We start from the raw sequence: 239,237 nt of genomic DNA, 5'->3' as shown, positions 1-239,237 counted from the left end.
TAATACGCTTCACTGTTTCTATTTCATAGTTTCTATTCAAATACTATTGATATTTAATTTATTGATTTTATTAATTTAAACTACCATGCCCCGAACTAGAGCAGCAAAGCAACGGGCACAAAGTGGCAGGAGTGTTGTGACTCGGGGGAGAACTGAGGGGGGCGATTCTCCAACGCGTCACAGCCTAAAAAAATGTGCAACTTGTGAAATGTTTGCCGAACTCTCTGGAACGGAACATGATATTGCCATGGGGGATGTCTTTGTGTGTGCGCGATGTAAGGAGTGTAAGGAAATCAGGCGACAACTCAGCGTTGTTATGGGCCTATATGAGAGTTTGAAGGACAGGGTGGATGCCCTCGAAGGAAATAAATTGAGGGGCCCATCAAGCTCTCAGCTGCCCACATCAACGCCAGAGCTTGCACTTGGTCATCACGCAACACAGCGGCAACCCCCAAGGCAGAATGCGCTGGTCCCACAGGAACTATTAGTTGTTGGTGACTCTATTGTCAGGGAAACGGGGAACATGCTATGTAAAAAGGATAGGTGGAACAGGACCAGGGTATGTCTGCCAGGGGCAAAGGTTGATGACGTTGTAGAGCGGATATCATCTTTCAAGGGCACAAAAGGTGATATAGTTGTACACGTTGGCACTAATGATATTAAGAGTAGGAGACCGGCAGAATTACTCAACAAGTACAGGTCACTGTTGAAAAAAAGCCGAGAATTAGGGTTAAATTTGAAAGTGTCTGCAATTCTGCCCAGACACGATAGGACGGAGTATATGATGAGAGCCTTGTCGATCAATTCGGCCCTGGAAAGATTGTGCAAGGCTCAAGGGGTAGAATTTTTTTCAGCCTGGACTGTACTTGTTAACAGGAGAGATTGCTTCTACAGGGATGGGATACACTTAAATAGAAAGGGTGCAAGAATATTTGCTGATGCTATCGAGGCAGTGTTAGGTGGGTCGGAAAACTGCTAGCTTGGGGGGATACAAAGACTAATAGTTTAACAGTAACCGCAGGCAGAGGTGAAGGTGATTCTTGCACAACTTCTATTAGAATAAGAAGCGACCTGGAGCGAGGGGTGTTGGGGGTTTCAGGGACGGATGGCAGTCATCCTGGAATAGTTGGGTATATGGGATGTGTTAGGGTAACAAGGAATAGGCATAGGAGCATGTATGCTTGCATGTATACCAATGCTAGAAGTATAGTAAATAAATTTGATGAATTTGAAGTGTTGGTCAAGACATCAAAGGCGGATATTGTTGGGATAGCAGAGACGTGGTGTCACAAAGATATAAGGAATGCAGAACTGGAATTTGGGGAGTACAATTTGTACAGAAAGGATAGACAGGACAGAAAGGGAGGAGGTGTTATGCTGTTAATTAAGAAAAACATAAAATCAAAAGAAGTGCATCCAGTTGATATAGATGGACAGTGCACTGTTGAGTCAGTTTGGTGTGACATAAGCACTGCAAAAGCAAAAATAAGAGTAGGAGTGTGTTATAGGCCTAATGACTCGAATGAGTACAATGAACAATTGTACAGAGAAATAGAGTGGGCCAGTAAATCAGAATGTCTTATAATGGGGGATTTTAACTTCCCAGATATTGACTGGAACTTGTCTGTTGGTCACTCACACACTAGTCAGACTTTTGTGGATTTATTAGATGATTGTTTTCTGCAGCAGCATGTTCGAGAGGCAACCAGAGAAAGTAATACTCTTGATCTGGTTATCAGCAGTGATCATTCGTGTATTAAGAATTTGCAGATAAAGGAACCACTAGGTGGCAGTGATCACAGTGTGCTGAAGTGGGATTTACTCAAAGAGGTAACTACCGTCAGGGGTAAAGGAAAGGGTTTTTGCTTCCGTAAAGGGGAGTACAGTGGTCTCAGACAGTTTTTAAATTCTGTACAGTGGGATCGACTGACGATGTTACAAACAGTAAATTCTAAGTGGGAAGCATTCAAGGAATTAATCGTGGAAGCTACTAGACTTTTCATACCGATGAAGAAATATTGTTCAAGGTTTAGGCCTAAATGGTTATCAAATGAACTAATGAGACTCGTGACAGAGAAGAAAAATGCATGGGATGCATATAAATTATCAGGCGACGCAGAAGCCTGTGGCAGATATAAGCTAGTCTGTAATCAGGTCACAAAGGAGGTTCGGCAGGCAAAGGCGGATTACGAGAAATCTTTGGCAAAAGATGCTAAGAAAAACAGAAAGGATTTCTTTACTTATATAAACTCTAAAAGGAAGGGGCTGAATATGATTGGTCCACTTGACATCGATGGTTCGACTGTTGATGATCCTGCTCAGATAGCAAACAAACTGAATGAGTATTTTGCATCTACATTCACACGTGAGGAATCATTACAGTTTGAAAATGGAAGAAGGTTATCAAATTGTAGCAGTGTGCTTAATGATTTTGTAATAACTGAGAGCAAAGTGGAGGAGAAATTGTTGAAGTTAAACATAAGAAAGGCACCTGGGGCGGATGGGATCTATCCAGTTATATTAAAGGAGGCGGCAAAGCAACTAAGCAAACCCTTAGCCATAATTATGAGAGCATCCTTGGATTCAGGGGAGGTTCCCACGGACTGGAGATGTGCAAATGTATCCCCAATTCACAAAGGAGGTTCGAAGGGTGACACGAATAATTACAGACCAGTTAGTTTAACTTCTGTTCCGGGTAAAATAATGGAGTCACTGGTTAAAGATGCATTGCAGGATCATCTAGACAAGACTGCAGCAATAATTCAGACACAGCATGGGTTTGTTAAGGGAAAGTCTTGTCTGACAAATTTGATAGAATATTATGATGTGGTTACAAAGGAACTGGATGCAAAAAATAATTTTGATATCATATATTTGGATTTCAGGAAAGCTTTTGACACTGTTACGCATGGAAGACTACTGTACAAATTGGAGCAGAATGGTATTAAGGGTAAGTTGCTACAATGGATAAAAGGATGGTTAAGTAGGAGAAGACAGAGGGTGGTAATCAATGGGTGCTGCTCTTCGTGGACTAATGTTATTAGTGGAGTCCCACAGGGTTCGGTGTTGGGTCCACTGTTGTTTTGTATATTTATCAATGATATTGATGAAGGTATATCAGGCTTAATGTCGAAGTTTGCAGATGACACGAAGGTTGGCAGGGTTGTTAATGACAGTAATGGCAGTGTGCTACTGCAACAGGATCTAGATAATTTGGGCAGATGGGCTAAGAATTGGCAACTGAAGTTTAACCTTGACAAATGCAAAGTACTGCATATGGGTAGAAGTAACCCCAGAGAAACGTACCAACTGTGTGGTACTACACTTAAGGTGGTAGAAAATGAAAAAGACCTGGGAGTAATTGTGCAGTCAGATATGAAGTTTTCTGAGCAATGTAGACAGGCTGCTAGGGCAGGTCATGGGGTTTTGTCAATGATATATAGGAATTTTGCTAGCAGGGAAAAGGAGGTGATTGTCCCTCTGTATAAGGCAATGGTCAGGCCACGCCTTGAGTACTGCGTACAGGTCTGGAGGCCTCATTTTAGGAAGGATGTAGATTTGCTTGAGCGTGTACAGAGAAGAGCAACACGATTGGTGAGGGGAATGAAGGGATCCTCTTACCAAGAGAGGCTTAAGTTCTGCAAATTGCAGTGGCTGGAGACTAGGCACCTGCGCGGTGATCTGATTGAGGTCTATAAGGCCTTGAATGGGTTGAGCACGCTGAATTCTGATGGGATCCTCCCACTTGTTCAGAATACGAACCTACGGGGACATAAGTTCAAATTAAGAAAGGATAGATGTAGAATAGATGTGCGGAAATTTGCCTTTAGCCAGCGGGTGGTTAATTGCTGGAACAAACTTCCATCTGTCGTTGTGGAAGTTGATAGGTTAAATAAATTTAAGGAGGAACTGGACAGGCAATTGGAGGGTATGGTGTGATTTTTTTTTTTTTTTTTTTTTTGGCTGATGCTGCATAAGCTCCTACACTTGCTTTCTTGCATCAAGTGCCACTACTACTACTACTACTACTACTACTACTACTACTACTACTAGAGAGTGATTTGCTGATTCTGTTCAGTGGACTGAACTTCATCAAGTCCGTGGTGGCAGTGTCAAGGCGAAACAGTGTAGGGTTCCTAACTTGTCTACAAGGAGCATTGAAGTTTATTTTACTAAGGATATCAGATCCTTCATAAGTTCCAGTGATTACTTTGGTTAGAAGGGTAATGTCAGCAATAACTTTTCTAGTGCACAGAGGCCTCAGATGAAAGTAATCAACACAGCGATTCATAGTCCACTGAGTGATAAAAGAGGGGATTATGGAGTGTAAGGTAATGGATAAAATTTTTTTGGACTGCTTCAATTTTGTTAATTAAAGTTTTCGTGTGAGGATTCCAGATGGGTGAGCTAAATTCAAGGATTGGGAGAACTATAGTTTTATTAAGGATGACAGCATATCTGTAGTTTTTGAACTTGTAGGTGTTCCGTTTGATAAATCCCAGTGTTTTGAATGCTTTTCTGGTGATTTTAAGGACATGAGCATCAAATTTAGCACTGCTGGAGAAGGGAATCCCCAAGTCGTTAACTTGGTCACCCATTTCGATGAACACAGAGTTAATAGTGTACGCCGTATTTATTAGTGGTGGAGATCTGCAGGATGAGAAAGAGATTACTTTGCACTTTGAGGGGTTAGCAGACAATCCGTTCAGAGATAGACACAGAGAGAATTTATTGAGGGCTCATTGAAGCTGTTGAGAGTCCGTTGTCTCCTTCACTGCTGAGAAGATCTTAAGATCATCTGCATATAGAGCAGATGTGCAGATGAAAGATCATTTATGAAAACAATGAAAAGTAGAGGACATAGGGGAGAGCCTTGAGGCACTCCATTTAGTGGTATAAAACGGTCTGAGTTCACTTGATTGATAACGCTCAAGGAACGATGCGTAATATAGTTGCTTAGCCATGAGAGCAAACGGTCATGGATTCCATATAGCTTAAGTTTTTCCATAAGTTGTTCATGCGGGACTTTATCAAATGCCTTAGATATATCTATGTAGACTTCATGAACTTGAAGGTGGTTATCAAGGACTTCAGAGGTGTATTGCCAGAAAGGAAGCAAATTTGTGACTACTGACTTGCCACTGCAGAAACCATGTTGATTCTGATCAATGAAAGTCCTGAAGAATTGGAAGAGATGTTTGTGTATTGCTGTGTCGAAGAGTTCAGCCAGACTGTTTTGCAACGATATGGGTCTGTAATCAGTTACATCATTTTTATCGCTTTTCTTTAAAACTGGAACTATATTGACCTGCTTAAAATGCTTAGGATACTTCCCCTGCCTGAGAGACAAATTGAAGATCCGCGGTATGAGGGGTTTTAAGGTAGCGACAGTCATTTTCCAAAATAGGCCAGGAATGTTATCTGGATCTCTAGTATAGTCATTTCTCGTGCTTTTTAATGCTGACTTTAAATCTTCATCTGTGATAAAGATGCCGATGAGAATATCATCTTTGATAGGTGTGAAGTCAGGAAATGAGGCAGGTCTCAATGTATCGTTTGTTTGGATTCTGGAAAAATGTTTGGCAAACTCTTGAGCAATACTGAATTCGTTTGTATAACCAATCAAACTTACTCAACATTGCACTGACGACCCTTGTCGACTGAATGCACTGCTTTAGATTTAATATGCTTCTTGCAAGTTTAATTACTCTTCGTTACCATAACATAGCCCGTGGATACAATTTTCAACTAGAAGCTTCGGCAAGAAACCAGAAGATTAGACAAGAAGACACCATAACACTGCCCCTGCCACCTTGCACAGTAGTCGTCAGACATGACGGATCCATGGATTCATGTTGTTTTCAACAAATTCTGAGCCTTCCATCAACATGATGCACCAAGAACTTCGACTCGTCAGACCAAGCAACTGTTTTCCAATCCTCGATAGTCCAATGCTGGTGTTGTTGAGCCTACAGGAGGCGTGCCTCTTCTTAATTAATAACAAAGGTACGCGATGGCGATGTGGCCGTTGGCTGTTGCAGCTCATTCGTGACAAAGTGCGGCTAATGGTCCGTTGCGATATTTTGTTCTGCACACCAAGGTTGTATTCTGGCGTTGTCTCAGGCGTAGATAGCAAGTCCCCCCCCCCCAGAAAACTGGGGGTTTTCGTCCAGCAAACAGACAAATCGACCACAGAACACACGCAATTAACAGACTTAAGACACAGCACGGCAGATGAATTTAATTATTCGGGTGGCCTAAATATAATAGTTTTGGGGTTTTTTTTGTTTTTTTTTTTTTTTGTATTCTGGCGGGATGTGCGACTTTGTGGCCCGTCTGTTTGCTTGCACAATTCTAGCCATTCTCTTCTGAGGATAGCTAGAATTGTGCCTCTCTCATCAACAAGCGATTTTCTTCCCCAGGAGTGCCGTTACGAGGATGTTTTCTGTTCGTTGCATCATTCTCGATACACCCTTGAAACTGTGCTGCGTGAAAAGTTCAGGAGAACTGCCGTTTCAGAGATGCTTTGTACAGCACGTCTTGCACCTACTACCATGCCACGTTCGAAGTCCGTTAGATCACTCCTTTTCCCCATTCTTGCTATGTTTGTACGCTTAACTGATACTAGAAATGTTGTTCTGCTGCATTTATATCCACAACTGTGGTCATGTGACTTGCAACGTTGTGGGACAAATCATTTATGTGCACAGCAGGGATGTGCCTAATAAAGTGGCAGCACAGTGTAAATCACAATGCAAGTTTTCACAAAACAAGTCTGAAGAAGTCAAAGACACATTTCACAGCATTAACACATACTCCAAAGTACAAAGCTACTAACAAATTGCAAAGTAAACAGTACATACACACAAATTTTCTGTTTCTACTCTAAAACTACCATGGTGCCAGTTTACGCATTTTGTTAATTGTGTAAACTGGAATAAACTGGTGTTAATTGTGTAAACTAAAGATAGAAACAAGAATATGACCATATTTTTCACGGTATTACATGGATTTAAACAGAGAGCAACTATGTGCTTACACAAACACGGATAAGCTATAGTTGTGCGTATCCTCTTACACAATTGAAATTTTACCTGCCACATGAATTAAACTTTGGAATTGTCCTATCTCACATAACAGCTCCAAGTATGCTACAGTGGTTCATACCAGGTGGGATGCTTCCATCAAATAGTCAGATTTCACAAGTTAACATCATTCTGCACTTAGAACAAGCACCTTAATTTCACTTACTCAGTAGTTTTGACAAAAAAAAAAAAATATATATATATATATATACACACACACACACACACACACTGAGTGATCACTGAATTATGACCACCCTTATGAAAACTGAATGTGACCCGTTGACCACGTGAGGGACGAGAGTGCAGTTAGTCGACCTACGTAGAATAGCTAAGGTGTCAGTGGTTCAGTAGATAGTGAAATTCCGAGCGTGATGGGTAAAAGGAACGATTTATCGGACTTTGATAAAGGACAGATTGTGGGTGCTCGACGAGCTGGTGCCTCGATTTCCCAAACGGCTGAACTGGTGGGGTGTTTGAGAGCCGCAGTAGTTAAAGTGTACCAGGACTGGCGTCAAAATGGTCAAACAACGACCCAACGGCAAAGGTCAGCGAAAGGTTGATGTCAGAGGGGAGCGCCGGATCCGACGACTCGTACAGGCGAAGCACTTTTGAAGAGTTGACTACCCAATACAAAATGGGCCAACCCGGAACAATATCTGGCATGATCATGCGTCGCACGTATGGACTATACCAGCAGACGACCCTACAGCATCCTCTCCTAACCAAGGTTAATCGGTGTAAAAGACTCGCCCGGTGCAAAAATCATACAAGTTGGATGTTAGAAAACTGGAAGGTGTGCTAGTCGGATGAGTCACGTTATTTACTCCACACCGTGGATGGTCGTGTATGGATTTGGCGTCAAAACGACATGAAGCTCTTGATCCGAAATGGGACACTATAGAAAGGCATATCAGGCGTCTGGATAAACCGATCATCCCCATATCTGCATTGCTGACTACATTACATACTGCTTTGTTAGCCTCGAACGCTTCCGCCATGTTGTTAAACCAATGCAACGTTGATTAGCTGCTGTACTGAGGGCAAAAGGAGGACTTACGAAGTATTAGGTAGGTGGCCATAATTCAGTAATCACTCAGTGTATATATTATTATTATTAACCATATGGTGCAAGGAAGCCAGAGGCTTATGTTGCAGAGCCAAAAAAAATTCCCGAGTCACCCTGAGAGAGCGAAGTAGAAAGGAATCACCAAGAAAGAATGATATCCAGCTCAGGACCCTGGGTGTGCCAAGCCCATACTTACAAGATGTGAGCCTCCGGGGTAATAATAATAATAAACAGCTCAATACCTAAACTAAATACCTAATAAACTAATAATTGTAGCTCTTAAACCATGTGTTGTTACTGTTTCTAGAAACATATTTTTCAAAATATTAATGTCACACATCCCTAATTTGAAAATACTGCTATCCAAGATGACATGCAAATATTGTACAACGTTCATGACAATGAAACACAAGGTTTTATCAAAACGTTTGGGAGATGTTAACAAAAAAAGTTACTTATACTCAATATGATAATGTTGACATTTGTAATATTCTTCGATAAAATTTCTTGCAATCACACATTCCATCATGCCTGCCACTGATCAAAACAAATTTGAGTACTTGTATATATGTTTTCGGGCAGCCTATTGTGTTTGATTGGATTTCTTGTATTAATTCAAATCATTTTTCACTCGTGTCCTGTTTTAGCTCTGAGAATAGCCAGAGGTCGCATGGGGCACCAAATGGCTCGACTAAGGCGTTGCAACACAATAGGAATGTTTTTGTTGGTCAAAAATTGCAAAACAGCAAGTCAGTGATACTGTCATGGTGGAGACAACCATTTCAGGTACTTTATGGCAGATTACATCTCACACAACCATTTTAAAACTTTTTGGTAGAAAGCTGCATTAACAAGTGATACTGCAAAACCACGCATAGCCTCTAGTGATTTTGACTGCTACAGCTTTCGTTGTCTTGGTGATGGGGAGCATTGAACATTGGTCTCTGGGTTATAACCATACGCTCAGTTATTTTATTTTATTTATTTTTTTATATTTTTTTTGCAGGATTCAATACACCTCGCTCTAACAAAATGTTCTGGTTTGCATGCTGGTACAACCACCAGGTCAAAGGGATTTAAAAAAAAACCATGAATACAATTGTTAATGGTATTTAGAAGCTGCGGGCTTGAACCAGTCCACTCAAAAGGTGTGCTACTACACTCTCGTTCCTAACCATTTGGCTACATCAAGCCTCAAATAACATGAACTGAAGTAGGCAGGAAAATTCAAGATTTCTGGCAGATTATACTTCTTAAAAGCTTTTCACGATTCCGCCGTAGCAGAGTGGTCAAGCACCAAGGTACATGAGTACATGTGCTTTTAGTGACCGGCGTTCAAGCCCATGACTGCTAGTGGTCGCTTGTATTCTTTCATTCTTGTGAACTCTTCTGAACATGTGGCCACCCCAGATTATAAACAGAAATTTTATTTTGTCTATTACCTACAAGTGGTGCAGAGTTATGACGAATCCACAGCATGCAACACTTTCTCCAATGCATATATACACATTGCCCGGCCATTAATGTCCAGACACCTGCATATCTACAAATAACCTTTATTTATAGAAACTGCACATAAATGTTTAGCCTCCATGACAACCTGGGGTTTCCAAGGAACACTTTTTTTGTCAAAGTGGCAACCAGTTCAACTGTTTTTTTTTTTTGGGCAATATCTCACACACATGAAATCTGTGGCATGTGTTACTAGTTCATCCCAGTTCTTCACAGGATCGAAGTCAGGGCTAATGGGCTAGCCAGTTCAACTTTCATGTGTTCAAACCACTTTGTCATGGAGCATTGTCCTGCCGATACAAGTATAGGTCTTCTCCACTGTGATACCACAAGTGATAAACCGTTATCAAGGACATGTAGATAGACCCTGGATTCATCGTTTTGTCCAAAACAACCAATGATCCCAAGGACAAATCACGAAAATCAGCTCCAGATCATCTGCCAAACATGTCGGAATGATATACAGGGTAGCTTTCTCCAAGCATCCACCACACCCAGGCACAATCGTCAGACTACTAAACCATGTACTGACTTGACACTCCAAAGGACAGCTTTCCATTGGTCTACAGGTCTTGCTTTGTGTAATACCACCATTCTTGATAGCGTATGGCATTAGTAGGGGTGAGTAATGACTTGTAGAGAGCTGCATGACCGATATACCCATATCATGCAGTGTCCTGGGCACCTGTTTTATTGGTGCTGACATGTCTTGTTCATCTCACTGAGAGCGGGTCTGTGATGTGGCATCAACCTGCATTCTGAGCGGATGATTCTTTGTAGGGCTTTCCTGTCGTATTCCATCAGCTTCAGAAGTTTTCCAGGTCATTTCTTGACTGTTTCAGCACCATTTCACTTCCATTTGCAAATCACATCAACCTAGGGATTTTCAACACTCTTTGAAATGCCATGTACAGATTACTTATGTAGTACCCTGTTCTTATTGGAATAACTCGATCATGGCATCTTGCACTGAACCATACTAATGTCTCCTCAAAGGCCTACAAGTGTATTTATAGTAAGACATGACTATCAATGGAGGAGTGTTCACATATTAATAGCAGGACAGTATTATTTTATTAAAAAGTACCTTGGTAACTCATTTCGCGTCCTGATATTACTTTTTGACCCAGTCACAAAGGACAACTGCACTCATGGAGCCACTACGCAGAGTAATTCCAGTTGTGTCCATCTCATATGGACCCTTATCCCAATATAATAGATTCTGACACCACTGAGGCACACTTTAGTCTATGGCATATTGCCAAGTCACTGGCACACCTCCCAACCATGCCAAGAGCTGCAGTTCAAAGTGGCCCACTGTATTGAATTATTAGATTGAACTTCCTGGAATCAATATAGGCACATCTACAGGGTGGTAAAAATAAAAGTATAAAAATGGGCAGCTCCACCATTGTGTTCTTAAAGTGGGATAAAGTGTAACTCAGTGGTCGGTCTTCAGAACTATAGCCCACTCGTTTACCAGATACATTGTTTGTTGAAACCTCTTAAAATTATGAAAAAGCTTGGCATACTTTCTCCTGTTTACACACACAAAAAAAAAGGAATCAGTTGCTAGAACTACAAATCAGAAAAGCCTTAAAGAATTCCTTTAGTCTTCAAAAGTAACTAAAACTCCAACTTTTTCAAAATAGGTGGCCAAACAGCAAATTTATAGGAACTTCATTGTCCATCCTTGTGTATGAGTTTATCTTAATTTAACACTTTCCTATTAACTTCACAGTTCAGTTTAATCTATACCCTAATTGGCAAGCAATATTTAAAGTTTCGTAATGGCAACACTACCAACGGCCAAAAATATAACCTTGAAATATTAACACATGCTCCACGTATGTTGTGAAATTTCAAACATTCTTGGCATCAATTATAGCCAATATGTTCAAACTCCATGTGCAAAATGCTCTTTATAATTCCATATATAAAACTCAAATGTTTCTCCATTAGCCTATCTACCAAACATTCCAACAAAAAAAAAAAAAATAAATAAATTATACATTTGCCATTTCATAATACTAATTATGAAGTATGCAGACTGACATGTTGATAAAGCATGATCCACCTAATGAGCAACTCTCATAGATGCAAATGAAGTTAATATTACACAATTACATTTCTAGGAGTTTCATATTTCATAAAAAATATTTATAACAGAATGATTAAACCAGTACATAAACATAACTGAAACACTGCCCTTAATGTGAAGGTATCCATTTTTTTTGAAGGCACATATTAATCCATTTAAATTATGTGGACAAGGCAAACAGTTCTCAAACTATTTGTATACGTGGTATCCTCCTCGACAGTCATCTTCACATGTTTAATGCAGGAAAAGCAATGATAGTAAACTCTTAATTTTTTTTTTTTTTTAAGTTCTGTAAAAATTGTCTTGGAACTTTGGCTATATCGTTAGATTAAATTTGCATTCTCTAAGATGCTATATTTAATGTAAGTAAATATAAACAATCTATCTCTAGCATACACACTGAGTAGACCAGGGTTCAAGCCCCTGACTGCTATATACAGTCGATCTGCCAACCCCATAGTGGACCAGCGTGACAAATTGTGGTCCATTTCCCTCAACATGAATTGTTTAAGGCTTCCATCCTGCAGTGGATTGATAATGGCTGCTGCTTACCTTACTGTTTTCATTCACTGGTGTGCAAAACTTTATAACCACAAAATCAAACGAAACAGCCTGCGGCAATTTGCATGACTGTTGCCGTTCAGAGAAAGCTTGTGCCCACGCAAAAATTTGAATCATGATGAGAGAGCTCACAAACAGATAAAAGCAGCAGTTATGTGCAAATTACCGAATAGTGAGCACGATTGTTACAGACATTCTATTGGTTTCATAGTGCTACAGATAACGAAATGACCAGTAGACGTCTGGCTGACTTTATCCGGGGTCAAATAATTGGGAAGCTGGAATTGCAAGTGTGGCTGCAAAGTTCGGTATCGCCCACAGCATTGTCAACCTTCAGAACAGGTACAGCTGTTCGAAGGACTAGCCGTGGTCGTCCACGAAAAATGCCCAATGATGATTGTTATACACTCCTACAGGCCAAGAGGGACTGACACCAGACAGCAGGATCCATTGCAGACCAGCTGCACAGGACATCAGTTTACTGTGGCCAGGCGACTCCACAAAGGTGGACTGTTCGCCCGACAGCCAGTACGCTGTCCCTTTAACACCTGCATCGGAAACACCATTTACAGTGGCGCATCAAACACAGGGACTGGACAGCAGCGCAATGGGGTAAGGTGCTCTTTACTGATGAGAGTAGATTCAGTCTCAGCAACAATTCTGGACGTCAGCTATCTGAAAAGAGGTTGGCACAATATCATCCCACAAACATCACTGAAAGGGATATGGCAGTTGAGGTGTTCTCATCTGGAGAGGCATTGTCTTGGATGGATGTACACAACTCCAGATACTGGAAGGCGGTACTGTAACCAGTGCACGTTACTGTACTGAGTTAATCCTTCCCCGTGTGCGTCTCTTCCAAGGTGCCATTGGCCCCAAGTTTGTGTTTATGGATGATAATACCACACCACATTGCACTGCAGCTGTTGATATGCTTTTGGTAAGTGTGGACATTGTTTGTATGGATTGGCCTGCCTGTTTTGCCGATTTAAATCCCACCAAACATATATGGGATGCACTGGAGAGATGCATTGCGAAATGACCACATCCACCAGAAAATGTTCACCAGCTTAAGATGGCACTGACAGAGGAATGGACAATGTTACCGCAAGAACTTATCAACATTGTTCTAAGTATGGACAGACAGTGTTTAAAGAGTTTAATGCCTGCATTGACATTAGGGGTGGTCATATCTCCTACTGTGTACCACTTCTTCCCTTTGTTCCATCTTTGGCAGTGATGCATCTGTATCATGGGAGCCAGTGCTATGTTGCCATTTTTGAATCAAGTCCCTGCGTACCGTTTTGTTTCCATTGTATCGGTGTTGTTTCCTTCATCTGTATCTCACGAGGTTCCTTTGGATACACTTTCCCCTTTTTCCAGGCCACTCCTTTGAGAAGCTAGTGGTGCAAAACTTAGACCTGACTGGTCCTTAAGTTTTGCACACCAGTTTATAACTAAATTCTCTTGTATTTAATCAATGGCTCACAAGATGAAAAATTGAATAATTAACTCATAAAACAATTGTTTTTTTAAAAAAAACAAGTTTCAAGCTTGCACGATCACAGATTTAGTCCAAAATAGCTGCATTTAAAAGCATGTATCAAATGAAGATTATAAAAGTACTATTCAAGTTGTTTTTTAATTAGGCTGATTTGCACTTTTACACCAGCTTTTTTCACCCCACAATGATTACTAAATTAAAATATATCTTTCACTGCAAAGATCAATGATCTTTGAAGTCTTCTACTTTACAGTTAAAAACTGCATTTTGACACCATCTATTGACAAGGGAATCAAAATCAAATGGTCTGCATACCTGTGGCTGAAAATCTGGATACAAAACAGTTCAAACACCTATCAGCAGTTACTTTTAATGAGACTGTAGACTAGTGGTTCCAGGAGTTCGCACTAAAAATTCTGTAATGGTGTCTGCTGAGATTTACATAGGTATATTTTTGTAAACTACAAAATAGTTTAATATTAATTTATGCGGTTCGGTTCAAAATTTATATTTCATTGTGGTTTGAGTGATGGACCCTTACATAGCAAGAAATAGCTTTAAAAACATAGTACTATAAATAATTTATAATAAAAATTCAAAACTATCTGAGCCAGAAATATCAGAGAATATAGGGTTAGTGGTTTCAATTAGTATGTTGAAAGGGGTTTGCAAGTCAAAAAAGATCGGATACTGCTGCTGTAGAGGAATATCATCTATCCCAAATGATTATCAACTGAGTACACCAGATTCACTGACTGCTTCCATTTCATGATAGAATCACTCAATATTAACTGACTCTAATAAGTGTATGAACTAGTTTCCCCCCACAGAAGCAATGATATTAACTATTGTTCAAAAGAAATCCACAATGTCAATGGATGAACAAAAAGCAACTCATATGTGCAGATTAATACTTTTGACAATTCTGTCTAAATTAGTAAACTTTTTATCCCATTTATTGAAGTCATCATCATTTAAATCCTAATCGCAAAACTACAAAGCATGACATAAAAACAAGTATGCAAAAAACTTCACATCACTGGATCAGTAAACAGGTATGCTACTCATTTCTCAAATAAAGTTTGATTGTGGATTAAGCAAGAAAATATCAACACAAGCAACAACTGTACAGTTAACTGGGAAACTGTTCCAACACATCTTTTCAAGTACAAGATAATGCAATACAGCATGCCATTACATTCAGATGTGAAACTTACCTAAGTCGTCATATAGGATGGCTGCAGTTGCAGGACTTGAATTTTTAAAATGTACACCCTTATCAGATCCTCATCCCACTGCCACCAGAGAACTATTTTCAACACACTTTAAAGTGTGCTTATCTCCCACTGCATGTGAGCTTTACAGCAGTGCCACTGATTTAAAACAGGTGCCCACTAAAATACTTTTGGAACATTTACCGTTATAGAAAAACAGCCCAGAATAAGTGGAATATTGGCTTAAAAAAATGACACCGGTATTGAAGCTATCTGAATAGAACTACTTCCTACAAAAAAAATAAATATTGCTATGATACAGAATTCATATAACATGTCATATAGTTCATGAGATTTACAGCATAGTATAAAAAATATTAAAAATGTGCAATAATCAATATCGCAAAATGTGTAATTTTCAAACCATTTGAAAAACCAAACAGCAGCTTGAATAATACAGAACAACCGATGTGTGCAATTCTTAAATAACTAAGCCTTTTACAAGTTTGTTCTGAAGAAGTTCCACAAGTTAGATAAAGTGTAATGAATTTTTTTTTTATTATAGTAGAACCCAGGATGAAAAAGCATTTTTTAAGAAACATATTTTAATAAACTAAGCTTTCAGTTACATTACAAGACAACCAGAAATTCTGGTTAACATTAACAAGTACAAAAACTTTACATGATGCATTAAAATCGACCTGTAATTCGTACATGAGAAATTCCCAATGGAACTTCCTGATGAGGAGGAGGATGTTTAGGCATAATATTGGAAGATGGAGTTCCACGAGGATGATGATCATAATTAAACCTCCGAGGTGGCAAGTTTGATGGACTAACAGCTAAATGTGATGGTAGTCCTTGTCCCATGTTTAATCCTGGTCCAATATCTGGACCTAGTCCTGGTATTGTGTTAACTAATGATCCTAAGGGTGGCTCTGATCCATGAGAAGTTCGCATGCTATATCCAGGACCTGAGTCAGGAAAATTAGACCTTGATCCCAAAAAAGTACTATGTGCTGACAAGGTATCTGGACCTAAACCTGGTATTGAACTGCCATGAAAGGAAGACATGCCAGGCCCTGGCTCCACACCTAAACTCATTCTAGAATTGTGTGCTGAATCAGATAAAATGTTCCTGGATACATGTGGAGGAGGAAGGCGATGATGATGGTGGTGATGAGGAGGAGGTGGAGGCGGCAGATTTAGGTTAGGTTCTGAGGAAGGTTTATTAGGAATAAGAGAATCTTGTCCTGAAGTAGCATGAAGACCTGGAATTGCATTAGGAACTGTACCAGGACCAAGGCCATGCCCTTGACTATGACCTGGACCAAGGACAGGTGGAGGATGACCTTGACTATGACTTGGACCAAGAACTGAGCCTTGGCCATGGACTTGACTATGCCCTTGTGTTTGAGGCAAAGCCAAATTTGGGATAGATCCAGGTCCTGATGAATGCATACCACCAATAGGTGGTGCTGGCAGCTGATTAATATGAGTAGGGGGTGCAGGGGGAGCACTGAGCGATGGAGGTGGATAATTAGCATTAGGTGGTGGGATTGTTCGATATTGCATGGGAGGTGGTGGATGGGACACTTGTGTGGAAAATGATTCTGGAAACTGGGGAGCCACAGGAGCTTGATGAGGCTGCTGAACGTTTTGAGGTGGGAGAGGTGGTGGTGGTTGAGTTGGAGGAAAATGAGTATGCGGTGCTGATGGTTGAACAGGAGGGGGAGGAGGAAGTGAATGCACATATTGTGGATGTGGTGGTGGTGGTGGCGGTGGTGGTGGTGGCTGCTGACTGTAGTTTGGAAACTGACCAGAAGGAGGCTGTGAGCTAGCAGAAATTGGTAGAGATGGCTGTTGAGTTGTGGGTGTTTCTTGGAATGATGCTGAAGGCATATAAACTGCACCAGAATTAAAACTAACTGTAGCAGGAGGTGGACCTTGAACACTTCTATAGCTTCCAGAAACTTCATTCTCTACTGGTTTCACATACAAGGAAGGCACATGCTTGAAAGGCATTTGCACTGGAACTTTGCATTTTTCTGTGGAAAGTGGAGTTTTAGGAGATTTTGGACTTTTTGGGCTGGGCGAGTCTGATTGCCCTTCCTTTAATGGTGAGGTGGAATGCATTGCATTTTCATTTTGCTTCTGTAGAGAGGCCAGTGCTTGAATGGAAGCAGCTGCATTTAATAAATTAGCTTCAGTTATAGCATCCAGTTTCAACAAAGGAATCTGAGCTTTAGCTTCTGTTAACTCTATTCTCTGAGATGGTTGTGCAGGCAAAGTTTTTGGTGGTTGAGGTGGTGTTGTACTTTGTACAGAAGCAGGAGATGACTGCAACAAAAAGTTCATATTTAGAAAAACATATCAAACTATAAAAATATAGAGAAAACTTAAAATAAAAGAGTAGTTACAAACAGTATAACAAAATTCAGCTCTCATTTAAAACTGAAATTTAATATAATTAATATAAATGGATATACAAGTTACATTAATTTCTTCTTATGTCAAGGGAGTTGCAAGTTCACTGCATTCATATCAAGTTTATTCCTTTTAGTAAGTACAAATGAAACCTAGCCAACAGGCTCAACTAACAGTGCCCTACCATTCCAACTTGAGGAACTGCAACATCATTGAATAAAATAAAACTTTCTTCAAATAATTGTTATGCGGACAATATAACCAAATAAAGAAAATGATGTTCTGTTCAAAATAATAGCACCATTCACACCACATCTTATACAACAACCAATATTCAGTCAAAAACAATTCTATTTTGAAGTATGTGATTAAGTTTAGTTTCTGTTAATATGCTATACCTTTAAAATTCTAGTCACTCATATACAGTAACTGAAGAGAATTTTAATGTGATCACACCTTTTCATTCTTATGCCACTATTCTTAATACTCTGAACTTCTTTGCAATTGAACATACTTTTATTTCTTTTACTTTACTGAATTTGTTTTTAGTGCAGTCTATACCAAGCTGCTTTGCAAGATCAGGTGAGCTGATAGCATAATTTAATGCAATCATATAAGAGAAAATTTTAATTTGACTGATGTAAGTGCAGGAGAGCTTTTGAAGATAGTGACAAAAAACTCAATGTTGTTGAGCATTTTGTATTCTGTCACTGTATTTAAATTTTATTTAATTTAGGAAAGCTCTTGATTGGATAATAAAATAAACATGCTTTTTTTCTGCAAACTAAATCTAAAAATATTGTTGGAAAACACATGTGAATATTTTTATTAGACAATACAGTAGCTCTGATCCCCAATCTCCATAGACCAATAGCTACTAGGATTAAGCCAAAGTGATAAACCCCTGCATCAAGGTTGGTCTGGTGGGTAGTGTACTTGCCTGAATAATGAAAGTTGTACGTTCAAATCTCACCTTTGGTATTGGTGTTATAATCATCCAATATTTTAATGCTGAACCAATACTAATGATGTGTGATAGAATTTCAGCAAATGAATTATCTTAAAAAATAAATACTATACTGTGAAACTAATACTGAGTCTTGCAAACTTAATGATATTTTGTTGCAAATGGATAGTAACAATGATGTATGGTTTGGGAAAGATAGAAAGCAGGCTGATGTAAAGAAATTATTAATTGATTGATGATATTTTAAGGAGTCCTTATGTGCTGTGATGTAATGACTAGATCGTAGATATAGCTTAGCTTAATTTTTCAGCACTCATCTCATAGTAATCCACTTAATTGGTTGAAAGTTTTGCCACGTGCATAGTGGTTAAGAGATTCTAATAACTTACAGGGATTATAAATTTAAAAACTAAGTTATGGGCTTTAAAAAGAAAGGAAAGTGCACCTCCCATTCTATGGTTGTCTAATTAAAATAAATTAAATGAAGTGAGATAAAAGCTAATAGCCACACATGAGCAACTTTCGAAATAATCTTCAGTTAGCTATAGTGGAGAGGGGAGAGCACGCGAGTGTGTTATATACAGGTTGAGTTCCCAAAATGCATTTCAGTGCACGTGGAAACTTAATACGTGCTAAATTCCAAATAGGGGAGAAGTTGGTGGGAATCTTTTTGTTTAAATGTTAAGTGATGTGTGGCACTTAAACCACATAATGACGAGGGCTTCGTTTTGAAGGATTTTATAACTGGAATTTAGTTTAACTATTGTGATCACTGAATCGATGAGTGAGTTATGATTATAAGATTGAACATACTGTGTTAGTTCTGTACTTGCTAAATTAGATTTGAAGCTATTAAAGTGGTAGTATACACGCATGTTAGAAATTTGATGTCCCGAATTTTGCTGTTGTACTGCCTATGTAACATGCTTGACAATCTGATTGGCATCTAATCAAGTATATAATGTTATTATGATCTTGTGTCCCATATTCATATGTTGTCTTGTATGAATTGAATTTAGAACTTAATTTGTTATAAGATGTAAATATTAATTTGATATCTGTATTTTTAAAAATCTGTTGAAGTCTAGCATATTGTTGATGGTATGGGAGGGTGATAAGGGGTTTGTGTATCTTATTCTTGTTCACGTGGTTATTCATTTTGTTTGGGTTATTAGTATCATTATGGACTTTGGTGATGGGTTCTTTTATTAGTTGTAATGGGTATTTCCTGTCGATGAATGTTTTGGTGAGGTATTGCAATTCTATGGATAGGTCTGTTTGTGTGTGACTATATTTGATAGCGTTGTATATCTGATTGTATAGAACTGCTTTTTTGATGTATAGAGGATGGTGTGAGTGGTAATGTACGAATTTACCTGTATGTGTGTTCTCTCTGTATATTTTGGTGCCTAAATATGTACCTATTTTGTATCTAGTGAGGTTTAGAAAATTAATTTTATTATCGGTTTCTACTTCAAGGCTAAATTTGAGTCTCTCATGTGTTGAATTAAACGTGTTCAGTAAGGTATTGTTTAATACAACACATGAGACTCAAATTTACCCTTGAAGTAGAAACTGATAATAAAATTAATTTTCTAAACCTCATTAGATACAAAATAGGTACATCTTTAGGCACCAAAATATACAGAAAGAACACACATACAGGTAAATTCTTACTTTACCACTCACACCATCCTCTATACATCAAAAAAGCAGTTCTATACAATCAGATATACAACGCTATCAAATATAGTCACACACAAACAGACCTATCCGTAGAATTGCAATACCTCACCAAAACATTCATCGACAGGAAATACCCATTACAACTAATAAAAGAACCCATCACCAAAGTCCATAATGATACTAATAACCCAAACAAAATGAATAACCACGTGAACAAGAATAAGATACACAAACCCCTTATCACCCTCCCATACCATCAACAATATGCTAGACTTCAACAGATTTTTAAAAATACAGATATCAAATTAATATTTACATCTTATAACAAATTAAGTTCTAAATTCAATTCATACAAGACAGCATACGAATATGGGACACAAGATCATAATAACATTATATACTTGATTAAATGCCAATCATATTGTCAAGCATGTTACATAGGCAGCACAACAGCAAAATTCGGGACATCAAATTTCTAACACGCGTGCATACTACCACTTTAATAGCTTCAAATCTAATTTAGCAAGTACAGAACTAACACAGCAAGTTCAATCTTATAATCATAACCCACTCATCGATTCAGCAATCACAATAGTTAAAACTAAATTCCAGTTATAAAATCCTTCAAAACAAAGCCCTCGTCATTGAGTGGTTTAAGCGCCACACATCACTTAACATATTAAACAAAAAGATTCCCGCCAACTTCACCCCTATTTGGAATTTAGCACATATTAAGTTTCCACGTGCACTGAAATGCATTTGGGAACTCAACCTGTATATAACACACTCGCGCGCTCTCCCCTCCCCACTATAGCTAACTGAAGATGATTTCAAAAGTCGCTCGTGCGCAGCTATTAGCTTTTATTTCACTTCATTTAATTTATTTTAATTAGACAACCATAGAATGGAAGGTACACTTTCCTTTCTTAGAAAAATTTTTAAAGCTCATAACTTAGTTTTTAAATTTATAATCCCCGTAAGTTATAAGAATCTCTTAACCACTATGCAAGTGGCAAAACTTTCAACCAACTAAGCAGATTACTATGAGGTGAGTGCTGAAAAATTAAGCTAAGCTTTATCTACGATCTAGAAATTATTAATAGAACACAATGCAATAATTCAGTACTTGCAGCAGGTTTTTTTTTTTTTTTTTTTAAACTACCTTCATAGAAATATTGAAACTGCCAATTTTTGATAATTCAGAAATTTTAAATGCTGGATTTCAGGGTTTTACAGTATTACCATACTTTCAACTTTTTCTTTTAACAACTGCTAGTGTCTTTTTTATTTGCCAGGTAATCCTGAATATTTATAGATACGATTTAATGTTAGAAAGGACTCCTCTAATCTCATGGTGCAATTTGAAATTTAAGAATGTTAATAGTATGCCTCTGACAGTTAATTTCGGTTCATTTAAAATTAGAGTAAGAGATGAGTTTTTTCTTATTAATTACTAATTTCAGAGTTTGTCAAAATCAGTACTCTAATATCTTTAAATATGAAGCATAAAATACTACTACAAAATATAATCAACTTAATAAATTTAAGAACAATGTTTATATTTATGCAGAACTAAGCAAATACTTACCTCCACATACTTCTCATTTCTTAAAATATACTGTTAATATATCAACAGCAACTTAATTTACTAGTACGTAAAAAGCAATAGGGCAAGTAACATTTATACTGTACTATATAAGCTGTGATACACTGGTGTGCAAAATTTAAGGACCAGTCAGGTTTTCACCAGTAGCTTCTCATAGGAGTGGCCTGGATATGGGAAAAGCATACCAAAGGAACCTTATGAGGTACAGAAATGAAGGAAACAACACAGACACAATGGAAACAAAACGGTACAGAGGGACTATCTAAAAATGGCAACATAACACTGGCTGCCATGATACAGATGCATCACTGCCAAAGATGGAACAAAGGGAAGAGGTGGTCCTCAGTAGGAGATATGGCCACCTCTAATGTCGATGCAGGCTTTGCACTGCCTGTCCATACTTAGAACAATGCTGTTGATAAGTTCTTGCGGTAACATCGTCCATTCCTCTGTCAGCAGCATCTTCAGCTGGTAAACATTTTCTGGTGGGTGTGGACGTGCCACTAGGCATTTCCCCAGAGCGTCCCACATGTGTTCGATGGGATTTAGATCAGTGGAATGGGCAGGCCAATCCATACGAACAATGTCCTCCCTTTCCAAAAGCTTTTTTTTTTTGGTAGTTGTTGGCGCATCAGCTTCTGTGGCCATAATGCACCTCCCAATGTTTTTGCAGTACTTTGATCCAAGCCTGAGGCGGGATTCGAACCCGCGACCTTTGGGTTGCCAGGCAGGCACTTTACCCACCCGGCTAGTCCGGTCGGCTCCAAAAGCATATCAACAGCTGCAGTGCGATGGGATGTGACTTTATCATCCATAAACAAACTCGTGGCCAATGGCACCTCGGAACAAATGCACATGGGGAAGGATTACTTCAGTACAGTAGCATGCACCTGTTACAGTACCGCCTTCCAGTATCTGGAGTTGTGTACATCCATCCAAGATAACGCCTCCCCCAGATGAGAACACCTCAACTGCCATATCAATCCCTTTCAGTGATGTTTGCGGGGTGATACCATTTGCCAACCTCGCACCAGATTAGCTGACAGAATCGCTGCTGAGACTGAACATCAGTAAAGAGTATCTTAAGTAAAGATTGTGGTTGTAACCTTTAGAAATAGTGTTGGTCCTTAAGTTTTGCTCACCAGTGTATAAAGTCAAAGCTCAAACAAGGAGTTCCAAATCCAACAGAACCTAACATTGCAATAAAAATCCTTTATTCTAAATGTTAGAAAAACCAGATTTCTTTCTGTGTAATCATGAAATGTATAAAAGTTTTTCATGGAAAAATTTCCTGATCATAATTGGTAAGAAAAATTTAACTCTTAGTTCAGAAACAGCATACCCAATATATGTATATAGTATCACATTAAAGATATTTTTTTATGAACACGTGAAAAATTTGCAAATCAAAAATAAACTAGATTTCCTAGTGTTTAAAAAAGTTAAGAGTAATGAAAATCAGTGTGTGATATGAGAATATTAACACATACTTCTGCATGAGCCATAGTGACAAATATTTATGCTGTGTGTTGTGGGATAAGTCCTCAAATCCAAGTATGACAGTCAAATTGAATTTTCTTTTTTTTTTATAAAAAAAATTATAAACTAAATCAAATAAAATTTGTATACTTTACTGCATTTTACTTTCAACCATGGCAGCTATTCTGCTGATGCTGAAGACAGAGGCAAAGTATTTGGTGATAAGACTTGGATTTATATTCAACTGAGAGAAAAATACCATTATCCACAGTTCTGCTTAAGTTGCTAATATTATTTTAAATTGTATATCATTCTGAACAGGTTAAAATGCTTTATATTTAATAAAGCTAAGACACTGTTAGGACAGCTGTTTCGTTCTCATCAGATGGTAAATGGTTTATTGGCAAATGAATGCCAAACTGTGAATATAGTATTTTGTCTAAGTGAACAGCAAAGTGATGTATGGAAGTAAAACCTCCATTTAAAGATAAAACAACTATTGTATTCTGTTATAACCCCTAGAACTGTGCTAATTTTTTTTTTTTTTTTTTTTTTTTTTGATTTTTTTGGCTGACACTTGCTTTCTTGCATCATTTGCCACTGATAATGCTAATTTGCTCTCCTATAAAAATATAAGTGGTACACACTGGCTGCTAGGACAGCTTATGGAGTTTTGTCAATAATATAGAGGAATTCTGCCTGTAGAGGCAAGGAAGTTATTGTCATTGCATATGACAATGGTTACTCCACATCTTGAGTACTGCATACAGACCAGGAAGCCTCATTTTAGAAAGGATGTGGATCTGTTGAAACAGGTGCAGAGAAGAGCAATAAGATTAGTCAAGGACACAAAAAAGGGTATTCTTACCATGAAAGACTTTCATTTTGCGAATTGCAATGTCTGGAAACTAATTAACTGTAAGGAAATTTGATTCAAGTTTTTAAGCTTAAAATGGATTGAGACTAAACCAAATGCTAATAGCATCCTTACTCTCGCTCCCGAAAAATGCAATAATGGATATAAATTTAAATTGAGAAGGATGGTTATGGGATATATGCCTCAAAATTTGCATTCAGCCAGAGAGAGACTGGTCAAACTAACTTCAATCTGGTGTTGTGGAAGTAGTTTTAATAAATTTAAGGATCCGGCAAATTATTAGAGGATGAGAAGATGATGTGGGTGGTATTTTTTTTGTTTAGTATCAAATTAAAGCAAATTTATATACAGCCTTTTTTGCTAAAAAAGCAATTTGAAAATAATAGCATGATCTAAATGAGATATTGCATTTTAGCAACAATTTTTTTGATTGCATAGTGTGGAATGTATATATATATATATTTATTTATTTATTTATTTATTTAATCCCAGTCTGTTTTGCTGCTGTTCCTTATCTCTTAAAAAGAGCTCAACTGAATTCTACTGAAGTACTTTCAGATATATAGATGACTGATAGCAGCAAGACTGCTTCATGAAAACTTTACAGATTTTAGATATTCATGTGCTACCAAATAATTTGCAATACCATCCCTGATGACCTAATGAAACTGCTAAGTCACCAAGTGAAATCATACAAATGCAAGATTTTAGACTTGATTTTATTCATTTACAGATACAAAACTTTAAAGTGCTGTACAAGATATACTGCAAATATTTTACAGTAATAATTTACAATGGTTATTTATATTCAGTGACCAGATCTTGCTTTTTCGCAAACTGAAATAAATCCTAAAATGGCTATTACTGTCATGATTATAAATTGCGGAATCTCTCTTAATTTTATGAAAAATGAAATAAATGAAATGAAATAAGGTGAATAAAATATACACCAATTTTAGTGTATTACCTTTGCTTCCTTATAAATTGTTTCCAACAAATCTGCAAGTTGTATATGCTTCTTTTCATTAGACATTTTATACACTGGAAAACCTTTACTCTCAAAATTTCTGCTTATAGTGACTTTCAGTTTCCTTATTTTTAAAAGCAAACTAGTAGGCACCAATATAAGGTGCAACAATTTTTAAATATGCAAAACTCCCACTTTACTCAGATTGCATATAAAGAAGTCTATTGTTTAGAATTGTATATAGAAGCAAGGAGAATACATTAAAAAGATACTGTGTATATACTGTTACTACTGTAACTCGTCTTAAAAAAGTATAAATTAGTGAACAATTCTTTCGACACTTCATATAGTTATTAGCAAAAAAACCTGCTATGAGTATGATATCATCAATGGTCCCTAAAAGTATGAACAATATATCTACTAATGTAGATCTTTATTGACTTACAGGCTGTGATTTTCTAGCAGACCTAGTGGGAGGTGTTGCAGGAGGAGAATCTTGAGGAGTAGTAGGAATAGGAGTAGAATACAGATCAAGGACTTGATGACATATATCTAGAAATAAAGAAGCCTTATAAGAAATTTAAAAAATTCAATATGAAGTTAAAAGGATCTGCTGGCCCACCTTTGTTAATTTCATTTCATAAATCAATTCATAAAGATACAAAATAATGCAGTATCACTTTTCATTTCTAAATTTTGTCTAATTTTATTTTTTACTTCTGGCAGTACACAAAGTGCACAATTACATGTATAGCAGAATGCACAAATTGAAAACAGCAGTATTCTTTTTGCAGAGATAGCCTTGATCTAAATTTTATTAACACTTTATAATTAGTTGTCAGGCAATGAAGTCTTTCTGTAACCTACTCGGTTTTTATTTTCCATACAATACAGAAAAAGCCAAGTAAAGCCAAGTCAAAGGTGAACTGGATACTGTGTGAGGAGGGATGCATATAATTTGTTTTCTTATCTGCTTGGTTAGTGTTTTTTTTTTTTTTTTTTTTGCCAGTGCAGCCTGTGGCTTTCTTGCAATTTAGCAATAGGCAAATACTATTGCTAAATTGTGAAAAACAAATGTATAATACATCATAGGATTAAATGGTTGTAACACTTTGAACAAAGGCTTTAAAATGCAAAAAATACACTTGAATTTAAATAATTTCAAAACAACTATATTAATATTCAAATATCAATAATAATTTAAAGAATAAATATTTTATTAATAACTAATATTTGTAAAATAATAAAAGACGTTTACCTCAATATAATATGTAGAACACTTCCGTGCGATACTCTCCAGCAATTACGGAAGTGTTCAACGTATTATATTGAGGTAAACTTCTCTTATTTTATAAATATTGATATCAATGTAGAACAGAGAATTACAGCTCTAGTTCATACTATCATATTAATAACTAAATATTCTGAAAAGGGAATCATGTAACTATTTTAAACACATTGCAGTACTTGTTTTAATTCGTTAACACAAATGGGTCCAACCAGTTTCATTATAATTTAACCTAGAGAAAGTATTACTGCTAAAAATGATATTTATTTATAAGGTAATGATTAAAGCCATTTCATTCATTATGCCAGGTTCAAATTTTTTTTCATTTAAGACTATGCAATCTAAATGATAGTTGCTAAGTAAGTCCAATGATGATTCAAAACTGTATGCAGCCATTATATTTTACAGTTTTCAAGGTCGTTCCACATATGCATAAAATGTTTACTGTCTCCAACCATGTGTGTCCATCCATCCATCTACAAGGTACTACTCCCAGTGGAATAGCTTTTAGGATTTGTCAAGCCATCCCATATTTCATTAAAATCAGACAAAAAGAAATCCAGCATTTATTTTATTTTTTTATACTTATCACCTAGTTTATCCATCTACTGTATGTTGTAGCAGGAGTGCTACATGTTGCATTTCTTCCAGTGCACTGGAGGAATCAATGGGCAATTGGACAGATGCACAGAAAAGAAGTTCTCAGTTTAAGCACTGCACACATGAAAGAAAGTCCTTTAAGGTTTTTTTAGTAGTATTAGTAGTGGCAAATGATGAAAGAAAGAAAGCAGCCTCAAAAAAAAAAAAAACTAATACTTCCTATTTCACCTGCCCATCCCTTTTCTAACAGTTTCTTAAATTTTTCCTTGAATTTGTTTAAACTACCCAACTTCAAACAACACCAGATGAGAATTTGTTCCAACAACAGACCATTGGCTGAAGGCAAATTTCTGTGCATCTACCCTGAAACCATCCTTCCTCAATTTGAATTTATATCCTCCCCATGTGTAGTCTAAGCAAGAGGAAGGATTCCATTAGTGCTGAGCTTAATCAATACATTCAAAGCCTTAAAACAACTCAATCTCCTCACAGGTGATCAGTCTCCAGGCACTGCAGTTTGCAGAACTGAAACCTTTTCTGATAAGAGTACCCTTTTGTGCTCTTCTCTGCACCCTGTCCAACAGATCCACATTTTTCCAAAAATGTAGTCTCCTGACCTGTATGCAGCAGTCAAGATATAGCCTGACTATTGCTTTACACAGAATAATCTCTTTATCCCTGCTGGCAAAATTCCTGTATATCACTGACAAAAACCAATGAGTTGTCTTGGAAGCCTGTCTGCAATTTTTCCCCCTCTATTTACTGGATACTGTGTCATATATATATATATATATATATATATATATATATATATATATATATATATATATGTGTGTGTGTGTGTTTATCATATTATTCACAGCAGAAGCATGAAATAAGTCAAGCATTACATAAAAAGAAAGTAATTAAATTACAATCTGAGGTACTTGCTGCCATTTGTTTATTTCATTAAATCACAGAAGATCCATGAAATAAGCATTATATTTCAATTCCAGAAGGAAATAAGCATTACAAAAAAAAAAAAAAAAATCTTTAAAAACTGAGGTATATGTACAATGAAGTGAAAAAGAATCACTTATATATAATTATTTAATCAGCAATTAACAAGTTAGTTTACTTTTCACGTCTATTAATCTCAAAAAATAAAAATAAGTTTAAATTAAAGGGAAAAACATCCAACATGCCTGAAATATAATGCACTGCAGATACTTTGTATCACCTATCTTAGGTAATGTATGCAGTGATTGTTTTTCATCAATGCAACGTTAATGAAATATTTCATTAATGCAATATTAGTTTCACCTCCTAACAAAAGCACACAGTAAAAGAACAGGCAACTTGTATACAGTTTTCAGACACCCCAAAATCTACCCAAAGGAACAGAAAAGCTATTTCCAGAAACTTATCTGTGACAGCAGGACATCTGATCACCGCTTTATCACAGAGGTCTGAAATTAATAGGATGAAAAATTCAAATCCGATAAGAATCATGATATGCAAGCCTTTATTATAATACACCTTCCATAAATAAGTAATCAAAAGAAATTTAATATTTATTCAAGTGGTTTTAAAAATAAAAACTGTCACAGTAAGAGATAATTATTCTACAAATAGCAAGTGTACATTTATATTTAGTTTTATGGTCTCATACCAGAGATGTGAATACAGGCTGGCCTCAATTAATGCGATTAATTCGTCCCACAAGCGCATCGCGCAAAACGGAAATGCGTTAATCAAATATAATAATCAATAGGAAAAATTATAATTGGTCCTTGACCTTCTGGAATGTCCATAAAGAATTTTAAAAATACCTTTTAAATAACTTTTTAACTGTATACAATGTAAAAGATAATGAAAATAATTATGGAATTAAATGTTTATTGCATAAAACAGCAGTTCCCAAACTGTGCACCGCAGAATATTTTAAATTTTCCAAGGGAAACAGCTATACTCGACATCTGTTGGACACCACACGAACTACTAGCGCGAGGTAGTTCACAGTTTCAACATTTCTTATTAAGTTGTTTGGAACTAACTACTAAATGGAACTGTTAGGTATTTCTTTTGGTCTGGGTGCGCCTTGAAAAAATTACTGAGACACTAAGGGCGCCGTGAACCGAGAAAGTTTGGGAACCTCGGACATAAAATACACAATGAAGAAATGACTGTTGCAGAAATATTTGAACAGTGCTGACTTTCTTTTTTCATCAATCAATTTCCGATAGCCGACAACAATCTTCTCTGGGCCCTGGCAAAATAAATATCGCAGAGAACCTCAAACCTTTTGTTTGAGGTTCTATGCGATACGAAAGATTTCATCTAATTCTTTTACTGTTATCTCCTTCGAGGTAACATTTTCATTTGGCTCATTTAAAAATTTGAATTTTTATGCAAGTGTGCATTGACTTTATTAGCAGGAGACAAACAAGTAACACGTCTTCTTCTGATGGTTGATGGAACACACCGAGGCGGGCAGCAGGCAAATGTTTGTTTATGGACCGTACGACTCGCGGCAAGCTTAATGCGTGCAAATCTTTTTCAACTACTGCATAAAAAAAAAAATCACATTAACTGGAAATTTGCATCGTGTAAAGTGAAAAGTGGTATAACTTTTCAAGTAGCGTTAACTGAAAATCGCATTAATCAAAAACTCTCATTATGCAAGGCCTGGCTGTATTTAAAACAAATGGTAAATAAAGTAGTTATTAAAAATTTTTGAATTTAACAGTGTTTATATATTGAAAGTAAACTAACCTTCAAGGAGTTCAAGTGACATGCCATCAACAAACATGTCCCACCAATGTGACTGTGTTGATATTCTTCCATTCCAGTCAGTTACTTCAAATTTTGATAATTTACCAGCCAAATACATGAGTGCTATGGCTATTATCTCTGGTTCCCATTGTAGACAAAGAGTGGTACACAGACTAAAAAAGAAAAGTCACATTACTGTTTCTATTCCACATATTAAAAAAGAAAATAATCTGAAATAATGATTTTTTTCTTTTTTGAATGAGATACTGCTCATTTGAAGTAAAATGTAGTACCTTCTGAAGTAAGTACAAGATGTTCATAAAAGGTCTAAAATTTGAGGATAGAATTCAGGTGTGAAACTAAAACAAAATTCACAAACACAAATCAAAAATCTTTAGTGTTTGAGTTAAAAACCTGCGAAAGAAAAATAATTATGTAGGAAATTTATTATGCATGAACATAAAACTTAAGTACTCAAAAATTTCTGACAGAAGGCAACATTCAAAGAAAGAAACTAAGCATTTATTACAGATCACGGGTTTGTTCCAAGTATTATAGTTTCTTTCATAGGCAATAAATACCTTTTATGAACAGTCTGCATACAGATGGGTAATTTCCATGAAAAAATTATTCCTGTAAATCAGAAATGAAATTGACAATAAATATCTCGTTATAAAAACCTCAAGTGTAAAAAAGGTATGGATCTATTATTATATTTTCAGTACTCTCAAAATGAATCTAATATGAATCTAATTTACTAAATGCTTACACAATCCAAGTTCTAGGCCTCTGAACCATAATCTGAGATTAAGAACTTACTCGTTATACTTGGCAATATTAAAAATTACACACCTTGAATCAGATTATTTGTAAAGAATGTTAGCCAATGTGTAAGAAATTATTCCACCAACACAGGGAAGATTAAAGTTCTTATAGCCCCTAGGCACTTCTGTTTTGCAGCCAGTGGGTGGCTGTACTGACATCTATGGATAGATGGGTGATCAAAATTACCTTGAATTTTTTTTTTTTTTTTTTTCAGATAGCAAAATAGTATGTAAAAGACAATAACAGATGGTTTGATGACTATAATGATCATCCTTATCTTTTGTTCTTAAAAATTAAAAATATTTAAAGTGGTGATGACAATTTATATCACTGTCAGATGCTAGCTTTATTAGTAGGCCTAAGCCTGCCAATGATCTGAAATGTGGAAAGAGGTCACTAAAGATTTCAGATCGTTTTGCTAATATCGACCCCTTCTCAGAATACAGATGGTTGTAACTTTTACGTGGTAAAAAGAGGTATGCAATTAAGTATATTGCTGTGTTTGTATGCAAAGCAATAATACACTTGTGGGTGCAAACCTCACGAACATGAGTATTTTGCAGCTACATTCGCATATGAGGAATTCTGTAGGGAAGTGGAAGCCAGAAGCTTATCAAACCCTAGCAGGGAGCTAAATGATTTTGTAATAACTGAAAGCAAAGTGGAGGTGAAGTTGAACAAAAGAAAAGCACCTGGGGTAGATGGAATCTATCCAGTTATATTAAAGGAGGCAGCAAAAGAAGTAAGCAAATCCTTAGCAAAATTATTATGAGAGCATCCTTAGATTCAGGGGAGGTCCATATAGAGTGGAGATGTGCAAATGTATTACCAATATACAAAGGGTGACACAAATAATTACAAACCTGTTAGTTTAATTTCTGTTCCTGGGAAAATAATGGAGTCACTGGTTAAAGAAATGTTGCAGGATCATCTAAACAAGACTGCAGTAATAGTTCAGACACAGCATGGGTTTGTTTGACTGGATACTACGATGTGATCACAAAGGAACTGAATGCAAAAAATAATTTTGATATCATATACTTGATATTTCAGGAAAACTTTTGACTGTTGCATAGGGAAGACTGCTGTACAAATTGGAATGGTATGCCATAAAGGGCAAGTTGCTGCAATGGATAAAGGAATGGTTGAGTGGTAATAAATGGACACTACTCTTCATGGACTAATGCTATTAGTGGAGTCCCCAGGTTTCGGTGCTGGGCCCATTGTTTTGTGTATTTATCAATGATGTCGATGAAGGTATATCAGGCTTAATGTCCAAGTTTGTAGATGATACAAAGGTAGGCAGGGTTGTTAATGACAGTATGCTACTTCAACAGGATCTAGAAAAGTTAGGCAGATGGGTTGAGAAGTGACAACTGAAGTTTAACAGTGACAAATACAAAGTACTGCATTGTTTGTTTGGTTTTTAGGAGCATTAGCAACTAAGGCCATATTGCTCCGGGGATATGCGGTGGTCATTCCCTGACCTTTCCGCATCCTCCGTATTTGGCGGTCACAGGCTCGAACCTCAGTCTAATCAAGAAGCGTGTGCTACGCACTGCTGCTCCTGCCCACCTGGCTACGGAGGCACCAAATTACTGCATATGGGTAGAAGTAACCTAAGAGAAACGTACCAAATGTGCAGTGATACACTCAGGGTAGTAGAGAATGAAAAATATCTGGGGGTAATTGTGCAATCAGATATGAGGTTTTCTGAGCAATGCAGACAGGCTGCAAGAGTAGCTTATGGTGTCTTGTCAATGATATACAGGAATGAATTTTGCTAGCAGGGATAAGGAGGCAATTATCTCCTTGTATAAAACAATGGTCAGGCCACACTTTGAGTACTGCATACAGGTCTGGAGGCCTCATTTTAGGATGTGTGGCTGGAATGAGTACAGAGAAGGGCAACGAGATTGGTAAAGGGAATAAAGGGTTGCTGTTACCAAGAAAGGCTAAAGTTCTGCAAATTGCAGCATTTGCCAACTAGGCACCTGCGAGGTGATCTGATTGAGCTGTATAAGGCCTTGAATGGTTTGAGCAGCTCAATGCTGATGGGATTCTTCCTCTTGCTCAGATTACTTGCCTGAATGGACATAAATTTAAATTGAGGGAAGACAGTTGTAGAATAGATATGTGAAAATTTGCCTTTAGCCAGCAGGTGGTTGATTGTTAGAAGAAAACTTCCATCAGTTGTAGTGGATGGTCAACAACTTAAAAGAATTTACTGACATATGGGTTAGTGCAAATTGCATCATTTTATACAATGTGGAATTTTTTTTTTTTTTTGGCTGATGCTATATAAGTTTGCTTTCTTCTGTCATATACCTCTACTAATGCTAACAGTCAAAGGATCATTAAAGCAATGTACGTGACAAGAGCACCATAAATTTGCCAAAATTGATACAGGCATATAAAATAGCAGTAAAGTAGTAAAATCACAGTAAAGTTCCCTAGAAGGGAACTTTACTGTTGATTTTACTACTGATGGCATTTGATGATGAGGTGCACAATTGTCTAAACACTAAAATGCATGGAATGTATTGAGTTCTTAGCAGAATTTGACTAATTTCTTGCAAATACATTCAGATGCATGGTAATCTGGGAATGGAAAATGTATATCATGTCTTGTCAGCCATTTGCAATGAATTTATTGCTTACTTGGCATCTAAGATTTATTTACCATGGCATCTGTATCATCTAATAATATATGTGCATTCCATGCATTTTTCTTCTCTGCCATTCATGAATACCACTGTATGCAAAATAAATACAGCTAAGTACTACTGATTCTATTCCTGACATCAGCCATGTTGATCAGCTAATAGTGATATTCCACTATGTCACTATTGGTGGAAAATGTGGTTGAAATATTTCTCCAATTCATCCCAATTCAACATGAAGGAAAGTAGTTTGTCAAACTACAGGTCAGCCATATACTCAGATGCAAACAAGAGTGGGCCAGTAAATGAGAATGTCTTATAATGGAAGACTAACTTTCCAGATATTGACTGGGCCCTGTGGATTAGTTACACAGTAGCAGGACTTATGTGGATTTAATGGATGGTTGTTTTCTACACCAGCATGTTAGAGAGGCAACAAGAGAGCAAAACTCTTGATCTGATTATCAGCAGCAACCCTCATGTATTAAGAATCTGCAGATAAAAGACCAATTAGGTGGCAGTGATCAGTGTATGGATGTGGAATTTACTTAAAGATATAACTACTTGTCAAGGGCAAAGGGAAGAGCTTTTGCTTTCACAAGATGACCACAGTGGCCTCAGAATTTTTAAATTGTATGCAGAGGGACCACCAAAACTGGATTTTGAATGGGGACATTCAGGGATGTAATTGTAGAAGCTACTAAGATTTTTACACCGCGTAAGAGATACTGTTCAAGTCTTAAACCTAAATGAACGTCAGTGAAGTTATTCTTGCAGGAATGAAATCCTTTTATTCCATACTCACACATTAAAATCTTGTCTTTTATCTAAACATTGGTTTTCCAATGAATGTGCTGAGGCTATTCAAGATAAGGATGTTTGTTGTTTGGTTTTTAGGAGCATTAGCAACTAAGGCCATATTGCTCTGGGATATGCGGTGGTCATTCCCTGACCTTTCCACATCCTCCGTATTTGGTGGTGACAGGCTCAAACCCCCGTCTAATCAAGAAGCGTGTGCTACGCACTGCTGCTCCTTTCCACCTGGCTACGGAGGCACCTAGATAAGGATGTATATCGCAACTGGCTTGCATCAAAATCTGCAGATCCATTTTCTGCCTGCACGAAAACTCAACAATTGTAAAACTAGATTTTGAATAGGCTAAGTAGAAAACTAGTTTCTTATCCAAATGTTAGCCGAGCATTCTGGTCTCTTGCCAAAATTATTGGCCGCAACTTTTGCCCACCACTGTCAAAACCAGATGTTTCTATTACTACCTCAGCTAAAGATAAAGCTGACCTGCTAGCATTCTACTTTTCTTCTAACTCATGTATTGATGATCTTGGTAAACCACATCCTACCATTCTCAGTACAATCTATGCAATGCCTCCTGTAGTCTTCTGTCAAAAGGATGTCAGAAGAATTTTGAACACAGCTTTAATGCCAAGAAAACAGCACGTCCTGCTGGTATTTCTTCACTTGTTCTCCCAAGTGAAGAAATACCTTGGGGACACAAACCTGTGCTCCCAAGCTTACTCCTTTTCTATGTCACCTTTTCATACTTCCTTATTACACCAGTGTTTTCCTTTATGCCTGGAAATTTATTCATATCCAGCCAGTTCCTAAAAAGGGTGACAAATCCCTTTCATCCAATTATCACCCGATGGCACTTACTTCTAGTTTTTTAAAGTAATGGAGAAATTGCCAACTACTAAACTACCTAGAAACCTTCCATTTGATCAATAATCGCCAATATGGATTCTGTCGGTGTCGATCTACTTGTGATATACTGGCTTAGGTTACCCTTCTATGGACAAATTCAATGGAAAAGTCTGGTGAAACTCAAGCAGTTGCTCTTGTTATTTCAAAGGCTTTTGACCATGTGTGCATAAAGATCTAAATAAGTTTCCATCTTTCTTATGGTTTGCCAACTGTGATTTGTAATTGGGTACCCAGTTTTCTCTTTGAACGCTCACTACAGTTGATGGTAGACAACTGTCTTTTAACTTCTCTACTAATGCAGGTATTCCCCAAGGTTCATTTCCTTCTCCCACTCTTTTCTTCATGTATATTAATGACCCTCTGTTCAATGAAATTCTTCCACTGAACAGAAATCCTATCCATAGTTTTTCTGATGATAGCACATTGCATTCCACTTTCAGTTGAGAAACCTTGCCCTGCACAAACAGCTTCAACAATATCCACTACCAATTCCTTAAATGCTGATCTCCAGGAATTCTCCAGTGGGGCAATGATAACTTGGTGATTGATTTCAATCCTTCTAAAACTCAGTCCTGTCTTATATCCTTGCAAAAAGGTTTCTTCTGCTCCTATGCTGATCTTTGATGACACTCAGATTTCTAGATAAGATCACATTGGGGAATAGCCTGACTTTTAATTTCTTGGTGGCATAAGCACATCACAAATATTGCTTCCTCTGCATATAAAAAACCTGTGTTTTTTCCTTTTGCTCTGTTATTTTTCTTCCGAACAGCTGCTCACTCTGTAGAAATTGCGGATCTGCCCTACCATGGAATACTGTTCCCACATCTCCAAATCTCTCTCAGGCTTCTGATTCCATTCAAAGTAGGGCAGTTAGGTTAATTAATGACCCATTAATTAACCTAACTGCTCCTGCACTTGATTCATTAACACAGACGAGTTACAATAAAAACATTCAGAGATACCACTAAACCCGGCATCTGTGTAGATCGCCCAGACTTGATAGAGATGGTGATATAATCTTAGTTACATGCTGTCATTCACAGCAAAAAAAAAAAAAAAAAAACACCTTTATGACAGATTCCTCCCATTCCAGAATCTATTATTTATCAAAAAATTAGATTTTCAGAAATTTCTGAACAACAAGGCATATTGAAATGGATTATTGAAGAGACTGCCTCCTCATCCACCTTAAATAGTAATAGTGACCTTTCCTTCTGAACCACCTCTTACTATTCTTCAAGAACATTATTTACTGTCATTTTGTAATATTTACCACTCTCAAGCCTGTCATGCCGCATTGTATATATTTCTTTAATTCCCTCTAGTGTATTGTTCATTCCTTCTCATTTTCTACCCGCCGATGAGAAGCCAATTAGCTTTGAAATGGTGCCAACTGGGTGGTGGTATCCGCCGAGAATAAGTAATATTAGTCTTCTCCATAAGTGAAGTATTAGTTATTTGAGGTAGTGCATCGTTTTAATTATATTTCATGTTGTGAAGGTATTCACAACATGAAATATAATTAAAATGATGCATTAAAACTACCTTGGTAGTATAAATGATGTGTGTGCATTACCCATGCATAAATAAACTCCGTCACACTCTTAGGAATTTAGCCAAGAAATATCTTTTAGATGAATCAACTTTATTGTGGAGATAGAAAAATAGCAAGACGCACATACCAAATTGAATATCCAGTTCACTTTTCTTGTAGATAAACTAGATCAGTGTCCACAAAGGAAATTTGTTGAAAGCCAATCAATTTGTTTCTGCTTGAAAAATATAAAGAACCTTTGTCTTATATTAAAATTCAGGATAAAAAAATTCAGATTCACTTTTTAATAAATTAAAAGACAAAAAATTAGATAATGATGATAACTTGTTTTCCCTAGATGTTGTCTCATTATATACTAATGTAGATGTTAATTATTTGCTCGATACATTATGGGATTTGATTAATAGTGATTCCATAATGTTGAATAAAACCAAGTTACCAAAAAACATATTTCATTTAATCAGATTCCTCATTCAAGCCAATTACATTCATTTTCAATCGAACATCTACAGACAAATTTTTGGACTTTCGATAGGACTTAGCTTGAATGGCCTTTTCACGGAAATTTACCTTAACAATATTGAACTGGTATATTTAAATCCGTATATTACCAGTTTAACATTTTATGGTAGGTACTCAGACGATATCCTGGTTATTTCTCATAAAGATATTGTAATTAATCTCATGAGGTCTTTAAACAAAATTCAAACAAGACTAAAATTCGCTTTAGAGGAGAAACCGGGAAAGAAATCTATAAATTTTCTTAACTTTACTTTAACAAGAGTCAATGATAACATACATTTTAAAATATACCACAAACCAACAAACACAGGAAAATTGTTACATTATTCGAGTTATCACCCTTTTACTTATAAAATAAATATCATTTTCAATCAGTTTTACAATGCATACAGATATAGTTCGACACAGGAATCTCTTAATGATGAACTTAGGGAACTCTCTACAAGAATTTTGAACAGGGGATATACATTAGGTATAATTGAGCATATTCAACGTCAGGTGAAACAAAAATTAGAATCGGTTTCAGTTAGTAAGAACACTACACAAAAATACTTTATTAAAGTTCCCTATGTACAACAGTGGTATAAAGATGACTCATCAACCGGTGCAATACCACAACTCTGCTTATTGCAGGCTTGAAGTGGTGTTTCGTCCCCAGAGCAAAGACCCATGTTCAGTATCTAGAGCAAAGTTTCCGGCATCCCCCTCCCCCATACTTCTCCTTCAACCCATGCACAGTACTAAGTACTATAGGTTTTAATACCTTTCATGTTTGGGGATTTCATAAAAAAAAAAAATTATTAATATTTTTAAAAACACGGAATTTAAAATTGTTGCACAGCCCATAAGTAAACTCAACACAGTAATGAAGATGAGGAAGACAACTACAACCGTTAGTATGGAACATACCAACCAGTCTATAACATTGCATGAGAGGAATGCAACTCTTTTTACACTGGTTCTACCCAAAATTATCTATCGATGCATATTCATCAACACCAGGCATCGGTGAGGGCAAAAAGGACAAGTGCATCTGAACTTTCCTTTCATGCCATCCATGAGAACCATGTTTTTTCTTTTTAATGAGGAAAGAATAATTAATATACAACACAAATATACAAAGCTCAATAGCCGAAACACTCAAAATGAAATTAAACCCTAATTCTATAAATGTACATAGACCATACACTATTTCGGACTCATGGACCTTAACGCACATGTGTAAATAGCACTGTTTACATTGGTTGACAAAATTATCTTGCCATGGAGCACTAATTTTAATTGAATCTTGATTTATAAGAGAGTGGATATTGGATATTGTTAAGTTAGTCTCTTTTCTTCCTGTGAGCACGGATAATACCAAAATAACTTAGTCCATTATTAAGAAGTTTAGTCCAAAATATTTTAAGATATTTTGACAACTGTCTTCTGTTTCTGGTATGTTATTGCTGGTTGGTTTAGTTTTAGGTGAATTGACGTAAATCAGCTGCACTTTGCTCTTCCTTCTGGCAGTAAGTAAATGATGGAAATTGAATACAAGATTAGTTTTTAACAAACCCATATATATTAACTATACTTTTTAATAGCAAAATCGCGTTAATATACTTAGACCTTTTTTATATAATATAATGTATTAATCGGATTAATTTGATGTGAACATCAGGCAGTTGGAATTTCCTATCATAAGGTATGAGCAGTTCTTTATATTTTTCAAATAGTAACTTAAGTAGGAAGGATTGAGCTTCATTGCTCTTATATTTTGAAATCTAAAATTTGTTTCTGCATATCCAACAGATCTAAAAAATGCATTGGCTGATGAATTCCTGTCATTCCTGCATTTGTATGTAGGAATAACAGAAATTAATTAAAAAAAAAAAAATTGGCAAACATGCTAAACACCCAAATAATCTGACAAGCTGACTAGCAATTTTCCAAAGGATGTAAACTGTTTGTTTGTTTGTTATTTGGTTTTTAGGAGCATTAGCAGCTAAGGCCATATTCGGTGGTCATTCCCTGACCTTTCTGCATCCTCCATATTTGGTAGGATGGAAACTACCATCTTGACAACGAACTGTAAAGAGCACTCTTTTACAAATGCTAAAGCTGATTAAAAAAAAAAGAACTGTCACCAATCACAGCAATACTTATCTTTACTCTTTCTGTTGAGAGTGTGCAAAAACATCTAAAAGTTTCTCTTGCATTCTTTCAAGGGGGGTGGGAATTGGGGAATTGAAACTAACATAACTCTGCCTGTGTAAACATAGTACCTATGCTTGCTATATATAATTTTTTTCAAGAGATCTTTGTTAGAGTTCAACATCCAGAGATTGTTAGAGAGACAAAACAAGTACATTTTGCATTAAAATTCTTACCTGTCATTAATAAATGTCCATGCCATCTGTACCATTTTTTGGAGCTTTGTTTTTTCTCCTAAAAACAAGAATTAATATTTTGAAATACTATGTTTGTACTCGAACAGAAAGATTAAAGGAAAGATGCAATTAGCTAAACTAGTTACTGATATTGCTATATACAACCAACAAATTCACTCACTCACCCACCCAACTCTGTTTGAATACAAATATTGTTGTTCCTAATATATTTTATACACGATAAATAAATTTAACTTATATACCAAGACAAACCACGGGAAAACAAATAATTTGTAAAAAAAAATGGGTTGGAGAAAGGATCAATGAATTATGATTAAGTTACTACAGAAAAACTAAGATTTAAAATATACTTAGGTTACTAGGGGGGAAGAGAATGCTGGATGACTGATAGACATTCTTATATTATAGTAGATGAATGATCAATTGTGGTAGATCATTTGCATGTCTTATCATCTCAGTCAGTATAAAATTGGAAGAAAGCAAAACAGTTGCTAAAGAAATAATTTCATCTAGAATTATGAAAGTTAAGAATTAATAGAAAAAAGGAGCAAAGGGGACTCCACTAATAATGTTAGTCCAAGAAGAACAGTGTTCATTGATTACCACTCTGTCATTTCCCACTCAACCATCCCTTTATCCATTGTAGCAACTTGCCCTTAATGCCATACCATTCCAATTTGTACAGCAGTCTTCCATGTGTAGCGGTATCAAAAGCTTTCCTAAAATCCAAGTACAGGTACTTCTCGACTTTACGAGTTAATTCATTCCTAGTGCATGCTCGTAAAGTTGGAATTTATTACACATAGACATAAGATTAAAAACAGGGATTACATTCTCAACAATGAAATTAGTTAGCTAATCAGTTTATATTTAAACCATGGTTGATTTATTAATAGAAATGAAAATGTAGCCTGTAAAATCAAAGCAAATTATAATAATAAAGAAATTATTTACGACTTATAAATGTTAAAGAATGTTTCTTCTTCATCATTATCGACTAAATGCACACTCGTTGATCACTCATTGGCTCGGCACTCGTTGGTTTGTTGCACAAGGGTTGTCTTCTTCAGAAATATTTCCAAGATAACCTCTTTTAATTATATATTTCACAATCGCATGCATAAGCATTTTTTAACGGCACACACAAATTGCAACTAACATGATTCGCGTGGAGCAACAAGTTTACGAAGCTTAAAAAAAGGAATAAAGAGAAAATTCTGAAAATTTATTTATGTTTTTTATACGATTGAAGATTTCAGTAAAAGGGAAACACGTTTCACCATAATAACGTTAAAAAAAAAAAAAAACACACACACAATTCCAGCTATCAGTATTTTCGCAAATGCTAGAAGATAAGAGTTTACTACCCGTTTATAATTGCTTGCAGTAACAGAAAAACCCAATAAACCGGAAGTGCAAATTGCTTTTATTGTTTTATGGTCGTGACCTCCAGAAATGTGCTTTAGAAAAATATCACAAAGGCGTTTCAAAATCGATTCTTATAATGGAACATATGATAACGATGAAAGTGTAGTGCATTTTAATGATTTGAATTGGTAACTAATACAATTCGCAATATAAAAACGACCTTTTAGAGAATTATATAGCGAAAATTTCAACTTCTGAGGTGTGGAACGAATTACCAAAAAAAACTGTGTTATTGGGTTCACATTACGATGTGAACGATATGATGGTGTCTCTGGAACGGATTAATATCATAAAGCAGAATACGGTATTGTATAGCTATGCACATGGTTTGAAATGCAAACCATGAATGTTTAACATTCATTTTTTGCAATTAATGTTCATATTTTCGATTTTGTTGATACTTGATACTTGGGGAAAAAACTCGTAAACCCGAGAACTCGTAAAGCGAGAACTGCCTTTATATAATATCAAAAATTATATTTTGCATCCAGTTCCTTTCTGACCACATTGTAGTATCCAATCAAATTTGTCAGAGAAGAACTCCCCTTAACAAATGCATGCTGTGTCTGAACTATTACTGCAGTCTTGTCTAGAAGATCCTGCAACACTTCTTTAACCAGTGCATCCATTATTTTCCCCGGAAAAGTTAAACTAACAGGTCTATAATTATTTGCATCACCCTTTGAGACCCCTTTGTGAATTGGGGATACATTGCACATATCCAGTCCATGGGGACTTACCCTGAATCTAAGGATGCTCTCATAATTATGGCTAAGGGTTTGATTACTTCCCTCACTGCCTCCTTCAATATAACTAGATACATTCCATCCACCCCAGGTGCCTTTTTTTATGTTTAACTTCAACAATTTCTCCTCCACTTTACTCTCAGTTATTACAAAATCATTTAGCTCACTGTTAGAGCTTAGTAAACTTTTGTCCTCCCGTTCCTTATAGAATTCCTCATGTGCAAATGTAGATGCAAAATACTCATTCAGTTTGTCAGCTATCTGAGCAGGATCATCAACAGCCGAACCAACAATATCAAGTGGACCAATTTGATTCATCCCCTTCCTTCTACAGTTTACATAAGTAAAGAAGTCTTTGTTGTTTTACTTTACATCCTTTTCCAAGGATGTCTCGTAATCAGCCATTGCTTGCCTAACCTCCTTTGTGAATTGATTACAGACTAGCTTATATCTACCATAGGCTTCTGCGTCGCCTGATAATTTATATGCAAACTTCTTCCCATGCATTTTTCTTCTCTGCAACAAGCCTCATTAATTCATCTGACATCCATTTAGGTCTAAATCTTGAACAGTATTTCTTAGTTGGTATGAAAACCCTAGTAGCTTCCAAGACTTATTCCTTGAAGGCTTGATGTTAAAATTTAAAATGTACTGAATTTAAAAAAAACTGACTGAGACCACTGTAGTCACCTTTACAAAAGCAAAAACTCTTCCCTTTACCCTTGATGGTAGTTACATCTTTAAGTAAATCCCACATCAGTACACTGTTATCACTGTCACCTAGTGGTTCTTTTATCTGCAAATTCTTAATGCATGAATAATCACTGCTGATAATCAGATCAAGAGTATTACTCCCTCTGGTTTTCCCTCGAACATGTTGCTGTAGAAAATAATTCTCCAATAAATCCACAAGTCTTGCTAGTGTGCGAGTGACCAACCCACAGTTCCAGTCAATATCTGGAAAGTTAAAATCCCCCATTACAAGACATTCTGATTTACTGGCCCATTATCACTTGCAGCAAAAAACTACGATGATCAAACCTTGTAAATTTACTGATTTTTAATATATTCATAACACAAATTTCTATATAAAGAAAAAAACTTATTCCTAAAACTATACAATCTATTTGCAGGAAGTTCATTGCATATCAGATCACAGTCGTGATCTACTACAAAACTTAAGTGTCCTGTCTTTTGCTGCTATTACTTGTGCCACAATTAGCCTAATTAAAATTTCAATAAAGAGCAATAACTGCAAGAGTGCAATCAAAATATTTAGTGGAACCTGGAATATCCAGTATATTCTCACAAACCTTTATACTAATAATATATTTCTGCAAATTAGCAAGATATAATTCAAAATTAAAATGCATCTGAAAAATATATATTAACTAAAAACATTGCAATTAAAGAGGCTCCACTCATCACTCACCTCTTAGGCATTTTGCATATTTTAATAAGTAGCCATATGGATGATCAACTTGAAGATCAAATTTAATTGTCTGAAGTAATATCCTTTCCAAAGTCATAACTTCTTCCTAAAAAACAAAACTGTGTATTAGGAAAAAAAAACTTTATACATAAAGGTTTATCTACCCAAACATCTTAAAACCTAAATGAAATAGTGCTACCATATTCACTATTTTATTATAGTTTTAAGGTGTTTGGGTAGATAAAGCAGTAAACTGAGTAGTATTAATAAGTGCCATTTACCTTCACTATCCAAATGGGCACTCATTAATACTACTCAATTTAATATGCTGAATTATATTTTCATAAATGCATGCTAAGCATGCACACATTCAGTAAATAGACAAACTGGCCAAAAAAATAAACTTTTGTATTAAGAGAGTCACAGATAAAAGAAATGCAAATAGATTCAAAGAAAACTGTGACATGGTGTGATGACATGTGTTGCTTTGAGACTGCACAGGCTGTTTGACTGCAGTTATCTGCCAGAATGGGGGAAACATGCAATCAATCAGACTTTGAAAAAGTCTCTTATTGTGGGTGCACATGAAGCAGGAGCCAAGATTCAGGAAACAAGACATAACTGTCTTCTCAAAAGTATCCATCTCAAAGATTTTTAATGACTGGAAAGCAAGTGGTTCTTCCACATCTCTAAGACATAAATGTGACAGAAAAACAATACTTTGAGAGTGAAGCCATCGTGTTCCAAGGAGCAGGGATTGTACAGAAAAATAGGGTATCCAGTGTGCAGCATGTAACATCTGAATTCAACCAAGGCCAGAACTGTCCTATTTCAACCTTTACCATGTGCAGGGTACAAGTTTAAATAAGGCAATTGAAGAAATTGGTTATCAGCAGTCACCTGCCTATATGGAAGCCACTTGGTTCAGAGAAAAACAGAAAAATTCCGCTCACACAGTGGTGCCAAGGATGCTGCGATTGGACAGCGGAACAATGGAAGAAAGTCACGAGGTCAGTAGAATCACAATACACTGTTTTTCATTGATGGTAGTTTTCATTGATGGTAGACAGAGAATGTAGTGAGAACCTCACAAAGCAATGGACCCTGCTTGCTTTGTTAAGGCACCCCAAGCATCTGGAGGCAATGTCATGGTAAAGGGAATGTTTTGTTGGCATGGACTGAGTCCATTGGAAAGTAGAATGTCATTCAGGAAGCACCTGAATTTTGTATGAGATCTACTACACCCTGCAATATTAGACTTTTAGCCTGCTAGTGATGGCCACTTTATGGAGGACAAAATCCATGCTGCCCTTGCCAAGACCAACTAACTTGTCCAAATTATGTAGAAAATACTAGTTCATCACATCACTGACTTCTTATCATTATAGGTTATTAGGTGCATCAGTGACAAACCATGTGCCACCATATATATACACATGTGTGTGTGTAAACCCTTTTAAAGGTAATGTTTAAAAAGTTACATAAGATAAAAATGTATTCAGTTGATGAAATCATTTCAGTAAATGAAAGGATTAATGAGTCAGGTATGACAGATGCACCTAAAAGCACAAAGCAGCAATAAAGGATGCAAGAGTATATATAAGTTTGTATTAATATATTGAATAAAGTATGCATAAATGGATGTGAAAGTTACACAAAGTGCCAATAACTATAAGGGTGAGGATAGTTGAAAAAGAAGTGTAGTGGATATGTGAAAGGTGAATATGTTAATATCCTAAAAGTTATGATGAATTAAGAAAATTACTAAGCCAATAGAAGGTTGAAGAACTGTAAAGAAAAATTAGTATAGCAAAATACCAATAAAACAAAAAAAAAAAAAAAAAATAGACAGTGGTACAGTTGTCATCAGATATGGGGGGATATGTATTTAGGTAATGGTCAAATATAGGTAAGGAAAAAGTGCCTAATCTGATTTCAGCTGCAAAAAATACTGATATATGTTCAGGTATTACCTCAGAGGACTACACCTGATCATGTATCAGGAACCACGTTACTATACACGATCATGTATCAATATTTTTTGCAGCTGACATCAGATCGGTCACTTTTGCCTTACCTATATTTGACAGTTACCTAAATATGTTTCCCCCCCCATTATTTGATGACAGCTATACCACCTGTTTTTATTTTTTTATGTCCAATTTTTTTTTTTTTGGTATTTTGCCATACTAATTTTTCTTTACAGTTCTCCAATCTTCTATTGACTTAGTAATTTAGCCCATAATTTTCTTAATTCATCTTAACTTTTAGGATATTAACATTCTTTCACATATCTACTACACTTTTTCAACTATCCTCACCCTTCTAGTTACTGGCACTTTAACTTTCACATCCATTTATGCTTACTTTATTCAATATACTAATACAAACTTACACACACACACACACACACACACACACACACACACACACACACACACACACACACACACACACACACACACACACACAGGTGTGCAAAATTTAAAGACCAGTCAGGTTTTCACCTGTAGTTTCTCATAGGAGTGGCCTGGATATGGAAAAAGCATACCAAAGGAACCTCGTAACGTACAGAAACAACATTCACACAACAGAAACAAAACGGTACAGAGGGACTTTATTCAAAAATGGCAACATAGCGCTGGCTGCCATGATACAGATGCATCACTGCCAAAGATGGAACAAAGGGAAGAGGTGGTCCTCAGTAGGAGATATGACCACCCCTAATGGTGATGCAGGCTTTGCACTGCCTGTCCATACTTAGAACAATGTTGTTGATAAGTTCTTGCAGTAACATCATCCATTCCTCGTCAGCGCCATCTTCAGCTGGTGAAGATTTTCTGGTGGGTGTGGACGTGCCGCTAGGCATCTCCCCAGAGCATCCCATATGTGTTTGATAGGATTTAGATCAATAAAACGGGCAGGTCAATCCATACGAACAATATCCTCACTTTCCAAAAGCATATCAACAGCTGCAGTGCGATGGGGCATGGCATTATCATCCATAAACAAACTCAGGGCCAATGGCACCTCGGAACAGACACACATGGGAAAGGATCATCTCAGTACAGTAGCATGCACCGGTTACAGTACAGCCTTCCAGTATCTTGAGTTGTGTACGTCCATCCAAGATAACGACACCCCAGACAAGAACACCTCGTCCGTCATATCAATCTCTTTCAGTGATGTTTGTGGGGGGGGGGTTCTGTATGCCAACCTGTCGCCAGATTAGCTGACATCCAGAATCGCTGCTGCTGAGACTGAATCTACTCTCATCAGTAAAGAGTACGTTAAGTAAAGATTTTGTGGTTGTAACCTTTATAAACTGTGTTGGTCCTTAAGTTTTGCACACGTTTTGTGTGTGTGTGTGTGTGTGTGTAAAAAACCATGCAACCCTCGCCTGAAACCAACTAACTCGGCCACATTGTGAAAAAACCCATAACTCCTTGCATCATTGACAGAATTTGAACCCAAGCCTTTTCCACCCACTGTGGGGGAGCATGATTATATCAACTAGGCTACCACAAAGGTGCATCACTGATGGAGAACAAAGCTGATTTCCTCATGGTATGGAAAGACTGATTATGACCACTGTGCTTCCTAGAAGGGTGCACAGACTTGATATTCCACAATCCTTCCATATTCTTCATACCACAAATACCATCCATGCCCTTTTTGGACATTTTCATCTGTTTCTTAAACAGATAAAAATGTTGAAAAAGAGCACAGAGTCAACCACAAATACCAATGATATCCCACAGTGGCAGCCCATCCATGTTCATTCAATAACATTACATGCTTCTTATTAACAAGTTACACCATGAGAAAATGAAGACACTGGGTTAAGGATCCTCGTACGTTTTCCAACAAGTCTAGCTGAGATGTTGGAGTTCACTCCTGCTTGGACGCTTCTTGTATCTGCATAAGTTAGGTTTAAAAATAAAAAAAGAACAAAAAGTAATGCCTTGATGTGGGTTGTATAATTAAAATTAAATGATGGATCTATACAAATATCAATAATTTCCAGTGATGACTCATAAGAAATGCAAAATGAACAAACCTTAGGATCATCCCCAAACTGTTCAAACTGTTTATCTGTGAGGAGACCACGGGCTGTCTTTATAATATCTTTACATTTTTTTGGTGTTTCTTCAACTTTACCGGCTAAGAAGAGACAACAACATGCTGTAACCTATTATGGAAAAGGAAGAGAAAATAACAAAAATGACATTAAAACTAAAAGGAATTTGCGTATTAAACAGTTCATAACAGTAATCTAAAAATAGCTTTCTGAATTAAATTCTAATTCAGAAATTCTAATTTCTGAATTAGAATTTAATATCATCATCATCAGCCATTTTCAATCCACTGAAGGATGAAGGCCTGTCCAGCAACTTTCCAGTTCCTTCTGTTTTGAGCACTGGTCATCCATTTACTATCCACAAACTCATGAATTTCATCTATCCATCTCCACCTTTGTCTTCCAGGTTTTCTTCTAGCTCCTCCTGGGTACCATTCTGTTATTTTCTTAGTCCATCTGTCATCATGTCTTCGAGCTATGTGTCCTGCCCAAGACCATTTTAGTTCTTTAGTTTTGATAAGAATGTCCTTTACTTGAGTTTGCTACCTAATCCATGTGTTTCTCTTCTTATCTAACAGTCTGATTCCCAATATAATTCGTTCCATTCTTCGCTGTGTAGTTCTCAGCTTCTCTTCCATTCTTTTGGTGAGTGCCCAAGTTTCACTTCCATAAGTCATGGTGGGGAGTATACATTGGTTCATTATTTTACGTTTCAGACAAACTGGGATATTGTTCTTCAGTATGTGACTATATTTTCTGAATGCTATCCATCCAAAATTTATTCTTCTCTTGACTTCCAGCCATTTATCATTATTACAGCTAATAACTTGTCCCAGATAAGTATGACTCCACATTTTCAATTACTGCTCCCTCAATCATTATTTCCCTTTCTGTGGCATACTTGTTCATCATTACTTTTGTTTTAGCCATATTCATCTTTAGTCCAAAATCCTTACTAACTGTGCATAACTGATTAAGATTTTCCTCTAATTCTTTGGGATCGTGGCTTATGACCACAACGTCATCTGCAAATCGTAAATGGTTTAGGTACTCTCCGTTCACATTGACGCCTTTCTGCGACCAGTCTAATCTTCTGAAAGCTTCCTCAAGGGCAGCAGTAAACAGCTTCGGAGATATGTCTCCTTGTCGAACTCCTTTCTCGATTTTAAATTTCCTACTGTCTTTGTCTAGTCTAATAAAGGAGGTAGCACTCTCATATATTTTCTTCAAAATCATAATATATGGGGTATCTATGCCTCGTCTTTCCAGTGCCCGAAATATTGCCTTATGCTGTATGGAGTTAAATGCCTTTTCATAATCCACAAATGCCAGGCATAATGTTGTTTTATATTCATTTGCTTTCTCCATTAGCTGTGATATTATGTGAAGGTGATCCATAGTTGAGAATCCTGTCCTAAAGCCAGCTTGCTCTTTCGGTGATTCTCATCAAGTATTGTTTCTAATCTGTTAGTAATGACCCTTGTGAACAACTTGTAGATGTGGGATAACAAGCTAATTGGTCTATAATTTCCAATTTCTGATTTATCTCCTTTCTTATGAAGCAAAACCATGATTGCATTATTCCACTGCTTAGGCGTCACACCTTTTCTAATGCACTTTGTGAAGAGCCTTGCCAGTTTTTGTGTTATGTCTCTTCCTCCCAATTTTAACAACTCTACAGTAACTTCATCTTCCCCCAGGGCTTTCTGATTCTTCATTTTCTTCAGTGCATGTTCTACCTCATCAGAAAGAATATCGGGTATGTCATATGTGTTGCTACTTTGCAATCCATCTTCCCCACTGCTGGCATCATTCCCTCGCTCCTTGTATAATTCTCTATAGTAGTCTTCTGCTATTTGAATTATGCCTTCTCTGCTGTTTATAAGTACACCATCCCTATTCTTCAGTTTCAGTATCATTTGTCTTTCTGTATTACTGCTCATGGCTGCTGATTTAAATCCTTTGTTTTCCCTTAATGCTTGTTCTACTTTTCTTGTGTTAAATCTTATGTCCTCTCTGAGTCTCTTTCTAATGGCTTTGCATAACTCAGTATACTCAATTTTCTCCCTGTCAGTGTTTTTCTTGCTCTTCGTTTATCGTCTTCGGTTCATCATGACAAGTGTTTCTTGACTAATTTTTTCTTCTTTGGATTTCTTTTTCCCTATAGGTTTCTTGGACTTTATCACTTTCAGAAAGTTGTAATATTCCTCGTCGATATCTTGGTCCTGAGCAGTCTGCAGAAGCTCAAACTTGTTCTTAAGTTCCAGTACATACTGCTTTTTCTCCTCTTCTGTTATCTCAAAGACCTTTGTATTATTTACTCAAGTCAGTTTTTTCCTTTCCTTTCCTACATCTATATCAAGTGTACATCTTACCATTCTGTGATCACTTCCAACATTTACCTTATTCAGGATGGTAACATCATTCACAATATATCTTCTGTTAGTGAGGATGAAGTCAATTTAATTAGTTGTTAATCCATTTGGACTCTTCCATGTCCACTTTCTGTTCACCCTTTTCTTGAAAAAAAGTGTTCATTACTGACAGTCCTGCAAATTTGAGATTCTGCAAATTCCATAAGTCTTTCACCTCTTTTATTTCTTTTTTTATATATACAGTTTATATAGTTAATAAAAACATGTTTTTAAAGATTGTTTCTTTGCAACATATGCCACTACTTATACCCCTACAAACTGCACAAAGCAATATCAAATAGGGTTTATACTTTAAAAAATTTCTTGGCTAAATGCCTAAGAATATGAAGGAGTTTGTTTATGCATGGGTAATGCACACACATCATTTCTACTACCAAGGTAGTTTTAATGCATCATTTTAATTGTACCTCATATTGTGAATACCTTCACAAGTGGTCACGGTATTGCACTGCTTTAAATAAGTAACACTTCACCAGCGGAGAAGATGAATGTTACTTATTCTCGACGGATACCACCACCCATACCACCATTTCGAAGCTTGTTGGCTTACTCATTGGTGAGTGGGCAGGTACCCTGTTGTTGCAATAGCGAAAACCCAGTTATGAAGCAGAACTCCACACGATGCATTAAAACTACCTTGGTAGTAGAAATGATGTGTGTATGCATTACACATGCATAAACAAACTGCTTCATACTCTTAGGCATTTAGCCAAGAAATATTTTTTAGATTAAACCATGCACACCATCAGGCATCTCTCATATTGTGGAGTTATACTTCATAACTGGGTTGTCACTATTTGCAACAACAGTGCAACTGCTCACCCACCGATGAGTAGGCCAACAAGTTCCGAAAATGGTGCCATCTGGGTGATGGTATCTGCCGAGAATAAGTAAAATTAGTTTTCTTCACTGGTGAAGTGTTACTTATTCAAAGCAGTGCAATACCTCAGCCACTCGTTGTGAAGGTATTCACAATATGAGAAACAATGCATTAAAACTACCTTGTTGGTAGAAATTGTGTGTACATTACCCGTGCATAAACTCCTTCAGTGTTTATACTGTTTTATATCAATGCAGTGAACATTGAACAACAGAATTCTAGCATATAACAACCTACATCATCATACATTGATGTATTATATCTACAAATTACATATACAGGTGACCTCTGCTTAATGCTGATAATTCGTTCTGGAAAAACAGAGCACTAAGTGAATCTGCACTAAGCGAGCGCCGCATTCCCAGCAGGTAACATATGTTTTTGTGAGTTGCGGTCTGTGCCATAGGATATTTCCTAATCAATAATAAACAGTAGTGAAAAGATGCACAAATGTCGGTCAAAATATTTAATATTCAAATATTTGTACATATAAAATATTCTGCATTACATACGTATATAATACGTATGTGGTAGCTACTTGTGTATCAAAATTAAACTTAAAATTCCAATTAAAATCATGAATTTAATTTATCTAAATTGATTTAATTTAATTGACGAATTTAATCATGAAAAATGTGTCGATTTTGGCCCACTTCCTGGCGAACTAAAAGGGGTTTTAATTTTAAATCCCCTGAAGCGTTACCATCCAACAACAAAGTCAACCAATCTTTTGCTGCATTGAAACTTGTCGTGTTTTTTCTTCTTTCAATATGAAGCTTCTTTTAGGCATTCATTTCCAAAAAAGTCCTGCTCCATCTATGTTAAAAACTTGTTGAGAAGTATAACACATAATACTCCTCTTCAATAATTTTAATAAGTTCTTTTTTGAAAGTTTTGGCTCCTTGATCTGCACTTGCAGCTTCTCCCTGAATTTTAAATCTGTTCAACCAGCCCTTACTAGTTTTAAATGGTTCCACATTTTTTTTTTTTTGAGTTTTCCTCAGATCATCATATAGGCTAATCAATCAATCTCTCTCTCTCTCTCTATATATATATATATATATATATATATATATATATATATATATAATATTTAACTTAACTGAATTCTGCATTGGATATTATCTTCAATAAAATTATTTAAAAGTCTCCATTTCAATCCTAATAGCTGGCCTAGCCCTAGTTGCTTGCAGTGGAACAGCTCTTTCCTGCTGCTAAAATTAATTCTTTATTTTTTTATAATTGTTCTTACATTTAAACTTGCCGGTCCTAAATTACGGCATACATCCACTTGTTGTTGACCAGAATTGATTCGTTTCAAAACATCTAATTTAATTTTCAAATTCAGTCTTTTTCTTACATTTAGAGTCTTCATACTGCATCCAGACGTTGCTTTTTCATTCTTATCCACCATTATTAACTCTTCGAAAATGTAACTGCGTTGGTTGCATTAATCATGATACAATGTTCGAGTAAACTGTCCGTTGTGCACGATGTCTAATACTGTACTGAGTGATGACTAGACTTCGGATAAATGCATATAACACAAATATTACAAGCAATATACTTGATCATTTTTTAAAATGTTGATCTCGGAACTACATAACAAGTCACTGTACTGAAATTAAATTAGCATGTGAGAAAATTTCACTGAGCATGGAAAAATTTCTCAAGTCTGCATGGGAAACGTTTTAATGCTGTTTTGCTATTCATTTTCAAGCTACAGACTCCATCGAATGAAATGATTTTGTTAAATAGGCCAAAATTGCAATCTGTAAAAGAGCGTTATAGTGATCTGTGATAGCATTATAGTCAGATACGGGTTATAATATAAGAAAAGTGTTATAGCGAATCAGTGTAAAGCGAACCGCGTTATAATGAGGGTCTGCTGTATTCTAAATGGTCTACTTGCAAGATGAAAACCTGGAGTTTACTGGTGGGAAGACTATGAACACTGCCTGAAACAATGGTATTATTGAAGTTTCCAACCATAATTGACCTAACTACTAAAAACATCCTTCCCATTACAAACAGGATTGAAAATAACTTTTCACTTATCATCATATGAACTCAAAAAAAACTCAATAACAAAAACCTACCACAGGCTGTCTTTATAGTATCTTTACTTTCACCAATTTCCACCATCTTGACTAAGTACTCAAGCATCAAATGTAAGTTCCAAAAATGATCCAACATGCAGAAAAAAATTTTAAGGATAAAACAGCTATCTTAAACATTCTTATAGCAGCTTGGCACACAGGTATATCAAGAACTGGAGACTGGTGAAATAATGTGCCCTTAAACCTGATTGAGAGTAATCTGCTTTTAATTTCTTAAAGAATTACAGATTATTCAAGATGTTTTGGGGGACTTTCTTCAGCGAATTCCTGTAATGCTATCCTTACAATACCATCAGCCTTATGTGAAGCTGATGGCATCATAATGATCCCCCCCCCATCTTAAGGATGTCTTGCATAGCACACAGAAATTAAAAATATATACAGTTATATCTTACTGCTTGGGAGAGATAACATAAATGGATTTAAAAAAAAAATATATATATATATATATATGAAATTATTTACAACATTCAGAGAAATATGGAATTAACCCTTAGCATCAGGAGAAAATAAATATTTGTTCTGCCATGATGTATTAAGAAAATATAACTGTAAATATATACTTATATCCCCATGCTATTGAGACTGGAGACTTCTTCAGAGTATTAATACACAGTCTTCTTAATATTTCAATAAACTGCACAGGAAAGTCATTAAATGTTTGACTTCTATGCACAGAAGTATATCTTCTTTCTTCTATTTGTCCACCTTACATATAATCACACCTTTTGCTGAATATATTATAAAATCATCTAATGATGAGGAATTTAACTAGATATTTAAAAACGCAGCAGTTGATTATACTAGTGCATGTGCAACTGGATAGTTAATTTATTACTTCCTCAATCAAACACTCTTCTGCCCTACTGGAAATATCTTTTTGTTCTTGCTTGCTGTTATCTTACTACAATGAAAACCATTTGGATAATGATTAGCATGAAGAAAAGTTACTAGCAAAGTTACCAGTGACCCACTATCAAATGTGCCTACCCCCCTTTTTTGGTAAATACAATGTTATTACAATCATTAATTAATTTTTGCAATGGGAATCCATACCTAATTGATATGTATTTACCAATCCTACAAAATTTCACTAAATATACCAAAAAAATGTGACCGCTACACTCAGTTCATTTTGCAAAAATTTATTTAAATGAGAGAATTTTATTTTTAATGACAACTTAAATGCTAGTGATCAATAGTGAGGTTACTGCACACTAACCCCATGATTAGAAAATAACCTGCTCTGTTCTATAAAAATACAAAATAGGCACATTGAGACCTCTATCAATCACTTGTTCATAAACAAAAAACAAGCATAAGATTAAAAGCAGGGGGATACAATAACAAATGAGTTTAGTCCAACAACAACAAAATAAAAACTGACATGGCCCTGCATTGCTTTGAGATTCTGCCATGACCAGTTATAACGATAGAGTATGCTGCCCCCATTGAGGTGTATAAGAGCAGTGAGAGCTGCTCCCTTCTCACTGCCCTTTAAATCTCAAATCAGGTGTCTGCTGAGGTGCCTGATTACCAACATCTGTAGTCTACATATAAAAAGTCTTTCCTCATATTGTCACTTTTGATGATCTCACTAGATGTGTTACCTTGTCATCTTTGGTCCCTACCAAAAAGCTAGTGTTTTTTTTTTGTTTTTTTTTAGGTATGGTGATTAAAGTTTTGAAAGTGTTATTTTTTTAAACTGATAGAAAATGTAATATTTCTGAGTGCTCAGTACTGACCATTCTCCATAAACACACCCAGCCATGTCAGAAGTACCAAGAATGCTCATACCTTTTCAAAAACAGTGCAGGAGACTCAAATTTGCAAAGATGGTGCAAAAGCATAGGGGTTTCTTTCAAGAATTGTAAGTAGGAATGATTCATGAATTCATCACTGGGATCAAAAGAGGAATCCATGCAATGGAAACACCATGGGTCATCACCACCCAAAAAAATTCAGGACTCAGCTCTTGGCTGAGAAACTCATGGCCACAAATTTTTGGGATATGGAAGAAATTCTTCTGTCTATGTGAGACATAAGAAAACAAATCACTGGAGATGCCTAACGTTGCTGTTCTCAGAAATTTAAAAGCAGCAATAAAGGAACAAAGAAGAGGGAAACTGACACGAGGTGTCTTGCTTCTTTGTAACAGTGCCCCAGCATTAAAATTCCCATGAAGCAATTAATGTTCTGAGAGGCTGCCAATCATATGCAGATCACTTGAAAATTAATGCCCATACATTGATTTAAGTGATGAACTGAAGGAAGTTGTTAAAAGCTTTTTCAGAGACAAGAACAAAGTCTTTTTTCAACTATTCCACCTTTGCCCTCTCTTTTGTCTATTGCTTGCATGACAGTATTTGCAAGGAGATGGAAGCTACAGTGAACAAACCAGATTGTTGCTGAAATTGCACTGAAAGTATCAGCATGTTCAAACCTATTCACTAAGGTTAAAAGGACAAAATAAAAGAGAAAATCTTTATTACCACTAGATGAGTACAATATAGGATTTGTTAATGTTGCAACTGTTATGGCCAGAAGTCAAAGGCTCACATTCCTAAACACTCATCCTAACTGGAAGTTTTCATACACAAGTACTGTTCAGTTAATCTTAAAAGATCACATATCTATTAGGGATTACTCTGATTTCTAATCTCTTGGCATAAACCAAGAGATTAGATTAAACATAAATTAAACATGATAGGAAGTCAAATCCATCCTATCATGGAATATTTTTCCCTACATCTGCAGTGGTGCATCCAAAACCTCTCTCAAGCTTCAACTCCATTCAAAAGAGGGCAGTCAGATTAACCAATGACACATCTGTGTTTCTGCTGCATGCCTTTTATATTGATACTTCCATGTTCTTCTCAATTGGCATCTATAATTCCCCCATCTCTTTCAAACCTATCCAAACCCATGCTGTAATTAGTCAATGTCATTTCACTGTTCAACTCCAAACTCACAGACCAACTTTTCCATTTCTTCATTTATCCATTCTATTTCTGTTTTCTGAAACAACCATGTGTACGGAACAACCTTCCTTGCACATGTATTTCCCAAAATTAAAATCTACAGAAATGTTGATCTAATGTCAAAAAGTTTTCTATTGCATATTAAGAATGTTTTAAATGAACAATCAATGTACCTAAAATGAGTGATTAAAAAAATAAAATAAATCAATTTTTCAGGGTTAATATTACAAGACTCAAATTTAAAAATGCTATCCATTTCCACTTCTGAAATAAATTTTACAGAAACTCTTCTGAATCCAAATTCACTTACAAATCTCGGGAAAGTCCGAAAGGAATGAAACATGTAAAATCTGTGAAAGTAGACAACTCCAGTAGCCATAGTGTCATATCGTCTGATTCAAAGTTAAGTTCACATATTTCACAAAAATATCACATCAGTATTTAATTATCAATATTTATAACTTGAGATGACATGAAATTTTACATTACTGTCAAATAGATACATAATCAATAAAAATTGTTTTTAGGGTGAATTTGGCCCTTAAATGATAATAATAAAAAAATTTTTTAAATAATTAAGTTCTTTTCTAATTAAAAAAACCTTTGTAAAGTAAAGTATATTGAGTAAGACAATTAAAAGCAGTCTGTCGTGACAACACATTTCCCAGTGGTCAAAAAGCTGTCACGGAATCACCCATTATAAATTTCAGTTGTAAGGCATTTGGCTGCCAACTATCATGGGTCAAACAGACATTTTTCTGTTATCTTTTCTACACACAAGGGTAACCTAACTAAACTTGTAAGTCTTATTTTACATTAAAAAAAAAAAAAAAAAGTTAGATCAGACAGCTGGTAGTTACCTATCATACCTTTAACTACTGAGATTAGCAAACAGTGCTACAACCCAAAATGCTTCCAACAGCCTCAAATTCACCTTATCATACATTTGCCACAATAATGATAAGAACAAGAGATGTCCAAGATGTAAGGTACACAAGGCATCTAAAATGTTGATTCATTTATTAATATAGGGACACAAGCAGTGGTGGGAATCAAAATTTTGAAAACCAGTTCTCTATCACCTTACTCCCCCTTGAAAAGGGGGAGTAAGGTGATAGAGAAAACCAAACAAAGACCAAAAGTAGCACAGCTCGCATGGCATTTGGTATGAAACGGCCTTTAGGTATGAAACGGTTCGGCAAACTCAGGAAATTCTAGGAACAGGTTCATGCAAACCAGCTGAATCCCACCACTGGATACAATTAATATAACTAGAGTAGTAGTATCATGTTTTTCACCATAACTGCTAACACACTTTAGCTTTTTTTCACCAAAAAAAAAAAAATATATATATATATATATATATATAATAACTGCATATCTGCTGCAAATAAATCTTGGTTAAAGTGACTGAAACCAGCCATTACAATCAATTCACAAAGGAGTATTTGGTAAAATCATTTGATGGTGATTGATAAAATTTATCATATAAAGTGAATGCTTATACATCATTCTGACATTTTCTATACTTATTAATGATATTGATGAGCATATCAGGCTTAATGTCTCTGTTTGCAGATAATACAAAAGTTGGCAGGGTGGTTAATCACAGTAATTGGGGTATGCTACTGCAACAAAAACTAGAAAAATTAAGCAGATGGACTGAGAAGTGGCAAATGAAGTTGAACACCAACAAATACAAGGTACTGCATATGGATAGTAGCAATCCCGGAATAAAATATCAACTGTGTGGTACAAAACTGAAGAGTGGAGAATGATAAAGAACTGGAATTTAATTGTGCTGTGAGACCTGAAATTCTCTGAACAATGTAGGTAGATGGGCTACTAGGACAACTCATAAGTTTTGTCAATGATGTAGAGACATTTTGCAAGCAGGGATAGGGAGGTGATTATCCTGTTTTATAAGGCAATGGTTAAGCCAAATCTTAAGTACTGCATACAGGTCTGTAAGCCCTTTCAGCAAGGACATGGATCTGTCAGAATGGATGCAGAGAAGGGCAATGAGATTAACAAGGGGAACAAACCTCTTACCAAAACAGGCTCCAGTTCTACAGATTGCAGCCACACGAGAGATAAATTCAAATTGAAGGATGGGTGCAGGATAAATGTGTAGAGGTTTTGCCTTCAGCCAGTGAGTAGTTAATTGTTGAAATAAACTTCCATCTGACATTGTAGAAGTGGGTATAGGTTGAATAAATTCAAGAACTAGACAATCTATTAGAGGGAATGAACAGGATTGATATAGGAAGTTTTTTTTTTCCTTTTTGGCTTATGCTGTATAAGCTTACTTTCTTGCACATCTGGCACTACTAATACCATAACTTACTAAGTACATGTGAATTCTGCATGAAGAACAGTCAGTATTAAACAAAATGATGCAAGGAAGCATGGTAATACATTCAGGAAGGAGCCAAAAACCAAATTCATCTGTCCATTCCTTTTAATAATTTGTCAAATCCTTTAAATTTACTTAAACTACCTAGTTCCAAAATACTAGGTGGAAATTTATTCCAACAATCAGTTGGAATAAACTCTGGCAAGCAACCATTCTTTTTCAGTTTATGTCTTTTGGTGTGTGTCTGAAAATAAGGCAGTCGCATAGGTCTGGGCCCTACAATAAGAATATCACTGGCTATGTATATAAAGTGCTTAGCATCATAATACACAGCCATTTCTGAATAAACAGAAAATTTTTAAGGTGGCATCGTTTTAGGTTATATCTCATATTGTGAATGCCTTCACAACGAGTTGCCATGATATTGCACTACTTCGAATAAGTAACGCTTCACCTAAGGAGAAGACTAGTGTTACTTATTCTCAGATAGGTACCACCACCCAGACAGCACTGTTTCAGGGCTATGATGCTAAGCACTTTATATACATAGTCTAAATTTGTTCGCAGCTTGAGGCTCTAGCCCTAAATGCGCCTTAGTCTAAATATATCATACACCATCAGGCATCTCTCATATTGTGGAGTTATACTTCATAACTGTTTTTGCCATCATTGCATCACTTGGGTACCTACCCACTCACTGACGAAGGGCCAAATAGCCCTGAAACAGTGCTGTCTGGGTGGTGGTACCTATCTGAGAATAAGTAACACTAGTCTTCTCCTTAGGTGAAGCGTTACTTATTCGAAGTAGTGCAATATCATGGCAACTCGTTGTGAAGGCATTCACAATATGAGATATAACCTAAAACGATGCCACCTTAAAAATTTTCTGTTTATTCAGAAATGGCTGTGTATTATGATGCTAAGCACTTTATATACATAGTCTAAATTTGTTCGCAGCTTGAGGCTCTAGCCCTAAATGCGCCTTAGTCTAAATACATCATACACCATCAGGCATCTCTCATATTGTGGAGTTATACTTCATAACTGTTTTTGCCATCATTGCATCACTTGGGTACCTACCCACTCACTGACGAAGGGCCAAATAGCCCTGAAACAGTGCTGTCTGGGTGGTGGTACCTATCTGAGAATAAGTAACACTAGTCTTCTCCTTAGGTGAAGCGTTACTTATTCGAAGTAGTGCAATATCATGGCAACTCGTTGTGAAGGCATTCACAATATGAGATATAACCTAAAACGATGCCACCTTAAAAATTTTCTGTTTATTCAGAAATGGCTGTGTATTATGATGCTAAGCACTTTATATACATAGTCTAAATTTGTTCGCAGCTTGAGGCTCTAGCCCTAAATGCGCCTTAGTCTGAATATCACTGGCATATTTATAAATCCAATTTCAAATAATTTGAAATGGGATCTATAGCATATGGTTTTCTTCAGCAGATTGGTAGATGTATCAAATCAGCACTGATATGCCGAGACCCAAGGGGAGTGCAAAAAATTTTTAAATTGATGTCCCATGCCAAAAAACAATTAGCTAGAAGGCAGTGAAAAGTTAGTTTGACATTATCCAGGGTCAGTTTAGTAGGCTGATTTAACACCAAAACTTAAAAATATATAAGTTTAGATCCTGTTGACATTCTAGTTTCTTAGTTTCTTTGGATGTAGTTCCCCTCCCCACAGTGAGGTAATTTTCCTTGGTAATCTTAATGTTCATACCTCTAGCTGACTTCCATTTTCTATTTGCATGGATCCAGGTGGACAAGATGCCAAAGCTTTTACAATTACTGAAGACTAAATTTTGCAATTACTTCATTCAGTTTGTTCAATAACCTAGACCAGAATGCTAGACAATCCTAACACACTTGATCTTTTTCTCACAAAAAGTACAGTAAAAATTCAATGTTAGTGATTCTCTAGGCAAGAATACAAAATAGGATGATCTGTGAGATGTCTATTCTTATCCTTAGCCAAGTTAGTTTTAAATCTTCTGAATACATTTGCTCAGATCATGTCAGTGAAATTATTCTTCTTGTAAGGATCAAATACTTTAATCTGAAATTCACCCTAAAATCTCATTCCTTATTCAGACATTGGTTTTCCAATAAATATGCTAAGGCTGTTCAAGATAAGAATGTAGCATATTGCAATTGTCTGGTGTCCAAATCTCCAGCTTTGTTTTCTGCCTAAACTAAAGTTTGCAACTATTTTAAAATAGTTATTAATCAGTCCAAACTAAATTTTGAATAGGCTAAGAGTAGAAAACTTCCTTCTTGTCCAAATGTCTAACATTTTAGTCTCTTGCCAAAGTTACCAGTCGCAACTTCTGTCCATCTCTACTTCCACCTCTGTAAAAACCTGGTAGTTCTATTGCATCATCAGCTAAAGATACGAGATGTCAAAAAATCTGAGATTTCATAAAACACGCTGTGGCAAAACTGCTCAGGCATACCACATATAGGTTGAAACCCCCCTACATAACAATAGTTGCATCTTGTTGCATTCAGTGTGAGCCAAGTCACTGAAGTAAGCAACAAAGTGTTTACTGACTGTGCAACAAAAAATGGAGTGAGATAACATCAAACAACAATACGCCATCAAACTTTGCATCAAACTCAATACAAGTGCAACAGAAACATGTCAAAAGTTTAAAAAACTTTTAGAGATCAAGTTTTCAGATGGCACAAGGATTTCTTGGAAGGATGTAAAGCTATTGAAGATGAACCACACAGACCTATCTCAGCAACAACAGAGGAGAAGAATGCAGATAGGGTAAGGCTGAGGCTGATTGTGCCCAACTAACAGCCAACTATGAGATTGATGGCAGATGAGTTGAACATGAGTCACTGAGCTGTCCATGACATTTAAACAGAGCACTTAGGCATGTGCAAAATTTGTGTGAAAATGATGCCAGAAAATCTGGCTGAAGAACAGAAATGAAATCAGAACATCTGCCTTGACCTTCTCGATTATGTTGAAATTGAGCTACAGTTCCTTCAGCAAATGATAAGAAGCAACGAAACATGGATTTTTGAGTACAATCCAGAAACAAGAAGAGAAAACAAAGAATGGCACACCGACCCAAAGAAAGCACAAATGAGAAAAATCCAGACTCAAATCAATGTTCATCTGGTTTTTTTTTTTTTTTTTAATCAGGGTAGAGTAGTGCACAAAGAGTTTGTGCATCAGTATAAAACTGTCAACCACAATTTCTACCGAGAAGTCTTTGAATGGCTATGGAAAAGGGTTCTGTACATTCAACCTGATAATGATAAAAAAAACTGGAGTTTGCATCAACAAAATGTGTCCTGCCTCTGTGTGATGTCCGTTATGGATTTTTTTACCTCCAAAAACATTCCAGTGCTCCTACAGCCAGGGTATTCTCCAGATCTGTCACTATGTGACTTTCACGTAGCAACAGACCAAGAATCACCTAAAAGGTCATCATTTGGGGCAATCAACAAGATCCAAACCACCATAACCTATGCACTGAAAAAACTCACAGAAGACTTCCCGTACTGCTTCAAGAAGTGCTGGAAGCAATGTGCAGCTTCCCAAGGTTACACTGGATGAGAGAACCTTCAGTTGTAGAAAATTTTACAATAAAATTTTTTATAAAATCAATCTCATTAATTTTGTGACAGACCTCATAAAACCAACTTACCAGCATCCTACTTTTCTTTTATCTCGTGTATTGATGATATTGGTAAATCTCCTGCTGCCATACCCAGTACACTACACTCAATGTCTCCTGTGGTCTTCCAACAGAAAGTTAGAATTCTAAACAATCTTGATACCAAACCCATGTTTAGTCTCTAGAGCAAAGTTTCCGGCACCCCCCTCCCCCCCATACTTCTCCTTCAACCCATGCACGGTACTAAGTACTATAGGTTTTGATACCTTTCGTGTTTGGGGTTTTCATAAAAAAAAAAAAGAAAAAAAAAAGAAAGCTCCAGGTCCTGATGGCATTTCTCCACTTGTCCTCAAAACCTGTACTCCCATTCTGTATAGCCTTTCACACTTACTTATTCCACAGATATTTTTCTTTCTGCTTAGAAATTTGCTCCTATCCAGTCAGTTCCTAAAAAGGGTGACAAATTTCTTCCATCCAATTATCACTATTGCACTTAGCTCAACTCTTTCCAAAGTAATAGAAAAATTCATTGTATACCAATCCTTAAACTATCTTGAAACTGTCCATCACAATATGGATTCCTTCAGTGGTGATCTATTGACTTGTTGCTCATCTTTGGACAAATTCAATATAAAATCTTGGTGAAAGTCAAGTAGTTGCTTTAAACATTTCTAATTTTGGATTGTGTTTAGCATAGGTCTTCTAAACAAGCTCCCAATCTTACAAACTGTTGACTGTTTTTTTGCAACTGGATGTACAGTTTTCTCTCCCTGCGAGTAATAGTAGACAATTTCTTGTCTTGAACTTCTCCACTAATGCTGATGCTGCCCAAGTTCTTTCTCTCACTCCTTTCCTCTTGTATATTAATGACCTTCCTACACTGACTGTAAATCCTATCTATAGTTTTGCTAATGACAACACTACATTCCATTTCCAATTCACAAAACCTTATCCTGCATAATCAGCTTGAACTTAATATATATCACCAAATCCATAGATACAAATCTTAAGTCAGTGGGGCAAAGAAAACTTAGCTAACTTTAATCTCTCTACAACTGTCTTGTCTTACTTCTGACAAAAAAAAAAAAAAAAAACCTTCGCTCATTTTTAATGATAATCAGATTTCTAGACAAGATCACCTATTTTCACTAGGAATTACTCTAACTTCTAATCTCTCTTGGAATAAGCAGATTACAAACATCACTTCCTCTGCATCTGAAAAAACTGAGTGTTCACATGTGATTTTAGTAGTGTCCCTAAAACCTCTCTCAAGCTGCTTGACTCCATTCAAGAGAACAGTTAGATTAATTGATGACCCATCTCTTACTCAGATGCCTCCCCACTCTGTCTCAGACGTTCAATTTCTGTTGCATACCTTTTCTATAGACACTTTCATGGACAATGATCTAAACTAACCCCACTCTTTTCCAAACCAGTCAACATTCATTCACCAAACTCAGAACCAACTTTTCCTCTTTTACTTCTGTTTTGTGGAACAACCTTTCTTCACACATATTTCCCAAAAATTACAATCTACAGAAATTCAAGTCTAATATCAATACATATATTCTGTCTTTTCAACCTAAAACCAATACACAGTACTATAGATTTTAATAGTCCTCATGGACGGCACAGTGAGTAGAAGCACTGTCCTCCCCTCTCAGAAAAAAACTAATGTCATTTCTCCCAGAAACACAGGTTTTTCATCGAGTAAACAAGCAAATCGACCACACTTTGATCTGCCTGTAAGTCACTGATTTGCCTACAATGGCAACAACACAGATTCTAATACCTTTTGTATTTGGGGTTTCATAAAAAAAAAAAAATTAACATAAACAATACCATTTGTTTAAAAATAGCAAATTCATTTACTTAGCAGTTAAAGTCCTGCTGACAAACAAGAGAGTCCTGTTACTTTTTAAAATTTTAAGTTCAGTTTTTCAGAAAGACAAATGTAAACTTTTGCAACTGTTTATAGTGATAGTAGATATAATTGATAAACTGGCTTACCAAGTTTGCTCAATTCTTCAAATTTGACACATTTGTGAGCGGAACCAAATTTGTTATATCCATTTAATTCCATGAAAGCACATGTAGACTACTAACAACTGAATTCTTCAATAACTAGCTCAACAGTTAATGTGATAAGTTAATCAAAATTTGCAACCAGTATATACTGGTTGCCAGTGTTCATACACACACACTGGTTGCCAATATATATATTACTTAGTGGTTCCCTTTTGGATAAATATATATACAGGGTGTTTCAGTTAAACGTTTCAGAACTTCTAAGAGGGGTAGGGTACATCCTGACAACTCGAAATCATATAGCAATGTGGGGTCGGAAATGCTTTCCTGAAGCGGTGTTGTACACAGAAGCACCATAAAAAGAAAAGAGACCGTAAGTGAGAAATCGTTTTAATAATACATGAAAAGAAGCAAAAGGTACATGGATTAAAGTAAGTGTTCGAAGTTTCTTCCACGGGCTACAATGCACGCCTCACATCTCCGACGCATGGACATCCGAACATTCTGGAATACTCCAGGCGAATTTCGAATTTCTTCGGCAGCTACTGCGATTCTTGTAACCAGCTCCTCAGCATTGTCAACAGGGGTGTCATAAACTAGCGATTTCATATGACCCCAGAAATAAAAATCAAGACATGATAGGTCGGGTAACCGAGCAGGCCAACACACGGGACCACCACGTCCGATCCACTGTTGACAAAATGTGACATCCAGGTAGTTACGAACATCTCCGCTATAATGGGCAGGGGCTCCATCGTGTTGGAACCACATTGTCTGTTGCGTCGATGCAGAAATCTGTTCATCTCTCAAAAGTTGTGGCAATACTTGCTGCAGAAAGATCAAGTAGATAGGTCCGGTTAGACGACACGGTAACAGGTAAGGTCCGATGAGGTGATCTCCCATAATACCGGCCCATACATTGACCGAAAATCGAATCTGTGCTGCACGACATCGTATTGCATGCGGGTTCTCGACCGCCCAGATATGGTCGTTATGCGTGTTGAAAATTCCTTCCCTTGTGAAGGATGCCTCATCGGAAAACAACACTTCAGCAGGAAAAAGGGGATTTGTAGCACATTTTCCAAGGTACCACTGTGCGAAAGCAATACGAGGTTGAAGAAACTTCGAACACTTACTTTAATCCATGTACCTTTTGCTTCTTTTCATGTATTATTAAAACGATTTCTCACTTACGGTCTCTTTTCTTTATGGTGCTTCTGTGTACAACACCGCTTCAGGAAAGCATTTCCGACCCCACATTGCTATATGATTTCGAGTTGTCAGGATGTACCCTACCCCTCTTAGAAGTTCTGAAACGTTTAACTGAAACACCCTGTATATATCTATCCAAAAGGGAACCACTTGTTTGGATATATATATCCAAAAGGGAACCACTAAGTAGAACTAATAAATAAATACTAGATAACTATATACACTATAGCCTCTTCACTAATCCTGACAGATATATGCAATCATCATGTAAAGCTCTTATTGGCTATTGGTTTTGTTTTGACAATGTTTTTTCAATGACATATTTGTTTATTGTCTGCTTATAACATTTGTTTATTACAACATTCTAAAAATTTCAGAAAAGTCAGTGAAGGGTCCGAAGAGGTATTCAGTTCAATGGTTACATTTTCCTTTATGTCCTCAACACTCTGAAATCTCTTTTTGGGAAAGAAGAACAAGTCTGCTAGTTCTAGATCAGCAGAGTAGGGTGGATGGTTGATCTGTACAATGCCATGTTTTGTCATAAATGTCTTCATAACAAGCATGGAATGGGCAGGAACATTGTCATGCAAAAAAACCAGCTACCTTTCTCTTGAAATTGGAGCCTCACCCAGAAAATGCAACCTTTTCTGGGTGAGGCTGCAATTCTTCCCCTTAGGTACAAATTCCTAGTAAATTATACTCAGTTTGTCAAAAAACATGATCAGCATTATGTTAATCCTGGACATCTGCAAACAACTTTTTGGGCCTTGGTGGCAATTTAAGTCCACTGCATGCTCTGACACTTCATCTATGGGTTGTACCAAAACACCCAATACTCATCTCCAGTGACAACACAGTCAAGGAAATTAAGATTGTCTTGACAAATCTGGACAAAGTATCTGCATGATGACACTCTTTGTTGCTTCTGCTCATCCATTGTGTTCATCCATGAGGCTATGTGGCACAAATTTTGCAAAGACCTTCCTTTTCCCTAAATCCTCATACAGAATTTGACAAATTGCCTCCTTATTCTTATCCAACTCAACAGCCACCATTCTGAGGGGTAAACAACAAACACTTGTCACAATTTCATAGACTTTTGTACTCTGTCCTCATTTAGAGAGGCTGACAGATAACCCACTTTTTGGGTCATTGCAATCATCTGATAGAGGTGTATAAAGCCTTGAATGGTTTGAATATGCTCAATGCCGATGGGATTCTTCCTCTTGCTCAGAATAATCACCTGAGAGGGCATAAATTCAAATTGAGGAAAGACAGATGTAGGATAGATGTGCGGAAATTTGCCTTTAGCCAGCGGGTAGTTGGTTAGTGGAACAGACTTCCATCCCTTGTTGTGGAAGTTGATAGCCTAAATAAATTTAAGGCTCAGCTGGACAGGTATTTCGAAAGAACAGAGGGGTGAAATGGAAGATTTTTTTTTTTTTTTTTTTTTCTGGCTGATGCTGCATAAGCTTGCTTTCTTGCATCATATGCTTCTACTAATGCTAATATCTGTTTTTGAACCACTAATACTATTCACCATGCTGGTATGACTTAACATTTCATCATTATAAACAGTTTTTAAATTTTTTCATGCATTTCTGTTGCTGATGTTACCAGTGTAAAGCAAAATTTTATATTTGCTCATTGCTCCATTGCAAAATCATAACACAGAATGTTAACACTACTAATGAAACTGGTTGTTATTTGCAACCTGTCAGCCTACTGGACAACCTCTGTACTGCCATCTGTTGGAAGAAGTTTGAACTACAACATACCACTTATTATCAAATTCATCAAATGTGACTGCAACGGCACCAGTCCAGAAACTTTACTGTCGCAACAATGTGTTTCATTAATAAAGTCATCAAACATAAGATGCCATCACTGCAAAGTACAGAATATGTTTCTCCACTTTTGTCCAAGGTCTATGCTCCTTGTACCAATTTGCATGTTAACATCTGTTTTGAATTGAGTAAAGAAAGATTCTTCTGTTTTGAATCAAGTAAAGATTCTAATTGTTCTGACAGAAGTATTCACCTTGGACATTTCAAAATTTCTTTTGTTTTTAGAAATTCTTCTATGTTCATGTAGGGCCTAGTTGACAAATTTTTCTTTCATCTTGAAATGCTATTTTAGATTTTTGATCCATTCTTGGTACCATTAATAATTTTGTAACAGTTGCAATCTTTTACAATGTCAGATTTCGTAGCTAAACCCAATTTTGTTTTTGCTATTTCTTCATGTGTGCCCATCTTCACTAAGTGAAACTGCTTTGTTACACTAAGACATCCGATCAATTCTTTTAATGGCTCCTGATATCATTTTATAAACTTAAACAAAATAGTCAATGTTTTAAGAATAACTTTAGGTGAATTCAATAAGTAATAGGCAGAACATTTAATTCTTTCACTACTTCAAATTATCCAGTTTGGACAAGTAGTAAATTGGAAGTACAGTCAATAAAACAGTCAGGACTATGGTCAATAAATCTGAATAATTCAAAAGTACTGGTTATTTAAATAATATCAATATTAGAAATAACAGCAGCAGAGAGTGTCATGCTGATACACTAGATGCAAAATTTGAATATAATTAACTACAATGTATATGGAAAAGACAGGGGGAGACGCTTTTAACTGCAAAACATAGTAATTCAGTATTATGTTACAGTTCTCATTTATTTACGGGTTATAATCTTCATGAATCAGTTTAGTAAGTATAGTAATAGGAGAGCAGACAAGGACAGAGGTGTACTACTGACCAAGTATGATGAATACAATGCTAATTTATTCAGACAAAGTGAGAAAGCACATAGGGAAGATGATATTATCATGGGTGGAGGAACTGAATTTTTCAAAGATGATAGGTGGAGCACCTAACAGCAACAGTATATTTTTTGGTCAATTAGATGACCACTTATTTCAAGATACCACACAGAAGAGCAATATTCCTAATCGCATTTTTACCAAGGATTCAAATGATAGAGAAATTTCATATTAAGGATGAGTCAATCAAGGAAGGCTTTTAATTTTTGCAAGATAAATTATGGTAGCCTTCAGCATTATTTAAATTCTATTCAATGGAAAGAACAGCTGGCAATTCTAATAAGTATAAATGCTAAATGGAAACTGATCAAAGAGGTAATTCAAGAAGCTAAATTTTTATACCTTTAAAGCATTGTAGTGACCAGCCAGTAAACAAACTGAGATGAAGTCAGTAACAGGAAAAAGTTACATAGAATGAATAATAATTTTCAAGGGGACAGTGAACTGATATAAATATGCTGGTTCACTGCCTAGTATAAATTAACCTGTAATATAGTTATGCAGTCATTAAGAAATGTTAAGGCAGATTTTGAAAATACATTAGCAAAGAGGGTGGCTGAAGCATAGCTTTGGTAACATTATTCATAATGTAAACAGCTAGCTAATAAGCAGATTTTTTTTTTTTTTTTTTTTTTTTTGCCCCAGTGGCATGTGAACATTCTTTTAAACTTGATAGTACCATTAGTTTAGATAACAGTTCACAGGAAGTAGAAGAACAGAGAGTTGGTGAAAATGGTAGAAAAATTGTCATGCTTTAAATGTTAAAAAGGTACAAGAACTGATATGATTTAGCTGGTGATATTGAAGGAAGCAGCAGGACATACTGCCAGCTCCATACTTATTAATATATAAGCATCTCTGGACTCAGGTGAAGTCCCAGAATCCTGGAGATGGCAAAATTAAGTCACCCTTTGCTAGTGCTTCATCTACAAAATGACAGAAGCAAGATAAAATGTAATACAAGGCTAATATATACAAATATAATATTGAACAAGATACAGGGTTAGTCAGAAATGGATATCAGGATATTGCTGATGAAAATACAATTAAAAAGTAGAAGCATTTTCAGAGAAAATGCACTATCATCAAGTTACACAACCCAGAACTTTTACGGTGTCATTTCTATTCAGACATACAGAAACCAATAAACATAATAAATTGTACTTAAATCCAAACAATGGCACTTTTTTTTTCTTTTTTTTTACTGCATTTTCATGGAGAAAACTCCCAATTTTGTGATTAAATAACCCATTATTCATTCATTCACCATACTTAAGACATTAAAATGATTGAATGGAGCAAATATTTTATCTATATGTAAATAATTAAGATTCTAATAATGAATTAAATCTACATATTGCCTGATATATACAAATAATTTAATTTATAATTATATCATCTGATAATAAATTAAAATTCAGCAATTTCAAAGGATACAATCCCATCTTTGTTCCCACATTTATAATAAAACGTGCTCCTTCTCTGCGATATCTTTGCTCTGTCTCATAGTCTACCCCATCTGCTACAGTAGGAGTATTCTTCAGACCCTTCTTTTCATAATACCAGTTAGGCATCAGAAAAAGCATGGTAGACATTCTGAGAAAAAATAGAACAAATGTTTATTTCAAAAAAAAAAGCTGTATCACAATTGAAAACAAGGTTTTCACAATGTTACCAACTAATGACATAAGTTATCAGTTTGATTAGATAACTGCTTCTTTTATTTATAAGATTTAATTTCGTAGACTAGGGGGAAAAAAATCTAAAACTCAAATAGGAATCATTTGCCAATCCATTTTATTAACCTAGCTTTCCGTGACAAAAAAAATAAAAAAGGGATAAATATAAAAAATAAAAAATTTGTAATCTCAAAGAAAAATCACATCTCTGTTCCTACATATAATGTATGTGTGCTGCTCTATAGTATTGCTCCTGTGTTGTCTACCCCACCATCTGCCATGCACGTTACCCAGTGTAGTTAGTACACCCGATTCTTTATATCCATTTATTTTCAGGCATATTAGAACTTTACATAATTTGATATGTTCATCATCATCATCATCCATTTTCAATCCACTGCAGAATGAAGGCCTCTCCAGCAACTTACTGCTCCTTCAATGATTATATCCTTTTCTGTGGCATACCTGTTCATTTCTTTCTTCATTAATTCCAAAATCCTTACTAACTCTGCATAATTGATTAAAATTTTCCACTAATTCTTTGGGATCGTGGCTTATGATCACAATGTCATCTGCAAATCTTAAATGGTTTAGGTACTCTCCATTCACATCAACTCCTGCAACCAGTCCAATCATCAGAAAGCTTCCTCAAGGGCAGCAGTAAACTTCGGAGATTTGTCTCCTTGTCAAACTCCTTTCTCAATTTTAAATTTGCTATTGTCTTTGTCTAGTCTAATAAAGGAGGTAGCATTCTCATAAGTTTTCTTCAAAATAATAATGTATGGGGTGTCTATGCCTTGTTTTAGCAGTGCCCAAAATATTGCCTTATGCTGTATGGAGTCAAATGCCTTTTCATAATCCACAAATGCCAGGCATAATAGTGTTTTATATTCATTTGCTTTCTCCATTAGCTGCAAAGCTGGTAGTGGATGAAAAGGACTTGGGTGTTACGATACAGTACGACATGAAGTTCTCCGAGCATTGTACACTGGTTGCAAGGAAGGTCCATGGTGTCCTCCTGTCGATTTATTGAACAATTGCTAATAGAGATAAGGATGTCATAATCCCATTATATAAGGCTATTGTTAGACCACACTTGGAATACTGTGTTCAAGTATGGAGACTGCACCTAAAGAAAGACATTGTGCTTGTTGAAAGGGTCCAAAGATGGGTAACTTAACCCCAGGGGCTCACATCTGGTGAGCTTGGTAAACCCAGGGTCCTGAGCTGAATACCATCATTCATTTTTTGGCAGGTGCAACATAAGCCTCAGGCTTCCTTACACCATATGGCTAATAATAATAATAATTTGTGTGGTGAGATCAGCAAAAGGGTGTCCATATGAGGAAAGATTTTGGATATGTGGGTTGCGCGAACTAGGCACCTTAGAGGAGACTTGATTGAGATGTTTAAGGCTCCTAGAGGCATAAGTAAAATGAATTAGGACAAAATTTATGGTCATAATTGATTCTAGAACTAAGGGCCATAATTTCAAGTTATATGGGGGGGGGGAAATGTTTAGACTGGATTGCAGGAAGTTTTATTTTAGCCAGCATGTTATAAATTACTGGAATGAGTTATCAACATTGGTGGTAGAGGCTGACAGTTTGGGAAAATTCAAAGGTCAACTGGATTACCTATGGGAAGAGGGAAATGCATAGGTTATCTATTTCCTTTTCTCTTATTAATTATTATTTTTAAAATTTTCTTCTTCATATTATTATTTTATTTATTTTTTGTTATTTTATTTTATTATTAATTTATTTTTTTAATTTTTGGCTGGTGCAGCATAAGCTTAGACTTTCTTGCACCATGTGGCCATTGCTAATAATAATAATACATGAAGGTGATCCATAAATGAGAATCCTGTCCTAAAGCCAGCTTGCTCTTTCAGTTGATTCTCCTCAAGCATTCTTTCTAATCTATTAGTAATAACCCTTGTGGACAACTTGTAAATGTGGGACAAACTAATTGGTCCACAATTTTTAATTTCTGATTTATCTCCTTTCTTATACAGCAAAATTATGATTGCATTATTCCACTCCTTAGGTGTCATTCCTTTCCTAATGTATTTTGTGAAGAGTCTTGCCAGTTTCTGTATCATGTCTCTTCCTTCCCAATTTTATCAACTCTACAGTAACCTCATATTCACCCAGGGCTTTCTGATTCTTCATTTTCTTCGATGCATGTTCTACTTCATCAGGAACAATGTCAGGTAAGTCTTGTGTTACTAATTTGTGATCCATCTTCCCCACTGCTGGCATCATTGCCTCACTCCTTACATAATTCTTTACAGTAGTCTTCTGCTATTGGAATTATGTCCTCTCTGCTATTCATAAGTGCACCATCACTATTCTTCAGTTTCTTTGATATGTTACCTATGGTTAACACAGACCACCAGTTCTCAAACTAGAATAGTGAAAACCACCCCCACAAGAAGTCCATAAAAATATTCTGAAGGGAAGGGGGGGGAGAGATGTGATATCATAATGAATTGCAAAGAACTAAATACTTGTTTTGACTACTAAGGGATTAAAATTGAGATTTAATCTAAATCTTCAGTTGGGTAATGGAAGTTTACTTCCATGTGAACTTATTATAATTCTAATCTTCAGATCAATTTTTGTCAGAAAGAGAATTAAAACAACTCAATAAAAGTAAAGCTCTTATCAAGTATTTACTTCTTTTAATATTCTGTACAGTAAACTCCATACTTTATGAGGAAAAAAATGTTGCATTTAAACCGCTTATAAAAGGGGTAGTTTTTATTAATGATCCCAACAATATCAATAATTCCTCTTATCTCTTTACACAACTCCCACTGTAAAGAGCTTTGCAGTACTAAAATCAATGCTACTCCAGTAACAGAACGCAACAGCAATTTAACACTGCAGGTGCAAAAATCAGTGAATAAGCAACATGATAACCATAGCAACTACCAACAGCAAACACTAGCCAAAGGCCAAATCAAGCAAACAACTATTTCACTTAAAGATTTACCAAATTATCAAAACATTATGACTCTGCATTCATGATGAATATAATATTCATGATCTAAAGTGCAGATAAATTGTTATTTCCATTCTTTTAACCCAGTTATCTGGGATTTGCCATAAAGAATTAAAATTTTGGAGCCAACCACTGATCTCTAACTGCAATTTCATTTTTCAAAAAATCCATACATGAATTTAAAATTAGGCTTCCAAGGCCCTTCTGGATCTCATCATACAGGGACAAAATAAAATCCTTTAATTACTCAAGAAAATAAATACAGGTCTACCAACTGTAGCCACAGCCATGTGATAAAGCAAAGTTTTGCAAATTAGTGTCTGGATACTAGACACCTGCAAGGTGATCTGATTGAGGTATATAAAGCCTTGAATGGTTTGAACATGCTCAGTGTGGATGGGATTCTTCCTCTTGCTCAGAATAATTGCCTGAGAGGGCATAAATTCAAATTGAGGAAAGACAGACAGTTATAGGATACAGTGCGAAAGTTTGTCTTTAGCCAGTGGGTGGTTGATTGCTGGAACAAACTTCCATCTGTCGTAGAAGTTGATAGCTTAAACAGATTCAAGGCAGAACTAGACAAACATTTGAAGCGAGTGGATGGGTAAAATGAGAAGGGTCTGTGTGTTTTTTTTTTTTTTTTGGCTGATGCTATATAAGCTTGCTTTCTTGCATCATGTGCCCTTGCTAATGCTAATGCATGAGGGGTTCAGGTGCACATGCATTTGAGTGACTGTGGTTCAAGCTCATTCAAGCCATGGCTACTAAATATGGTGACATTCTCATATTCTCTATCTTGAGAACTCTTCTGAGCTTGTGGTCATCCCAGAGTGCAAACAAAAATTTTATTTTTTTATTTTTTTTTTTTTTGTAAAGGGATATATTTTGTGTAATTTCTGGAAATACTGAGGTTAATTATTTTTTAATTAATAGAATTCATTCACAGTCAAACAAGACAGTAATGGGCCACAGGCTGCTCAACACTTTTCTATATGATTCTAACAAGATAAGAGTAACATGACATACAAGGGATGCAATGAATTTACTAAAGCAAAAATTTGATAACAATGAATAATGTTCTGGTACAATACAAATACTGTACTCAATTTAACAATGCACCTCAAGTAAATCACATTTTCCATAAAAATTCTGCCAAGGTAGCATTAAATAAATCACTGAATTAAATGATTTGCATCATGCAACTACAACATACAGACGGACCTCTCTAATAAACTTCCATATAGCGAATTTTTCTATGTACCAGACGTTTTTGATTTTCCCTTGGACATTACACTGAAAATAGTTTCCGTATAACGAAGAAAATTTCCATATAACAAACTGATTTCGAGAGACCTGGGTATGCATTGTTTGCACCTTTCGCCTTCAAGGCAATACAGCTATTGCTGCAGAAAGCACAAATTATGAACTAAAAGGATTAAGAATTAATCCCTTTAGCTTTTAACTAAAGGGATTAATTCCCCAAATTAAAAACCAAAACATTTTACAAAAAAGTGATGTGCGAATTTTAGCATTCCTTTAGTACAGTTTTAAATTTCGATCTATATCCCTAATTTTGTACATTAGTACAGGCATATGATGCAAGAAAGCAAGCTTGTACAGCATCAGCCAAAAAAAAAAACCCTTCCCATTTTACCCATCCATTCACTCCAAATGGATGTCTAGTTCTGCCTTGAATTTATTTAAGCTGTCAACTTCTACAAGGACAGATGGAAGTTTGTTCCAGCAATCAACCACCCACTGGCTAAAGGCAAATTTCCGCACATCTATGCTACAACTGTCTTCCTAAATTTGAATTTATGTTTCCCTCAGGCAATTAATCTGCGCAAGAGGAACAATCCCATCAGCACTGAGCCTGCTCAAACCATTCAACTCCTTAAATACCTCATTCAGATCAACCTCGCAGGTGCCTAGTCTCCAGCCACTGCAATTTGCAGAACTTAAGCCTTTCTTGGTTAGAGGACCCCCATTCGTTCCACACACCTATCTTGTTGCCTTTCTCTGTATATGCTCAAGCAACTCTACATCCTTCCTAAAATGAGGCCTCCAGACCTGTAAGCAGTACTCAAGGCGTGGCCTGACCATTGCCTTATACAAAGGGATAATCACCTTTTCCCTACTAGCAAAATTCCTGTATATCATTGACAATACCCCATCCTGCTCTGGCAGCCTGTCTGCATTGCTCAGAAAAACTTCATATTTGACTACACAATTACTTCTAGACCTTTTTTCATTTTCTACCACCCTAAGTGTAATACCACACAGTTGATACATTTCTCTGGAGTTACTTGTACCCATATACAGTACTTTACATTTGTCAATGTTAAACTTCAGTTGCCACTTCTCAGCCAATCTGCACAAATTTTCTAGATCCTGTTGCAGTAGCACACTGCCATTAACAACCTTGCCAACCTTTATATCACTGCAAACTTCGACATTAAGCCTGATATACCGTCATCAATATCATTGATAAATATACAAAACAGTGGGCCCAACACCAAACCCTGGGGGACTCCACTAATAACATTAGTCCCCAAAGAGCAACATCCATCAATTACCACTGTCTTCTCCCACTCAACCACCCTTTTATCCATTGTAGCAACAGATCAAAAGCTTTCCTGAAATCCAAGTATAAGTATATATAAAAATTAATTTTTTCATCCAGTTCCTTTGTGACCACATCATAGTATCCAATCAAATTGGTCAGACAAGACTTCCCCTTAACAAACCCATGCTGCGTCCGAACTATAACTGAAGTCTTGTCTAGCTGATCCTGCAGTGCTTTAACCAGTGCCTCCATTAATTTTCCTGGAACAGAAGTTAAACTAACAGGTCTATAATTACTTGTGTCCTCCCCTTTGATCCCCCTTTGTGAATTGGGGTCACATTTGCGCATCTCCAGTCCATGGGTACCTCTTCTCTGAGTCCAAGGAAGCTCTCATAATTATGACTAAGGGTTTGCTTATTTCCTTTGCTGCCTCCTTTAATATAACTGGATAGATCCCATGCACCCCAGGCGCCTTAAGTTTATCTTCAACAATTTTTGCATTACTTTGCTCTCAGTTATTACAAAATCATTTAGCTCACTGCCAGAGTTTAATATACCTCTGGTATTCCCCTCCCTGAATAACCCTAAATTTGAGAAGTGTGTAAAAAAATCAGATCTGAGTTTAGGCACCCTGTGTACACCTATACTCCAATTCAGGTAACAATATGCTTAAGCATTTATTGAGAACACCACTACGTATCTATAATAAAAGTGAACATCATGGGTCAAAAAAATTTCTAGAGACAGATGTCTAACATCAATTTATTTTTACTTTTATATCTGATATGTCATTGCTTCTTTGAAGTGTGTTAGTCAAATTATAATATTCTGGTAGATAACATAATTCAGAATAGAAGTTTTTGGTCGACGTTCTTTGGTTGACAGTTGTAAGTGGACTTTATATTCAGTGCAGTTCATCGTACAAGTGGAATTCTTATTTTAATTTTTGCAAGTCTTCTTGCCATTTCTTTTAATGCTATTGTTCAGCTAGCGCAACTTGGCATGTCAAATGCAGCTGTTAGTAATGGGTGATGTGGATATGACAAAACTTCTGAATGCAATGGTTATTAACATTAGCAGTGCCAATGATGCAACCCTATACATCGGGGAAAAAAATCCATTTCCCATATCACTTGTCCATCCCCCTTTAATAATCTGTCTAGTTCTTCCTTGAATTCATTCAAACTGGCCAATTCTGCAACACCAGATGGAACTTTATTCCAACCATCAACTACCTGATGGCCAAAGGCAAATTTCTGCACATCAATCCAGCAACCATCCTCACTTGATTTGAATTTATGCAGATGTGGTCTGAGCAAGAATCCCATGACGAGTTTACTCAATCAATTCAAAGCCATAAAACACCTCAATCAGATCTCCTCACAGTTGCCTGGTCTCCAGATGTGCAGTTTGAAGAACTAAAGCTTTTCCTGATAACAGCATCCTTTGTTCCCATCACTAAACTCTTTGCTCCTCTCTGCACCAATTCCAACAAATCCACATCTTCCTAAAACGAGGTTAACAGATGTGCAATACTCAAGATGTGACCTAACCATTGTCTTATACAACAGGATAACCACCTACTTATCCTTGCTAGCAAAATACCTGTATATCATTGACAAAACTCTGCAAGTTGTCCTGCTGGCAGCTTGTATACACTGCTCACAGTACATCATATCAGATTGCAAAATCACTCATGTCTTTTTCACTCTCCATTAGCCTGACAGTTGGTATATTAGTCTGGCATTACTGCTACATATATGGAGTACCCTGCATTTATCAAATTTAAACTTCAACTGCCACTTCTCAACCCATCTGCCTACTTTTCTAAAACCATACCCTGATTATAGTCATTAACCACCCTATCAACCTTTGAATCATCTGCAAACTTAGACATTAAGTCTTATTTGCCTTTATCAATATACACAGAAAACAAAAATTGCCCCAGCACTGAACTCAGGTGACCCCCACTAATAACATCAGTCCACAAAGAGGACTGATGACAACCACTCAGTCTTCTCCCACTCAACCATTCCTTCAGCCAAAGTAGTAACTTATCCCTAAAGCACACTGCTCCAATTTGTAAATCAACCTTTTATGTGCAACATAAAACTTTTACTGAAAACTTTTATATGATGCACAATGTCAAAATTATTTTTTGCATCTAGTTCCCGTTACAATTTCATAGTATCCAATCAGATTGGTCAGACAACACCACCCCTTAACAAATTCATGCTGCAACTGCATCCCTGGTGACTCCATTATTTTCCCTGGAACAGAATGTCAAGCTAACAGGTCGGTAATTACTCATCTTGACTTTTGATCCTTCTTTGTGAATTAGAGATACATTTACATATCTCTAATCCACAGGAACCAATCCTGAATCTAAGGATGCTCTCATAATTATGCTAAAGATTTGCTTACCTCCTTTGCTGTGTCCCTTAATGTAATTGGACATATCCAATTCACTCCAATGCCTTTTTCATGGTTAGCTTCAACTTCTTTTTCACTTTTCTCTCAGTTATCACAAAATCATTTGCTCCCTTTTAGAATTTGATATTCCCCTCCCTAAAAATTTAGTCCTAGGGGAACATAAATGCAAAATACCATTCAGTTTGTCAGCAACACAAGGGGATCATCAATGTAGTAGACCAATGCAATTCATCCTCTTCCTTCTAATGTTCACATAAGATTCTGAGATTGTTTTGGAATTTTTTTTGGTGCATCGGCACCTATAGCCATAGTGTGCCAAAGATTATGAGAAGACCTCAATCTTCATTAGCTTCCATAACCTTCTTTGTGACTTGATTGCAGACTAGTTTATATCTACCATACCATTAGCAAATATTCTTGTATGCCTACTGCTTAAATGATTCCCATTCCTGTAAAAGTCAGCAGAGCATGCTGAGATAAATTCAACCCAAACTCTGCCAGTCTCTCCAATGCCAAACTTATTAACAAGGCTCTCATCATGTGCTTGATTTATCAGAGCAGAATTTCCTGCAATTCTACACAGACAGTGCAAGGACTCAATGTAGCAGAAAGCAGTTCAAGTTCCTCAAGTACCTTGGTAGCATTCTATACATACTTTCTTATTAAAAGTAAGATATTTTTAATGAAGTATTCCATTTCATGAAATTGTTCATTTCAAACCCTGCACAAAATGTTATTGTACATTACAGGAGGAAGTGGGTGTGTGAAAATAGCCCCTCAGTTAAAAATGGTTCGAGCATTTTGAAGGCATGGATTTAAATGACTGACAGCTATGATTTCTTACCTGTGATCTTGTGCACTATAAGGGTTTTTTTTTTTTTTTTTGGTTTTTTTAGTAGCATTAGCAACTAAGGCCATATTGCTCCGGGATATGCGGCGGTCATTCCCTGACCTTTCCACATCCTCCGTATTTGGTGGTGACACTATAAGGGACCCTATTCTCCCACCTTGTGAAAGAATAACAGTTGTGGAAGAAGAATTTCCACACTATGATATGAAAAATTTCTGATATATTTGTTGATGGTAAATGACAGTACACTGTATTTTTAATAACATTAATAAATACTCTTTCCATTTGAACCACACAATAAATAATTCTAATAACTGCTGTAAAAGACAAGCTGCTCTAATAATGAAGATTCAACCAATTATGATCTACAGTACAAAGTACATTTTTTCAAACTTTATTATGAAATTTATTAAATTAAATATTAATATTATAAATAAAAACATTTCATAAATACTAATTAAAATTTGGTTTTGTAGTTTGATTTTTTCCTTAAAAAAATTAGGTAATTACGATAATATGACATTAATTCCAATCTGATGAGTCAGCTAATGAGTAATTCAGTTTACCTCATGGATAAAGCAATCCACCTATTTTACTACTCTTCTTAAATACAACTTAAATACTTCACATAAGCATTGAAATAAATTTCACTTTACTGATTTTAAATGAGTAGATGAAATAGTTTAAATTATTTATAAGTTTAAAATGTTACACCTGAAGTATTACAATGACCAAATGACACAAGGACTTGCTCCATTAAGGAGTAACTATTGGGATAGTTACCTTTGTAACCATAAACAATTTAATCTGTTTACCTAGAATCAACAAGTTGATAATTCTGGTCAATACTTATGTGGGGTCAGAGCTCGGGTACCAGCTCATTGGGCAGTTGGTGAGATTACTGTGGTCCAAAGAGCAACGAAAACAGGGCATTTTTTTTTTTTTTTATACTTCTGTTCATTTTTAAATATTTACAGTTTAATTGTACTTAATAATGCATTCTTTTAATAACAGTAAAATATGTAAAATATTTTGTTTCATTTATTCTATGTCCCATTCCTACTATTATACTAATAAGTGCTACAAATTTTAATTCCCTTTTCGCTGGACACATATTTTATTTTATTTATTTTTACTACGTAAATTACCTCCAGATAAAGGAAGACGGATTATGTCTACAAATTGCATTTTAAATTTCATTATTATCCTCAGGCATTCAATAGCATATCGTCCTATAGTGCATTATTTATTTTTACATGAATTGCATTATTTACTAATGCAATTCATGTAAAAACCTTTGGAAGTTATTCCAGTTATAACTTCCTTTGGAAGTTATTTTTAGGGGAAATGATTTCTTGTTAGTGCTGCTATAATAAAGATGACCATTACCCAATCCACCTACTAATAGTGGACTAAACACAAACTGCCTAAATTGTTTTATCTTTCACTGCCTAAACAATATCAAAAGAAAACAAATATCGGACATAAACTATACCAAAAAATTTCACCACAGATTCCACACATCGATACAAACAGTGGTCAGGGAATTTTATTAACTTTTTATCAAAATCGGCTAATTGAATTAAAATAAAAGCACTTACTTACTTATACTAGCCACACAAATGGCAGGTAGCCGATACTATTAAACAGAAATATTACACCGTTATTTAAGTAGTCAAAACATGAAATATAGCTTAAAAATACCACAGAACACTACAACAAGACCACACGCAAATAACATCCACCATTACCTGACGTCAAAAGTTATACGCCCTCTGCAAATTTAGAAACTTTATATAATACTAACCTGAATTCGAACCTAAAGTACCATGATTATTTCTGTGAGGTTTATAAAATATTAAAAAGTTTCGTTTTATACTCTGGGGGTGACCATCCAGTGGCAGAGGGAGTGTAAAACCCTGTTGTCAGCCAAAAGATAGAGAAAAAAAGAAAGAAAAAAAACGTACTCACGGAACAATACAAATTACTTAACTCAAGGAGTTAGTTGTTGTTGGGTTTTATCAGCATAGGCGACTAAAGCCATCTTTCTTCGTGTAATATTGTCTATAAATTGTGTGTGTTCCGAGTTCGATTTTCTGTTTTGCTGGACGAAAAACCCGAGTTTCTGGGAGAAAAAAAACATCCTACCATCGCCTGAATCGAACTAACTCAGCCACGTTGTGAAAAAGACCCATAAACATTCTTGCCGTCATCAGCGAGATTCCAACTCAGCTCTTTTCCACGGTGTGGGGAGGACGGCAATCTTACTAATTGTGCTACCCACGAAGAGTGGGTAAGGGCACATGTAAAATCCACAGATTATACAGGGTGTTTCAGTTAAACGTTTCAGAACTTCTAAGAGGGGTAGGGTACATCCTGACAACTCGAAATAATATAGCAATGTGGGGTCGGAAATGCTTTCCTGAAGCGGTGTTGTACACAGAAGCACCATAAAGAAAAGAGACCGTAAGTGAGAAATCGTTTTAATAATACATGAAAAGAAGCAAAAGGTACATGGATTAAAGTAAGTGCTCGAAGTTTCTTCCGCGGGCTACAATGCACGCCTCACATCTCCGACGCATGGACATCCGAACATTCTGGAATACTCCAGGCGAATTTCGAATTTCTTCGGCAGCTACTGCGATTCTTGCAACCAGCTCCTCAGCATTGTCAACAGGGGTGTCATAAACTAGCGATTTCATATGACCCCAGAAATAAAAATCAAGACATGATAGGTCGGGTGACCGAGCAGACCAACGCACGGGACCACCACGTCCGATCCACTGTTGACCAAATGTGACATCCAGGTAGTTACGAACATCTCCGCTATAATGGGCAGGGGCTCCATCGTGTTGGAACCACATTGTCTGTTGCGTCGATGCAGAAATCTGTTCATCTCTCAAAAGTTGTGGCAATACTTGCTGCAGAAAGATCAAGTAGATAGGTCCGGTTAGACGACACGGTAACAGGTAAGGTCCGATGAGGTGATCTCCCATAATACCGGCCCATTCATTGACCGAAAATCGAATCTGTGCTGCACGACGTCGTATTGCATGCGGGTTCTCGACCGCCCAGATATGGTCGTTATGCGTGTTGAAAATTCCTTCCCTTGTGAAGGATGCCTCATCGGAAAACAACACTTCAGCAGGAAAAAGGGGATTTGTAGCACATTTTCCAAGGTACCACTGTGCGAAAGCAATACGAGGTGCATAATCCTCCGGTTGCTGTGTCTGGACACGCTGCACGTGAAACGGATGCATGTCTTGTTCTCGGAGAATCCTCCAGACGCTGCAATGGGAAACCCCGACTGCGTTTGCTAGACTTCGTGTACTCGTTCTTGGATTCCCCTGTACATGCTGCGGCAGATTCTGTTCGACGGCTGGAGTCCGTGCTGTTCTTACCCTGTCCCTGTCAGCTCTTTCAAATGAACCTCTCTCAGCTAACCTCTGGTGCAGTCTTGCAAAGAAATTATGACTGGGAATACGCCTCGTCGGATATCGTTCCGCGTACAAACGCTGTGCGGCTGGCCCACTACAATTTGCAGCCCCGTACGCCAAATGCATATCGGCTAACTCTGCGTTCGTGTAATCATCCATCCTACAAACTTGGCGTTCTTGTTCAAGAAATTTGAAATTCGCCTGGAGTATTCCAGAATGTTCGGATGTCCATGCGTCGGAGATGTGAGGCGTGCATTGTAGCCCGTGGAAGAAACCTCGAACACTTACTTTAATCCATGTACCTTTTGCTTCTTTTCATGTATTATTAAAACGATTTCTCACTTACGGTCTGTTTTCTTTATGGTGCTTCTGTGTACAACACCGCTTCAGAAAAGCATTTCCGACCCCACATTGCTATATAATTTCGAGTTGTCAGGATGTACCCTACCCCTCTTAGAAGTTCTGAAACGTTTAACTGAAACACCCTGTATATTCTGTGTGTCAAATCAGGTGGGCCTACCAGTATAGCACAGTGGTATCGTCACCGTTCTCTCACACCGGGTTGAAAAGGCTCGGGTTCGAATCCCGTCGATGGCGCGAGGAACTTTAATCGGCTTTTTTTCGCCCCGTGGCTGAATTAGTAGCTATCAAGCGTTGATAGCAAGGTTTTTCCCCAAAAAACTGGGGTTTTTCGTCCCGCAAAATAGACAAATCGACCATAGAACACATGCAATTAACAGACATAAGACACAGAGCACGGCAGATGAATTTAATTATTCTGGTGGCCTAAAAATAATAGTTTGCTTTTTTTTTTCTTTCTTTTTTTTGTAAAATAAGGTAGGTGCTACCGGTATTGCGCTACATCCGGTGGGTGCGACACTTGTACATTTCGGCACGAACAGAGATAGTCGACTGGAGCCCGGCTCCTCATGCCTGGGAACTGGCACCAGAAAGCAGCTACCGTTGTATTGGCTGCTCCCTGGTGGCAAAGGGCGTTACACTAACACCAAACTATTATTATTATTATTATTATTAGCCAGAGGGTGCAAGGAAGCCTGAGGCTTATACTGCACCAGCCAAAAAAATTTCTGATTTACTCTGAGAGAGAGAGAGAGAGAGAGAGAGAGAGAGAGAGAGAGAGAGAGAGTATTATTATTATTAATATTGTTTTTGCTCTTTTATTATTTCTCCCTAATTGAGGGGTCCCACTTCGTGACGGGTACTGCTACCAAGTACACAGGGTGGTTGTAATGTCAAGTGTAACTGTCGGTCGAGGAAATCTCTGGCTATCCTACAGGTGTTAAGAACTGCGAATTTCTGGAGTTCCTTATAGTTGTTCTCTGGGAGACCTATTGCTGCTAGGCTGCTATGTAGAGTCTTTGATACTATACCGGTGGTTGACACGATGATTGGGATGGTTGATAGTTCTTCCATATGCCACACCTCCTTGATCTCATGTCTCAGGTTCGTGTATTTCCTAATTTTTTCCTCGTGGGTTTTCTGGACATTGCTAGTGTTCGGCACCGCTATGTCAATCAGGTAGGTAGCCTTTTCCATCTTGTCCACAAGGGTTATGTCCGGTTTGTTGTGCGAGATGGTCTTATCTGTTATTATGGCGCGGTCCCAGTACAGCTTGTGGGTTCTAGTACTGCCTGGAGTTCGTACTTGTATTATGGTACACTTTCTTCGACCAACTGGTATTTCCTTGCTAATTTCTGATGTATTATTCTGACTACCTGGTCGTGTCTATGACTCAGTCTGGGTAATCACCTTGCACCCCGCGGCGATTTGTTGGATCGTTTCTGAGGCCAGGTGGCATCGTCGACATGTGTCATCTGACATTCCGGGCTCCTTTGCGATGTATTTTCTATAGTTTCTGGTGTTGATTACCTGGTATTGGATGGCCAGCATGAATCCTTCAGTCTCGGGGAAGAGTGTCCCGCTTGTGAGCTATGCATTGGAAGCAATGGTGTCGATGTGATCTTGATGAAGGTCATTGTAGTGTCTGCTATGATGTGTCTTCTTTGCCCAGCTTTCTAACTTCGTTTCTTGTACTGTCTGTGTTTGAGGGGTTTCCTCGCTTAGGTTGAGTGGGGTATACCAATTATTTATCTTTCTTATGGCCTGGTGAAATAGTGTTGTGTTATTCTCAAAGTAATCCTCCAGGTTAACTATCGCTGTTTTCAGTTGTTCTGTCATGTTTATCATGCCGCTTCCTCCCTCTTTCCGAGATATTGTTATTCTCTCCACTGCTGACTTCGGGTGGTGTTGGCGACTGTTTTTCATCATTGTCCTTGTCTTTCGCATGATATCTTCTAGCTCGGTGTTAGTCCAATCTATGAGCCCAAATATGTATGTTATTACTGGAGCTGCATAGGTGTTTATGGCTTTAACCGTGTTCCTTCTTCAATTTTGCTTCCAGCAGGCTTCTGAGTCTCTGATGATATATTTTTGGTCAGCCACTTCTTGATTTCCTTGTGTTCCAACTACTCAGACTGCATCAACCCTAGGTATTTGTTGGTCTCTCCTTCTGTCATAGCCTCGATCTCTTTACCAGTCAGCAGCTGGTAGTTTCAGCCAACCAATTTTCCCTGGTACAGTGTGTGATTCTTGCATTCTTGCATTTTTCTAGACCAAATTCCATCCTGATGTTCTTGCTGAATTCTTCGGTGATCCGGAGTAGTTCCTGGAGTTGCTTCTCGGTTGCCGCGTAGAGCTTGATGTTTTCCATGTATATCAGGTGGGTGAGGGTGTACAGGTTCTTTCTTCCTTCTTTGAGGTTATATGGTATTTTTCCTCTCTCTGAGAATACGCACTTGAGGGAACGGAAATTGAAATTGAGGAATGATTGTTGCAGAATAAATGTGCCGAAATTTGACTTTAGCCAGCGAATGGTTGATTGCTGGAACAAACTTCCATCTGTTGTTGTGGCAGCTAGCACAGTGAGCACAACTGCTCATCCACAGCTTATTCAAAACTCCTTGTTTCAGCTTCCAACACAAAGAACTTTTAAGAGCAATTTTAACAGTGAGTTACTTAGTTCCTAAGATTTCTTATAGGAGAAATGCTGCTTATTTATATTGCACAAACAACTGGTTGCGATTGCTCAGAACAAGAACTACTCACTCTTGGAGAGTAGTTACACTTCGGCTTTCATTTACATAGGAAAGTTCGAATTTAACAGAAAATATTGGTCAATAGGAATCAGAGGGATAAGTGATTAAAAAATTGGAGTGATCAGATGGGATAAATGATTTTCACATTTTGGCAAAATCTCTGCTTCTTCAGATATAGCCTGAAATAGCATTAGCATTAGCATTAGCATTAGTAGAGGCATTTGATGCAAGAAAGCAAGCTTAAAGTAAGAAGGCTGCCGTAGCCTAGTGGTCAAGCGCACGGGTGCATAAGTACACGTACCTTGAGTGACCGGGGTTCAAGCCCGTGACTACTGAATACGGTGCTGTTTCTTGTATTCTGTCTGTCTTGTGAACTCCTCTGACCATTTGGTCGTCCCGGAGTATAAACAGAAAATTTATTTATTTATTTTATGCAGCATCAGCCTAAAAAAAAAAAAACCACTTCCACTTCCCTCTGTTCGTTCAAAATACCTGTCCAGCTGAGCCTTAAACTTATTTAGGCTATCAACTTCCACGACAAGGGATAGAAGTCTGTTCCACCAACCAACCACCCGCTGGCTAAAGGCAAATTTCCGCACGTCTATCCTACATCTGTCTTTCCTCAATTTGAATTTATGCCCTCTCAGGTGATTATTCTGAGCGAGAGAAAGAATCCCATCAGCATTGAGCATGCTCAAACCATTCAAGGCCTTATACACCTCTAGCGGATCACCTCGCTGGTGCCTAGTCTCCAGACACTGTAATTTGCAAAACTTAAGCCTTTCTTCGTAAGAGCACCCCTTTGTTCCATTCACTAATCTTGTTGCCCTTCTCTGTACTCGTTCCAGCAGCTCTACATCCTTCTTGAAATGAGGCCTCCAGACCTGTATACAGTACTCTAGGTGTGGCCTGACCATTGCCTTATACAATGGAATAATCACCTCCTTATCCCTGCTGGAAAAATTCCTATATATCATTGACAATACACTATGAGCTACTCTTGCAGCCCGTCTGCACTGCTCAGAGAACTTCATATCTGCCTGCACAATAACTCCAGGTCCTTTTTATTCTCTATCATTGTCAGTGTAGTACCACAGAATTGATACGTTGCTCTGGGGTTGCTGTTTCCCATGTGTAGTACTTTACATTTGTCAATGTTAAACTTCATTTGCCACCTCTCAGCCCATCTGCTCAACCTTTCCAGATCCTGTTGCAGCAGCATAGTGTCAGTAGTGTCCTTGACAATCCTGCCTACCTTTGTATCGTCTGCAAACTTGGACATTAAGCTTGATATACCCTCATCAATATCATTTATGAATACAGAAAACAATAATGGACCCAACACTGAACCCTGAGGGACTCCACTAATAACATTAGTTCACGACGAGCAGTGTCCATTGATTACCACTCTCTGTCTTCTCCCCCTCAGCCACCCCTTTATCCACAGCAGCAATTTGCCTCCAATGCCACACTGCCCCAATTTGTGTAGCAGTCTTCCATTTGCAACAGTATCAAAAGCCTTTCTAAGATCCAAGTATATGATATCAAAGTTATTCCCTGCATCCAGTTCCTTTGTGACTGCATCATAGTATCCAATCAAATTGGTCAGGCATGACTTCCCCTTAACAAAACCATGCTGTGTCCGAGCTATAGCTGAAGTCTTGTCTAAATCCTGCAGTGCTTCTTTAACTAGTGCCGCCATTAATTTTCCTGGAACAGAAGTTAAACTCACAAGTCTATAATTACTTGTGTCAGCCTTTGATCCTCCTTTGTGAATTGGGGTGACATTTGCACATCTCCAGTCTGTGGGTACCTCCCCTGAGTCCAAGGAAGCTCTCATAATTATGGCTAAGGGTTTGCTTACTTCCTTTGCTGCCTCCTTTAATATAACTGGATAGATCCCATCCACCCCGGGTGCCTTTCTTGTGTTTATCTTCAACAATTTCTCCTCCACTTTACTCTCAGCTATTACAAGATTCTGTAGCTTACTGCTAGAGTTGAATACACCTCTGGCTTTCCCCTCGCTAAATAACTCCTCATGTGTGAATGTCGATGCAAAATATTCATTTAGTTTGTTAGCTACCTGAGCAGGATCATCAACAGTTGACCCATCGATATCAAGTGTACCAATCTGAATCATCCCCTTCCTTCTAGAGTTTACATAAGTAAAGAACTCTTTGCTGTTTTTCTTTGCATCCCTTGCCAAAGATAGAAATATTTAAATAAAGATAGAAATAAAAATAGAAATATTTAATCGTTATAACTTTAAAAAATTGCGTTTTCCGGAATTTTCCCTTTGATGGGTTGTCTACAAACATTCTATGAGATGTATTAACGTTGTAGAAATAACTTCGAATTAAAAGCTGGTATACAAACTTACCAAACAGCAGCATGGATTGCTGTTAATGCCATCTGGTGTTTTCTCGCAATAATACATCTGCAATGGCTGTAGTCGGCTGTGGGAAAAGTCTCTCAAGGCCGTTTATTGGACGCTGCATTACTCAATTTAAAACTGCTGTGATTACCTGTGAACGGGTAAAGATTGTTTGCAATTTTTAGATCTCAAAGTTTATTCAATAAGCATAATTTTATGTAAAATACGTTAGGTAGTATCATTTCAACGTATTGCCTTATAGAATCTGCTTACTCCAAAGATTAGATAAGCTATCATATGTGCATCAACCAAACACTTTGGCTGAAGGAAGTCTAAAACTGGACCGACACCGCGACAGAGGGGTCGACAGTTTATCAATGTTAGAGCACAAGGAAGGAGGGATGATGGGTTGATTAGAGTATCGTGCTTAGAACTTAGAATTTGTAGTTTCACCTCTGTCTAAAAAGTCCATTGAACTCATTGGTAACCAAACCATAAATTTATCTGACTGTATTTTATCTAGTACTTCATTTTCGTCGTCAAATTATTCGTGATTTGTAAACTTAAAACAAATTTTCTATCATAACATAACATAATTAGCATGTAATTTCTTTTATTTATCTAACATATTTGGCATGTAATTGCTTTGACATACACTAAATGAATTATCATTAAAAGTTAAGCATTTATTGGTAGCACATATTGGCATGTATAGTAGTTGTAAATGACGTAAGGACCCAAGCTTATTAATGTCCAAGTTTGCAGACGATACAAAGGTTGGCAGGGTTGTTAATGACAGTACGCTGCTGCAACAGGATCTAGAAAAGCTGAGCAGATGGCCTTAGAAGTTGCAAATGAAGTTTAATATTGACAAATGTAAAGTACTATATATGGGAAGCATAATCCCAGAGTAACGTATCAACTCTATGGTACCACACTGACAGTGGTAGAGAATGAAAAGGACCTGGGGGTAATTGTGCAGGCAGATATGAAGTTTTCTGAGCAATGTAGACAGTCTGCAAAAGTAGCTCGTGGCATTTTGTCAATGATATACAGGAATTTTTCTAGCAGGGATAAGGAGGTGATTATCCCCTTGTATAAGGCAATGGGCAGGCTACACTTTGAGTACTGTATACAGGTCTGGAGGATCATTTTAAGAAGGATGTAGAGCTGTTTAAATGAATACAGAGAAGGGCAACAAGATTAGTGAATGGAACAACCCTTTGGAACAAATTAGTGAATGGAACAAACTACTCTTACGAAGAAAGGCTTAAGTTTTGCAAATTACAGTGTTTGGAGACTAGGCACCTGCGAGGTGATCTGATTGAGGTGTATAAAGCCTTGAATGGTTTGAGCATGCTCAGTGCGGATGGGATTCTTCCTCTTGCTCAGAATAATCGCCTGAGAGGGCATAAATTCAAATTGAGGAAAGACAGTTGTAAGATAGATGTGCGGAAGTTTGCCTTTAGCCAGCAGGTGGTTGAATGCTGGAACAAACTTCCATCTGTCATTGTAGAAGTTGATAGCTTAAATAGATTCAAGGCAGAACTTGAAAAACATTTGGAGCGAGTGGATGGGTGAAATAAGAAATAAGGGTTTTTTTTTTTTTTGGCTGATGCTATATAAGCTTGCTTTCTTGCATCATGTGCCTTTGCTAATGCTATTCACAATTTCGCTGCATTGAACATAATTTTTTAAATAAAAATGAATAAGTAAGAACTGCTCAAACAGCTTAATCTCTGATGCATGGCACTCCTAATTATGGAATGCAACCCTTGTTTTGTATCTGACAAATGTCTTTTTTTTTTAAAATAAAAATTTAATTTTTAGCTTTTTGTTGAATTGAAAATGATGCTTTATTAATTGGGATTTAAATAATTTATCCTACTTTCATTGTTTGAGCTGTATGCATTTTCACTCTTCTCTTACAAAGCCATGCCAAGGGCGAGGCGAACAAGGCTCTTGCCTCAGGTTAAAAGCTGAAAGGGGCACCAAAATAAACATAATTGCCAACATTTTCGATTATTCCAATCCGTTTATCATCTTGCTTTTGCAAGACGAAAATCTTTGAAAATCTTGAAAATATATTAACAATAATATATTTAACAATATATTATTGGTAATTTATTAAAGAAATATTGTTGTTTATTTATAATTAAAATTATTCTAATTTGTGATATTTTTGACAAAACATTTGTTTCAGGTATTATAATAATATTATTTTTGAAATGAATGACACATAAATAAATTTGTTATATATTTATAATACTGCTTATGAGAATAAAAATCACTTTAAACAGTTTTTATTTTATTTCATCATCCTTTTATTTTTATTAAAACGTGCACTAGAAATGTTTTAAATAAGTCATATTTTTTTAATTAAAAATTTTTTAAAATATTTTAGAGGAAGGCAATTTTTAATTCTTGCCTCAGATAGTGAAATGGCAAGAATGACACAGCCCTGTTCTCTTATTCTCCCCCCCCCCCTATCTCATTTTCCAGGTTTCATTTAGAAAATTTTTTCTACTACTTTCAGAAAAATTCACACAGTTAAAAAAAAACTTGAGTTTCAAAAAAATTATTTGACATTTTCTGCAAAATAGTTTGTATACTTTAAAATCTGCAATGCAAAACAAAATGATACCAGTAATCTGGGGTAGACCAAGGTATATTTGTGCCTTGAGTAGAAAGATTTTTCAGTGCCCCTTTACTAAGGATATATATTTTCTGCCTCATTGTTCTTCTGTTTTTGACATCCCTTAAAGAATGGCACCCAGGCATTGGCCCTGCTAGACCTTACCTTAATCCAGCACTGCCAGTGATGCATCTTTAGTGTTCCTATAGAAGCACCCTCATAACATTTCCTTAGAAACACAATACTTTAGAAGTTGTCAATTTAGTTATAATCATGTTCCATCAATATTCATCTTAACATCTGATCTTCTCTTTAACATTTTTTTTTCCAGAGTTATCAGTGCTTTATATCATGTTTCTGTAATTAAAAGTAACTCTAAGAAAAATGACAGATTATTAAATTTTGGTTTTCCCCATAGTACGAGAGTTCTACCTCACGACAAATTCCAAAACTAGAAGAAATTGATCGTCCACAATTTCCTGGTTCTCGCTCAAGATGGACGGAAAAGTTAGAATTTGTTCAACCTGACATTTATGATGGCATTCCTGTATATCGAGTGATGAATAGAGATGGAAAGATAATTGATCCATCTCAAGATCCAAAGGTATATTTGATTAGTTAAATTTTCTTTTGTATGTTATATAATTTTTCTTTACCATCTCAAATTGAGTTTGTGTACCTAACTTTTAACAGATATCATCACTTAAATAGAAAGGGTGCAAGAATATTTGCCGATGCTATCGAGCAGTGTTAGGTGGGTGAGATTACTGTAGCTTGGGGGATACACAAAATAATAGATTAATAGTAGCCACTGGCATAGGTGAAAGTGATTCTTGCACTGCTTCTATTGGAATGAGCAACAGAATGGAAAACAAGATGCAGGGTATTTCGGAGACTGCTGGCAGTCATTGCGGTACAAATAAACAGGTGCATGTATACTTGCGTGTACACCAATGCTAGGAGTAAATAAAATTGATGAATTTGAGGTATTGTTCAAAATATCAAAGGCAGATATTGTAGGGGTATCAGAGACGTGGTGTCACACAGATATAAGGAATGCAGAACTGGAATTTGGGGAGAACAATGTGTACAGACAGGATAGGAAGGGAGGAGGAGTTATGCTATTAGTTAAGAAACACATAAAATACAAGGAAGTGAAACCAGTTGACATCGCTGGACAGTGCAGTGTCGAGTCAGTTTGGTGTGATATAAGCATTGGAAGTTTTTGGTTTTTTTTTAGGAGCATTAGCAACTAAGGCCATATTGCTCCAGGGATATGCGGTGGTCATTCCCTGACCTTTCCACATCCTCCGTATTTGGTAGTCACGGGCTCGAACCCCAGTCTAATCAAGAAGCACGTGCTACGCACTGTTGCTCCTGCCCACCTGGCTACGGAGGCGCCATAAGCATTGGAAGATCAAAATTGAGAGTAGGAGTGTGTTATGCGCTTAATGACGCTGATGAGTATAATAAGAAACTATACAAGGAAATAGAGTGGGCCAGTAAATCAGAGAGTCTTATAATGGGAGATTTTAATTTCTCAGATATTGACTGGAATTTGTGGGTTGGTCACTCACACATTAGCAAGGCTTTTGCAGATTTATTGGATGATTGTTTTCTACATCAGCATGTTCGGGAGGCAACTAGAGGGAGTAATACTCTTGATATGATTATCAGTAGTGATTCTTCATGCATTAAGAATCTGCAGATAAAGGAACCACTAGGTGGCAGTGATCATCACAGTGTGCTGAAGTGGGATTTACTGAAAGAGTTAACTACCAATCAGCGTAAAGAGAAGGGTTTTTGCTTTCATCAGGGGTAAAGAGAAGGGGTTTTGCTTTCATAAAGGCAACTACGGTGGTCTGACACAGTATTTAAATTCTATATGGTCGGACCAACTGATGTGTTACCAATAGCAAATTCAAAATGGGAAGCATTCAAAGAATTTATCTTGAAGCTACTAGGCTTTACATACCAACTAAGAAATATTGTTCAAAGTTTAGGCCTAAATGGATGTCAGATAAACTAATGAGACATATGGCAGAGAAGAAAAATGCATGGGATACATATAAATTAATGGGTGACATGGAAGCCTATGATAGATATAAGCTGGTCTGTAACCAAGTCACAAAAAAGATTAGGCAGGCAAAGGCAGATCATGAGAAATTTTTGGCAAAGGATGCAAAGAAAAACAGCAAAGAGTTCTTTACCTATGTAAACTCTAAAAGGAAAGGGATGAATCCGATTGGTCCACTGGATATTGATGGTTCAACTGTTGACGATCCTGCTTAGGTGGCTAACAAACTTAAATGAGTATTTTGCATCTACATTCACACATGAGGAGTTATTCAGGGAGGGGAATGCCAGAGGTAAATCAAACTGGCAGTGAGCTAGATGATTTTGTAATAACTGAGAGGAAAATGAATGAGAGATTGTTGAAGATAAACATAAAAAAGGCACCTGGGTGGATGGGATCTATCCAGTTATATTAAAGGAGGCAGCAAAGGAAGTAAGCAAACCCTTAGCCATAATTATGAGAGCTTCCTTGGACTCAGGGAAGGTACCCATGGACTGGAGATGTGCAAATGTGACCCCAATTCACAAAGGAAGATCAAAGGGCAACACAAGTAATTATAGACCTGTTAGTTTAATTTCTGTTCCAGGAAAATTAATGGAGGCACTGCTTAAAGAAGCACTGCAGGATCATCTAGACAAGACTTCAGTTATAGCTCGGACACAGCATGGTTTTGTTAAGGTGAAGTCTTGCCTGACCAATTTGATTGAATACTATGATGCAGTCACAAAAGAACTGGATGCAGGGAATAACTTTGATATTATATACTTGGATCTTAGAAAGGCTTTTGATACTGTTGCACATGGAAAACTGCTGCACAAATTGGAGCATTGTGGCATTGGAGGCAAATTGCTGCTATGGATAAAGGGGTGGCTGAGGGGGGAGAAGACACTGCTCATCATGGACTAATGTTATTAGTGGAGTCCCTCAGGGTTCAGTTTTGGGTCCATTGTTGTTTTCTGTATTTATGATATTGATGATGGTATATCAAATTTAATGTCCAAGTTTGCAGACGATACGAAGGTTGGCAGGATTGTTAAGGACACTAATGACAGTACGCTGTTGCAACAGGATCTAGAAAAGTTGAGCAGATGGGCTGAGAGGTGGAAAATTAAGTTTAACATTGATAAATGTAAAGTACTACATATGGGAAGCAGTAACCCCAGAGTAACATATGAACCCTGTGGTACTACACTGACAGTCGTACAGAACGGAAAGGACCTGGGGGTTATTGTGCAAGCAGATATAATAATAATAAGATTCTTTATTAACATAAATTTTATACACTAGTGATTCCTTACACAGAAAGCCAAAGGAATCTTACAATTAGTTGTTTATACAAGTGATTTTGATATATAAAAAAAAAATAATAAAATAATAATAATAACTAAATAATAATTAATAGATGAAAGCAAAGATAATAGTCAAAATGTAAAAATGAATGAAGTAGTAATTACAGCGAAAAAGGAATATAAGTTGAGCAGAACATGAAATTACATCAGCTAACTAAGATCAGCACTTACATAAATATTCTCTACAGACAGCAAGACGGGACAAATGCCATCTTGATATGCCTTGTCTATCGTCGATGGTCAATGTCGATGTTGTGCGAGTTGAGAGTGTCCAGAGTCACATTAGGGAAGTGTCGCTTGAAATTCTGTAACCGCTGGAGCCTTGAGCATAAGGAGGGAGTACTACGGAGATGTCTGCCTGGCAGACGCCAACCAACCGTGTTCCAGATGTTGATGTGATCCTGCTTAGCTGAGCACAGATGAAGGAATGACTTTATTTTTAGCACATGGGCTCTGTGGACTCTGTGGACTATGGGCGTATATTGCAGCAGAGAGTAAATTTAGATGTGTAGATCTGGTGCGACCACGAGGTGGCCCACTTCAGTACCCAGAATTAGAGGCCCCCATAGTTTCCTGAGGCTAGTGGGTGGTGCCGCCGACCAAACTTCCACGGCATAGGAGAGTACACTACAGAAGTAAGTTGCTAGGTACTTGATTATTTTCTTATTGTGCATTTTGCACAGATCAATTTTCATGCCCCAGAACACTCTCAGGACTTTGGGATACTGAGCTTGGATTTGTTTTTTATAGGTGAGGTTGGCATCAAGGATTACTCCTGAGCAGTGCAGATGGTCTGCAAGAGTAGCTCATGGTGTCTTGTCAATGATATACAGGAATTTTTCTAGCAGGGATAAGGAGATGATTATCCCCTTGTATAAGGCAATGGTCAGGCCACTCCTTGAGTACTATATACAGGTTTGGAGGCCTTATTTTAAGAATTATGTAGAGCTGTTGGAACGAGTACAGAGTAGGGCAACAAGATTAGTGAATGGAACAAAGGGCTGTTCTTACGAAGAAAGGTTTAAGTTTTGCAAATTACAGTGTCTGGAGACTAGGCACCTGCGAGGTTATCTGATTGAGGTGAATAAGGCCTTGAATGGTTTGAGCATGCTCAATGCTGATGGGATTCTTCCTCTTGCTCAGAATAATCACCTGAGAGGGCATAAATTCAAATTCAGGAAAGACAGATGTAGGATAGATGTGTGGAAGTTTGCCTTTAGCCAGTGGGTAGTTGGTTAGTGGAACAGACTTCCATCCTTTGTTGTAGAAGTTGATAGCCTAAATAAATTTAAGGTATGAGCTGGACAGGTATTTTGGAACGAACGGAAGGGTGAAATGGGATTTTTTTTTTTTTTTTTTTTTTGGCTGATTCTGCATAAGCTTGCTTTCTTGCATCATATGCCTCTACTAATGCTAATGCTAACTTTGCATATACAAATATACATATCCCTCCCAAAAACTTAATTTACTCATATAAATTGCACTAAGCCATCTGTAGTCTCTATAAATTTTGAAGTTGTATTAGTCATGTTTTTCAGGTTGTGTTCAATACAAGTCTGTCCATTACAGACATTACAAATATCTTATCTTATCTTCCTTCATGGATTAGGCGATCTGCCTGTTCCCATCTCAAGGAGGTCTGCCCATCTTTTCTTTGGTCTTCCTCTGTCTCTTTTTCCTTTTGCTCTATATGTATAAGCTAATTTAGGGAATCTATTATCTTCCAATCTTTCTACATGTTCTTTCCATCTTTGTCTATATTCTATAATTTTTCCATTATTTGAGTAAATCTTTAATTCCTTTTTAATATTTATGTTTGGTATTTTATCTAATTTTGTACATCCTTTAACATATCTTAAAAATTTCATTTCTGCAGCTTGTATTCTATTAATGTCCCTTTGTTTCGGTATCCATGTTTCAGAACCATAAAGAAGTGTTGGTATCGCCATTACTTTGTAAAATTTGAGTTGTGTTTCTTTCCTTGTTTTCTTAGCCAGAGTTCTTTTTATTGTTCCACATATATTTTGAAATTTCACCGATTTCTGGTTCATATCTTCTTCGAAATCATATGTTATATCAAATCCTAGATATTTAAAATGTTTTACTTGTTCTAATATTTTATTGTCTATAACTATTTTTGTTCTCACCGTATTTTTACCTTTAAAAGCCATTGTTCTAGTTTTCATTGTTGACATTTTAACTTTATATTCTTCTATTATTTGGTTTAATTTAAATACTGCTCTTTGTAAATTATCTTCACTATCTTGAATAATTACTTGATCATCTGCAAATAACAGTGTATTAATCCTATTCTTTGTATTTAAATATATACCTGTATTAATTTCTTTTTTCCATTTACATATCATATCCTCGATATATATGTTAAACAGCATTGGTGACAAGCTACATCCCTGTCTAACTCCTTGATTTATTATACTTTCTTCTGTTAATTTATTACCTGTATCTATTACTATTTTTGTTCGTTGATATAAACTGTATTATTTTTGTAAGATGCTTCGGGTATCCTTTATTACTCAATATGTCCCATAATTTTCTTCTGTTTACTCGATCAAATGCATTTTCATAATCTATAAATGCTAAATGTGTTTAAATTAAACTCTCTTCGTTTTTCTATTATTTGTTTTAATATAAATATATTATCTGTACACGATCTTCCTTTTCTGAATCCTGCCTGTTCTTGCTATACATTTTATATACTGTATTTAGTATGCTAATCCCTCCATAATTATTTGTATCAATTACAAATATATATATATAAAAAAAAAAAAGCACACTTTCAAATGTGCATTGCCAAAGTTAAAGATTTAAACGAAAAGGCTAGGAGAAAGAAAAAAAAGCAGCCAGCTTATTATTATTATTAGCTATATGGTGCAAGGAAGCCTAAGGCTTATACTGCACCAGCCAAAAAAAAAAAAAAAAATTCCCGAGTTACCCAGAGAGAGAGAGAGTCAGAAGTAGAAAGGAATCACCACGAAGGAGAAGAATGATGACATCCAGCTCAAGACCCTGGGTGTGCCAAGCCCATACACTAGATGTGAGCGCCTGGGGTTAATTATTTATCCAGAATGGCTGACTATAGTACCAGACATTGTTGCTTCACAAGATAGATTGCATGGTGTGAAAAAGAACTCTGAGTTGAACAGATGAGCAAGTTTGTAGCAGCTGAACTGTAATTTGTATTATGAATTTTGAGTTAATTTGTATATTTAAAAAGATATACAAGTTAATCCAGCGAACAGGTATATCTAAATGCATATACAGGGTGATTCACTACCAGTGCGACAAACTTGCAGGAGGTGTAGGGGCACAAAGACGAATCGGAATCACATAGCATTGCAGGGTCCGAAATGCCTTCGTCATGTGGTAGAGGACGTTGAACAGGAGGTCGCGTGAACAGCGATCCCACTGGAAGTCAGCATTTGCGAACCGGTTCCTGAGGCAGTAGGATAGACGAGTATTCAAACGTTGAACTGGCCGACATGCACCTCGCGTATAACGGGCACGCTGCTCTGCGCTTGTACCAGGAACGTTCCCTGCACAGGCGTGCTCCTCATCATACGATTTTCGCACGTGTGCACAGAAGGTTACGTGAGACTGGTTGTTTCACGAGAGATACCATGAATCGAGAGCAAATGACGAGGACACCAGACAATGAGGAGAATGTCCTACACCTTGCAGAAGGCAATCCGAGTACGAGTACTCGAGCGATAGGCCAACGATTGGGTATTCCCCAATCCACTGTATGGAGGATACTGTCAACAAACCAAATGAGTTCATACCATCTGCAATGCGTCCAATCATTGGAGCCTGCAGATTATCCACTCCGGAGGACTTTTGCTACTTGGTTTCTTCAACAGAAACGGTTCGCAAATGCTGACTTCCAGCGCAATCGCTGTTCACGTGACCTCCCATTCAACGTCCTCTACCGCATGACGAAGGCATTTCGGACCCTGCAATGCTATGTGATTCCGATTTGTCTTTGTGCCCCCTACACCTCCTGCAAGTTTTTCGCACTGGTAGTGAATCACCCTGTATATATATAATTTTATATCAAAGATATATATACACTAATAATGAAGAAGTACTGAAATGACTCCAAAATATATCCCCAATGCCGATTCTCTGCAATATTGCTTATATAAAATTTAACACACATTTATATATATTTGTGTTAAATTTTAAGTTAATTTTTTTAACTTAAGTATAAGTTATTTATGTTATAATTTAAGCCAACATTTGCACACTAATAATAACTAGACGTGTTAATAGATTTGTCTTGCCATGAAATTTTCAGAAGGCAAAAATTATTAAAATTATTAGCAAAGAGGGAAAAAAAGGGAAACAAAATATTTTACTAGTTTTTTTTCCTTCTACATGTACATGATATAATGGAGGGAATGTTTGTGGAGGAGGAATAAAACTGCTTCCCACTTTGTTAAAAATTTTGCTTTTTGAAAATATATGTTCACAGGCAACATAAAGCTTCTAACATGACTGCTGGCCATTTATCATTAGTGCAGAAACGTTGACTTAAATATTACCATTAGCAATCTGATAGATTAATATTAAGATAGATTAAAAGTATTTAGGCTATCAAAATTTAACTTAACTTATTACGAATATGTATATCATATATATAAAATAATTATTTTGATTAAATTGATTTAAACCCCATATATATAATAAAAAGAGATTGAATTTTATGTGCGTTACTGATATTATTTCAGGCTACAACTTTAGACTGAGAAATGCTACAGGAAAGATTTAACAATGCATGATATTGAAGCTGAAATAAATATAACAAACAAAATTACTTATCTTCAAATTTTCATTATTATTTTTTGTATGATGCATTGCTATTAATTTAATATTTCTCACTCTCAGTAATCTCAATATATATATATATATATATATATTTATTATATGTCCCATTGCACACAATTGAAGCATAGTATGTGTTCCAATTGTGTGCAATGGGTATTAGCATTAGCAGAAGCATATGATGCTTCTGCTAATGCTAATACCCATTTTTTTTATACAGCATCAGCTAAAAAAAAAAAAAAAAAAACTTCCCGTTTCACCCATCCATTTGCTCCAGAGGTTTGTTCAGTTTTCTTTGAATTTATTTAAGCTATCAACTTCCACAAGACAAAAGGAAGTTTCTTCCAGTAATCAACCACCCGCTGGCTAAAGGCAAATTTCCACACATCTATTCTACAAATGTCTTTCCTCAATTTGAATTTGTGCCCCCTCAAGTGCATAACCTGAGTAGGAAGTAGGAGGAGGAATCCCATCAGCATTAAGCTTACTCAAACCGTTCAAGGCATTATACACCTCGCATGTGCCTAGTCTACAGATGCTGCAATTTGCAGAACTTAAGCCTTTCTTGGTAACAGCAACCCTTTGTTCCCCTCACCAATCTTGTTGCCCTTCTCTGTACTCATTCCAGCAGTTCTACATCCTTCCTAAAATGAGGCCTCCAGACCTGTATGTAGTACTCAAGGTGTGGCCTTACCATAGTCTAATACAAAGGGATAATCACCTCCTTATCCCAGCTAGCAAAATTCTTGTATATCATTGATAAGATCCCGTGGACTACCTTTGCATCCTGTTTGCACTGCTCGAAAACTTCATATCTGACTGCACAATTACCCCCAGGTCATTTTCATTCTCTGCTACCCTAAATGTAATACTGCACAGTTGGTACATTACTCTGGGGTTACTGCTATCCATATGCAGTACTTTGCATTTGTAAATGTTAAACTTCAGTTGCCACCTCTCGGCCCTCTGCCCAACTTTTCTAGATCCTGTTGGAATAGCATACTGTCATTAACAACCCTGCCAACAACCTTTGTATCATCTGCAAACTTCAACATTAAGCCTGATATGCCTTCTTCAGTATTATTTATAAATATACAAAACAACAATGGGCCTAACACCAAACCCTGGGGGACTCCACTAATAACATTAGTTGACAAAGAGCCGTGTCCATTGATTACTACTTTCTGTCTTCTCCCACTCAATCATCTCTATATCCATAGCGGCAACTTGTCCTTAATGCCATACTAACCCAATTTGTAAGTAATTATGTATGTAGGTATGTAAGTTTTGTACGTATGTAAGTATGTAAGTTTTGTACATTTTGCAAGCAAACATCTAAAACAAGATTTTAACCAGAATTTGAGTGTTATTGTTAAAAATGCTAATGAAAACTGCAAGGGAAGTAGAAAGCAGCTATATATTCTTTTATTTAAAAGAACTGTTGAGATTGAGAGAGTTTTCAGCTTATTGCATTGTTGATAAATTCTATAGATGCATCACTTTACTGTAGAATATATCAAGTGTGAGAAATATAATGAGTTTTATTTATTTACTTTGTGACTGTTGTTTTCCACTGAAAGACCTTAAGAATTAATGACAATCATGGTATTTCCAGACATCTAACAACAGTTATTCTACAATTTGTAGCTTGTGTGAGTAAAGTGTGTGAACTCCAACTTATTACTCAACTGTTTGTGTGAATTTTGAGTTTTAGTCTACATGCACATATACATATGTATGTGTGTTTGAAGATCTTGAAATAAATATAACCTCCAAATGGGGGTGTATAATTTATGCTATTTTTTGCATATTGTAAAGCACCTGAAAAAATTTATTATAATGATTCTTTTTCTTGTTTATTGCTTCTGTTTCTGTAAAGAAATGATAAAAATTTTATTACGTCAGATTCTTTTTTCTGTTTCAGTTGACTGACTACAGGCAACAGACCCAAAACCCATCATATGAAAATAATGACACCCCAGAAAAAAGCACAGTATGTATCATATTTATTGAGACCAAATCAGATTTTCAAGTTCAATGTCGATTTCAGACAAAATACCAAAGGGCACTACCAAACAGACCATTGATATGTGTCTGTCATAAGAAATTCATAGAGACTGTATCTAACTGTGGCTAGAATCCAGACATACAAGCATAGGTTCTGGGGATGCAGAACAGATCCAAGAATCATTAGTCCTTAGAAATTTGTACACGTACCAATTTCTAAGCATGTGCAGCTGTGAATTGCAGATTCCATGTTCAGTAGTATGCAGGGTGCCAAATAGATGCTTGAGGTTACATGCATACAGGATTCAACTTGTCTGCAGTGTTATGTATTATTTGCCACAGCCATGATGAAACAGCTGGTGAGGACAAGAGATTCCTGAAACTTGTGACATTCATTGATGATACTACTTTACAGGTCTCAGGGAGACGCATTCACCACAACCTTAAGATCTGGGTATCCAAAAATCCTCATGGCATTCAAGAAATGCATTGGACATCCCAAAGGTAAACATGACTTGTAGACTTATGCATGACCATGTGGGAGAAACATTTTTCTTTGATGAACCTACCCTATCATTCAACAAAAATAATTACCTATGGACATTACAGAATCATATTTTTCCTCAGTTGTCTAACTTTAATGAACTGATTTTCCAACTACGTGGTACTCCCTACATTGGGGAAAAGAGGTTGAAGATTGCCTTGATACAACATTTCCAAATCTCTAGAAGGGAGCCACATCTCTAGGTCCCCTACTCTTCCGACATAACTTATTTGACTACTCCCCTGTGGAGGATATGTTAAGAACATTGTGTACCAAAGGTACATGCAGTACAGCAGCTACAAGAGAAGATCACTGATACTGTTGCAATAGTCAAATCAGACGCAATCAAGTGAACCTGGAGAGAACTAGAGTATAACCTTGATATTCTCTGGATGACGAGAGGCCCCTATCAAAATGGACTAATAATGACGAGTGAACATAAACTATAGGATATGTTCTTTGCAACAAAGCAAACCCCATTAAGTAGGTGTTCTCATTCCCTATTTACAATAATTCAAAGTTGTAAAGGTTTTGTGTGGACACCCTGTATATATAAATGAAGTGCATATAAACAAATAAATTTATAAAAAAATACATATGAATACATAAATCACATATAATCTGACAAGAGCATACATACTGATATAGTCAAAAACTATAATTAGTTATTTTTCTGTTAATCTGTGAAAAAAAAACGAACCCCACGGTTCAATTTATCATAATATAAAGGTAATAGATTAGCATAAGTGGTATTGTATGATAAGATGCCTTGTGAGATGGTATGCTCCAAATTTTGGGTGTGCCTGTAGGACACACACACACATACTGGAGATGTCAAAGTCAGAAACATACCTAATATCTCTGATGCCTTGTAATAGATGCTGTATATACAAGTGTTGGGAAATGCTGAAACAATCTGGACTCTAGCATCTTGCTTATGAGTACTGCATACAGGTCTGGAGGCCTCATTTTAGGAAGGATGTAGATTTGCTTGAGCATGTACAGAGAAGGGCAACAAGATTGGTGAGGGGAATGAAGGGGTCCTCTTACCAAGAGAGGCTTAAGTTCTACAAATTACAGCAGCTGGAGATTAGGCACCTGTGAGGTGATCTGATTGAGATGTATAAGGCCTTGAATGGGTTGAGCACGCTGAATTCTGATGGGATTCTTCCGCTTGCTCAGATTACAAACCTAAGGGGCATAAATTCAAATTGAGGAAAGACAGCTGTAGAATAGATGTTCAGAAATTTGACTTTAGCCAGCTGGCGGTTAATTGCTGGAACAAACTTCCATCTGTCATTGTGGAAGTTGATAGCTTAAATAAATTCAAGGAGGAACTAGACAAACTTTTAGAGAGAATGGTTGTGTGAATTTTTTTTTTTTTGGCTGATGCTACATAAGCTCATACACTTGCTTTCTTGCATCACATACTTCTGTTACTATATGTCACTCAGCAATTTTTAAAACTAATATTTTCTTTGCATAATCATTTTCTTCATAACATAATTAGTAAAACAACTGTTCCAAAAAAATAAAAGTTTTCCTCAGCACTTTTTGCAGATGCTGTTATTTATTTTAAGTATAATCACCTTGTATATAAAAATTCATCCTATACAAACTTGTAATTATTCTTCATTTGTGTACTTTTTTCTTTTAGTTAGGAAAGGAGACAGTAATAAAAATGTATAAAAACATGACTTTACTAAATACAATGGATCGTATTCTCTACGAATCACAACGGCAGGGAAGAATTTCATTTTATATGACAAATTATGGTGAAGAAGGAACTCATTTTGGTAGTGCTGCAGCATTAGATCCTGGTGATGTAGTATATGGACAATACAGGGAGGCAGGTAATTCATTAATCTAGCTGTACTGTAATTTTGTGTTCCTTAAAAATTAAAATCTATATATAATTCACTTTGAATGTCAGTCATGTTGTAGGAAAGAATGCTGGAATCGCTAAGGTCACATAATGGTCTTCGTATGTTTTTTTTTTTTTTTTTTTCTTCACTGAAATCTGTTTACACTCATTTCTATTAATCAAAAACTTCGGCTTATTAGTAAATATGAGAAAGTTGCACAAGTGTCAACTATAATGGGTGCCTACTCGACTACATGGAACAACGACGAGATACCATTCTTGCTGACAAGATGATGATTAAAAATTTGTTGTACCATTAGCAGGAAAGGCAGCCAAGGGGTGAAAGCAAACTATTGTTTTCCCTTGTCAAAAAAATGCATGTATTAAACTTTGTTGTCTTCTTGTGCTGTAGTTTACTTTTATAAATATAAATATCTATTTTTGTAAATGAATTTGTTTTTGTCACATTTTGCAGATTATCAGGGGGTTCGACTATCCAGATAAATTTATTTCCCATCTACCTTGATATTGGAGTCTACTGTAGATATAGAGGATAGCCATGCATTAAAAAAAAGTAATGAAAAGTTTTTTAAATAATTGTTTTTTACAATTTTTTATTCTGATTTGATTTTTGACAATTTTACTCTAAGGCAATCAAGTCAAAATAAAAACAATATTTAAAAGCATTTATGAACAAAGTTTAATTTTTTAAGACAACTTCAAAATTCCACGAACCAACTTGTCCCACTGAGCCAGCCTCTTTTAGAAAACTGACTTCTGAAAGGATGATTAAAATTTGGCATGAAAATTAATTATACCAAAAAAAGTTATGAAAGTTGGCAGAGACCGAGAAAATTTAGTGTTAAAATTTTCTCTGTAAAAGTAACCAAAAATTGGAAAAGATAATGATTTTGTATATCTAGGAACAGTCTTTAATGAAGATGGAAGATTAGACATGGAAATAAACAAACAATAAAATAAATAAAGCAGGAAGTGCAGGTAGCCAGTTAAACATATTTTGTAGCAAAAAATAAATTAGCAGTTTATAACTGTTTTTAAGCCTGTCTTAACCTATATAGCAAAAAACTAGATAAGGAATGAAGGAAATGATCAAAAATTAGAATTTTCAGAAATTAGAGTTTTATGAAAAATAAATGGAACCAACAAATTGAAATAATGGCAAGCTCACATTATGAATGAGAAAATAAGAAAAAAATCTTGCCATAACAAATATCCTCAAAAGTAAGCAAAACCAACTGAAATGGTATACGAATGTAGGAATTATGGGAGAAGGGAGATCAGCTAAATAGATATTTGAAGTAAAAACGAATGGTAATAGGTCCAGAGACAGACCAAGAGGAAGGTGGATCAATGATGTCAAGCAAGTATTAGAAGAAGAAGGGGTGGGGGGGTTACTCTGCTAGTACTGAAGTTCATTTCTAAGAGGAAATAGGATAACAGGAAAGAAAGTAGTGAATGGAATGGATAAATATAATCCTTATTGTGGAAAGAGAAACCACACAAATCCCTTCACAGCCCAAGAATGCCAGGGGCTGGTAGTTAAGACTAATTTGCTATCATAGCGACCATAAAGGTCACTATGATAGAAAAATCTCTTATACCCTTAAGATAGGTTATAACAGATTTGAAGAGTATGATAATCTGAAATCTTTTTGGAAGGACTCCATTATTCCAATTATTTCTACAGTACTTAAAATTTCATTAACTTGGAATAGTGATTCCTAAAATATGATATATGGTGGTATTTACTCTGTTTACTTTATGAATGTGCCATCATATTTTAGTACACCATAATAAAGCTTGTTATGATATGAAATCGTATATTGGAAAAATAAAAAAAAATTATTACAAAAAAATTTCTTGCATATTATTTTATTATTAGATTTTTTAAAGGCGAGTACTCATATTTAAAAAAAAAATAGTTTGGAACCCCTAGTCATCATGTTACTTAAGCAGCTTTAACTTAAATTTAACCTTAAATTTTAAGTCTACATTTTTTTCTTTTTTCTTTCTTTCTTTCTTTCTTTTTTTTTTTTTTTATGGGACAACTCAGACTATAAATCATCATCTAATGTATTTGCAACTCCTGCTATTTTGCATGTAGGTGTCTTAATGTGGAGAGGATTTACTTTGGACCAGTTCATGAATCAGTGTTATGGAAATTCAGATGACTTAGGGAAAGGAAGACAAATGCCTGTACATTATGGTACCAAGGCTTTAAATTTTGCAACCATTTCATCCCCTCTAGCCACACAAATGCCACAGGGTAAGTTGTGCAACGTTATCAAATGTTTGTATATAAACCCAAAATTAAAAAAAAAAAAAAAAATGTTCTTGTTTATACTCCAGCACGACCACCAGGTCAGTGGAGTTTACAATAAATCAATCAATACAAATGTTAATTGTATTTAGCAGTTACTGGCTTGAACCCTGGTCCACTCAAAGAGCGTGTGCTACTGCACTCGTGCTCTTGACCACAGTTCAATCCTGCGAGACTGCTGAATACAACTAATGATTGTATTTATGATTTATTGTAAACTCTGCTGACCGTGCTAGTGCCTCTGCTCGTCATGTCAGAGTATAAATAAGAACATATTGTTAAGCAGACTGTCAAGCAACAAAATATTTATATCTGCCAACTCTTCTAATTTAATCAGGAGTTTTCTGATAATCAGATGGTCTTCTATTAAATTTAGTTTTCTTCCAGTGTTCAGTTAAGTTCACATATTTCATATACGTAGATGTTATTTATTATTATTATTTATTTTATTATTATTTTTTTTTTTTTTTCAATTTTGGGCCAATTGAATTTAATGATATACACTTAAAGGTCAATGCTAGGTGGCTGTTTCATGTTTAGCCTGAGTACAGCAACCACATCCAGTATGTCTTTACGACATTGGGTTTAAAAATGTGTCTGGACATTGTATATTTTATATTTTGACAGGTATGTTTGCATATCTGATTTTTATAATAAAGATTTAATTTTTGTTGTCTTAATTTCAATACTTTTTTTAATGGTATTGGTGATTTAGGTAGGATTTATTGCACCATTGTTGTTGTTGGTTATCGGGTTTTAGCATTAGCAGTGGCAAATGATGCAAGAAAGCAAGCTTATACAGCATTAGCCCAAAAAAAAAAAAAATGGCGCCTCCCATTTCACCTATTCATTCCCTCCAATAGTTTGTCTAGTTCTTCCTTGAATTTATTTAAACTATCAACTTCCACAACAACAGATGGTAGTTTGTTCCAACAATCAACTACCCGTTGGCTAAAGGCAAACGTTCACACATCTGTTCTGCAACTGTCCTTCCTCAATTTGAATTTGTGCCCCCTCGTGTGTGTGTGTGTGTGTGTGTGTGTGTGTGTGTGTGTGTGTGTGTGAGAGAGAGAGAGAGAGAGAGAGAGAGAGAGAGAGAGAGAGAGAGAGAGAGAGAGAGAGAAAGAGAGCAAAAGGAAGGATCCCATCAGCATTTACCTTGCTCAATCAGGTCACCTCTTAGGTGCCTAGTCTCCAAATGCTGCCTGCAATTTGTAGAACTGAAATCTTTCTTGGTAAGAGAACCCCTTTTTTCCACTCACCAATCTCGTTTTCCTTCTCAGTACTTGTTGCAGCAGCTCCATGTCCGTCCTAAAATGAGACCTCCATACCTGTATGCAATTCAGGTATTGTAATAGTTTGTTTTTAAAGAAGGTTGAGTATAGGTAAGTGTTTTGTTTTTTAAGAGAATTTGTTTATATAAAAAAAAAGTTAGTTTGCTTTGAATTTAACTGCTGTGGTAATCATTTTGCATAAATTGGCTTGTTGTACCATAGTAAACTTCAACCAAATCATTATTTTTTGTATTAGCATTAGCAGAGGCATATGATGCAAGAAAGCAAGCTTATTCAGCATCAGCCAAAAAAAAAAAAAAAAAACCCACTCCCATTTCACCCCTCCGTTCGTTCGAAATACCTGTCCAGTTGAGCTTTAAATTTATTTAGGCTATCAACTTCAACAACAAGTGATGGAAGTCGGTTCCACCAACCAACCACCCGCTGGCCAAAGGCAAATTTCCGCACATCTATCCGACATCCGTCCTTCCTCAATTTGAATTTATGCCCTCTGAGGTGATTATTCTGAGAAAGATGAAGAATCCCATTGGCATTGAGCATGCTCAAACCATTCAAAGCCTTATACACCTCTATCAGATCACCTCGCCGGTGCCTAGTCTCCAAACTCTGTAATTTGCAAAACTTAAGCCTTTCTTCGTAAGAGCAACCCTTTGTTCCATTTACTAATCTTGTTGCCCTTCTCTGTACCCGTTCCAGCAGCTCTACATCCTTCTTGAAATGAGGCCTCCAGACCTGTATACAGTACTCAAGATGTGGCCTTACCATTGCCTTATACAAGGGAATAATCACCTCCTTATCCCTGCTAGAAAAATTCCTGTATATTATTGACAAGACACCATGAGCTACTCTTGCAGCTCGTCTGCACTGCTCAGAGAACTTCATATCTGCCTGCACAATTACCCCCAGGTCCTTTTCATTCTCCACCACTGTCAGTGTAGTACCGCAGAGTTGATACGTTGCTCTGGGGTTACTGTTTCCCATATGCAGCACTTTACATTTGTCGATGTTAAACCTCATTTGCCACCTCTCAGCCCATCTGTTCAACCTTTCCAGATCCTGTTGCAGCAGCATAGCGTCAGTATTGTCCTTAACGACCCTGCCAACCTTTGTATCATCTGCAAACTTGGACATTAAACTTGATATCCCATCATCAATATCATTCATAAACACCGAAAACAACAACGGACCCAACACTGAACCTTGAGGAACTCCACTAATAACATTAGTCCACGTTGAGCAGTGTCCATTGATTACCACTCTCTGTCTTCTGCCACTCAACCATCCCCTTATCCATAGCAGCAATTTGCCTCCAATGCCACACTGCTCCAATTTGTGCAGCAGTCTTCCATGTGCAACAGTATCAAAAGCCTTTCTAAGATCCAAATATATAATATCAAAGTTATTCCCTGCATCCAGTTCTTTTGTGACTACATCATAGTATCCAATCAAATTGGTCAGGCAAGACCTGCCCTTAACAAAACCATGCTGCGTCTGAGCTATAACTGAATTCTTGTCTAGATGATCCTGCAGTGCTTCTTTAACCAGTGCCTCCATTAATTTACCTGGAACAGAAGTTAAACTAACAGGTCTATAATTACTTGTGTCAGCCTTTGATCCTCCTTTGTGAATTGGGGTTACATTTGCACATCTCCAGTCTATGGGTACCTCCCCTGAGTCCAAAGAAGCTCTCATAATTATGGCTAGGGGTTTGCATACTTCCTTTGCTGCTCCTTTAATATAACTGGATAGATCCCATCCACCCCAGGTGCCTTTTTTATGTTTATCCTCAACAATCTCTCCTCCACTTTCCTCTCAGTTATTACAAAATCATCCAGCTCACTGCCAATGTTTACTTTACCTACATCATTCTCCTTCCTGAATAACTCCTCATGCGTGAATGTAGATGCAAAATACTCATTTAGATTGTTAGCCACCTGAGCAGGATCCTCAACTGTTGAACCATCAATATCCAGTGGACCAATCTGATTCATCCCTTTCCTTTTCGAGTTCAAGTATGTAAAGAACTCTGTTCTGTTTTTCTTTGCATCCTTTGCCAAGGATTTTTCATAGTCTGCCTTTGCCTGCCTAATCTCCTTTGTGACTTGGTTACAGACCAACTTATATCTATCATAGGCTTCCATGTCACCCATTAATTTGTATGTATCCCATGCATTTTTCTTCTCTGCCACATGTCTCATTAGTTCATCTGACAACCATTTAGGCCTAAACCTTGAACAATATTTCTTAGTTGGTATGTAAAGCCTGGTAGCCTCCAAGATTAGTTCCTTGAATGCTTCCCATTTTGAGTTTGCTGTTGGTAACATCATCAGTTGGTCCCACTGTATAGAATTTAAATACTGTCTCAGAACTTTTAAAATACAATGTATTGCATTATATAATGTTATTTGCATTAAAATGCAATATTATAAAGATTGTAATTTATCAGCTTCAGCATATAAAATATATTAATTGCTCATCATTAATCTGTAAAGTGTAATAATTCTGTTCAGACAGTACCAGAACATCGTTCTGGCTAGTTCTGGATCTCAATTAAAAATCTTCCATTTTTTTATTTCTAAAAGTTGGGTACAAATGTTTGTAGCTACTCTGTGCTGCTCTTAATTATCTAACTAAATCATAATCCACTGGTGCATTAACATAAGCAGACTGTCAAAATGGGAGGGAAAAATTTTTTTTTCTTGTCTTGCTTTCCTCCAATGCTTTCTGTTGACATGTATGACCCTCCTGTCATGTATCCCTGGAATATCGCCTTCATATATTACTGCCTCTACCCTTAAAGTTTTGGTTGCGAAGGGTAGGGATAATACTCGAAAGGCCTCCATGGTGTTTTTTTCTTTTTCTTTTACATGATTTTACCCTTCATCTTTTTTTTTATTTGTATACAGTTTTTACTTTAAATAAAGATTTCCTCTGACCTGCAACTAAAGTCATGGACTTTAGTTTTAGTTGCAGTCCACGGCAGTTTATTATTTATTATGGACTTATCTTACTGCTATGGCCTTTTTAGTGTACTGCATACTTTCCAGTATCAGTAGTCTCTAAAATTCAACATGCATTTGGTTACTGCCCTCTAGCCTTCCTGTAAAGAACTGTTAATATCTCATTTGGAGATATTAATAGATCAATATAAGAAGACTAGAGGACATGTTATAATCATCCTGAATATATTAGTTGGAGTTGCTTGAAAAAAACTCTGTGCAGATTGATTTTCAAGGTCTATCAGCTGTTGCTTAATCACTTAGAGCAGCAGCTCCTGATTAAAAGTGTTAAAGTCGTTGATCTTGCCATTTTCACAATTCACAGTCACTAAAGTTTTTTAATAATTTTAAATGGTAGAAAAATATTAGATGTATTTTTTGATGCATATAATGCTTAAATATTATACCATTAAATATAATCTCATACATATTACATTATCAGTGTTATAGCATTGTTATATATTGAGACTTCCTTTTGCACATTTTTTGCTGCATGTAAAGAACTTTCAGTGATTAGTTAGTAAACATGGAAAATTTCTAAAAGCATATTATGATGACTTTTAATACACATGCATATATGGACTTTTTTATATATATATATCCTTATTTATTATTTATTTTTTTACTTCCTTTGCAAGCTGTTGGTGCAGCATATGCATTTAAGAGACAACAGAATGGATTATGCATTATATGCTACTTTGGAGAAGGAGCTTCCAGTGAAGGAGATTCTCATGCTGCTATGAATTTTGCGGCTACCCTCAGCTGTCCTATAATTTTCTTTTGGTGAGTAGCAAAACTATTTAGTTGAAGCCAACTTCTGTGTCTTATGAATTAACGAAAAAGAATAGAAACCTAAAAAAATTGGTATTGATATATTATATCTGTAAAATATCAGTTAAATACACCATAGTGAACTCATAATGAAAAACTACATAAGTAGCATAAAGGCATCAATTTAATTGTATCTCATATTACCTTCACAATGAGTTACCCCCTATATTGCACTACCGCAATATATTATTAACACAATATAGTAACGCTTCTCTATTAGTGAAGCATTACTATAAGTAATGTTTCACTAATAGAGAAGACTATTGTTACTTATTCTCAGTGGGCACCACCACATAGATGGCACCATTTCAAGGCTTGTTGGCCTATCCTCAGTGGGAGGGCAGGTAGCTTGTTTGCAATCATGCTAACCCAGTTGTGAAGTTATTTCCACAATATGAAAGATGCCAAAAGGTGTGCAAGATAACACTTAAATAAATATATATACTCAAACATAATATATTATGAGTTTAAAATACACTATAAAATATCGGTGTAAATACACCATAGTGAACTTATAATGAAAAACTACATAAGTAGTATAACTTCTCAACTGGGTTGGCATGATTGCAACACCAGAGTACCTGCCCACCCACCGAGGATAGGCCAACAAGCCTTGAAACAGTGTTGTCTAGGTGGTGGTGGTGCCCACTGAGAATAAGTAACAATAGTCTTCTCTATTAGTAAAGTGTTACTTATTCGAGGTAGTAAAATATACGGTAACTCATTGTGAAGGTAGTCACAATGAGATACAATTAAATCAATGCCTTTACGCTACTTATGTAGTTTTTCATTATGAGTTCACTATGGTGTTTTTACACTGATATTTTATAGTGTATTTTAAACTCATAATATATTATGCTTTGAGCATTTATATTTATTTAAGTATTATGATATCCGAAACATTTAAAGAGACATTGAGAATGAAAGTGATAGGATTATAATACTTTTGGGTGGTCAAGTAAACCGTTAGCAAGCAGTTTTACTCTCATGACTGTAGCGTTAGTTTTGTTATTAAAAATATAATTTTTCTTTGGCAGATGCAGAAAGTCTGATTTCTTGCATCATTTAGCCATCATAATACTAATAAAGTGTTATAATGGCTAAATGTGTAAACTAGTATAGTTTACACATTGGTGTGACTAAGAAATTTACTTCACATTATAGCTTTTCATTGTATAGTGTAGGCACCCTAATTAAATCACCCTCATCCATACAGATGCCACATAACAAAGCTTTTATTGTATATGTATGCATATATTAGTTCATTTTAGTCTGTATATGATGATTAACTAAAATTTTATTTTAGTAAAAAGTATAAAATAAAAGAGCTGTTTTTGCTGAAGCCTTGCATAAATAGAATTATAAGATTTTGTTGATTCTTGAATTGTTGCACAGTTGACTGTTGATTATCCATGGATGGATTATTTACTTTGTTTAACCATAATACAGTCTGCAAAATCCTGCAAGCTGTTTTATTACAGTGTAATAATTTTGAACTGCATTCATTGTGTTTCCTATTTGCTAGTGTTTATTTTCATCCCTTCTAAACAATAAAAAAGAAGAAAAAAACTTATCTTAAAAAATACCTACTCTATAAGCTTCTTTTTGTTTCAGTGCTTTTGATTTATCTAAAATTTCCCTAAAATTATATTATCCTGCATAATTGAATCCATTGTATTTGCATGTGACTTTGACTAAAAATGCAATATAATTTTTTTCCTTACAGTAGAAATAATGGCTATGCAATATCAACACCAACCCATGAACAGTATAAAGGAGATGGAATTGGTATGTATATATTAATAGGTGTATAGATGTAGAGACAAGCAATAAAAGATATAATTGTTGAACTATATAATTGTTATATAACTGTATAATTGTTAAGATATAATTGTAGCTGTCATAATAGCATTAACAAACCAAATTTTGGAAATTGGTGAAATAATGAGTTAAACCTGTGTGGGGTGTAATCTGCCTTTAATTTCTTAAAGAATTACAGATTATTCCCATACATTTCGTGATATGTATGGGAATATCTACCACTTCTTCAGTGACTGTAAAGACAGCAGAACTTGTAAATTATGGTGTAATCAAATTACTCGTTAATTTGATTACACATTTCTTATTTGTTAAGGTTAAGGTTTAGTTTTGAATTAGTTAACATTAGTTAATTCTTTAAATAATTTTACATTAGTTATTAATTTGGTTAATAAGATTAATAATTAATTGATTAACATTAAGTAAATGGATAATTATAAATACCCATACTCCTGTGATGCTGTCTTTATGATACCATCAGCCTCAGATACCAAAACAGTGGTTTTCAATTCATTATATTTATGTTCTGTACTGTACCTTTAAATTAAGAAAGTTTGGAATTAAAACTGTATTTTTCCAAGTAATATTTTATTTTCAAAGTTAATTTTCAAAGTAAATTTTTATCAAGAAAAAAGTTTTATTGTGATCATCTTTCATTGGTGCTACAAATTGAATATGTAATAATGATATATAATAGAGTGAGTCCATGTGGGGGATGTTGTTTTATTGATATTTGTAGTTTTTTTGTTTTTTTTTAAATTTTATTAGTGACTTTTTTTTTAATTAATTTATGGGAAAAAGAATGCTACAAGAGCTTCCATGAATAATATGACATTAACTCATGCCAAAAAAGGGATTATGCACTGTATATTAAACCATTAGCAAATAAAAACAGTTAATTGCAATTAAATCTGTAAAGTGTACATGTGTATTTCCATAAATAATATATTCTTGAATATGTTTGTTCACAATATTGGCCTCAAGTTTGTATATAAGGCAAATCATATATCATACAACAAGTCTCAACCAAATTGAGTATAATATTAATTAGAATTTAATGAGTTAATGTTTAAATATGGAATTAAACAATTGATCCTTTTGCAAAAATGACTAATGGAGATTGTAAATCATGATATTTTAAATACAGTGACAACAGTTGAATTGGTAGTGTAATGTATAAAAGAATTTTGTACGTGTTTTTATTACTTCAGGTATACATGATCAAATTCAAATGTTGGTTCTCCCTCCTTTTGATTCACTTTGCAGAAAAATTTAACCAAGTGTTATACATACAAGTAATTTAACCAAGTCATATACATAAATAATCAATGAGAGATTGATTTAAGTAAAAAAAAAAAAAAAAAAAATGCGAGATAAGGAAGGAAATTTACTGATTAGACAAACTAATCACTGAACTAATCCTGGAACCTCAAGCAATTTTATAAAATAATGCTTTATAGTAAAAGATAGTGCTAATAACTAAACTAGAACAGAATTCCAGCATTCTACATAAGGGAATTTCTAAATCTTATTTTTAAATATAACTTTTTTTTCTCATATTGATTAATATTAATTATTCATATCTTTAATTTGGTAATAATATATTTTTGAAACTTGATTTTATTGAAAGATATTTGAAAATGTGTCCTAGTAAATTTTAGGAGTTAGTAGTATAGTTATAAGGTCTTATTTAAAAAAAATCCATAATCAAGGGTAGGCTGTTATTTACAATTTCCTTGTTAAATGTATTTTGCATACAGGGAAACAACAAATAAAATTCTTCACTACCTGGAGCACAAATTGCTTTTGTTCCTCATTTTTGTTTAGGATATTGTATTCCTCCATCAGTTTAAGTCCTCATTTTACTGAGTCGTTGATCACTCAAGCTCTTGTTTACATTCTTCACAACATTCCAAGTTTCACTCTTTGCAGTTTACAAAATCATTCAATTCCTTAGCTGCGTATGACTCCACACCTTCTGATTTAATAACAACATACTTAGGGGTTTCCTGAAATATAAGCAACATTGCCATTTTTTTGTTGTCTCCATAGTCACATTTGTATTCAAAAATAAGAAAATGGATGCCTGGCTGGCATCCATTTTCTTATTGACAGTGACATTGCTGCAGTGGGCACATTCCTGGAAGTCCAAGAGAAAACTTCCTTCATAGCTAGAATCAGTGCATTTCAGCAAAAGTAGCATAAAGCCTATTGACTCCAAAGAGGACTATGTTGAAAAGTAACATGTTACCAGACCCATTAAATAAACCTTTCATAGTCTTTCATTTCATTTCTAGGGTGGACGATGAAGAGAGAGAGAGGTAGCAGTAGTTAAAGGCAAAGGAATGGGTTATAATTTCAGGAAAGGAAATTACTAGGGCTTAAGGTGCTACATGGCCTCTATTAAATGGGTAGATACAGTCAAACTTGCTTATAACAAGCATCAAGGGACCAACAAAATTTCCTCGTTATAACCTTTCTCACTATATCAGTGATAACGGAGATGGGGAAACCCCTGGGGCCATTAGACAATGAATGTTATATCAGTGATGAGTTAAATCAACCTCCTATTTTTTTTAAATTCTCAATAACTTGATAAAAAGATTCAAAAAACAAAAGAAATTAGAGAGAGAAAAATAATATAAGTATATACCTACATATTATTTGTATTAGTATGCTTGTATAAACTACAGTGCACTTAATATTAAGCACAATTTATTTGTCGGACAAACTTTGAATCTGGGGATATGCAGGAGAGTTATCAGCTAACAATAAAATATTTTTTTTATTTTTGAATTGCTCCTTATTCCAATCATTTACATATTGCCAAAAAATATCTGAAGTCATCCAAGCATTCTTGTTTGCAGCGTAATCCACGGGAAGTTTCCTTATAATTTTTAAACACCGAGGTTTTAACGATTTTCCAATAATAAACAGTTTTTTTTTTTTTGTTGTTGTTTTTTTTTTTTATCAGTTCCTGTCATGTTTATGCATACGAGCACTGTCAAGCGAGCCTTTGATTTTTTTTCTCCCCCTTTGAATTTAAATGTATTGTCAGCTGTCAAATTATAAAAAAGTCCTGTTTCATTGGCATTGTAGATGTCTTCGTCATTGAAATCTTTCCTAATTTCTGCTCAAACACTGTCTAACCATTCATTTGCCATTATTGGATCTGCAGATCGAGATTCTCCACTAATTTTTGCATAAACGATGTTATGTCGGTTTTTAAATCGATCCAGCCAACCATTGTTACCCACAAAATCGTCACATCCAAATTGTTTAGCAAATTTTTCCACTTGTGCCTTCAAGATCGGACCATCTATTGAAAATCCAGCAATTCTTTGTGTGGTGACCATTGAAACAATGTTTCATCAACATTTGTAACTTTAGTCTTCCACAATGTCGATACACTTGAAGAAGACAAATAAAACTTTTTACACACTTCAACATTTTTTGCACCACTTTCTAACTCACAAATAATTTCCGCTTTTTTGTGAACGAGAGAGACTTTCTTTTGGATAGTTACCTATGGGAGGAGGGAAACACATAGGGTGTCTATTTTCTTTTCATTTATTATTTATTTTATTTAATTTTTTATTAATATTATTTTATTCTTTCTCTTTCTTTTTTTGGCTGGTACAGCATCAGCCTTAGGATTCCTTGCACCATATGACCATTACTAATACATACTTTATGATCCATAGCACTACTCTTCTTTCACTTTGGTGAATTTATTTTGTTCAGTGGCTGATAATGTTTGATAAATATTTCATATAATTAATGTAAAGTCTTTTCTTCTCTTGGAACTTTCTGAAAGAGATCAAAAGTTTTGAATATATATTAAAAGATTTCTAAATGTGAAGTCCAAGAAATTACATGCTTATCGAGAAGTTGTGATTATTCTTTGCCTGCAGTATTACATTACTTCCTATGTTATTCACCTCCATATTACATACAGTATGCAGTCCTTGCATGTTATACAGATATTCTAATTTGTAAGTATAAGCAAGGAGTAAGTTTCTTTAAGTTACTAAATACTGTTCACCAGACTGCAATTTATGATTTCTTCGTTTGCAATATGTAAAGCAACATTAAAATGCGATTAATCTGTATGGTTTTTAACATAGCATTTATTTTTAGCTGCCCGAGGTCCAGCTTATGGTATTCCTTCAGTTAGAGTTGATGGTAATGATGTGTTAGCAGTGTACAATGTTACGAAGGCAGCTAGGCAAATGGTAGTAGATGAATGTAAACCTGTCCTAATTGAAGCAATGACATACAGGTAAGTTAAAATCATTTTGTATAAATGGCTAAAAGTTTTAAAATTCTTCTTAGAATTTAAAAAAATTTAAATCTAAGTTTTATGTTTATACTCCAGGACAGCCATTGCAGTAAACTACCCTAGTGTCAAAGTAGTTCACAGAAGAGTCAGGGATATTACTGTATTTCATGATATTTCCTAGGTTATTTGTCTCTAAGGCACCTGTTTCTTCAGATAGATATCATAATAATAAGAACACGTTATGTGCATTAACTCATTTATTTACATCAATTATCCAAATTAATCAAATACAGGTCGACCGTCACTACTCTGGTAGCGTTGGGACCTGTGGGGTGCCGGATTAGTGAGTTTGCTAGATCACCCGGTAGTTAGATTAGCACATACAGTTTACCCAACAGCTAACCACCTCATCCTACCTTTAACACATTGACTGCTAAGCTACTTTAAGAAAAAAATTCCCCAGGGGCCAAAAAATATTTCACAAATAATTTGATTAGTAATTCTAAAATAAATATTGTAATGTCAGTGTTGTTGTTTTGTCACTTAAAATATCAAAAAAAGAGTTTGTGTCAAATATATGTGGCTGACGTGGCCCAGTAGGTTACTTTATTTCTTGAGAAGCTGCGTCGGCCACATGTGTGACGCTATTACTGCATACATATGTAGGTCGTTTGTAATTAGTTTATTGCATGCACGACGAGTGCTGCAATAAAACTAATTGCAATAAAATAAAGTCTCAAATGTTGCAGTAAGTTTGTCGGTATGGTTAGAGATTTTGTGAAAACAAGTTCGTTAGCTCACTGTATTATCCATCATATTGTGTTGTGTTTTTCCACAAGTTTGTACAAGTGTGTTGAAAAAAAATCTAAAAAGGAATGACTAAAATTACTAAAATAAGAGGAACTGAGAGAAATTGCTGGAATTTACAACTAAGAAGAGTTAAACTTCTCACAGACACACCGCTGTCGAGTTTTTTTAGAAGTTCAACTTTTTCTGATATGGACAATGTAGTGTTTGTGCTTTACACCACGAGAAGCTTGTTTGTTTGTTATTTGGTTTTTAGGAGCATTAGCAACTAAGGCCATATTGCTCCGGGGATATGCGGTGGTCATTCCCTGACCTTTTCGCATCCTCCGTATTTGGTGGTCACGGGCTCGAACCCCGGTCTAATCAAGAAGCGTGTGCTACGTACTGCCGCTCCTGCCCACCTGGCTACGGAGGCACCCCACCACGAGAAGCACTTCCTTTATGCATTGGAACCATGGCTGGGGCTAAATGTGAGCAGGTTATAATAATAAATGCAGAAAAACAAGTAGGAATAGCTTGCCAGTGTTTACAAGTTCATGCCAACAGCTGATGCTGCAACCAGCACCACTAAAACAGTAGCGGCAGGTTGGTGCGCCGACCTGGGAAATTTGAAATTACGTTCATGGAAAATATGTCCGAATTAGCGGTGGAACCGTATTGCCAGATTAGTGATGGTCGACCTGTATAGCTAGGGCACACAGGATTTCCTATAAGTACTCTGCATATGATTTAAATTTATAATATATGTTATTAATGCCTTTCTTGAATTTGTTGTCTGCAATCTTATTCTCAAATTGCATATCTACAGGGTGATTCTAAATTATTGTTGGGGTTTCCGTGGCTTATAATTTTCAAACCAGAAACAACAAAATAAAACTGCTTACGGAATATGAAAGTGTAACTCAAAAAGTTTTTGGCAACACTGTACTTGCCACATTGATGTCTGGGAGATATTGACGGCATTACTTCAAAATGGCGACTGTTCAAGAGAAGGCAGTGTGCGTACTTTGATTTTTCGAAACAAAGTCCGTTATGACAATGTAACGTCGTTAATAGAACTCAGTATGGAAAAGATCCACCTTCAGATAATGCTATCCGACGTTGGTTAAAGCAATTTCAAGAGACTGGTAGTGTTCTGTACCGAAAAGGAGTGGGAAGACCGAGCACTTCAAAGGAAGACGTTGATCGAATCCACGAAGCCTACAGAAATCAACTAGAGCTTCTTTGCAGTTAGGTATACCACAAACAAATGTTTGGAGGGTTGTTCATAACCGCCTTTACCTCCTTGCCTACAAACTGCAGATTGCGCAGGCTTTAAAGCCGAACAATAAACCCCACCGTTTCCAATTTGCCCAAAACATTTTGTCAAACGTCGAAGCTGATGAATATTACCTTTGAAGATGGCAATTTAGTGATGAAGCAACGTTTTACGTATCAGGGAGGGTAAATCATCATAACCCCAGAATATGGGGATCAGAAAACTCTCACGCCATTCGAGAATTCGAAAGAGACAGGTCAAAGGTCAATGTCTGGTGTGCTTTGTCATGTTCGGAAGTTTTGAGGCCCTTTTTCTTTGCGAGAAAAACAGTGACAGTGGTGACCTATCTGGACATGCTACAGCTGTATTGTATCTGTTACCCTAACTGGTGTAACAGATACAATACAGCTGTAGCATGTCCAGATACGTCATCAGCCAAATGTGGTGTTCCAGCAAGATGGTGCACCACAACATTGGGCTGTTATTGTCCAAGAATTTCTTGACATGCATTTTCCTGGGCGTGGTGGACCAATTCCATGGCTTGTGCGCTCACCTGATCTTATGCCCCTTGATTTCTTCCTGTGGGGGATATGTGAAGGACATTGTATTCAAGACCCCTGTGACCTCTCTCGATGAAATGAAGCTCAAAATTATTGCTGCGATCAAAACAGTTACACCGCAAATGCTGGAGAACATTTGGAGGGAAATTGAATATTGCTTGGACATCTTACATGCCATGAAAGGTGTGCACATTGAAGTTGTTTAGCATTTTGCATTATTGGTTCTATAGGTAATAAAACTTTTTGAGTTACACTTTCCTTTCATATTCCATAAGCAGTTTTATTTTTTTGTTTATGGTTAGAAAATTATAGACCACGGAAACCCTGACAATAATTTAGAATCGCCCATATATAGGGTGTCGCAAAAGTCATGCAAGTTAAAGGTTAATAATTTTAGTATGATAGGAAATTTCAATTTGTCGTGCCCAGTAGCACACTGGATTCCTGTCTTTCCAACAAGTCAATTGTTTATGGAATGTGCATAATTCCATTTTGAGCAATACATCGTATTTATTGTTGAACATTATTCTTGTAGTCGCATGACACTGTTAAACAGGCATATTAGGTACACTTTCTTGATGCTACTGTATAGCAGTAGCATTAAAGATTTTTTTTGTTTTTTTTTTTTACTTGTTAATTGGGTCCACTAACAGTAAATGACACAGTGGAAGCATGCCTCTGTTAAATAATGAAGCATTTGAAGATATTAAAGAATGACTGCTGCAATTGCCTAAGAAATCACTAGGGATGCTTTCTTTGCCATAATTAAATATTAATATACATGAAATTCAACTTTAGGTTAAGTTGTGAGACTATATTATTCAAAATATTTTGAGGGTAAATGAAATTTGATGCTAATCAGAATTAAATTAGTTCTTAACATAATAGTTAGTGCAATAGCATCATTGTTATTAACATAAGTGAATCACCGAAATGGTGAAAATGGCATAATTTTATCATCTCATATTGTGAATACCTTCACTAGTCGCACTGATATTGCACTACCTCAAATAAACCTTGCTTTACTCGTAGAGAAGACTTTTATTGCTTATTCTCAGTGCATACCACCACCACCACCACCACCCAAACAGCCGTTTCAAGGATGTTTGGCCTCTCATCTGTGGGTGGGTAGGTACCCTGGTGTTGCAGTAAGTGACAACCCAGTTATGAAGTATAACTTCACAATATGAACTAGCTATACGTGCCAGATGGTATACAATAGTATAGACCAAAATAATTTGGAAGCACTATGGCCTCAACTTCGGGAAATTCACTTGACGTAATGGTTAGTGCAATAGCATCATTATTATATGTAAGTGAATCAACAAAATGGTGAAAATGGCATCGTTTTTATTTGTTTGTGAATACCTTCACGAGTTGCCTGATATTGCACTACCTCGAATAAGCAACACTTCACCAGTGGAGAAGACTATTGTTGCTTATTCTCAGTGGATACCACCACCCAGTGGCCATTTCAAGGCTGTTTGGCCTTATCAGTTTTTGTTTTTTTAATTAAATTACTGTACAGGTAGACCATAACCTTATTTTATATGTAGCAGTAAGCAAACTAGGTATGCTACTTCGTGCATTCAGCGTCCTTTTAGGCCCTTCACTGTTCATTGTCCTTGGTATTGCACTACCTCATATGTCACCTGCAAGATATGCTTCTTTTCACATTAGCAATATTTTACTTAAGAAATGGATTAGTCCGCTGTTAACAACCAGAATGTAAATTGATTTGTGCTGGTCATTCACTTTATTTTCCAGATTTGGTTCTCTGCAATTCCTTTCTTTTCCAAGTTGAAAAAGTTCAAACATTATCCAGCATTGATGACATTAAAGAAAATGCAGTGAATAAGCAGAAATGTCTCTGCAGGTAGACACATTTATGCTTTTTATCAATTGCATTAGATTTTAGTCACTAATGGTGGCAGCAGCATTATTGGCTAAAGTACACAGCTATGAGCAGACTGCTTCAAAGGTAATTGTTTATTGTAGCTTAAAATTACTAGCATCATTATTTTATGGCCATGTTATCCCCTCTGTACTTTTGAGTTTGAAACAAACATCGATCTGCTGTGTTAAAGTCTAGGGCAGTACGGTTTTGAGCCAATGCAGATATTAGCTTTTGATCATTCTTAAATGATTTCATGTATAGTTAGTTTTTAATGGATTGTCCCCTTATCATATTTTGTCCCCGTTATCATATAAATTGCCTGAATTATTTTAATTACATGTATATCTTATATTCAATGAAATAAATCTTTTCATTCAATTGAAAGGTAAATTAACTGCACTCTTCAGGTAATTTATCTTAATTTTAGGATAGGTCATCACAGTACTTCTGATGACAGTACAGCTTACAGATCAGTAGATGAAGTAAGATTTTGGCATCAAAAGGACCACCCAATTTCCAGACTAAGAAAGTATATGCTAAATCAGGGTTGGTGGACAGATGACAATGAGAAGGATTGGAAAGAGGAAACAAAAAAACAAGTGAGAATCTTTAATGTTTATTTTCTTCCATTAAAATAATGTAAATGTGGTTGCCATATTTAGTTTCTAATTTGCTAAAACCATAGGAGGCATGGGGAAAATTATATAAGATGTAAAATGCGCCATTTGTCAGGGTGATGTTAGAGTTTTGTTTGAAGTTCAATAATACTTTCTTTTATGGGTATTGAAGGCTTTTTATCGCAAAGTTGAATCCATTCTCTAAACTTGCGAGTTCGGTAGGAGTGAAAGTTTTAGAAGAAATGTTAACTGTGGAAATTTGTGGAGCCGTTATTTTTGTTTCCTGGGTAAGTGTGATCCATTTTTTAGAATGTCTTAGTTCAACCTCATTAAGGGCTGCGTTAATACGTATACTGTTGAGGTTTGTGAATTCGATCCAGGTATTAGGTTGCATGTTTCTCTTAAGTTTAAATTTTAACTAATGTATCTGGTGTTGGAGCTGATGTTTCTTATTAAATCTTTTCCATAGTTCATCTCGTATGAAGGCGCCTCCGTAGCCAGGTGGGGAGGAGCAGCAGTGCGTAGCACATGCTTCTTGATTAGAACGGGGTTCGAGCCCGTCACCACCAAATACGGAGGATGCGGAAAGGTCAGGGAATGACCACCGCATGTTCCCGGAGCAATATGGCCTTAGTTGCTAATGCTCCTAAAAACCAAAATAACAATCATCTCGTATGATGGCGATGGAAGTTTGACGCGCAATGCGTGGGTATTTTTTGTAAATTTTATTTGGAAATATACGGGCAAATTTCGGAATCACATTGTGATTTAGGCATTTCTGTAGAAAGGTGATATGTAATTTGTTAATGAAATGCTTGATAAGTATTTTTGAAAATCGTATCTTACTATCTGGCAAGTTCAAAGGCATTAGGATGAAAATTAGATAGACGGTGCAGATTAGGCGTATTTTATGCGTTAAAGAAATATAATAATTGGACACTTAGAAGTTATAGTATGTCTTAAAGTACTGTCTTATTGGACTAAATTCAAAAATAGCAAGGGCTTAATTTTTCAGTACTCACCTTGTGAGTACTGAAAAATTAAGCCCTTGCTATTTTTTGAATTTAGTCCAATAAGACAGTACTTTAAGACATACAAAGGGTACTAGGAAAGTTTTGCAATATGAGACGCAACAATGAATCACAGGAAGCTGCTTGTTGCTGCATGTTGAGACATGTTCATACGTGCATAGTAGCCGCCGCGCCAAGTCGATGGGCTCAGTTATTCATTAGTAGTGAGAGTGTAAAGTGCTTGCGATGGCATCGTGGTCACGAAATGAGATAAGGACAGTTTTGCGGTATAATTTCGTGCGTGGTTTAACCATAGACCAGTGCTTAGAAGAAATGACTCTTGCACTAGATGATGATTGTCCACATCGTACAACGATATTCAGGTGGTATAGAGAATTCCAAAGGGGAAATTTCACTCTGGAGGATTCTGAGAGGCCGGGAAGGCCACGAACGTCAGTTACGGAGGAAAATGTTACTGCTGTGAGGAAAATGCTTGACGAAATCAGGCGAGTGACCTACCAACAGATAGAGGATACTTTGGGCCTAAATGCACCAGCAATTTGTTCGATTCTGCAAGATCATTTGCACGTGAAGAAACTTTGTTCTCTCTGGGTGCCACATCAACTGACTGAAGAGCAGATGCCACGACGTGTGACCTGGTGCCGGGAGATGTTAAAAAAGTTTGATAAGGGACGATCTCGGTATGTGAACAACATCGTGACAGGTGACAAGACTTGGCTGTACTATTACGATCTGCCGACCAAGGCTCAAAACAAAGTTTGGGTCTTTGATGATGACGACACACCCGTAATTGTCAGAAAATCCCGATCTGTAAAGAAGAAAATGATAGCTGTATTTTTCAAATCGAGTGGAATTGTGGAACGTGTCGTTTTGGACATGCAGAAGACAGTCACAGCTAAGTGGTATACTGAACAATGCCTGCCTAAAGTCATTGGATCTATGAAGAACCTGCGGCCAAAGTCAAGAATGGACACCTGGTACCTCCATCACGATAATGCTCCAGCTTACCGCGCCAAAGCCTGCACCAAATATTTGACCACGACAGGACTGAAACTTCTCGAGCACCCTCCCTACAGTCCAGACCTTGCTCCCTGCGACTTTGCACTGTTCCCACATGTGAAAATGAAGCTAAAAGGGAGGCGGTTTTCCAGTGATGAGGACCTTCTATGGGCTTGGGACAGCGAGTGTGCTTTACTCCCTAGTGAAACTTGGCAGAACTGGTTTAAAGATTGGTTTCGGAGGATGGAGAGGTGTATTGAATGTAGAGGAAATTACTTTGAAAAAATTAAATAAACGAAGCTGTATTGCAAAACTTTCCTAGTACCCTTTGTACTATAACTTCTAAGTCTTCAAGGGGTTTTAACTGTCTACAGTCAATAAAAAGGCTGAATTTGAACTCCTGGTTAGGAACAACTAAAGCTGGCATAATAGGACTAACAGAAATGTGGTGCCACCTGGAAATTGGGGATAAAGAGATCCACTATGGTATATATCAAGTATTTAGGAAAGATAGAAGGGGTAGTGGTGTTATGCTTCTTATCAAAAGCAGCCTAGGTGCAAAAAGAGCTTTTGCTGAGTCTGAAGTTACCTTTGCCAATGTGGGAGTACACCACACAATAGTAATTTACAGACCAGAAGAGTATGACAAGTGTCTCTACATGCAGATGGAATGGGCTACCAAGCTTGAATGTCTTATTATGTGTGACATCAGTCCACCCAAGATTGATTGGAATAAGTGAGAAGGAAACTCGCCAGGGAAAATTTTTTTTTTTAGGTGAACTAGATGATTTATTGCAGTATGTTACAGAAAATACTAGGGGTGAGAATATTCTTGACCTCATCTTATTCAGGAACCATTGGCAGGTAGTGATCACGTAATCATTAGTTGTATGAAGAAAGACGTTGCTGTAGTTAAAGGCACAGGTTTTAATCTGAGAAGAGGGGATTTGATAGTTTAAGATGCTGTAGCAGCTATTAATTGGCAGATTGCAAAGTGAGAGTGAATATGAAATACCATATGGATTATCTTTAAAGCAAAAATTACAGAAGCCATGAATGCATACAAAAATTACAGAAGCCATGAATGCATACATACCATTAAGAAAATATTGCCCAAGGAGAATGAAGAAATGGATGAATGTGGAGCTGGCCAGTCTAATAGAGCACAAAAAGATACAACAAGATAGTTAGAGCAACAAAAATTACCAAATTTTCAGATTATATACTGAAAAGCTTGTGAATCAGTATCAAACAGCACTCCTTCAGGATGACTTGAACAGACTGCAAGAATGGTCAGAAAAGTGACAGCTGTTTTAATGCAACAAAATGCAAGGTCTTGCCCTTGGGGAATAGCAACCCCAAAATAAATTATACACAGAATTAAAAATAATAGAGAAAGAAAGGGATCCAGGAAATATAATACAAGCAGATATGAAGTTTTCTGAGCATTATAAACAGGCAGCCAGGAAAGCCTATGGTGTCCTATCGAACATTATTCTGTAGAGATGGAGGTCATAATCCCACTGTATAAGACAGTTGTAAGACCACATTTGGAATACTGTGTTCAAATATTGGAGGCACCTCATCTGAAAAAAGCAACTTGTGTGATGAGATCAGCAAAAGGGCAATCATATGAGGAAAGACTCCAATTATGTGAGCTACAGAGCTTTGCTACCAGACACCTTAGAGGTGACCTGATTGAGGTTTATAAGGCTCTGAAAAGAATTAGCAAAATGAATGAAGGCAGAATTTTCACTGTTATAAAGAATTTCAGAACTAGGGGCCATAAATTCAAATTACAGGGGAGGAGGTTTAGACTGCATTGTAGGAAGTTTTCTTTTAGCCAGCGAGTTGTTGATTGCTGGAACAGGTTGCCTTCACAGGTAGTTGAGGCTGACAGTTTAAATAAACTCAAAGCAAATAATTTGAAGTTTCTTATATCTATATATATTTTTTTTGTCGGCCAGTGCAGCAAAAGCCTGTGAATTCCTTGCACTATATGGATATTACTGTTACCACTGTTACATTCTCTTATTGTACAAACTCTTTGTTTAAGATAATTAGAATGTTTAAAATTTTTTTTGTTCACTTCCCATTTTCAGGTAATGCAGGCATTTGCACGTGCAGAGAAACAAAAGAAGCCTCCTATTGAAAACATGCTGACTGATGTATATGATGAAATGCCACTTCACCTACAGGAACAACTGCAAGAATTACAAGAGCATGTTCAGCAATACAAGGAACATTATCCTCTTGCAAGTTTTGCAGAGAAATAGCTATTTCCAATGTAAATTTATGTAAATAACTTTAGCCTTCAACTGAAAATAATGCTGACAAATCCTTGGCATTGGCTGCTGGTTTTGAATTTATCTACAGAGAGCTTCGTATATACTTCAAAATTACTGTACTTAAAATGTTTTTCTAAAAATTGTAGAAATATCTTTTCTAAAAATATTTGCCCTAATTAAGAACACTTTCCTTTGATATTGTCAATTTTTTATTATTATTATGGTATGATGTAAATATCTGTATAGTTTAATTTCCACTCCTATCAAACATAGGAGAGAAAACAGCAGCCAACACCAATTTTTTCTTCTACATTTTTATAAGTATTAAAAAAACAAATTGTAAATAAAAAAAAAAAGTAGTAATTTTGGATTCTAGTTTCATTGTACATAAAATTTAAGTGAAAACAATATACAACCATATGAGGTGCAATCAAAAAATTTCCTTAATTTTTTAAAAATGGTGACACTCCCAAAGCCTCAGCTTTGTGTTATCCTTTAATACATCCTGCAGTTTTTCCTGAATCTCTGAAATGTTCAATCTTCAAGTACAAAAGTTTAGTTTTGTGAATAAAGTATCACAAAATACATCTGAAGAATGTGGGGGGGAGTGACAACTACAATAGTCTTGGCCACAAATTTCACACTCAAATTAAAGGTGAGCATTAAATTAACTCCCAGAATATTTTCTGATATTTTTATAACACATCTTTTAGTACCTTTCACAGAAATTCTGGACAAATTCTTGCTGCATCCCCATCAGTGTCAAAAAAACAAGATCAGCTCACTCTTGACATTCAAGCAGAACTGTTTATTCCAACCTGAATATTCAAAAAATTTCGGCGAAGGGCAGCATGGCTATGGTCCCTCACTCTCCATATTCTTTTGATGTTCTCAAAATTGATATTTATATTGAAAGGGCATAATTTTCATATATCCATATTGAGGGAATCAAAGAATGAGGACTTCAAAAGTGCTTCCAACAGGAGTAAAATTGTTGAACTATAATTAGGGCTCCAGGGGTTACAGTATGGAATGCCTGCTAAGCAAATTTCTTTAACACAATTGGGAAACTTCTTTTATCATACCTTGTTTGCATATATAATTATAACTGAATAGATTTTCTTTATTGCATAAAATCCTAAAAATGTAAATTATGAATACAATGCATAAAAAAAAAATTTTTAGATAGTTTCTCTAGGTTTGCAATTACAATAACCTTGAATCAATTATAGCTTCTATACAAGACATCCCAACTAAACTTTGCTATTACAATAATAACTGCAACCAGAAAATACTTAAAGCTTGTAACTAACATGAAAATCAAATAAGCTCTTTTACATTTATTTCCTCCTGTCATTATAAACTTTAAAGGGTGAAACAGCCTTCTGATATTGAAATGTCAGTGGTCTATGAGAAAGAATAACGCATTATAATCACTAATTATAAATGCAAAAGCATGTTGTGAATGAGATCCAAATGGGCAGATAATAAAAAACTGTGTTTAACATGCAAAAGAATACAAAAGGCCATGAATGTTACTTGCTTCAACCAAATGTCAGGTAAGCCTCTTAAGAATGAAGAACCATTATCCAGATGGTGTTTGACTAATTTTCTACATCATGGAGTACATCAGCCGTGACAAATCAAATGTTTCTGTCCATCAAGTAAAGGCCATGTCTACAGATGGAAGATGCAGATAACCCTCACCTTGTAAAAATGTGTTGTGGAGCCTACTTCACAACAGGATTTGTTATAGACATTGCCTCAACATACAGAGGTCTGCAGCTGAAGTCAAATATACAGTGATAATATGTAAAACTTTTGTCCTCCGCCATCTTGGGAATGAGCAATTTATTCAATTTCTGGGATACTATCTTGTGAAGAGTAATGTACGCGTCATCTATTGGTTTCGCTTGCACATGACAGGTAGCGAAATTCATTTTTATGCATATTAAATAAAATGCCGATACCCTTTGTCAGATATTCACTGCGAAATACCATATTTTTAACGCATCATTCAAGCTATTCCTACTATCTGTAAGTCACAGGAGATAATGCTTGCCTTAATCAGATATTGCATGCTTTCATTCTGTGTTAAGCAAGCGGCAGTGGCATCTCCAGCTGTAAGATACACACAAAAGTGGCATGGAACTTGACAGGCCCTTTATTTCTTAAAAAAAAAAATAAAATTTATTCTGCTTGGCCTTTTCATAATGAATTGAAATAATTTTTTTAATGAAGAATTTAAATTTGAAGATGTTTGTTCTTATTTTCAAAAAAAATAAGTTTAATTCTGCTTTAAAAAAAAAATTTTTTTTTCATTTTTGAATTCATTAAAAGCATGAAAAAACACGTGCTTTGCTAATTTCAATTAATACTTCTACATAAACAACATACACATCACTTCCAACACTACTCAAGTCCGGTGAGCCTGTAAAGCTCTGTGCTGCCATTTAAAACCTAAACTTCTTATGGTGCATCATTGTGTACCTATAAAAGCATGTATGACTGGTACACATTAAAAATTTGTTGGAAGAGTGAAATCAGAATGAATAACAAAGCTTCACTGTCTTAAGTCAACATAAAATTATGAGGTGTGTTCTTTTGGCTAGTGTGAATTAGCAAAATGCCCATGGTGCAGACCTAATTTACAAAACCAGAAATAGGCAAATTAAAACTTGTGTATTTTGACCATAATGTCGATTTTCTCCAAATTGTTAGATAGTTATTGTGAATTCCCATAATTTTAATGCACATGTATTACATAATGAATTGAGCAACTTAAGTATAGCAATTGTATTTGGTAACAAATTCTATTATTCCAATTTTAATTTCCCTAAATAAGTATTTCGCCAAGAACCTAAATACAAAGAGTTTCCAAGTTCCAAAACTTCAGATATATGGCTAATTTTCCCATCAGGAGCATGCAGACTCTGTAAAATTTTGCCATTTTCACTTAACTCAAGAATTAGGCCATGAGCAGGAATGATATCAACGAAAAAGCGACCAGTTACAACCTGTAAAAAATGGTAAAATTTAGCTTTTTACAAAAACTTTTTGAAACAACTTATTAAAGAAGGTACACAGCTCATTCATTCTAAACAACAAAACATCCCACCTAATTAACCAGCAAGATCAGGATATTTTTGATATGTTGTAAGATTTCCATGGGCACTGTTCTTCTGAACTGGCTTCTATAATTCCCACTATCTCTTTCAAAACAGTCCGAACACGTGCAGCCAACATCCATTTACTGTCCAACTTCAAAACTCACAGAACCAACTTTTTGTCTTCCTCGTTTATTCATTTATTCATGGTTCAGAAAAAAGCTAAAAATACTTCTCTGATTTCTTCCCTCAGTACACTGATCAACCATACTGTCAAGCAGAGAAAGCACAAAATTAATTTAATGATCACTCCAAGTAGAGTGATCATTAAATTTGTTTCAAAGATCAACACATCTTGATCTGCAAAATCGTGTAACATAATGTAGGCTACCATACTGCTCCCACCCATCACCACTACAGAAAAGTGTAAAAAAGCAGCCAAAGCCAACCAACCTCCACATTCCTCAATCATATTAGCAGTCACCATTTTCCCCAAATGGCTGGCTCTCTTCAAGCCATTTGGGGAAAATGGTTCTCTCAAGGCCAGCCCACCATTCCCAGACAATCATCTATAATTATCAACAGCAGACAAGCTAGGTATACTCCACAGCTAGAAATGGACTTGATTTTGGTTTGATTTGGATTTTATTGGTGCATTAGCAACTAAGGCTATAATATGCCCTAGAAATGGACAACTCACAGCAATAGAACAGGAGGTTGTTCCAGCTGACTGGAACAACCTCCTGTCCTTACTGCTAGAGTCAAACTTGGCTACTTCCAAACTTGCTGCTAAAGCCAGTTTGGAAGTAGTCCATTTTAGATATGGCCTAATCTGATGCTCTAATTCATCCCACAAGTGTTGAGAGATTGAGATCCATGCCCTGAGCCAGCCAGTTCAACTTTTCAACATCCAATATGACATGAAGTATTGTGCTGATAGCAAGTATTTTTGTGACAAATGGGCACTACCACTAATGGACCAAGTCCAAAATAGCTCCATACCATCAAACCACCTCCATTAAACTTCAAGAAGACACTTCAGTAGGAAACACTCTACTGACAAACCCAAACAATCCATCAGAACAAAGCATTGCGTAACAAGACTGTCACTCCATAGCATCCTCTTCTAAAGTTCACTCCAAGAACTACTCTCTATGGTTCATCAAACACATTCTAAAAGTTTGAGGCCATTAAATTTTCTTTTTTTTTGTTAAGGTATCACTTATCTTACTGCCTCCGTATCGTGTGGTCAGGAGTAGGAGTGCTGTAGCACACTCTCTTTGAGTAGACCAGGGTTCGAGCCCCTGAATGCTAAATATGGTCAATCTGCAAACCCACACTGGACCAGCAAGGCAGATCAGATTATGGTCCATTTTCCTCAACGTGAATTGTTGAGGAGGCTTCCATAATGGCTGTAGTTTACCTTTTTTTTTTTTTTTTTTAATCACTTATCTTTGAAAATCTACCACAATGGATGTTGAGAGGTTCAGTCAAGTCATAGTTGCACGTGCAGAAAGGTTACTCATGTGGCATCAGTCCATAATTCATTTCACAAATATACGTGGTCTCAATTCTAATCTCAACGATGTCCATTTCCACTTGCAGTCTGCCAAACCCCATGTACCTTTTCCGACAGAATCTCAGTGCTCGGTTGATTCAACTACCGCTCATCTCAGTTGCCCAAATTATTCGCTGTATGATTCCTTTCGTCTCAGAGGTGGTACTTGTGCACATGTCCATTCCGATATTCCCTGTCAGAGACTTGGCTTCTTATGGTTAGAAGCCCATACTGGCTTCTAACATAATGCTGCTAAACATTATCATACATTTGTTTAACAAAATCATACTTCATCAATATGTGACAACAGCAGTTGTACTGGACAGTTTTACATTACATTTGTTTCTCTCCATATCCCTTTTATATATATATATATATATATATATATATATATATATATATATATATATTCTAGCACCATTTTTTCTTATATAAATATAAGAAAAATGGTGCTAGGAAGGAATTAATTTTTTTTTAAATGATTAATGCACATTTATGATTTACACTAAGTGATCCATACATTTCTTCTCCCCAACTCTCTTTTCTTCCTCTTTGTTGCCTTTCTTCTTGCTCGTTATTTCCTCAAACATGATTGTCTCAATAGTATCCCATCCCTTCTACAGGGATGGGATACACTTAAATAGAAAGGGTGCAAGAATGTTTGCTGATGCTATCGAGGCAATGTTAGGTGGGTCGGAAAACTGCTAGATTGGGGGGATACAAGGACTAATAGATTAACAGTAGCCACTGGCAGAGGTGAAAGTGATTCTTGCACTGCTTCTATTGGAATGAGCCGCAGCCTGGAAAATAAGATGCAGGATATTTCAGAGACTGCTGGGAATCATTGGGGTACAAGTAAACACATGGGTTGTGTTAGGGTAGCTAAGAAAAAGAACAGGTGCATGTATACTTGTGTGTACACCAATGCTAGGAGTTTAGTAAATAAATTTGATGAATTTGAGGTATTGCTCAAAACATCAAAGGCAGATATTGTGGGGATTTCAGAGACGTGGTGTCACACAGATATAAGAAATGCAGAACTGGAATTTGGGGAGTACAATGTGTACAGAAAGGATAGACAGGATAGGAAGGGAGGAGGGGTTATGCTATTAATTAAGAAACACATAAAATCCAAGGAAGTGAAGCCAGTCGACATCGCTGGACAGTGCAGTGTCGAGTCAGTTTGGTGTGACATAAGCATTGGGAGATCAAAATTGAGAGTAGGAGTGTGCTATAGGCCTAATGACTCTGATGAGTATAATAAGAAACTGTTCGGAGAAATAGAGTGGGCCAGTAAATCAGAGAGTCTTATAATGGGGGATTTTAATTTCCCAGATATTGACTGGAATTTGGGGGCTGGTCACTCACACAGTAGCAAGGCTTTTGTGGATTTATTGGATGATTGTTTTCTACATCAGCATGTTCGGGAGGCAACTAGAGGGAGTAATACTCTTGATTTGATTATCAGTAGTGATTCTTCATGCATTCAGAATCTGCAGATAAATGAACCACTTGGTGGCAGTGATCACAGTGTGCTGAAGTGGGAGTTACTCAAAGAGGTAACTACCATTAGGGGTAAAGGGAAGGGGTATTGCTTTCGTAAAGGCGACTACAATGGACTGAGACAGTATTTAAATTCTATACAGTGGGATCAACTGATGATATTGCCAACAGCAAATTCAAAATGGGAAGCATTCAAAGAACTTATCGTGGAAGCTACTAGGCTTTACATACCAACTAAGAAATATTGTTCAAGGTTTAGGCCTAAATGGTTGTCAGATGAACTAATGAGGCATATGGCAGAGAAGAAAAATGCATGGGATACATACAAATTAACACGTGACACGGATGCCTATGATAGATACAAGTTGATCTGTAACCAAGTTACAAAGGAGGTTAGGCAGGCGAAGGCAGATTACGAGAGATCCTTGGCAAGGGATGCGAAGAAAAACAGCAAAGAGTTCTTTACTTATGTAAACTCTAGAAGGAAGGGGATGAATCAGATTGGTCCACTTGAGATCGATGGGTCAACTGTTGATGACCCTGCTCGGGTAGCTAACAAACTAAATGAATATTTTGCATCGACATTCACACATGAGGAGTTATTCAGCGAGGGGAATGCCAGAGGTGTATTCAACTCTAGCAGTAAGCTAGAGAATCTTGTAATAACTGAGAGCAAAGTGGAGGAGAAATTGTTGAAGATAAACACAAGAAAGGCACCTGGGGTGGATGGGATCTATCCAGTTATATTAAAGGAGGCAGCAAAGGAGGTAAGCAAACCCTTAGCCATAATTATGAGAGCTTCCTTGGACTCAGGGGAGGTACCCATTGACTGGAGATGTGCAAATGTGACCCCAATTCACAAAGGGGGATCAAAGGCTGACACAAGTAATTATAGACCTGTGAGTTTAACTTCTGTTCCCGGAAAATTAATGGAGGCACTGGTGAAAGAAGCACTGCAGGATCATCTAGACAAGACTTCAGTTATAGCTAGGACACAGCATGGTTTTGTTAAGGGGAAGTCTTGCCTGACCAATTTGATTGGATACTATGATGCAGTCACAAAAGAACTGGATGCAGGGAATAACTTTGATATTATATACTTGGATCTTAGAAAGGCTTTTGATACTGTTGCACATGGAAGACTGCTGCACAAATTGGAGCAGTGTGGCATTGGAGGCAAGTTGCTGCTATGGATAAAGGGGTGGTTGAGGGGGAGAAGACAGAGAGTGGTAATCAATGGACACTGCTCATCGTGGACTAATGTTATTAGTGGAGTCCCTCAGGGTTCAGTATTGGGGCCTTTATTGTTTTCTGTATTTATAAATGATATTGATGATGGTATATCAGGCTTAATGTCCAAGTTTGCAGACGATACAAAGGTTGGCAGGGTTGTCAAGGACACTACTGACACTATGCTGCTGCAACAGGATTTGGAAAGGTTGAGCAGATGGGCTTCGAGGTGGCAAATGAAGTTTAACATTGACAAATGTAAAGTACTACATATGGGAAACAGCAACCCCAGAGCAACGTATCAACTCTGTGGTACTACACTGACAGTGGTAGAGAATGAAAGGGACCTGGGGGTGGTGGTGCAGGCAGATATGAAGTTCTCTGAGCAGTGCAGACGAGCTGCAAGAGTAGCTCATGGTGTATTGTCAATGATATATAGAAATTTTTCTAGCAGGGATAAGGAGGTGATTATTCCCTTGTATAAGGCAATGGTCAGGCCACACCTAGAGTACTGTATACAGGCCTGGAGGCCTCATTTCAGGAAGGATGTAGAGCTGCTGGAACGAGTACAGAGAAGGGCAACTAGATTGGTGAATGGGACAAAGGGGTTCTCTTACGAAGAAAGGCTTAAGTTTTGCAAATTACAGTGTCTGGAAACTAGGCACCAGCGGGGTGATCTGATAGAGGTGTACAAAGCCTTGAATGGTTTGAGCATGCTCAATGCTGATGGGATTCTTCCTCTAGCTCAGAAAAATCACCTGAGAGGGCATAAATTCAAATTGAGGAAAGACAGATGTAGGATAGATGTGCGGAAATTTGCCTTTAGCCAGCGGGTGGTTGGTGGATGGAACAGACTTCCATCCCTTGTCGTGGAAGTTGATAGCCTAAATAAGTTTAAGGCTCAGCTGGACAGGTATTTCGAACGAACAGAGGGGTGAAGTGGAAGTGGTTATTTTTATTTATTTATGTTACTTTTTTTTTTTTTTTTTTTTTTTTTTTTTTGGCTGATGCTGCATAAGCTTGCTTTCTTGCATCAAATGCCTCTACTAATGCTAATGCTAATGCTAATAACATCATATGACAGTGTCTGTTACTGTCACATGGTGAGTTCACTTAAACTGATGATTCCATGCACTTTTAGGAATTGCCAAAGAAGCATTCTGCCTTGAAAGCTCCTCCATTTATGTATATTTCATTTTTTTTATCAGTTTTTAACTGGTTTCATTTATTTTATATATTATTTTTATTTAAATATATTTGCTTAGTCGATGGAAATGTTCTAATACTATAAGCAAATATAATTTTTCTTGGTCATTACTGCATGTTAACTTAACACCTACGTTGGAGTGCCAATCTTTATATTATGGAAGTCAATTTAACCCATATTGTAAAATTAAATGAATTATGACATTATCTTGGACATTCAAGATCAGTTAAGCTTCAGCAAATATAGTGCATTTATATGTATGTATAAAAAAAAAAAATTTTTTAAATTAACTTGAATGACAATAAGAAATAAAGCACACTAACCTCAAATGCTACTGCTCTGAAAGTGGGAAATGGAAGTAACTGTGATGTATACATTAGTGCAGATCCAGCCATATAAAGAGTCTTCATCAGGAACACTTTCACAAATGGGTATTCGGAAAGCCGATCATAAAGAGTTGGTGTGGAAGTTGTACGTGCTGAACTCACAGGAACCCAGTACCCTCCCCTTGCACTACGCCGTACATTGTCAGGTTCTCCTGGCAAATTCTGTGCAAGAATTTCCATATGTCCTGCTTTTTTACCCTTGATATAATACCTACATTACAAGATTTTTGGTAAATGATATAGTTATTTAAAAATATGCACCTAAAGAGTTGATATTGCCTATATAAAATCACAACTGGTTATCTTTAGGGAAAAAAAAAAAAAAAAAAGGATAAACATAAAAAATAATTTTTATTTTCCAAATAAGAGATTCTATATCATTAAAATCCTTAAATTCCAGTGCTTATAAACTGAAAGATTCTAGTACTACACAAGAATTACAAATGTGTACATTTATGATAAGTTCATATGTTGTAATGATGTAATTATGATTGTAAGAGTGATAAAGCTCAATATGTCCTACTACAGTTATTATTAAAATCTAAGAGGAAACCACATACCTTTATGTAGGACCGGAATTCTCTCAACCCTCACAGTCGAAGGGTTATGTTATTATACAAATAAATGTCCCTTATTTAATTAAAAATTAAATTAAAATTATATAAATAGATACGTATTAAAAGATTGTCATGTATTCAATTCTCATCCCCAACATAACACATCAAGAAAAAGCCTGGGGAAGCCGACAGCCATCAACACCCCCAAAAACCCAACCAATGTTGCATGCTAACATGAGAACTGAAAACAATTGTTGAATTAATCTTTAAGAAACATAAGATAAATGTACATCGAATTAAAATATCTAAAAACATAAAATTGTCTAAACTTCTTATAAGGGACCAACTTATTCGGGTAGATTCCGTGCTCATAAGAAGTAAAGTGTTTTTCGCGAATGATGTCCACCCTTTTGTATACATAAACTTATTGAATCCCTAATACGAAATTATTTATACTAACCAATGCTAATTGGTTATACTAACTTGGTTATGCTAATTGGTTATACAAATTTATACTAACCAGTGGCTTTGGTTAGGGCTAGAAGGGCATGTGCCTTGCTTGCTTTCCATGCTATCAATGACAGCCACATGTTCCTTTTTAATGAAGTGAAAGTTTTAAATACACCACAAGAATATATTAAGTTATTAATTGCTGAAAATGAGGTTAAATGCAAATTCCATTAATGTTCATAGGACTTACAATATTTCGGACTCGTGGACTTTTACGCACATGTGTGAACGGCAATTCACACATTGGTTAGTATAAATAATCTCGTATCAGGGATTCGAGAGGTTTATGTATACAAAAGGGTGGACATCATTCGCGAAAAACACTTTACTTCTTGTGCGCAGGAAATCTACTCAAATAAGTTTGGTCTCTTATAAGAAGTTTAGACAATTTTATGTTTTTAGATATTTTAATTTGATGTTGGTTTTGGTTTTTTTTTTTTTTTTTTTTTTTTTAGGAGCATTAGCAACTAAGGCCATATTGCTCCGGGATATGCGGTGGTCATTCCCTGACCTTTCCGCATCCTCCGTATTTGGTGGTGACGGGCTCGAACCCCGGTCTAATCAAGAAGCGTGTGCTACGCACTGCTGCTCCTTCCCACCTGGCTACGGAGGCGCCTTAATTTGATGTACATTTATTTATCTTATGTTTCTTAAAGATTAATTCAACAATTGTTTTCAGTTCTCATGTTAGCATGAGGCATTGGTTGGGTTTTTGGAGTATTGGTGGCTTCCCCTGGCTTTTCCTTGATGTGTTATGTTGGGGATGAGAATTGAATACATGACAATCTTTTAATACATATCTATTTATATAATTTTAATGTAATTTTTAATTAAACATGGGACATTTATTCGTATAATAATATAATCACATATTTCTTCAACTGTGAGAATTCCGGTCCTATATAAAAAGGTATGAGGTTTCCTCTTATAGTTTTTAATAGTTGTAATGATGTATATAAGAGGCTTGCATATGCATAAGTGTTGTTATTTTAATATTAACTTAGGAGACTTTACAAGAATTAGATTTATACTGAACCTATTTAAAATGCTTTCATTTTAACTGTAAGTACTTAACTAATGCTGGAAACAAAAATCACTTAATGCCTACCTGAGTATTCTGTGATTATTCCCTTCAGCCATAATAAGAGACTTTTTATCATGAGACATCTCCAATCCATTGGGAAAAGATAAATTATCAAGTAGAACTACAGTCTCATTTATTTTAAGATCATGTCTCAGCAGCCTAGGAAAATGTTAAAAATTACAAGCAGATTTCTAACCAAGAAATTTGTAACTTAACAATGATTAATGTAAGAACTATATGCAGTGTAAAATACAATTTTGTTGTAACAAAAACTAATACAGCCCGCAATAGCATATTTGATGCCACATAAATCTCGGGAAGTGCATTTTGATGTGCCATAATTTTTAGAATTTGAGAAATAACATTACTTTTGGGCTGAGCTGTAAATCAGAACAAAACTCAATTTTAGCAAACGTTTATTCCATATACATAAACTAACATCAACACAAGCAAAAAAATAAATAAAAATGTATATCAACTTTAAACAAAATTGAGCATTGCTGTTAATAGCCCAGATTTCAATCAGCATGCCAACAAAACCAAGCAGTTAATTTCATGTGCCTTACTTTTTACACCACTTGTATATTGACTATTTAAGAATGATCACCTATATGCATTACAGCATAGCACTTGAGTGCTATGCCCAAACATTCACTACATCTAATGCAACAAACATGTTATAACAAGAAAGGCTGTATGCCACTAACCTATACACCTCTAAAAATATTCAAATATCCATTTATATATATGAACATTTCAAAAATACCTACCTTCCACTGGTATCATGTTCGATAATACTGTACACCACTTGGCTCAGAAGCCATTTGGTGCTAGATTCGGTAAAATAGACCAAACCATTTTCTTCATCAATTACTAAGTCATTAAGGAATTCCAATTTTTTCCCTTCCACTGATACATAACTTGGAAGAAGTTGCTCAGACTTCCCTATAAAATATATATACAGTACAAATTTATTTTTAACCACTATAAGTTATAAATGTAAGATTCATAACCATAAAATTTCACTATAATCTTAGTTTGTGATGACAACCTAAAAACTCATTTAGCAAAAAGGTAAGCAGCAGCCATTATCAATCCACTGCTGGATGGAAGCCTCCCCAACAATTCACATTGAGGAAAATGGACCATAATCTGCCACATTGGTCCAGTGCGGGTTGGCAGATCAACCATATTTAGCAGTCAGGGGCGGGCTTGAACCCTGGTCTATTCAAAGAGTGTGTGCTAGTGCACTCCTACTCCTGACCACTCGGCTATGGAGGCCAGATTTTAGCAACTAACTGTGCACTAATAAATAGATTAGGAGCATGTCCAGTTCTTGAATATGATAGGTAGACAGGGCATACAAGAAAAACAGAAAGGAAGGAGGGATTACGTTTTTAATAGCAAATCAGATTCAGGAAAAGCATATCCAATCAATGAGAACTGTCAATATTAAGTCAATGAAGTGTGATACACAATAAGTAAATGGAAAAGAGTGATGTTAAAGTAAATCTACAAACCAAATGAGTCTGTAGACATCCTTGTATCATTTGTAACAGACAAATTTTCTGTTTACACTCTAGGATGGCAACATTGGAGCAGAGAAATTCACCAAGTAGAGACTATAAAAATATTACTGTATTAATAATATTGTGGATTCAAATACATGGAATATGTGACTTTGTGCTTTGAGCCTGACCATTTGGCTATAGTTGTGCCTTAAATGAAATGGGGCAATAGATATGAATGTATTATCATGGGACTAATTTTTCAGAGCTCAGACGAAATTGTTGTGGGAAGGGGAGGGGTGTTGCTCACATGGCCACATATTTTGGGATCAGTTAGATGACTGCTTATACCAATATGTTAGATATGCCACATGGAAGAACCATATTCTTGGCCTCTTTTTACTAAATATTCAAGTAATACTGAAAACTTTTTACATTAAAGAACTATTATAACATAGTGTTCAATTCACTTTACAGTTATCTTTTTAGATTTGTGGGGCACATCTAAAAAAATAACTGTTGCTGAGAGTTTTAATTGTCATGGCATTAAACATTACTTGCTTGAATTGTATTCAATATAAATAGTTGGTGAATCTAACAAGTAAAAAAGAAAGGTAAACTGCAGCCATTATCAATCCACTGCAGGATGGAAGCCTCCTCAACTCATGTTGAGGAGGCTTCAATTCATGTTGAAGGAAATGGACCATAATCTGCCACACTGGTCCAGTGCAGGTTGGCAGATCGACCGTATTTAGCAGTCAGAGGCTTGAACCCCAGTCTACTCAGAGCACGTGCTACAGCACTCCTGCTCTGACCACTCAGCTACAGAGGCTGTCTAATCTAAACAAGTACAAATACTAAATAGGAAATGTGCATCTTTTTATCCCTTTTTAACACTTTCACTGCTGGCTTTTTCAGGCAACCATTTCTACCTGGGACTGAGTCGATCTGGATTGGAAAAGGCAGAAACATTTTTGAGCTTTCTTCTCACTATGACTGAATTAATCAGCCCCTGGTGAAGTTTGCTTGACAACAATATCCAGTTTTTCTTCTGTCAAAGTGGAAGAAAAAGTTCTAAAAATAGGGTGGTTTTTTCTGCAATTGGATTAAAATCTGAAATCACATATTTGATTCAAAAAACAGCAAACATATTAAAGAGTTATTTCAAGCCTAATCCAATCTGGATAACTGATAAGTTTTGAAGTTGGTAATAGAAAAAAAAAACAAAAAAAAAAACACAGGGTCATATTATCAACAGAGACTGACAAGTATAAATGAACCAATAAAGTTATTTGAGATGTAAGGCAAGCTGAATCAGACTTTTTTTTTTTTTTTTTTTTGGTTTTTTTTTTTTTAGGAGCATTAGCAACTAAGGCCATATCACTCCAGGAATATGCGGTGGTCATTTCCTGACCTTTCCGCATCCTCCATATCTGGTGGTGACGGGCTCGAACCCCGGTCTAATCAAGAAGCATGTGCTACGCACTGCTGCTCCTTCCCACCTGGCTACGGAGGCGCCTTGAATCAGACCAAAAAAGGCTTTAGCAAAGAGGGGAAAGGTATTATAAGGTTGCATTTTTTAATTCTTACAAAATTTATAATTAAAAAAATGTTTTGAATTTAAGAGACCCACAGGACCTTGTGATTCCAAGGCTGGCTATAGGCAAATGAATTTATAAAATAATCCACCATTTATGCAGGGGGGCACCCCGTGATTTCAAAATGCTTGCATTTTGTACAGAAATTATGTACAAAATGATATACCGAAAACTATTTTCTTTACAATTATAAATTTTCTGCTTATACTCAGGGCTGGCCACACAAGGTTACAGGATTTTTGTAGACGTCCAATAATCTTAATATCTGATGAATCTGACACTGTGATTAGACTATTTTGTTGCAATGCTAATTTTTCACAAAAAAATCCAGCTACAAAGTATCACAATAAATCTATGCAGAAAGCAAAGTTCAGAAAAAAAGTTCATAAATAAGGTCAAGCTTAAAATTATCTGCATCAAAATTTTGTATTCATAAACTGAGAAATTAATGCACTATTGTTCAACTTTCATTTGCAATCATTGCCCAAATGTTCCATAAAATTTTCCAAAGTCACTTACCTACATTTCGATATAACTTAAAATAAAATACTCAGTATACTACATTAAAATTTTCATTATGTAATTAATTTCAAGTATTTTGTTTCGAGTCATGAAGATACAAAGACTTTTTTTGTATTGAAAACAAATAAATAAAGTGTATACAGATATAAAATCAGTTGAAGAGCATTTAATTACTATATTCAATACAACATTGAAGGTTTAGGCACTATGACCAATAGTCCCAGCAGAACAATAAGAAACAACTTTGCAACATGACCTAAACTTCATTAGTGGGATATGCGCACTGCAGTAGGTAGCATTCTCCAAAACCCAAGTTCAACTGCTAAACTTGAAAATTACACTGCACAACTCTACAAAACCCCTTTCCACTGTTCCACGATCCATTGCTAATGGGCAATGCACCACTCCAAATGGCATTTAGCATTTTTTGCCATTATGTGGGACTTGTAAAATGAGCTCACCTATAAAAACCAAACTCGTATAAAGTGCACACGTACATATGAAACTGTGCTCAGGATTTTATGAGAAAATTTTTGTGGATGATCTATCCACCATCTTCGGGGTGGTTGCATCACCCTCTGTCTTCCATCTTTTCATAATGTTGGCTACTGTGGTTTCAGAACATTCAAAAAGTCTGTTGCAGCAAGTACTAACAGAGCAATCAACAATCACACGCTCTGTGATGTGTGGGAGGGAGGGAGGTGTTTTTAATGCTTTTAGTAACTTATGATTTTATTTACAGTGTTTATTTTCAAATTCTCCCTTACCATATCTAGTAATAAAGAAACTGATGACACTTCGGATAGCACAAGCAAAATAACATAAAAGTGAAAACTTTTCTTAAAAACATTTACAGTAACAAGCACAACTTCACTCACATAATTTTTCATAATTTCTGATCTCAATTTAAAAGTAAATTGAGAAACTGAAGACAGGCCTTTCACCCCAAAAATCAAATATAGCATTACTCACTTTTATCTGAATATTAAAATTATTTAAAAAAAAAAAAAAAATTTTTTTAACCAAAATGCCAACTTACCATTATTTACATCGACAACATAATAACCATGATAGGCATCCACTACATGAAGAAAACCATCCTTATCAAACTTCATTCCCAGCGGACGTCCACATATATTTTCTTCCCACTGCCCATCTAATAAAACACGAACAAGAGTTCTTTTAACTAAATCAGGAATCTAATATGTATAAGATTTAGATCTAAAAAGTCTCAGACTGCAGGAAAAGTTCACAGTACACCAACCAAAGTTGTGTAGCAACATCATTACATAACGTCTCATATTGTGAATTCCTTCACAGCAAGTTGCCTATCTCATACCTTGAATAAGTACAGCTTTCCCAATAAAGAAGAATAAATAACAATAGTCTTCTCCAATGGAGACGTGTTACTTATTCGAGGTATGAGATAGGAAATTTGTTGTGAAGGAATTACAATATGAGATGTTACAAAATTATGACACTAGTTGGTTTACTGTGTACAGAAATGATAACATTAATGCACTAACTTATATGACACTAAAGATAGGAATTAATTCTAGTTTGTCATAAAAAAATTTAAACAGTATGAAATACTGAATGCAATGAATTGTACTTGAGGGATATTAAAAGTAACTGGGTTACTATCGAAACTCTTCACTGAACTTGAATATTATGTTAAAATCAGTTCAGCATGTTAATAACAGAAAGAAATTAAACAACTGGCAAAATCATATACAAAGTCTCCATATCTATTTTGCTAAAAGAAAGAAAAACGAGGAAGATTCAATAATATAATGGAAGTCATTTATTTGTTATTTGGTTTTTTTTAGGAGCATTAGCAACTAAGGCCATATTGCTCCGGTGCGGTGGTCATTCCCTGACCTTTCCGCATGCTCCGTATTTGGTGGTGACAGGCTCGAACCCCGGTCTAATCAAGAAGCGTGTGCTACGCACTGCTGCTCCTTCCCACCTGGCTACGGAGGCGCCTAATGGAAGTCATACATTTAATGAAAACTTAAACATGGGATTCTACATGAGCACCATCAATATTTCTGCAGAGCTCAAATCTCTCAACAGCATTGCAAAACACATTGTGGAGCATCTTGTATTATTTTCATAACTTCCACAACAATGCAAATACATAAACCTTGCAAATCTACAAGATTCTTGGTTGATAGATGTTTTATTTTGTAAATCCACATGTAAATAAATTCAAGAGCATCAAGTCTGAAGAATGAGCCACTCGAGGTCTGCTCCCATCACATCCTATCCACTGTTTTGGAACTCTTTCATTCAGACTTTCTCTTCAAAAAGTGCTGTTATCTCTTTTTTATTTTATTCTTATCAATTGGTTCCTGAATTGTATCCTTAACAGTCAGTTTCATTATCTTACCCACCACAGAAGTCCAAATAAGACCAGAACTAACTACAGCTCCTGAGTAAAAAAAGCTTTTATAGAGAATTCCTTCAGTTTACAATGGGAAATGAACTACAGAACCTTTATTCAAATGGCTGAAAAGTAGTAAGTCATTATACCTTCATGGATGAATATATTATTATTATTGTTGTTGTTGTTGTTGTAGGGTTTAAGAGCATTAGCGAGTAAGGCCATATTGTCCAAGTATACTGTCCGTAAATTGCACATACTCTTTGGTCAATTTTCTGTTTTGCTGGATGGAAAACCCAAGTTTCCAGGAGAAAAAGCCATGCTACCCTTGCCCGAGATCAACTAACTCGGCCATGCTATGAAAAAGGCCCGTAAAAATTCCTCACATTGACAGGACTCAAAATCGCTGTTCTCCCCACCCGGTATGGGGAGCACAGCAATTCTTCCAACTGTGCTACCCACAGGGTATGAATGTATTATATGGAATGGTATGATATACAGTAACAAGCTCACATGTGTGAAGAAGTATAACCATAATATAACAAGACTGATTTTGTGCAGCTTCTTTAGGATGACAATGAAAGGAACATTGCCTACAGAGATATGTTTCGTCATGCATCAGCAACATTCATACTGGTAAACTGGTTAAATAGCATACAAGCAACAATGCATCAAACCCAAACAATCAAGCATGCATTAAATTAATCTACTACTTTTTCACAGCATGGCTTTTTCTCCTGGAAATTATAAGAGTGGGAAGTGGTACATGTTTTTTAACTCTACACTGCAAAAAAAAAAAAATCAGCAGTTTCCAGACCAAAGAGAATTAAATTATGTGAAGCTAAGAAATTCCACAAGCGAGACAACTAACCAGGAGCGGATTAAGGTCGGTTGAGGCCCCGGGCGCAGAAGAAAATATTGGGCCCCTTAAAAAAAAGAGAGACAGGGAAAATAAAAATACATGTTAACCAATTTTTTAAATAAACAAAAAAGTTATGTACTATTAATGTTTTATTTCCAATAAAATTTGAATATAATATATGTATAATATAATTAATAATAGCATAATAATAATCACAAAGTTTTGAACTAATATGTTCAACTAATTTGTTGGGGTTTTGCGTGGGCCCTTCAGAAGTCGGGGCCCAGGGCGCACGCCTGGTGTGCCCGCCGTTAAATCCGCCTCTGCAACTAACCTTAAACTAAGTTTATGGGGATAATATTGCATCTAGGGCAAGAGTTTAACTATTTGAAAGAGGGCAGGAACGACTTGAAGATTCCAAAAACTTGCTATTCTTTTTCAAATCAGTTATTGACTGATTAAGTAATAATCAAATTTCTTTGAAATCAACAATGTGAAAAGATACTTTGTGAGTTTCACTTTTTTTTTCTCTCTCCTTCAATAATCTAAATCAGAAATCTTTTACATGTCACCCATGGTGATGTTGATAAATCCTTGTGGGATTTCCTCAAAAAATCAAAATCCCGAGCTATTACCTACTGAGAACAACAATGATGATCGAATGCAAAGAAACTGATTATTCCACATAAAACCAATATAAATATGAGACAATAACCTCATATCCATTGGATACTTTGATTTGCATCTTAAAAGCTCAAGGCATTCTCTGGTTTCACATACTTGTGAGGCAATATTTTCACATTAACAAGCATTTACACAAGTACCATGTTTAAGACTACAAGAACTATGTATATATATAAAGTGCTGTTAGCATCATAATACACAGCCATTTCTGAATAAACAGAAAATTTTTAAGGCGGCATCGTTTTAGGTTCTCAGATAGGTACCACCACCCAGACGGCACCAAACGGTGCCGTCTGGGTGGTGGTACCTATCTGAGAATAAGTAACATTAGTCTTCTCCTTAAGTGAAGCGTTACTTATTCGAAGTAGTGCAATATCATGGCAACTCGTTGTGAAGGTATTCACAATATGAGATATAACCTAAAACGATGCCGCCTTAAAAATTTTCTGTTTATTCAGAAATGGCTGTGTATTATGATGCTAACAGCACTTTATATATACATAGTCCAAATTTGTTCGCAGCTTGAGGCTCTAGCCCTAAATGCGCCTTAGACTACAAGAACTCTAAAAATATGAAATATTAAAATATCAGAGAATATTAAAATAGCAAATGTCCTAAAACAGACTTAACAGTACGTTTTTATTATTATAATTTTATTTCATGTCAACTGTTATAAAAAAGTTGTTTACTAGATTTTGTTTCAAAGTACAGTATAATGCCTATACGTGTGCACTTACCACATGTTTTGCCAAGCCTTATAATTGGTGATAGTTTATCTCCTGTAATACGAACAATTGTGCCATCAGCAGTTCCTGTATAAATGCTACCTGTCATTAAAAAAACAGAAAATTATTTTAAGAATATGTTAATTCCTTTTATTTTAAATGAATACATACTATTTTTCTTCCAAAATTAGCAATATCATGTACAATATCAGACATGAGACAATGACCTGACTCATGTACTTGGATATCAGGAAGGCTTTTGATACTGTTGCACAAAAAAGACTGCTGTACAAACTAGAGCAATGTGGCATTAAGGGCAAGTTACTGCTATGTATAAAGGGATGGTTAAGTGGAAGATGATAGAGAATGGTTATCAATAGGCACTGCTCTTCGTGAACTAATGTTCACAAAGAGCAATGCTTTATGAAGTTCATGAAGAGAAGTGGAGTCCCCAGGATTCAGTGCTGAGTCCGTTGTTGTTTTCAATATTTATTAATGATATCGATGAAGGTATATCAGGCTTAATGTCTAAGTTTGCAGATGATACAAAGGTTGGCAGAGTGGTTAAAGACAATGATTACAGCATGCTGCTGCAACAAGATGTAGAAAAATTAGGTCAATGGGCTGAGAAATGGCAGTTGAAGTTTAACATTTACAAATGCAAGGTACTGCATATGGGTAGTAGTAATCCCAGAGGAACGTACCAACTGTGTGGTACTACACTCAGGGTAGTATAAAATGAAAAAGTCCTGGGGATAACTGTACAGTAAGATATGAAATTCTGAACAGTGCAGACATGCTGCCAGGACAGCTCATTGGGTTTTGTCAATGATATACAGAAACTTTACTAGCAGGAATAAGGAGGAGATTATCCCTTTGTACAAGGCCATGGTTAGGCTGAGTATTGTATACTGGTCTGGAGGGCTCACTTTAGGAAGGGTGTAGAGCTGCTGGAACAAGTACAGAGAAGGGCAATGAGATTGACGAGGGAAACAAAGAGATGCCCTTACCAAGAAAGGCTTCAGTTCTGCAGACTGCGGCATCTGGAGACTACACACCTGCATGGTGATCTGATTAAGGTGTGCAAAGCTTTGAATGGTTTGAGCAAGCTCAATGCTGATGGGATTCTTCTTGCTGAGTCTACACACATGAGGAAGCATAAATTCAAGATGAAGAAGGATGGTTGCAGAATAGATGTACAGTAGTTTTCCATCAACAGCAGGAGGTTGATTGTTGGAACAGGTTTCCATTTGTTGTTGTGGAAGTGGATTGTTTTAATAAATTCAAGGAAGAACTAGACAAATTCTTGGAGAGTATGTATGGATGAAGTGTGTAGTGTTTTTTTTTTTTTTTTGGCTGATGCTGTATAAGCTTTCTCTCTTGCATTATCTGTTACTACTACTACTGAAGTTTTGACCTAAAACTATTCACAGTTTCTGTGCTTTCAAATTGTGGGCATTAGCTTACTCTTGAGTTTCAAATATTAATTTTTCTCTTCAACTCCAGCTCTTATATTTCACCTGCCGATTTTTTCTTCACTGTAATCTGTACCTTCTGCCTACTTTCATTTGTTCACTTGAACATTTCTGACCAAATGAATCATTGACCTTTTAACAATAATGGGCAACACAAGTTCAAAACTAGCTATAGCTTCACTGACATACTAAAGCAATTCAATTCAATTCTCCTTTTGATAATTCAGTAAATCAAACAGTGCTCGTTCACTGAGAAACTTTATTCAACCCCAGCACTTATACAGGAAAGGGTTATATTTTCTTAATAAGTATTCTTCAAAGTATACTTTTTTTATCAGCCATGTCCATAGGCAAATGATCCAGCCTACGCTGCTTTCTTCCAAATGTGGGAAAAACTGCAAAATTATTAATGACAAAAAGCTTTTATGGCAAGTTTGAAAGCAAAAGAAAAATTCTCAATATGTTTCAACTTAATTAAGCTATAAATTAACAACCATTATTATTACAAAGCCTAAGCTTGCATTTTCATATATATCTACATTTTCATTTACTAATATCTGTAAACATGTCTTTTTTCTTTCACTGAATTATTTCTTCAGTAAAGGCAAGAAAAATTCAAATTATGGCTTAAATTTGCGTACTGAAGAAAGTAGTAACATTGAGCAGAAATGTAAAAATACCACATTGATCATCGCAACCAGACAACAGATACAAGTAAAACAAATAAATTTCTCACCTTTGTGAATTGCTAAGGATTCTGGCCATATCAACTGTCCTTCAAATAATTTTTGAACCTTACTTAGACGTTCATTAACAGATAACTCATTATCAAATGAAGTTGGTAATGGCACACTGAAAAAAAAAAAAAAAAAAAAAAAAAAAAAAACAGCTCATGTATAATATGTGGAAAAAAAAAAAGTATATAAAAATACTTGAATATTAGATATTGATGACAACATGATTTCCTTTAAAAGCTATTATTTTTTCAAAATGCATAAAAGAATATACTTTATAATGTAAATTTTTAATCCTAGTATGCTACAGCTGTTTGGATTGATAAATTTTGACAGATCAGTAATTACGACATTATAGGCAGGAGGAGGATTCTACAAACTTGTTCAATGAAGAAATACCAAAAAGGTGCACAAAGATGGTACCACTTTTGTTGTCCAATGTAATGAAAAAAAAAAAGATCATGGTAACACTGGATAGTTTCTTTTGCAACCTCCAATTTCTTTAATAGCATTGCATGCTCGTGCCTAGTCACTTTGGGTTGTTTCATGATATACTTGTGCATTATATAAACATAAAGTAATGCTTTATTGGTTTTAAGGTTATCCTGATTTTCATGCTGTATATAAAACAAACCACCAGGAAACAAATAAGCAAAGGATAAGTCTAGCACTATGTGCTGTTGTCATCCATAAAGTAGCCATCATCTTTGGGATAAAAATGTGATATTGCAGGATGCAATAGATCTGATACAAAATTCAGGTACCTCCGATGACATTCAACCTTACACCAGTATCAATGGACCCAGTCTGTGCCAAAAAAAAATCATTACTCACACCATCATACCACCTGCAGATACTTGGATCATCTTAACAAGGTAGGCACAGTCCATCACTTTGTGAGGTTGTTGCCACACTCTCTGCCTACAATCAATGCAAAACAGTCTACTGGAATTCATCTGACAACATGACTTTCTCTATTGATCCACTTTCCAATCATGACATTCCCACCACCACAAGCAGATGTTTCTGTTTTTCTCTGAAACAAGTGGCTTCTGAATAGGCAGGAGACTGCCAATGCCCAATTTATTCAATTTTTTTTTTTTTTTTTTTTTATGTAAACCCCAAACACGAGAGGTGTTAGAACCTCTCGTGTTTGGGGTTTTCTCAACCTCCAACCCAAGCACGGTACTTAGTACCATGCTTGGGTTGGAGGTTGAGAAGATGAAAGAAGATATTTGTTGACATTGGACTTGAACTTCTGTAGACTGTAATTTTCAGGAAATACGTATGAAGGAAGGTTGTTCCAGAAAACGGCGGTTGAATGAATAAATAAGGAAGATGAAAAGTTGGTTCTGTGAGTTTGAAGTTGGATAGTAAATGGATGTTGGCTGGTGGCAGCACGTGTTCGGACTGTTTTGAAAGAGAGAGCAGGAATTATAGAAGCTAATTCAGAAGAACAGTGCCCATGGAAGTATCTGTAGAAGAGGCATACAGCAGAAACAGTACGTCTATGAGAGAGCAAGTGCAGCGATTCTGTTAGAGATGAGTCATTAATTAACCTAACTGCCCTCTTCTGAATGGAATCAAGAAGCCTTAGAGAGGTTTTGGGGGCACCACCCCAGATGTGGGAACAATATTCCATGGCAGGGCATATTTGCAATTTATACAGAGTAAGCAGCTGTTTGGAAGAAAAGTAATGCCGAGAGCTAAAGAGAAAACCAAGTTTTTTAGATTCAGAAGAAGCAATATTTGTAATGTGCTTGTGCCAAGAGAGATTAGAAGTCAGGGTAATCCCCAAAAGAGATATATCATTTTGCCTAGAAATCGGAGTGTCACTAAAGATAAGCATAGGAGCAGAAGAATCCTTTTTGCTAGATATAAGACAAGACTGAGTTTTAGAAAGGTCGAAATCAACTAAGTTGTCTTTGTCCCACTGGAGAATTACCTAAAGATCGGCATTTAAGGAATTGGTAGCAGATTTTCCAGCAGTTGAAGCTGATTCAGCAGGACAAGGTTTCTCAAAATGGAAAGTGGAATGCAATGTGCTATCATCGGCAAAACTATGGATAGGATTTCCAGTCAATGGAAGAAGGTCATTAATATACAAGAAGAAAAGAGTGGGGGAAAGAACTGAACCTTGGGGGACACCGGCATTAGTGGAGAAGTTAGAAGACAGAGAGCCATCTACAATCACCCTCAGTGAGCGATCAGAGAGAAAACTAGATAACCAATTACTAAAAACAGTTGGCAAACCATAAGATGGAAGCTTGTTTAGAAGACCTTTATGCCAAACACGATCGAAAGCCTTTGAGATGTCAAGAGCAACTACTTGTGTTTCACCAAACCTTTCCATTGAATTAGTCCATAAATAGGTAACATAAGCCAGAATATCACCAGTGGATTGACACTGATGGTATCCATACTGGCGATCGTTGATCAGATGGAAGGTTTCTAGGTAGTTTAAAATTTGACAGTTAATTGATTTCTCCATTACTTTAGAAAGAGTAGAAGTAATTGCAATGGGATGATAATTGGATGGGAGGGATTTGTCACATTTTTTAGGAACTGGCTGGATATGAGCAAATTTCCAAGCAGAAGGAAAAACATTTTTGTTCTCTTCCATTAGAGAAGAGACAATCACCAAGTTGTGATTTGAAGTGCCTAAAGGACCTCTCACTTCGACCGTGTACTTGGAAGGGTTGTTTGTGAGAAAAAGATCAAGCGTTGGCTGTATGATTAGGATTGTCCGGTATTCTTGTAGGTAAATGAACAATCTGTGCAAGATCATTAGTAATTGCAAAAGCCTCAGCATCTCGACCAGCTGGGTCGGTGTGACTAGAAAATGGAAGCCAGCTGGAGTTGTGAACATTAAAATCACCAAGGAAAATTACCTCACTGTTAGGAAAGTTGGACTGGAGAAAGTAAAGTTGCAAAGAGAGGAAGTCAAAGAGCTCCAAGTGATTAGTGGAGTTGGGAGAACGGTAGAGACAACAGATGAATTTGACACAATGAGATAGAGAGATTTTAAGCCAGAGAAGATCAAAGAGAGGAGATTCCAAATTGCCAAGTCTCTGACAGGGAATATCAGAACGGACATATGCACAAGTACCACCTTTCAGGCAAAAAGAATCATACAGCAAATAATTTGGGCATCTGAGATGAGCAGTCGTTGAATCAACCAATAACTGAGATTCTGTCAGAAAAAGTACATGGGGTTTGGCAGACTGCAAGTGGAAATGGACATCGTTGAGATTAGAATTGAGACTACGTATGTTTGTGAAATGAATTAGGAAATGAATTACTATTGAAATGTATTCAATAGTAAGAAAAAGTGGGTGAGACATGCTGTATGAAGTAATGAAATTTTTGGATATGGCGTACACGTGGTAAGAATATACCCAGATCCTTGACATAACGTGGCCTCGACAATGCTCCCCTCATACACACTACTCGGACTCCCTCCAGTCACTATCTGGCAGAGTAGAGGTAGCAAGATTATACACTAGCTGATCCGGAAGCCTCCTAGAGTTACCAATAGGTTCAGTCCGGTGTACTAACTAGCGGCCGGCCTGCGAACACCATTTTAGAGCTGTACCCTCGAAATGTAAGGAATATTGGATCTCACCACGATGTTCATCATAACCTCAAAAGTCATCAATTATACTGCATGATGGAAGAGATGGGGAAGGGTTGACCGGAACTTAGCTCTAGAGACTAAACATGGGTTCCACCACTTCAAACCTCCAATAAGCAAAGTGGTGGTATTGAACCGGTTGATGAGAGTCATCTACCATCTAGTACTGCCTGGTAACATAGAGGGGTGGCATTCCTCCATGTGGTGTGGGTGCCACACCTCAACCCCTGCTTACGTTGGTTCCCACCTGGATGGTCACCCACCATGTACTTGTGCATGGAGGTTATACCCAGGATTACTAACAGTCCCACCATCGTGAAGGTGCAAGCAGAGGATTTGGCTGTCACAGACCGTCCGGACTTTGCCGAAATTGGGTCCACTTGACTTGAGTTTACCCGAATATCAGTTCCATCAGCGTTTTAGACTCACAGATAGCAAGTACAGCTTGTCTGGCTTATCTGAGAGAATGTCTGTGACAACCTCAAGGACCAATTCCATGTACATAGTAAATAGGGAAGTTCTGGGTTTGGTTAAAAATCAGATGTTATTTGCTGCACAATGGATGTCCTATTTTTCTATACAGTCCTCCTTAGAGTATGATGGTTTCACTCTTCAAGTATTGTTTTCTGCCACATTTATGTCTTTCAGATGTGGAAGAATGGCTTGTTTTCCTGTTGTTATAAACTTTTGAGATGGATGCTTTCGAGAAATCAATTATATCTTTTGTTTCTTGAATTGTGGCTCCTGCTAAATGTGCACCCATGATAAGACCATCTTGCAAAGTCTGATTAATCATGCATTTTCCCCATTTTGGTTTTGGATTACTGCACTTGAACAGCCTGTGCAGTGTTTATACTCAATGAGGCAGCACATCCTCACCCAAAGTCACAGTTTTCTTTGCATCCCTGCATTTCTTCTGTCTGTAACTGTCTTAATACAAAAGGTTCATATTTTTTTTGGCCAGTGTGTGTGTGTGTGTGTGTGTGTGTGTGTGTGTGTGTGTGTGTGTGTGTGTGTGTGTGTGTGTATTTCATAAATTTCGTGCCTCCATTTCCAGAACAGGTGGAAATAAACAGATTTAACATAAACTAGTCTGAGTATATTTTATTATACATAATAATATATATATATATATAATATTTTATTGAAATAAAATATGAAGAAAATCAAAAATATTTCAGCGTATCACCACACTAGATTAGTGGGATGATTTGTCTGCATTTTATTAAAGTGGTATTTAAAGTTTAAACAATTGGCATAATATAAAAAAACTTCTTGAAATTGTAGGTACTGAAAATATATTTTTTATCGATAAGCGAGTACTTCACAAAAATATGTTGAGAAACTGCCAGAGATCAAATATATATTTTGAATTTCATACATTTTTTATACTTTGTAAAAATTATACTTACCTAAAAGACTGTGGTTTAAAATCTGGAATTACTCTTCTGTATATGAAAAATAATGGCAACAAAACTAAAATTAGCCTATACAGCATGTCTGGAGACTAATTTCAGCAGCTACAGTCCCTTCTGATAAATAAAACTTCACCTAGATTGCAATAAAAATATTCTGTTAAAGAAATTTATGTTTTCATTCCATGATTATGCTATTTGTGTGAACTAATTAATTAAAGAATGCACTTTCCCACACAATTTAATTTATTTGTAACCCATTTAAAGTATAATCACCTAACAGAATTCCAAATATCAAACTAAAAATGTTTGAAATCCAGTCTTCGTGCCAATGAGATCTAAACTTAATAAATGAAATATAACAAAACATTATATTCAAAAATAAAACATAAATGAAATAAAAACTAAACCTGACATATAATATATTAATACAGGTTTGCATCTTTCTATAGTTACAAAAGTTAAATATCAGATAAACTGGAATTACACTGCAAATAAATGGGAAGCATTTGAGGAAGTGATCACAGAAAGTACTAAGGATTTTATGCCAACTAAGAGATATTAGCATTAGTAGAGACATATGATGCAAGAAAGCAAGCTTATGCAGCATCAGCCAAAAAAAAAAAAAAAAAAAAACCACTCCCATTTCACCCCTCCATTCATTCCAAATACCTGTCCAGCTGAGCCTTAAATTTATTTAGGCTATCAACTTCCACAACAAAGGATGGAAGTCTGTTCCACCAACCAACTACCTGCTGGCTAAAGGCAAACTTCCGCACATCTATCCTACATCTGTTTTTCCTCAATTTGAATTTATGCCTTATCAGGTGATTATTCTGAGCAAGAATCCCATTAGCACTGAGCATGATCAAACCATTCAAGGCTTTATACACCTCAATCAGATCACCTCGCAAGTGCCTAGTCTACAGACTCTGTAATTTGCAAAACTTAAGCCTTTCTTCGTAAGAGCAACCCTTTGTTCCATTCACTAATCTTGCTGCCCTTCTCTGTACTCGTTCCAACAGCTCTATATCCTTCTTAAAATGAGGCCTCCAGACCTGTATACAGTACTCAAGGTGTGGCCTGACCATTGCCTTATACAAGGGAATAATCACCTCCTTATCCCTGCTAGAAAAATTCCTGTATATCATTGACAAGACACCATGAGCTACTCTTGCAGACCATCTGCACTGCTCAGAAAACTTCATATCTGCCTGCACCATTACCCCCAGATCCTTTTCGTTCTCTACCACTATCAGTGTAGTACCATAGAGTTGATACGTTACTCTGGGGGTTACTGCTTCCCATATATAGTACTTTACATTTGTCAATGTTAAACTTCATTTGCCACCTCTCAGCCCATCTGCTCAACTTTTCCAGATCCTGTTGCAGCAGCATACTGTCATTAACAACTCTACCAACCTTCATATCATCTGCAAACATGGACAATAAGCCTGATATACCATCATCAATATCATTTATAAATACAGAAAGCAACAAGGGAACCAACACAACCCTGAGGGACTCCACTAATAACATTAGTCCACGAAGAGCAGTGTCCATTGATTACCACTCTGTCTTCTCCCACTCAACCATCCCTTTATCCATAGCAGCAATTTGCCTCCAATGCCGCACTGCTCCAATTTGTGCAGCAGTCTTCCATGTGCAACAGTATCAAAAGCCTTTCTAAGATCCAAATATATGATATCAAAGTTAATCCCTGCATCCAGTTCCTTTGTGACCACATCATAGTATCCAATCAAACTGGTCAGGCAAGACTTTCCCTTAACAAAACCATGCTGTGTCCGAGCTATAACTGAAGTCTTGTCTAGATGATCCTGCAGTGCTTCTTTAACCAGTGCCTCCATTAATTTTCCTGGAACAGGAGTTAAACTAACAGGTCTCTAATTACTTGTGTTGTCCTTTGATCCTCCTTTGTGAATTGGGGTCACATTTGCACATCTCCAGTCCATGGGTACCTCCCTTGAATCCAAAGAAGCTCTCATAATTATGGCTAAGGGTTTGCTTACTTCCTTTGCTGCCTTCTTTAATATAACTGGATAGATCCCATCCACCCCGGGTGCCTTTTTTATGTTTATCTTCAACAATTTCTCCTCCTCCACTTTGCAATCAGTTATTACAAGATCATCTAGCTCACTGCCAGAGTTTCATTCACCTCTGGCATTCCCTCCCTGAATAACTCCTCATGTGTGAATGTAGATGCAAAATACTCATTTAGTTTGTTAGCCACCTGAGCAGGATCATCAACAGTTGAACCATCAATATCCAGTGGACCAATCTGATTCATCCCTTTCCTTCTAGAGTTTACATAGGTAAGGAACCCTTTGCTGTTTTTCTTTGCATCCTTTGCCAAAGATTTCTCATAATCTGCCTTTGCCTGCCTAATCTCCTTTGTGACTTGGTTACAGACCAGCTTATATCTATCATAGGCTTCCATGTCACCCATTAATTTATATTGTTCAAGGTCCATTTAGGTTTACCTAAATAGTTGTCAGATGAACTGACTGAACTAGATTAGTGGCAAAGAAAATGCAGGGGAAGGTTATAAATTACCAAGTGAACACAGAAGCCAACAGCAAATATAGTCTGCAATCAAGTAACTAAGAGGGGAAAGGGGGATAGGCAAGTTAAGGTAGATGCAAAGTAATTTAGCAAGGAATTCTTTGCATAATATGTTAAAACTGGAAATAAAGAGATGAATCACATTAGCCTACTATATATGGATGACACAACTATTGATATTGTGGCCAAATTGAATTCCAGATTTTGCATCCATATTCACACATGAAGTTTTTAATTTTTACTCAATATTTTGGTAGTATTTTCTTTCCCCAAAAACACACTGAACATCAACACACACACACACACACAGCCACAGAGCTGTGTGCACAAATATAAAAGATGGCAAGAAACCACCAAGTAGCTTATATTTCTCAAAGAGTTGAGGACTGCCTATAAGCAGAGCGCTTACAAGAAGAAGAATTTTCTGCCAGTGTGCAGAGAGTAAGGCTTAATTTCAGCAAAATGGCACACCACCTCTGCACATATCTGGTGTGGAGTTTTCTTGGATACTGAAACATTTAACTTCAGGAGGTGCCCACCAAACAACAGCAGTTTGCAAATTTTCTGTTAGAACCAACACAGCAATAATCATTCAACTGCAACCTGCCCCCCACCTTTTTTTAATCACTAGTAAGATATGAAGTTGAATACATGATATGCGCAAATGCAATCTGGAATCGTATGACCATGTACATTACTCCAGAATGCAAGGTTGTGTGAACTTAAACTCTAGCCTTGTATAATGGGGTGGTGCGGGTGATTTCTGACGTTGCAAAATTTCTCATATGATTGAAATTTTAATTCTGTTTACTGGTAAATCCACTCAAAAGAATTCAAATTAACTGGCAATGTTATGGAATCCCAACAACAGGATTCCAATGTAAAAATGTCACCATTTATATGGAATTCTATTTGGGAGGGGGATTATGCATCTGTTTTACTAATACAGTAAACTAAAATCTCAATTAGGTGGAAAAGTGCCAATTCATCAAGGCTAAATTTACAGAGATGAAGTGGCGTGATTGCTCTAGAATAATGCACTTATTACTAGTCCAAGACCCTCGCCGATGACCTTATTTTTAGAGCTTCTAAATATAGGTTCAACAGGGCCACAGACTATCTAAATCCAACTTTGCATTAATTAATTAATTAATTCAAACATGGTTTTGCCAATTTAGTGCACAGAAGCAGCATGAAGACGAAGGCTGGAAAAGCAGCCAGTATGTTATTTGGTTTTTAGGAGCATTAGTAACTAAGGCCATATTGCTCCGGGAATATGCGGTGGTCATTCCCTGACCTTTCCGCATCCTCCGTATTTGGTGGTGACGGGATCGAACCCCAGTCTAATCAAGAAGCATGTGTCACGCACTGCTGCTCCTTCCCACCTGGCTACGGAGGCGCGCAAAGGCAGCCAGACATGATGGCATAACACCTGAGATGGTAAAGCATAAGGGTGATGCATCTTCTATTGAGAATGATGCAGCTGGCATGGAAGAGTAAGAAGATACTGGTAGACTGGGATTTATCAGTCACTATGCCCATTTTTAAAAAAGGGTAACCACTGAAAGTGCCAAAACCACAGATGCATTTCCTTGCTTGGTGTACCGGAGAAAGTGTATTCTCTAATACTAAAAAATGAGGCTCAGAAAAGAGGTGAAGGAGCAGCTGGAGGAGGCTCAATGCAGGTTCAGAAAGGGAAGAAGCACATAAAATCTTATCTCTATGCTTCAGCAGATTATTGAGAAATCCATTAAGTACAACTCAGAAGTGCATGTTTGCTACCTTGACCTTAAGGAGGCATTTGACAAAGTTCCATGGAGTGAGTTATGGAGTATGTTGGAGAACAAAAATGTTAGCAGAAGCTTAGTAGCTGCCATTAGGAGTTACTATAGGCAATGCCACACTATGTGAGTACTGGAAACACAAAGTCAGAAGAATTCTTGACAACATCGGGTGTGAGGCAAGGAGACATTCTCTCCTCATATCTCTTCTTCGTCATCATTATGGATGACATCATCAAGAACTACAAGGCATATACCTTGCCCTTCTGGTTGGAAAATTGGATAATGAGGCCTGTCCCTATCTCCGAGCTTGCTTTCACCAACTATGTTGACAGAAAATGTTCAACATAAAAAAAAAAAAAAAGTCGCAAGTTAAAGTTAAATTTGAAACTGTCATAAATAATGAGAGCCTTGTCAATCAATTTGGCCCTGAAGAGACTGTGCAAGGCTCATGGGGTAGAATTTTTCTCACTATGGTCTCTGCTTTTTAACAGGAGACATTGCTTCTACAGGGATATGATACACCTTAAATAGAAAGGGTGCAAGAATATTTGCTGATGCTATCAAAGCAGTGTTAGGTGGGTGGGATAACTGTAGCTTGGGGGATACACAAAATAATAGATTAACAATTGCTGCAGGCAGAGGTGAAAGTGATTTTTGCACTGATTATATTGGAACAAGCAGCCTGGAAGGCAAAGTGACAGAGATTTCAAGGACACTGGGAGTCATGGAACAAAAAAAATACATGGGATGTGTTAGCATAACTAAGAGTAAGAACAGGCACATGTATACTTGCATGTACACAAATGCTAGGAACATAGCAAATATTTTTGATGAAATTGAAGTGCTGGTCAAGACATCAAATTTGGACACTTGGGATATCAGAGATATGGTGTCACCCAGATATAAGGGATGCAGAATTTGAATATAGAGAGTATAATGTAATGGGGGGAAGAGAGGTTATGTTCTTAGTTAAGAAGCACATAAAATCAAAGCCAGTGCATCCAGTTGACATGGGTGGCCAGTGCAATTCTGAGTCAGTTTGGTGTGACATAAGAATTGAGAAAGCAAAAATGACAGTAGAAGTGTGTTATAGGCATAATGACACTGAGAAGCAAAACAAAAAAAGTGTAGAGAGAAATAAAAGTTGGCCGGTAAATCAGAATTATTATTGTTATTAGCTATATGGTGCAAAGGAAGCCCGAGGCTTATGCTGTACCAGCCAAAAAAAATTTCTGAGTTACCCTGAGAGAGAGACAGAGAGAGAATCAGCAATAGAAGGAAATCACCAAGAAAGAGAAGAATGATGATATCCAGCTCAGGATCCTAAGTGTGCCAAGCCCATACTCACCAGATATACTTTCTATAGAAAGACAAGGTAGAGAACTTTAATTTTCCAGATATTGACTGAAACTTATGGGTTGATCACTCACAGTTAGCAAGACTTTGTGGATTTATTGGATGACTTTTCTACAGATCTGATTATCAGCAGTGATTATTCATGGATTAAGAATTTGCAGATAAAAGAACCACTAGATGGCAGCGATCACAGTGTATTGATTTGGGATTTACTTAATGATGTAACTACCATCAAAAGGTAAAGGGGAAGGGTTTTTGCTTTTGTAAAAAGGTAACTACAGTGGTTTCATTCAGTTTTTAAATTCAATACAATGGGACAAAATGATGATGTTACTATAAACAAATTCTAAATTGGAAGTATTCGAGGAATTAATCTTGGAAGCTACTAGGCTTTTCATACCAACTAAGAAACATTCTTCAAGATTTAGGCCTAAATGAATGTCAGATGAACTAATGAGACTCATGGCAGAGAAGAAAAATGCATGAGATGCACATAAATTATCAAGTGACACATAAGCCTATAACAGATATTGTTATTGTTATTATTAGCCACATGGTGCAAGGAAGCCTGAGGCTTTTGCTGTGCCAGCTAAAAAAAAAAAAAAAAAAAAAAAAATTGAGTCACTCTGAAAGAGAAAGAGAACAAGAATCAGAAGTAGAAGGGAATCACCAAGAAAGAGAAGAATGATGATATCCAGCTCAGGACCCTGGGTGTGCCAAGCCTATACTCACCAGATGTGAGCCGCTGGGACTAGTATGTAATCAAGTCACAAAGGAGGTTAGGCAAATGAAGGCAGATTATGAGTAATCTTTGGCAAAGGATGCAAAAAAAAAAAACAACAAAGACCTCAACTTATGTAAACACTAGAAGGAAGTGAGTGAATGAATTGAATTGGTTCACTTTATATTGATGGTTTGACTGTTAATGATCCTGCTCAGGTTGTTGACAAACTGAATGAGTATTTTGCATCTACATTCACACATGAGGAATTCTTTAGGAAGTAGATGCCAGGCAAACTAACAGGGAGCTAAATGATTTTGTAATAACTGAGAGGAAAGTGGAAGAGAAATTGTTGAAGTTGAACATAAGAAAGGCACCTGGGATGGATGGGATCTGTTCAATTATATTAAAGAAGGCAATGAAGGAAGTAAGCAAACCCTTAGCCATAATTATGACAGCATCCTTGGATTCAGGAGAGGTCACCATGGACTGGAAATGTACACATGTATCCCCAATTCAAAAAGTGAGATCAAAGAGTGATATGAGTAATTACAGACCTGTTAGTTTAACTTCTGTTCCATGGAAAATAATAGAATCACTGGTTAAAGAAGTAATGCAGGATCATCTAGACAAGACTACAGTTACAGTTCAGACATAGCGTGGATTTGTTAATGGGAAATCTTGTCTGACCAATTTAACTGGATACTACGATATGGTCACAAAGGAATGGATGGAAAAAAATATTTTTATATCATATACTTGGATTTCAGGAAAGCTTTTGATACTCTTGCACATAAGACACCTGCTCAAATTGGTGCAGTGTGGCTGGGAAAGTTGCTGCTATGGATAACGAGATGGTTGAGTGGAAGAAGACAGAGAGTGATAATCAATAGACACTGCTCTTCGTGGACTAATGTTATTATTGAAGTCCCCCAGGGTTTGGTGTTGGGCCCATTGTTGTTTTCTATATTTATCAATAATACTGATGAAAATATATCAGGCTTAATGTCCAAGTTTGCAGATGATACAAAGGTTGGCAGGGTTGTTAATGACAATAATGGCAGTGTGCTACTGCAACAAGATCTAGAAAAGGATGGGTAGGGAAATGGCAATTGAAGCTCAACATTGCCAAATTCAAAGTACTGCATATGGGTTTAAAGTACCAACTGTGTAGTATTACACTCAGGGTAGTGGAAAATGAAAAAGATGTGAAGGTAATTGTGCAGTCAGATATGATGTTCTCTGAGCAGTGCAGACAGGCTGCCTGTACAGCTCATGGGGTATTTTTGAATGATATACAGGAATTTTGCTAGCAGGGATAAGGAAGTGATTATCCTATTGCATGCAAAGTTTGTAGATGGTGCTAGTTTGTTATGGCTGCCTTTTTTTTTTTTTTTTTTTATGTGCTGTGTCCCATCATGTTAATTTTTTCAGTTTTCACATGGCAACGTGATTGATGTCAATAGTTAAATATATGAAAGTGTGCAGCCCTGATGACTCTTATATCCCTGTAAGTTGACAGTGAAATAATACAAGTACTGTCTTTGAAATACTGTATAAAGGAATGCTCATCCTCAAACATATAAGCCTAATCACTTAGTCCCATATGGTAACACTAAGTCTAGCATTCTGCTGACAAACTTTGCCAGGCCAGACTCTACTGCTCTGCAAAAACTTTCCTCCATAACCAACAATGTACATTGCTCTATGAAAATCTTAAATTCAAATGTACAATCCTAGAGCTGAAGAAGAACTGCCGGAAATCACTACGTCCAAAGGCCATAATGCTACAGAAAAAAAAATTATCTTGTCTTTTGACAACAATTCTGCATAATATATTATAATATGCATAATATCGGCAATATTATTTATTAGCCATTTCATGTGACATTAATTTATTAGTTTTCCTATGAGTTGCACTTTATTCTAAACGTTTGTTCTCATATAATATAAGACCTTATAACTGTTCCATTAGTTGTCCCTGGATAAGCTTGTAATTATCAGAGCTAATTAATGGAATTTATTAAGTATATGGAAACAACCATGCCACATGTTGAGTACTGCATTCAGGTCTGGAGGCCTCATTTTAGGAAGGATGTAGACTTCACCCCAGGGGCTCACATCTAGTGAGTATGGGCTTGGCAAACCCAGGGTCCTAAGCTGGATATCATCATTCTTCTCTTTCTTGGTGATTCCCTTCTACTTCTGACTCTCTCTCTCTCTCAGGGATTTTTTTTTTTTTTTTTTTTTTTTGGCTGGTGCAACATAAGCCTCAGGCTTCCTTGCACCAGCCAAAAAAAAAAATTTCTGAATTATCTTGAGAGAGAAAGAAATAGAAGGGAATCACCAAGAAAAAGAAGAATGATGATATCCAGCTCAGGACCCTGGGTGTGCCAAGCCCATACTCACCAGATGTGAGCCCCTGGGATAAAGCTAATAATAATAATAATATGAGGAACTTTAAAACGTTATAATTCTGACATCATACCAAATAATAAAGTAAAAAAATACCTTTAATAACAACAGTCTTATTAAAAAAAAATATTTCACTATATTAAGGCTATGAGGTAGCAAAATTGGTAAAATCTAAGTGCACAAAACTATGAAAAAGTAGGCAACATACAACGTGGAATTTTAAAGAAATTTTTTTCAGCAATATTTCTCTAATCAAAAAAATTAATGCAGATTAGAAATAACTATCATACTTCAAGAATACTATAATTCACCCTTTTTTTTTTTTTTTCCCCAAAGTGCACCCAAGTTTTTTTTTTTTTTTTATGATTTTTCTCCAACGCACGACTAGACAGACATAACTATTAAATGGGAAAATTATAAATAAAGAAAAAGTGTAAAAATTAAGCAGTCATGGTTTACGAGTACTGTAATGGCCATGGGTATTTATTTTTACTTCAAAAATAACGAAAAAGAAATCACATACTGTGATAAAACATTTGCCCAGCATTTCGCACTTAGGAATCTGGAATTTGTTTATAGAAGACAAACAAATTAGAAATTCCTGATCATTGTGAAAAGCATGAAGAGCAATTTTTTTTTTTTTTTTTTTTGTTAGGAGAAGGGGAAGGGGGATAGAATTGCGAAAGCGTCTAAGGTTGACCTTAAACACGCTTGAAAGGAAGCAAAATAAATGTGTTCTGATTGGCATGACGAGGTAATAACAAAATGAAAATTAAATAAGCACGCATTCTTACTTTTATTACTGCAGTTAGTTCATTCGTATTAAAATTCCAGCGAAGTTACTTGAAAAGTAGTGGCGAAACTCTCATACCACCACCGAGCTGGTAAGGTTTCCCCATTGGTTTGATTTTACGCATTTGGTGGAAAGTGTCACTTAAATTCAAGCACCTGTTTTTCAAAAATGCGCTTCTTTACAGTATTCTGTCAGAATATATGATAAAAATCAGATAAAACATTAAAAATATCCAAATGACTGCCAAAGTTGATAAAAATGCTAACACGTAAAATCTGTTATCTCGCTTAAAGCCTCAAGTAATTACAAAACTTCCTCAAGTTCTTTAAGAATAACTTCTTGCAATATCCTTTGGAGGGGTTGGTGGAAGGGGTTATATGTGAAGTCCAATCGAGTACCGCCATTCGGTGAGCATCGATTTCTATTGAATCAAATATTGCTAATTCTTTGGACATGAAAGAAATTGTAAAACATTTCTATAGTAAAGGCATGGAAAATAACGTGAAGTATAATAAATAGATAAAAAGAAGGAATAAAAAACACTCAAGAGTCAAGTGAATAAGAGCAAAAGGCTGAACTCCAGATTAAGGGTCCACCTTGAAAGCGAGTTGCGGGCGTAGCCAAATTCGGGACAGATTCAAGCAAAAGAATCCACTTCCTCCTGAAGTGGATTCTTAGTATTAGTGGATTTTAGTATTATTATTTCAAAATATCCGAATTTTTTTTTTTTTTTTTTTTTCACCCAGAAGTGGATGGCGATAGCATCCTAGGCATACCCAGGACCGTGGGTTGGTATCAGGGAGCCTAGGTGCACAGCTGATTTTGGAGATCCTTTCCATTGGTGTAACCTTTCAAGAAACGTTTATGCTTCTGTATCGGAACATGAGGGCATCGCATCTAATGGGCTTCCCTTTTTGCATAGCCATGCTCGTATCAACTCCTCCCCCCCCCTCCCAAACAACCCAAAAGATGTAGGCAGAGTTTTGTAAACTGGAAAATATTTTCGTGGGCGACTGTCTTATAATGGTTGAGTTATTGCGCATCAAAATTTCTGGGGTCACCTTGACCCGACGTCACAAATTAAAAATTAATTTCGCTAAAATATTATCTTTAATGTAAATAAAAGATTTGAAATATTAATAAATTCTCAGAAATGTAAAGAAATTAATCGTCACATTTCCTCTGCGCACACAGGAATTGAAATAAAGACATCTTTATTTATATTTTAATTCAAGTTTTTCATTTTGTTTTTAATTTGATTGTTTTCCTGAAATTTGGCTCCCTAGGGGACCACCTAATTCGCTATTTAATGACAGCGCCCCACTTTGAACTTGACAATCCAGGTAATTCCTTTTATGAACAGTCCGGCCCTAAGTGCGAGCACTCATTGTGTGCGCAAATGTATAATTTTAATTAATTCAGTAAACTTCAGTTACTGACTTTACCTAACTATGATTTCAGCTTTCCAGATTAGCACCAAATCATCTCGAGCCATTAGTGTATCGGGTTGGTTTGTCTGTTTGCTAAAGAGGGGGGAAAATGGGGAGGAGGAAAGTAATCCCGGAAAAAATCCCTTCTTTCTGAAAGTGACAACCTTGAAATTGTATAACTCCTCCCTCAACCAATCTCGAAACAACCCAAAATGGTGGCGAGAAACAAATCCTATATTACTAATTTTAAATAATTAATTTGTAATAACCCTGTGACTAATCTTTCATGATTGTTTCATTTATACAATCTTCCCTTTTAATCTGAAAACAAAACAGCCATATAAAATATTATATTTTGTATACAAATCTATAAATCTTAACAGAATACTTTAAAGGATGAAATTTATTAGAAACCGCATTGTTAATTTTTATATAAAAACTACATTTTGCAAATAATTACATCCATTTTAAGAATTGGATGTAAAATTTTAGAAAATTTAGGAGATTTTAAGAAGTGCTGCGCCAAAGCAAAAAGAGAAGTTCGCTCTGCTTCCTCATAATTAAAAGGACAAATAAAAAGGTAAACATCTACATTTTTTCCTAACTGTAGCGAGAAAAATAACAACAGGATCCACTTAACTGTAATAATTTTTGCTCCTTGTCTTGATTCTGATTTTCAAACAGAATAATCAGCGTGAGGAGAATAAAATAACGTAAAGAATTCAAATGCAATCTTCGGTTTGGGATGGATTGCGATAGGGAAAGTACACGAGACAGAAAACAGGTTTATCGAAACACTTGTTAGACCTCTGCTTTGATTGGCTAATACAAACCGAAGATTTATGCACTAAGAATTATACCCCTCACTCCCTCCTCCAATCATCCACATTTATCTGGTGGTAAGAAACTGTCTGCACTGAAGTTCAAAGTGAAGCCTTTGATCTTCACTATGATAAAGGAGGCCAGGCGTATGATGATATAAGAAATATTACACATAATTTATTTATTTCATTTTACAAATGATTTATTTATTTTATTTCATTTTACAAATGATTTATTTATTTTATTTCATTTTACAAATAACTTATTACAGTATTGGCCAAATGATGCATCATTGCAAATTGTAATAAGGAAATTTTAAGAAGAGTTGTGCCAAAGCAAAAAAAGAGAGACTTAAGTAACATTAGAAATAGAAATATTTCTTTAGAAATAAATAAAATAAATGATAATAATAAAATATATGAATATCTCTCTCTTTTTGGAACTGTAATTCTACGCATATTTAATGCGAATATTTAGAACTTCACATTTTTAAATAAAAAATGCAATAGATAATGACCCTTTATTTTCAAAACTTTTAATATATTGCCACGAGGTGTCACTACTGTAAAATTCCTTTAGCATTGAACAATTTATGACAGTAGAAATCGAAAATTTGATTATATAGATTGACTGTTCAAAGAATTAATTAATAATTAATATATTTTTTAAAAGATAGAGACAGTAGAACGTGAAAGCTTTATGGAATTAAATATGAACAATTTCAGTCACATTACGATGAAACCAAAACAGTAATTTTTTTCGAGTTGGTTTGTTGATATTATTTTCCAGTTAATACAAGTATTTAGAAATTTACGTTATTTTCACTTGAGAAATGTGTGTCTTTATAACTACACTTAATTTAATTATTACAAATTGATAAGAAGCAGTTCATTCATACCAAATTCTGGGTTGGTAAGGTAAGCAGCAGCCATTATCAATCCACTGGAGGACGAAAACCTCCTCAACAATTCATGTTGAGGGAAATGGACCATGGTCTGCCACTCTGGTCCAATGCGAGTTGGCAGATCGACCTTCTTTAGCAGTCAGGAGCTTGAACCCCAGTTTACTCAAAGATCGTGTGCTAGCGCACTCCCGGTCCTGACCACTCGGCTCCAGCAAAATGTAGATGCTATCGTTCAACTTGATTCTGTAATCAACTATTTAAATGAATTAACGTGCAACAAAAGCCATTTTGATTAGAAGGAAGTAAAGGTAAGTAATACTGATGTATTTCTGGTGGAGTAAAAAAAGGTTACAAAGTTGAATATTACAATAACAATTACATATATACAGTTCCAATAAGTTAATTAATTGCGGATAATAAGTCTAAAGTATTAAGTTTGAATTACCAGAATTTTTCAAACTCTGACAGCGGGTAAGAATGTAATCTTTATGTATTTGGTTTTACTTAATTTAATATCTGTTTTCTATTGTAACGGTAATTTAAACTTAATACTTTAGACTTATTATCCACAATTAATTAACTTATTGTATATATGTAATTGGAATTCTAATATTGGTAATTGTTATTGTAATATTCAAATTTGTAACCCTTTATATTTCTCTGTCCCCTAACAGCATGGTCTGATGATGGGTATCGGTAAGATGCCTGAAACGTCACTTTGAATAGTATAGTGATTTTGGCGATTAGCTTAATAAACTATATTATTAATTTCATGTGGTATTAATTATAGTAATAATCATGTTACCTTCGTCTAAGACGGACTAATGACACGTTGTGAAAAAGACCCATAAAAATTCCTAGCTTCGATGAAAGAATTCGAACTCAGGTCTTTTCCACCCGGTATTGGGCGGATGGTAATTGTACCAGCTGTGCTACCCACAATGGGCACTTCGCAAAGGACTGTGCTTCCAAAACCCAGCCTTCACTTTATTAGAATTGAAATATGCAATTAGAAGAAATTATATCCATATTGATGCACAACAGTTTAATAGCTCACTGTGTAATTTTTTCCTCCTGATTAGCTTTAAAAAATTAAATTCAAGGCAACCATACCGAACACTTGAATTAGGATTGTGGATACTTTCCCCAAATGCACCAATTTATATAATTTCGATTCATAGTGAAAATTATTTTAGGTACTTTAAGGGAATATACACTGAGAAATCACTGAATTATGACCACCTACTTAATACTTCGTAGGTCCTCCTTTTGCCCTCAATACAGCAGCCATCCGACGTGGCATTGATTCAACAAGATGTCGGAAGCGTTCGGGAGGTATGGCCAACCAAGCTGTGTGTAATGCGGTCAGGAATGCAGGTATGGAGGTGATTGGTGTATACAGACGCCTGATATAGTGTCCCACAAGTGCTCTATGGGATTGATATCGGTGGAATTCGGAAGACAAAACTCTGTTCCTCTAACCATTCCTGCACAACAAGTGCCCGATGGCTCGCCGCATTGTCACCTTGGAAGACACCATCGCCATTCGGGAAAAAGTGTAACATAGCGAGGTGTACACTGTCAGCAAGCAGTTGACGATAGCGGTGACCACTGATACGTTGTTCCACATGCACCAGAAGTCCAAGTTCCAGCCAGTGAAACATGCTCCACACCATACAACCATCTCCACCTGCCTGCATTTTTGATACCATGCATAATGGATCAAGAGCCTCATGTTGTTGATGCCAAATCCGTACACGACCACCCACGGTGTGGAGTAAATAACGTGACTCATCCGACCAGCACACCTTCCAGTCTTCTAACGTCCAACTTGCATGCTCTTTGCACCAGGCGAGTCTTTTACGCTGATGAACCTTGGTTAGGAGAGGATGCTGTAGGAGTTGTCTGCTGGTATAGCCCATACGTGCGACGCATGGTCATGCCAGATATTGTTCTGGGTTGGCCCATGTTGTATTGGGTAGTCAACTCTTCAACAGTGCTTCGCCTGTACGAGTCGTCGGACCCGGCGCTCACCTCTGATATCAACCTTTCGCTGACCTTTGCAGTTTTGCTATCAGGTCGTTGTTTGACTATTTTGACGCCATTCCTGGTACACTTTAACTACGGCGGCTCTCGAACACCCCACTAGTTCAGCCGTTTGGGAAATCGAGGCACCAGCTCGTCGATCACCCACAATCTGTCCTTTATCAAAGCCCGATAAATCCTTCCTTTTACCCATCACGCTTGGAATTTTACTACCTACTGAACCAGAAGCCTATGATATATAAAAGTTAGTCTGTAACCGAGTTACAAATGAGATTAGGCAGGCGAAGGCAGATTACGAGAAATCTTTGGCAAAGAATGCTATGAAAAACAGCAAGGATTTCTTTACTCATATAAACTCTAAAAGGAAGGAGATGAATCTGAATGAATCTTGATATCGATGGTTCGACTGTTGATGATCCTGAACAGATAGCAAACAAACTGAATCAGTATTTTGCATCTACATTCACACATGAGGAGTTATTAAGGTCTGAAAATGCCACAAGGTTATCAAATTGTAACAGGGTGCTTAATGATTTTGTAATAACTGAGAACAAAGTGGAGGAGGAATTGTTGAAGTTAAACATAAGAAAGGTACCTGGGCTGGATGGGATCTATCCAGTTCTATTAAAGGAGGCGTCAAAGGAAGTAAGCAAACCCTTAGCCATAATTCTGAGAGCATCCTTGGACTCAGGGGAGATCCCCACGGACTGGATATGTGCAAATGTATCCCCAATTCAGAAAGGGGGATAGAAGGGCGACATGAGTAATTACAGACCAGTTAGTTTAACTTCTGTTCTGGGTAAAATAATGGAGTCACTGGTTAAAGATGCATTGCTAGATCATCTAGACAAGACTGCAGCAATAATTCAGACACAGCATGGGTTTGTTAAGGGAAAGTCTTGTCTGCAAATCTGACAAATTTGATTAGTTATTATGATGTGGTTACAAAGGAACTGGATGAAAAAAATAATTTTGATATCATATACTTGGATTTCAGAAAAGCTTTTGACACTGTTGCGCATGGAAGAACACTGTACAAATTAGAGCAGAATAGTATCAAGGGAAAGTTACTACAATGGATAAAAGGATGGTTGAGTGGGAGAAGACAGAGGGTGGTAATCAATTGGTGCTGCTCTTCGTGGACTAATGTTATTAGTGGAGTCCCACATTGTTCGGTGTTGGGTCCACTGTTGTTTTGTATATTTATCAATAATATTGATGAAGGTATATCAGGCTTAGTATCGAAGTTTGCAGATGATATAAAGGTTGGCAGTGTTGTTAATGATAGTAATGGCAGTATGCTACTGCTACAGGATCTAGAAAATTTGGGCAGATGGACTGAGAAGTGGCAACTGAAGTTTAACATTGAAAAATGCAAAGTACTGCATATGGGTAGAAGTAACCCCAGAGAAACGTACCAACTGTGTGGTACTACACTTAAGGTGGTAAAAAATGAAAAAGACCTGAGAGTAATTGTGCAGTCAGATATGAAATTTTCTGAGCAATGCAGACAGGCTGCCAGGTCAGGTCATGAGGTGTTGTCAATGATATACAGGAATTTTGTTAGCAGGGAAAAGGAGGTGATTGTCCCTCTGTATAAGTCAATGGTCAGGCCACGCCTTGAGCACAGGGTGCAGGACTGGAAGCCTCATTTTAGGAAGGATGTAGATTTGCTTGAGCGTGTACAGAAAAAGGGCAACAAGATTGGTGAGGGGAATGAAGGGATCCTCTTACCAGGAGAGGCTTAAGTCCTGCAAATTGCAGCAGCTGGAGACTAGGCACCTGCGAGGTGATCTGATTGAGGTGTATAAGGGCTTGAATGGGTTGAGCATGCTGAATTCTGATGAGATTCTTCCGCTTGTTCAGATTACGAACCTAAGGGGGCATAAACTGAAATTGAGGAAGGACAGATGTAGAATAGATGTGCGGAAATTTGCCTTTAGCCAGCGGGTGGTTAATTGCTGGAACAAACTTCCATCTGTCGTTGTGGAAGTTGATAGGTTAAATAAATTTAAGGAGGAACTGTACAAATATTTAGAGGGGATTGTTTTGTATTTTTTTTTTTTTTTTTTTTGACTGATGCTGCATAAGCTCATACGCTTGCTTTCTTGCATCACATGCCTCTACTACTACCACTGAAACGTTACCAATGCCAAGTAGGTCGACTAACTCTGCACCCTCGTACCTAACGTGGTGAACGGGTCGCATTCAGTTTTCATAGGGTTGGTCATAATTCAGTGATCACTCAGTGTATATCCCTTCTGTTGTTACATTTCATATAAGAAGATAAAAAATACAGTAAGTAATCTTCACCTTATGAAAAGTAATCGAAGCATGCTTAGTATTAAATTTAGCAAAGTTATCAAGTTAACAAGAAAGCGTATTTTCTGATATTTTCATATATTCATTAAATATTTAATTCAGAGCTTTTTCAAAGAATATAACATAAATGTCTTTTATGATGAACTGTGTGTTATTGGAAATACATTAACAACTGTTTCTCACGAAATGTCAGCTGTTGTTATTCAGCTGTTAACAACAAAGAGCAATTATTTCCAATCGTTACGCCCTCTATTGAACACTTTCACAATCGGAATGGCATTTTATCGAATTGTATTTCTGCAAATTTGAATAACAATCATGAATGACTTTTTATATATATATATATCTGAAAAACAAGTTAGATTTTGTGCAGAATCTGAGTTTAAAATACATGAAACATTATACAATATATAAAAAATATGAAAGAATTAAACAATTTAAGTCACTTGTTTGAAAATTCTGTTTGATACTAATTAAAACACTACTTTCAGCAGACTTGATCCCAAAAGCAATTTGAAACGTTGTCAAAGTATTATTATTATTATTATTATTATTATTATTATTGTGCAAGGAAGCCTGAGGCTTTTGCTGCACTAGCCAAAAAAAAAAAAAAAAAAAAAAAATCCTGAGTTATCCCTGAGAGAGAGAGAGAGAGAGAGAGAGAGAGAGAGAGAGAGAGAGAGAGAGAGTCAGAAATAGAAGGGACCCCACCAAGAAAGAGAAGAATTAGTATTAGTATTAGTAATGGCCACAAGGTGCAAGGAAGCCTATGGCTCATGTTGCACCAGCCAAAAAATAAAATAAAATAACAAAAAATACATAAAATAAAATAATAAGAATAAAATGAGAAAAAAATTCATAATATAAAATAATAAGAATAAAAACAAACTAATAATAATAAGAAGAAAATTTTTAAAATATTAATTAATAAGAGAAAAGGAAATGGACAACCTACGCATTTCCCTCCTTCCTTAAGTAATTATTCAGCTCACCTTCGAATTTCCCGAGACTGTCAGCCTCTACCACCCATCTACGTAACTTATTCCAGTAATTTATAACTCGCTGGCTAAAATAAAACTTCCTACAATCCAGTCTAAACAACCCTTGTAACTTTAAATTTTGGTCCCTAGTTCTAGAATCATTTATAACTGTGAAAATTTCGTCCTTATTCATTTTGCTTATGCCTCTCAGAGCCTTAAACACCTCAATCAAGTCCCCTCTAAGGCGCCTATTTTCCAAGCTCTGCAACCCACATAATAGTCTTTTCTCATATGGACGCCCTTTTGCCGATCTCACCAGGCGAGTTACCCGTCTTTGAATCCTTTCAAGAAGAACAATGTCTTTCTTTAGGTGCGGTCTCCATACTTGAACATAATATTCCAAGTGTGGTCTAACAATAGCCTTATATAATGGGATTATGAAGTCCTTATCTCTACTAGAGAGTATTCGATAAATCATCGATAGGACAACATGGGCCCTCCTTGCAACCAGTATACAATGCTTGGAGAAATTCATATCTGACTGTATCGTAATACTCAAATCCCTTTCCTTCACTACCGGCTTTAGTTCAACTTCATCAAGTGTATAAGTTATTTTGGAGTTACTGTTCCCCAGGTGCAATACTTTACACTTTGCTGGATTAAAACATAGCTGCCATTTTTCTAACCATCTCTGAAGTCTATCTAAGTCATGCTGAAGAAGCTCTGCTTGGCGGCAATAATTAACTACTCTACCAATCTTTTCATCATCTGCAAATTTAGACATCATGCCCTCTATCCCGTCATTGATGTCATTTATGAAAATCAAAAACAACGATGGTCCTAATACTGATCCTTGGGGAACCCCACTTCTTATGTCAACCCAATCTGAGGAATAATCATTTATCACAACCCTCTGCCTCCTGCCCTGAAGCCACCCTGCTATCCATCTAAGGATTTTTCCTCTGATTCCAACCTGTTCCAGCTTATAAAGTAACCGCTCATGTGGGACTGAGTCAAATGCTTTGCTGAAATCCAAATAACGTCGAAATCATTCCCTAAGTCCAGCTCTTGAATGATCCTGTCAACATAGCTAACCAGATTAGTTAAACATTATTTTCTCTTTACAAAACCATGCTGAGTATCCTTTAGAATTCCATTTCTATCTAAGTGATCCTGAATTCCACCCTTGATCATTGTTTCCATGAATGATGATATCCAGCTGAGGATCCTGGCTGTGTCGAGCCCATACTCACCAAATGTGAGCCCCAGTAGTGCGACATTGAAAATGTTATTATTAGCCACATGGTGCAAGGAAACCTGAGGCTTTTGCTGCACCGCCCAAAATAAAAAAAAAAAAAAAAAATTCTGCGTTACTTCTGAGAGAGAGAGAGAGAGAGAAGCAGAAATAGAAGGGAAATGCTGTTACTTCCCCTACACATAAAATTGGGACTCAAAGGCCATAGATCAAGATGGACCAACTTTCAAATACCTCAAGAAAAACTTTCCAAGACTTAGGCCAAAACAGAGGAAGGCGTGTTCAATGGCCCACAGATATGAAACCTTCTCAAAGACGACCACTGTGACCGATCCCCCTTGGTAGAGAAAGAGGGGCCTGGGACGCTTTCAAACTTACAGCAACAAACTTTCTAGGAAACAACAAAGCAGATAACTGCAAACAGCTTGTAAGAAACCTTCTGTCATCATACCATAAATTAGGCGGCAACATGCCATTAAAATACATTTTACACTCCCATTTGGAATTTTTCCCGGACAGCTGTGGTGCATTAAGTGATGGGCATGGCGAGAGATTCCATCAGGACATCTCAGTAATGGAGAAGAGATACCAAAGTAAATGGAATTCTGCAATGCTAGCTGGCTGTTGCTGAACTGTGACAAGAGGTGTCCTAGATGTGGGGTACAAACGACAGGTGAAGGAGCGTAAAATGTGAACCAAGTGATTTTATGTATTTTGCTGATAAATGTGATTTCATATTTTTTTTCCAATAAATATAAATGTATCAATTCTTATCATTTTAAATTGCTTTGTAAAGTTTCTCCCAGAAAATACGAATTTTTTTATCCAAAAAAGAGAGAGCAAAACGACAATGGCAAAGAGAAGGCAGATTCGTTGTTTTTTGTTTTTGCACCAAATAGTAAGGCTATGAGGTAGGCACAACTATATTATGTCTGTAAATTTCTTGAATTCCGCAAGCTATTGGCAGGTTTTGCTGGATGAACAACTAGTGGAATTGTCGCCCGAGTCTGAATAATTCAACCACAATATGAAAAAGCCCACATAAATTCCTTTTATTTTGATTCGAAACAGGATTTTTTCCAGCGATGTGGAAGGATAGGGATCGTAACAATTCCTCCCAGGAATTTAGTAAAGTGTAAAGTGTGTTTAGGGTCAAGCGGCACCAGGGGTTTCCCACATCTCCGCGTAGTTTACATTGTGGGTGAACCAGTTGACTGGAAAAGCAAGAGATTTAAAAGTGTATGGACTTTGTATATGTGTAATGCCTTGTACCGTTGTTCATCTGGTCATTTAGCCGCCAGACCCCTACTGAGGCCCGACGTTGTCCCACTTTCGCCCCGTGGAGGCAGACCAGGTACTCACTAGTATATAGTTCACTCTGGCAGATCCTGCCACCTAATTTCATGAGATTTCAGTGGCTAGGACCTAAAAAAAAAATAAATAAAATAATAATAATAAATAAATAAATAAATAAAAATATCGCGTAAGCTTCGCGGGAAGCGCTAGAAGTCCAAAATGTTGGGCAAAATTAATTTAGATTGGTGATTTTAGATTGTCTGGGGCATGTTCACATTGCTGTCAGATAGAGTGGGGTGAAGGCTGGGGGGTAGATAGGTAGGGGTAGATAGGTAGATGCCCATGCCCCACCAGATGGAAGAAATAGGGTGGCAGGGGGGAAGGGGACAGCAAACTGTCCCCTCCCCACTCTGCCAGGAACAGGTAAGATAGTGAGCCAAACAAGGGAGCTGGCTCAGGTTGCCAATGTGGCCTGTGTGCATGGGTGGGAGCAAACCAGACCGTAGGGTCAGGTCCACACCATCTAGAAAAACTTGAGGCCCAGCAGAGGTGATCCAATGTTGGTTTGGCTGAATAGGTTGTGCAAAATGTCACAGTTGGGAGTCATTCATGGGACTGTTGTCCCGTCCGGTAGTCAATGTTCTGGGAAATGGAGTTTTGTCACTTCTCATAAGAGTTCCAGTTTTGTCTTGCATGAACGATCAAGCAGTCAAACCTTACATCTAGTTGGGGGTCTCTGAGAAGCTTTGTTTGACACATATATTCGAAGTTTGCAGGCAGAGGAATAGTCAAGCGTCTAGAATACAGGTTCTGGGCAAACTTGGTGAATGCTATATATGAGGCTTCATCTTCCAGTAAGTAGTGTTCCCGGTTTTTGGGATTAAGGCGCACTTGGATGATTAATTGAACACGAAGATCTTCATAAAATTCGCAGTCATACATCTGGTGTCCCCAGGTCTCCACAGAGCCACATGCACACATTGGGTTGTTTTCGAGTCCGAGAAGGTGTAATTTGTGGCGGATCGCTCCATGTCCTGTTAGGAGATACGTGCTGTACAATCCAGGGCAAAGCCATACCGGATACTGTGGGTATATTTGTTGTAGATCGGGGAGGAACCTCCGCATGACTTCCCCTTTTGTGGAGGTCGTCCAGCGCTGCTGCCATATTGATCGCAAATAGATCTGGAGTCTTTTCTTCTCCACTGTCCGATTTGCAGTTGGATCTGTGGTGTGATCCTGGAAGGTAGTTGGATTTCCGCGTCTAAGCTGCTGTAACATGCCTAGGCGAATCACTTCAAGATCAAGAGGGAGGGTCCCAGTGAGTACTTGCAGCGCATGAGTAGACACAGTGCGGCACGCTCTGGTAAAGGTTAATAAAATCGGTCGGTGAATGATGTTGAGTAGCCGACGATTTACCGCCGTAGAGGCCTTATGGTGCCAGACACCAGAAGCATATGCAATCGCAGGGATAATGGCTGCTTTGTAAACTATTGCTAGGGTTCTTCTTTTCAGCCCCCAGTCGCCGCGGGTAATCCTGGCAAGCATGGCAGCGTAGTTTTTCATTTTCTTCTGGATGTATTTTAAGTGGGGTGTAAATGATAAATTTCGGTCCAGGATCACTCCTAGGCACTTGAGTTCTGTGGCCAACTTGACCGTTCTGTTGTAGATTTTTATCTGCGGTGGTCTGGTAGGAGTTAGATATCCCTTTAGTAGGATAGATTGGGTTTTGGTGGCAGAGATATTAAGGTGATGAGTTTCAGTCCACTCTCTTAGTGTAGAAAGTGCTGAGTTGGCAAGCGTTTCCAGTTGTGCTCTTGAATCAGCAGAGAGGATTAGGGAGAGGTCATCTGCGTATGCGAGCGCTTGCACACACCCCCCAGTTCCAGGGAGAGGAACTCATCTAGCACATAGTTCCATAGGAGGGGACCCAGTACAGAGCCCTGAGGACAGCCCCTGGGTACCTGGCATTCAACCTTGCAGTAGGGAGCCTGCACTAGGATCTTCCTCTTGTTCAAGTAGCTCTGAATGCATCCATATAGGTTTGTTGGCAGGTTGGCAGCAAGCAGTCTTCAGGTGCTGGCCGTATAGCTTTCTCGATCCCAGCGCAGAATCTTGAATCGAATAGAGAGCCTGAGAGCTCCCCACCGCCAGTTTCTAAAAGAACCAGAAACTTTTGCAAAAGTTTTTTTCTAAAATGAAGTAGTTTTTTTCTAAAACTACTTAATTTGAGTAATTTATTTTTAATGTTCAAATGATAAATATTTGATAACCATCAACTCAAGAGATATATTAAGTTAGGAAAACTCAAATTATGATTAATAATTGAGGGCCCACTTAGAGCAGTCTTTAACCGAAGAATACATAAGTATTTACAATATAGTCCTTGCTTCATTATGATTGAATAATTTAAACTCCATTAATAATCGTTCTTGAATTATGGGTCGCGGACGAGAAGTGGGAGTCGATAAACGAACTAATCGATTCTTCTCTTTCGTCAGTTAATGGCTAATATATATATTTGTGACGTCATAGTCAATGGCTTTTAAGTTGAACATCTCTCACCTAGTCCTTTTTCCGATTTGAAATTTCCTACAAGAATGCTGGATTTCACGAACCACAAAGGCAAAATGTCAGGTAATACGATTTTGTTTCCCATATCAGGATTATTATTTAAATCTTTCTGGACAAATATAGAGTTCGTTTTCTTTCTTTCTTTCTTTTTTTACATTATTTGATGAAATGAGTGTTTGTTCTTTGATTAGTCATTGTTAGCTAAAGAGTGGCTTACTTCGATAGATTTTGTAAACAACTTCAGTCAAGTTTTTAATTTTTCTGAGATCATGATTGAGTCTAATCTCTTAATATACCCTTACAAAAGGAAGAAGCCCTCAGAGGTAGCGTAGTTTTTATAATCACCATCCTCCCACATCGTGTAGAAAATACCTTGGTTGGAATCCCACCAATGAGGCGAGGAACTCTTATCAAATATTTCGCAACTTGTTTGGGTTAATCGGTCCCGTCTACTTGCTTGGTCTCATCTGCCAAAAATTTAATTTTCGTCCATCAAATAGACAGACCAACTGTAGAAAATGTGCAATTTACAGACACAATATAATGATGCCTCTTAGGCTTTATTGCTTTGTCGTTTGACCTACACACACAAATAAGTAAAAAATCGTGCAAATTATACTAAACCTCTTAAAAAGAAGATGGTCCTCTTTAATGGGCAAACACACACACTCTTCCGTTAGCACGATTGCTGCTTCCACTGTGGTGATATTAGCGCAAATTATGGCTACCCACAATCAACCAGACAGGGCATCAGTGATACATGAATCAATGGAACGCTTGGAGGAGTAGACACGAAATGTATTGTTCCCAGAACATCCCCAATTTACTTGGCATTAATTAGGTGGACCAGGAAATTTGCCACTTACATTACTCTGCAATGATTAAAAAGGCACCACGGTAGCCAAGACCGTGAGAAAACTGCATATCATGTCTGTAAATTTCGTGCATTCTATGGTTGGTTCGCCTATTTCATATGTGGACAACCGACTTTCCAGGACAGAACCATACAATCCTTGGAGGAGACAAATTAATTGGAATAAACAGTAACAATTAATTATATACGCTGTCCACTGCGCTATGGCGTTCAGAAAATACAATGTAACTTGTATAATGTCCCACAGTAGAAAGAACTCCATCTTTTTCGCTCTCGTGGGTAACACAGTTGGTGTAATCACCGCCCTTACCACACCGGGTAGAAAAGACATGAGTTCGAATCTCGTCAATGACGCGAAGAATTTTTATGGGACTTTTTCACAACGTGGCTGAGTAAGTCGGTCTCAGGCGAAAGGAAGCATGGTTTTTCTCCGAAAACTTTATTTTCCGTTTGCTGGATGAAAAACCCGGGAGAAAAACCGTGCTGCTCTGGCCTGAGACTGACTAACTCAGCCACATTGTGAAAAAGGCCCACACAAATTTCTCACATTACCGACGGGAGTCGAACTCAGGTCTTTTCTACCCGATGTGGGGAGGACGACGATTCAACCAACTGTGTTAACACGTGGGCCACTAGGTACTTGAGTACCAGGTCTCTAGGATATATGCCCTCGTCGATAGCACAGTTGGTATTAATGCAAATTACCACTGCTCTAGCGTATGAAGTTGCTTGGTATTTTATACTGCAAGCTATACGCATAGTCCATTACTAATAGAGTGGGCCCAATTCATAAATCATTAAGAGTATATATCCATAACAAGCGATTTATCCATAAATTGAGGCATATTGAAACACTAAAACACCGTTGTGGATCAGATTCCTCTATAACAGTTCCAAAGCCGTGTACATTCTGTGACATGCTGCATCACTGCCTTTGTGGACGCACATGGTGATTCAACACCATGTTGAACAACTTGTTGGCAAGGGTGTTTCCATTCTTTTAATCACTGCCTGTATCATATGTGCCTAGAGGGATCCATGGAAAAAGCATAGTATGTATATACAAAAGGAAAATATACACAATTTGTAGTTCTATCCTCACAATTCGGATGACTTCGTCTGGGGTCAACCACCCAAATTGAAAGTAAAACAGCGATAACGAGTTCTCTGTTTCTGTGATGATCAATATACACTACGGAGAAATCAATTTTGAGGTTGAACAACAGAAAAACCAGATTAATGCAAGAAGAGATTAGCATGTTGAAATATAAAACCTTATACCCATATGGATTGAATAACAAATTCAATCAAAATATATGATAAACAATATGAATGATATCTGTGTTTGTAATATGTTCCAAGCAGCCATGAAACTACACAAATCAAAAAAACAAAAGAAAATATGCTAAATCAAACAGCCAAGAACAACTTAGAAAAGTTAGGGGACTTCTTAGATTTATTTAAAATACCTATATTCAGCAGAAAAAACATTTCCAGATGGTTCAGATACATGGATGCTCTTATGTGTATTTAACTGCCCACATTTTATTCAGGATTACAGCAGGGATTACTTGCATCTCAAAATAGAAAAATCCCACAATGCTACAACCATAAACATAAACAACAAAAAAGGACGTATTTAATTTCAACGTGGTCTGTCTTACACACAGAGAATCCAATATATCTAAATCGATACATGCCAATATAATTCTTTCCCAATGCCCCAGGAATGCCTCAGGATTGTCTCCATCTGCAATAAAAGTTAAACTTGTGCAACTACCATCAAAGTATTGTATAATAAACTGGTTTACTACAATTTCCCTATCAAATATCGGAAATACCACTTTAAAAAAGACATAAATATAATAAATTTCAAAAATCTGCTACAAGAACCCATTGCAATAATTTAATAACAATATATTAAGGTTTCAGATTCATAGGCTTAGAGCTATATACACTGAGTTGACAGAAATCATGGGATACCTACCTAGTAACGGGTAGGCCCACCTTTCGCCCCGATAAGGGCAAGGCATTGAGTCCACTAGTTCACGAAAGCGTTCCACAGGTATTTCCATCCCTGTTTGCTGCACCGCTGTCCATAATTCCTTCTCATTCTTGGGTGGAGGATCCAAAGTTCGAACGGACCTTTCCACAGCATCCCAAAGATGCTCCACAGGTTCCATGTCCAGTGAACGGGGAGGCCATTCCATAGTGGTAAAATCTTCGAAATGCTCTTTGAACCATGTTCTAGTTACCACAGCTCTGTTCTGTGGGAGGCACATTGTCCTGCTGGAAGAGTCCATTGTCCTGTTGGTGCACGATGACCATGATGGAATGCAGATGGTCTGCAAGGATGGACACGTAACCTGGACCGTCCAGAAATGCGTCTAGACATATCAGTTGAACACGCCCCAGACCATTACCGACCGTCCACCTGCCTCAACAGTTCCTTGTTGACATGAGGGGCGCATAGCTTCATGCGGTTTTCGCCAGATACGCATCCTCCAGTGAACTTGAAATAACTGGAAACAGGACTCATCGGACCAGGAGACTCATCTCCAATCATCCAAGGTCCAGTGCCGATGTTGTTTCCCCAGTTGAGGCGTAGAGTCCTGTGTCGTGGTGTTAGCAATAGGACTCTGGTGGGTCGGCGGCTCAAATAACCTATTGCGGCTAATGATCGTCTGATGGTCTTGGTGGACACGTTTCTGGCACCTCCCTAGTTGAAATCGGCAATGATTTGTGCCACTGTTGCTCTCCAGTTAGCTGAAACAATGCGAGACAGACGTCAACGGCCACGTTCATTCACCACCTTTCGCCGCCCACAGTGCTGTCTATGATGAGGTGTTATTCCTGAAATGGCTTATTCCCGATACCCTCTTGATACTGTCGAACAGGGACAGTGCAATTTCTGTACCACCTCCGCGATAGAGTGACCCATGCTTCGGGCACTCACTATCATCCCCTTTTCAGTCGGTTAACTCACGACGTTTATCCATACTGACATCGAATTACCGTCTACGTGAATGCAATAGTGCAGTGTATCCAGAAACGGTATCCCATGAATTCTGTCCTTTCAGTGTAATACTATATACAACTCATTATGGACGTAGTGTATCCATTGCCACCGCAATCTCACTAGTCCATAAATTCAGTATATTAATTCAGTACATTAAAGTCAGTGTATTAATGATTAATTACCATACTACTCTTTTTTTTTTTTTTTTTTTTTCAACAGATCCCCAGATGAACTCCCATTCCAAAGGTGCCTTTAAAAATTGGGATTTTTTCCAAAATGCAGTGAAAAAAGTCCACCAAGAAAAGAGAGTGACAGTCCGTCGTGGTATTATCTGGATAGTAGTTACATTTTTTTGCTTAGCTGGATTCTTTTATCAGACAGGTTCATTTTTGAAGATATTTTGGAATTATCCTACAGTGGTGTTTATTCAAGTTACTTCTCCAGAGGAAGTTCTTGTGCCTTCTGTTACAGTGTGCAATAGAAATGGGTAAAGTATATTCATATTTAAATGGCCTGAATTGAATTATACAATATGGACCAAAAGTCAGAACAAGTTAGTCCTGACTTTTGAGCAGCTTCTCTGTGCTGAGTGGCCACTTAACATGGCGTCTACGTAATAGTGCATAGGACCCTATCTAACTTTCGGAATAGACTGGATTCTTCGTGTCATCAACTCCTTGAGGTGTCGAAAGCGTGTCACAGTTATGATGGTTCATGTTGACTAAATTGCTTCTCAGAGTTCTTGCATATAGCATGGTTGTATATCTACTCCATAGAGCTCTTTCTACCTCATCCCACAAGGGCTCCATTAGAGTGAGATCTAGAGAGAGGGGAGGCTGCCACAGCAAGCTGCATTTACTTTCATATTCTTGAAACCACTTCTGACATTTCGCATTATGCTGTTGGAAGAACCCATTTGCAAATGAATTCACTATAACCATGAAAGAACACGCTGTCGAAAACAGTTTCATATAAATTGCAGCATCTAAATTTTGCTGCTAGAATCAAGGAACCCAACGTGTATCACGAACACACTTCTCACACCATTGTACCTCCAACATCAGCCGGCATTGTTGACATGGCACGATGGGTTCATGGTATTATTTTGTTTTCCTCGTATGCTGGGCCATCCATCACCATCATGAAACAGCAGTCACTGGCACTCGTCAGACCATGCAAGTTGCTCAAATCTTCCACTGCCCAATGTTTATGCTCCTGAACCCACTATAACCGTATTGATATGATTGGATCCCGGTTTAGTCATCGGCTAACTATGCTGTACTATCACATTTTATATAGAACGGTACGAATATGTGATTCTGTAACTAAAATAACCCTCGATTTCAGGGAATGGCTATGTGCACCTAATAAAGTGGCCACTCAGTTAAATGATTTAATATGTAGTGTCCAGTGCTTGTTTTTTTTCTATGTCCAGCTTGTTGGCAACGACGAAGATTCATAGACTGATTTTCCAAAATGAAATGAATTAGGAAGATAAATCAAATAGACAAGAAGCATTCAACCCATAAGATTTTCTTGTTTTAATAATTGGTAAAAGTTGGGCTTCTCTATGAGTAGAAAAGTATACAAGGCACCTAACAAGTACCGAAGTGGTGATATGAGGTGTAATGCAATTTTAATGCAATGATAAACCAGCAAACATCTCCCATAATTTCAGGGAGTATATATACCCATTGAGGTTAATCATGAGGGCATCAAGGACTTTGGACTCAAGGGAGATTCCTTTTTATTGGAAAAGCGCCCAAGTATCGCCAATACATAAAGGCGGTTCTACGAGAGAAGTTGGTAAATACAGACCGGTTAGTCTGACTTCAGTGTAGGTAAAATATTAGAGGCAATGATTAAGAGTGCAGTCCAGGGACGTTTAGATAGATATGATATTATGAAGGACACATAACATGGTTTTGTTAAGGGAAAAGTATGTTTAACTAACTTAATAAGTTATTTTGACACGATTACTTGTGAGTTGGATGTAGGGAACAATTTGGACATAGTTTATTTGGATTTTAGCAAAGCATTTCACTCGATCCCTCATGAGAGGTTACTCAGGTTGGGATTAAGGAAAGATTCTAAGTTGAAATGCCAGGTTGCTGCAAGGCAGAAGGTTTCAGATTTCTGTAACATCAGTAGTGGGGTACCTCAAGGATCGGTTCTTAGACCAATGTTGTTTCTCATTTTCATAAATGACATCGACGAAGACATAGAAAGAGTGATATCAAAATTTGCAGACGACGTAAAGATTGGTAGAGTCGTTAATGATCAGTTCCAAGTAGTGCGCCTTCAGGATGACTTGAACAGACTTCAAAAATGGTCAGAGAAGTGCTAGCTATATTTTAATGCAGCTAAATGCAAGGTCTTACTTACACTTGGGGAACATCAATCTCAAAATAAATTATACACTTGGTGGGGTTGAATTAAAAATAGTGAAGGAAGAAAGGGATATGGGAGTTACAATACGAGCAGATATAAAGTTTTCTGAACAGTATAAACAGGCAGCCAGGAAAGCTTATGGTGTCATATCGATTTATCGAACCATATCCTATAGAGATAAGGAGGTCATAGTCCCACTGAATATGGCAATTGTAAGACCACATTTGGAACACTGTGTCAAAGTATGGAGACCTCATCTGAAAAAAGACATCAAGCTTCTTGAAATGGTTCAAAGACGGGCAACTCTAATGGGGATATTAGCAAATGACAACCGTATGAGGAAGGACTATAATTATATGGGCTACAGAGCTTGGCAATCAGACACCTCAAAGGTGACCTGATTGAGGTTTATAAGGCTCTGAGAGGAGCTAGTAAAATGAATGAAGGTGGAATTTTCACTGCTATAAAGAATCCAGAACTAGGGACTATAAATTAAAATGACAGGGGTTGAGGTTTAGATTATACTGTAGGAAGTTTTCGTTTAGCCAGATATAATTCTTTCCCAAAGCCTCAGGGTTGCCTCAAGTTGGCCTCGCCGTTAGTTGAAGCAGACAGTTTGAATAATAAAAAGTCTACTGGATAGTTACCTATATGAGGAGGAAAGCATATAATTTGTATTTTCTTATCTAATTGGATTTTTTTTTCTTGCCAGTACAGCAAAAGCCTGTGGCTTCCTAGCACTATATGGAGAATACACTTACTATCTGAAGACTCCGTCCACAAGTGGATACATTGAAAGTCTAAACCCTCCAGGCAGTTCCATCAGCTGGAAAGAATCCTCCATCTGTTGCCTCTTTTCTAGTGTAGGAGTAGCCGTCACAGTTACAGATTTTCCTCAGAAGAAGTAGACAACAAAAATTCTGAAAAAGCAAAATGCCGAACTGTTGTTCAATTCAAGAAAGTAACTGTTCATTACAGGATGATACACTGTCGCACATCAGGCATACAATGCTTGAGGTGAGAAAGTACCTCGTTATTTTTAGAGGTTTTATCTGCCCATATAAGTCATCATTTCTCTATGCCCACAAGTCACGTACTTCCAAATCCTCATACCAAGTGATTATAACTTGGTTGGACACTCGAAAGTTGAACTCATTAGAACCCAACACTCTAGACGTCCCTAAGATTATGCAAAAAAGTATCGTATGTTCAAACAAAGTACTGTATTTCATTTAATTTACTATCGTGTAGTAAATAGCCAATTGACAAGTTCTCCCTATTTCAAACTGGCCTTCACAAAACATCCGTGGTTGTGTCAGAATGAACTTATTTCCTCTACTAGATGAACCAATTACCTGCTGGAACAGGTGGAGAGAAGGGCACTACAAATTTCAGCACCTGGAGAATAGGCACATGCGAGATGATCTGACTAATGTAGTTAAAAGGCTTCGAATGCATTGAAAGTACAAATTCAAATTGAGGAAGAATGGTTGCAGGACAAACGTGCGGAAATGTGCCTTCAGCCAGCGGCTGGTCGACTATTGCAACAAAGTTCCATCTTTTGTTGTGGAAGTGAGTAATTTAATGAAATTCAAGGAAAACCTAGACAAAATATTGGAAAGGAGAGGGACAGGACATCAGCCAAAAAAAAAAATATTCTGTTTTCGGCTGATACTTTCTGATAGCCTACACTGACTATGGATGGGGCACGCTATCAGAAATTGTCCAGATTTTCAAACCATCAATGAGATATCCTACAATAACACCTCCTTTGAAATTATTCAGCTTTGCTGTATGTGTCAGGAGAGCAACTAACTTGTATGTGTCTATGCCTTCGTTCTATACCGGTCTGTCACTTGTTTATCCGGGTAGGTATAAAAGACTTCTTATTTATTTATTTTTTGTATTAGACGGTCCTAGCCAATATTTGGCAACTCTGCCATGTATTTACAAAATACTTCAGATAAAAACCAGTAAAAAATAAGATCGTTTCTGATCAGAGATGTATTAGTCAGAGCATAGAGTTCAAGCAAGATCCAAGAAGCTACTCAAGTTGTCGCCATTGTAGCTCAAGAAGTTCCGAAAAGATTTTGGTGGTAATATATTTTACTCATAATAATACAATGAATTACTTATGTCATTATTTAACCAATAAATTGATCTTAATATTTTTATTCTAGATTACGAAGATATCCTTTTTGTAATCGTTATCCACAGTACTGCCGACTAGTTTACAATTCGACTATGTGTTCGTTATATCCCCATATGTGTGACCAAAACGATACTCTTCTAGTAAGATAATTTTTCTTAAATTTTCTTATGATTGTCTTATCTCAACCTATATCTTCCAGTTAAAACTTTTCTTCCCTACAGTTGTTCATTACTGATATTTTACCTACATAACAGACTGATGTCCAAAAGTTAAACTACAACAACAAAGTCTGACTTAAGGAAAATATATGAAGTCTAACCTTCTGTTTCTTTAAATACAGTAATAATCATGCATTAGACTAAAGTAGTTTGCAAAAGAACGAGACAGGAATCACCCCTGGTCCGGGAGCCCACCGAAGGCCAGGGAAAGAAAGCCAGTTTACAGAACAAGGGAGGTCTGCGGGGATGGTGGGATGGAGAAAAAGTCACAGGAACAGGTGTCCCAGTGTGATCGCTAGAAGCCTGGAAGCACTCTGATGTCCCGCGCTCCAGAGAGCACCACCAGCAATCCTGCACCAAACAGTGCCAGCAGTGTTCTGCCCTTGCTGGGTTTGCAGTTTATTCAGCACTCAACAGAGTGGCAGCAAATCCTACGCTAAAACGGGACAGCAGTTTCATCCCCCATCGAAGATGCCAGCATTTTTTCCTATCCATAAGAGTTAGCGTTTCTTTCAGAACTGTGTATTCTTGTTCTGTCTTAACCCTGTCCCACCCCAGTTGGCGGAATTTCCTCGTTGGGCCCTAAATTCTGCGAGTTTTATTCTTCTGGCGTTGAAGACCCCCTGAGCGAATTTGGTCAGAGCTTTGTACATGTTTTCATTCTGGAGCAGGTAGCTTTCATTGTTCCGTGGGTTACACTGAACCTCAGTGAGGAATCTGATTCTTTCATCCTCATAGGATGGGCACTCATAAACTACATGATGCCATGTCTCTTCCTCGTCACAGTGACAGTGGAGAGTCAGCTTCGATGCTCATAGACGTCAGTTTTTGCTTGAATGGGCCATAGCCCGTGAAGAGGAATGTGACTTGGAGGCCAGGTTATAGCCAGGAAGGGGGGTGGGGCTTTGATACGTTGTACTAATACTTAGTAGGAATGGTTTGGTTATTTCACCTTTAGGTGTTTCTTCCCAAGACTGTTGCCATAATCTTTGTAAGTGATCAGTGATACGTCTTCGTTCCTGTCTAGGCTCAAGTCCAGCTGTAGGTTTATTGTGGTTGGTATACTCTTTTTTAAACGCTTGAACATTCCTCTCCTGAGGTCGGATGAACATTCGACTAACCGCAGAACAGTTACACGTTGACAAAGAAACAGTAAGAACAATTTGAACAGATGAGGTTTTCATCGTGAAAATGCGCCATATCATTCCTCTGTCGCAGTGAGAGAGTTTTCAACGAAAAACAAGATCACAACTTAATATAAAATGTGCCCATAACGTATAAATAAAATGGCGCTGTTAATAAAATACGAGACCTTTATGTCCCATTTTATCTTTGTCAGGACAACGCTTTGCCAATCAAAATCAGGTCAATGAAGTATATAGGGAAGGGACATAGAAGAGCATATCTCAAACTGGGAAGTCCAAAGCGCCTGGACCACATCTGATCATCGCACCATAACATACCAAATTGACAGAACCATGACGAGGAGACCTACCATCAGGCTAAAGATGAACAGATTTTCAATAGGAAAAGCAAATTGGCAGATGTTTCAGGAGCAAATTATAGCTAAAGCAAATGAACTGAGAGACGAAAATCCTGACTGTCAGGGAAACCCAGATATCCTACAAAGAAAAATAACACAAATAATTACAACAGCGGCAGAGGCAGCAATGAGAAGAAAGACCCAGGCGTCGGGTGCGGAACTCCAAGGACTGAGGAGAGAAGTCAAAGCAAAAAGTAAAGAGTTCCAGCAGGCCCGCAGATCATGGCCGGCCGCGGAGGTGGAGTATCTGCGCCAGCGCTATAGGTAAGGAACTATAGGTAGGCTACAGCGCTATAGGTAAGCCAAGAACAGATACACTTACAGAATAAAAAAAAAAACAAGAGGGAATCTTGGGAACGGCTAGTCTCCACGACTGGGGACTGGTTTTTAAAATAACCACAAACAAATTCCCCAGGGGAGAGGTTCAAACGGCAATTAAGACGCCATAAGGTACTATAACAACAACCTGGGAGGACTCAACAACTAACATACTGAATACAATTCTATGGGAACCACCGAGCATGCTAACACCTGATCAACAGACCATCTGTCAGGCAAACGATGCATATACTACGCAGAGGATGGAACCACAATTTACAATGAACGAACTTCAAGCTGTAACTGTGCAAATGAGAAACAAAAAATGTCCTGGCTCAGATTTGCTGGAACCAGAGATTATCAAGAAAGTGGTAGGAATAGCCCCAAACCTCCTACTCCAACTATTCAACTGCTGCCTCATGGCAGGAAAATTTCCAACTAGCTGGAAAACTGCAAACTTGAGGCTGATTATAAAAAATCCAACCAAGAAACCAGATATGCCGAACTCCTATAGGCCAATAGCTCTGCTCTCCATGGTGAGCAAACTGTTTGAGAGACTCCTACACATGAGAATTATTAGCCACTATAACTCAGCAAAATTCGCCTCTAGCAGACAATATGGTTTCAAACAAGGCTCGTCAGCAGTAGATGCACTCCAAAACCTTATCCAAGCAGCAAAACAGTGTTCCAAGAAATACTTCCTGGTGCTCTCAATTGACTTTGCCTGGGCGTTCGAATCCCTTTGGTCTCCTCGGCAGACTATGGGAGGCAGGCCCACCGATGAATCAATACACCATAAGATCATACCTACATGACAGAAAAGTGGAAGTTATAACACCGTATCAGAAAATAACTAGATCCGTACACCGAGGCTGCCCGCAGGGTTCAGTGCTGGGGCCGCTCCTGTGGAATGTAGTTCTAGATGATTTCCTTTCGATGGACCTGGGAGAGGTGAACAGTCAAGCGTTTGCAGATGACCTCATCCTCACTGTGGAGGCGAAGTCAACGGCCGGCTTGGAAATCCAGGCAAACAGGATATTGAAAAAGCTACTGGAATGGACGAAGCTGCACTCATTGACAATTCCGCCGACAAAGACGGGCTCAATCCTATTAAAAGGGACCCTAGACACTCGTCGGCCGACACAGATTAAAATTGAGGGCGCAACCATCAAGCTTAGTACACAACTAAAGTACCTTTAAATCATTTTAGACTCAAACTTATCCTTCAAGCAACATCTCCTCTACCGGAAGGAGCAACTCAGAAAATACATGGCCATGATTGCAAGAATCACTAGAAAAGATGGAGACTAAACGAAGAATTCTGACACTCTACTACAAAGTGATATTTATCCCAGCAATAACCTACGGCTCGCCTGTATGGTTTACCAAGGCAGTTACAACCGTTAACAAAAGAATTCTTGACACCATCCAGAGAAATATTCTACTAATTATAACTCGTGCCTGCTGTATGGTGAGCACCCATGCCCTACAGACCCTGGCAGGCGTGCTTCCCCTTGATCGGTGGTACTTTGTGGGCTAATGTACATGCACTCAAGAGGAATCCAAACAACCTTTATAGGGTTCACAACAGATCCGGAAAATAATCGGAAACAGGAAGAAACGCGGCTGATGCTGCACCTGCGGCAAGCATGGCAAGAGAGATGGTCAAACTCCTGTAAAGGAGAAATCACAAGAAAATTCATACCTCAAGTCAGCAGAGTGTACCCCAGAACCCCACATTGGTTTTTTCCAGGATTGCACACTACATACCTACTGACGGGTTATGGTGCCATAAATGCCAAGCTAAATAACATGGGAATTGTAGACGACCCAAATTGTGGATGCGGAGAGTTAGGGACTTGGCAACACATAATATATGAATGTGAATATTATGAGGATCTCCGAAGCATTCTGATAACCAAGACTACATACCTTCCTCATAATCAAAAACACCTTTTACACTCCACGGATGAAGAACACAAAGAGTTCAGTAAGTTTGCGCAGGATCTTTACGCAAGGAGGAGGATATTGATTGCGCTGCACGACAACGCAGGAGATTAACAAAGTAGACCATAGACCCGCACCAAATCAGCAAGACAAGAGCAGCAGGGAACCTAAGTAAGGGAATGTTGCCCTTATCAACAAATCCTTACTGATTGAATACCCAGAAATGACACCTAAACTTCACGCTATTAAATAGAAAAGGCAATGAACAAAGGAGGATGCCTATGGCAACAAGACACTGGTGATGGATAAGTTCCAAATCAGCCTTATGTCTGATGGACCAGAACTGACTATCCACAATGCGCCAAGTACCATTACAAGATTCCCCTACCAAAACCGAACTAGCAAACGGAAGAATTGGAAATACGACTAAAGTATAACAAATACCAACTAATGGACCCATCTTCTAGTCCCCCCCCCCCAGTCGGGGTGTTAGGAAGAACCATACCCCAAATCTGACCTTCTGCGATTTGGCGATCTAAACCGGGTGCCCTAACCTGGTTTCTTTAAATCTCCGACCCCTGTCAGGGGGAGAGTGAACAGTTCCCGTCTCCTCTCTTCCCTAAGGTGATATGGCCAATTGGAGACCCAAAACCGCACTCCCTTGTGCGGATCTGTTTTTTTATATTTCCTGCGGAGGGAGGGGTTCCCCTCTCTCTACTCCCCTCATCGCCTCCCCATATTTTCACTCTGGTGGGGCATAGGTATGCCCCACTGAAAATGGGAGGTTACCTACCTATCTGACCCCTCTTCTTCCTAATTCACACCCCAGTCTTCACCCTCCCCTCCCAACACTTTCTCTTGTACAGCGACTGCACCACATGTCCAAATTTATATCACATAAAATTTGCCCGACCTTTTAGGCTCTCTAGAAATAGTTCTTTCAGCGTAAAACCCCATACAGCGCTTTCTAAATGCAGTTTTACCGAAATCAACCTCGATCGTTCTAACCTTTATTCTAGGTCCTAGCCACCGAAATCCCAGGAAAGTAAGTGGCAGGACCTGCCAAGAGTATAATTAGTCTCTTGGTACACCCGGCCGGCGTCTCCGTCGCTAGGTATGGAAACGCCAGGTCCCACTAGGGGCCCAGCGGCCAACAGGCCGGATGAACAATGGGCACAACAAACTACATACCACATGACCCATACATTAGTTTTAAACCTCTGGCATAGACATGGTACTGTCACTCGATACATATAACATACGCCGAGATGGGAGAAGTCCCCGGAGCCGTCTGACTCTCAACATACCTATATAGGGAAGCATATCAGAGGGAAGAATATAAAAACTGGACATCTGGACACCCTATATTGAAATTCGTTTTAAACTATTTTCTTGATTATAATGAAAATATAAAGATTACATCATGTGTTTTGCATAGCTCTTTAAATGTGAATCTTCAAAAATGTCATTAATCTTCTTGATAATTCAATCCATTACAGTTACCAAGAAAGAAAAGCGTGGAATTCGAAAAAACATTAAGAATTGATTGGCGGCTTGCCCATTTGATAAAGGACTTCGTATCAAACTGCAAATTTTTATCACCAAAGGGCTGGAAAGAGTGTCGGTAAGTATGAAGTTTCCATAAAGTCATCTTTCAATCTAAGCTAATGTACATACAACGATTTATGCTCCTCTCAGATTTCAGAGCCTGTTGAATTATGTCTTCTTCTTTACAGGTGAAAACTGGCAGTTTGCCTCTTGACTCTTGTCACCTTTCAAGGCCTTTCTTCTTATATTCGTCATCTTATTTCTGTCAACTTCCTATAAATTATTCTTAATATCCAACAAGAGGCTAAAAACTGATAAACCTGTCTAATAGAGCATCCTCGTGCGACGTAGGCAGGATCATTGGTCTTTCTTTAAGGATTTATCACTAAAAATTTACACCTGATACTTCTCTTCCCACCGTTAAATTACCCTGAAATGGTTTCCTTCGGGACTGTTCAATCTATCTGATTACAGGACACTAATCATTTAATGCTGAGGTTAAATGATAACTGTTTAATTAATGATCTCCCTGCGGGTTTCAACTTAATTGATTCTCCTTTATGATCCTGCCGACTCCCTGAAAACTGGAAGTGTGGTCTTTTCTCATTCCCTATATATCTGGAGCTGGCTCACCTTCTTATTTCTGTTATTGAATCCAGTTCAGTCGGTTTTAAATAAACACTTCTGCAATCCATGGACTACTTTCTGCTTCTCCAAGACTTCTCGGAGCAATCTTTTTATTATTATTATGCTGCACCAGCCAAAAAAAAAAATTTCTGAACTACTCCGAGAGAGAGAGAGAAATAAAAGGGAATCACCAAAGAAGAGAAGAATGATGATACCCAGCTCAGGACCCTAGGTATGCCAAGCCCATACTCACCAGATGTTAACCCCTAGATGTTATCTTCCCATTTCACACGTGGCCTTCTCCTTGGTCGCACTCTAGAAGGTTTGGCTTCACTATGTGTGCGAATCTGTGAGAGTGTATATGACTATTGGTGTTCTAGTAGCGTTTTAGGAGCACAACGACTAAGACCCTATTGCTCCGTGTATATTGTCTGTAAATTGCTGGTCTTCTGAGGTCAATTTTCTGTTTTCTGGACGAAAAATCCGAGTTTCTGGGAGAAAAAAACCATGCTACCCTCGGCTTAAGACCGACTAAGTTAGCCACGTTGTATCAGCCACGTCATCGACGGGTTTCGATCTCAGGCCTTTTCCACCAGGTGTGGGAAGGGAGATGAATGAATCTAACTCATTTATCTTATCCACGTGATAGGAGGGTGTGTGTGTGCAGTTGTGGCTCGCCTTTTCTTCGCTAGGTCGTGTACTGAAAAACAGCTTTCCCAGTGATAGCGATTCCTGGGGAAATAAATTGCATATACTGCCCTACCATTAATATCCGGACACCCCTCCATGGATAGGAAAACAGTTCCTGTGCATGCAATACGTCAGAGAACCTGCTATAAATATGCACACTGGGCTTCGAACAGACAATTGCAAAAGTGGGTGTGCAAGATGACACACTTCAACAGAATTAACCAACTTCCAACGTGGAATGATAGTAGGATGCCACATAGGCAAGTGTTTTGAACGCGACATCGCAGTGACTCTGGAGATCCCTAGGTCAGCGGTTAGTGACGTCATACGCAAATGGCAGAGGAATGGAAATGAATCTACCAAAAAAACGGCCTGGTAAACCCCGAAAACTAACAGAACGGGACAAGAGAATTCTGCGAAGAACTGTGCGCAAAATCGTAATTTGCCATTGTCTCAAATTACACAAACCCTCTGTGAGAGTATTGGGACTAATGTCAGCACTAATACAATACGAAGGAGACTCCATGATATGGGTCATAATGGTTGTGCAGCTGTTCACAAGCCTTTGATCACCTCAACAAATGCTAGACGCCGATTAACATGGTGTAAGGAGCGCGAATCCTGGACGTTAGAGGAGCGGAAAACAGTCCTATGGACAGACGAGTCGAGGTTCGCACTCTACCAGTCTGGTGGCTGTTCCTGGGTTTGGCGAATGCCAGGGGAACAGTTCCTTCCTGATTGTATCTTCCCAACAATGAAGTTTGGTGGAGGAAGTGTCATGGTATGGGGCTGCTTTTCATGGTTCGGCTTGGCCCATTAGTCGTTAACGACAAAACCACGAATTCTGTGCAATACCAGGACAACCTGGACAATTATGCACTTTCAACATTATGGCAATACTACGAGAAAAGCCCATACATTGATGTATCAGCAAGACAACGCGAAATGCCATACTGCTCGGATCATTACAGGGTGGTTTGAGGACATGGGTGTGGAAAAGTTGGATTGGCCAGCCCAGGGTGCTGATCTGAATCCTATCGAACATCTTTGATCGTCGGGTACGTGCACGTCGAAATCGCTCAAAAAACAAAGCCGAACTGGTGGCTGCGTTAAAGGCCGACTGGAGGAGAGGAACATATCACCTGACATTTATAAAAAGCTGGTTGAGAGTATGCCACGAAGACTGAAGACCATCATAAAAGCAAAAGGTTTCAGCACAAAATATTAAATGACACACAATAAAAGCTTTTTTTTTTTACCTCCCCACACCATCCGGTATGGGGAGGACAGAGAACGATAGACAAAGCAAAGTGGCAAAATAGAAATACAGAAAATTTAAAAGGAGCTCAAGGTCAACAGTAATTTAATACCCCACTTACAGATGCGGCATTTAATCCTTTTTTGGGAAGGGTTTGCTTAAAAGTATATTCAGTAGGAGGTCTAATGGTAGAAGATAAAAGGGTTCTATTGTGAAGAAAAACGAAATTGTGGGGTAGTAAGAGAAAAATAAAGTTTAGGAACTGCATAGTGATTGGTCTGTGTAAATGAATGAGGGGGGGGATATGTAAATTACAGGGAAGTATATAGGATTTTGGCGAGCAGAAAAAGAGGAGAGAGAGAGAATTGTAAAAGAAAAAAAAATGTGGTGGTGAAAGTATGATGGATGTCGAAGTGAATGAGCGAGTTTACTAAAGAATGAAGGGCTCTGTGTAACAAGTAAGGCGCAATTAAGAAGTATGCAAAATTGCTGATTCTGTGTAAGGGAAAGAATGGCCGATGCATATTCCTGTCCCTCGAAAACCCGCTCCAGACAATCGTTCCAGAGCAGAAGTGATCAGTAAGAAAAGTCCTTAGGTAAAGAATTCTCGTACTAAAGAGAGAAGGGGTCCATGAAAAAAAGAATGCTTAAATGTACACTGAGTGGACAGAAATCATGGGATACCTACCTAGTAACGGGTATCACCCGGATAAGAGCAGTCACACGGCGAGCCATTGAGTCCACTAGTTCACGAAGGCGTTCTAAAGGTATTTCCATCCATGCTTGCTGCACTATTGTTCATAATTCAGTCGCATTCCTAAGTGGAGGATCCAAAGCTCGAACAGACCTTTCCACAGCGTCCCAAAGATGCTGCACAGCTTTCGTGTCCGATGAACAGGGAGGCCATTCCATGGTGGTAAAATCTGCGGAATGCTCATTGAACCATGTTTTAGTCAAGGGCAAGTTACTATTCTGGATAAAAAGATGGCTTTCAAAAGAGTGGTTATCAATGTACGTGGATTAATGTTATTAGTGGAGCCTCTAGAGTTCAGTGTTTGGTCCATTGTTGTTTTCAGTATTCATTAGTTATATTGATGAAGATATATCAGGCTTAACATCTAAGTTTGCAAATAATACAAAGGTTTGTACGGAGACTAATAACAATAATCAAGGTATGTTACCGCAACAAGATCCAAAAATTTATGCAGATGGGCTGAGAAACGGGTATTGAATTTTAACATTGAAAATGTAAACTCTGATGCTCCTAAAATCTTACTACTACATATTTACCAGCTCTTTGGTACTACACTCAGTGTAGTGGAAAATATAAAAGAGCGGAGTAATTGTGCAGTCAGATTTGAAGTTCTCTGAGCAGGCTTCCAGGACAACTCATGGGATTTTGTTTCTCCTAATATATACTTTATTCCATCCTCTTTTATGCAAATTCTCCCTACTATTAACCTCCCCTTCTTTTCTCTGATAACTGTACATCCCCCATTCCCTATTTCAATATTGTTTCAGGATTGCTGCTCCCGTCAGAATATCTCTTGGACTCTTTCATTTGTTAAATAAACTTGACTTCAATCAAATTGTAAGCACTTAATTCGAAAAATCAATGGCGCAGATAATTGTAGCAGTGACTATTTTAACTCAGTATGGTCGAATTATACATGTGATTATCAGTTTGCAATTACCACAGTACCCATGAACAGTAAATTTGGTTTCGATTGAAAGAAGCTCATTGAGAAGCTCATTTCGACCAAAATTTTATTAGATACAAAGCACAGAACTCACTGACCTCAGCCGCTGTCTAATTTTTAAAAGTTGGCTAATGATCTTCTCTTTCTTGTTCAAACTAGTCATTTTTGGTTGCAGTATACGAGATCTGTCAATAAACTTCTTAAGGTTTTTAGTATTAATATTAGTAGTAGCAGTGGCAAATGAGGCAAGGCTTATACAGACCAACCTTAAAACCCATTCCCATATCACATGTTCATCCCCTCCAATAGTTTGTCTAGTTCTTCATTGAATTTATTCAAACTGCTGATATCCATAAAACCAGATGGAAGTTTTCTCCAACAATCAACCACCCACTGGCTGAATGCAAACTTCCACACATCTATTCTGCAACAATCCTTCCTCAATGCCCTCGTGGGCAGAACAGCTGATAAAATCACCAACATCAGGTGGAAAAGAACTGAGTTCGATTCACATGAATGAAGCAAGGAATTTTTATGGGTATTTAGTAATATCATTAGTAGTGGCAAATTCCGCAAGAAAGCAAGCTTAGACAGCATCAGCAAAAAAACAACAAAACAAACAACGAAACTTCCCATTTCACCTATCCATTCACTCCGATAGTTTGTCCAGTTCTTCCTTAAATTTATTTAAGCTATTCACTTCCACAACAATAGATAGAAGTTTGTTCCAGCAATCAACAACCCACTGGCTAAAGGAAAAGTTCCACATATCTATTCCTTCCTCAGTTTGAATTTATGCCCCCTCATGCGCGTAGTCTGAGTAAGAGGAAGAATCCCATCCACACTGAGCTTGCTTGATTCATTCAAAGCCTTAAATACCTCCCTAGGCACTTTGCATGTGCCTAGTCTCCAGACGCTGCAATTTTCAGAACTGATATCTTTCTTGGTAACTTTTCCTTTGGTCCCCTCACCAATCTCGTTGCCCTTGTCTGCAACGAGATTGGTGAGGGGACCCCACCTAGCATTCCCAAGAGACCTCCAGACCTGTATGTAGTATTCAAGGTACAGCCTAATCATCGCATTGTACAATGGGATAAACACCTCCTTATTCCTGATAGCAAAATACTTGTACATCATTGATTAAATCCCACCAGATGTCCTGGCAACTTGTGTGCACTGCTCAGAGAACTTTATATCTGTCTACACAGGTCTGATGAAAAATCTTAATCGTTCCACTCCCCTGAGTGGAACGATTAAGATTTTTTTCTGTCATCATGGGCGGAGTATCTGGTTCTTCTTCTTGGTTCAAGTTTTAGAACAATTTTTGTTACCTGCTTGTCAGTACTGTTTAAAAGTGTCGTTTCAATCGTAGTGTTTTAAATCTTTACTGGAAGTCAGGACGATGGTAGGGTGAACAAGGTATCTGATTTCGGTGAAGATTTTAAGAAGTGCAACAGTTACGAATTTACTGGTTAATCTACTGCAATGAAATAGTTGTAACTTTTATTATAGTCGATATGACGCCTGAACTCAAACCACAGTCAACTCAAAGGCGTGTGCTACTCCACTCTCGCCTTGACTGCTTGGCTACTTCAGACCTAATATAGATGTATAAATAGGCAAGATTTGTCAATATATATTATGATGTTCCTTACTCCTACAGCAATTTCATTATAAGTAATGAAGTAGTTGTGAAGGCAAGAAACTTTTAATAGCAGTAAGGAACTTTATAAAACAGTTCTAACGATTGCACCTGATTTGTATAATAACTTCATTTTTATGTTTTAGATCGCACTGGGAGGCATTAATGGTAGGAAACGAACTGGATGATCGCCGGTGGTGTTTCACTCTGAACAGCCTGGTCCTCACCCACAAACACAAAGAATACGTCGTCATTCCTAGATGTAAGTTATAAGTTCACCAAAAGTTAATGTCTTTATAAATACTCCTATTTGTAAAACATACTGTGTAATAAGGCAGTTGTATATAGATATTTTGGTAGTAAAAGAAAATCATTTTGATATGCAGAATTTCAGTTCAAAATATTTAAGGATGTTCGTGTGGTTAAGACACGGGGACCTCCTAGGTAGGTTAAATAGGGAATTAGCATTCCTTATAGCTATTCAATAACCAAATATGAGGTACTGAATCATAAATTGGGTGGTATAAATTTATACATCCAGCATTCAGGTATGTAAGAAGACTAGTACGTTATATCCTGAACTACATGCCAAGATCATTTGGAGTTCGAGTTGTTTCCCGATTATTCGACTCAGTATGGCTAGATTAGACGGCAAATTGAGCGCGATTGCAAAAAGACTGTTGGAAAAGTGCGAAATATCATGAAGAATTTCAAAGTGCGAGGTTAAAACATCTAAAGACCAGTCGGGACAGCTTTAATACATGACAAAACACAGAGAAGGAGCACTTACCCATGCAGCCTGTCAATAAAATAAATAAAATCTTCTAACTAATGCCTTCATTAAATGGGACAGTTGTGATAATAGTGGCAATGTATGCAATTTCCGTATGGTCTATGATCTGTTAAATTTATGCAACCATTGCCAGTTCGACCTGGGGCAAACCCAGATTTACGTGGACTTGGAGAAAGGGGCTTCATTTGGCCTGCCTTTCTTTTCCAATTCCACCAGATCCGGGTCCCCTATAGGATATCCAATGAATCTTCCGACCAATGCCTTCATTAAATGGGACAGTTGTGATAATATTTGCAATGTATGTAATTTCCGTATTGTCAATGATCTTTTAAATTTATGCAACCATTGCCAGTTCGACTTGGGGCAAACCCATATTTGTATGGACCTGGAGAAAAGGGCTTCACTAGGCCTGCCTTTCCTTTTCAATTCCACTTTCGTCCACCAGATCCGGGTCCCCTATTGAATATCCGAATCTGGGAGCAGATGATCTATCTGCCCTCACCTTTTGTTTGTTTTTCTTCTCTGACTGTGTTAAGTTAAGCATGAGCCAACTATTGTTTTGTGAATGAAAACTTTTAGGAGAATCCATTCAAATCTCACACGAGATCTCTTTATCCTTTTCATAATATGAAAAATAGAATAAAAACTTCTTAAATTATGTAAATGTCGAAGGACAGACAACAGTTGAAATGCAAAACAACAGTTGATGGCACCAAAAGATGTCAAAATATGCGGTTATTATAGTAGTATTAGTCATTATTAGCAATGGTCACATGGTGCAAGGAAGCCTATGCCTATGCTGCACCAGCCAAAAATAAAATAATAAAAAATAATAATAAAAAGAAGAAAATTTTAAAAAAATTTTAAAAAATAAATAAGTAATAAGAGAAAAGGAAATAGAAATGGTCAGGTGGCAATTATCCAGCTGACCTTTGAATTTTGAATTTCCCCAAACTGTCAGCCTCTATCACCCATGTAGGTAACTTAGTCCAGTAATTTATAACTCACTGGCTAAACTAAAACTTCTTGCAATCGACTGTAAACATCCCCCCCCCCATAACTTGAAATTATGGCCCCTTGTTCCAGAATCGTTTATGACCATGGGAATTTCGTCCTCATTCATTTTATTCATGCCTCTCAGAGGCTTAAATGCCTTAATCAAGTTTCATCTAAGGTGCCTAATCTTCAACCTCTGCAACCCACATGTTCGAAGTCTATCCTCATATGTACTCCCCCTTTTGCCGATCTCACAAGGCAAGTTATCTGTTTTTGGACCCTTTCAGGAAGCACAATGTATTTCTTTAGGTGAAGTTATTATTACTATTATTTCGTTCTGGAGTCGAGTTGTACCCACATGGAGAGAAGAGTGGTTATAGTCACCATTTTTCACACTGGATGCACAAAGTCTGAGTTGTTCTAATCAAGTGGATGATACCAGGAATTTTTATGGTGTTTATTTATTTTTTTTTTTTTTACGACGTGGCTCAATTTGATGGTCTCAGGCGAGAAGAGGGTAGTTTCTTTTCTCTGAAAAGGCGTCTAACAAATAGAACACTGATTTGAAGTTGATGCCCAGGTGCAGTGTACCCTTTGTGCCCTCGGGACAGCCCTCCCCTGAGTATTATTAGTAGTACTACTATTAATTCACTGGTGTGAAAAACTTAAGGACCAGTCAGGTTCTCACCTGTAGCTTCTCATAGGAATGGCCTGGATATGGGAAAAGCATACCAAAGGAACCTCGTGAGGTACAGAAATGATGAAGGAAACAACATCGACACAACAACGGAAACGAAACGGTACAAAAGAACTTTATTCAAAAATGGTAACATAGCACTGGCTGCCATGATACAGATGCACCACTGCCAAAGATGGAACAAATGGAAGAGGTGGGCCTCAGTAGGAGATATGGCCACTCCTAATGCTGATGCAGGCTTTGCACCGCCCGTCCTTACTTAGAAATGTTGTTGATAAGTTCTTCCGGTAAAATCGTCCATTCCTCTGTCAGCGCCATCTTCAGCTGGTGAACATTTTATGGTGGGTGTGGACGTTTTTTTTTTTTTTTTTTTTTAGGAGCATTAGCAACTAGGGCCATATTGCTCCGGGATATGCGGTGGTCATTCCCTGACCTTTCCACATCCTCGGTATTTGGTGGTGACGGGCTCGAATCCCGGTTTAATCAAAAAGTGTGCTATGCACTGCTGCTCCTTCCCACCTGGCTACGGAGGCGGCTGGGTGTGGATACCGCTAGGCGTATTCCCAGAGCGCCCCATATGTGTTTGATGGGATTTAGATCGGTGGAGGAACGGGAGGGCCAATCCATACAAACAATGTCTTCACTTCCCAAAAGCATATCAACAGCTGCAATGCGATGGGGTGTGGCGTTATCATCCATAAACACGAACTCGGGGCCAATGGCACCTCGGAACAGACGCACATGGGAAAGGATTACCTCAGTACAGTAGCGTGCACCGGATACAGTACCGCCTTCCAGTATCTGGAGTTATGCACGTCCATCCGAGATAACGCCTCCCCAGACGAGAACACCTCGACCGCCATATCGATCCCTTTCAGTGATGTTTGCGGGGTGATACCATGTGCCAACCTCTTGCCAGATTAGCTGAGGTCCAGGATTGCTGCTGAGACCGAATCATGAAGTCTCAGCAGACTACTCTCATCAGTAAAGAGTACCTTACACCATTGCGCTGCTGTCCAGTCCTTGTGTGCGATGCACCACTGTAAACAGTATCTCCAATGGGCAGGTGTTAAAGGGACACAGCATACTGGCTGTCGCGCAAACAATCCACCTTTGTGGGAGTCGCCTGGCCACAGTAAACTGCGATATCCTGCGTCCTGTGCAGCTGGTTAGGAATGAATCTTGCTGTCTGGGGTCATTAGCATTAGTAGAGGCATCTGATGCAAGAAATAAGTTTTCCTCAATGTCCCCTGTCTTTCCTCAATCTGAATTTATGCCCTCTCAGGTGATTATTCGGAGCAAGAGGAAGAATCTCGTCGGCATTTAGCATGCTCAAACCATTCAAGGCTTTATACACCTCAGATCACCTCGCCAGTGCCTAGTCTCCAGACACTGTAATTTGCAAAACTTAAGCTTTCTTCGTAAGGGCAACCCCTTGTTCCATTCATTAATCTTGTTGCCCTTCTCTGTACTCGTTCCAGCAGCTCTACATCCTTCTTGAAATGAGGCCTCCAGACCTGTATACAGTACTAAAGGTGTGGCCTGACCATTGCCTTATAGAACGGAATAATCACCTCCCTATCCCTGATAGAAAAATTCCTGTATATCATTGATAAGACACCATGAGCTACTCTTGCAGCCCGAGGCGCCTCCGTAGCCAGGTGGGAAGGAGCAGCAGTGCGTAGCACACGCTTCTTGATTAGACCGGGGTTCGAGCCCGTCACCACCAAATACGGAGGATGCGGAAAGGTTAAGGAATGACCACCGCATATCCTGGAGCAATATGGCCTTAGTTGCTAATGCTCCTAAAAACCAAAAAAAAAAAAAAAAAAAAACATCTTGCAGCCCGTCTGCACTGCTCAGAAAAATTCATATCTGGCTGCACAATTATCCCCAGGTCCTTTTCACTCTCTACCACTGTCAGTGTAGTATCACACAGTTGATACGTGGCTCTGGGGTTGCTGTTAACCATATGTCAATGTTAAACATCATTTGCCACCTCTCAGCCCATCTGCTCAACTTTTGTAAATTCTGTTGCAGCAGTGTACTGTCATTAGTGTCCTTAACAACCCTGCCAACCTTTGTATCGTCTGCAAACTTGGACATTAAGCTTGATATACCATCATCAATATCATTTATAAATACAGAAAACAATAATGGACCCAATTAATGAAACAATAATGCATGAAGAATCACTGAACCCTGAGGGACTCCACTAATAACATTAGTCCACATTAGGCTTCTGTGTCACATGTTAATTTATATGTATCCCATGCATTTTTCTTCTCTGCCATATGTCTCATTAGTTCATTTGACACCCATTTAGGCCTAAACCTTGAGCAATATTTCTTATTTGGTATGAAAAGCTTAGTAGCTTCCAAGTTAAGTTCTTTGAATGCTTCTCATTTTCAATTTGCTGTTGGTAACATGATCAGTTGGTACCACTGTATAGAATTTAAATACTGTCTCAGACCATCGTAGCCGCCTTTACGAAAGCAAAAACCCCTCCCTTTACCCCTGAGGTAGTTACCTTTGTGTAAATCCCACTTCAGCACACTGTGATCACTGCCACCTAGTGGTTCCTTTATCTGAAGATTCTTAATGCATCACTACTCATAATCAGATCAAGAGTATTACTCCCTCTGGTTGCCTCCCGAACATGCTGATGCAGAAAACAATTATCCAATAAATCCACAAAAGCCTTGCTTGTGTGTCAGTGATCAACCCACAAATTCCAGTCAATATCTGGGAAATTAAAATCCCCCATTATAAGACTCTCTGATTTACTGGCCAACTCTATTTCCCTGTACAGTTTCTTATTATACTCATCAGAGTCATTAGGCCTATAGCACACTCCTACTCTCAATTTTGATCTCCCAATGCTTATGTCACACCAAACTGACTCGGCACTGCACTGTCCAGCGATGTCGACTGGCTTCACTTCCTTGGATTTTATGTGTTTCTTAACTAATAGCATAACCCCTCCTCCCTTCCTATCCTGTCTATCCTTTCTGTACACATTGTACTCCAAAAATTCAAGTTCTGCGTTCGTTATATCTGTGTGACACCACGTCTCTGATATCCCAACAATATCTGCCTCTGATGTTTTGAGCAATACCTCAAATTCATCAAATTTATTTACCAAACTCTTAGCATTGGTGTACACGCAAGTATACATGCACCTGTTCCTATTCTTAGCTACTCTAACACAACCCATGTGTTTACTTGTACAGCAATGACTCCCAGCAGTCTCTGAAATACCCTGCCTCTTGTTTCCAGGCTGCGGCTCATTCCAATAGAAACAGTGCAAGAATCACTTTCACCTCTGCCAGTGGCTACTGTTAATCTATTAGTCCTTGTATCCCCCCAAGCTAGCAGTTTTCCGACCCACCTAACACTGCTTCGATAGCATCAGCAAACATTCTTGCACCCTTTCTATTTAAGTGTATCCCATCCCTGTAGAAGCAGTCTCTCCTGTTAACAAGTACAGACCAGGCTAAAAAAAATTCTACCCCTTGAGCCTTGCACCAGCTTTCCAGGGCCGAATTGATCGACGAGGCTCTAATCATATACTTCCTCCTATCGTGTCTAGGCAGAATTGCAGACACTTTCAAATTCAACCCTAATTCACGGGTTTTTTTCAACAGTGACCTGTACTTGTTAAGTAATTCTGCCGGTCTCTTACTCTTAATATCATTAGTGCCAACGTGCACAACTATATCACCTTTTGTGCTCTTAAAAGATGATATCCGCTCTACAACGTGATCAACCTTTGGCCCTGGCAGACATACCCTGGTCCTGTTTCCCCTCTCCTTTTTACAAAGCATGTTCCCCGTTTCCCTGACAATAGAGTCACCAACAACTACTAGGTCCTGTGGGACCAGCGCATTCTGCCTTGGGGGTTGCCGCTGTGTTGCGTGATGACCAAGTGCAAGCTCTGGCGTTGATGTGGGCAGCTGAGAGCTTGATGGGCCCCTCAATTTAGATCCTTCGAGGGCATCCACCCTGTCCTTCAAGCTCTCATATAGGTCGATAACACTGATTTCCTTACACTCCTTACATCGTGCACACACAAAGACATCCCCCATGGCAATATCATGTCCCGTACCAGATTGCTCCACAACATCCCCCCCCCCCTCAGTTCTCCCCTGAGCCACAGCACTTCAATTAGCTTGAGCCTTTTGCTTTGCTGCTCTGGTCTGAGTCATGATTTCGATTTAATTTCAATAACATTTTCAATTTCAGTACAAAATTATAACCCTAAACTTGTATCCCAACACACAGTTATAACGCTATATATATTTTTCAGTTTCGAGCTCTGTTTATATAATTTCCATATTAAGTTATGTATTAATTATGTTACATTTGTAATCTAAGTCGTTATATGTATTTAGTTAAACGTGCAATTTAATTGACATTGAAGTTTAACAAGATTAGATTTTACTGATTAATTGACAATATTATATTATATACTATACTAACGTTATCTAGTTCGGGATATAATGTTGTATCGTATCACAAAGGTGCAAGTTACGAACGGTAAATCTATGGACACTGAAATATTAATTAACTTCCAAATCTCGCTGTCTCAATTCAGAATAAACTAAGGATCCTCACTACGTCCATAAGCTACTTATAGAAAATAATTTGATGTAACAATTTGTCAATAAAGCTGCTAATTATGGCTAAAAAATTTCTCGTTCAGCGTAGTTGCAACTTGTAACACGTGGATTTGATACTCTTACCGATACTTTTATGCAATTACAAGGTCGAGTAAAGAATAAATACACCAGATTAATTAGAAAATCACAAAATAATGCTATACTACTAAATTTAAATCAAAAGTTTTAGAAAAACTATAATTTCAAATCAATAAATAAGAAAATCCACTTATCGGCTTTGAACACTTCTGGATCCCACTAGCCTCGTCAGCAGACGTCGGACCTTTCTCGAGCTTCCCAATTATTCGACCCGGGGTACAGTCATCCAGATGTTGTCTACTAGCCTTTTCGTTGTCTGTAGCACTGTATGAAACCAATCGAACGTCTGTAACAATCGTGCTCACCATTCGGTAATTTGCACCAACTGCTGCTTTTATCTATTTATGTGAGCCCTCCCATCACGATTCAAATTTTTGAATGTGCACCAGCTTTCTACTGAATGGCCACAGTTATGCAAATCGGCACAGGCTGTTTCGTTTGATTTTGTGGTTGTAACCTTTAGAAATAGTGTTGGTCCTTAAGTTTTGCACACCAGTGTACTAATATTAGCACCCTCATAGCTATTCTGTCTTTACAGATCATCAGAGAAAGCGATATTAAATTATTTTCAATATTTTAATTACATTATTTTTTAGTAAAATATGTCAATGTGCGGGATTGGTGTTTTAGCATCTTCCATTTTTGTTATTCTTTAGTATACCCTTCGATCTATGGTGCCGAGGCATGGCTTGATGCTCCTAAAATCCTAAAATATGGCTTGTTGTAGGATTTTAGGATCATCAAGGACTAAGGCCATATTACATTGATTATGTTCCGAGGTCGTTTTTCTGGATGAAAAACCCGCCTTTCTGGGAGAAAAAGCTATGCTAACTTCTGAGCGACTAACTCAACCATGGTGTGAAAAACGCCCAAAAAAGTACCTCCCATCATCGAGGGACTCGAACGACTTGAGGTCTTTTCCACCCAGTGTGGGGAGGATCCTACCAACTGTGTTATCCACGAGAGCAATGCTCTGCGTAATTTACCGCTATCTCTATGGTGCCCTGGGCAAGGGCCCTGTTAACCCGTGCCTTAATCCGGCACTGTAACTTGACATTTTGTTTTAACTAGACTTTCACTTTCTGCTAGTCAAAAAGGTCAGGTTATATTATGCCACTATCGGGAGGGATTCAGTCGAGAAACACAATGAACATATTGACTTAAGGTGCAAAAAGAAAAAGATAAAGGTAAACGGCAGCCATTATCAACCCACTGCAGGATGGAAGCCTCCTCAACAATTTCTGTTGAGGGAATGGACCATAATCTTCCACGCTGGTCCAGTGCAAGTGGCAGATCGACCGTATTTAGCAGTCAGGGGCTTGAACCCCGTTCTACTCAAAGAGCGTGTGCTACTGCACTCCCGCTCCTGACAACTCGGCTAAGGTGGCCGTACATAAAGGGTGCCGTATACTAAATATTACGGAACCACTTTAGTTTAGTATTTATTCGGTTTTTCGCTTGAATCCCTCCCGAATAGTGACATAACATAACCTGACCTTTTTTTGTTTTATTACTGGACTTCTATTTTGACTGGTACTACCGTAGCATCGGATCATGGCGGCTAGCTAAAGGTCAGGTTATGTTATGCCACTATTTTGGAGGATTCTAGTCAGTTGTCGCAGTCAATCGGTCTCAGGCGTAGATAGCACAGTTTTTCGTCCAGCAAAACAGACAAGTCGACCATAGAACACACACGTGATTAACGGACATAAGACGCACAGCACGGCATATGAATTTAAATATTCGAGTGGCCTAATACTTTGGCACTGTATACTAAAGAATACGGAAATTAGCAGACTATTAAACACATTCCAGGATTATCTCTACCAATTCTAGTACCGGTAGAAGGAGCTACGGTTGCCGATCAGAACCTCACGCCATGCCTTGGCATGACCGATCGAAGTGTGTACCGTGTACTAAAGTTTAACCTCTTTTTTTTTTTTTTTTTTTTTTTTTTTATGTTATAACTAGGGAACAGAGAAGTTTTTCATCTGGAGCTCAATTTCGAAGGTGATGAATATTTTCGTCCTGATAGGGAAATTGGTGGACAAGTTGCCATTCATTCACCCTTTACATACTATAACCCCTTCATAGATGGATTCATGGTGAAACCTGGAATGGTATATATGGCTCATGTTTCACTGGTAAGTATATTTAATTGTGAAATTTGAAAATTAAGCCCCAGATTGAGGCAATTTAAAGAAAACTAGATGCGATAATGATTAAAACTTTTAATATTTATCAAAGTAATCAACTTGATCAGCCTCTTCCTTGTGAAATCACTTGAAAGAGCTGTTGTTTAAAAACGCATTTGAACTGTGCCATAAGTCTCTTTGTCACACATCATTTAATGATCTTTACACCAACAAGTCATCGTCCTTTTAGCGTGGATTTGATTTTTGAGAACAAGAGATAGTCACCGATGAGATAAATCAGGAATAAGAAGGGATGGATTAGTTTAGTCTCACACTTTGCCAAAAACTCATCAGCGCAGAATGTGGTCTAGCAATGTTTTTCAACAAGTACCTATTCACGAAACTGTGGCTTTACTTGGTGAACTCTTGACCAAATGATCCAAAACTTGTGGATAGTACCTCTATTCATTATGCCCAATGCGAATTTAGGTAGATTTAGGACCTAGCATCATCATGCATACAGTATATGTCCAACCGAAAAATAAGGATGCAGGGACCGCTGGACCAACAGTAACAGCAGTAGAATAATAATTGTTTTGAAGCCCTGAAGCAACTGTGTCTTTGCATCTCGGTAAATCCGGTCCTGGTTGTTGTACCTGGTGAAACCAATTTCTTTTGTGAGAGAAATTTTTTGTGTTTCACAGAGCATGTTGATTGCCACTGCATGCCTTGTCTCTTTGTTTGTGAACTGCACTCAAAACACTATGACTCGTGCTCGTCATGATCCAATCAAGCAAGGCAGGATTATTATCAATTGCTCGAATTTTATTGCTTTGTTCAGGAGTCCATAACGAACCGCAGCACAGACCTGTGTGCCCAAATCTATCAAATTCCATGAATTGTTTCTCTATTAAATGTGAGATGCCTTTCCATCATTCAGTCATTGGATGATTAGATATAACAGCAGCCTCATAGCCTTAATTGCTTGGCACTTAACGTGCCTGGAAATTAACTGTGAAAACCTTGTATTAGAACTGTTTATTTTCATTCACTTCATTCCGTGTTAATCTATTTTAACATTTTTTTAATATTAGAATATTTCCTATCAACTCTTTCAGAACATAAACAAAATTACACAGAGGATTAATATTTTAATTGACTAGCTAAAATAACCAGTCAATTAAAATATAGTAAACTCCCATTATAGTTCTCTTGAGAGAACTGACCCCAAAGAGTATGATGACTGGAAAAGCATTATTGTAGCTTATTGTAGGCTCTTATAGAATCTCTTATTGATTCCTTTTTATTATTATATAGTTATTTAAATCAGGTTTTTATCTGGAATTGCCCATACTAAAGATTATGGAAATTAGCAGCCTATCAAGCACATTCCAATGCAAATAAGTGGTAAATTCCATAGAGGACTAATATTTTAATTGACTGGCTAAAATAACCAGTCAATTAAAATATAGTAAACTCCCATTATAGTTCTCTTGAGAGGACTGACCCTGAAGAGTACGATGACTGGAAAAGCATTATAAGCAAAAACTTCCTTTTGGGGTTTATTTTTCATATTTTCATATTTCTAAATATTTTGATAGATATTACTGATTTGAAAGAGAATGGGCCTGTGGCACTGGTTTTCATGGTTTAGAAGAAGCAAATACAGCAGAGCCAATGGAAGCAGTAATTAAAATAAATTTAATAAGTTTTAATACAAGTGCCTTTTGGGGTAACGAACCCCTTCCTCAGCAAGAAAGGTACATACATACAGAAATGCAAACATAACATAAACACGTTAGGAATGGAATAAATTATACTAAATATGCTGTGCATGATCAAATGACTGGGAGAGAGCATATATGAGCGCAAGTGTGTGCAGTCATTTACTAGGCCAGATCAGGGATTGTTGTTGGTGTGAGGTGTGCATTTTTTTTTTTTTTTTTTTTGATTTGGTAGTTGTTGGCGCATCGGCTTCTGTGGCCATATTGCACCTCCCAAGGTTTTTGCAGTACTTTGATCCAAGCCCGAGGCGGGAATCGAACCCGCGACCTTTGGGTTGCCGGGCAGGTACTTTACCCACTCGGCTAGCCCGGTCGGCTGAGGTGTGCATATGGGAATGCTGCCAGTGTTTGTTGTTTCAAAACTACTGACTCCATAATTGGTTCTTGTACCTCTGTTGCAATTTAAAACTTTGTGACAGCTGGATATATTTAGAAACTCTAACCATAGGCGGTGATAGTAGTGTCGAGATTGGTCGATCACCTCACTATTGCACCTGGGGTAGAGGTCATGATGAATTGACCAAAAATGTTCTGCAATTGCAGTGTTTAGAGTCACCCAGGCTGATGGACCTGTCATGTTCTGCGAGGTGGTCCTGAAGACATCTGGAGCTTTCCCCTACACAGCAGCTGCCACAATCGTGTAATCCGGTATACGATACCGAATTACTTGCTGAATTCTCTTAGAGGAATTAGGGAAATTAGGTCTGCAGGCAATTCACAAACGACAGATCAGCCCATGGGCCTTGTCATCTAAACAGCACTACATGCACGCTGCTCTCTCAAGCTTGGAGCCATTCCAGCTCAGAGGAAGCCAGGTGCACCGAGGTTTTTAGAGTAAAAGCTGACTTCATCAATTGTGGATATCCAGTCCGTGTGTTAGACAGGTGCTTGCAACTCATCCAAGGCTCTTGTCCCCTCATGACAGTGTACCTACTGCTTATGTTCTGTATTACTCGGGAATTTCAAACCAGATTTCTAAGATCCTGTGTGAGTACTGCATGAAATGCATAAAACTTCCTGGTAGGAGTCTACAATCTCTGGTCTCAAGATTAAAAATGCTCATCGCCCCTCTCTTACACAGCAGTATTGTATACCAGATTACTTGCCACTGCTTTCCCCTACATAGCAGCTGCTATGTAGGGGAAAGCTCCAGACGTCTTCGGGACCACCTCGCGGAACATGACAGGTCCATCTGCCTGGGTGACTCTGAATACTCTGCAATCGCAGAACATATTTGGTCAATTCATCATGACCTCTACCACAGGTGTGATAGTGAGGTGATCGACCAATCTTGACGCTACTATCACCGCCTATGGTTAGAGTCCCTAAATATATCCAGCTGTCACAAAGTTTTAAATTGCAGCAGAGGTACAAGACTACACCCAATTATGGAGTCAGTAGTTTTGAAACACGACAAATGCTGGCAGCATTCTCATATGCACACCACACACCAACAACAACTGCCTGATCTGGCCTAGTGAATGACTGCACACACACTTGCGTTTATGTATGCTCTCTCCCAGTCGTCTGATCATGCAGAGCATATTTAGTATAATTTATTCCATTCCTAACGTTTTTATGTTATGTTTGCATTTCTGTATGTATATACCTTTCTTGCTGAGGAAGGGGTTCATTACCCCAAAAGGTACTTGTTGTATTAAAACTTATTAAATTTATTTTAATTACTGCTTCCACTGGCTCTGCTGTATTCTCTTCTTCTAAACCATGAAAACCAGTGCTACAGGCCCATTCTATTTCGAATCAGTAATATTTACCAAAATATTTAGAAATATGAAAAATATTTTCATATTTCTCATGTACTTGTTCTCCCAGTCATCTGATCACGCACAGCATATTTAGTATAATTTATTCCATTCCTAATGTTTTTATGTTATGTTTGCATTTCTGTATGTATGTACCTTTCTTGCTGAGGAAGGGATTCGTTACCCCACAAGCTCCTTGTCATATTAAAACTTATTAAATTTATTTTAATTACTGCTTCCACTGACTCTACTGTAGTCTCTTCTTCTATTACTGATTTATTAGTTTTCTTTCTGTAATCGTGGGTAGCACAGTTGGCAGAATTGTCGTCCTTCCCACACCAGGTGGAAAAGACCTGAGTTTCGGTCTAGTCGATTATGTGAGGAATTGTTATGGGCCTTTTTCACTCTGTGGCTGAGTTAGTCAGTCTCAGGCAAGGACAATGTTTTTTTCCTCCTGGAAACCCAGGTTTTTTCATCCAGCAAACAGAAAATTGACCACAGAACACACACAATTTACAGACAGTATATGTAGCAATATGGCCTTACTAAAGCTGATGCTCCTACAACTTATTTACAACAACAACATCTTTTCTTTTCTTCTTTTTATTGCAGTATTCATGAAATAATGGTTAAAGTGTAAAGAAAAAAAAGACTGAACTATTTTTATTAGGGTCACCTGGACATATAATTTCAACTACCCATGTGTATTTGTGTCTGAAAATTGTGTGTGTTCTCTAGTTGATTTGCCTGTTTTGCTTGATGAAAACACCAGGTTCCAGGGAAGGGGGAACCTTGATATCTATGTCAGACACTGACTAACTCAGCCATGGAATGAAAAAAAAGCCAATAAAAGTTCTTCGCATCATCAATGGTATTGAAACCAGGTCCTTTTCCACCTGATGTGTGGAGGACAGTGACGATACCACTGTGCTACCCATGCAGAGGGTTGAGTGCAAGTCGAAAATCTACACACAGATGTTTTAAATGAGAGCACTGTAGATGTTTTAAATGGGAGCACTTTAGATGTTAAAAATGCAGGACACCTCATAGGATTAACCATGGTGGCCAGAAGAAAACAGCATTAAAGGTGGGAGATCACTATAAGCTTGGGCACTATAACAGTTTACTATATTTTCAAAATACAGAAAATTTGCCTTACAGCTTGTGGGGGGGGGGCTGCCCTTACTTTCATCAGCCAATATGGCAATAGAAAAATCAAAATACCATATGAAGCATACTTGTGTCTGTAAATTTAGTCTGATATGCAGTAGATTGCCTTTTTGCTGGATTAAAAACCTGAGTTATCCATCCCAAAAAATAGGAGGAAAACCATGCTACCCTCATCTGAGACATTAACCTAACCACACTGTGAAAGAAGTCCATAAAAATTTCTCACGTCATTCACAGGATTCACACCTAGGCCTTTTTTACTTAGTGTGACAAAAACATTGGTTATATCCAAGGAAATTACAAGGAAATGTGTGGATTCCATGGCATGGTGTATCAGTGCAGTTCAAGCCACACACAATGGCCCAACAGCACATGGACTTTTTCGATAAATGTTTGCATTATACTGTTCACCACTTTTATAAAAATGCTGATGATTATTATATTATATTATATTTTATTTTTCTGGCCATTTGTTATATACTGTCCTTTATAAATAATGGCAGAGAGCTATTACCTGGACCACAATGTCTATTTGAAACTGTTTACTTTCAGAAAGAAATTCACAGACTGCCTGCACCCTATGACACTAATTGTACTGATTACAACAGACTATTCCAAATCAGTGAAAAAGAGAATGTCAATAAATCAGGGAAAGAAACTGCTGATAAGAAAAAACCACAAACTAGAGAGGTGAGTATTTAGCATTAGTGGACACAACATATGTATTTTTGTCAACTGTTCATGTTTAGCTGGCAAAATCAGTGCTGGACAAGAAGATTACACATCTGTTTCTGGCATATCACAGATCACATGTGGGAATGAGAATTAGTTAGAAGAAATATAGACACTTTTGCTTGCTGGCATCTGTTAAATGCCACAAAAAAAATGCCTTATAACTCATAGTATATTTAAATGAAAACAGAAAACACTATAACCAATTAGGGAATACTGGTGAGCAAAGGTACACAGGAAGGTTTGATTTCATTTACAAATTTTTAAAAAATAATTTAAAAAATCTCACCTGTTAGATGCTGTACTAACAATGGAAGGTTAATGTTGACATATTCAGGGTTGAATTTATGCCTTGACAATGAAGACAGCTATATAATTTGTCTCTTGTCCATAATTCAGCAGTCTATGACAATTCCCAAATCATGTCTGTTATGTTTTGAAATCACGCACATAAATATGGTAAGGGTTAAGTTACAAACTTGCCAGATTTATGAGGTTCTATTTGATCAAATAGAACCAGTTCTCAAACTTTTTGATCAAATAGGTTTCATTAAAAAGTTTGGGGAATGGCTTTGTATCTTGAAACTGCACCCAAAAAAAACCAAGATAATCTCAATCAAATGTGATGATCACACTTGTTGAATTTTTGTTCTGCATTGTCGAACAGTGAACCAGGAACACTACAAACATTTCTATGGTGATTTTATGACACTGTTCAGATAAAATGACCAGAAAATTGGGTTTCAAGGGGTTCTTGCACTGTAACAATGTCCTCGCACACTCAGCACTTTCCATTCAGGAATTTCTTGCAAACCATTCCAGTATGGTTCCCCACTCCACCATACTCACTGGATTTAGCTCCCTTGAAAGGCCACAGATTTACAATGACCAAATTATTCAGAATGTAACACAGATGCTATTACTGATTCCAAAAGAAAAGTATTGGGAATGCTTCCAGACATTGCAGAGGCATCAGCACCAATGTACACAAGAAGACTACTTTGAAGGAGATCCACCATTGTTTCCCAAGTATTAGTTTACTCCCCGAATATTTCCATCACATCTCTTATAGAGATTACTAATACACAGTGCTGTAGTCGTAAAATTAGCAGAAGGTATACTCTGTGAATGTTACATATGCAGAGAACATACTACTTATTAATTGAATTCCAGAAGGTATATGGCATATACCTGTGTCTATATACATGGCATATTTACTTACTTATATATATGACATATATATATTAAAAATAATAAAACTATAAGTATTGCCTAAGAATCAAATTCTAATAAATTTATTTTTTTAATTTTCAGTAAATATTTTAATATTTGTTTTTTCAAGTCTTTCAAAAACCAGAAGGAATATGCTATTCACCTAAAAAATCCAGAGGGTATACGGCATATACCCTCCACTACAGCCCTGCTAACATTCAAATTAACATCATTGGCATAATTATTTGAAAATTTTTTCCTAAATTCCCCCTGTAGGGGGCTATATATTGATACTTCCTAAGATTTGTGCATAAATATTTTGTCTAATGGCCTGTGTATGGATATTTAGAGTAGGGCTTGCAAATTTATAAATGTGCCCCTGGACATATTTTCTCTGATGCATCACAAATGGAATAATTTTTCATAAAGTATCATCACTATCATGAAGAACCATATCATCATCATTATCACTGTTGTCAAAGGACAACAATCTAAACCCTTGGAAGTTGGAAGGATGTGATGAACAGATCCTTCCAAGGATTTGGACCAAAGCAACTTGAGCCCACAAGATCCCAGCATATCATTTCTATATAACATACATTTTCTATTATCACTCTGCTTGTTTTGCAAAATGAAAAACATGAGCTGGTTGGTCAGTTAAGGATTTCTTGGTGCCTGCTACTTTGCTCATACTGTGCCAGTTTATGTGGTACTAGTTGTAATCTTTGTTGTATAATATATCTGTACAAGTGTATATTCAGCTTGTTAGCTGTTTGTTTTGTGGATAGGGTTTTAAGAGCAGGTTACATTGGTCAGAGTACATTTCACGTGGCAGATGTAATTTTTTATCATGTATCATCTTCACAGATGTGGTTGCTTGCCAATTTGCATGTTATGTGGGCTGATAAATACAAAATACTTACAGGGTATAGCCCTGCTTCCACTGCTTGAAATTGGCTAACTGCAGCCCATATGTTAGCATTAGCATTAGTTGAGGCATATGATGAAAGAAAGCAAACTAAACATCAGCCAAAAAAAAAAAAAAAAAACCATTCCCACTTCACCCATCCGGTCACTCCAAATGTTTGTCTAGTTCAGCCTTAAATTTATTTAAGCTATCAACTTCCACAACAACAGATGGAAGTCTGTTCCAACAATCAACCACCCGCTGGATAAAGGCAAACTTCCGCACATCTATTCTACAACTGTCTTTCCTCAGTTTGAATCTATGCTCCCCTCAAGTTCTTAATCTGAGCAAGCAGAAGTATCCCATCAGCATTGAGCCTGCTCATACCATTCAAGGCCTTATACACCTCTATCAGATCACCTCGCAGGTGCCTAGTCTCCAGATGCTGCAACTTGCAGGACTTAAGCCTTTCTTCGTAAATGCACCCCTTTGTTCCTCTCACCAATCTTGTTGCCCTTCTCTGTACTCATTCTAAGCAACTCTACATCCTTCCTAAAATGAGGCCTCCAGACCTGTATACAGTACTCAAGGTGTGACAAACTTATACAAACTTATATCAACATTTCCTTATACAAAGGAATAATCATCTCCTTGTCTCTGCTAGCAAAATTCCTATATATCATTGACAAAACTCTATGACCTGCTCTGGCTGCTCGTCTGCACTGCTCAGAGAACTTCATATCTGACTGCACAATTACCCCCAGGTCTTTTTCATTTCTCCACCTCCCTGAGTGTCGTACTACACACTTGGTACGTTTCTCTTGGGTTACTGCTACCCATATGGAGTACTTTGCATTTGTCAATGTTAAACTTCAGCTGCCACTTCTCTAGATCCTGTTACAGTAGCATACTGTGTTTAGTATCATTGAAAACCTTGTCAACCTTTGTATCGTCTGCAAACTTGGACATTAACCTTGATATATACCTTCATCGATATCATTGATAAATACAAAAAACAACAATGGGCCCAGCACCAAACCCTGGGAGACTCCGCTAATAACATTAGTCCACTTATAGCAGTGTCCATTTATTACCACCCTCTGCCATCTCCCACTCAACCATTGCAGTAACTTACCCTTAATACCATTCTGCTCCAATTTGTCAGCAGTCTTCCATGTGCAACAGTATCAAACAATTTCCTGAAATCTAAGTATATAATTTCAAAATTATTTTTTGCATCCAGTTCCTTTGTGACCACATCGTAGCATCCAATCAAATTGGTCAGACAAGACTTCCCCCATTAACAAACCTATGCTGTATCTGAATTATTACTGCTGTTTTGTCTAGGTAATCCTGTACCACCTCTTTAACCAGTGACTTCATTATTTTCCCCCGAAACAGAAGTTAAACTAACAGGTCTATACTTATTTCTGTCACACTTTGAACCCCCTTTGTGAATTGGTGATACATTTGCACACCTCCAGTCCATGGGGACCTCTCCTGAGTCAAAGGAAGCTCTCATAATTATGGCTATGGGTTTGCTTACTTCCTTTGCTGCCTCCTTTAATATAACTGGATAGATCCCATCCACCCCAGGTGCCTTCCTTATTTGTTTTACTATTAAAATTAAATAAAATAAATTAATTTAATTTAATTGTTTAACTTCAACAATTTCTCCTCCACTTTGCTCTCAGTTATTACAAAATCACTTAGCTCCCTGTTAGAGTTTGATAAACTTATGGCATTCCCCTCCTTGTGTGTGCAAAATACTCATTCAGTTTATCAGCTACTTGAGCAGGATCATCAATAATCAAGCCATCTATGTTAAGTGGACCACTCTGATTCATCCTCTTTCTTCTACATATGTACAGAACTTACATAAGTAAAGAAAGAAAGAAAGAGTCCTTTGCCAAAGATTTCTTGTAATCTGCCTTGGTGGCATTTTTAAACATACACCCAGTCTCCAACAGAATTTGAACTTGCACCCCTCTAAACAAGTAGAAAACCAAATAGGCTGAAAAACTCAAATTATCAGTAGGGAAAAGATAAAATAATAAAAAAAAAAAAAAACATTTCTGTTCAAGATAACCAACTCAAGCCGCTTCTTGAAAATCCCTTTAAAAGTCTTCACATTCACTGTGGGGAATGAATTGCATCATCATGGAAATCCAATTAAGATTTATACAATACTGAGATGTAAACACCTGTTTACAAACAGGTGGTAAGGCTATGTATGTTATATGGCTTTGAATGCTAGGCTGTCAGAAGAAAAGAAGAACAAGCTTTAATGTCAGCAGAACTGAGAATGCTAAGGTGGAGTTTGGGAAGAACCCTGAGAGATAAAAGGTGAAATGAAGATGTGAGACAGGAGATTAAAACTGCACCCATCAACTTGAAGATTAGGGAGAACAGACTTAGATGGTGGGGCATGCCCAGCACTGCAAGTTTACCCACATTACCAAGCATGTGCTTAGCTACCAAGTTCCAAGTCAAAGGGGGGAGAGGCAGGCCGAAGATGACAATCAAGAGCAGAGCGCTGCAAGATATGCAGGAACTAGGGCTTAATCCAGTAGACTGTGCCAACTGTACTAAGTTGAAGCTTTCCATCCATGTCACTGACTCCTATCCAGGACAAACAGCACAGATAAAGTGGCGCCTCCGTAGCCAGGTGGGAAGGAGCAGCAGTGCGTAGCACACGCTTCTTGATTAGACCAGGGTTTGAGCCCGTCACCACCAAATACGGAGGGTGCGGAAAGGTCAGGGAATGACCACCCCATATTCCCGGAGAAATATGGCCTTAGTTGCTAATGCTCCTAAAAAACCAAATAACAACAACAACAGATAAAGTAAAGTAAGTATTTATACGATACTGAGGTGCAGTATATTCAAGCACCTTAACATCAAAATAGTGCCAAGGCTCAGGTGCTCAACCATGGTTCCCTGTATATCAAAGATCCATACTTTTATGGATATTTTGTAATTATCTCTGAATGTAATTATCTCTTACACAATGAACCTTTTCCTTATTATTATTTACAGATGTGTGTCCACTTCTGTATACTCCATAAGACGATGAAAGCATGCAATTGCACTCGAGGTGATATCCTTTATCCGCAAAATGGGAGAACCTGCAAATTAGCAGGTAAGCTCTTATGCTATTTCTTAAAAACTCAAAAATTTAGGCAAAAGTCTTATGCTATGAAAAAACTATAAAATGTAACTGTACAAGCAGGGCATAACCTCAACATACATAACTAACCAAGTAAGTGCATTGATCTTGTATTGTGGAGGCACTTCACAAACTGCCTCCAGGTATAGTGGTTTCGGTTTGGCATTGCACTATGCAATTTAAATAAAAAGCTCCAGTGGAGAAGAAACAGCTATTTTTTTTAAGTGTATGTCATTCCCCCATACCCAGCTTTCAAACCGAAACCACTATACCTGGTCATGATTTTTTTTGCAGGTCACAAGATATTTCTGAGGAGTCACAAAACAGTTTGTGCTACCATAATTGTAAATAAAATATCCAAAAAGTGGCATATTCACCAAATTGTAGTTAATTTTGTGTGTTAACAAACAATACTGCTGTCAGAGAACCCTTTGATATATCCACTGTTAAGTATAATGATCAGTAATTTTTAATTGTGTGAGAACTGAAGGATATTTAAATGCATGTTTTAATTTTAAATTTGGAATAACTTACATTAAAAATTAATCTTTCAATGGTAGCTGGTAATAAGTTTTTTGCAAAATTTACATATTTACAAGATGACTAAACAACTTAAACTTATATGGCGCTGATGTGCAGATATAATTTTAGTGCTCGAATACAGACAAAAGGAATGATATATCATTCCCTTTATCTGCATCTGAGAAGTAAGAGTGTACCTTCACAACAAGTTTTAAATTATCTTATAAATATCTTCTAGATTCAAAATTAAAGATTTGGAATAAAAATCTTCTAAATTAAAGATATAGAACAGGGAAGTCTCTCTCTCTCTCTCTCTCTCTCTCTCTCTGTCTAATATGAAATAATTCAACCGAGTTTGACTAATGGGAGAAATAGCATAAAGGCTTAATTTTCAGTACTCACCCCAGTTTATCTGCTTTGTTATATGATGTTAAAGTGGAATAGGATTAAAACTAATTAAGAAATTTTGTTAAAATTAATGAATAGAGATAGAAACATTAAAAGATCTGTGATTAAAAGTAGCCCGGGAAGAAGAAGTGCACATCTTATTCCTGGTTGTCTTGTATAAAATATTAAAGTGAAGGTTAAATGCGGCCAATAGTCGTAACGAGAGACTTTCGTATAGACATCTTCGGTTGGCAATGATAGATGTAAGGAGAATTACATATTTAAACAGTTCTGATTTCCCTTGATGCATTATGAAATATGTGGGAACCTCAATATAGAAATATTGAATAGATAGTATGAATCAGAGCTGTAATACTCAATATGTTCTACGTTGATAATAATATTAGTAAACTCCTCTTATTAATTTACTAAGAAATATTGAATATAGTGCTTCATATAGAAAGATTTTGTAATTGGATTTTAAAGTAATAATAGGCACGGCTGAATCGATTAGAGGGTTGTGGTTATGGAGGTTAACGTGTTGAGTGAGTTCAGTTTTGAAACTATTATAGTGGTAGTATGCACATGTGTTGGAAGTCTTTATTATACCGTATTTTGTGGATGTGCTTCCCATATAGCATGCGTTGCATCCTGGTTGACATTTAATTAGATAAGCAATATTATTGATGGCACTTATAGGGTAATGGTGTGTTTCTTTATAGGCGTTAAACATAGATCCTAATTTATTATATGAAGAAAATGTTACAGTTATATCAGTGTTGGCAAATATTTGATGAAGTTGTCAAGCGAGTCTATGGTAGAAAGGGAGAACGACACGTGTATTTTGTTTGTTATCATGGTTTGTGTTGTGTGGATTATTAATTCTGTGTTCGGCAATGGAAATTACATGATAAATTAGTTGTAAGGGATATTGTCTAGCAGTAAACTTCTTTGTGAGATATTGGAGTTCTGTGAGTAGATAGTCATGTGAAGAACAATATTTTATGGCATTGTGGATCTGATTATAAAGGACAGATTTTTTAACATCATATAACAAAGCAGATCAATTGAGGTGAGTACCAAAAATTAAGCCTTTATGCTATTCTATCAATCACCTAAATCGTTACTATTTAAGATATTTTAATGCTATTTATATCATCCACCTTACCTACACAATCTGTCCTTTCAACCTGTTCCCTAATGGATTCATACACTCTTGGCATGAAATCACATTATACCAAGATCCTCACAAAATATTTTACAAGCAAACTTCACATATCATTCTTACAAAAATGTCTCATGCATGATATTATTCCTAAATTCGCCCTCATATTCTCCAAGAATATCTGTAAAAAAATACCCGCACAGCATGCATTGTTATATGATGTTTTGTACATCAATCTCAATCATCCGTGAAGAATTACATAAAAGGTTCTGTAATAAATATAAACTTTTATATAGAATAGAATCTTTAATTGCAGCATGATATACATACAATTAATCCCGTCACGGCATGGTGGTGCCAAGGGTTATATCAAATACATTATCATAAATTTAGACTAAAAAGGTGCATGTCAACCCAGGCATGGTCTGAATTTGTCGATCTTAATAATATACGCATAAATGCAACTCTAAACGCCGTGACGGAAAGATACTCAAAAAAATGGAACACACAAAAAACATACACCCTTAAACAACCGTCTATCATCGATATTTCATCACAACCAATTACCCCAGCTGAATTATCCAGTCTTGAATATGGGTTCAATTTTGCAGTAAACAACCAACATTATCCCATTAAAGAATGCATCATTGAGTTACAAACAAAATTAAATAACCACCTGGACAAATGGCGAATCATAAACGAGACCAACAACCTTATCAATACCCGACTAGTATCACAACCTAATATGACGAAGCAACAACTATTAAATTTACAAAAATTATTGAAAAACTCTAACATTATTATACAGAAAGCTGATAAAGGTGATACTATTGCCATTTTAGACAAAAACATACATCAACAAAATGCGACTCATTCTTTATGACACGGACACCTACAAAATTGACAGCACATATAACATTTCCAGATCAAAACATAAACTGGACCTTATTTTAAGGAGACTAAGATCAAACAAGGAAATTAATCTCCACACTCTACAACAAATTGGGATCCGTAGCAACATCCTTACTCACATGTTCGGTATCGTAAAATTACATAAACCCAACCACCCCTTATGACCAATTGTTTCCTTCAGAAAATCTGCCTTCGCCAATCTTTCCACCTTTTTGGTAAAAATTATATCACCCTTCACAAGATTCTCAAAATTTAGAGTTTGCAACACCAACCAGGCTTTTGAATGCAGAAACTCCACTACAATTTCTGAAGGAATTGTAGTGGAGTTTTTTCTAGCCTCTTTCGACATCATTTCCCTATACACTAATGTACAATTAAATTCTTTACGAGAACTCCTAGCTGATGATGATAGTTTAATCAAACACACTTCCCTTAGTATAAATAGCATTTTAGAACTTGCCTCGACTTTGCTTGATGCCAGACATTTCCGATTTCGAGACCAAATATTCGAAAAAATATTTGGTCTCCCCATAGAAGTAGGAACCTCTGCCCCCTTATCCTAAATCTATTTAGCCACTATTGAGAATCAAATACTTCAACCATTTCCCACTGATATTAAACTCTACATGCACTATGCTGATGACGTATTGTTAATGGGAGATAAATCTTCCACTGACAATCTATTTGTTAAGTTCAACACTATTCACGACAGGCTTAAATACACTCTTGAAATAGAAAAAGACAATAAAATTAATTTCCTTAACCTCACAATATATAAAACAGATACAAAATTGGGAACTAAAATCTATAGAAAAGAAACAAACACAGAGAAATACCTATATTTCCGATCACACCACTCACTTAGTATTAAAAAATCTGTCCTTTATAATCAGATCCACAATGCCATAAAATACTGTTCTTCACATGACTATCTACTCACAGAACTCCAATATCTCACAGAGACGTTTACTGCTAGATAAAAATCCCTTACAACTAATTCATCATGTAATTTCCATTGCCGAACACAGAATTAATAATCCACACAGCGCAAACCGTGATGACAAACAAAATAAATGTGTCCTCCTCCCTTTCCACTATAGACTCGCTCAACAACTTCGTCAAATATTTGCCAACACTGATATAACTAACATTTTCTTCATATAATAAATTAGGATCTATGTTTAATGCTATAAAGAAACACACCATTGCCCTATAAGTGACATCAATAATATTGTTTATCTAATTAAATGTCAACCAGGATGCAATGCATGCTATATCAGAAGCACATCTGCAAAATACAGTACAATGAAGAATTCCAACACATGCACATAAAGTAAAAAAAAAAAAAAGTAAAGTGCAGCCATTATCAACCCACTGCAGGATGGAAGCCACTTCAACAATTCATGCTGAGGGAAATGGACCATAATCTGCCATGTTGGTCCAGTGCGGGTTGGCAGATCGACACATGCACATACTACCACTATAATAGTTTCAAAACTGATCACGCCAACACTGAACTCACTCAACACATTCACCTCCATAACCACAACCTTCTAATCGATTCAACCATTCCTATTATTACTTTAAAATCCAATTACAAAATCTTTCTGCATGAAGCACTCGTTATAGAATGGTGTTGCCACTATACTAATCTTAATGTTTTGAACACACAACTTCTGACAAACCTTTCACCAGCCTGGAACCTGTCACGCTTGAGGTTCCCATGTGTTTCACAATGCATTAAGGAAAATCAGGACTCTTTAAATACATAATTCTCCTTAGCACTATCATTGCCAACCAAAGACATCTATACGAAAGTCTCTCATTACAACTATTGGCTGCATTTAATCTTCACTTTAATATTTTATACAAGACAACCAGGAATAAGATGTGCACTTATTCTTCCTGGGCTACTTTTGATCACGTTAATTTTAACCAAATTTCTTAATCAGTTTTAATCCTATTCCACTTTAACATCATATAACAAAGCAGATCAACTGAGGTGAGTACCGAAAATTAAGCCTTTATGCTATTTCTCCCATTAGTCTAATTCTTATACAGTACTTTAAGAGATTCTATAAATCACCTAAATTCAACTGAGTTTATAATAATAATAACAGAGGTGTAACTAGGGTATGATGAATATGACCCCACTAAGTATTTAACTCAGTTTGGCATCATAGATGCCAAACTAAGTCAAATACTTAGAATAACCATAATTTATTTTTAAAAAAAAATTACAGTCATTATTATCTAACTCAATTATTATAAGAACCTCTTGCTTTTATATAAAAGTACCATTTTATAGATAATAATGTAATAAGATTTTTAGAATTTAATTAATATAATTAATTTAGAAATTAATATTACAACATTGTTTGAAGATATTGAAGCTCAAAATCTGTGTTAGTACAGGTCGACCATCACTAATCCAGCAGCGTTGGGACCTGTGGGGTGCCAGATTAGTGAGCTTGCCAGATCACTGGTGGTTATTTTAGCACATACAGTTTACCCAACAGCTAACCACCTCCAAACTTTAACACGTTGACTGCCAAGCTAGTTTAAGAAAAAATTCCCCAGGGGCCAAAAAATATTTAGCAAATAATTTGATTAGTAATTCTAAAATAAATATTGTAATGTTAGCATTGTTTTTTCACTTAAAATATAAAAAAAGAGACTTTTTTTTTATGTTGTATATATGTGGCCCATTAGGTTACTATATTTCTTGAGAAGCCGTGTTGGCCACGTGTGTGACACTATTACAGCATACATATGAAGGTCGTTTGTGATTAGTTTATTGCACGTGCGGCAAGCGCTACAATAAAACTAATTGCAATAAAAAAAAATTTCAAATGTTGCAATAAGTTGTTATTATTATTATTAGCTATATTGTACAAGGAAGCTTGAGGCTTACGCTGCACCAGCCAAAAAAAAAAAAATTCTGAATCACCCTGAGAGAGAGAAAGAGTCAGAAGTAGAGAGGAAATCACCAAGAAAGAGAAGAATGATGATATCCAGCTCAGGATCCTGGGTTTATCAGTATTGTTAGAGATTTTGTGAAAACAAGTTCATTAGAACGCTGTATTATCCATCATATTGTGTTGTGTTTTTCTGCAAGTTTGTACAAGTGTGAGGTAAAAAAAAAAAAAAAAAAAAAAAATCTAAAAAATAATGGCTAAAAGAAAATTACTAAAATAAGAGGAACTGAGAGAAATTTCTGGAATTTACAAATAAGCAAAGTTAAACTTCTCACAGGACACACCGCTGTCGAGTTTTTTCAGTTCAACTTTGTCTATTATGGACAATATACAGTGTTTGCGCTTTACACCACGAGAGGCACTTCCTTTATGCATTGGAACCATGGCTGTGGCTAAATGTGAGGTTATAATAATAATAATAAATGCAGAAAAACAAGTGGGAATGGCTTTCCAGTGTTTACGAGTTCGTGCCAACAGTTGATACTGCAACCAACACCACCAAAGCAGTAGTGGCAGATCGGTGCTCCGACCCAGGAAATTTGAAATTACATTCACGGAAATTATGTTCAAATTAGTGGTCGACTGGATTACCAGTAGCCGGATTAGCGATGATCGACCTGTATTATTGTTTATTTTTGAATTGTAAATACGGAAATAATAATGGAGTCAAATGTTTAGTGGTATTTTCTTACCACTTCAGTGATTGCAAAGATGGTAACTAAGGTTATTATTATTATTATTATGGAATTCTTAAAATTTTTCAGTAGAATTAAAAGTTTTAGTAAATCAGACAGATCTAATTCGAACACTGGCCACAGAGAGATACCATCTAACCCCAGGGGCTCACATTTGGTGAGTATGGGCTTGGCACACACAGAGTCTTGAGCTGGATAACATCATTCTTCTCTTTCTTGGTGATTTCCTTCTACTGCACTCTCTCTCTCTCTCTCTCTCTCAGGGTAACTCAGAAATTTTTTTTGGCTGGTGTAGCATAAGCCTCAGGCTTCCTTGCACCATATGGCTAATAGTAACTGTAGTCTCTGTAAAGAAGCCTTTTTAATAGGAGTCACAGATAACATTAACTGCAACAAAGGAATTCAGATAAAAAAAATAGCCAAATACACATCTTTAAGAATAGACTTCACGCAAATTAAAAATAAGTTTAAACTTCTTTTATTTATTTAATTTTGTCTTATTCTATTCCATTTTAATTAAAATAATTTTTATTTCTATTTATTTAATTTTTATCACATATCCTTAAATATGTATCCCCTATTACCCATTAAGCCAATACCTGCAGTAACATAACCTTAGGGCAGCACAAGTCAACCCAGGGATCAAGACAATAAAGATAATCGCTTAGACTTTTGTCCACCGAACCACCTTGTAGTGAGAATTCCATAATAACCTTTAGTTACTGTCTTTGCAGTCACTGAAGAAGTGGTAAGAAAATACCACAAAACATTTGACCCCATCATGTACATATATCCAATTTGGAAACCAACTTAATAATACTAACGTAGTTCTGAGTGCTTTGTTATCTTCAAACAACACGGTTTATCTATGCATAATGTCACTATAGGAATATTATTACATAACTTAATTAATGAAAACAAAGGCACATCTCTGATATTTGGCAACAGGCATCAAAATTCCTAGTTATGCTTCTGATAATTCTTATAATAAACCAGAGTATTGTAGAGTGAGAGCAGCAACTACTTTGAATAAAGGGTAGAGCAACCAAGGTCATCATATACCTTTTCATCTACACATTCAACATATCTATTGGGCACCTGTAATAGAAGCATAGCTACATGCATCATCAAATCCTTTGGTGATGACCAAATCCACTACAGCAATGTTTGCAGATGAAGTATAGTGTTTGTATAGAGTTTTATTCCAAAAACTGATTTTTCATCCAGCAAGCAAATTATTGAACACTCGCAATATACTTGCATAATATGCTTATACTTTGTGGCCTTAGTTACCTCAAGGCTTATTATAAGCAACCAAGTTCTGGTGGTTATTACACTTTGCAGCCCTGATCCATGACAAGCCTGGTACAGTACAATTTTTCCTTTAGGTCCAGGCCAACATCAGTTGTAGGAAGACCTAAAGACAAAATTGTCGTTGCTGTGTTGGATAGAATGCAAGATGTTTACATAGTATTTTTAGATTTTTATACATTAAATATATGAAAAGACAGATGGATGTATGGTGACTTTTCAGATGCTCTATATAGAAACATTTTGATTTAAGTACTTATATTTTTATATTTTAAGAGGAAGAAAGATGCATGGCTAACATTACTGTTGAAGATTGTCAACAAAACTGCCCATTGGACTGTCAGTAAGTAATTTTTTTAAAATTCCTTTTCGACTGCATTTTTGTCCAAGTCTGAATATATGTTTGATAAACATTTCAAAAATTAAATTTGACATCAAATTGTGAGACATATTTTACACTGTTGAAAATTATGCATATCAAAATTAACATGTATGTACGTATAAGTAAAATACCCTGAAAGGGAGAAATTTAGTCCATTTGGAAAGTTCAATTTATTTTCTGTATTCAAATATTTATCATCTGAATATATGTGCAAGGAAGATCTATATTCAAACAGTTATTGTTTGGCTGGGGATATATAAACTTGCTTCCTTGCACCATTTTGTTTGCATCTATTTGAATATAGATGCAAACAAAATGGTGCAAGGAAGCAAGTTTATATATCCCCAGCCAAAAAAAAATTAAAGAAAAGTTCAACAAAACAGAATGTTAAATAATTTTAGCTGCTGCTTTCAATTATATTTTATTAGAGATGGGAGACCAACCTTCTTCCCCCCACCCCCGGCAAGAGAATGAAATACAGACATATCTGCACAAATGAAATATATAGACATGCTGTGCTACTTTGTCTCATCTAAAAATACATTCTGAAATCCTGTTGTCATTTAGCTTCTACCCATAATTTCTATTATTTTCATACTGTTTTATAGTTAAAATTGTAGTAATCCTTAACCTTTTGCATATCCATAGGAAATTAGCATTAATTTAATATCACATATATAAACACTAACTGAAGGTTTGAAATGTTTACCAACACGTCAAATGTAGAGAAATTTTATTGTTTAGAGATTTCTTGAGTTTCTTTAATTTCAAAACTCAACTTTCATAAAAATTCAAACCTGTTTCAGAACATAACAAAAATACACACAGAATACTGTTTCTTCCATGTTATTAATACTTGTGAATTTATTTATTTCAAATTTGTTTCAACAAAATTTTTAAATTTATTTACCATTTGCTATATCTACAAAAATTACTGAAGTTGTTCTGATAAGAACAACTTCAGTAGGTGAAATAGTGTTCACATTTGGGACACTTAAAAAGCAATACATGGAAACATCTTTAATGGCAAGTGCCATATCTTTCAGTTGAAGACCTCCTCTGACCCTATATGGCCATCCCTATTTTACGAACGTCCAATTTATGAACATCTTTGGCACTGGAGACATTTGATTTACGAACTTGAATCTTCATCATATGCCCTCGTGGTTATCACATTTGGTATAATCATTACCCTCCCCCACACCAGGAGGAAAAGACCTGAATTCGAATCCCATCAATGATGGGAGGAATTTTTGTAGATCTTTTTCATGTGGCTGAGTTAATCTTATTTAACATCTTTGAACATTTGTAGCAATGGTATCGTGGTTTTTTTTTCTCCCAGAAACTCGGGTTTTCCATTCAGCAGACTACAGACTACATGGTCTCTGAGCAGGTAGCACAGTAATATTGTCACTATCCTCCCCACACCTGGTGGAAAAGGCCCAGGTTCGAATGCCGTCAATGATGCGAAAAACTTTGATGGGCTTTTTTTCACTCCCTGACTGAGTTAGTCGGTCTCAGGTAGACAGCAATGTTTTTCCCCCAGAAACTGAGGTTTTTTCATCCAGCAAAACAGGCAAATTGACCAGAGAACACATACAATTTACAGACACAAATACAAGTATATGTAGGAAATTACCGAGTGACCCTAACATAATAATAATACAAAACACATGCAATTTAAAGATGGTATATACAGTGCAATATGGCCCTGTATATACAGTGCAATATTGCAACTAAAAACCCTATAACAATAACGTGATCATACAAACTTTTCTGCGACCTCATGAAGCATCCCCATTCCATTTAAAACGAGTAAAATAGAAATACTTTACTCATTTTATTCATTTCAAAAAAGAAAAACAATTGTTTCTGTTTAAATTAAACAGTAATAACCATTTACACAGAACTGCAAAGCAATATGCTACATGCAGTGCTGTGATTTTTTTTTTGATAAACAAAAACATTCTTGTGTACTCTTATATTTTATTAACTGACAAGTACTTGGGTACTTTTCAGTTAATAAAATATAACTCCTCAAATGCAATCCATCTGTACTGCATCTTGCAGTAAAGATTATTTTAAACTCTTATTACTAAAAAACTTTTAAATTTTGTTGTTATAACATAACATACATAAACCATAGGGTTATTCCAGTTGTCCTACATTTTTTGGAGTAAACATTTTATTTTTTGAATTGCCTCTTGTTATACCATTACATCTATGGCAAAGTGACTCTCAATTTATGAACTTTCAGGAATGCATGGTGTTTATAAATTGTTAGGATACTACATTTGGTCAGAATTTTACTGAAATGCTTACTATATTGCACTTTATAAAAAAAAAAAAAATCACACTGTAAAAAAATGACAATGAAAACCGAATGTGACAAGAGGGATTACAATAAAAAGCAAAGTTTACCGATAATATGTCTGTTACAGAAAGTAAATTAAGTACAACACCACTTAGGTCATATAACATATAGTAAAAGTTCCTGTCTTTGTCTGATCTTCCACACTTTTGTTTTTAAAAGTAAATATTTCATCACTAATAATGCAAATGATTTTGCATTATCTTTTGCATAGTTTAATACATATATTAACATATTTCTGTTTCTTATATATTTTTTATATAAGAAACAGAACCAGAGCTATGATGCTCAATACGTTCTACATTGATTTCGATATTTGTAAAAGAATAAGAGAAGTTTATCTCAATATGATACATGGAAGTGTTCTACGTATCATATTGAGGTAAACTTCTCTTATTCTTTTACAAAAATTAATCATCGGTATATATGAATCAAAATTTACCATCTAGAAAATTGTCATATATAAAAAGTTTAAAATTAAAGGATAAAATGTAATTTTTATATTCTTGCATACTTGTTAATAATGATTTCTTAAAAGTATAAATGATGTGAATGTACTCTGAGGTGAATTTGTCTATTTTCATTTCAGCTCTACTCAGTATGAATCTGAAGTTCAAGAGCAAGCTTCAGACAGTGAAGTATATCTTTCAAGACTTTACATATGCTATCATAAAGCAGAGTGTGTGTGTGTGTGTTCATATTGAAGTTCAATGAAAGCTATGAAATATACTGTAAATAATCATGCAAAATGCCACTGTGAACCCAAAATGTATAGTCTACATAAGTAAACAATGCATTATTGGGTAAATAGTGGCATGTCTTTGTAAATTCCATGTAATTTCCTGGTTGAAAAACCCATTTCCAGGAAAGGGAAAATGTGCAAATGCTGCCTGTGACTCCTTGCTCACATTGTGAAAATTAGTATAAAAATTATTCCAATCTTTTGAGGCTGGAGACAAATTAAACAGGTTAATGATTGGCTGGCTATCACTGGAGTTTGCAGGCACGTAGGGGAGGAAAACTAAGATAGAAGTAAAGACCACTTCTTGAAGCTTTTATGAACATAGTGTGGCTGAATTATTCAGTATCAGTAGAGGGTTGTACAGTTTTTCTTCCAGAAACTCGGATATTTTTTGTCAAAACATAAAACCAACTGATGAATCCATGCAATTACAGACAATTTTCAAAATAATGAGAGGAATTACCTCAATATGTGCATGCAGGACTTTTCTTCACTAACACTCTCCTTGAATTTAAATGAATACTAAAATCACAAAATGAATTCTACCCTCAGAGGCAAACTATTAGTGATTCTACATACCTGGCATCCTTAGTCTTAGAGCTCCAAACCCTTCAACAAATTACATCAGAACTCCAACGAATGACAACAAGCGAGAGAAGACATTGTCTATAAATTAAAAATACAAATAACTTCCGAGAATTCTGTTGCTCTTTCATTTGTTAATTACAGACAATATGACACTCCATAAAACTTAAGAGATACCTTTGAACATAAATAGCTAGTGTACTGTCATCCTGGATTGATTGATTTTTTTTTTTTTAACCCCTTGCCAATGTAACGTTGGTTGCATTGGTGGGCAACTTTTTAGATTCTTTCTTTCTTTGGTTTCCAGTGGGAGTGTGGAAAAGGGATGGAATCTCAGTACCTGTTTAATCTTTCCTCAACCACCATTCATCTCATTTGTTCTAATTATTTTCTGTAATCCTGCTTTAAAGATGGTACTTGTGCATGTGTCCATTCCGATATTGCTTGTCAGACCTTCCTAATCTGGAATCTATTCTTGATCTGCTTTGACTCAAAATCTCTTGACCCTGTTCTGTCAAATTCATTTGTTTCTTCTGTCACTCTCCTAATTTGACAAATCACTGAGAACTTTGATTTTCTTTCACATGCTGTTATCTACTGAGCAATATGTAAAGAAAATCAAGCTTCTATTGAAGGTAGATGTTCTCCAATCTAAGTTTCCTAACAGTGAACTAATTTTTCTTATTGATTTTAATGTTTACTACTTCATCTGCCTTCAACTTTCCATTTGTACAGACCAGAGGTAGAAGTAGTAAGGCTTCTGCTCTTACTACTGACTTTACATAACTTGTTCATTCACCTACTAGAATACCAGACAATCATAACTGAACTTCCAAACTCTCTTGGTCTTTTCCTCAACAACACTTCAAAATACAGTTAATATTGGCTGCTCTCTAGGCATTGCAGATCACAACTTGATCTTTTCTCCAATGGAGCTTCTCTCTAGTGGCCATTCAGCCTCTTGTCATTTGACAGAACGAATGCAAAATGGGAAGATCTGCATGATGTACGTTCCTCTTTTCCTTGATTGGAAATATTGTTTTAACTATTGTGAAAAACAACGATGCGAAATATCTACTCAAATCACATCACTGAAATTATCTTGTTGGGTTGAAATTTTTATTCCTATTTCCCTCCCACTTGCTCTTTATCTAAACCATGGCTTTCCAAAAACTGTGCCAAGGCTATTCTGAATAAGAATGTAGCAGACTGCAAATGAGTAACATTCAAATCTCTAGCTTCATTTTCCGCTACACTCAAGCTCACAACAATTGCAAACAAATTATTAATAAATCCCGACGTGACTTTGAAAAGGCAAAGTGTAGTAAACTTCTTGTTCAAAAAGCAGTCAAGCTTTTTAGCATTTCATCAGCGCTATTGGCTAAGTTGGGAGTGTCTAACAACACTCCCAACTCTGTTACATCCTGATGGTTGTACTGCATTATTATCTGAAAATAAAGTTGACTTAGTAGTACCTCACTTTTTATCCAACCCTTACATCAGTGATGATCTTGATGAGTCCCTTCCTACTATACTGAACACATTCCATTAAAAGCCTTCCTTGGAATAATCACTTAATCACCATACACAGTATTAGGCTCTCCAGTTATGAGGTTTTTTTTATTTATTACATAATTAATAATTATTAATAATTATTACATAATTAAAAGTATTTCTTGGAATATGCAAAGTATTATCACATTTCTCAAATTTTTCTAAAGTCCCAGTGGCAAGTTTATTAGATGCGCATGAATTAGATGCAAAATTGTATCCTAAACTTATTTAACTTTGGGGATACCTGTATATATTAATAGTATGTTTAAATTAATAAATTTTCATCCCTCTGTCTAGATGAATGGAATTAAAGATTACCTGAAGCCTCAGTGGTAGGTCTTCCTTTCTTTCATCCTTTCTCCATAATTTATTTTGATATATTTCATGTAAAAAAATGCCTTTTTTTTTTAAAATTAATAAAAAAAAATTTGTATTTACTTATAATGAAGAGGAGAATCTCAGTTTACACAACCTTTAGCTGTTTTGTTCATTTTACATTCTAAAAATATACTTTTTATTTTTTAATTTAAAATAAGTTGTTTAATTTCAATTCAATCAAATAAATTTCCCAGAACAGGGATAATTCTAATAACATTAGATATTTCAAATCTCACAGAAATAAAATATCATCTTGATACCTTTAGGAAACGCAAGGCAAAAGTTATGATCTTCTTTAAAAGTCCGGAAGTAGTGTCACTTAATCACCGTGCACAGTATCAGGTAAAAAGCTATTTGTAATTTACTAAATATAAACTTTTTTTAAATTCATGGAAAGTAATGTTTCTTTTGCTCCACTGATATAATTATATTTAATTCAATGTCATGTTGTTTGAAGGAGTGGACTGGCTGTACTTAACTATGGCAACTTTCAGCAATTTTGCCCCTTTTTTGCAACAGTAACACACTACAAGCATTATTCAACCAATGATGATTACAACACTACACACATAAAAATCCATATACCTTTAAACCTCTGGCATTGACAGTGTTCTGTTTCACACCCACAATGTATACTATGTGGAGATGGAGGAAATCCCTGGTGCCATTTGACACTAAACACACTACCTTGTCACATAAACTTTACAACAAACCCGGAAAACAACTACAAAGCAAGCATTATTCACCCAATGGTGATCACTACCTTGCCACAAACTTTACAGCAAACCCGGAAAACAACTACAAAGTAGAAAAGTTCCTGCTGCAGGTGTGGCAAGATAAATGGATTGAAACAATCAAAGGGGAAATCACCCGTAAGTTCCTTCCACAGCTGAGCAGAATCTACCTAAAAACACCTACATGGTTCTTCCTGGGGCTATATATACAATGTATTTACTGACTGGGCATGGTCTCTTTGATGCAAAACTCTCCAACTTTGGTCTCACTGAGGATCCATACTGCTGCTGCAGCAGGATCGAGGACCGGAACCACCTTGTGTTTGAATGCCTAGAATATGAGGACCTCAGAGGTGCATTGATCACATGAATAAGGTTCCTTCCAAAGGGATGAGAGTCATCTCCTGGACACAGGAGGAATACAAAGTCCTAACAAAGTTTGCTCAAGTCCTCTTCACAAGGAGAACATTAACAGCCATCTACCAAAACTGAAAGAAAACAGCCCTGCAACAAGCAGCTAAAGATCATATTTTTCTCATACATGTTTTTTTTTAAGCTTAACCAAAAAAAAAAAAAAATGAAATAAGACATTTCAAATATGCTTTAATAAAGGTATTAAAATAAAATCCTTCATAACAAAAATGTAACTTTTAGTTTACAGAACAAATTTAATATAAAATAATAAACCTCTCTATATTATAAATATAAAACATCAGTGAGACATCTGTTGCTGCACTATATTAAAATATTTGATGACAGATACTTTACATCAGGCTTATACTTTGTAACTTTTAGAGCTATGCATGCAGCACTAATTTCATCTGTAAGGCTACTCCTATGACTAGACTTAACAAAGTTCATCACTGAGAACAATGGCTCACAAGAATATGTTGATGAGAAAATTGTTAGTAATGCTGTTGCCAGATTTTTTAAACAGGCAAAAGTTTCAGGAATGAAATTCCAAACTTTTAATACCACCTTTTCTGCAGTTTTCTTTGCTAATCCTGTTACTAATTGTTCCCTTTCAATATTTTCTAAATCAGCTCTGAGGTAGATAAATTTTTGCCTCCAAATTGAGCTGCTCTGAAAAATCAATCATCTCAAAATTATCCAGATCAATCCACTGAAATATTTTCAGGTTTGGTTCGGCTAGTTTTACACTGTCTGCAAACAATGAATTTTGCAATTTCTTCCAATTCTCTGAACTTGACAAATCTTGAAGAAAACTGTTCAATAGTTGACTCCATTTTTTTGGGAGACACTGAATTCCACATACCCCTTTTCAGGTTCAAGATTAGTGATGTATCTTTTTAGGTTTGGGAAATATTTGAAATTGCCACTGTTGACATAGTGTTTGAACTCCCAGCTTAATTTCAAATGCCTTTATGTTATCAAACATAATATCAAGGGTCTTACCAGAGCCCTGTAATTTGACGTTCAAGTAATTTAAATGCAAGCCGAAATCTGTAAAGAACAATAGTTTACAAATCCACACAATGTAAGACATTTTTACAAAAAAATTTTTGATTTGTCAAAAACAGACTGATTTTGTCCAGACATTCAACAAATCGATTAAAAACTGAGATCCTAAACTCAGCCAGCAAACGTTGTTGTATATAAGTAGTCCTTTGTACACCAAATGCACCTCATTCAATAAATTCTGAAATTCTCTTTTTTTTTTTTTTTTTTTTTTTTCAAAGCATGTGAAGAAATGAAATTAACAACCTTGGTTAGAGTTTGTATCACGTCTTCAAGTTCCTTTAGACCAGCTTTTGCACACAAAGCCTCTTCATGTACGATGCAATGAAAGCCTACGAGTGGATGACAAACATGTTTTGCAAATAGATTTACAAAACCTGCTTCTCTACCAATCATATTGGGTGCACCAGCGGTTGTGACAGAACCTACGTTTGAAACCTCAACATGTCAATTAGACAGTTCGTTTATAACTGCCTTACATAGTTCAGCCCCTGTAGTATGTCCAGATAATGTTACCATATTAATCAATTCCTTGCATACTTTGCCACCCCTACAAAATCGAGCAATAATGGCTAGCCTAGCTGATGCTGTAACATCAGTGCTCTCATCAAGACAAATAGAAAAGAATTTGCATAAAGCCAAATCTTTTGTTAACTGTTCTGCTATATTCTTTTCCAACTTAATTATTGTATCTTTAACTGTTTCCACTCACAGGCAAATCTTCAATGCGTTGAATAATTTTTTCTTTTCTGAAAAATTATCAAAAAGGAAAGGAGCAGATTCTAGCCATGTTTCTTTAATATACTCCCCATCACTGAGTGGTTTTCCATGTTGAGCAATAAACTTTGAAATCTCAAAACTACCAGCAACTAAGCTGGAACTACCTGAAACAAATTCCGTCAAAACATGACTAGTTTTTTCTCTTGCTCATTTCTCGAGAAATGTATTGTTTTTGTTCTTGCTCACTTATGCTATTTATGAGCAGTTTCATAATGCTGTTTTATGGAGGAAGCATAAAATTGGAATCTGCAGTCCTACACACAACTATTTCAGAACACAAAATGCATAATGCTTTATTATCCTTCTTAATCATACCAAACCTTTCACTCCAAGATTCTTGAAATTCCCCACTACTCCTCTCTTCATTTGAAAGTTTTTGTTTCTTTGCTGGTTGAGCTGACATTCTGAACAATCCATAAAAGGCAAATAGCAATTAAAATATTTATGAGAATTGATGGGAATTAATGAAGAATAATCTCCAATCTCCATGCCACATGCAAACCATAACTGACATTCAATGAAGGAGGCTACATTAATTCTGAATGTGGATAATATATCTCACATAACTTTGCCAATAACTTGTTCTGAATAAATGTGCGAAATACAAATTTTTTCTTAAACACTACCCACCTTTCTTCAGTGGGTAGGCAGGTACCCTGGTATTGCAGACTTTTAAGAGTTATCTATAGTGTATCTACACCAATATTATATAGATAATTATAACTCTTAAAAATATTATGCCTAGTTGCATTTAGTCATACTTTACAAATTCAAACAAAAATAAAGAAACATTTTAAAAATTGGCATCTTTCAATGCCATACTAGCAGTGGAAGATTTTAAACATAAAACTTGTGCTTTTTACTGGAGTATATATTGTTTCTGGGCTGCAAGCATGCATCATGTAGTGTATGTGTTTGAGAAAGATTTTCACACAATTTTCCCAGATGTTTTAAATTTTTAAAAATATTTCAAAAAAACTAAGCTAAAACATAAAACTGTCTTCTTCAAAACTGACTTTTACACAATGCAATATAGTATAAAACTTGTTTAAGACAACTCCTTAAATTTATGAATATATCTATATATAATGAGATGGCTACTGTCAAGATCGACATGCAATCATTAAGGATTACACATACTACTAATTTAAACATCCTCTAAATCACAAATAAATATAAATTTTAATTACGATTTCTATACATTGTAAACTTATTTCTGATATCTTTTCAGGACATTGAATTATTCAGTTACTTTGGCGGATATCTTGGCATGTGGCTTGGAATATCATTATTTGCTGTCTTTGAATTTATGGAATCTGCAGTGCTTTTGTGTCGTAATCGGAAACAAGCAAATCAAAGAAAACTTAAAGGCATCTCTAAACATAAGTTTAAAGGAGTTGTTGCAGTCAAACCCCAGAATAATAATTTTATTAAGCACAATTAATTTTCAGAAAGGCCACAATTTCCACAAAAGGTTTTATTTGAGTGTGCTCTTATGCAGTATTTTCAAAATTAATCTAACTACTCCAACAATATTTATAAAGGAATTCCAGTTCCGTTACAAACACTCTGCTCAGTTATTCTTAACTTAAATGATTTATTAGCTAATAAATCATAATTAGTCTCATTAAAATTAATAATTCACTTAAAAAGTTTAATTAAATGTATTAATTATGAATACAGAACAACCAAGTAAAGTGTATAACTTAAAAAAAAAAAAGACAGCCTGTTACAGATTAGTTCTACAGCTTATAAAAGTTTATTCCCAAATCCTTTACTGTTATTTAAAAGACTGTCTTCATTGAGCTAAAATTTCTGGAAAAATGCAATTTATGATTCTATCTACTAGTCAATAGGTATTTTGAATATTCATTTAAGAGAAGCTAATTTTACCTGTGACATAACTTTAAATTAGCTAATATGTATTTATAAATTAATTTCATGCTATTAATTATACTTTAAGTATAATTAATAGCTTGAAATTAATACAGATTTTAAATTTGATAAAAGCCAGAATGGCTCATGGCCCAATGCAGATAATTTCTCATGTGTTTAAAGCCTGCACACCATAAATATACACTCTGTCATAACAATAAATGCCATTTGTTTGCAGAGGTACGGTGGTCATAATTCCACTGTAATTCAATTGTAAGACTGCACTGTCCAAGTATGAAGACTGCACATAAAAAAAAAAATGCATTTAGCTGCTTGAAAGAAGCTGTTTCCAACCTCGAGACAGGCAACCCATTTGGTGAGATTTGCAAAAAAGGCACCTATATGAGGAAAGCCTTTGAATATATGGGCTATACAAAGCTTGGCAAACAAGCATCTAAGGAAGGATCTAACTGAGATCCATAAGACTGAGGGAATAGCAAAATTAATGAAGGCAAAATTTTCACTGTTATTAATAATAAAACAACATTTTTCGGTGACAATAGATGGTATGGCATGTTATATAGTGAATACTGGAGGAAATACAAATAATTTGTAATTTTAGATAGCAAGTATAGGAATCGGTTGATCAATGGATGATTAATCTTTGATGGCTGTTGGTTTTATTTACATCTCCTATAATAATATAAGAGATGTAAATAAATATATATTTAATATATTGATAGCTTGAAGTTGATAGCTTAAATAAATTAAAGGCAGAACTAGACAAACATTTGGAGTGAATGGATGGGTGAAACAGGAAGGGTTTTTTTTTTTTTTTTTTGGCCAATGCTGTATAAGCTTGCTTCCTTGCATCATGTGCCTCTACTAATGCCAATAATATAATAATTAATATAACTATTACATTAATGCTAGCAGTACATTGTCAGTTAAAGAAAACTTAAGTATTCCAGAATTAAGTCTCTTCTAAAATGGCAAAGGCACATCACAAAATGGGTTTTCTATATCAATGTGCGTAAAACAACTTCAAGAAAAGTGCTGTGACGAACTCCTGAGCCTCAGAAGTAGGGGTTGGGTAGTTACAGTAACTATAAATGTAAATATTCACTAAATATTTTAATATATATATATTTCTAAAGTTCTGTTATGGTGCATGTTTCTGTACTTTCAGCAATCATCTTTGTATAATTAAATAATCCTCTATTGTGTATGCATTAACCCTTAATTTTCTGTTATTTACTTCTATATCAACTAAATTGAATCCATTAGGTAAATACATAAAACTATAATAAAGTTCCGGTGTTTGCGTCCTTTTTGCAGAAGTCACAAATGTGACGTCTGGAAAACAGGTCTCTCATTTAATGTATATATTCATCGAATGTTCATTAATTAAATTTAAAATTATATTCATCCAATGTATTTAATTTTCTACATTAGATAAGTATCTATCATTATAGTAATCTCCTGATTTATAAACACCACACATTTCTCAGAAATGGTTTGTAAATTGGGAGTGATTTTCCCATCCATGATATAATGGGAGGCTGTGTTCCAGAAATTTCTTTTTGCATCATAAAAATTGGTTTTGTATATCAACAAATACCATTGAGGCATTATTTATTTAATATATATATTGCTCTCTATTTTGTAAATATCAATAATAAATTAACAATATTACAGACCTGTTAGTTTAACTTTTGTTCCGTGAAAAATAACGGTGTCACTGGTGAAAGAAGCATTGCAGGATCATCTAGACAAGACTGCAGTAATAATTCGGACACAACGTGGGTTTGTTAAGGGGAAGCCTCGTCTGACCGACCTGATTGAATACTATGATGTGGTCACAAAGGAACTGGATGCAAAAAACAATTTTGATATCATAAACTTGGATTTCAGGAAAGCTTTTGAGACTGTTGCACATGGAAGACTGCTGTACAAATTAAAGCAGTGGATTAAGGTAAAGTTGCTGCTATGGATAAAGAGATGGTTGGGTGGGAGAAGACAAGAGTGGTAATCAATAGACACTGCTCTTCATGGATTAATGTTATTAGTAGAGTTCACCAGTGTTCAGTCCATTGTTGTTTTCTATATTTATCAGATATTGATGAAGGTATATCAGGCTTAATGCCCAAGTTTGCAGATGATATGAAGGTTGGCAGGGTTGTTAATAACAGCATGCTACTGCAACAGGATCTAGAAAAGTTGGGCAGATGGGCTGAGATGGGCTTGTCAATGATATAGATAAGAATTTTGCCAGCAGGGATAAGGCGGTGATTATCCCCTTGTATAAGGCAATGGTCAAACCACACCTTGAGTACTGCAGACAGATCTGGAAGCCTCATTTTAGGAAGGATGTAGAGCTACTGGAATGAGTACAGAGAAGGGCAATGAGATTGGTGAAGGGAACAAAGGGTTGCTCTTACCAAGATCAACTTAATTTCTGCAAATTGCAACGTTTGGAAACTAGGCACCTGCGAGGTGATCTGATTGAGATGTATAAGGCCTTGAATGGCTTGAGCAAGCTCAATGCCAGGAATTCTTCCTCTTGCTCAGATTGCACACCTGAGAAGGCATAAATTCAAGTTGAGGAACAACAGTTGTAGAAGCAGAAGTTTGCCTTTACCAGCAGGTGGGTGATGATTGCTGGAACAAGCTTCCATTGGTTATGGAAGTTGATAGCTTAAATAAATTCAAGCAAGAACTAGACACATTTTTGGAGCAAATGGATGGGTGAAATGGGAAAGTTTGTTTTTTTTTTTTTTGGCTGATGTGCTATAAGCTTGCTTTCTTGCATCATATGCCTCTACTGATGCTAATGTACATACTGCATATTCATTTTATCACACTCACTCCAGCCAACTGTATTTGAAAACTCCTTAAATAATTAATTACAAGGAATGGGATTTTCTTTTTTTTTTGCTGATTATGTATCAGTTTGCTTCTATCCATCATTTGCCACTACCAGTACTAGTATGTCAAATCTCATTTACATAAAATTATATAAATAAAACGAAAAATAAGCTGAAAATTTAAGCAGTAACATTTGACTCAGATGTTGTCTTTCTCAGTCAAACTAACATGCAAATGGTAGGCTACTTAAGCATACCAACAGAGTAGGTCAGGTTAACCAGGTGATCTCATGCAATCATATGATTGACATTCTCACTATCTTCAATACAACTGTTTAATTTCTTCTTTCCCTACTTTCAGGTTTACACCATGTTTTATTGCAACACTATATCTATATTAGAGATTCAAAGACAGTGACAGAGCATAACTTTAACCAATGTTGGTCACTTTCATACCCAATGGTAACTGCTGAAGGGGAGTTTATACAGTGCCCTTGTTGAAAAACACATTCAGCTATACCCCTGCACATGCAATGTGAGAGATGTTTAATAAACAGAGTGGAACAGGTATTCACTCTATCACCGAATCTCTTATGAAACTAAAGAGAATATATCAATAAAAAAACCCAGTAAAAACCTGAAAGAGGGGAAAGAAGAAATTAAATACTTTGGAATATGATAACGAGAATGTCAATCATATAGTTGCATGAGATGACTTGGCTAACCAATGTATTCTCTTGGTATACGTAAGCAATCCACCATTTAGCTTGAGAAAGAAAGTTTGTATATCAAAAGTTATCCCTTGCATTTTCGGTCATTTTAATAAATTAAAAAGCTACTTTAAAAGGGTTACTGATTTAATTGATTAAATTAAATCAACTGTTAATTTGATTAACTGTTAATACTTATTTTATATATTTGTTTCAAATTTTTAAAATGTCTCATTGTACTGCATATCATATATTTTTTGAATTTTATTTATACAATTTTACATATGATTCGACATATAAAAGGGTTTCAAATACAGCTGGTTGGAATGGGACAGAATTAACGTGCATTGTGTGACATTGGAGTTCTTTCAACAAATAATTCAGCAGGTATTACTAATCAAATCTATATTTATCAAGAATTATGTAATTATGTATTCTTATCTAGTGTATTCCTTATTCTGGCAAGCTTTTGAAAATTTTTTAATTCTTATAATAGGTTTGTAACATTATTATAAAGTCATCTGTAACTGTCTTGTTTTTGTCACCAAACATTTTTCTCACAAAACTATTCTTAAAAATCACAAGTGATCACAATTTGTAAAAATCTTTATTTTAATTCCATTATCATAATTTTATGTATTTTTCTTGTGCAATAAAAGTGTGGCTATAATTTATTTACTGCATTCTTCCATGTGTTACTTTGAAGGTTACATACAATAACCAACAAATGCAGATGTACGCATTCTGTAATTATATGAAAACAATTTAATTTTTTTTTTCTCTCTGTTTTTGACCAAAGACCTTTGTTGAAAGAAATTTAAAAAGTTCATATGAACATGGGTTCTTACAACTGCTACTGAGATGCAACCACTTCAGTTTTACAAAGAAAACCAGATGTCTCATTGCCTTCAATCACCTCATCTGGCTTATGAAACTAAAGAGAATTCTTAATGTAGCTTGCCTTGTCATCTGGCTTTCTGACTGAAAAGATCATTTGCCACTACTAATAATGCTTCTCTCCTTATAGCCCCAGGAAGGGGCTATAAGGAGGGAAGAATTCTTCCATGATTCGACTTTATCCATGTCCACAACAACAGATGGAAGTTTGTTCCTGCAATCAATCACCCTCTAGCTAAAGACAGACCTCCACACATCTATTCTGCAACCATCTTTTCCCAGTTTGAATTTATGCCCCCTCACATGTGTAGTCTGAGTAAGAGGAAAATTTCCATCAGCATTGAGCTTGCTCAATCCATTCAAATCCTTAATTGCCTCAATCAGATAATCTCACAGGTGCATAGTCTCCAGACACAACTTGCAGAACTGAAGCCTTTCTTAGTAAGAACACTCCTTTGTTCCCCTCACCAATCTCACTGCCCTTCTCTGTTCATGTTCCAGCAGCTCTATGTCCTAAAATTAGCACTCCAGACCTACATGTAAGTA

At 36.8% G+C, this 239,237-nt stretch overlaps 3 protein-coding genes across 3 annotated transcripts; 1 reads left to right on the top strand and 2 right to left on the bottom strand.

Moving 5' to 3' along the window:
- Positions 1–15,736: 15,736 nt before the first annotated feature.
- On the bottom strand, positions 15,737–79,811 carry LOC150084999 (uncharacterized). Its single transcript, XM_090376430.1, has 9 exons — positions 79,697–79,811; positions 68,992–69,150; positions 55,792–55,873; positions 47,045–47,176; positions 42,985–43,090; positions 39,358–39,415; positions 29,698–29,870; positions 25,501–25,607; positions 15,737–17,386 (listed from the first exon to the last, which is right to left on the bottom strand). Exons 2-9 carry the CDS (start codon positions 69,147–69,149, stop codon positions 15,737–15,739), a joined length of 2,466 nt encoding a protein of 821 aa, XP_090232556.1. The 5' UTR covers position 69,150; positions 79,697–79,811.
- A 7,275-nt stretch (positions 79,812–87,086) lies between these two features.
- Positions 87,087–125,624, top strand: BckdhA (Branched chain keto acid dehydrogenase E1 subunit alpha). The gene is made up of 9 exons (XM_090376429.1): positions 87,087–87,179; positions 90,072–90,257; positions 102,130–102,325; positions 104,462–104,623; positions 109,610–109,754; positions 111,529–111,590; positions 115,761–115,902; positions 120,852–121,023; positions 125,174–125,624. The coding sequence occupies exons 1-9, from the start codon at positions 87,087–87,089 to the stop codon at positions 125,345–125,347; spliced, it is 1,332 nt and encodes a 443-aa protein (XP_090232555.1). The 3' UTR covers positions 125,348–125,624.
- A 2,074-nt stretch (positions 125,625–127,698) lies between these two features.
- On the bottom strand, positions 127,699–164,018 carry LOC150084997 (adipocyte plasma membrane-associated protein-like). The gene is made up of 9 exons (XM_090375701.1): positions 163,767–164,018; positions 152,042–152,180; positions 146,998–147,113; positions 144,799–144,888; positions 141,169–141,285; positions 137,272–137,446; positions 136,526–136,660; positions 134,288–134,561; positions 127,699–128,376 (listed from the first exon to the last, which is right to left on the bottom strand). Exons 2-9 carry the CDS (start codon positions 152,125–152,127, stop codon positions 128,176–128,178), a joined length of 1,194 nt encoding a protein of 397 aa, XP_090231827.1. The 5' UTR covers positions 152,128–152,180; positions 163,767–164,018; the 3' UTR covers positions 127,699–128,175.
- Positions 164,019–239,237: the final 75,219 nt, after the last annotated feature.

This window comes from Mastigoproctus giganteus, chromosome 6 (genome assembly GCF_048544385.1).
Source record: "Mastigoproctus giganteus isolate SK-2022 chromosome 6, ASM4854438v1, whole genome shotgun sequence".
NCBI lineage: Eukaryota > Metazoa > Arthropoda > Arachnida > Uropygi > Thelyphonidae > Mastigoproctus > Mastigoproctus giganteus.
This window is presented reverse-complemented; position numbering and strand designations above follow the sequence as displayed.

Bases quoted from the DNA above. Each gene is read 5' to 3' on its own strand.
- LOC150084997 (XM_090375701.1), bottom strand. From the start codon at position 152,127: ATGCTGTATAGGCTAATTTTAGTTTTGTTGCCATTATTTTTCATATAC. The intron at 134,562-136,525 runs GTAGGCATTAAG...CTTGTAATGTAG, and splicing joins AATAATCACAGAATACTCAG to GTATTATATCAAGGGTAAAA. The intron at 128,377-134,287 runs GTTAGTGTGCTT...CATTTTTTACAG, and splicing joins TCAGAGCAGTAGCATTTGAG to GTTGTAACTGGTCGCTTTTT.
- BckdhA (XM_090376429.1), top strand. From the start codon at position 87,087: ATGGCTGTAGTCGGCTGTGGGAAAAGTCTCTCAAGGCCGTTTATTGGA. The intron at 90,258-102,129 runs GTATATTTGATT...TTTTTCTTTTAG, and splicing joins ATCCATCTCAAGATCCAAAG to TTAGGAAAGGAGACAGTAAT. The intron at 115,903-120,851 runs GTAAGTTAAAAT...TCTTAATTTTAG, and splicing joins ATTGAAGCAATGACATACAG to GATAGGTCATCACAGTACTT.
- LOC150084999 (XM_090376430.1), bottom strand. From the start codon at position 69,149: ATGTCTACCATGCTTTTTCTGATGCCTAACTGGTATTATGAAAAGAAG. The intron at 29,871-39,357 runs GTAAGAATTTTA...TTTCTTTTTTAG, and splicing joins TGGACATTTATTAATGACAG to TCTGTGTACCACTCTTTGTC. The intron at 25,608-29,697 runs GTTAGTTTACTT...CTTTATTTCTAG, and splicing joins GTCACTTGAACTCCTTGAAG to ATATATGTCATCAAGTCCTT.